Source organism: Anolis sagrei, chromosome 4 (genome assembly GCF_037176765.1).
Source record: "Anolis sagrei isolate rAnoSag1 chromosome 4, rAnoSag1.mat, whole genome shotgun sequence".
Lineage (NCBI taxonomy): Eukaryota > Metazoa > Chordata > Lepidosauria > Squamata > Dactyloidae > Anolis > Anolis sagrei.
In genome coordinates, this window is record NC_090024.1 from 54390817 (window position 1) to 54635860 (window position 245044).

Genomic DNA, 245044 nt, shown 5'->3' on the forward strand with positions numbered 1-245044 from the left:
CTAGCCCCGATTAATTAATTTCATGCACTAAACCACAGAGGGTAAATGGAATACAAAATCAGGAATGTCTGCTTCCTCAAACCCTTTATCTTATTTCAATAAAGGGAATATAGACTTTTGAGATTAGAAAACTATTGGCAGGAACACAAAATGAATGTAGCAAGTGCCCAGACATTATGTACATATTTTAGGGATGCATGGGTAATTTTTTAAAAAGGAAAAAGGAAGAACACAACAGAGACTTTTAATCTCACTTTAAAAAGTGCTGCAAACAAAGTTGGGGAAACTGGGGAAAAATTATACATTTTGTTCCTCATTGCCAGCTGGGAATATATAAGGAATATGTCTACACCAGGTCATTTCTGCTTGGTTTCTCACTGGAAAGGGGCCTCATACAATTTGCACATTATACCATCTCTTGTTTTAAACTATTGACAATCAGCACTCCACTTACTGGGCTTTTCGGTTCATACAGTAATTGTGTTGGTCAAAGTATGCAAGTGGTTTTACTCACTGCAACTACATTGTAAAGTGGGAATGACAGTGATACATTCCCATACACCAGTGGTTCTCAATGTATGGGTTCCCAGGTATTTAGGCCTACAACTCCCAGAAATCCCAGCCAGTTTACCAGCTGGTAGGATTTCTGGGAATTGAAGGCCAAAACATCTGGGGACCCATACATTGAGAACAACTGCCATACACCCATGCTTTAAAACCAAACAGATGTTCTAAGATACACCTACAAAGATATTGTAATGATGTATTGTTCATATACATACATACTTGTAAAGCATACTGCCCAGAGCAAACATGGCTGCCACACAAAATAACCCCACTTTGAACTGGGGGAAGTATTTTGTGAACACTTTTTCCTTCTGAAATTCGATACATAACTAGGCCCCAATCATCATGGAAGTCAACATACGACAAAACCACCAGCACAGCAGAACTAGGTAGCACCGATCTAGTTGCCCAGATGGATTCTTTATTGCTTACGCTTATTCAAGCTGGGCATGAAGTGATGCCATCTAGTTGCTAAATCTCTCATCGACATCTTCACTAGACGAGTTCTGATTAGCTGGGACCACATAAGTATTTTAAGGTGAAAAATAGGTGAAAAATAGCAGCAAATAGTAGGAACGGAATATCAACCTTAAAACATACAGAGGTTTAGAAGACAGCTTTCACAGAACTTGAGAAAGTCATTTGGGGGATGGAGATGCTGATAGCATGCAGAATCTCTCATCTGTTATTTAAAATAATCAGTTACACATAGACATCCTCATATTTGAACAATTCCCAAATAATGTCTCTTATTTTGACTTTTGTTTCATATCAGCTCAAAATTCCAGGGAGACAACTTGAGGTCTTTGTACTTATTGTTTTAATGTATGAACAGATACATGAGGTCTCTGTTCTGAAGAGGCCATAATTTTGAGAGGAGGAGAAATATACTGAAAAGATAAACAGTGGGACAATGTGAAAAAACATATGACAAAAAGTGCTGGTGCAACATTCCCATCTATAACCACTCCTCTGCTGAGTTATCAACTGTCACATTGCATTCTTTGCCCACCTATGCCTGGTTTCCCTTCCATGGTTTTATATCACATGAACTGAGCATGAGTGAATCCAGTGGAATGGTACGAAAATTTGGACAAAAATGTGGATAAAAGACAAGGAGAACACAAAGTTAACAGATGACTTATTTTCTTCTAGACAAGGAACAATTATTACAAGCCACTACTGCCACCATCAGGTATTTCTAAATAGTAAACCAAATTAATTGCAGGTGGAACATCAAAAAGCAGCAGCTTAAATATAGGGGTAAACTGGGACAAACATATCTACAACCATTTGTCCAATGCTCCCATTTATATATTCTGAGTAATTCAATTGTCACCACCCTATCCTCACATACGCACACACAAACACACACATATCATGACAGGAACGATTTCCTCATCATTACCCATATTTTCCTGCCATATTCTGAGAGCCAGACTATATTTGCGTGTTTAAAATTTGTTTGGCTGCAAACATGCAGAAAGAGTGTGTAGTGTATCTGATTTTTATTCAAAAGGGGGCGAACATGAGAAGGATGCCCTTTGGCTTCTGCTCATCTCTCTCCTATACTCAGATATAAGTCGAAGCACTAAGCCTGAGAAAATGGCAATGCTCACTGTGCATTTTGAAGAGTTGTAGTTAAGCATGGGAAAAAAAAACTACTCCTAAGCTACATGTAACCACTGAGGGACATGAGGTTGGTAGGAGGGACTGTGAGAACACAAGAATAAGGCTAAAGTGGTAACAAACTACCACTTTCACTGTTAAAATAAGACATCAACATGGTCTTTTTCCAACCCTAACAGAAGTACTACAGAACCTCTCTATAATATATCTTTAGCCACAACATAGGTGAAAAAGGATGTACTCTGGAGAAAACAAAGCCAGTCACATTCTGTTTAAGACCACAAGACTTAATCCTGGATGTGTTTATTGGGAAGTACCATATATACTCATGCATAAATGGACCCATGTCATTTCACAGAAAAGGGGAAACACTAATGCTGCCTGATGGAGCCAGCCACCCTTGACCATTGCCACCATATTCCCACTCAGGCTTTCCAAAAGGCCAGATGAAGTGCCACACAGAGAGAGGAGAGTGTACTGGGGCTTCTTTTAGTCTCTCCTGCCTTTCTCTCTCTATAGTCAGAGCATGGGATGGCTCCATTTTTGATGAGAGTCAATGTATAGTACTCATATTGACCTGAAGAGCCCCCGGTGGCACAATGGGTTAAACCCTTGTGCTGCCAGGATTGAAAATCCACAGGTCAGAGGTTCGAATCCAGGGAGAGCGCGACTCCCCATGCAGGGACATGAGAGAAGCCTCCCACAAAGATGGTAAAACATCAAAACATCTCGGTGTCCCCTGGGCAACATCCTTGCAGACAGCCAATTCTCTTACACCAGAAGCAACTTGCAGTTTCTCAAATCACTCCTGACATGAAAAAACAAAACAAAATATTGACCTGTGGATAAATCAACCTAGATTTTTGTATTTTTGTAACTAAACATATTAAACTTATACATGAGTATATTGGGTACATTTACTGTCAGTTTGATGGGGCTTACTCTCAAGTTAGAATGTGTAGAACTGAAGTCTTAAGTGCTTCACATTCACTGGATCATGTCCACACTTCTCTGATGAACTTTTGAAACTACTAAGACAATGCTTTCCTAGCCGTTTCCTCTTGGGATAAGTAGAAAACATTTTTCTAGTTCAATCCTGTTTCCTGTGATCATTTGATTAAAGAAAGAATATACACTGATATAAACCAGTGTATTCAGACATAAACTGAAATTGAGATTTCATCCACTATATTTAATCACCATACCAAAATTCTATGTAAAAATTCTATTTAATTTAATTAAGCATGTAAGCATATGCATGTTTATCAATGGCTCTGCATTGCCATTTTTAACATTAAAAGCATGGTTTTTCAAAAACAATATCTTCCAAACTCATCTAAAAGTGCTCAAAATATAGTGTTATGAATCTTCTAAAAAAGAGTGCTTTAGACGGAAAATATCCCATTGTATGATCATAACCATCTAGTCTTCTTACACAGAATCATAGACTCATGGAGTTGGAAGAGACCTCCTGGGCCATCCAGTCCAACCAAAGCCATCTGTTTGCTATGAAAACAAAACAAAAATCCTGTTAGCTTTTTGGCTAAAGGAATGTACTCTATGCCAATCCATTAAAATGTGTGGAGGGGACTGAGAGTGAGGATGGCAGATTTCACATTAAGTATGGTCTCACATGAACATAAATATAATTTACAAACAGGAGATACTCTCTAAATGCCTGGAAATCTTTGTGGATTTTTTTTAGTAACAAAAGATGATACAGTACATTGTGTGTATATTTTAATTTATGTTTATTGCCCTCATTACATTAATACTTTGGAATAAAAAAAATACAGGGCTGTTTATTCCAAATGATAAAATATCAGTATTGGGAGATTTTACTGCAGCACCTTGCTATTATAAATCTTTCATGAGTAGGGGAAAGGATTTGCCAATTTTTTGCATGGGTTGCCAGGCATTAGGTGAGTCAGGCTCTATTGTGTGGGTAGGAATGATGTATTTCTCAAATGTTTACTTCATTATGGTGGTTAAATTCACATGACAGCATGCAAGTAACTTCCACTACATTTTATGTACTCCTTAGCAAATCGGGCAGGGAGAGTCATTTCTTTTTAGATAATCAAGCATCTCCTTTTGTCAGGCTCCACATTTTTATCCCTTTTTAATATTTTACTTATTGGCGAAAAGAACGTAGCAAATGCTACAGCACTCCTCTAAAGGCCTGGTCGCTATTATGTCAACATAAACCAATACTAAAGTATCCCTTTAAAGTCTTCTCATTGCTCTAACCAGCTAATGCAATACTGGTAGCATGAACTCTCTTCACACACATACACACACACACATACACACAAAGGTAACAAGGAAAATTGATAATTTAAATATACCAACTTGTAAACGTATTTTAAAAGACTGTAAATCGCTTTTGTTTTTTGCTTTTTGGGATCTACACTACCAGAATTAGAAAAAAAAGGTTTAAGTTTCAGGCTATTTGAAATGATATCACTGCTCCAAACATGCTAGTCCATTTACATCTATATGTTGGTCTTCTCCCTTTGGGAAAAAAATATAAGTGAGGTTTGGGGAAGAACAATGAGCAATGCATTCTAATAGCTCTAGTTATTCCCCTGCCCCAACTTCTAAAATCATGCAAATTCCAATCACAGGTAATCTTTGTAACCTGCCTTAATTAATTCTTCATACAACTTGCCATAACGGGATCAAACATATCAATATCAGGTTGCCTAAAATGTCTTGTTCCTTCTTGCTGCTTATAAATCAATCATGGATGGCCAATATGGCTTAAGGAATGCAATAGCTATTATAATCTGCTATTGCTAAAATAATCCAATTTATTCCCATTGTCTTTCCCCCCTGATTAGGGCTTCCTCTGCCCTCTATCCAGCACAGAAATTTGGTCAGTAAGAAACTTGTAATTATTTTCCCAGAAGATATGTTATGTTTACAAATGGTAAAAATGATGTTTTGCACTGTGGGCACATAAACAGGCATGGAAATGCAGTTTGGCTGGCTTTTGCACAGTAAGAAAACTTGTTTTATCATTTTTTTTGTGGGCAAATGATTCAATGGGGTTGTTCCTACCAAGGAGAGCCATGCAAGCAGAAATATGTCAATTCTAAACCAAGCTTCCCCTATTGATATATTGTACCCGGATACAAAACAGCCCTACACATTCCAGTTGTCCCACTTTCCCTTTGCTGTCCATGGCTGAGCAGGGATACTGCACCTCTGGTTCAGATTCTACCTCACAACTAAACAGGCTACACACAATTTGGAAGGGCCTATGCAGTCATCATGGCAGAAGGCGCCACAGCCTTTGCACACAATCATGGCTTTCAGCCGACAAGAGCATTTCAGTTCCAGCTCATCCGCACTGCTGCTGTCAGCAAATTTCTGAACCGGAATCTGAGTGTTCTGAATAGATAGGCTTGAGGCAGTATTTGAACTACTTCCTAAGATTCCAATGGATTTTTCAATGGCAGATGCTGCCCTTTTGAAGCTTGTGCTACCAAAGTGTATCGTAGGGTAATTTCCACAGAGCTGTTGCTGCGGCGGCGGCTGCGGCGGTTGCTGAGTCTGTATTTTCTGAGCAGTTAATTGGGCAAAAGGCTTCTGGGGCTCAGAAAGTAAATAGGATGGGAAGTCGGCATTTTTCAGCGCAAAGGCTTTCAACTGTTCTTTCACTTCGTTCTGATCGTAAGAAGCTTGTTTCATGCCTAGCTCACAGCTGCTGCTTAAACCTTCCTCAAAAGAAACAGGTTCCGATTTTATATTGCTACAGACGCTTGCCGGCTGAGGCCAACTAAGTCTTTTAGTGGTTTCCATAGTAACTGCCGGTTGTTTGTGATCAGATGGAGCTTCTGCATTTTGGGAAGGAGGGGGTGGTGGGGGTGGTGGAGGAGGGGGTGGTGGTAAAGGGAGAGGTGGGTGTACTAAGGGCTTATTGTGCAGTGTCTGTGAGGCACTAGGAATGTCATCACCTTCTTTCATCTGAATATTAGGGGAAAAAACACTCGCCAGCCTAAGCTGGTGAGGAGCTGTGGACATGTTGATCTCTCCCAATGCCTTCTGCTCCAGGTGCCTACTGAAAGTAAAGCTGTTGCAGCCCAGTGGGGCCTTTAAGTTGGCTTGCATCAGAGCTGCTGTAGTAGGAACAGGGCCTCGGGTAGCCACTGGCATTTGGTAGAAGTGCTGTCTATGTGAGGTACTGGCTTCTACGTGGAAACTGCCATTTTTGTCCACACTGAATAAGTTCTGTTGGAAACTGCATGCAGGCAAGGGCCTCTTTTGCTGCTTGATTTCTGGGCTGTGTGCAATCCTGCTCTGAATGCTATGTTTGCTTGGCCACTCTTGCTTAAACATTTGGCCATGTCCAAGTTGGTTCATGCTGGAAGTGATGATGCATGGGCCCACCTTCATGTCTGTGTCCATGGACAACTTCCCAGGCTCACATTTCACATCCCCTGTTGTTCTGGCCACTCGCTTTTTGGGATGGCTCTCCCGCTTTCTGATTTGTAGTGGGGCTAAGTTGCCTGCAGTAAATCCTCTGCCATCTGGGTTTGGAGAGTTGGAAGGATTTTCAACCATATTTCTCTCAGATGTTGCTGATTTACATACTGAGGTAGTCTGCAAAGGCAAGGGAAGCCTGTTAATTTCTAGCTTGGCTCCTAACCTTGGCTGTGGCAACACTTTTTCCAATGGCAAATTGCCTTGCAGGAGCTGTGTCACTAAAGGATTGTTGGCTTCCACTGAAGACAAACGGCAGCTTGAGTTTCCAATATTTGTAACTCTTTTGAATGTTTCACTTGTTAACGACAAAGAGTTCTCCATGGCACCAGTAACAGATTTCTTGGAGCTTTGTGCTGCATGTGCACTTGTGGCTATTTCTGAAGACTGGAGGGGCATTTCAGGTCTTGGGAAATCTTCAGTGTCCATCCTAAAGCATTTGTCAGACTCATTAACTTCTGACTTAACAGGCATGGCAATGCTTGTCACAATGTTCCTGGAATGCATCTCATTCAAGTGTATGAAAGCTGAAGGTTCTGTTTTGACATTTTTTAAACAGTTTTGCTCAGTGTATTCCTTATGCTTACTTGGGTTAAGATGACCTAACAAAGACTGGTCAGTGTTCATTGCTTCATCCTTATTCCAGCGGATTCTGCCACCAGGAGTATAAGGGTTGGCACAGACACTCACTACTTCACTTTTGAAAGCCAAAGGTCCTCGCAATTGTTCTGAAAAACTTTGGCCAGAAGAAACATCCTCAAGTCGTTTGTTTTGAGGCAGAAGAGGCACTTCTCGAAGACTGGTGCATGCTGTTTGCAGATGTTTGCCATCTTGCTTTGTTTTACCAGTAGTGAAGCCAGAACCATGCTCTGGATTTTCATGAGTAAGCAGCTCTGGCCTACTTATTACAGACACTTGAGGACAGGCTACATTTTGTAAGGCGGTTTCTGTCCTGATCTGCCGGGTCTGCATATCTGTGCTGTTTTCAGAGTTTTCGGTTGAAATACCCAGTGACAAGTTTGAATTTATTGTTGTTGTTGTGTGGTCAACAATGACTTTACAAGGTATAGATCTATTCATAGGTGCTCGTGAATAATCTATGGAGGATTTCCCAGACATATCTAAATGAGTTCGTATTTGAGAATTTCTCTCCATAGCATCCGAACCCATTTTGGTGGGATTCTCATAAGAACCTATTGTCACCATATTACCCACAAATACTGAAATGGAAGTCCTGCCAACAGGATTGGCTGCACGATTTGCTTCACTGCAATGTAAAGCTGCCCTAACAGTGGTGGTATTTGATACAGAACTTGTGTCACTGGACCCAGTTATGGCTATCTTATCAGAAGAATATCTATTTGCAGATCCCACTGGAGGAATCAAAACAGAGTTACCAACCAAATGATTTGGCAAATTACTCGCAATAGTTGAAGTTGGCACGGTGGTATACTGGCTGGAGATGGCATTGTTTGCATTGCTGTTTGGCACTGGCAATCTTTTCTCATCTAAGGAATTTGTCAAGATTGTACTATCTACTGTGGCTGGAGCAGTGTCATTTTCAACACATTTTGGCAGGAGAGCTATGCATGGAGTGTCAGCTCCCTGAATGGATTTCAGCATGGTTATACTGCAAGCCTTTGTGTCTGTACTTTCAACAGACATTAAGACAGAGGACTTATCAACAGAACTGACAAAAGGAAGTTCCTTAATTGCTCCTGACATAGCAGTGCTACACACAGACACAGGGACTGAATTTTTATTATATAGCACTGACACACTGTTACTTTCTGTAGAGGTAGATGAAAGCATTTTCTCACACAACTGAGACACAGGTATATTTTCATCAGAATTGTGAACAGAGATGTCAGTACTAGTTTCTGGTAAAGTAGTGGCATGAAGTGGCTGCTGCAATAAAGCAGGGGCTTCCCGAAGGTGAGCAGACTTGTTGCTAGGAGACCTGCAGTTAGGATTGACTATAATTACGCCAGTTGAAACTTCAATTTTTGTTTCAGAAGAAGCAGAGATCTCTGGCGCTGATGGAACTTCCTTGGGGGCATGTTGAGTCTTGGTTTCTTTATTATTCTGGAGCAAGTGTGCTCGTGCTTGGTGCTTTGCAAACAACTTGGCCTTTGTCTGCTCCTTGATATGTGCCAATGTCCTGGTCTTTCCACCTTCACAGGGGCTCCCTAAGCCCCCAGAGACAATGCTTGCAGCCGCAGCAACTGCAGCTGCAGCGGCTGCCTCCCTCTGAGCTCGGGCTTGCTGGGCTCTTGCTTTGATATCTGCCAATGTTCTTGCCCCAGTGTTTCTCCCACTGCTAACTGAGGTACTCGGAGAAGATCTAGGTTCTGGTTTGGAAACAGGCTGGCTCTTGATGATAAAAGGTGGACCAATTTTTGAAAGTTGTATCTGAAAGGGAAACAAAGAAATCAAATTCAAGAATTCTAACATATAATAACTCACTTTATAGCTCATGCAACAATCCATATTGGGGCAATAGAAAATAATAAAAAGAATGTACGTATACTTTACTAATTAATTCCAGCCATGAATTCACTCTGTCACTAAAGGGGACAATTAGCTGTCTGTCACAAAGAGGCCCCTATATATGTCCCTCTGGGCAGAATCCAATGCTTTGCTTCCATAAATGGAGGCAAACACCTTTTAAAGTAGATTTTCTGTGTCACCAAGAGCTGGAAGGGTGACAATCCAACTCTACCATGAATGTAGCATTCCATTTAACCTTTTGTGTATATTATTTTTTAAAATTTCATGGAAGGTTATTTCTGCATTCAAACTGCATACTGCAAAAGTGTATTCACTGGGAGATAATTTGTTCTGTGCAGGTAACAAGTAGAACAGCAGGTGGCATAGAAAGTCAATTTCTAAATTGCAAACCAAGTCTCAGTTAAAATGACCCCCCCCCCCCCAAGTATTTTATTCTAGTTTACTATCAAGGCTTTTCTTCAGTTCTGTTAAACACTGTAAATAAGGTTATGCTTATAATATTTTTAAATCCTGCGTTCTAGACCAAATCAGGACGACTCAGACTGATTTAGCCAATGTGTGAACTGAAACAGGAGTCCCTGAATGTGACTTAATTTGAATTGGACATTTCTGAAGATCTAGCTACCAGATTGCATTCAAAAGGACATGTAGACATAGCCAGGAGAGCCTCTTCAAAAATAGTACCTTTCTTTCTAAATTCTCTATATATGAATAACATAGGGTGAAAAGATTGTAATCAATAAGAAGGCAGTACAGTTTTGTAATGGGAAAGTTTTGCTTCAAGTCACAGTGAATAGCTTTTGCAGAGTTGAAGGTGAGGGCCTGTCCCTCTGCTTGGCAGGACTCAAGCCTATCTTGCCTTTAGCATCTGCTATTTATTTTTAATCCTGTTTTAATGCTCGTATATTTGTATATACTGTATTTAATCATTATGCAGATGCTATTATGTTAAGCTGCTTCGGGGGAGATAAAGCAGGGTATAAATGTTGTTGTTGTTGTTGTTGTTGTTGTTGTTGTTGTTGTTGATGATGATGATTCATGGTTCGGTGCTGTTTGCTAGCTCTCTATCCCACAAGCAGGAGTACTAAAATAATATTTCTTGATCATGAGGAAACCTGAAGTACTACAGGGTGTTTCTCTCTCTTGAAACTGAGTATTCTACATCTATAATTGTCACATTGAATTGTGATTTAGATGAAAGCAAAGCAAAACAAAATAAATAATTAGTTTAAAATCAATGAAGTTTTAAAGTATTTTTGTTTTCATAGCGGCCCATTCTCTTTTCTGTTTTTTTGATATTTTACATGCTATTTCGTTAGACTGACCTTCTATGTGTCATTTTTATACAGATCTACCCAAAAGTTTATTAAGGGTAGACTCATATATGGAAATCACTCTCTCCCCCCAGAATCAAATAGAATAGAAAAATGCATTCTACCCCAAGCTCTACAGCTATTCTTCTCATTCATGGGGAGGTGACTGCTTTTTTTGCATAGACAACCTACTATTCTTTATGTTTGTTTCACAACAGTTGAACATAAACAAACTACAGGCATAAACATGATTTTTTGAGGTCCTCGAAGGATATTCTTGCACAAAGTTCCCTGTACCTATTATTCTGATTCACAGTAGCCTTGATGCTGCTTAAAAAAGGAACTATAGCTGCAAATTACATCTACTTCTGTCAGGATATACCAATTATTTGCCATTCCACAGGATGACAAAAAATAAATTAAAAACATAAACCTCCTATTGCTATTTGCTTGAAAAATAACAGACACAATCTGTCTGATAATAATTTCATCCAGTTTAGAATTCGGAGGAAAGGACCAATATGTCAGTCTTCAGTGACTGTCATTGGAAGACCAGAAGACATGAAGATTTAAAATCGGTATCAAGACTGAGATATGCACTAGAGTAGAATAAGGTGGTCTTCATATCAACGTTTGGCTGTTTTTCAGATCTTGAAATCAGGGACCTAATTGAATCTTGTGGCTGATGCACATCCCTATTTGTGGGACTGCAGTACTTTTTGGACTTTTGATCTGAGCATTTGCAATAGAACATTTTGTCATGATCCAAATAATTGCATTGTAAGTAAACAATAATGAATAGGTCAAAAGAAAAAACAGATATTGCATGTATTCTTGTATTTAGTTTGGAGTATTTATGTCTGACCCTTGGTGTATACTTCTGAACAATGGATTTGCTAGGAGCGCCATATTTAAGAGAAAATGCCTACATCTGAAGCTTTTTTAACTGTACCAATAACTTCTTCTATCATGGTCATTTATTGTCTTAGGTCAAGGCTTTTTTTAAAAAAAACAAAAAAAACCCTATTCTAAATCAATGTAACAGAAACTGATGGCATGAATCTTACACCACAGTTTAAGTTCTAGCATGGATGCAATGCAATCTACTTGGGTTTTTCTCTGAATGCATTAGTATATGTAATGGCAAAGCCAATACTCAGAAAGCTCTGTCAATAACACTATGTAACAAAATTTGAAAATGTTTCTGTTACTGGTTTCAAAGTGTTATTTCCTGTTTAATTGTGTGGTACTTACTTTGAAAGTAGTTGTCATACTCCAGAAATTTCGTTTTTGGGGTTGCCAACTACTATGTTGAATTGTTTGAGACTCTATGAGATATTCATAGCAAAATGTGCTGCAGGATATCCCATAAAAACAAGGAAGTGCAGTTTAATAAACTTTCCACATGTTTTTTTATAATAGAACCAATTAGAAAATTACATGTATCATGTTACAAACTGTAATCTTTAGAATCGTTTTCTAATTATATGTATACACACACACACACACACATATACACAGAGTATTTCATCATGGTAGTATGCAGGTTTAGGTACTAGTGTGTCAATTCTTCATATGACTTCATATGGAAATCTTTCTACTAGCAGCTGGCAATTAAACTAGCATCTCTGTATATATGAAAATGGATTGTTGTCAGATGCCAATTACTTACTGGCAGATACCAATTGTATTTGTAAGTGGAAACCCATGTAGGAAAAGATTAATTATCTTGATTTTTTTCTCTTAAATGAACCCAACATTCAATATCTTCCAGATAGTGGACATAGTAAGGTTTGTTTTACTGTTCTCCCTGCCCCTCGGCCATCTGTTTACCTTAAGAGGTGGAACCCTTGGCTCCTCTCTAGGTGGAGGCTCTCTTTCGGATGAACTTGTTGAGGTATTTCGATGAGACTGGTCATCTTCAATTCTTGCTCGCTTCTCTTTGCAGATGCCAAATCCATAGTGTTCAGCAGTCTTCCTCTTTGGAATCTCCAGGTCCCTGTTTTCACCTCTTGTTTCTGGTGATTTTGTAGCTTCAGATGATTTTGAAGAATGGGAACCTTCAAATCGACTCTGTGTACTTCCTTGAAGCTTGTGAGATTTGCTTCTGCCCACTTCTGAGAACTTTTCTGATGATGATGAGGTATATAGCTTATCATGAGATTTAGATGGAAGAGATTCAGCATTTTTGCATCCTCCAGCTTCAGTCAGAACAGATACTTCCAGCTGAGGGATTGCACCTTTCTTTTCAGTTCTGTGCTGGACACCATGGTTTCTAATTTTTATTACTTCTGGGGGAGATCGTTCTGCAATAGAAGAAATAATAGTTTTTTCCATTTCAGTGTGCAACTTACATGCTTGATTTGTGAAGTTTCTAGACTGGGATTCTTCTACTGCTGAACCTTCAGGTATGTCAGTTTTCATTGTTTCTGATGCACTGTGGGGCTGTTTCTGTTGTGACTCAAGATTTTCTTCTTGCGAAGCATTAGAAATTGAAAAGGTTTCTTCTTTTACTGATGACATGGATTCTTCAGATGAACATGGTGATTTTCTTTGCTGAATAAACCTTTCAGTCAATGGGGAATCAGAAAGCGGAGATGCTTCTGAAGGTAACAACAAACTATTAGAATGAGATGTTTCAGAAGCTAAAAGAACAGAAGAGACTGAAGAGGTTTCAGATGTCAGGGGCAAGTCAGACATTGGTGAGGTTTCTGATGGTAAAGGTAAATTAGAAACAGGTGATGCCTCTGAAGTTAGAGGCAAATTTGACATAAGAGATGCTTCTGAGGTTACAGGTGAGGCAGGGATTGGAGATACTTCAGACATTAAAGATGTGTTAATATGATCATCAATAGGTTTTTGTTGACTATCAACTTCAGGATTTTCAGTGCAAGATATGTCAGATGAACAAGCTGTTTCCAGAGATACTGGAGTGCAAGGTTCCTCTGAAGTAGACTGTGTGTCACCTCCAGGAGATGCGATACTGATAGATGGCTCCTCTGGGCTTTCAGAGGAAAAGGATGTTTCAGAAATGCAAGCATTTTCTGATGACTGTTCATCAGGGTCACTTTGCAGCTCCATGTGTACAGCAACACTCCCACCAGTGAATAAGGAGCCATTTAGGACAGGAGAATATTTTCCATGAAGACTTAGCTCTTTTGAGGCATCCACATCTTTTTCTTCCATGTTACTTATAGAGTTTGTAGATGAAGCAGACTGTGAAGGGGATAAGCTATTTTCCAGCTGATCAGTCATGACTGCCATTTCTTCCTGGGAATAGTCCACTCTCTCTTCTACTTTAATTTCAACATGAGACAATGTGCTCACTACATTGTTTATCACAAAACAGGATTCAGAGTTCCCTGTGAGTGGTATAATTTCTGTTTCTTCATTTGTATCATTGGGGCTAACTAGCTGTTCAGAGCTCACTTCTTCTGTTTTATGGATCTCCTCTTGACATTCACAGATACTTGTTTCTACCTCCTCAGCAATCTCTTCTTGAATAACAGATTCTTCCGGTATTAAAATGTCTTCAGCTATTAGATCCTTGGATGAAATATGTTCCATATGGCAAAGTGATTGACAGAAATCTCTTTCTGCCAAAAGTGGTAGCTGGTTGGTTTTCTCTTCATGATCATCAAAAGTTGATTCTCCTGAAGGTCCTGGCAATTCTGAGGACTCACGTGGTGAACTCTCTTCATCTGCATTATTGTTTTGGACAGATGTAAGCTTCATAGACTCATCTATTGACATTCCAAGCCTAGTCATAAATCAGAAAATAAAATTACCCAGTTATCACACTTCAAATATCCTCTATTTCAGAAAGAAAATCAACTTCATTATATCAAAAGTAAAATATTGGTCATGTGAATATATAGAATAAGAGAACTAAGATAAATCAGCCATTTTGGTAATTATAGAAAAAAACCCATCTGCATGTCACCATGGATTTTCAAATGCTATATTGGAAAATATTAAATGATTCATTTTAGACTGCATTCACAAAACACTGCTTTTAAAAAACAAATATAAAATTACTTACCTTTTCAACAACAACTGTAAGAGATGCCCATAGTTAAAAGTTTAATACTGAGCAACAATACAACAATTTAAAGACAATATGTTATTTCAGAATCCCAAACTGAAAATGGGTTTTCTGAAAAATTGGAATTCCTATCTTGAGAAAAAGCTGCCAAACACTGTTATAGAACTGGAATTATTAACTGCAGCAAGAGAAGCTGGTAACTCTTGGTTGATTCTGTATGAAAAACTGGTGCAAACTCCCTAATTTTATACAGCATCTGTTTTGATAACTAACAAGTAAGTTAACTCAGATTATGTTAATTCCAGCAAGTCCGTTTGTTCCAGTCTGTTGAACAAAAAATAATTTCAGCTATTTAAAAATGTTGAAAATAACCTAGCGTTGAGTAAATTAGGACTTTTGGAAAAGTCAAGCATGGCTGTCTTCAAAGTTAGCAGTACAAAATACATGTAACATCGCATTGGAAGATCCACAGGCTAAATCCCATGTTAATTCCAACTAGAGCAGACCCATTGAAATGAATGAGATTTATCAGTTAATCCCTGTAAATGCTGATCTGCCCCAATCACATTTAAAATATAAGAGCAGTAGAAGATAATTTAACACTACTCTAGGAATGTGGCAAATGTTTGTCAATATTTGCATCTTCAATCAAAATATAGTATCTCAAAGCCTGGTTTCTCCCACCAGCTACACAAATTGGGTTGTGATAGCAAAGGTGAATTTTGCTGGCAGGATAGCAATGGAAAAAAAGTTGGGTATGCAAAACTGTACAAACCCATACCATTTTCAGCTCTGCTTTTGGATGCCCCTCCTCTTGGTTCAGTTTTTGGGAAATTTGGGAGAGTTTTTTTCAGATCCATAATTCAGGATTCAGAGGTACATTTTTGTTCTGGGAAGATTTGGTCAATTGGTGCCTGCCAAGTTTCAAATCATTTTGCTGATCTGCTGATTTTTGGGAAATTCTAAAAGTATTTACCAATAACATTTTTATTTAAAAACAACCCACAATATAGGTTTCTGCAATTTGAAGTCCAAACTAGTGTGCTCCACAGGAAGGCAGGGGAATGGACAGAGCCAGGCCTGTGATTGGTTGAGAAATGTGATGCAGCTGGCTGCGTTAAGGATCATTCGGGGTGGTGTTGGTAATTTTTCTGGCTATCGGAATCAAACATGCCACACTTGTAGGACACATTTATAACAACAAGCCTGCCAAGTTTCAATTCATTTCACTAATCCACTGAAGTTTTTGAAATTTTTAAAGGTTTTACAAATAACATAAAACAAAAACAAAAGAGGTATCCACTGGAATTTCTTCACAGCAACAGAATAGGAGTAGGTAATAATTCTGGCCAAGTTTCAGAAAGATCCACTCATCCACTGAGTTTTAGGAATTTTTTTCCAATGTAAGCACCTTGGGCCAATCACATTCTCTCTGTCTGAGAGGCTTGAAAAATTATTTTTTATGGCTATCAAGATGCAACTTGCTACACTAGTGCGCCACATTTACAACTGCAAGTCTGCCAAGTTTCACAACATTTCACTAATCCACTGATTTTTGGGATTTTTAAAAAATGTTTTTACCAATAACATTTTATTTTAAAAAGACCACAGGAGGGGTTTCTGTTATTTGAAGTCCAAACCAGTGTGCACCACAAGAGGGGAGGAGAATGAATAGAACCAGGCCTCTGATTGGCTGAGAAATGTGATGCTGCTGGCTACATTCAGGAACATTTAGGGGAATCATTTCTCCATCATTTTTAGGACTATCAGGATGAAACTTGCCACACTTGTAGGACACATTTATGAATGTGAGCCTGCCAAGGTTCTAATCATTTCACAAGTCCACTAATTTTTAGGAAATGTTTAAAGTTTTTACAATAGCATTTAAAAAACACAAGAGGGGTTTCTGGGATTTGAAGACCAAGCCAGCATGCTTCACAAGAGGGAAGGAGAATGTACAGAACCAGGCCTCTGATTGGCTGACAAACAATGGCACAAATGTGGCTTGCTGCTCAGCCCCATGGAGAGATTGCTGATTGTGCTTGCAAAACAAACAAATGGCCAAAATAGTAATGTGAAAAGTAAGTCCAAAACAACAAATATTTCAGAATTTTTTAGCTGAAAGATTAGGTGGTCTATTTCTCATTCTGGGAAGGCTCTGAAGAGGTCCTTCCCAGTCCATTTCTGGTGGCTTGGCTACCAAATTTCCGATATTATCCAGATTCTGAATCGACCAATGGAATTTCACACACCCCTAGAAAAAAGTGGTTGATGAATTGTTCTGTTCTCCCAACCCATCTGTATTTTCAACTGCATCCCATTCCCAACTTTAAACACAACTTGAACAAAACTGCATTAAAGATAAGGGCTGAGATGGTGCTATAATTTTATCCAATATATGCAACAGGATTGCTACTGCTAACACTGTTAATCAATTAAAATTACACTACCCTCCCAGTTTATCCAGCAATACAGAAATTACCGTGTCTGCCCACAGAATTACAATTTAGGCATGAGAGACAGGACAAAGGCCTGAAAAATAAGTGGTGAAGAGAGAGAGAAAAGGCTACAGTGGCCCAGGAAGGCATTTCTAAATTAATGGACTAGAACTGCTGCCTTTATTAAATAGGGAGTTTATATTGACTACACCATCAATTATAACTTAGGAAACTAAACTTACATTATATTGGTATTAATAATTTTGATCTTTTTAAAATCTGGGATCTGTGTCTTTATATTGCTATATATTTTAACTATGCTTTATCTGGCCCTGAAAAGAATAAGAATATTTAAATCATAAAAAAATTCTATATGAGAGACAAATTTTATATGTTTAAGTACACATTATTTACCTTTCTGGGTTAAAGTACATAGAAGTACCCCTTTCCTTTAGCTTTCCTTTTGATACTTACTTTTCTCCATAAAATCTTTCAAAGAACCTCTCTTTCCAGGGTTCAGTTTTCTTTTCCTTTTCAATTTCCTGTCTGATGCGTAACTGCATTTCAGGAGTAAATTCTCCTAAAAGAGAGAATCAATGGGGTATTGAATATAGGCTCCCAAGGTTTGGGGTAAAGGTGCAGTTGCATGTTGAGTGAGATTCTTTGCAGAAACTCCACTTGAATATGGGTTGGTCAGACATGGCTTGGATGATTGTGATTTCACAGATTATTTCCAGATTGCAGTGCGTATATCCAAGCACACACACCATCTCTTTCAAAACACCATTATACAACTACAATCTCATGAAAGCTATGGGTTACTGTTCTCAATGGTCCCCCAACTTGTGAAGCTACTATTCAAGTGTCACGGGGGCACTGTACCATATATTATAAAATATAAGCCAACCTGAATATAAGCCAAGGCACGTAATTTTACCACTGACTCGAGTATAAGCCTAGGGTGGGAAATGCAGCAGCTACCGGTAAGTTTCAAAAATAAAAATAGATATCAATAAAATTACTTTAATTGAGGTATCAGTAGGGTGTTTTTGAATATTTACTATATTACAAAGAAAAACAGTAAACTAGCCCTGTAAGTGGAAAAGTAGGGTCCATGAAAACAATATGGTATGAACAACAACAACAATAAAAATAATACTTCATTTGTATCCCGCCCTATCTTTTCATGGGGACTCAGGCCTGCTTATAACATAGTAACAGGCAAACATTCTATGCCTATATAAACAATGCAAAGCTAAGTATAGATCTATAATTATATATACTAACTTCACATGTGCATTTTCCCTTGAAATATTTGCAAATCCTATCTCTCTATATGCATTTCACTCCTGCAATACTTGCAAGCCCTATATATCTATGTTTATATCCATCCAGACACCACTCTCTCTAGATGTGTGTGTGTGTGTGCATTTCCCTTGCAATATTTGTAAGCCCTATATATCTATATTCATACCTATCTCATGTCTATATATATTTGTGTGTGCATTTCCCCCTGTAATATTCACAAGCCCTGTTGTTGTTGTTCATTCGTTCAGCTGTCCTCGACTCTTCGTGACCTCATGGACCAGCCCACGCCAGAGCTCCCTGTCGGGCGTCACCACCCCCAGCTCCTTCAAGGTCAGTCCAGTCACTTCATTGATTCCATCCATCACTTCATTGATGCCATCCATCCATCTTGCCCTTGGTCGGCCCCTCTTCCTTTTACCTTCCACTTTCCCCAGCATAATTGTCTTCTCTAGGCTTTGCTGTCTCCTCATGATGTGGCCAAAGTACTTCAACTTGGTTTCTAGTATCCTTCCCTCCAATGAGCAGTCAGGCTTTATTTCCTGGAGGATGGACTGGTTGGATCTTCTCGCAGTCCAAGCCACTCTCAGAACTTTCCTCCAACACCACAGTTCAAAAGCATCTATCTTTCTTCTCTCAGCCTTCCCTAAGGTCCAGCTCTCACATCCGTAGGTTACTACAGGGAATACCATGGCTTTGACTATGCAGATCTTTGTTACCAGTGTGATGTCTCTACTCTTTACTATTTTATCGAGATTGGACAAGCCCTATATATCTATATTCATATCTATCTATCTAGACACCTATCTATATATAGATAATTATATCTATATAGAATTTGCAAAGACTTGAAAGCATGTGAGGGGGAAATTCATATAGAAAATATTATGCACACACACACATATACACACAGATATAAGTACCTCTATATATTTATCAATATCTGTATCTACATAGAATTTGCAGAGACTTGCAAACATGTGAGGGGAATATATATATATATATATATATATATAATGTATACATATAGATACAGATGTACAGGTACATAGAAATCTCTAGATATCCATGTGTATATAGGATTTGCAAAAACCTACAAACATATTAGGGTAAAATTCATATATAAAATTAATGTATATAGATAGACACACAGATAGATCCAGATAATATATAGGTGCATAGGGATTGCAAAGGTTTGAAAGGGGACATGCCTATATATCTGTAGGAGAGATTAACAAATATTTCAGGGGGAAATGCTTTTATAAGATTAATTTCAAGAGCTTCTCTTCCTCTTGAGCGAATGAGGGAGGATTTGGAAAAGAAAACAGACTGATAAGGAAGGGGGAGAAGAGAGAGAAATAAATCACTTATAGCAAGCAGTAGGCTCCAGGCTCCACTGCCTGCCTGGCTTGACCCCATTATAAGATGAGGGAGGGTTTTTCCACCCAAAACAAGGCTGAAAAGCTCAGCTTATCTTCTAGTATATATGGTAGTAGATTAGAACCCTCAAAAGTATTATTTGGATCATTAGCTCTAGTATCACTAAAATATATTAGTAGAATTTAGTCACATGCATTTCGGTTTCTAAAGTTGATACTGATCAAAATGCATGTCCAGATTTTAAATAAGGTCAACCAAATGGCTTTCCAGGGCCATGTATAAATAAGCAGGCATGCTCAAATAAATTTGAGAATGAACGATGGTAGTATATATGTAAACGTCTTGTCACATTACATTTTCACTTACAAAAACACACATTTACAGTGTGAATATTTGTATTCATCACAGAAGAAAACAGCTCTTCAGAAATGAAAATTCACTATTTGGTTAAATCTAATAACAAGTAGAAAATTACCTTCTGCCAATCGTTGTTTCCACCCTTGTGCTGCATATGCAAAGAATTCATTATTTAGAGCAGAACTACTGAGGCGCAAAACTCCATCACTTCCCATCTAGAAAATAAGCGAGTGGTAGCAAAAGATACCATCAGAGGTTGTGTCAAATAAGAGTACATAAGAATACAGCTCCAATTATATGAAAGAGGGAAGGATAAAAAGCAGGAATAACAAAAGGGAATAATCTCCTCGTTTTTAAATAGCATTTTCATTATAATCGTCATAATAAATGCAAGTGGCCTAATCCTGAAAAAGTGTGCCTACATTAATGAAAATCATACACAACTTATTTTCACAGATTATGCACATTTAGTCACAAAGATCCATTGGATTCAATAGGTTTACTCACATGTAAGTGTTTAAAATTGCAGATTAATTTAGCTTATAATGTAGCTCCAGCGCTATATTAAAAGCAAGTGAAACCAAAAAATGTGAAAAGAGTGGAAAGAACAAGTAAACTGAATTTATAATGTCCAATAATAGTTATTAATCATTAAACAAAAAGATGTAGGGATTTCCAGAAAGCTATTTTCATGTCCAACAATTTATTATTAGATTCTTAGTAATGGTAATTTTATATAGGATTAATATACTTACTTTTATTTATTTAATTATTTTAATTTGTGCCATTTTTGTAAGTCACTCTGCAACAAACAACAACAAAACCAAAAACAATAATATAAAGTTTAAAATATTAAATATGAACTTCAAAAGAAATAAATTGACCAACAAAATTGCTCTGGGTACAGATTCCAAGCCAGTAAAACACAATGGTCTCAGGGACATAAGATTTCCTCTACTCTCTTTTGATGAATTTCACAGTGTTGATCTTCGGCTGCGCAGGGAAATCAAAAGGGCAGTTGAAGGATGAGTGGCTTCATGATTAAAATAAGACAAACATCTGGATATAAGAAGCACACACAAAATACGAATTCAAATATGGGAAAATTTATTTAACCCATGTAATTTTTCTGCAAGGTGAATTAATGAAAGTGGGAGCAACGTGGAGCAGCTGAGGCAGTTGGTCGCCTCCAAATCTCCCTAGTTTCTCATGGGTGAAAACACTTGGGCACCCAGGAGGAACCCATTTATATTTGGGTTGCTCCCAGGTGTGTCACTTCAGGAAGGTTAACTCAAGGGTCATTACCTTCAGGCCACATGACCTCTATTGAGGGTAAAAACCCAGAGGTCACCTCCAAAAATAGTCTAGGTGCAGGACACACAAGGGCAGTTCTGGATTTCTGCCCTTCACCAAATAGGTGCCATACATGCTCACAGTGTTCCTTCTTCCCACCCATCCCTATTTCAGACACCATCCCAGCCAATTTAACAGTCCATTTTGAAAGTGTATTCTAGGCAAAAGGAGTGAAAGTCCTACACAGCTCCAAAGTGACCAAAAGCTTACATAGGCAGGTGGGTTGGTGGGCTGACAAAAGGGCAGTTGAGTGAGAACTGACAATGGTCCAGCAGGACTACCCAGTGAATTTTAAATCATGAATTTTAAATGTACATTTGATTAGTATATAATTATAATCTTTGTACTTTGTTTTTAAATTTCTTCTTCCTGGTCTCTGTGAATACACATATATGGGTTTACTGTGCCTGCACAGACTCTAACTGAAAGCTTCCCAAGCTCTGATTTTCAATTTTTGGAAGTAATCCCACCCACTCCTCCCTAGGGCATAAAAGGCGCCCTAGCCTCATGCTCCTTCGTCCCTTTTTTCTGCCACCACTCTCTCTGGAACTTTGCTTGCATGAATCACATGCCTTTCTAAGATGTTGATGACTTGCTTCAAGCACTGTATCCAATGTGCATTGAAAATCCCTGAGTCTGAAGGCCATTCCAAGTGCCTTCTCTGCTTTGGAGAGAACCATGTGGTCAGTTCATGCCAGCATTGCTAGGCCTTCACAGCTCAGACCTGCAAGAACACGGTGTCTAGGTCTAAAACATTCCTGTACCAACAGGTCCTGATTCCATTGACCTCTATGGCACCATTGACATCATCAAAGGCCCTTCTAAAAGCTTGACCACTTTGAAGGCCTTGCAGGCTTTGAGCCACTACATCTGAGGCCTAATATGTCCCACTACAGTCCTCTTCCTCCTCTACTTTGAGAGTAGACAATGTGACTTCAAAGTGATTTATCGTGCCATTCATCACCTTCCATGAAACTGTCTCAACGTCCATGTTTGCCCCCAGAATCTGTAGTGGAGTCCTTTTTGAATAGTGAGTTACAGGACTCTCCTTCCTGATCAATGTACACTGTTGTCTGGGCCCCAATCCAACCCCAACCACCCCTTGATGTCTCCGTCAATGGGAAGGAACTTTTCCCATTAACGGAGACATCCCTGAAAAGGGGCACCAGACTTCTTGCCCATCCAGAGTGGTCCAAGGCTCAGCATTGAAGCAAGGCTTGGTCACACCACCACAATCTAGAGCACCGGAAGCCCATGTGGTAGCTATAAAGAGTCCACCCCCTCAGATCCTCCTGCATGTGGCACACTAGTCCCACCACTCCAAAAAGAATGACCTCAAACCTGAGTCTGTTGAGTCTGTGTGCTCTGAGTCAATATTGTCCTTTGATCTCAACCTCTCAATGGACCCAGATACTTACTGCATGGCTCCACCCTCTCTCACTGGACAATGTGCAAGCCTTTTTGGATCAGATGCTCCAAATGGCCGAGGCATTTGGCATGGAAGTGAAATAAACCTCTAAAGCTGTCAACGACCAGGTCTTTAAGAGGGTCCAGGCTGAAGCCCCAACAGTCACATTACTCCCATTTCTGCCATATCTACTAGAAGTTACCCAAGCATCCTGGACAACTCCATCCTCCATACCACCACCTTTGAAAAAGATTGAGGCCTGGTACTGAACTGATGATGAGGGTCACAGCTGGCTAGCCAACCATCCTGATCCGAACTTGGTCATGGTGAATGCCTCTCAGTCTTCAGCCCATCAAAAACTTGGCTCTGGCATACAGGGAATGAAAGACATTTGACTCTTTTGGGTATACACTCTACTCAGGAGCTTCCCTGCTCACAAGAATTTTCAACTATGGGGCCTGCATGTCTGCATATCAGCAACTCCTTTGGGAGAAGGCACAGCCTTTCCATGCTCAGCTGTCAGAGGAGTTTCAAGCAGTGCTTCCTATGATGCGGCAAGAAGCTTCCTCCCTGGCCCATCACCAGATACAGATGGCAAAATACAACGCAGACACAGCTGGGGAGATGATTTTCCATGCCATTGTCATCCAATGACATGCCTGGATTGGCTCCTCTGGCCTGTCCACGGCCTCCCAACAAATCATCGAAGATCTTCCCTTTTTTGCCTTAGGCCTGTTCAATACAGGCACTGATGACAAGTTGAAATCTAACCAAGATGTCAAATTCCTTGCCGCACAGTACATATCTCAATGACTGACTGCTGGTGGCCTGGCCACCAACAACTCTGCAATCCCATATGGACTTCACCCTATCTCTCCTCAAATCATTGGGTCTCCTGCTCAATCCAGAGAAATCAAACCTTGCCCCAGCAACAACAATAAAATTCATCAGAACAATGTTTATCCTTAAGAGAGATTTAACATCCTCCAGAAACAGATTGCACACTGTTGGGAATGAGTGAGCCATGAGTAATCCAGGTCCTTCTTGGCCACATGGCATTAATGGTAGATGGGCCCCTATGCCCATCTTCACCTCCGGCCATTGCATAGTTTATCCATCACTTCATCTCTTGCCTACATCACAACTTCCAGTTCGTTACCATTCCAAGAGCGGTACTTCAAACTATTGGCTAGTGGACCTGTTTCGACAATGTTTGCCAAAGGGTCCCCTTCCACAAGTCACACCCAGAGGACACAATCACAATGGACTCTATCTACAGGAACCTCACGGTCCAAGACCATAGTTTGCCCATGACTCTTCTAAAGTGTCATTAGTGAAAATTCTGGTGCTACAACGAGAGGAACAAAATTTTGTCACTTTTTCATTATAGTTGTGCAAACGTGGAAATTTCAGGGCTCCTCTCTCATTTTTACAGCTATTGGGGTGAAACTTGCTATAATGGTAGAACACATTTACCACTGTTAGCCCATCAAAGTTCAGAAAGTTTCACTTAGCCATGGATTTTTTAGGGGGAAAGTTTTTATAAACCATTTTTTAAAAATACAAGAGCTATCATCTTGAAATTTTTATACAATGCCACAAGATAACAGGGGATAATTCCCCCCAACATTCAGAAAGATCCATACATCTACTGATTTTAGGAATTTTAAAAAAAGTTTTGATAAAAACATTTTGTGAAAAAAAAGGCACAACAGCTCTCTCATTGAATGCTTCTCTTATTAATTGGCATAGGGCTCCTTACCTCCCACACTACATTTTCCAGAATTCTGTGCTTTCTCAGTCTCTTTTCCAGTGAACTCTTTCTGCTTGCCTCTCCTAATGGCAAGAGGTCATTTAAAGAGGAATGGCAGCCTTTTTGGGTTTGCTTTGCTTACTTGCGCTGAAGATGAAACTGACTTTGGGGGCTTCCGAGGTTTACAAAATTCATATGAAAAAATTTTGGGTAAGTTTTTATTCTTACGTTTTTGGTGCTGGCCATACCCACATGTTAGATATTACATTGTAAGTACAAATTTGATCCAATTTACAAGGACTAATGATAATTTTGCACAGTCCTACTGACCACAGCATGTACTAGATGTACTTCCTCTTCAACCTATCAGGCAGAGGCCCCACCCTCTCTTTGTTCAAAGCCTATCTAGATGCAATTTCCTGGTAGAGAGGAAACCCTTCTCTCTTCACCATCTACCTGTTAAAGACCTTTCTCAGAGGATATAACAACCTTTACCCCCCCCCCCATCTGCCCCATGATGCCAGGATGGAGCATCAAACCCATCCTCTTTCAGATTTCTGGCCCTGCTTTTGAGCCACTTGCCATGACTGACATTCTACTATTTTCATGGGAAGTAGCTTTCCTTATAGCCATCATGTCAGCCTGTTGCCACTATAAACTGGTGGCTCTGAGGGCCGACGAGCCTGACCTCGTCTTCCACCAGGACCCAGTGGTTCTCCGCACAGACATCACCTCCACACTAGTCAGGAGATCATCTTCCCATCCTTTTCCAAATCCCCTATATCTCTGTCACGTTGCCAGGCCTCTGCCATTATTTAGGCAGAGATGAATTAAACAAACACCCAGTTTGTATGAAACAGTTTAATTAAAACAGCACTTACTTTCTGGCTGATTTAATAGTTCAAAACATAAAACATAAAGATAGCTCTCGGCCACAGAATATAAAACAAAAACTGACGGCAAACACTGTTGCAGGTTCAAGATAACAACTTAGTCAAAAAGTCAAGTCCAGTGGTCAAACGCCGAGAGTTCAATGAGAAGACCAGAGATCAAGAGTCTATACCACAGTCAAAAGCCAGTCCAGAGATTCAAGATTCCAGGGTTCCAAGCATACAGGAGACCGGTCGGGATACCGAAAATCCAGAGACCCGGGGAAAACCAGCAGCATCTACCACCAAAATAAGACAAATACTTTTCTCCCAAAGATCAGTCCAAAAGCTAGTTCCTTACATTCAGAAACACCCAGCTGCAACCTATTTCTTCAATACCCCCACCCTTAATTGCTTTCACCCATGAACTCTTACTTACAGATTAGTCAACCCTTTAGAACTAAAACTTACATTAACCCTTCCATCACCAACTGCTAGGCCTACCACCACCAAACACCGTCAACTGCAGAACATGATACATAACTCCCCTGGAGAGAAAAAAAACCCTGCACCTCCTAGATGTTGGAAGGGCATTGCTCTTCTACAGGGACAGAACCCCTCAACTATGTAAGGTTGAGGAAGACCCCTCAAATGTCAGACAAGCTAGGCCTGCATATCTTGTCTCAGAGGCTCTTCCACTGGATTGCTTCTGGCATAACATTTGTTACTAACTGGCCCATCGACCTCCTCTATCTGCTGTTTGGCCTCACTCAACAAGAGGCATGGCAGCCTCGGCAGCTTTCCTCTGAGGCATCCCTCTGAACTCCATCTTGCAGGGTTGCAATTTGGGCCAACCCTTTGACTTTTGTGTCTCATTACAGATTGGATTTGAGGTCACACATAGAAACTGCCTTTGGCAGATCACCCCTTTCCTCTAGCCTGGCCTAGCCACCAGACCTTCCCATGGCTCACACATGACTTAGTGCCACCTCTTGATTGTATCAATAATAGACAACAAGCTTTCCCCTCTGTATTTTAACAGATGCTTTACTGAGAATTTTCACAATGTGTTTACTAATAACACTGTAAAGTTTATTCTCTTGTCCTGTGCCATCCCATATGGTACCTGTGGTTGCACTAGGTCATCAGACCATTTGTTAGACTTGTTTGTACTGAAGGATATCCCTTCCCAACTACAAACATCTTCTGTTGTTGCAGAAAGAGTTGTTTCTCTCTCTCCATATAGCACTTCTGTACTTACCATTGCCTGGTGGGGAATGTGTTGTTTGCACTGCAGTATCACACACTTTCTATTGCTATGTGCCAATAAATGTTACATTTGGTTTACACACTACCTGGTGTCGGTTTGACATATGTGCTGCCTAATTGTACCTCAGATTGCTAGTTTCCATATGTGCATATTCACAGAGACCACGAAGGAGGACAGTTTGCTCACTTGTAACTGTGTTTCTTCGAGTGGCCTCTGTGAATTCACACAAACCCTCCCCTCTACTATGCAAATCTCCTCCTTTCTGGCTGTTCCTTGTGGCTCAGGAACTGAAGAGCATGGGGCCGGAGCACCTTTTATGCCTTGAGGAAGAGTGGCTGGGGTCAGCACAAAAATTGAAAATCAGAGCTTGGGAAGCTTTCCGTTAGAGTCTGTGCAGATGCAGTAAACCCATTTGTGTGAATTCATAGAGGACCACTCACAGAAACACAGTTACAGGTGAGCAACCTGTCCATATGCACTCTGTGATAATTTGTTTTAATATATGTATTTTATGATTATGTGCTTTTTCTGTATCTTGAGCTGTGACAAGAGGCAGGTAAAAAATAACATTTATTATTGTTATTAAATAGATTCAGTTCCATCCCATACTTCTTTGGGTCCTGGTATCAAGTATCAGGATGTAATCAGCTGTCCTGCCATTGGAGGCCAGCAGAGCAACCCTCCCCATAACAACATTGCTTTCATGTGACGAGGGGAGAAAATCAGTCTGATTGTGGACTATGGCAAATATTTTCCTCCTGTAAAGTGTAAAAATAATTGATGCTTATAATCTTCATAAATACAAACAAATGCTTGTGTTTCAAAATAGATACTTTTGTAATGCTTAATCAGAAAAGACCAGAATTCCAAACCTGACAGAATTGTCATAGTAATTGTAACAACAATACTTCCTTTTGTTGTTGTTGTTGTTGTTGTTGTTGTTGTTGTTGTTGTTGTTGTTATTGTACTAGCTGTGCTTTACCCAGCTCTGGTATCAGAGGATGCATTTTCACCCAAAATGAGAAAATTCAAGACAGACAAAGCTTTAAAGTAAATATTTACTTCAGTAATCCACAGCCATGGAGGTGCCATGAATTAACCACTAAAGCTAAATTAGAATTTAGAGAAACATACCAATAAAACATGTTTACAATACACTATTAATTTTATGGGCTTCAAGAGATGCAGCCCAAAAGAGCCAGTACAACAAAAAAATTGGAAGCATTGTTGTTGTTACAATTACAATGATTATTCTGTCAGGTTTGGAATTCTGGTATTTTCTGATTAAGCGTTACAAATGTATCTATTTTGAAACACAAGCACTTATTTGTATTTTATGAAGAAACCAGATTAGAAACATTAATTATTTTTACATTTTACAGGAGGAAAAATATTTGCCATAGTCCACACTCTATTTTTATAAACCATGAAAATGTCAAACATTAGTGAGCAAAATAAGACCCAGTCTGTTAATTTCCTATTGATGTTTAACTCTTTTGTTCCTAAAGCCTACATCAAATCAGGTCAATTGAATGTGGTAGCTTGATATACAATATCTCCTCAAATCTTTAGAAAGGATGCGACTTTATTTTACAGGTGTTCAGATTCTTTTACATGACTGATATATGGAGAAGCACTCAGCCATCTAAATCCATTATCACTCCACCACCCCTTGGCTCAATTCAATACTGCTATTGCTCTCATATAAAGCTACTGCTCAAGCTTTCTGCATAATTGATATGTAGAAGATATATTTCTCAAATAAAAGATTTTGTTAATATAGCCAGTGATTCCGGTATTAACACAGAGAGCAATAAATTCCACATGGTTTGATTATACTATTTTGCAACAGTAAGGGTTTAACTTAAGACACTGAAAGCTTACTTCAATAAATTAACAATACGTCATTTCAGTATGGATTTTCTGTTTTTAATAGAAAGTATTAAAAATTATGTTGCATGCTTACAGGACTATGAAGCAAAGAGTAGTCTACATAATTCCTTGAAAACATTTAAAAAGGGGAAAATGTCAGTAAAGAAAATAAACGTTGGAAAAACTGTGAAGTAGCCAGTGGTTTTCTAGCTCATTAGAAATGTAGCATCACAGAAAAATTAAAAGTATGCATATTACTGGGCTATCAAGGAACAGCCTGTAAAATCATGCAGAGCAGTAATCGTTCCTTGACTTCACAGTTTGGGCAATTGTCTCTTGGGAGGCAATTTGTCAGACCTGCAAGATACGAGCTCTCCATGTCATACCAAAGTCCTACCACTACAAAGTTTGACCTAGTATACCTTCATCTAGTTTACCTTCATCATGTATGAAATGCTTATGAGCCAAGAAAAGAACTGGTTTTATGCTATCACACTTTTGACTATTATATAAAACAAATTAAGCCATTTACACCACAGGCCTTCTTTATCTGCTTGTCATTTCACCCTGGGGAGCCTAAAGGCTAATAAATGCTAGCAAATGTAAAGAAAAAAATGCATGACTGATCAAGTCACTCTCTCCCTACAACACAGACACATAGCCAGTGATCCACAAAGAAGATTTTAAAAATGCTGCACAAATTATGATCAATAGCTGGATGAAACAGCTTCAAAAATGTTTTTGATTGGGAAAACATAAAGGCTGTTATATCAATAGAGGTGAGGTTTACAATGAAGAAACATGATGGGTTGAAATCAAAAGGAAGAAATCACATATTATGTTTACTGAGCTGGATGTAACATACTTGTTCCATTGATTTTTAATGGGACTAATCTGGAACAGTCCGGATGGAAATATATGAATGCTGTGCTAAACAGAACAAAAATGCTAAAAAACACACTTTCTATGTACATGATATTATAACTATTAAATAAATATATTGCAATGTGTGAAAATGCAGAATCAACCTGACATCATGAGATCTACAAAGGTGAGATGAAATAAATATTGATGTTTCAGGTGGTGCTCAGCCAGTACTTGTATCAATAAGATCATGTTTAAAATTGGCTATCAATGTACGAGAAGGTTAAACATGCTGAATTCATCAATACTGATGATCAATGTATATATTATGCATATTGATATGACATTCAAGTGAATATGTACCACATTTTTTAAGGATATGCTTGTATTACCAAACTACACTAATGTGGCAAAAGAGAGATGAATGCCCAATATGGCTAGGAGACATAATTTTGAAAAGGGTAACAAACGTTTGATGCAAACCTTGTTCAGTGATGCCATTCAGGACTGGGGAAAACTCAGTAAGCAAGGACCAATTTATGGAGTGTGAATATATGATACTGCTGGATAATGAATCAGACTCTCTAGCTCTGTATTGTCAATGTTGGCTAGAAAATCTTATGCAGGATTATCCCCTAGCTCTTGCTTCCTGGGTTCCTTTCAGTCAGGTTATCATGCAGTCCATCCTAAATTTTGACCACTAGAAAACCATTAAAATGATGGTGGCTTCTCTCTACACTACTGACTGCAACACACACCCAGCTCAACCTCCAAAGTAGATATCAGTCCCAAGAGTCCCATACCAGGAAACTATTTTCAGTCCAGTTGGGAAATTAGAAAGAAAATAACTAGAATGTGCCTAAGAAAATCTGCAAGTAATCATAACAATATTATCCCATGAAGAACAAAAGGAGATCAGCTCAAAGAGCTATTTTTAAAAAAATGTATTAGCCACAATCCAGAAAAGCAGGGGAAAAAAACCAAAACATTTGCTCAGTGGAAGAGCAGAACAGACAGAGGAGGGAGCTGATGTATCAAATAAAGTCCTGCTGTCACATTCTGGATGGCAGCCAACATTTTTAATACCGAATATTATATTACCGTAACTGAATGATTTATAAAAACATCATACATAAAAATGAACTTTCAATATTAGTTAAGCATAAAAGCTTAGCTTAAGATGTTGCTGCTCCATTTTTTTGTTTTGTTTTGTTTTGAATGGAAGGTACACTGCTTCTTGAAAAATATACCTTGGGTGTTTATACTGATTTATAATCATGTGGTAATCCAAATGCTCTTGGAAAGCAAGCCACCAAACTATTACTTTAAGTGAATTGATACTTTGATTTAAAGCAGAGAAGATTGAACATTGTATGAAATGTTCTACTCTCCTAGCATTTTCTCTAAAAAGAAGCCCACACTGTTTTGCTGTTTCACTTGAGATTCCTTGACAGGCAAAATTTCCTGACACTTCCAAAATGTCTTGTCCATTAAGTCTGAGGCTGAAGGTTATACTCCATTCCAATCATTAATTACCTATCATAGTCTGCTGTAGGTGGAATTAATGAAAAAGAGAACTGAAAGAAACTTCTTTTTTCATGAAAGACAGTGATAAGCAACTGAATCTTGTTCTTGGAAGTCCACATCGAGTCTAGACAGCTAAATCTGGAAATCTCTTATACAGTCTAATTATAATACCACAATTCCATGGCTGAATCCTATGATATCCTGGAATTTGCTGCTTAGGGAGAGTCCTACAAACCCTAGAGCACAGCCTTTCTGTGATACCAGTAGGTCACGTAAATATGAAATATGACTAGGAAGATAATGGGAAAGAAATTGATATTATTGAGCATGCTAAGAATAGTATGAGAGCCAAGACATTTAATCAGCAAGAATATTCCATCTACAGAGATTGCACCAAACTCATTTGGATGAGCCCTGCACTTACGATGAACATGCCATATGAAGACAAATTCAATCAGTTGCTAGGTTTTAACATGAGTAAAGCATCAGATCCCAGCTGATCTTGGAAACTAAACAGGATGAGCCCTGCTAATACAACTACAATGTTCTGTAGGCTATATTACAGATTAAGGATCTGGCAACACCACCTCTGAATATTCCTTGGTTAAGATAACTCTGTAATTCATGGGGTCACCATAAGTCAACAAGTTATTTGAAGTCACATACAGATGCACACATTCTACAAAAACCTATTTTTCCATGTATTCCTAAGTCATATCATATAATGATTATTTTCTAGTCATACAAGCAGAGCCCGTAAAACTTGCCTTTTTCCACCCCAACTCCCAGAGTACTCTATCCAGCATGCCAAATGGCTGGAAGATTCTGAGAGTTGTAGTCCAAAAAGATAAAGTTTCCTAGTTCTGAATATAATGTAATAAATATGGCAAAGGTTGACTTTTGTATATTTGTGCCTCTTTTTGAAAGAGTATACATGAATATTCTGACCCACTTCTATGTTTTCCCTACCTATCTTATTTTTTTCTAAATAGAAATGCATATTTTAATTATTCCTGTAGGGCACAGCATCCTCAGAGCATAGAAGGAAGATTGCTGTTGAAGTGGATCTGAACCCAAAGGATTTTTATACATCTCAAAAAACAAAGAAGGGAAAAGACCTAAAAGAAGACAACATGAACTTCAATTTGTAGGCACAATGGGGTGCCATTTTAATGATTTCTTGATGTTCCCAACTGAGCCCCTGGTGCAAGGAAATATATGGCCTGTCCTATTCCCTTTTGTACTCTGGATTTTTTTCAGGTTTCTGTGACCTGAAACCTATTTAACTATATATTTATAGGTTGGATAAACATTCCTACAGAACATTATACCAAATTTCTTGCTTAATGATACAGAGCTAAAACAAGTCAGAAGAGCAGCATTTGTGCAACTAATAATATAAATAGGTGTCCAGATCAAAGTATATCTGTAATTTTCTGGAAGGATAAATCTAAAATTACTCATCCCAAAAGAGGGAGGGAAAAGAGAGAACGAAAAAGAGTGAGAAAGAGTGGAGAAAGCAAGCAAGCAAGCAAGCAAGCAAGCTTCTAAATAATTAAGGTACTACGGTAGTGTGTGATATTTTGTGGAACTATTTTGCCAACCATATGTACATTAAGCAAGAAATTTACAAAACATGGGGAACAGCAAGTAGATACATTTGTTGTGTGATGATGAAGAGTCCTATAATACAACACAGAGCTCTGCTAAAGACCACTTGAAGAGCTGTTCTATGTTGTCAAAGTACTGCATTACTTGCAGAGAAGAGATCCACTACAGCATTTTTCTCCCTTGTGTAACCTCTATGGGAAAAACTTCACATGAATGTAACAAGAAACATCCGAGTCTATGTGAAATACGCAATAACGTGTGTGTATATATATATATATATATATATATATATATATATATATATACACACACACAGACACACACACACACACACACACACAAATAAAAGGTTTTCATGAGATATTTTGTATCCCATACATTTTGTTATTACAATTTTTGTATGTGTCTGTACCTTTTATAAGGGATTGGTTTAACTTCTGGTTTGCTAGTAATTATCATGTCGCGAAATAATGCATGCCTAAAAAATGTGTTACCAACATGAAATGTCTGGAAAGCTGGTCCTTAACAGTTACTCTTCCTCTATTGTTATTATAGGAATATGGGACAACAATGATAAAAGGACACAATAAGAAAAAAGCCATTGCCCTCATCTTCCACCATAACTACACAAAATTGGCAGACCTTAGCAAGTGGCTAAAGAAGACCCATCACAACATTTAGGATTAGCTTGTTTTGTGTGTGTGTGCTTAAAAACTCTTTGGGAGAAATTTGGGTATAATGAATCCTGCATTGTAACCTGAAATGCTACAATTTATACTTTGGGATTACAAAAAGTATTTGAGGCACAATTTATTACTCATGGAGAGTAGAGTTTGGAGTGGGGCTCCAATTCCAACCAGACCATCAGTCACACCAATGGACAGGGGTAGTGGGCCTTAAGGGAAAGAGGGGAAATTATTCCATAATTATGAAACAGATGTTATAGCAGTGATGGAAATTTCTAACAGCTGTTATTGTACCACTGCTTAACATCTATAAGGCAACAGAGTCAAATGAAGATTTCATTCTTTGTTATGGCTAGCCATCTTTGCTGCACCTTTCCTTCTGCAATGCATGTGTAATCCTTTTTTCAGAAGCTACTTTTGCTAGCACCCATCACAAGTTCCCCTGACAACAGATTCCATAAGTTAGTGATGCATGGTGTAAGATAGGTACTTACTTGTGTCACTTTCTAAACAGTATGCATCAGTGTAAGCTGTAGAAAAGCAGCAATTACAAAAGAATTACTGTGGAAGAAACGATAGTATATTTTTACTTACCTGTCTATCTACTTCTGGAAGCAAAAGCAGGAGGTATTGCTGGAAATGCTGAGGTAAGGAAAGAAATGTGTGTTTGTTTATTAAAGCCCTCAGATTAGTGTTCACGAGAATAGATCCTGGGGTTTCTATGTCAATATCCTCTGCTTTGGTCCATTTCAAATGCCCTGGATTAAAATAAAAAAGACAAATTTAATCTTACTACAAAAACAAGGTGAGAAAATGAGATTTTTAAAAGGAGATTCCAGGTGGTATAGCATTTTTCCTGTGGAGAGAATACAATTTTCCCCAAGATTTCAAAATATGTCTTTTAATACTCTCATCTTCTCTCATATTTGTAAAACATCTGTATTTCTACTGTAATTTGAAAGAAATATTATCTATTTTATTTCAAACAAAAAAAATAAGGCGAGTGAGTCAATTTCTAATTCATGAGTCAATTTCTAGTGTCATTGAACAAACCAGTGTTTAAAATGTCAGTCGCTGAACAAAACTTTTCAAAAGCAAAGGAAAAGGAAATATGTCTTAAAGAAGACATAGATTTGCTTGAGTGCCTTTCAAGCTAATGTCCCCATGACAAAAACATACTTTTCCTCTATATGCTTTTTGAAACCTGTATCAGATGATAAGCTTCTGAATTAATCTTTAAATGTTAAATTCTCTCTATTTTCATCCTATAGCAAAACAGGAAAAATGACCCTGAATCATATAAATATTTTAGTGCTGAAAGCTTTAAACATTAATGATGTGAGTAATAATATTAGTGTTTTATCCTACAATACACTTCAGTGCACTATGTTGCATTTTTAATGTCATAGTATTATAGCATTTTTTCTCATCTTTTCTAATTCTAAAATATCTTGGTGGTATAGCGACCACATTTGGGGTGCACACATTTGGGGTGCTCCTAATATGAACAAATCATAGATTTGTGTAAGGTAAGTAATGTGTAGAATACTTATTTTTTAATTCTTTTTCTAATTATCTCCAACACAAAATCCAGAATTTTCTTACTGCACTGAAGTTATGTCCACTGGTCAATTAAAACCAGCTCAGACCCCATCAATGCAGAGAGTTTTTGTTTCACACTTGCATAAATTGGGCAGCATTCACATTTTAATACCCAAGTTTGGACAGATCCTTTGGATGTGATTTGCAGTTCCACTAAATGATTTGGTATTTCAAAAAACATGGTCATGTCCCTATTCTTTTCTAAGTCCTTCCTACTGAAGCATTTCTGTGCTCCTAAGAAACCTTTCCAGAAAGTTGAGAAACCCTCTAGGAAAGCATTAGCTAAATGTGGAGATGCCAAAACCAAGCAGAAATAAATGGAGAGTTACTTCTCCAGGCTCTTGGTGCTTTGCTTTGAATATCTGTCTCTTTTGTGACATAATCCATGCCCTGCTCCTCCAGAGAGGTATTGTAGGACCAGAGAGGAGGAGAAGAACCAGTTGAATGTGCACTTTTATTTAACAACAGTATGTATTTTTACAAGAATTGATGTCTTCATACCCTTCTCCCACATGAGCCTGCCCAGAATAAAAGATCATTATCAGCGGCCATTGCATATTCTACAAACCCTTGACAGGGCCTTCTCTGCAGCAGAAGTCCTACTGTGGATCTCCTTCACATGAGAGGCCAAACCAGTTCCAACTCTTCAGAATTTTCAATAGGCTACGGTTTTTTTAAGAGGCATTTATCTCTTAAAATGAATGGTGTTTGCTCTGCTTCTCACTGTGTCTGATTTTAAAAGATGTGTTCAGGCTGCTTTGGGGTTTTCTTTTGTTTCCTTACTGCTTTAAAAGTGTTTTTTATGGACTGTGGATTGCCTCAGGGGCCCTGGTGGGTTGAGAGGTGACAAATAAAGACAATGAAAAATAATTGTACAAACTAAACGCAATAGTCCTGGGTTTTCACGACAGGTCAAATATTGCAGATGCTCAATTGAAAAACCCCCAATATTTTCTAAATTAAACTTGTAAAAGGTCCTAAGAGCCAAAGAGGAACTCAGGCTGGATCTACACTGCCATATAATTCAGATTATCAAAGCAAATAATCCAGATAACAGAAAAACAACAACTACACCTACTACTACTACTGCTTTATTCTTCTATCCTGCCGCCATCTCCCCAAAGGGACTCAAGATGGCTTACAGATGGCACAACGTGCCTAAAAAACAAATATGAGTGAGCACAATATAAAATACAATAAAATAAAACAAATACACATATAAAAAATCAACTCAAACTCAGTCAAACTGGAGTCCTCTAACCATGATGGAAAATTGCTGTAAACATGGCCAAGCTGTAAACATTAGGAATAAAATAAATGCCAGGTGCAGTAATGGAGAGAGGGTATGGGATAAAGTGCAGGATGTGCAACTACTGCATAGGACAACTAGGGACTAAACATTATCCAAGGCTTGATTGAAGAGCCATGTCTTCAAGTCACTATGAAAGGAAGACAATATGGGGGCCTGTCTAATCTCCCTGTGGAGGGAGTTCCAAAGCCATGGGGCCACCACTGTGAAAGCCCCCTCTCTCATTCCCACCAACCATGCTTGTGACAGTGGCATGACAGAGAGGAGGGCCTACCCTGCAGATTTTAAAATTGGTACTGGAAACTTATCAGTAGCCAATGGAGCTTGCTTTAGTAGAGGCATCGTGTGCTCCCTATAACTGGCTCCAGTTAGTAGCCTGGCTGCTGATCTCTGCACCAATTGCAGTTTCTGAGCTGTCTTCAAAGGCAGCCCTGCATAGAGTGTATATAATCAAGTTCATAGCTGATAATCTGGATTTTATATGGCAGTGCAGATGGGGCCTCACTGATTGTTACTGTTAAAGAAACTACAATGCCTATTGAAAAGACCTCTAAACATTTTAATACAGAAAAGCACTTTATAGCTAAGAGAGCTAAATAATTGACCCAAGGACACATACAGCATTATTTCTAATCAATAGAACAACTAGTCAATTATTTAAAAAATCTGAAAAAGAAAAACCTTATAGAACTTTTCAGATAGCATGTCTTTTTATTTTATTTTTCACACACAAAATAATAGAGTAATATAATATACTGTTGGGAGACAAAATAACAATGAACACTGAACACAGTTTTATATGACCTTCATTCTGGACTTTTAGTGGAGATTTAAGGTAGGCTAGAAAAAACCCTGAAAATATTTGAAACATCTCAACATTGCTACAGAAAAAGTTAACCCCTTCCCTCACCCTGCATTTCATTTACAGCCCCTTCTTGAGAATCCCAGGGCAAAGCAACTCCACTTGAGCTCAGTAGTGAATCAGTCACACTCCGAATATTGATTATGGGCTATAAAGAGCTTTGCTGCAAAAACTAATGACTGAATTTTATCCAGATGAACTGAGAGAACATTTGGTACTTTAATGAATTGTACTTGATGAATTGTTAAAACCAGGTTTAATTATAAAGCAAAACATATGTTCGTTATGAAACAGAGAGATATGTTGAGTGCATAATTCAGAACCAACCCAAAAAAGGGAAGATGATATAAACAGAAAATTGATTTTTAAAAGAATAAAGTAGGTTGTTATGAGTTCATTTTTCACTAGTCTGATATGATCACTCCATTAGATTGCTACAAACAAGCCAAAAGAATCAAGGTGGCCACTGCTTTAAAAAGGATAAGTAGTTAAATAGTTATCAGTTTTGCTAAAAAATAAAAAATACAAATACAAAACTAAAACTAGGAATAGAATAAAATATTTGTTCTAAAAATTGTTTCAAAACTCAGATACCATGTCTCAATATGTAATGAGAAAGCGAGACAACAACATTAAGTGTTTCACTGACAAAAAATATGTAACATGTTATTCCTTTGAGGAATATGTAGAAATATAATAGGAGGCAAGGATATGTTTCTCTTAGAAAAAGATGAAGCAAGAAACTGCTGGCTGCAAAATGAACAATTTAAGATAGCTCGGGTCTGTTAGACGGAAAAGGTCAAGAGCAGAAAAGCATGCTGGGGAAAGGTCCCAATAAGGGGGCACCCCTGCAGAGTTCAGAAGGACAAAGAAAACAGCCAAGAAAGGGATTTAAGCACTTGAAATATTTTTTAAAAAACATCAGAAAGACAATATAAAAACTTTCTATAGCATGTTTGAAGTATGTATATAAATATATTATATATAGATTCTATAATCTAAAGTAATGAAGTGACAAAAAGAGAGAGAGAGAGAGAGGACATTTGAGAAACCTACTCACCTAAGCCAGATTTTTTTAATCTCTTTAAGTGCTGGCTCATTTGTTTTCCAGTTGGAGACTTTTGCCCATGTTTCATTTCTTTATCAGAACTGTCTGCTTCACCATTTTTAGATTCAGACCCTTTAAAAAACAAACATTATACTGAAGTGCTTCCCCACTTGGGAAAAATAAAACAAAAAGAAAAACGAGATGTTTTATTTTGCTCGTTGTTAAATCGAGAGTGGTATCTTCACCAACTACTCTATTTAAAGCTAATGCCTTCTGCTTGACAATTTGATTCCCTGTCACTGAACGTGATGAAGCAAAGGCTCATAAATCCATTAAGTGGTGAAAACAAGTTTCTTGAATGTAGCAGTCAATAGATGTTTGCTAATCCAATACAAATAACACACTTCTCTGGTAGCTGAAGGACATCTTTAAAAAATGATCAAGTTCCCATTCTGTGGGGACAAAGAAAAAAAAAGAAAGGGAAGAAAGAAAGACGGGAATGTCCTCCCTTCGTAAAATTAATTTTCTCCCATGTGTGGAGAGAAAAATCTACAATAAAAAGTGACACAGATTTCAGTACAATATATCTACTGTGAAGAATTTAACAGCCACTAAAGGTCAGGGTTACACTGTGATGATTAGGATGGAGCCAGAACACAAAATCATATTTAAAAGGACAACTAGTATTGTAAGATACAATCCAGAGAGTCATTTATATTCCCAGAGGAGCTGTGATGGTGATTCATTTTGCCCCCTGATGACACTGCATGTCAGTCTCTAGTTGTCCCATTAGGAATCAGCATTTCAAGCAATATTTTGCATTTCTTTATAACAGCTCTAGGAATATTGACTTTAAAAAAAACCACCCAGCGTAAAAGACCAGATTTAAATTCTTTCCTCTTTACATTAATACAATTGGTCAAGCAATAAGAAAATTCTAGGACATTGGAAACAGCACCATTATTTTCACCCATCCTAATTTTGTTCGCTGCAGCTCTCACCCACAGGGAGGGCACTTTCCCTATAAACTCTACTTGCCGGCAGTCTTTAAGCTATTTACCTGAAGGTGAATCTGACTGCTCATCAGACACCTTTAATGGTGTCAAAACAACACGAGGAACAGTCTTGTTTACCATCATTGAGACTCCATTTCTTCTTTTCTGCTGCTGTCTCAAAGCCTACAAAGAACAACAAAATAGAAAAAATATAACACAAAATGCTTCTGATGAGTGAACAGCACAAAACATCCACCAATCTTTCAACTGATGCTTAAGATAAATACTGTTATTCACTTACAAATTTGCCAGCTTTCACATTACCTCCTTTTCATGCCATTTGACTTACACATTTTACATAGAGACACGCAGAAAACAACACATAGATACACACGTATAGGGATAAGGGAGATGGTTCTTTTTTTAAAAAAAAAAATCCTAGAACAAATTTGACAACAAAGAAGCACACATTGCTCTATGCTCTACCTTAGCAGCTGATACGTGGGAACTCACAGAAATGGATGCTAATACTTCCAAGGAAAATAAATATTTTCAAACCCAGACTAAAAATGTGTCTCTGTATATCTCTTGCAGGTGCATCGTCGCCCGAACGCTGCTCAGTCAATCAAGTTAACACAGTGTCATCAGTATGTACAGCATGTAAGGGCTACAGTATTGATGCACTCACTCAGCCGTGAGTAGTGCTGCACAAAATCACTGCACATGGCAGGAATCATTTATTTCTGCGAAAGAAATCGGTCCTAATCTTGGAAAACCTTGCAGCACTTGGCTTCTGCCTGCTTGACTTTGGGCATTAACCTTCAGAACACGAACATGATGGTATTCTGGAAAATCTGGGGGGAAATGATACAAGAATAAATATCTCTAAATGGGAGGGGGCTTGTATTGTGTGTCTGTTTTATAACTAGATCTGCTACAGGGATGATAATGCAACGCAAGCTGCGAACAGAAAACTGAATAGCTGCCAGGATATTTTAGACAGCAAACGAGCCCAGACTGGAAGGTCAGGAAACATATTAATGCGAGAATCTGCCTGTTAAAAGAATTTACAAGCAAAGATATGTGAGCTGAGCAAGTCACAACACATCGGCTCATTGCTGATTATCAGGTACTTGCTTGTAATCTTCATTTTATCCTCTCATCTTTGATTTCTTTGAAAGATGAGAGGATTATATACACACACACATACATAGACAACTAAATTTCAGCAAGGGCAATAATTCCTAGTAAGAATTATTATCCCCTGTCTTCTTATAATCACAAATGACTACTGATTTGTTAGGCTAATGCTATAATTGTAATACAGCTGTAGTCTATTTAGAAGACATTGCTTTGCACAACACTTTGAAAGCCAAAGGAAATGGAAACAATTAATTCTGATTCCTTTAAATAATACTACTTGATGCCACAAATTCAGCCACATTTAAAACACACACACACAAGAGAAAGCATGGACCAATTATTACATGGCTATTTCATCATCGAGGCATATTGCTACTGTCTATAGAAAGGAGGGTTTATAAAATGGCTGTCAACCAACTATTTTTTTAAATGGATAATTGCTTTTAATCAATTCAATTTACATACATTGGTGCTTTGTCAAAATATTAATGGAGATAAATATCTTTTTAAGTTGATTAAAATTTATCTTCTCAGTTTCTCTTAACTAGATAATGTAAAAATGAACAAAAATGAACAATTACTACCATTCATTAGCAGATGGAAAGGCAACCTTTAATATTTCTTTTTCATCACCTTGGGAAGCTGAACTATAGTGCATTCCTGTTACCCTGACAGAACACAGAGAAATACTTTCAAATATGAATGTTCAAATCCCATCAGAATTGTGGCAGATTTTGGTTTAAAAGACATATTGACATTGATTTCAGCTGAGTACTGTCAGCTTTAGTTGCCTGTGGTTCTTATTGCCAGAAGGGAAACTATTGTGGTTACACTCTGAAATACAAAATATCTGCTATCCTTACATACAAACTGAAATAAGGAAGACATACTTTAAATTTCCTTTTATTTAAATCTAACTAAAGGAAGAATGTTTTTAATACAAAACTGTCCTTTAGTGTCAGATTTTGTGCCCTTCCTATACTGCCTGCAAATTAATGATTGAAAAGAATACTTGAAAACATTTCAAAAATGGCTGAAATCCGATTTTCCAAGAGTTGAGACACTCTAATGAGAAAATCCTGTACTAACAAGAATCTCTGGACTTTTGAACTTATTCCTATACAAAATTTCCAAATGCCTGTTTTGTCCAGAAGATAGGATTTTCTGTGCAAAAATCCATAATTCTGGCACAGAAAATAGTAATCGGCACAGAAATGTAATATTCTCTACTGAAAATGCTACTGTCACATGGAAAAGGTTATTTTTCTATGCAAAAGAACCACATATAAAATTGCACAGAATAAGACCAGAATTGTGAATAATCTTCAAAAACCCTACAGTTTTGAAAAAATGTATGCAATGGTAAGAAAAAAGTTAAAGTACTCATTACATCCTTTGAGAAGAAAATTGGTAAATCATTAAATTTTTTACTACAAATCCTTATTACCATGTGATGATGCATCTCCAGGGCTCTTAACGGCCAGCAAGCAGAGGTTTGTGACTACCACCTTAGGTCCCTTATTGGGAGAATGGTGAGATAATAAATTAATAAATAACAATACATACTCTCATCAGAATCTGTCAACCAACATAGCTGCAGAATCCAAAAAGTAACTTTTTAAAGATATTTTACAAAGCATCATTGATAGAGAGCAGGCACACCAAGCCCAAGCACTGTTCGTAGCTTATTTTGACCATGAAGCCCCATGGCAACAACTTCCCACAGTTATTTAATGCAATAGTTGTACAAAACAATTATACACCAAGTTTAATTTAAAAAAAACACCCAAAGAAGTTTATAACCAAATATAAATGGATTAATTGAAGCCAATTTCTACATGTGACTGAAACATAGAATCATAGAGTTGGAAGAGACTTCATGGGCCATCCAGTCCAACCCCTGCCAAGAAGCAAGAAAATCGTATTCAGAGCACCCTCGACAGATGGCCATCCAGCCTCTGTTTAAAAGCCTCCAAAGAAGGAGCCTCTACCACAGTTTGGGGCAGAGACTTCCACTGCTGAACATCTCTCACAATTAGGTAGTTCTTCCTAATGTTCAGGTAGAATCTCCTTTCCTGTAGTTTGAAGTCATTGTTCTGGGTCCTAGTCTTCAGGACAGCAGAAAACATGTCTGCTCCTTCCTCCCTATGACTTCCCTTCACATATTTATACAATATATATGGCTATCATCTATTAATTAATTAATTAATTAATCAATCAATCATGTCTTTTCTCAGCCTTCTTTCTGCAGGCGAAACATGCCCAGCTCTTTAATCTGCTCCTTAAACAAGTAATAAAGCAATAAAGACAATTCAAAAAATGATTTAGTAAAGAGCCTAAGGTAGCATTCAAGATGTTATCAGTCAAGATGTTATCAGATGAACAAACAAGTCATAAGATTACAGCAGTAATACCTCACACTGCAAGTGTGCCTAATTTCAGTGGGGATAGTCCTCCTTTGCACCACAGTACAGAAAAACACCCCTGCAGTTTGCTTGCCAAGTATGAAGGTTTTGTAATTTGCAAACTACATCTAAGTATGGCAGGCATAACTTGTGTGCCACACCAGGTTGAACCTATATATTTTTCATTTGGAATAAAATAGTATTTGCAATTCCTGGCTAGAAGGAAAACCAGAAATATCACCATCATTCTCTTAAACTACCACAAGTGGCTGGTGAAGGGATTTTTAGTAGGGACTTCCTCACATTCAGTTGCCCGATGTGGGCAACAGTGGAGAGATTTGCCAGGCAACATGGTGACTCTGGCAGGTAGCAGGGAAATCTGTCACCCTGAGCCCCACCCGCAGCAATGCTGTCCCCATCCCACATGGGAAAGTGTCACTGCCCGGCTTCCCCTTTTGCTCATCCCACTGCAGGCAACAAGAAGACAAGAAGCCTTCCTTGTTATCGTTGCTCCCTCTTACAACAACTTCACCACAGTACAGGGATGGAGCCTCGCCAGAAGTAGATGTATGCCATTTGATGGGATACAGCAAGTTTCGTTCCTGAACTAGGTGTCATATGATGGGTACATTTACCCATGTGATGAAGTCCTAAGTCAGAAGAGATGCACTGATCACATAGTATGCTTAGAAGAGTGAAGCGAGAGGCAGGGAGATCAGTTTTCCCTGTTTCTTAAAAGTACACATATTTAATTTTTCAGTGGATAAATTTAATACTTTGACAAACGCGGAACTGCAATGAAATTATTCCTCTGTTTGCAATTGGAATGCTGTTTAAGACAAAGTTTTATTGCAATGACAGTGACCCCATAATAAGTGAAACAGTCTATAGAGCTAAATGTTTTTTTACCTGTGTATTTTAGCGACACTCAAATCCAAGGTGAATTTTAACACTTAGTGATGTATATTTCCAATCTTCATGAAAAGCTAGGTGATTTCATTGTTTGGAAAAAGGAGAGAGAGAGAGAAAAGAAGAAATCTAGCAGCACCTTTAAGAGTGTTTTTTTTTTTACTTTTAGCATGCACTTTCTTGGATATCAATTCACTTCTTCAGATTCAACATAGGAGGAATCACTTGTGAGAGTTCATTACTTGCAAGAATTCTGAGGAGTTCAACATTTTTCATGCAGAGTTAAACCTTCTATCGAAAATACTGCTATCCTTGCTGTTTGCATTAATATTAAAATCATTCCACTAGCTGCCAATTTGTTTCTAGGCAAGGTACAAAGTGCTGGTTACTAGAGAGGTTGTCTGGCCTCAAATAGTCTCAGCTCTACCCCCAATCTTAGCTCTACCCCTTGCCATGTGATTTATTTAATATCACTTAATGTTGTGGGCCACATTGGGAAGGCCCAGTGGATTAACTGAGTTGTTTGGGGCCAGTGAAGCCAACCAGCACCTACCACAGCTGGCCTCTTTCATGGGGGTGGGCGGATTCAACTGCCTCCCCCAGCATCACATGTGCTTACGTCAATATTAAAATCATTCCACTAGCTGCCAATTAGTTTCTAGGCAAGGTACAAAGTGGTAGTTGTTACCTTTAAAACTCTACATGGTTTGGGTTAAGGTTTCCTACTGGATTGCCTTCTCTATATTACATTTGGGTCCTCTTCGAGAACACGACCTCAATCAATCAAAGAGCTACATTGTAAGCTGTTACCCATTTTCTTTGGCTTCCCAAAATTGTAGAATGACTTGCCTGTGGAACTTTATCATCTGGATACACTGCCTGAGATGAAACATCAGAAAAAACTACTCTTTTCTAGAAGCCTTATCCAGATAGTTTTTTAATTATGTATTTTATAACCAGATTATCCACATTACTGGTATCTGTGGTTTCATGTATACATGCCTGACAAAACATGCCCTCTCTAGGTATTTTTAGGTTCTCCAACATGACTCTATTGTATTCCTGGGCCAGAGGTCATTCACTGTAATAAGGTTCTGTGGCTTACATATCCAGGTGAAGTCCAGGAATATATCCTGAGTAGATACAGGGTAATATTGTATGCATTATTTATATGCTCTTTTAACTTTGTTATATATTTAATCTGTTCTTGTTTGCTAGCTAAATCCATGCTGTCTGATTCTGTCCAAATAATGCATTATCTTCCACTTATTACAAATTATGTACTATCTAGTTTTATGTTTTTTTTTTCTATTTGGCAAAACCGAGATATATCTGGTAGGGCTGTGCAATTGATGAAACAATCTTTTAAAACTCACTACAAAATTAGGGGACACACCCATTTCATTTCTGAAGTGTTTCTAAACTATCGTTAGAGAAAATGTCATTACTAAATGAGAGTAACAAAATTTTGTTACTTTTTCTGCAAGTGAGGAAATTTCAGGGGCTCCTTACTCCCTCATTTTTACAGCTATTGGGGTGAAACTTGCTACAATGCTAGAACACATTTACCACTGTTAGCCCAAAAAGTTCAGAACATTTCTCTTATCCACAAATTTTTGGGGAATTTTTTTTATAAACAACATTTTTAAAAAGAACAAGAGACTTCTCCTTGAATTTTCTATACAATGACACAAGATAAGAGTGGATCATTCCCCCAACTCTCAAAAACATCCATACATCTATTGATTTTAGGTATTGTTTTAAAGTTTGACAAATTTTTTTTTAAAGAAGCCACAACAGCTATCTCATTTGATGTCTCTCATATTAACCAAGAGAACTTCCATCTAGGGATGTCTTCCCAGCCCAGCACAGAGATTTACTTACTAGAAGTATTAGTAAGTCCTCCTCTTTGCAGATTCAACAATTTATTGGAACTCTAGCTGGCTGTTTCTGCGGAAGGACAAATCTCTCACATATCCTGATTAGGGTTTTCTGATGCTGAGCAGAATTCCGGGAAATGTAGTTTAGGGCAAGGCCTTTTGAATTCTGTGCTTTCTCAGTCTCTTTCCCAGCGAACACTGCTTTCTCCCTGCTGCTTCCCTCTCCTAATGGTGAGAGGCCGTTAATTTAAAGAGGAAAGGCAACCTTTTTGGCTTTGCTTTGCTACTTTGTGCTGAAAATGAAACTGACTTTGGGAGGTTTCTGAGATTTACAAATGCAACCCAAAAAGTATTGGATACATTTTAATTTTAAGTTTTTGGTGCTAGCCATGCCCATGTGTCAAATATTGCATCATAAGTACAGATTTAATAAATTTGACACTACTTACAATGACTAATGAAAAATTGTACACCCTAATATCTGGTATGAGTATATGAGGTACAGAAATCTGCAGCAGTGTCTTTAATACAGTTTATATTCAGGAATTGCTTATATAGATTTCATATTTTAAATTCCCTAAATATACCAAACGATATAATTTTACAGGCAGTTGTCAAGTTATGAACAAGATAAGGAAGCCAGGAACCTGACAGATGCCTATGTAGAATATGCCAGTAGCCCCTTAATGGATGCAGACATTATGAAATATCCCATTGTAATCCTCAAAGATGTACGTCCACTTATGAAGATGTTAAGTTTCCAACAATCTTAAATCATCATGGGACAAAAAGACATTTTTTTTCCCAAAAGAATGAATGTAATCATCCATAACTGAGCAGTGCATGGATTCCATGGCATGAATCTAGTACTGCTCAGTAGATGGTTTCTGTATGCTCTGATGTTCTGAAAAGTAACTTTCCAAGATCTGAACTAACAGGAATCACTATGTTATCCATAACAAATCATATTCATAACCAATACTAGTCTTAAGATATCTTTTCACTCATTTACTCCAGGTCTTCATTAACAACTCAAACAAGAATGATATTTTCTTGGACATAGAAGGTATTTTCCATTCTAAGCTGAACATTATGAAATATCAAATGTTATATTTGCTAAGGAATACTGCTACCAACAACATCTATATTTGAAAAACAGAATAAGCTTCCTGCTTTACATGGTATGTACTGTATCAGCCAGTGACATATACATAAAGTGAAAATACAGACCATTTAGCTTACAGACACAGAAACATCCAGATCTAAATCTGTTTAGCATGTAATTATGGTATGTCATGCAATAACTGCTTACACTTATCATAAAACTATCAGGACCATATAGTATATAAATGTAATGCTGAAAGATCTAGCAGAAAATGTTACAGTTCAACCCTCACACCCCCTCCACCCACACCAAACCCCATGTACAATATGAATGAAAATTTGGCTCCACAAAAGTCTGAGGCTATGTCATTCTCATATAACTCACATTGAAGCTAGTGTTTGAGATTTATCATTATCATCAACAAGTCTACATCCAAGATCTTCACAAACAACATTAATTAAAGTCTGAAAATAATTTATTCCCATTCCTTTAAATTTTTTCTACAACATGTTTCATGCAGCAAAGAATCAAAGTGCTAACCATACAAGCTGGCAATGTCTGCAAGTCTAAAACCATTTTGTGTAACACAGAATAATAAGACATCCTATCCCTCAAATGACCGTATCCTTTAATATGCATTTCATAAAGCTCACTTTAATAAAGAAAACTCACATCCCAAATAAATATAATGAATTTGTTTATACTGTAATAAACTGAAAGAGATTCACAAGTTGATATTTTCCATCCAAAATGACAACACATTTGGGACAGATGATTCAAGCAGAGAAGGAAAACACTGGATGGCTCTTCAGAGCAAAAGGGTTCCATTTATAATTTCCACCTTTATTCAGCTGAACAGTCTTTGATCATTTGTTTATTAACAGTAAGTTATATTCTTACTCAGACAATACTTTCTTAGTTGATGCTACTTCTCTTAGTTCATATTAATTTTCTGATTCAGGAACTTAATGATACTGCAAGTTACCTTACAGCAAGTCAGTCCATTCATCCAAGTGGCCTTTACTTCATCTCACCAGAGAGAAAAAATGCACTTAAAATCTGGTTTCTGCTTCCTGAAGAATTCTAGGGTTTGTAGTTTTGTGAGGCTATGAAAGGTTCCTCCCTAAACTACAAACCCCAGAATTCTGCAGGAGGCAGATTTTAAGTGATTTTTTTTTCTATAGTGTGATGAGTAACAGCATTGTCCTCACTATAGCTGGGAATAAAACAGCAGTGATACTTAGTAGGCATGGATAGATCCATGTTGGATAACTCATTACTAATTATAAATTTGATAAAAATTACCCTTTTGAAGTGATTTTGGGGTATTTTTAAAAACCAGAAGTCCCTTTGCCCTTCAAATATTTTTTTGCCATTTTTGTTATCTCTCAGGAAGTGAGTCAGAAATGATTCAGCATTTTTTTCAGTCCTCTAGCCTGCTGGGAGGCAAGCAGCTTGCATGCTGGGAGGCTGCTTGCCTCCCAGCCAATCAGGGGAGATGTTTTGGGGAGTGGAAGGGTTTTGGAAGCCATTGCGCTATATAATAGGGAGCACATGGCTGAGAGGCTCATTTGGAGCCCGGGAAGGGAAAGGAGAGGGGAAAGGGAAAGGGAAGGGAGGTTGTGTTGAAGGGAGGTTGGAAGAAGAGCAGGGCAAGCAAGCAAGCAGAGAATAAGGGCTGGGAGAAGGGCTGTTGCCTGCCTGGCTGCCTTGCCACTTGTATGCTGTTGCTGGTGGGGTTTGGGACGGGTGGGCACCACATGAATATTGCGGTTTGTGGGTGCATGGTGTGGGTGGAAGGAGCAACATGGAGGAACCAAAGCACTCCAATGTTTTTAAAAGCCCCAGGGTTGTAGTAGGTCTCTCTGGCCTCAGTATTTCTTAGTTTGTTGCACATTGCCTCAAAAGAACTAGATCTCCCATCAATTCAAGCCACTCTTTGAACATAAACTCTCCTTCCTAAAGTTGTAAAATCAACTTCCAAGGCCAAAAGGTCTCTCTGTTTGTTCCTTGGTTTGCTGTGCATTGCCACAAAAGACACTACAAATCCCATACATTCAAGCCACTCCTTCACAAAGTTGTGAAATCAGCTTCCAAGGCCCAAAGGTCTCAGGGCTGTTTGTTCTTTTCTTAGTTTGCTGTGTGTTGCCACAAAAGACACTACAAATCCCATACATTCAAGCCTCTCCTTCTCTAACTTGTGAAATCAGCTTCCAAGGCCCTCAAAGGTCTCTCTCTATCATTAATGAAGCAATTTGGAAATTTTGGAAAGTTCTGAATTTTTTTGGAAAAATTCGGAATTCAATTCCGAATCAAACCACCAGTGCCGTCTACATCCGAAAGGAGTTTTGAACCATTTTTTGGATCACCCAAGCCTAATACTAGCTCACTAAAACTGCTACGACAACCTCCAATCCTGCCCTCCTGACATCCCCTGAACCACCTCATTTTATAAAGAAAGAAAGCAAAGAAGATGGATAACCAAATTCTGGAAGTTTCAAATGGACAGAATTCTCAATTCAGACAAACAACTACCCCCTCCCGTAACATGTCCGTTTTTCAACAGAAAACAGACATTCAGCTCAAATGGGTGGAAAATAACTGATCTCAGCAGCTTCCTGTGGTTTGCAAGTACTACTCTACTTGGAGATGCTATGGACTGATTTTTAGGTGCTATGATTTTTAGATTTGAATATGTTTTAATGTATTTTAACTGTGAGTTTTAATACTGTTATGTTTAATTATATTTTAATGTTTGCATACTTGCATATTTTACACCATGTAGTCATACTTTTAACTGTAAGCCACTTTGCATCTCCTTCATAAGAGATAAAGCAGGGTATACATAATACTAATACTACTACTACTACTAATAATAATAATAATCTATTACCTTCCTCAAACAAGTAAGAGACCTTCTTTTCCATATCTTGAGCATGTTTTTCTACTTCTCAAAGAAAATATCAAAAACCATATCTGTCATTTCTCCTCATGTCAGCATTCCCTTTGTCAAAACTGGAGACATCATTGCCATGAGGAGGACCCACAATGTTCAGATGTAGTTCATGGTTTATGACTGCACATTTATGATAGAAAATAAGAACAAACCAAATATTGTTACCATGCCATAGACTTAATATTTCTGGGATTCGAAGAGCTGAACTGTTCATTATATAACTGCACATTAAAACTGTGGAATGTTGTGACAGAATGTTTATTTCAATATTTTGAGCTGTGGTGGTCAGTCATTTAAATGTCCCAGAAATAACTGTTTAGTATAGATGGTTTCTATATCCATAGATTCTGTATCCACAGATTCAAGCACCTATAGCTTCAAAACATTCCAAAAAATAAAATCCCCAAAGCAAACCTTGATTTTGCCATTTTATATAAGGGGCAACCAATTTACTATACCATTCTGTATAATGGGACTTGAGCACCCATGTATTCCGGTGTGGGTGTGTGTTTCCTGGAACCAAACTACTGTGGTTTTCAAGGGCCCACTGGATATACTTCCCATAAATTCTGTATTTTACTGTATAATTTGTTGTTTGGACTATTATAATACTAGAGCTTAAAGAGTAGGTAAAGAATATGCATCCCATGGGAAATCCTGTGGCTACCTCCTACAGAATTCTGGGGTTTGTGGTTCAGTGGCTGAGCATTTTAAAGGCAGGAAGCAGCCACAGGATTACTAGTGGGATGCATACTCTTTGCCTATTCTTTAACCTCTAGTATGATAAAGTTGGTGGCACACCACTCTACCACCGGAAGGTTGAAATTGCAACTCAACAATTCTACCATTTCAGTCTTCTCTTTCATACTATGTACATAATTTCACTATGTTGTTTAATGCAGTGCACCTCATGGGGGATTAACAATGTTTTTTACCAGTGTGCCAGGGACTGGTACCATATTTGCATCATTTGCTACATCTAGATCTTTTCTTTCCTGGAAATCCTCCATGGAATGGCAACCAATGACTCATAGGCCAGCAGCCATCCATGACATTCCCTTTGAGTAACATTGATTTAATGCATGGATTCTCTTGCCATTTTATCACAGTGTCTGCAAAACAATATAGCTAGCAGTCAACAGGTGACTTCAAGGCACAGAGGAACACACACATACAGACATCTAAAGGTTTAAGCTGCATTTTCTTTTTGTTCTTATATCAGAAAGCATGTTCATATGTTCATAGCTATGTATTCCTCTCATCTCAATTAAAATCACATATTGGTTACTTTCTAACAGCAGGAAAAAGAACTGCATGTAGGAGCTTAGATGTGTAGTTTAAGTAGTCATGCCAACTTTCACATCAACAACAAGAAAGGCAGGGTATATTAACTTGCAGATTTTTTTTCTTTTTTCTTTTAAAAGGACAGACTTTCTCTCTTGAAAAATGGTTTTAGAATTAAGCTGTTAATGTGGTCAATTGAAAAATGTCCCGTGGGGAAATATTATCTCTCTTCCACCACAGCATAAAAGCAAACAAGCAAACTAGGAAGCAGATTGCACCCTGCTGCTTTTAATGGCACTGCTGTTTGTTATTTCAACACTAAAACAAATTTAGAATCAAAACAGCATTTCCCCAACAGAAACTAATGCTGTCAAGCAAGTGGTGCAGATCATGAGAGAAGGACCATTTAGTTTCCCCTTAGTTAACATGCAGACTCAGCCAACATTCAGCAAGCGGGTCAAAGAGCGCATTCTCTGGCAATGTGCAAAGAGTGAACAATATTTACTCTTGACAGCTTGCTAATAGGCGAGCCCACCTATGATAAAAAATAAAGTGGTCCTTTGCCATTCTCAGTTCAACCCATTGATTGAACTAAGGAGTTTAAGAACTGAAACTGCTGTTTTAAGTTCAAAGGTAAAAGCAAATAATTCTTCCAAAGGCTTGGAAGCAGAATCACATTGATGAGCCCCACTGGCTGCTGTGTGTCCTGGTTACCCACTACTTCAACCGACATGTGGGAACCACCAGGAGTATCCTGTGCCATACAGGTGTTTCATAGGGCAGTCTGAAAACTGAAATCTGTCCAATAATGCTAGACAAACAAGTGCCTAGATTACACACACTGGAACTTTATCCACTATAATATCCAAGTTGGGAGCAGATCTGAGTGACTTTGTCTGTAAAGTACTGTGCAAAGTCATCACAGCAGGCTGTCACATTGTCTGTATTTTCTATTAAGGACCAGTGTAATAGACCTCTTACCAGCTCTGCTGGATGGCTCCTTGCAGATTAAATAGTGGCAGCAAAAATCACTTCTTTGCTGCCTGCATTGCCATGGAGTAGGCCTTCAAATAGAATAGGCTTTGGACTGCATTCTCTCAGACTCACTTTGAGTCTTCCAACAATGTCACTCAAGTCTCAGTCTCACTCACTTCATCAGCCCCAACTCCCTAGAAAAACAGAGGGCTGCATTGGCTTTTCTTTGTAAGAGGGGAGACTCAAGGGTGATAGCATGCACTGGTCTGGCCATTCAGCCATTCAGAGGTCAGCCAGGGCTACAGATTCACCTGCGAAATTGACAGATCCAGTAGCCACCTCTGCAGAGATTTTGAGTCCCAGTCAGTTTAAACCATCTCAGAGTTTCTCCTTGAGAAGATAACCATCATCCAAATAAGCAAAGAAGTCAAGGTCCAGAGTGTGCTGAGCTGAATCATAGGACTTGGGACAAACTCATGTTTGTCATGGATTCCATGAAATCTTGAGCCACTCCTGAGAGGGCAGTTTCAGAATGGTTATTGAATTCCCTCAGTCCTACTATCTGTAGACACTGCAACACCAAGACAATCCCAGCCAGCTCAGGAGAGGCTGTTAAGCAGCAGGATGGACAGTACACCAACAAAATCCCAGTTCTGTCTCAGCAGTTCACCTTTAGGTATAACACTTAAATCCTATTGGAGAGGGCCCTTGCTTACGGGGATAGAATATCCATAGACCACTGCATCTCCACCTCCCCACAGCAAACCTTGTCTGTTGCTGGTAGGCAGAACTGATGGAGATTAAATCCCATCACTAGGCACATCCAGTCAGGACACTTTAATACAGACCAGGTCGGCATGCTCATCCAATTAGGTTCCAAATATCCCTTGTTTTTCTATTCACTAACTTGGAATTCAACCACAGCATTTTCAACCCTGGAGGGCGATCACCAAGGCTATCTAGACTATTTGAACTGAAAGATAGTTTGGAAGCAACAACATTACACTCCCCTCTCCCAATATATTGCGATTGTTTCCTTCTTCTGTATTTTCTTCTGCCATGTATAACTAGAGTGGTTGCTCCCTGAAGTTGTGCAACCTTGACTCCTCTGCAAAAAACACATCCTTTCTATGCTGCACAGACAAAGTGATAGCAATGAAAAATAACTTAGTGCTGCTACCTTCTCTGAAAACAGCATGGATATCTGGCATTTTTCACCCCACGTGTGGTAAAAGTCTTTGTTGCAAAATTTTGAATATCACTTTGCCTGCATGGGAGATGAATGCAATAGTTCAATGCCCCTATAATTCCTTTTTATCTTCTTTTGAGGGAACTGGAGTGTATATTGTTTCCAATCTATAGGATGTGGCTTTTATTTCTATATTTACTGGCAGATTGTGTTAAATCTGAGTGGATTCTGTCTATGTAGCTTGAAACAGATCTCTTTGTATGCCATCTGTTCTCCTAAGTACTTTTACACTTCCTTTTCTAAAACCGTATGTGTACCATCAAAAGTTTCTTCCTTGAATTAATATGTTATTGTTTCAACTCTTTTAGGTAGTTTCTTCCTATGTTGATTTGCTTTGGAGGCGCAACTGATGGGAACGAGAGATAGCGGCTTCTCAGTGGTGGCCACTTGGCTGTGGAACTCCCTCCCCAGTGATCTTAGATCAGTCTCTTCCCTCCTGACCTTCAGAGTGAAGGTGTGGCTCTGGGATCAAGCCTTCAGAGAAGAACCATAGTGGAATAGATTAATTGGAATTTTGTGCAATGACTATCGGAATGGATTATGATTGTGGATTGCATTGTTTTTTTAATGACAGTAATGCTTTAAAATATTTTAATTTATTTAATTTTGATTTTTAATTTAAATTTAAATGTATTTTAATTGTATACTGTGGTTAAGGCATTGAATTATTGCCTATCTCTAAGCTGCCTTGAGTCCCTTTCAGGGTAGAAAAGGCAGGTCATAAATATTGTAAATAAATAAATAAATACAGCAGTTTTTTGACTTTCCACCAACAGTGGCATTCCTAGCACACATTTTATCAGTCTGTCTCCAAGAATATCATGGGGTGCTTCACTAAATGTTTTAATGAAATCATATTATACAACATCCACAGCATTCCTCTGCAGGTCTCAGACTTCAGTTTCTGGATTATGTGATTTTAATGTTTCTATTAATATCTTTTAATTCCATGTTTAATTGTCTACATGTTATTGTTTCTCTATTTAATATGGTTTAATATTTTAATTTATAGTTACATGTTACACTTTCTTTTATACTAGGTTTTATATATGTTTGTCAGACATCAAATTTTTGCTGTGAATATGTTGGAACCGCTTTGAGCCTCCCTCCCTCTCGGGGAAGAAAAGCAGTATAGAAATGAAGCCAATAAATAAACAAATAAATAAATTTGCCAAGCCCATGATGGTTAGCAGTCCTGGCAAGAAGCCTAAGGATGAAATATTAGCTGCTATTGCTTTTTCCCATCTGGACTGGAAGTCATCTGACATACTAAGAGATGCAAGACCAAGGGGAGAGAGGGTTAGTCTAAACCAATAGTTCAGCATAACCACCCATACCTTAGCCTCGATTCTCAGGAAGCCAGTCTCCAGACATAGGGTGGCATTGGAAACACACCTTGGGATCTGGAGGACTATTCTTAGGAATCTGGATTTTACATTCTCCAATGGGGTAAAGTCAGAAAAGGGGCCTAACTGGACACTGTATAAAAGTTGTGCAACTGACTTGGCATCAAATAGTTTGAGTACTGCGGGCATGTAGTGTCTCCCTCTTGACCTGAGATATTTTACTATAGCAGTTTAACATATCCACTGATGGGAGTTGAACTGAAAGTAAGTGACTATAGGATCTAGGGGTCATGGGTGATATAACACAGTTTCTCTCTAGGTGTTCAGGATAGCTTATATTCAGGTACATATGCACAGGATAAATGGCATAATACAGCCTTTGTTACTCCAGGGAGGACTTAACTACAATTGTTCTCTTAATAATTTGCTGTGCTTGATCCTGAGGGGGCTCAACTAAATAAGTATCTAAGAGGCCCAGTTTTGCATAATCATTTCTGGGTAGGCTCAGCCTCCATATCCTAATCTAAAGGAGCTCAAGTCCCCCTGCCTCCCTGTTCTGGGGACCATGTGAGGAAGGATTTGCACCCTAGTCTAAGTCCAGTACTTTGTATTATTTCAACCTCAAAGGGAACCGACTTATATTTTACTTATTTATTACATTGCAACCTTTTTATTTAGTATGTGAATGGCTTATGGTCTAAACATTAATAAATTGCTGAAAAGGGAACTACAAGGAAAGGCTGCTAAAATATGAATAATCTTGCCTTCCATTACTGTCAGCTGCTCAAACACTACTTTATTTAAGTGTACTAAAATATGAGTGTTGTGAAAAACTGCAATCATTGTATTTGCTGGCAATGACTTCTGAATTCTTTGAAAGATACTATATTGCAAGGAATCAGGGTGCTAAAGACAAAATAAAAATATAGCCATGACCATGTTGCTTCTGGCACTGTACAATGTAAGCAGTTTATTCCCAGAACATGTTAAAGGTTCAGCTTCTGTTATTGTAGAACAAATCCTGTAAGTTAATATCAGGTGGTGAGTGTCACATACTATTGCTTAACATCTCTGTGTATTCAGAGGCACTGTAGGCTATTTGTAGTGGAATGGAAGCACATTATAAGTCTATAAAAGCAATATAAAGTCTGAAAACTGGATATACAGTAGAAGAACTAGCTCCCAACAGCAATTTTCTGGACAAAAATTGCTGCTTAAAGTTCATTCACCTATCAGATAGGATTTACAGTTTTGTATTAAATCAAATCCAGCTGCCTGCATCTGGTAGTAATGAATACCTGCAGCACAAGAGGAAAATATAAGGGGAATGGGGGAATCTCCTCAGGCCAAAACAGATCAATTTAACGTTCACTATGATGTGTATGAGAACACAGACCTTTTGCTGAGATTTGTAATAATCATTATTTCAGACATAATCATTTTAAAATTGAACTTTCATTGATTGCCTTACCATATGGACACATTGTACACACAAGTCTCCTCCTTCCTTGAATTTTTATGTTAACAATGTATCTGCAACTGCCATTTATGGGTTTTCTTTTTTTCATTTTGTCCTGCTGTTATCACGTCAAACACTTACACTATTCCAGTTTTGGACCTCTATAGCACATGGGGAAGAAAATGTATTTACTGGGCCCAACCCGGGGGGGGGGGGGGGTGGGATTAGCACAGTGATGCAGCTAAAGATTTTATATACTGCTTGCTCTCCATCCTTATTCTTGGGTTTTTTAATTCCCTTAGCAGGCACCAGTTCTGGCTTGTTATTGCAAGAGCGTTGCCTATGCCATGTCTGAAAAGTATACTCAATCACAGTTCTTGACGACCCTCTTCCAGTTCCCCAGATGTATGCCATCCTGTGTCTTCCTGTTAGAATTTGGAGCAATCTCTCTGTCAACAAGAGCTTGGTGGTGGGCCCTAAAATATGGATTAAGGTCAGTGTATTCAGACTGGGCTCAGGTCTGATTTACCATCTAGCCCAGGATAATTACACTAGCAACTGGTTCAAGCTAAACTCTTAAAAAGTCCTCTTCTATTGGTTATTCAAATTGGAGGTAAGGACTTTGGTTTACTGAAGGGGAAAGCTCTGATAATTCAGGCAGTGCATTATCTCCATTGGATACAGGATGGATTGCCTGGGGTAACCCTATTTTGGTCTGCCATCTTGTTCTGCCAGTCCTAGCAGAGTGATGGAGATTCATGATGCATTCATAGGTTCCAGAAATGGGTAAACAGGGAAGATAAGAAAACTTTAGCTGAAGAGTTGGGGGACTGTTTAACGCCCCCCCCCCCAATTTTTTTTTCAGTGGTTGAAGGTCTATAGAGCTGATGGCATTCATCTCTCAAATATGTATTCCTGGGGGATTTTCAACAGGACCTTTTTTACAGCCAGGTAGGAAGAAATGGGCAAAGCAGATCCTCGACCCTTGTCCATTGCAGTTAGTGGAGAGAGAAAAATAAGGTTTTTGTGAATACCTTTAACACTTATTTAGTGAAGGGATAGGCTCTGGAACTGTCTCTTTACATCACTAGACCTGGGGGATGGAAAAGGACACTACTTTTAGAGTTGACCCGGTGACTACATTCTCACTTTAAATCTTGGGACTTAGGATACAGATTCTTCAGATTTATCTTCCATCAGTAGACCAGTTTGGGGGGGGGGGGGAGGCAACCCAGATATTGGCAACTCAGATGTTTACCCAAGGGAAACTGAGGAAATCTGGAGGAGACCAATCTACCTTCATGAGTTTGCTCCCCCTTTTGTGCCTCATAAGGTTTAATACAGTTAATTACATTTAAGAAAAAAATAAATAGCAACACATAAAGCAAATTTTGTCTATAGTGTTCTAGTTCTTAAAGCAATTAAGATTTACATGCTAAGTGTTCTAATTCTTAAGGGCAAGCACTATAATAGGGTTATATTATAGAAACACACGTCAATGGCCTTTATTCAACACAATCCTTTTATCTGGTCCCTTTGTACCTATGGTGGATCAGCAAATGACTTCCATCTCTTCTTTGAGCATTATTTGCAACATTTTAAACCATTGCTTTCCTAACATTAAAATTGTACCAAGGGGAAGTCAGAACTGGACTATTCAAAAGTTTTGGTTATTAGAAGTGACAGCTAAAAGAGTTAGTGGCAGCTAGTCCCCCCTTCCATGTCTTTGGTTATTTGCTAGTCTGAGCTCATCATAGGTTCCCTTAAGGAGCCCCCGGTGGCGCAGTGGGTTAAACTCCTGTGCCGGCAGGACAGAAGACCGACAGGTCGCAGGTTCAATGAGCTCCCTCTATCAGCTCCAGCTCCTCATGCGGGGACATGAGAGAAGCCTCCCACAAGGATGATAAAAACATCAAATCATCTGGGCGTCCCCTGGGCAATGTCCTTGCAGATGGCCAATTCTCTCACACCAGAAGTGACTTGCAGTTTCTCAAGTCGCTCCTGACACGACAAAAAAAAAGGAGAATGATTTTTTGCCTAGAATGACCACCATCCCTGCATTTGTAGTTCTGAAAGAAATGCCAACATTTGTTGAATCTGATATTTTTCATGCTAAAAGTAAAACAAAAAATCCAACTTCTTGGCTAGAAGAATGATAGTACTGGAAGAGCAAGCTGGCAGTATGTTTAGACTTAGTTTTTCAAAATCTAACTACTCCTTTCTGCCTAAACATAGTAATTGTCATTTATATTCACCATTCAATATTGGCTTACCTGTTTAAGTGCCTTTTTGGTGTGCTGTTGGAAGGAAGACACTAGCTTGCTTTGCATTGGTGTGTTTGTAAGGCTTGAGTCCTGGATGGAAGAAGCTTCTTCGGGTGCTTGCTTAGGGCAAACTATGAATATAGATATGAAGAGAAAATATTGAGAATATAGGAAATTATACTGAAGAATGTAATACAATTTCACAACTGAGATCTTAAATTGTTATAAAACTGGCATAAGCAAGAGGGAGCCACCAGAAGCCACTCCAAGAACCACAAACATACTTTCTCAGTGAAACAACAATAATTGTCCTAAAACAGCCCGATCTTTTATTGCTTCTGGTAGAATGAAAGCATCTGTATAGTCAATGAGAATGAGACCAAAGAAAGCTTAATTTTGTAAGATGTAAATTTCCAACTGTATGTTGCCAACAATTAACCTCTGCGAAATGTCTTTCACTATCATTTCAAAATATACTATTTTTCACTGCAATGAAGTTCAGCAATATGTGCAATAAGGAGAAAAACGACCAGTCTAAGGTTGACCATTAGCTTTAAATATAGAAGAACTTAATAGAAATAGAATTTAACATCCTGAGGAGATTCTTTACCTAACAATTTAGTGGTAAAGTTCAGGCAACAAGAAAAAATAGATAGCAACACATAAAGCAAATTTTGTCTATAGCCAGGCCCGTAGCCAGGATTTTGATTCGGGGGGGGGGGGGCTAAATTTGATTTTTTTTTGGGGGGGGTGAGTCTGAGTGAAATAGTGTTTACCCTAGAAACCTTTTGTATTGTTACCCCAATACCCCCGTGCATATGGGATATATTGAGCATGGTGATCAGATCATGATATGAATAAACATAAAAGTTTAAATAATGTACGAGTAAGGCCTTCTCGTGGACCACCATGAGAATTTCAGGGGGGGGGGGAGCTGAACCCCCTCAAGCCCCCCCCCCCGGCTACATGCATGTCTATAGCGTTCTAGTTCTTAAATCAAAGAAGATTTACATGTTAGATGTTCTAATTCTTATGGGCAAGCACTAAAATAGTCTCAGAAACACATATCAATGTAACTAGAAATTGAATTATAAATCAACAAGAGCTACACAGCACACTGAATTATTACATGTACCTCATGTACTCTATTTTATGAAAGTTTGAACTCATTCAATGTAAGGTCAGCTCAGTGGTCTCTCTATTCTAATACATATAGAGTCTATCCAGGGTCATGGGATCACTTGTTACTTGGAGTGCTTTTTTATTGGAATTGACAGGGATTAGGTCTGCAGCTTTCTATGTGCAAAATGTGTGCCCTGCTGCTCATGATTAGTCACTCTTCTAAAATCACCTTAGGAATATTATTAAAACATTGAAAACACACAGACCTTCCCAACCCTTCCCCCAACAATTATCTTAGGGACATGACAAAACTTCAACTAGAGGTGCACTACATTTCCAGTTGTTAAAGTTGGTATACCTCATGTTGTGAATTTTCTCTAGGAGTAGAAACAGGGTGAATTTTACTGCTCTGGCAATCATTGCAGCCAAGCCATGGTTGCTGACTGCCCCATTTTCCCTAGCAGGAAGAGGGGAAGGAAAGAAGAATTGGCCTCCCTTTGCTTGGCTTAAGAATGATGCAAGATGAACATCATTATATTGGACAATTATTCCCCATGTTCTAAAACAATGTGCATTTTTGCAAAAACAAACAACAAACAACAAACTACAAAACAGAGACATTTAACAGTAAAACTCTTTCTTTCTCTCTCTCTTGTTCTCACAACTGTCTCCAAGGACACTAGGGAAACAACCTGTCATTTTAGAGGTTTTTATAGCTTGAGGAATTGGTCAGTGTGTGGGGTTTGTGAAGGTCTTACCGAGGGCAGAAGCTGCCTGACATCACTCAGAAGTTACCCGCCTCAGGGCACATTCAGGCAGCCCTTTAACCCAGGAACATTCGCATTGTAAACATGCAAATGTTCCTGGGTCCTCATCCACACATGCCCCAGAAAAGGTGTGCTTTCTGGGGTGGGTGTCCAGATGTGCTCCTGTAATTTTCTGGGAGAACACCCAGAAATTTTAGCCCACTACCCAAACTCCCTTTCAAAAATAAAAAAACTTACCTGGCCTCAATTAACATGGTACTGGAGCTCTCCTGGCATGTAGGAATGATGCACCAGGAGAAAGGGAAGGAGGAGGAAAATTGCTCCTGTTCCCTCTTTCTCTTGGCGTGTCATTCCTATGTGCCAGGAGAGGTCCAGAACCATGCTAATTGAGGCTGGATAAGTTCTTTTAATTTTTAAAAGGGGTTTGGGGAGGAGGTTGGTGTCCTCGCAGTTTTCTGGGCTAATTTACCTCAGAAAACTGTGGTACTGGTGTACCGCCCACCCCGCGACCCAGCAGTTTCCCTGCCTGAGCTAGCAGAGGTGGTCTCCAATTCGGCCCTGGCCTCCCAACGCTTGGTTGTGCTGGGAGACTTTAACATTCATGCCGAGACCTCCTTGACTGGTGCAGCTCAGGACTTCATGGCCGCCATGACGACCATGGGGCTGTCACAAATTATATCTGGACCCACCCATCATGCTGAACACACACTCGACCTAGTTTTTGTGGCGGACAGTGGAATGATCAGAGTGGAAGAACAAAACATCCTTCCTGTGTCATGGTCTGATCATTATCTGATCAGTTTTAGACTCTCTGCGACCCTTATCCTCCGCAGGGGTGGAGGACAAATTAAGATGGTCCGCCCTCGGAGACTGATGGATCCGGAGGGATTCCTGAGGAATCTGGGGGTTCTTCCTGCCATGGAACCTGGCGATTTTGTAGACATCTTGGTTGATCTCTATAACAGGGAGATGACTAGGGCGATAGATACGATCTCTCCCTGAGACCGTGGAAGAGGTCCTTGGGACTGTGAGGGCAAACACGTCGGCTTTAGACCCTTGCCCGTCATGGCTAATTAAATCGACCAGGGAGGGGTTGGTTGATTGGCTTGTGTTGATCATTAATGCATCGTTGGAGCAGGGGTTTTTTCTATCTCGACTGAAACAAGCTGTGGTTCATCCACTTCTTAAAAAGGTCTCCCTTGACTCCACTGTGCTGAACAACTTCAGACCAATCTCCAACCTCCCTTTCTTGGGTAAGGTGCTGGAGCGGGTGGTTGCCTCCCAGCTCCAGGGCTTTCTAGATGACATCAGCTACCTAGATCAGTCACAGTCTGGTTTCAGGCCTGGTCACGGCACTGAGACAGACTTGGTCGCCTTGGTAGATGACCTCCATAGAGAGCTGAACAGGGGGAGTGTGACCTTGTTGGTTCTCTTGGACATCTCAGCGGCTTTCGATACCATCGATCATGGTATCCTTCTGGGTCGGCTCTCTGGGATGGGTCTCGGGGGCACGGTTTTGTCGTGGCTCCGTTCCTTCCTGGAGGGTTGTTCCCAGATGGTGAAGCTGGGAGACACCTGCTCAGATCCCTGGCCTTTGACCTGTGGGGTCCCGCAAGGCTCTATTTTGTCTCCCATGCTCTTTAACATCTACATGAAACTGCTGGGAGAGGTCATCCGGAGTTTTGGAGTTAGGTGCCACCTCTATGCAGATGACACACAACTCTATTACTCATTTCCACCTAACTCCAAGGAGGCCTCTTGGGTGCAGGACGAGTGCCTGGCCGCTGTGTCTATCAGGATGAGGAGGAACAAGCTGAAGATCAATCCTGACAAGACAGAGGTCCTCCTGGTTGATCGCAAACCGGACCGGGGTATAGGGTGGCAACCTGTGTTGGACGGGGTTACACTCCCACTGAAGCCACAGTTCCACAGTTTGGGATTCCTCTTGGATTCATCGCTTACGCTTGAGGCTCAGACGTCGGCGGTGTCCAGGAGGGCTTTTGCACAACTGAGACTTGTGCGCCAACTGCGACCATACCTCGCAAAGGCTGATCTGGCCGGGGTGGTCCATGCCTTGGTCACCTCTAGATTGGACTACTGTAATGTGCTTTACGTGGGGCTGCCCTTAAAAATGGCTCGGAAATTTCAACTGGTCCAACGGGCGGCGGCCAGGATGTTAACTGGTGCCCCTTACAGAGAGAGTTCAAGCCTCCTGTTCAAGGAGCTCCATTGGCTGCTGTTTATTCTCCGAGCCCAATTTAAGGTGCAGGTGCTTACCTACAAAGCCTTAAATGGTTTGGGACCATCCTACCTGCGTGACCACATCTCTGTTTACAAACCCACGCGCTCACTTCGTTCCTCCAGAGAGGCCCTGCTCGTGATTCCACCTGCGTCGTAGGCGCGTCTGGTGGGGATGCGAGACAGGGCCTTTTCTGTGGTGGCCCCCCAACTCTGGAACACCCTCCCCAAAGAACTTAGACAGGCCCCTACATTGGAAGTCTTTAGGAAGAACTTGAAGACCTGGCTGTTCCGATGTGCCTTTCCAGAATAGGAAAACTCCAACACCAAGTCCCAGAAGCACTTTAGTAGAAATTAAGATTGCCGGCACACTGCACTTACTCTATAATCCTACATAACACCTGCCACTTCAGCATTTTTAATCTGTACCCACTACTCTGGCCCGGCCCAGTTTTATTGTGTCTTGGTGTATTGTTTATTGCTTCTTGGTTTTAATATTGCTTAACTGTTTTTGATTTGCTTTAGGTTGTGTTTTGTTATATTGTGTTTGAGTCCTTGGCTTTTGTAAGCCGCATCGAGTCCTTCGGGAGATTCTAGTGGGGTACAAATAAAGTTAATAATAATAATAATAATAATAATACTGCCCGGACAGCCCCCTCAAAAACCGAGAACTTTTGAGGGAGCAGTCCAGACAGCAGAAGTAGTGGGCTTTTTGGAAGAAGAAGGTGTGTAATCTGGAACTCCTGCATTAAAGGGGCTGTCTGGATGCACCCTCAGTTGCACTGCCCTGATAATTACTTTTAAACAAAACAGAACAAAACAAGAGCAAAATAATGAATAAATTAGGACAAAAATCGGCTACACATAGAGGTATGGGTATTAAAATTCCTTAAAAATTCCAGATTATGGAATAGTTCTAGATTAAAAACAACACAAAGTGGGCTGTTGTACACATGATTTAATATGTATATATATTTACTTCTTAGGTTTTATTAATTTCTTTGTTTGTATGTTTATAGTATCTCTCTAGAACTCTTAAATCCAGAAGAGTTTCCAACTCAATGAACAATCAATTTAAATAATAGAAAGATAACATATTTTGAGATATAGTCATTTATACACATTTGATAGAGTTAGGGACATAGGATCTCAATAAAAGTGAACAATTGCAAATAAAGACATTTGAGTGAATAACCCTCCAATAATTTCTAAGTCTTCCAGTACAGCTTCATGGTCAGCTTCCTCTGGAGGCTGAACACAGAATTGCATTGGAGGACCTAGGAATTCCTAGAGAAGTGCTTTCTTTAGAAGTCTCTAGGTCCTCCAGCATGATTGGAAGATTCCTTGAGAGAACATTTTAAATCAACTATGTGAATGGTCAAATCTAAAAAAGACAAAATTACAAATTTGGAGGGATTACAGTACTCTTTAAAACCTTATAAACACCATTTTTTAGAATATATTCTAATTACATTTCAACTTTTCTCTTGGACCACAAAGGCTAAAAATGTTAAGTTAGAGTTATAAGTTATTTGGGGGAGAGTCACATGCCATGGTGGTTTGAGTGTTCAAATTGGACTCTGAAAGACCAAGGTTCAAGTCACTGCGGAGCCATAGAAACTCACTGGATGGCCTTGGGCAAGCTACTCTCTCTCAGCCTTTGAGAATGGCAATGACAAAGCCTTCCTGAACCATCTTGACATGAAAACCCCAAAATAGGTTTGCCTTAGCATGGTTATAAGTCAAAAATGACTGGAAGGCACACAACAAATATTGCTTTTACATCAGTGGTTCTCAACCTGGGGTCCCCATATGTTTTTGGCCTTCAACTCCCAGAAGCCCCCGATGGCACAGTGGGTTAAACCCCTGTGCCAGCAGGACTGAAGACCGTCAGGTCACAGGTTCGAATCCGGGGAGAGGCAGATGAGCCCCCTCTATCAGCTCCAGCCTTTCATGCGGGGACATGAGAGAAGCCTCCCACAAGGATGATAAAACATCAAATCATCTGGGTGTCCCCTGGGCGACGTCCTTGCAGACGGCCAATTCTCTTACACCAGAAGCGACTTGCAATTTCTCAGGTCGCTCCTGACAGGACAAAAAAAAAAAACTCCCAGAAATCCTACCAGCTGGTAAATTGGCTGGGATTTCTGGGAGTTGTAGGCCAAAACATCTGGGGACCCACAGGTTGAGAACCACTGTTTTACATGGTCATACACATAACATTCATCACATGCAGACTTTCCATGATAAAGGATTCTTATTTGCCCAAATACATAACGGACCTAACTCATCCATATTTGTATCATCTGATTATTTTTATTTGCATAGTGTTGGTTATAAATTTGAAGCAACTGTCTTGTAAATACTGCATGTAACAAATGCATTTTCTTATTTAACTGTTGAGCTAATTTTCATCAGATGTGGTTGCTCTTTTTCAGAACATAAAGACTGAATATTATAATATTTACTTTTTAAAAAGCTCTATTTATGTTTTATTATGTTTAAGAAAACTGTTACATATCTGATACAAACACCATGCTCTCAATCACCTCCTGAATTTGGAGCTGGTGTCAAGACCAAACTCCCCTTCCAACCCTTCGACTATAAACGTGATTTCACATTTTATGCACCATTACATTACATGTAGTCTATGGATCCCTCATAAAGCATAGATTTAAAATGTGTTTGGGAGAGGCTGCATATCAGACAGAAACTAATCTGCATTGACAGGGGCATAACACAGAACCATAGTGAACACACTAAAAGGAAGGAAGAAAACATCACCAAACAAGAGCTGGAAAGAGACATGCAACCAAATTCTGGCTTTCAAATCAAAATCTGCTGGAAAACCACATTACACCTTTACTGGACTGCTAAAATTGCAGGGTATCTATATGTAATTGCAAGCAATTACCATTGAACATAATAGTTCAACAGAGATCAAAGAATGAATTCATGCATCAAGTTGATTCATGATATAAGCAGCTGTCATTTGAAAAATCTGAATATAAGAAACTGCTATCACAGTCATTTATCATACACAATTGTTACTTAGAAGACTAGGTATTTGCTGAATAGAAGAAATACCAGGGGGAAAAACTATAAATTCACAGGAGCACATTATCTTCCAAGCAGGCTCTTTTTTATATGCTCAGAAATGTCTGCCAATAACAGGATAAAACATAGAGGTACAGATTCAAATGAATATGCAAAAATTGTGTGATGTGTACCAGAAAGCTTGAATTATCCCATTCTTTCTTCCTTTAAAACAAACTTACTTGTTTTTAATTTCAAAGCAGACTCGCTTGGAATATGATCAAAAATGCATTTTCATTTTTCTAGCCATTTCAAAATTTGTCTACAAAACACGTATTAATATTTCCTTCCCTATGCTAACACATGTTGCCTATCTCTAACAGAAAGCATCTAACAATATTATTGAGACACTCAATTCTACAAAAGATACCCTGGGGAACAGAATGCAAATATAAACCATTGGTTAAACTATCTTATAAACAAACTCAATACTTTTTCTCTGGGTGACATGGATCTACACATATATTGACATGAATGGCCATGCATTGTCAACACACATATATCAAACATTCACCTAAATCTTTACAATGTCTAGAGCTTCACTAGCAAAATCAGAACAGTTTTACTCTATCTATTGAGTAGGGCTTTAAAAAAGAAACAAAAATCAAGTGAAGAAATAAATTGTATACAGGTATAAATGGATGCATACATCCGGGACCAACAAGGGGTTTAAAACAAATAATGTAGCTATTTGGTGCACATTACTACACATCTTAATTAACAACATTCTAGTGCCCCTGTAGAAAAATTAATGGGGATATTATCTTTAGGATGACAGGTTTATATTAAAGGAAACCAATGTTGCAGTACAATATTCTGCAGTAGGTGTATGGAGAGACATACAGAGTGGATTTTAAAATTAGCAAGTTATTCCCAGGGTGGTTCCAGACAAGAAAGAAGTCCACAGTCACCCAGGTTTAAAAAACCCGGGTCAGGGCAGCTTTCTGTCCTCACACTGGCCCGAAAGCCTGTGCTTTTGGTGCTGGGTGATCAGATGTGTTCAAAGAACCTTCCAGAAGAACACCCAGACAACCTTACCCCCTCCCCCTCCCCCTCCCCCAAACCCCTTAAAACCCCTTTAAAAATAAAATAACTCACGGGGCTGGCATTGCCTTGCTGCTGGCCCTTTCCTGGTGCTTAGGAATGACATGCAAGGAGAAGGGGGGGGGGCAGGAGAGGGCCATCAGTAGGGAAATGCCAGCCCCATAAGTCATTTTCTTTTTAAAGGGGTTTGGGGGAGTGCCCTTGCCATTTTCTGGGCTGATTTAGCCCAGAAAAACTTGAGATGGCTGTCTGGACTGCCCCCTCAGAAATCCAGGACTTCTGAGGGGGCGGTCCAGACAGCAGCCATAGTGGGTTCACCCCACGCCAAACCCACTATCAAATTAATTTGCTAAAAAGCAGTGTTTTCCTGCTTTGTGGCAAATGAATTCATTTTTATCTTGGATGCTCCACTTGAAAATACGGGAGCTCCCACTTTTAAAGGGCTGTCTGGATGTGCCCCCAGGTGACTATCAACTCATTTCAATGGTGAGTCTTTCTACCACACATTAACATGATATGTATCAATGGTGGCTTATGAAGGAATAATAGGCTACCATTCACACAAAAAAAAAAAAACAAACCAAAAAACCCCCCAAAAACAAACAAACCCCAAACTGTTTAGATGCCAGAGGATCTAAAAAGAGGCTCTAAACCAGGGGTCCTCAAACTTTTTATGGAGAGGGCCAGGTCACATTCCCTCAAACTGTTGGAGGGCCAGAATATAATTTGAAGAAAAAAATGATGAATTCCTATGCACACTTCACATATCTTATTTGTAGTGCAAAAAACACTTTAAAGCAATACAGTAATTAAAATGAAGAACAAATTTAACAAATATAAACTTATTAGTATTTCAATTGGAAGTGTGGGCCTGCTTTTGACTGAAGAGAAAGGGATTGTTCTTGTTGCTGTTGTGTGCTTTCAAGTCATTTCAGACTTAGGTTGACCCTGAGCAAGGGCCAGGTAAATGACCTTGGCGGGCCTTAGTTTGAGGACCCTTGCTCTAAACAGTAATCCATGGCTTGGGTATGATGGGAAGGGGATTTAAATCACTCTAATGATATCACCAAATTGCATTTGACAGTGCCCTCAGTTTCAAAAGAGCTCTGCTGCTCATATCTAAAGTTCTCTGGAAATATAAAATTAACTGTATTTCTTTGGATCTATGGTTACAAATACAAATGGAACACCTTTAATAGGGCTGAAATGTGGAATTTTGTATTCTGGATACAGTCTCTGAGTTACAAATGACTCATAGTTAATGATGGGGGTAAGACAACAGGAAGTTAGAGGCAATCTGCCCCTAGGAAGGGAAATTCACTCCTAAAAGTGTTATTTGGGGTGGGGGGAGGTGTCTTCACTGAAGCTTTATCACCAATCCTTGCTTCCATAACAAGCCAGTTTTTTTTTAAAAAAAATCCAATTATCACAGGGTCAGAAAGGGAGGTGAAATGGGGAGGTGAAATAGGGGCACAGACAGCAAAATGAACACCATGGGCGTGTTAACCATTCCCTATGCTATCCAAGACGATATGGCTGGAGTTTCACTTAAAAATTTCCTTGTACTGACTTATTTACAAATTCAGCTTAAGAACAAACCTACATAACCTATCTTGTCCATAACCCGGGGACTGCATTTTTCCAAAAACTGACACAGAAAAGTGAGAAGGGATTTTTTTTACAAAGCCAACAATTTATTTCCAACCTTGAATTGTAAATAATGTGAAAAGAATTACACTGAGACTGGAAGTTTGAAAATATACTTCCTTATATGGTATGATCTTTTTGGTCTCAATAGACCAAAAATAGGCTAACTTGTTAGTTCTTTAACACAAAGTTGACCACTTAAATAAGAATTACACATTATTTTTCAGAAGACACTTTGATGTTCACTCTTTTGTGTCTGTGGACTGCAAAAATAAAAGCACAATAGGAACTTCCTATGATCCTAAACCTCATGTTGGGCCTTAATATTCCATTCATTCTCATTTTTAAATTTTTTAAAAATCCATTTATCTAGCCATCTACAGTGGCTTGATTTGCATATTGGAAAATAAGTCAGTGTTATGGAGAAAATTTAATGCTTAACAGTAGAGTTCCCAGATCACAAGCTGTGACCCTGAATTTCAAGGGCTAGATTTTTCTCTGTATGCCCCAGGAGAGGGAGAAATCGCAGGGCAACAGGCCTGACTTGAAAGATATCTATTGTTAGAGGAGCTGTCTACACTCGCTGCCTACCATGAAGTGAACCAGAAGTTTTTCCTGGGTATCCAGATGACATCCAGGGAATTCTGGCCCCTAACATAGAAGCAAAACTGGCTAACCCAAGTTGACTCTGCATTAGATAAAGTCAGAAAATGCTGCAGAGCTTCCCTGTCTAAATTTTAAAGCATTTTTTATTTTTACTTCTTTTTAACCTGCCAGTGGCAAGAGACTAAGCTGACCTCATATTCATTAAAATTCCCACAAATCACTATTAACGAATAGAATTCACCACCACTCATAACTAATAACTCATAAATGTATACCATATTAATGGCATTTAAACATACTAATTCTAATTTTAAAAGGGACAGTTTATCCCTCTGATCAGACGTCCCATCCCACAAACATCATCGTTTGAATGTGCCGGCTTTAGGATAGGTGACCGGGACAGGATAGGGATTCTGTTAGTGTACCGACCACCCCGCTGCACTACAATCTCCCTACCTGAGCTAGCGGGAGTGGTCTCGGACATGGCTTTGAGCTCCCAACGGCTTTTGGTCTTGGGGGATTTCAATGTCCATGCCGAGGCCTCTCTCTCGGGTGCGGCTCAGGACCATCACTGGATCCCACTCAATTCGACAACTATCGGCCAGTTTCCAATCTCCCCTATTTGGGCAAAGTCATGGAACGTGTGGTGGCAACACAACTCCAGGGGTTTCTGGTAGACACTGATTATCTAGACCCGGCACAGTCAGGCTTTAGGCCGGGACATGGAACTGAGACAGCCTTGGTCGCCTTGGTAGATGATCTTCGCAGGGAGCTGGACAGGGGGAGTGTGTCCCTGTTAGTTCTGCTGGACCTCTCAGCGGCCTTCGATACCGTCGATCACGGTATCCTTCTGGGCCGCCTCATGGACATGGGGCTCGGAGGCACTGCTTTGCGGTGGCTCCGATCCTTCCTTGAGGGACGGACCCAGAAGGTGTTATTGGGTGACACCTGTTCGGCCCCACAACCGTTGTTGTGTGGAGTCCCACAGGGTTCAATCTTGTCCCCGATGTTATTTAACATCTACATGAAGCCGTTGGGAGAGATCATTCGGAGTTTCGGACTAAGATGCTATCTCTATGCAGATGACGTCCAAATCTGTCACTCCTTCTCACCTGTCACCAAGGAGGCTGTCCAGACCTTGAACCGGTGTTTAGCCGCTGTGTCGGACTGGATGAGAGCTAACAAATTGAAATTGAATCCAGACAAGACAGAGGTCCTACTGGTCAGTCGGAAGGCCGAACAGGGTATAGGGTTACAGCCTGTGTTAGACGGGGTTACACTCCCCTTGAAGACGCAGGTTCGCAGCTTGGGAGTGATCCTGGACTCATCGCTGAGCCTGGAACCCCAGGTCTCGGCGGTGGCCGGGAGAGCTTTTGCACAATTAAAACTTGTGCGCCAGCTGCGCCCGTACCTTGGGAAGTCGGACATGGCCACGGTGGTCCACGCTCTTGTTACATCCCGTCTGGATTACTGCAACGCACTCTACGTGGGGCTGCCTTTGAAGACTGCTCGGAAACTCCAACTGGTCCAACGGGAGGCAGCCAGATTGCTCACCGGAGCGACATACAGGGAGCACACCACCCCCCTGTTGTGTCAGCTCCACTGGCTGCCGATCCAATTCCGAGCACAATTCAAAGTGCTGGTTTTGACCTATAAAACCCTATACGGTTCCGGTCCAGTGTATCTGTCCGAACGGATCTCCCTCTATGTCCCACCTCGGAACCTAAGATCTTCTGGGGAGGCCCTGCTCTCGACCCCGCCTTTATCACAAGTGAGGTTGGCCGGGACGAGGAGCAGGGCCTTCTCGGTGGTGGCCCCCCACTTATGGAATTCCCTCCCCGGGGAAATTAGATCGGCAACGTCCCTTCTTTCATTTAGGAAAAAATTGAAAACCTGGATATGGGACCAGGCATTTGGACACCCGGGCAGCTAAAGAAAAACCTAATGACGAGCTGGAACTTGTTGAGATGGAATGGACTTATGAAACCTCGAACACTGAACTCAGGATTAACCTACTGCTGTGTTATTGTATTAATGTGTATTGATGTTTTAAATTCTTAATTTGTAATTGTTTAATTTGTTTATATATGTATGTATATGTGATAAAGGCATCGAATTGTGCCTTCCCCTGTAAGCCGCCCTGAGTCCCCCCTCGGGGGTGAGAAGGGCGGGGTAAAAGTGACAGAAATAAATAAATAAATATATGGACCATTAAACATGATATTGACAATCACATTAAATATAATCAAAGAAACAGTCAATACTGTAATCAGTAATTTTTTTTCACTCCATTGACTTTGGTATATTTAGCATTTGCATAATAAAATTCAGCAGCAAATCAAATGTCATTTTTTATGTATTTCTGGGGAGTACTGTGGATACAGAGTACCTCAAAATAGGGACTGGGGATCACATGTAAACTAAAGATGGTAACCATCATTGAACACTCCTGTACTGGAGAAACACAAATGGAATGACACTGGTTTGTTTAGCCATTCTACTGGTAGGAGGAGCCAAGCAAAAGCAGTTGAACAACATGTATCAAAATAAGCTAGAATCCTTTAGTCTGCCTCTGCCTGCATACATCAACTGCTATTAACAAATGGGATACGTCAACATTTTCCAACCTGGTGCAAGGTTTTATAGAGACATATGAATTTCTGATGTTTAGAGTTCTTAAATGATACAGCTTCACCTTATATTTTGGGGGACATGAGAGAAGCCTCCCCGCATGATTGCAAGACATCCGGGCATTTATATTTTATTTATATTTTAGCTAGATTTCGGCTGACGGGCGCTCTAGGTAAAAGGAAAAACATCTTCCAAAATTTGTCCTATTTTATGGGATTCTTTTCAATCTATTTCACCTGACATGGACAAGATCTTGGGAGAAATGAAGGTGACCTATCCAACTGCCTCTCCTCATATGAACCTGCCTGGACACTCCGATCAACAGGAGAGGCCCTCGTCTCAATCCCACACCTGTCCTGAACCCAGCTGGTGGGGGCGATAGAGAGGGCCTTCTCTGCAATTGCCCCCTGCCTCTGGAACTCTCTCCCGAAAGACATCAGAATGACCCCATTGCTGCCCTCTTTCAGGAAACAATTGAAAAACTTCCTATGTTCCCAAGCGTATGGTGAAATGAATGATTGAATACTTTGCCTTATGAAATATGGAATGGTTTATGAAAACGGCTTTTACATTTCCCCTTTACTACTGTTGCTTAAATGTTGTTTTATAGCATGGTTTTATTGCTTTTATAACTATTTGTTTTATACTATTTAAATTGTATTTTATTTAAATTGTATTTCTTATGTATTACTGTACAAGGCATTGAATATTTGCCTTTTTATGTCTGTGAGCCGCCCAGAGTTCCCATGGGGAGATGGGGTGGGATATAAATAAAGTTGTTGTTGTATCAACTGCCAGCTTTAAGAAACAAACCATGAATGTAAAAGCATCAATGAATGCAAACCAGAATGACGTGTGGCATTTTGAATGATTGGATTTTCTTTTGAAAGCAGGAAATGGCAGAAATCACAATATCCCATTTTCAGAAAGAATGTTTAGGAATGTCAGAAACAAAATAATAAAGGACTTGGCACCCAAAATCATTATATTATCTCTCATGATTTCTAAATCCATAAGTAACAATTTTGAGAACAGCAGTAGTTTTTTAAACAAATAACAACTCAGGTTTTAAAGAAGCAAAACATATGAGGTGCTGGAGGATCACATGAGTATAAAAACTGATGCACAGTTGACTAAGCATAAACACATTCCACTAAGACTAGAATTAAAGCAACGCAAAAGCCTACCTCCATTTTCTTCTCCATTGCTATTGCTTGGCTCAGTCATTTCAGTGCCATCCAATTCTGATTCACAACTTAAATCCAACGTTCCATCTGCTGGGCATGTAGAGTCTTCCTTCTATATATAAACAAATGTGATCAGATGGCTTGGCACTTTAAAAAATGATCTGGCTTCTACTATGCTTTTAAAAGAAAGCCTTGCATGAGTAAAATGTGATTTCTGACAATGTGCAAGATTGAAAGAACTATTCTGCCAAGTCCCAATGAGTATTCCACTTGAAAGTTATATATAAAAATTCTGTTTATTTTGTTTTCTGGGTAGAATCCAACTCTTGATCCTAGCTAAAGTAGATGTAAATCAGCCACTGAACAGTAAATGAAACATTATATACTGGTAAATCCCATTGTTTCAATGGGTCTACCCTATTCAGATGAGCAAATAGTTTTTCAACAAGCTTATTTCTACCCAAACAGATATGAAATAAAGCAGACTTAATGTAAGACTCTCTAGTTAAATATGCATTGTCACTCCACATGAACACTGCCAGAAAATTCCTACATCTCATTTTTATATTATCCTCCTTTCAGTACCTATTCCCTGAATTCCAAAACTATTTGGCATTTACATGGCAATGAATGTCTACATTCTAGATGATGCTAAACATATCAAAAGCTAACCAAATGAGAGAAAACTGGCTTTGAATTCTGTTAGCTGGCAACGAAAAGCCCATCATTTTAACTCTCTGAAAAAAATTCTGTATTCCATGTCCATTACTGCATCTTCATTTTTCATTTCAGTTTCAGAATTTATAAATTTCAACTAAACTTTGTAACCTGCTTCATAAAACATTAAAAAAATTCTAGATGGACAGTCTTTGTCTTTTTCATTCACCTTTTCCCACATTTTATTAGGGTTTTAGAAAGGAATTTTGTTAATTCAACATAAAGGAGTTATTTGGATCATCATTCCCAAGTTTGGGACTGTAACACATAGGGATCTCCCCAAATATAACATATAATATAATTTTGATACATAATATAATTTTGAGATATAATGTTATATATATATATATATATATATATATATATATATATATATATATATATATATATATACACACACACACACACACACACACACATACACACACACACACACACAACGTGTCATAATAATATCAGCATTGCTCTTGAGGTTATCAGTTGATAAACTGGTACTGCACATTGTTTTATAAAATTTCTGGACATACTTAGAAAGAAGCTTCAGCTCATCAACCTTAATCAAATTTATTCACATGTAACTTTCTGTAAGGTTTAGGTACAATATCTACAAGACCCTGTATTTTCACTGGCAAAAACATAACTTACTTTGAGTGCGTAGAGTCCTGCCTTGCCAGGGATTTTGAAGAATGTGCCATCACCAACCCGAGTGTTAGTATGAAGCATTGCATTCAGACAAGCTAGTGGAGAAGTGCCACTGAAATACAAAAATGGGGAAAATTAAGCTAGTTGAAATGAAGGGTTTTCTTAAACTGTTTCCTCTTTTTTTCAAACTCATGGTCCCCTTAAAAAAGAAAGACGGGAAAAAAACTGCAAACCTCTCAACCCTGAAAACATCTACATTACAATAACAGGCCAGTTGAAACTTAATCATATGCATCTGTCCCTTCAGCTTCAGGCAAAAAGTCTGTAAATTATAATTATGCTATTTTCACATAGTAAACAGCTCTACATTGAAAAAGAACGGCAGTCCAAATATTTATGTAAAATTACTTTGCAAATAGAACCACTAAGCCTCATTTTCAGAATGTTACAGACAAAGTGGCTGTTGCGCATGAATGATCAAAAACTGCACCAAGTCCAAGGGCAGCTGCATCCCATAGGATGGAAAGGCAACAAAAGAATAATAAAAAACCCCAGGAAGAACACATTTAAAATTGCAAGGTTAACATGAACTAGAAGGAGCAGCATTGCCTTAACATAGCCAATGCAAACACTCATTGTGCACATCCTGTAGACAAGAGCAGTAATTTCAAGCTTTTATGTGATATGCAACTTTGATAAATACACATTCTGGGAAGAAAGTCCCTTTGATTTGAACTGACTGCTGCTTAAGCGAGAGCCCAATTTAAGGAAATTATTACATAACCACACAGTCTGTGCCAGAAAAAGGAAATGTTTAAGTGGTTAAAAAGTCAACAGACTTCAAGCATTCAAAATTGGACAAGTAGGGAACACAGCTTCCAGATTGCACATTCAGAAAAAGGAGTTCTTATCCACTACAAAATACACACACACACAGGGTACACAGTTTAGGGCAAAAATGCCTCTTGAAGAAGAACCATTTATTCACTAGAGCTCCTCTTTGTCCACCACAATTCTAGTAATACATATGTAATTAAACATTGGTTAAAAGGAAACTGCAGGTTGCAGCTTGTTTTCATGCATGCTTTAATTAAATAGTGCTCAGACCAATATATCATGAATAGAATTAAATGAAGGTAATATTTCCATTCAGTAAACAGGAGTATCAATTACAACCCTTTAGTCACAATGAAGCGTGGTTGTAGGCAGATGAAATGTCGTGAATTAGCAGGAAATTAATCTAAATTAAATGTTAATGTTAAACAATCTTTTCAGAAATCTCATATTGCAGTACAGTTACATATCCACACAGACATTGTGTGGATGAAATTGAAGCAAGACCTATTGAAAACAAGGGTTTCTGGCCCTAGAATACTATTGCAGTATGCCGGATGACTGAGAAAATACCTAGAGAAAACCTATTTTATTGGATATGATTAAATGAAACCATTGGATATAGGTACTGCAGATATAGAGGTCGTACTGTACTACTAAGTTAAAATTGAATAACCATTGTTTCATTTCATAACATTAATGGGTTTAGCAATGTTTTAGCTCACAGTAACATAGTTAGCTACTTTTCATTTAAATGGACAAAAACTGAATTGAGAGTGAATAATTTGTGTCAGGTACTAACGGAAGCTATAATCTAGCAAAGTATGGAAGGCCTCCAATTTCCTCATCTTGATATAAACATTTTAGATAAATGAATGAATAGATACAATGCTGTTGATTCAAATTTACATGAACTACTTTGCTCTAATGCAAGACAGATATCTTTCTTACAGCAATGAGGTGGTGGTAGTTAATTTTATTTACACCCTGGCTTTTCCCAGATTGGGACTCCAGGCATCTTACAAATTAAAATTAATTAATCTAAAGACATAGAAAAACACGAAAATAGAATGAAACTATCAACACTATTCAAACAATTTAAAAACATGTTGACTGTAGTTCAGATCACAAACTTTTTATTGCTCAATTTAGAATAAGACTAAAGAGATCAGGGAAAACACACAGACAGTTAGATATGATCTTACTAACATTCCTAGCAAATATGCAGTGGAGGTGAAGAACAGATTTAAAGGACTAGATTTAGTAAATAGAGTCCCAGAAGAACCATGGACAGAAGACAATGACATTTTTAAGGAGGTGACAACAAAGTAAGTCCCAAAGAAAAAGAAAACCAAGAAGGCAAAATGGTTGTCTGCTGAGACACCGGAAGTAGCCCAAGAAAGGATGAAAGCAAAAGGAAACAGTGATAAGGAGAGATATGCCCAGTTAAATGCACAATTCCAGGGGTTAGCAAGAAGAGATAAGGAACTATTTTTAAAGAAGCAATGCATGGAAGTGGAAGAAGACAACAGAATAGAAAGGACAAAAGATCTCTTCCAGAAAATTAGACACATTGGAGGTAAATTACAGGCAAAAATTGGCATGATAAAAAACAAAGATGGCAGGGACCTAACACAAGCTGAAGAGATCAAGAGAAAATGGAGAGACTATACAGAAGATCTGCATAGGAAGGATAATAATATCGAGGATAGTTTTGATGGTGTGGTGAGTGAATTAGAACCAGACATCCTGAGGAGTGAGGTTGAATGGGCCTTAAGAAGCATTGCTAACAACAAGGCAGCAGGAGCCGACAGGATCCCAGCTGAATTGTTTAAAATCTTGAAAGATGATACTGTCAAGGTGATGCGTGCCATATGCCAGCAAATATGGAAAACCCAAGAATGGCCATCAGACTGGAAAAAAATCAACTTATATCCCCATACCAATAAAGGGAAATGCTAAAGAATGCTCAAACTTTCATACAGTGGCCCTTATTTCTCATGCTAGTAAGGTAATGCTCAAGATCCTGCAAGGAAGACTCCAGCAATACGTGGAGAGAGAGAGTTGCCAGATGTACAAGCTGGGTTTAGAAAAGGCAGAGGAATGAGAAACCAAATTGCCAATGTCTGCTAGATAATGGAGAAAGGCAGGGAGTTTCAGAAAAAACATCTATTTCTGTTTTATTAAGTATTCTAAAGCCTTTGACTGCGTGGAACATAATAAATTGTGGCAAGTTCTTGGTGGTATAGCATACCAAGCCACCTTGTATCTCTCCTGAGGAATCTGTATAAGGACCAAGTAGCAACAGTAAGAACTGACCATGGAACAGACTGGTTCAAGATTGGGAAAGGCGTACAGTAGGTTTGCATACTCTCACACAATCTATTCCGGTTGCTTCTGGAATAGATTGGGTGAGGGTATACAACTCTTTGTTTGTTTTGTTCTGCTACAAATGTAACACAATTGTCTGGTTGCCCTTGACATGATAAATAAATAAACCCAATCTATTCAACTTGTATGCAGAACACATCATGAAATGTGCGGGGCTTGACAAATGCAAGGCTAGGGTTAAAATTGCTAGAAGAAATAGTAATAACCTTAGATATGCAGATGATACCACTTTGTGGCCGAAAGCAAGGAGGAGTTGAGGTGCTTTACGCGCTTTACGCGCGAGTAGGCCGCACGGGGCTGCTCCTTCCTTGGCAGGCTCATGCTGTCCATCAGGCCCGATGGGCAGCATGAGCCAGCCAAGGGAGACTAACCCAGCGCGCCATGCAGTCATGCCGGCAGCATGACCTTGGAGTTGTCTACGGACAACGCCAGCTCTTCAACTTAGATATGCAGATGAGCACCACACCCCAGAATCAGACACAACTGGACTTCATGTCAGAGGAAAACCTGTAACTGGGAAAATTGTGGAAGATCCAGGGTGGGAGAAAGAACTCTTGTCTGTTGGAGGTAGGTATGAATGTTTCAATTGGCCACCTTGATTACCATTGCATAGCCTGACAGTTTTTAGAGAGAATCCTTTGTTGAGAGGTGATTAGCTGGCCCTGATTGTTTCTTGACTGGAGTTCCCCTGTGTTTGAGTGTTGTTCTTTATTTACAGTTACAATTTTAGAGGTTTTTTTTAATACTGGTAGCCAGATTTTGTTCAGACTAGAAATAGGAAGATTTCCCATTCTGTGCTCTTGGAATTATGGCCTAAAGAGGGCTAGAAAGAACCCCCTCTAAGGGCCCTTCCACACAGCAAAATAAGATATGTGCAATGTGCATAGGAATTTTTTTATTCATTTTTAAAAAAAACCTATAGTCCAGCCCTCCAATGGTCTGAGGGACAGTGAACTGGCCCCCAGTTTAAAAAGTTTGAGGACCCCTGGTCTAGAAACTTCTTAAATAAATATTTTAAAATAAATGTATTGGTCATCTCTCATGCACATATATAAAGAGCAAGAGACAAAGACAGGCAGACAGACAGATAATATTTTTTTAAAAAAATACTGTTCTTTTTTTATTAAATGTGCAAATTTAAAAATTAAAAATACAGAATGAATAAAACCTCAGCCCCATGAAGATACAGACTCCAATGCAGTCACATTCCTTCTCTTTGCCTAATGAAGAAGCCTATGGGCTTCCAAAGTAGCATGAACAATTTTGTGCTTTTTGATTCGGCTAGTAAAGATATACATATATACTTTGGATTTTGATTGATGATCAACAAGTATTTTTGAAGTATCAGTAGGTAGTTACCCCAAATATCCATGATTGTAGTTTAAAAATTAACCACAAAGCCTGGATTGACTTGTCATTTAGCCTTGTCACATGGCCACCAGAATGGGTGGGTTCCCCCCACACACTGGGTGAGTTCTCTAAATTCTTGTTTTTAAAATAGGAACCATTCCCTTCTCTGAGTACAGTGGCAAAAGGCAAGAGCCTAGTCTGTCCCAGGAGAACGAAAAAGAAGCATTGACCTATTCTCTCCACTTCTAACCTTTTTGAATACATGGGAAAATGGTGGTGGCTGAGACAGCATTGGTCCTTTCCTGTTCCTGCAGAATGGCCCTTCACTTATCCATGGGGCCATATCAAAATTCATAATTTGGCCTCAAAACCTGCCTTCGATTTACACATGTAGTCAACTTATACGTGAGTATATATGGTACTAAATTGTAATTAATTCCTTTTTGGAATGATGAAAGTGTGTCTACATTATATTACAATAGTAGCCACAAAAAACTGGGAAAACGTTCTTTTACTTTAAAATCTTAGTGTCCAAATTTATGTTTTTCTACTAGTAATATGTGCAACATATAAATTCTTTCAGTTGTCTACTGGGCTGATATTGAATTCATCAGATATTAGAGGCAAGGAGACTATTTATACAACTAAATTTCTATATATGACATTATGTTATCATCCTTCATCAATTTGTTAAGGCCGTTTTACACCAGTAATACCACATTGGAATTTCTGTTGGAACTGTGTTCTTAATTCTGAACAAATATCCTATTGGTTGTCACCATGCAGACCCCCCCAACCCCCCCCCCCCAATAATACAAAAAAGCATCCATGAAATTTGGACATTTTAATATACACTTCCTCTCTGTAATGAAGAATGGGTACCAGAACCCCACCAAATGCAAAAAGAAAAGAAACAAAATAAAACCCAGTTAAATAATATTTTCAGAATTTCCTCTTAGTGTTGAATATGGTGTTAACTGGGAATGCACACATTTTCTTAATCCTGTTTCAATCTGAATTTTTGTCATTTTAAGTTATATGTGTGCTTCATTTCTAGAAACAGCTACCTTACTAATTTCAAGCCAAAAGAATTGAAAAGAAAAGGTGCAAATATTTTCAACCTCTCAGCACCCCCTGCTGGGCTCTGAAGCTAGAGCCCATTACACACTTCCAAAACAAAACAGAGAGGAAGGCTGGCAGGAGCCATGCTTCTAGGATTCTATTATACTGCACCTTTTTTTAAAAGGGGAAAACCATTTGCACAACGAAAGCTTATTTACATGTTAAGTTACATAATGCAAAAAAATAAATAAAATAAAATGTAATGAAATGCATACAATTCAAAATTGCTAGACTATTTCAATTACAACATTCTTGTTTTGTCTATTGAGCATCTATTGAACATTTTTAAAAGTATTTTAATTAACTGGATAATAAACTTCCGCTACAAAGAACCTGCGGTTCTCCAGCACAAAATAAATGTTGCTGTTTGATTCTGTACAACTTTATGGCTAACATTCAGTGTGTGCTATGTACATGTCTTCAAGTTGCTTATCAACTCTTGGTGACCCCATGTATTTCATGGGTTTTCTTAGGCCAGGGATACTATAAGGTGGTTTTGACAGTTACTTCCTCTGAAATCTAACCTACAGCACCTGGTATTCATGGGTGTTCTCTCATCTAACTTCTAAGCGGAGCTTGCTCTACTTAGCTTCCAAGATCAAGCAGGATATGATGTTATTAGAGTATTTAGGACAGCCCCTTAATTAGAGGCCCTGTTTATTGAATGAGGCTTACAGACAAGTATATATGTTTAGAAAATACTAAAGAACTACATTCCACTGAACACTGTGGGGTCCTATTAAACATGCCTCGGATGCCACTGTTAGGATAACTGTGCATTAATTAACCTTAAAAAAGGCTTTCAACATTAAATAAAACATTTTATGCTAACCCAATTAAATATTTTAAAGTTTCTTGCCCACACAAACATATAGCTTGAGTTTTACTATGGGGAAATAATTCAAAGAGAAATTATTTTGTTTGGGGAAGACAGAACTGTAGACATGTATCAATGGATTTCTGTTATTGTTGCATGCTTTTATGTAATTCCCAATTCATGGTGACTCTAAAATCTATTATGGTGTTTTCTTGGCAAGTTTTTTCATGGTTTTCTTCTCAGGCTGAAGAAATGTGACTTTTCCAAGATCACCCAGTGAGTTGAATAAGGATTGAACCCTGATCTCCTGAATTCCTAGTTCAACACTCAGACAGGTATGCCACTCTGGCTGTTACCTCTTTAGCCAGGGAAATCAACAATAGTAATGTTCAGTTGTTGATTTCTCTGAATAAAGAGGTAAGATTCTGCCCTAAGTCTTAAGCTACGACAGTTATTTAGCTTATCCATGTTCTTTGTTGTTGTAGTTGTCACCATCATTTACAATATAGTTGCATTATTATACATAGTGCTTTGCAAGTAAAATAGACATAAACTAGTTATCTGCCTTAAGACTTACAGTCCAATTGAGGCACAACACAAAAGGAAAGTGGGACGGCAATCCAGCGGTTGCTGCCTCCTCTTCCTTCCCTCCACAGAAAAGGCAATGGCAGTTGGGATGGGGGTGTTCGTCTTTCATCTGCTTCTGAGCCTATTTATTTATTATTTATTATTTATTTACTATATTTTTATACTGCCATTCTCAGCCCGAGGGCAACTCATGGCGGTTTACAGGATGGCGCAATTTGATGCCCACAATAATATAAAACAGTTAAAACATTTAAACAGAGATAAAAATTCACAAAATAATAACTCCAATAAAAACATCAATAAAACATAGGTCTTCTGCATCTCATTACCAAAGTCATTATCCAGTCGCGTTGTCCAGTCAATCCAAGATCAGAGTTTGCCTGCTACACTGCATTTGGAAAACCCTGCTCAAATAGCCAGGTTTTGACTTTTTTACGAAACATTAAGAGGGTGGGGGCCGATCTAATGTCCCTGGGGAGGGCATTCCACAGCCGAGGGGTCACCGCTGACAAGGCCCTGTCTCTCGTCCCCACCAGCCGAACCTGTGGAGCAGGACCTCCCCAGAAGATCTTAAATGCCTAGATGGTTCATAAGGAGAGATCCATTTGGCTAGATAAACAGGGCCAGAACCGTTTAGGGCTTTATAGGCTAAAGCCAGCACTTTGAATTGTGCTCGGTAGTAGCTTGGCAGCCAGTGGAGCTGGTGCAACAGAGGAGTTGTATGCTCCCTGAGTACCGCTCCTGTTAGTAACCTAGCTGCTGCCCATTGGACCATTTGGAGCTTCCGAACAGTCTTCAAAGACAACCCCACATAGAGAGCATTGCAGTAGTCTATACAGGATGTAACCAGAGCGTGGACTACCGTGGCCAAGTCAGCCTAGTCATGATGGAGCTGTCCCAGTCCCTCTGAAACCACAGTAATATCAGTAATCTGACTATGTTGGTAAATCCCCCCCCCTCTCTCTCACACACACACCTTCCTCCAATTATGATAATCCCCTTCCAGAATAGCCAAATTCATGTACAGATGTCTGCCTGCAAACTTCAATCTAAAAAAAGTAACTTTTCATGCTCTGACCTAATTCCCCCTTTCTGTATGCCATATAAAGTTAAAAGTCTTGGAAAGACTCAAAGATGTGGAAGCAATTATTTTTATTTGTAGCAACACAGTCTAGCCAGAGGTGTTCCAAGTATTTTGGAAGTTTGTGCACATACATTGTTATGAGTGCAGCCCTACCCCTTGAAGATATCCCCAAAATATGCATAGACACTGAAGGAAGAGCCACTCAAAGTACACAAGGTCAGGGTGTAGTTACTTGGTGCCGCCCTGTTAGTATATTGCTGTAGCAACTGGTTAGAATGCTTATGTAAAACTATTGTGAACATTAAAAAGGGAGACTTAAAAGTAGTTTCAGTTGTACTGGAACAACTTCAACAACAAATGAGTTTATATCATTGCTTTTGAGATCCAGATTACTAGCATTTATCTATGATGGGTATGATCCAGCCACAGGCTAGTATAACCATTAATTTCAATAGGATAATTAAGCAGTAGCAGAAATCTCTCTCACACTATAATCAATGGGACTGAAAAGTATTCAATATTGGCTTAATTGTGCCCTGGATACACAAAAATAAATCATTTTTGAAAATATATGTGCTGCTGACTCAATTCCCAAATGCTCAAACCACTTCAAAATATATTTACAAAATATAAAGCTTCATACAAAACCATATACTGGCAGTTTCTCCCTTCCACAGATAGTTATAATATGCTTTGCTAACAGTGCTTTGTTTACTTCTTCAAGAGTCAATAAACTTCCAAATCATGATTTGGGGATCAGAAATTGAGTTGTTCAATATTTTTTCCTTTCTCTCTCAAAGTTTTGTTTTTAATTTTCTGTTTAGCATTAAATCACAGTTTGGAATTATCTTGAAATGAGTAAAGTGTGGATTGACTGTGCATGCCCAAATGAGTTAGAAACACTGCTATTACTGATTTAGAAACCAACAAAAAATTGCTTGTTTCTTCAGCCCTTAAAATACTAAACAGAAAAGGTGAAAGTGAAGTTGCAAAGTTCCTCAGTTTTCTGATTTGTTGTGATTTTTCCAAATCATTTATTTATTTAGAACATTTATACCCTGTCCTTCTCAACCTCCGAAGAGGAACTCAGAATGACTTCCACCAGGCAACCAATCAGTTCCGACACAGTATAAAACATATCATAAAATACAACCATATACATTAAAAACAGTTATAAATATAAAGTATTTGCCAGGTTAAAATCGTCATCCAAATGAGTCCATTGCGGTCAAATAAAGTCTTATGTTCACCAGTAAATTGGTCTATTCTGCAAACGCTTGATCCCATAGCCAGGATTTAAGTTTCTTCCGAAAGGTCAGGAGGGAGGGGCAGATCTAACCTCATTAGGGAGGGAGTTCCACAGCCGAGGGGTCACCACAGAGAAGGCCCTATCTCTCATCCCCACCAAACTTGACTGTGATGGCGATGGGACCGAGAGCAGGGCCTCCCCAGATGATCTTAAGGTTCCTGGTGATTCATGGAAGGAAATACGTTTGGACAGGTAAACTGGGCCAGAACTGTTTAGGGCATGTTTGAATCAGAAAGTTGGTAATTAATCATCAGAAACGAACACAGTTGGCCCTTTGTAACCACAGATTCTGCATCCATGGATTCAACCATGCAGGGATTGAAAATATATTTTTAAAACTCCTTGGTTTTTCCATTTTATATAAGGAACACCATTATACTCTATCATTGTGCATAATTGGACATGAGCGTCCAGAGATAGTGATATTCATAAGAGAACTAAACCCCAAGCAATACCAAGGACCCATCGTGGTAGCTTTTACAGGTTTTAGTGAGAATGCTAAAATGCACAGAAGAACATTAGGAATAAATTAAAGAAGCATTTGATATATGTCATAAAAGTGCTATAATTATAGAATGGAAACTGAAGAGAAATAAAAAAATACCTGGGAATGCAGAGGGTGTTTGCACGACGGTTGAAGATAAGTGAATTATTCCAGTTAAAAACACGATACACTGATATAATATTTTGTACTGAAATAACTCGTATACCTGAACCCTTGAATTCTATTCACCCTTCTCATAGATCCAAATAATTATTTCAGGAAAATGCTGCCTGCCCTTGGCATGTCTGCCAAAAACAGCAAAATAAAAGAAATGTCAGCCCTGCTTTGCCGGGAGGTAAAAACAGAACAAGGGGAAATAAACAAGAATTGTCAAGAGCACAGAAAATCTTTACACAATATAGACTCTTGTCAGTCAAAATGTTGCTGCTATTATGCACAGTCAGAAAATAAAATGAAGAATACAACACACATTTGCTGTCTGATAATTCAGTGTGTATTCACAGTGCTATATTGTTGCAGAGTCTTCAAAGTCTTTCAAGGCTATCTCCTTGCCTCCAGACTAGATACAACATCATTTTTTAAGTGCTAGAGAAAATTGTTTCCACTTAGACATTCTTGCCTTTTTAATACTGGCAAGAAATCATTGGTGACAGTTGGCTCTAGTACCATTAAGGCAGTGAATCTAGGAGCCATGGTAGCGCAATGGGTTAAACCCCTGTGCTGGCTAACCACTGACCTGAAGACCTGAAGGTTGGTGTTTTGAATCTGCGAGATGGGGTGAGCTTCTGTCTGTCAGCCCTAGCCTCCCATGAGGGGACATGAGAGAAGTCCCTCACACGATGGTAACACATATGGGCGTCTCCTAGGCAATGTCTTTGTGAACGGCCAATTGCCTCACACCAGAAGCAACTTGCAGTATGTTCTCAAGTCACTTCTGACGTGATAAAAAAGTGAATCTACTTCAGGTTTTAGTGAATGCACCAGAATAAGTTAAAAACCTTGGACTGCTGTTGCTGAGTGAAACAACAATCCACATGTTAGAAACCACAAGACTTGAGGCTACCCAGTGTTTTCCTGACAAAATTTGATCAGAGGAGGTTTGCTTTTTGAAATGATGTCATCAGAAAGCGGGAAGAGGCTGTGAAAGACTCCATTGTACAGTATTTCAGCTTGGTCCTCTTAATGAAGTTCCTGCTATGTCCTTCACATCTTCTCCATTAGTACTAGATCAGGCCTGCCCAACTCAGCAGTAGTAAGGAGGCAAAATTAAAATAGTTTGAATGTCTTTGGGCCTCAGGTAGATTTTTTATGCCTCTTCAACACTCTTGGGCAGACAAGGTTAGAGAATTTGTAAAAGGACAATTCCTAGGATTCCATAGAATTGAGCCATGGAAGTTCAAGTGGTGTTGAACTATATTAATTCTACAATGTAGATACACTCTCTCCCATGTTCCCCAACATACATGAAAACATTCTTGCCCCCATTTTCCTAGCGGCTCCCTCCTCATGTGCAGCTTTGCCTCATTCCTTTTCTGTCTCCCACAGCTCCCTTGACCCATATGTCTGCTGTGACTCTCTCTGCCCTCAGCCTGGTGCAAATTGCCTCTGCTCAGTCATCTGTCCTCTTTTGAGGTCACCCACTTTCCAGTCCATGGGGCAGATGAGTGGACCATCCATACATGGAATTTCGTACAAGGCAGGGTGTTGGGAGTGGGGAGTAGGTCCTCCTTCCTGCACACAGGACAGTCTGGGCAGAACACACTTTACAAGCAGAGTTTCCCCAGCCACACCAATAGCACCAATAGCACCAGGCCAGTGAGAGAGAGAGATATCCCTGGAGAGGATGGTGGCAGAAGCCTTTAGCAACATGGTGAAAAATGGCAGAAGGGTGGGATCTGTTGCCTCTCTGCGGCTTGCTGCGAGATCCTGAAGGGGAGGCAGGTTTGGAGCTGCATTCTTTGGGGCTGGAGAATGCCTGTTGGGAATGTTTGGGGATATAGAATTAAAATGACAAAAGAGGAGGTCCTGTGGAAAAAGTCCAGAGATTCTGGGTGCATCTGCACTTTGGAATTAATGGAGCTTGACATTACAACTCCCATGACTGGCAGCATGGGAACCAGTGAGAGTGGCAGCCTCTTAGAGTTACACGTTGTGCATGTCTGTTCTAGATGAACCTGTTTGTGGAATGGGGAAAGGCAATGCAAGGATTCAGCTACCTCTCAGCTGTAGGATGCCCCATATTAAATGATGAAGAAAAAGTATTTGAGAAATATATCTTGAAGACAGGTATATATAGAGGAAAAAGAGAGTGTGCTTGGCATACTGCATGTAATGTACAGCTGGCTCTCCATGTTTCCAGTTTAGATTTTTGTGAATTTAATTTGATTAAAAATGTTATCTATATTTATTTATTTATTTATTTATTTCTATCCCACTTTTCTCCTGGGTCAGGACTCAAAGTGGCAAACAACATATAAAAAAGCAAAAAATAACATGCAATAAAAATAAACAGCAACATCATAAACATAATCGTATCTAATAAACGTATTTTAAACCCACATTGATGCAATTAAAATCCAAGTAACACAATAAAACATTCAATAGATTTAAACAGATTTAAAAACCCATCTAGAATTAGTTCATTTAGGCCATATCTTTAGGTTCTCCATTGCAATTCTTTGATCACCTTCTGCCAGAAGTTGATCATAGAGTCATGCTGGAGGACCTAAAGATTCCTATACAGAATATTTCAAATGGAGTTTTGCTGAAGAACCAAGAAATTCCTAGCATTTTTTATTCATGATTTTTCACATTTGCCGGAGTATTGTGGGAAGATTGACTGTATATATTTAACTGTATAACATTAACATATCTGAGTTTCTTTAACAGTAAGAAAAAACTATTCCTGAATAAACTTTCTAAATCTTTTATAAGTCTATTTGCTAATACTGAAGCACAATATTGGTCTAGATGTTTACCTTATTGTTTTTGTTCCAAAACAAATATTTTTAAAGCGAAAACGAAGAAAATTAAATTAACCAGATCACAAACACTCTGCTTCTCTGTTACAATGGATGATCAGCTTAGCAACCCAAGAGAAAACAGCTGTGCGTATCAGTCTTAAGTTTACAAATTTCATTACCAGCATCTTGCTGTTTTGTTCTCATTTAAGCAAATACAAAAGATTTTTTCTGTTTGGTATATTAGTGTGCAAATGTAGAGAGACCATTATGATTTAGCATCTATACCAAGTGTTGGGTTTTTTGGGGGGGGGGGGTAAAGTAAGACCTTACCGCTTTTAAAATTATCACAAAACATAAAATCATTACAAAGTATGATTTATTCAAGGTTTATAGTCAAAGTCTCAAGCTCCTCAGTGTTTTAGTATTTTATCCATACATATTGCTAGGTGTGATACTATATTAGAGTATTATCCATGTCTCTGAATTCTCTTCTATAAGGTCATACTTAAGATAAGTCGGGATTAACAGGGCCACTTTCATCAAATGAAATAGAGAGGCAGAAACAATTTTTGTGATTAAAGCTGACAAGTGCTAATAGAAAGTTAAACAAAAAGCAAAACAAGAACAAAATGACTTGTAGATAAATACCTTGCAGATTTTCCATTTAAGCTTCCTTTTGACATATGGAGCAAGTTAAACTTATCTATCTGCACAGTTGTATTAAATCTTATGTAATATGTGAACAAGCCCTTCAGCCCAATTCTATACATATTTGGTTAGCAGTAAGCCCCAATGAGTTCAATGGGGTTTACTTCCAGGGAAACGGACATATGATGGCACCATAAAGACTAAGAAAATTGTTCTTGTGTAAGCTTTCATGGCCTATGGTTCACAATACTTCAAGATATAATAAATGTGAATGCCTTTAAGGTGCCACGTGTCTTCTTACTGGACACAATTAAACAGTAAGCCTTATTGTATATAGCACAATCCAATGCATGGCAACACAAAAGTAATCACTATTGTGGTCAATAGAAATTATTCCAGATCTGCTGCCCCTAAATACCATATTTTGATGAATTATAATTTTAAGGGATATTAAACAACTCCTCATAACTATATGAATGAATACTAAGTAATCAAATCTTCAATCAACCTGGAGAAACAGTAACGACACACAAAAAAAAATATCTTAGGATGAATTTCATTGATTGTCTTTGGCTCTTAGGATAACCTTTTATTTCCTAACACAGCTGAATAACAGTCCACATTTTCTACTTTGAATTCTAATATATGGCAGTATGGACTCAGATAACCCAGTTCAAAGCAGATATTGTGGAATTTTCTGCCTTGATATTCTGGGTTATATGGCTGTGTGGAGGGGTCCTAATCTGAAATCTGAATACAATTGTTTATAATTACAGTAGAGTCTTGTTTGTCCAACCTTCACTCATCCAACATTCTGTATTATCCAACACAGTCTGCCTCCCACCCGGATCCACAGCTGTTTCAATACATTGCAATGTTTTGGTGCTAAATTCATAAATACAGTAATTATTGCTGCTTTTTCTCTCGATTGGTTGTAAAACATGATGTTTTGGTGCTTAATTTGTAAAATCATGACGCAAGTTGACATTTAATAGATTTTTCCTTAATCCCTCATTATTATCCAACATTTTCACTTATCCAACATTCTGCCAGCCTGTTTATGTTGAATAAGCGAGATTCTACTATATATCAGACTGAACACAAAGCATTAACTTTAGCTTTATACATATGATCTACATTTTTATATAGTCCACATAATAAATAGTGTCAGAAGCAAACTCTGTTTCTGATAGTATCCTGTGTAGAATTACAGGGGAAATGTTCTCAGCAAGTTATTGCAATGCTTTCATCTTTCGGAATAAGCAGACAGACTAAAGCAATTTGATCTCACAGCAAGAAAAAAAAAGCCAGCTCTAGAAATCCGGGAAAGTAATATGAATATCCCCTCTAGCAAGCTTTAAATGTAACAAATAAGTTGCATTTAAAGTGTCTCATTTGCAGAGAAAGTTGCAAGTGCACACAAGCCGTATCAAGATATATTTTTCCCGAAAAAGTCTTCATGCATTTTTAAATGTTATGCTGAGAAAGAGCTGACAGAGATTAAAAATAAGCATAAATTTCAGGCAAAATTCATGTCTCTATAGATAGAAAACACCACATAGTATTCACATCATACACACTCAGGGGCCTTCCACACAGCTATATACCCAGAATATCAAGGCAGATATTCCACACTATCTGCTTTGAACTGGGTTATCTGAGTCCACACTCCCATATAATGCTGCCACATTTCTTGCTTTTTCCTTCTCCTTTCCTCTTTTAAACCATGTAATTACAGGCCTTCAGGTAGGTCCTAGGGAGCTTTCCCTATTTGCTACAATACATAATAGGGGCAGGATTTTACCGGCATCTTAAACTTTTTAATTACTTTTTAATAATTCCCAAACGTTTTAGTTATTGTTTTATTTATTATTTATTTATTTCATGAATTCCTATGCTGCCTTTCTCCAGTGACCCAAGGAGGCTCACAACATCATTGCAACATACAATATAATATTGAACCATTGATTAAAACAACCCCAAAGAGTTACATGGATGCTCCCTTATAGGAAATTAAAACTAAATTTAACGCAGTCTAAAATTCTCATGTGACAATAAAATACCATAAAATACTAGGCTTCTGTTACAGTTCATTTAGAAGCTATTTCAAACAGGAAAGTCTTCAGTTCTTTCCTAAAAGACATGAGGGTGGGGGCTGATCTAATTACTTCTGGCAGCGCATTCCAGAGCTTCAGCACTGCACCTCAGAAAAAGCCTTCTCCGGAAATTGTTAACTGAAGGCTGTCCCTGAACAGTGTGGAGATGAGTGTCTCCCTACTAGACCTTAAGGATCTGTCCAGTCTATATGGAAGGACACAGTAGCTCAAGTAGTCCGGACTGAAATTGTGTAGGGCTTGATAGGTAAAAATCAGCACCTTAAATTGGTCCCAGAAACTAATTGGAAGCTGGTGGAGCTGTCTCAACAGGAGGTTGGTGTGCTTCCTGGAATCAGCTCTGGTGAGCAACCTGGCTGCCATTTTCTGAACCAACTGAAGTTTCCAGACACTTTTTAAGTGCAGTCCAATGGAGAGCACATTGCTGTAGTCCAACTGGGATGTAACCAGTGTGTGCACCACCGTGGCCAAATCAGATTTCTCCAGAAATGGGCACAGTAGGCACACAAGTTTTAATTGTGCTAAAACAGTCCTGAATACCGCTGCCATCTGGGCTTCCAGATTTAAGGATCACCCTCAAATTGCTAATAAATGTCAAAATTGACACTGGCCTATAGCTGTCCAAATTAGTAGAATTAAGGGATTGTTTTTCAAAAGAGATTTCACCACAGCTTCTTTTAGCACCATGGGCACCTCACCTTGATTTAATGAGGCATTAATCAATTCCCTTATCCAGGCCACACTCCCCCTATCTTGTTTTACCAGGCAGGAGATGCAAGGGTCAAGAATACATGTGGTGGCTTTCACTTCTCCCCAGATTTTGCCTGCATCCTCAGGCAAAACCAATTGAAGCAAATTCATCAAAATCGGACAAGATGGTGCCCTGGCTACATCCACTGGAGCTGCCATAATGGTGGCATCCAAATAATCCCAAACCCAACTGATCTTATTGATGAAATGGTGGATGAAGTCCTCACATGTGGTCCTCTGCTTTAGGATTTAGAAGCCTTTTGATCACTCTGAAAAGTTCTGAGGACCTATTTTTGGCAGCAGCAATAGATGTCGAGTACATGGCTTTCTTTCTGCTGAAAGCCTTTTGATTGTGCTTAGCCTTCTGGAGGTGAGATATGTTCTGATTTTTTTTTTGCCACTCATGCTTTAGTCTCCTTCTGTTTCATTACTAATAGCTCCTTGGAGAACCAAGGGGCCACTTTGGCTTTGCATCTGGGAAGGGCATACTTTTGAGTGATTGCATTGACAGCCCTGGCTGACTCCGTATTCTAGAGATTGATCAGAGCATCAATAGGATCACCCACCCTGGTAGCTGGAAAATCCCCAAGAAACATCAGGAATCTGTCTGGATCATAAGCCTCCTGGGGTGAACCATCTTAATGAGTCTGCCAACTCCATGAAGGATAGGGGGCCCAGTGAGTCTAAATCTAACCAAGGAATGATCTGATCATGACAAAGGGACTATTGAGAGTTCCTCCACCATCAGATTTTGTCTCCCATCACTCTCCAAGTCAAGCACCAGATCCAAAGTGTGTTCAGCCTTATGAGTGGGGTCATCTACCACTTGGCACAGCCCCATGGCTGTCATGGAGGCCATGAAGTAATGAGCTGCATCTATAAGGGTTGATTTGGCATGGATGTTGAAGTCTCCCAACAGCAGCAGTTTGGGAGAGTCCAGGTCCAAGATCAATCCCGTCAGCTCAGATAGGAATGTTGTTGAATATCTGGTGGGAATCCCTAATGTTTGTTCTCGGGCAGATTTGGAGAATCTCATATTCTATTCTGTTTTCTCAATCCATATCTTCTCCTACCACTAATTGAGGGAAGGGAGGATTGGAAAGATTGTTGGCCTGGTCAGTCCATAGCACTAAGTTGGGAGTGTGTTTTCTCTGATTACTCTCTTAGCAACCGTTCAAAAGACTCCTTGAAACTATTTGAAAATAGTTCTGGGGACAAAGTTTCTGGGAATGGCGGGATATCCATCTCAGCTTTTTCCCTATGGGCATGATCAAGACACATTGTACTGTCAAAGGTTGCCCCACTTGTCTGAATCTTCTTAATAAGTATCACCCTCTGGGCCGTATTCTTGGTGACATCCCTTCTAGATTATCTTGGGCCTGAGAAAGGGTACTTGTTACTTCTGTACTCCGGGTCACCATCTATGCCAACTATACAGTCCATTGTAAATTGAACAGTAATAATCAACCGATATAGGAACTTGTGGAGATGACAATAGACTGACCAGGAAGCCAAGTATTGTACTTTTTCTAGTATCTTTTTTATTTCACAAGCTCCAGAGGAAAGGATAGAATAAATTATTTTAATTTTCATAATACAGAAACATAACAGCATTGCAAATTACTTTAAATGCTCCATGGAAAGTTTCTAGCAAAGACTTTAGTATGGCTACTGACATTTCCCAAGGTTTCATATCATCCTCTAAAAGAAAAAATAGCCCTTCATCCATTCACTGATTACAGAATCCTATCTGCCAGAGCAGAACATAACCTGCTCTAACAACCTGTAACCCTTGGTCTACAACCTGTGCTCTGAAAATTCATGCTTACATAAGAATTTTACAAAGGTGCTACAAGATATTTTTTAAATGTAATTAAGGTGTAATAAATCTGGATGAAGTTACATTTTATGAATATCTGTCCATTAATGTTAGAACTTGATAGGACTTCACCATGCCTTCCTTTAATAGGATTTATTAGCAGGGCTCTTATTAGATCTTGGTTTAGAACCCCAAAACTGAAAGACTTTCTCATTATAGTTTGTCCTTTAACCTGATACCAACATCTGAACTTTTTCATTTCACATTTGCAATATTTTGGAATTAGTTTATTTGGTTACTATCTAAAATCAAAAAGACATAACTGGGTGGTTTCTAAAACCACAGCTTTATTCAGCTAATTATCTATATGATTCTTTATGTTATAACTGTAGTGCTTTTATTATTTCTGATTTTATGTGATGAGTATTTTAATAGTTGAAAAGCATATTGAAATGATAGTGATAATGATGAAGACAATATTTCTTTTGGTACTGTTCCATTATCTGGGCAGAGGCCACCAGGGGGCACTAGAGAGAGAAGGATAGTCCATTTTGGGGGGAGGGCAGCTGAAGGAGGAAAACCATTTTCGCTGTTTTTGCTGGTTATTCCTCCTCTCCACTTCCCATATTATAAACGAGGGCTGTTTCCACAACAGGTTCATGGGTAGGGGGAATAACAGGAAAACAAGGGGAAATGGTTTTACTCCTTCAACTCACCTTCCACCCCCATAAAATGGACTAGCCTTCTCTCTCTAGCACCCCCTGGTGGCCTCGACCCAACTAATAAAGCAGTACCTTTCCTTTAAATATAGTTCCTAGTATGTAACAAAAATAAATTACTTTGGAATTGTTGGTGTGTTGGCTTACCCCTAAATTCACAAAAAAATTAGCTATTAGTCTACAAGTGTATTCATTCACCTTCCAGTTCACATGGTTTACATATTTATGCACGTGTAAATTTTTAAATAATAAAATCAAACCAATGTAAAGTTGAAGGCTTTCATAGCTGGAATCATTGGGTTGTTGTAGGTTTTTTGGGCTGTATGGCCATATTCTAGAAACATTCTCTCCTGATGTTTCATCTGTATATGGCAGGTTGTGAGGTTGTGAGGTCTGTTGGAAACTAGGAAAATTGGGTTTTATATATCTGTGGAAAGCCCAGGGTGAACTTTGGATTTTATATATCTGAAAATTGGGTTTTATATATAGTCGAGGGTGCACTTTCCACAGATATATAAACCCCATTTTCCTAGTTTCCAACAGACCTCACAACCTCTGAGGATGCCTGCTATAGATGTAGGTGAAACATCAGGGGAGAATGCTTCTAGAACATGGCCACAGAGCCCGAAAAACCTACAACAATCCAAATCAAACCAACTTATTCTTATATATTTCACAGGTGAAAAAAAACTTTCCTGGTGTTGAGGATTTTTAAAAATGAAAGTTGTGGGAATTTTAGGTAATTTTAACTTGAGGTAATTTATAACAAATAATTCTACTACGTTCACTCCTCTCATGGAGTCCTCCCCCCTTTTCTCCCTAAACTAGCTCTTATTGCATTCTGCCTGAGCCTTTGTTCACAACAGGGCTTTTTCAGTTAAAAGAAACTCTCCAGTGAAGGAAAGTAGGTTTATCACAAAAGGCTTGCCATTGGATATCACAAAAGACCTGCCATTGTGGTTCAAGGGAAACTGAAGCCCTTTTACAGGTGTCCCTGGCACACAATTTTTAAAAAAGAGAGCCTAGAGCCAAATTAATTTCTCCATTGTTGAAAGCAGAATCTAACTCTTCATAGAAGGTTCTTTCCTTTTGTAAAAACAGCATTCCAATATTATACTAAGTTGGTGGTTTAAAAAACACACCTTATCACAGTATCAGTAACTAATGAGAAGAATGTTGGTTAATGTAATACTATTTCGTTTTAAACTTCTATACTATTTTAGATTGTTTGTGCTGCTAAATAGTTTTACTTGCAGTTTCTTATACTGTGTCTTCTGTTTAAAGACCTATAATAATTACAGTAAATTATTCATTCAAATATTTTAAAAGATGGATATTCCAATTTTCCAGCTCTACTCTAACCACTGTGATATTGCCAGTAGTTGTTTTCATTCCATTGTTAAAGAATTAGATTATTATTATTATTATTATTTATACCCCGCTTTATCTCCCTAAAGAGGATTCATGCATCTAGGAATATACTAGCTGATAATACAGAGCATGAAAAATATATTCTTTAAGTGATGGAGTGGCATCATTGTCGCCTAATAAGACTTCTGAGATCCAATGAAATTTTCCTTCAGTTTCCAAAATTCTAGCATTTCAGTAATTCAAAACTTCAGTTTAAAATTTAGAAATACAGTTTAGGCATTCACAGGAAAGGGTGCAATCCAAGGAACATTGCAAATATTAAGAATTCTAAGTGCAAACAATTTGTAGTGCCTAGCTCATTGCAATGCTACGAAATTGAGAACTGAAGGAAATTTTACTGAGGAAAGAATTCTTATTTGGGAGTAATTCCCTCATTCACACACACCCAGCTACATCATGAATGAATCTGACTACAGGAATGCAAGAGGTAGTTATTTATGGGAATCCTGAACTCTGCAAAGTGGAACCTGGCCAAAATAATATACATTTAGAATTAGAGAATTCTAAGCATGTAAGTATTTTAATTTTTTGAACGCTACATTTCTCCTGGAATAGAATGAGATCCTGGGCTAGAAAATAAATGAATGTATATTCTTGTCCAAAAATGGATTTGCCAGTACTCAAGCAAAAGAAACAGAAACCAAAACCAGGGGTGAATAATGTCATGGCAATGCTTTAGTGCAATTTTCACCTGGTATTCAGACATCTGAAAGTTTCTGCATAGAAATGCAAAGACATAATGGTTTTCTGTGCATCTTTTCTGCCAAAAGTGTTGTTTCCAAATATGTATGTGGGTTTCTTGATGCAAGATTACTGTTTTGTGACAATGAAAACCACATAGTTGCACAATTACCATTTTATATAAAAATTTATTTGTGCAAAATTGTATTGTGCACAATCACAACAGTGTGGTACATGACCCCTAAAAAAATTAAGCGCAATGCACACAAATTTGGGGGGAAATTGTTGCAAATTTCACCACTTTTTCCATATTTGGTGGGCTTGTGAGGAAGCTCTAAAATATTGGAAATTTATACATGAGGAGTCCCAAAAATATTGGGAAGGTCATTCCCAAGAAAACCAGAGTACTATTTATTAGCTATTACGTACTCAGACCTAATCTTGGACCAAAATAAGGATATTCTATTCAGTAGAATACCACAAATATGATATCATAGCCATCACTGAAACCTGGTGGGATGACTCCTATCGCTGGAATGTAGATATCGAGGGGTATAACCTCTTTCACAGAAACCGAACAAAGGGGAGAGGAGGCGGAGTAGCCTTATATGTCAAAAACTCTTATGCTGCAGAAGAAATTCAAGACAGCAATCTGGGAAACCAGCTTGAAATCATCTGGATAAGAATCAAGGGAACTGGGACTCAAAAAGATGTCGTTGTAGGCGTCTACTACAGACCCCCAAGCCAGGAGGAAGATCTTGATGAAGTCTTCTGCCAACAGTTGACCAAACAGGCACAGAAAAGAGATGTAGTAGTCATGGGCGATTTCAACTATCCCGATATTTGCTGGAAAACAAACTCGGCCAAGAGTACAAGGTCCAACAAATTCCTCGCTTGCCTTGCAGACAATTTCATGGTCCAGAAGGTAGAAGAGGCAACAAGGGGATTGGCTACTCTTGATCTCATCCTAACAAATGCGGAGGACCTGATCGATGCGGTCGAAGTGGTAGGATCCTTAGGGGCAAGTGACCATGTGCTCCTGCAATTTGAGGTACAAAGGAAGGCCGAAACTAAGACAAGTCAAACCCACATTTTGGACTTTAGGAGAGCTGATTTCCAAAAAATGAAGGAAACGCTGAGCAGCATTCCGTGGACACAGATACTAAAAGACAAGGGAGCTACGGATGGATGGGAATTTCTCAAGAGTGAAATACTCAAGGCGCAATTGCAAACCGTGCCAACAAAGAGAAAAAATAGGACAAGTGCAAAGAAGCCAGAATGGATGTCCAAAGAACTTCTAACTGTGCTAAGACACAAAAGGGACATGCACAAGAAGTGGAAAAAGGGAGAAATCACCAAAGAAGAATTCAAACAAATAGCCAACACCTGTAGGGAAAAGGTCCGCAAGGCTAAAGCAAAAAACGAGCTCAGACTTGCCAGGGACATTAAAAACAATAAAAAGGGCTTCTATTCTTATGTCAGTAGAAAAAGGAAAAACAAGGAGGCGATAGGACCTCTTCGAGGAGAAGATGGGGCAATGCTGACAGGGGATAGGGAAAAGGCAGAACTGCTTAATGCCTTCTTTGCCTCGGTCTTCTCACAAAAAGAGAGTCTTCAACCTCAGCAAGATGGAGTGGATGAGGGATTGGAGGACATCCAACCCCAAATTGGGAAAGAAGTCGTCCAGGAATACCTGGCCGCTCTTAATGAGTTCAAGTCCCCAGGGCCAGATCAACTACACCCAAGAGTATTGAAGGAACTAGCGGAAGTCATTTCGGAACCATTGGCAACCATCTTTGAGAGTTCTTGGAGAACGGGAGAAGTTCCAGCAGATTGGAGGAGGGCCAATGTGGTCCCAATCTTCAAGAAGGGAAAGAAGGACGACCCAAACAACTACCGTCCGGTCAGCCTCACGTCGATACCAGGCAAGATTCTGGAAAAGATTGTTAAGGAAGCGGTCTGCAAACACTTAGAAACAAATGCAGTCATCGCTAATAGTCAACATGGATTTATCAAAAACAAGTCATGCCAGACTAATCTGATCTCTTTCTTCGATAGAGCTACAAGCTGGGTAGATGTGGGGAATGCCGTGGATGTAGCGTACCTGGATTTCAGTAAAGCCTTCGACAAGGTCCCCCATGACCTTCTGGCAAGGAAACTAGTCCAATGTGGGCTAGGCAAAACTACGGTGAGGTGGATCTGTAATTGTTTAAGTGGACAAACACAGAGAGTGCTCACTAATGCTTCCTCTTCATCTTGGAAAGAAGTGACAAGTGGAGTGCCGCAGGGTTCCGTCCTGGGCCCGGTCCTGTTCAACATCTTTATTAATGACTTAGATGAAGGGCTAGAAGGCATGATCATCAAGTTTGCAGACGACACCAAATTGGGAGGGATAGCCAATAGTCCAGAGGACAGGAGCAGAATTCAAAACGATCTTGACAGATTAGAGAGATGGGCCAAAACTAACAAAATGAAGTTCAACAGGGACAAATGCAAGATACTCCACTTTGGCAGAAAAAATGAAATGCAAAGATACAGAATGGGGGACGCCTGGCTCGAGAGCAGTACGTGTGAAAAAGATCTTGGAGTCCTCGTGGACAACAAGTTAAACATGAGCCAACAATGTGATGTGGCGGCAAAAAAAGCCAATGGGATTTTGGCCTGCATTAATAGGAGCATAGTGTCTAGATCTAAGGAAGTAATGCTACCCCTCTATTCTGCTTTGGTTAGACCACATCTGGAATATTGTGTCCAATTCTGGGCACCACAATTCAAGAGAGATATTGACAAGCTGGAATGTGTCCAGAGGAGGGCGACTAAAATGATCAAGGGTCTGGAGAACAAGCCCTATGAGGAGCGGCTTAGGGAACTGGGCATGTTTAGCCTGAAGAAGAAAAGGCTGAGAGGAGATATGATAGCCATGTATAAATATGTGAGAGGAAGCCACAGGGAGGAGGGAGCAAGCTTGTTTTCTGCTTCCTTGGAGACTAGGACGCGGAACAATGGCTTCAAACTACAAGAGAGGAGATTCCATCTGAACATTAGGAAGAACTTCCTGACTGTGAGAGCCGTTCAGCAGTGGAACTCTCTGCCCCGGAGTGTGGTGGAGGCTCCTTCTATGGAAGCTTTTAAGCAGAGGCTGGATGGCCATTTGTCAGGGGTGATTTGAATGCAATATTCCTGCTTCTTGGCAGGGGGTTGGACTGGATGGCCCTTGAGGTCTCTTCCAACTCTTTGATTCTATGATTCTATGATTCTTCATTTCAACGGCAGCAAGAATATCATATGCAAAACTCTGAAAAACAGACAAAATTCCAGAAATGGACGACTGGTTAAGTCAATTATGGAAAATTAGGGATATGGACCAACTTTTTTTTTTAAAGAACAGCTCAGGAAGCCCAATAAAAAGGACGGATTGGTCTTCCTTTGAAGAATATGAGAAGGTGAAGAAACAGAAGGACAGTGCCTTATAATGTTTATTATTATTATTATTATTATTATTATTATTATTATTATTATTATTATTTCTGAGCTTATAGAGTAAGAAGACAACTTATACAATTTCAATTATAACAACAATTAATAATAGAATATTGGCTAAGACAGAGATTGGAAGTCAAAGGAGTCCTTCCCCCTCCCCCCCCCCCCCCCATTTTTCTAAGTACCTTTTTGCATTTTTGCATTTTTGTATTCTTTTTTGGTTTTGGTTTAGTTTTTAATTTCTTTTTAATTATTATTATTTTCTTCCTTTTTCCCTCTCTCTCTTTTTTCTAATTGCTGGAGCACCCTTTAAGTCTATCTTTGTTTCTTTAATTCTTGTTAGTTACTTTCCTACTTTCCTATAAACCTAGAGTTCTCCCACTTTTTATGTAATATGGATAAATCTGTTTTTTTCTTGTGTGTGTGTGTGTAATAAAAATTACTTTTAACAAAACAGCAATCCTGACAATGAAAACCACATAGTTGCACAATTACCATTTTATGTAAAATTTATTTGTGCAAAATTGTATTGTGCACAATCACAACAGTGTGCTTTGTGTTCAGTCCTCCCTCCTGTAACTCATATTCTCAAAATTCTCAAAATATGTCACAATGTACAAATACTAGATGAACTAAAAAAATGTATTCTCCACAGAAGGAGGAAAACTGGAAATTATTCATCCTCACTTGTGAGGATAAAAATAGTTGAATATTTAAATTCCTGCCCATTAGATCAGGTATGAGAACTAAACAGACATCATAATTATCATACACACATATAGCATTTCTGATCACCCCAATCTTTCTGTTTCAATTGTATGACTGAAAGTAGAAAAATAATCAAAACTGGAAGTCAAAAATACTAATGTACTACTTTTCAAACTTATGTCACTATGTGCTCCCCTTTGTATTTAGATTTAAGAAATGAGAAGTTCATATTTAAATAAATTGAATAGATATCTCATTGAGTCCAGCTTGCAGTCCATTCATCCATAAACAACTTCCTATAGTACACTGTTTTAGGTAAAAACATTATACACACCAAGCTCTAATGGTTGAATTATTTTCACATTTACTTCTGGAAGTTTCAGTTGTGCACAACTGCCCACAATGACTAAGGAAACGGTATTTTCCCTCCTACTACAGCCTTTGGTGAAACCTAAAGATCTTCAGAAGTTTTCCTACCATTCTGCAGAAGATTCTGAGGGTACGTTTGGTGATGTAATTGTCCCCTCCTGTGTTCAGTGATGGACCTGCTTTTACTAGCAGAATAACTTAGTTGGATCCTGACCAGTGCTTTAAATTGCACACCATTATTCATTGACATGGCAAATTTGGACCTTCATTACCACAGTTCTTTTCATCCGAATAATGGACCTTAAACCATGATTCATATGTTCGCTACTAGTGCATCAACATTTAAACATGAAACACTGTAGGAGCCAAATACCATAAGGAAAATGCTTATGTGAAATAGCTTTCAGCAGCAAACACCATAATGGTTCTTTTATTGCCTAGTATCAATGCATATTGTTCCAAGAAGAAATCACTTAATTAACCTCTGCAGCTTTCAGAATTAGCATATACAGTCTTTGGGCATCATTTATCTGCTATGCCCACTCATCTTCCTTTTTCAGACCTCCACAGCAAATAATTACATATCTGATTCAATTTTAATATTAATGTTTAATATGAATTTCAAATCTTTGATTGTCAATGCAATGTTATCTGGAAATATTTTGCAATATCTATTTACTTAAACAAAAACTGTTATGTATTTTTAAATTGTTGTTGTTGTTACTACTACTACTACTACTACTACTACTGTATTTTCATGACAACTACCTCCAGGAAACCTTTGAAAGCACAGAGTGGCCATTTTGTTTAATTAAATCAGGACTGGATCTCATTTTATGCCTTTCAGTTCTACATAAGCCGCTGGGGATTTCACATAAGAAGATTCAAGGGACATACATTCTATTTGTGCTTTATCTAACAGGTCAGGTTCCCCAATCTGGCATCCCCCATGTGTTGTTCATTATAATTATAATGAACCCTAGTCAGACAGACCAAAGTTCAATGATGATCACAATGATTATAAATAACACCTGGAGGATACCCAGGTAGGTGTTGTTGCAACAGGTCTTTTAGCTGCACACGAACTACGGATACTGTATTCTTTCCCGCTCCTTCCAAAGTCTAATCAAATGTTCATGCCAATGAAAAGAGATTTATGAAATAGCCATTTTTACAGAAGTATCTCTAACATGAATGGCTGCAATTTGCACAGCTGAAAATTACAGGACTCATGAAATAAAAGTATTCAAATATAGCTCTCTAAGTACGTGATAGGCTCTAGCGCTGCTACAAATATTCTTAACAAAATTGCAGAAAGTGAATAGCTGCTGGTTTTTATCACAGGTTTAAAGTAACATAATAAGCTACAAAGCTGTGATAGAAAATAGAAGGATTCTGCAAATTGTTCTCATTTATTACAAGATACAATTATTTTCCCCAAAAAAATTTCATATGAAGACAGAAAAGCAGATAGATCTCAATCCAATACTTGCTAAATGCACAACTATATTCAGTCTATATTTTTATTTGCAAAAGTACACTCACATAGCTTGCAGTATTTGCTCCATTTAGTTCAGTTGCGCTGCTGAGAGGGTGCCTCCCTCTGACTTTGTTGTAGTGCCATAATGCCATAAAAGCAGTTGTAGCACCTGCAGGATCAGGAGGCCACAGTGACTTAGTTGTGCAATTGCCAATGGCTTCTGGGCCCCATTAAAACCACAGAAGTAAGAAAAGCCCTGGTTAGGACTAGTCCAAAACAAAAAGCACAACAGCTGAACACAAACAGAGACATTATCTTTACTACTGCAACTTTCATGAGCCAGTATATAACATTATGTTTCCACTGTCAGAAGCTGCCTTTGCTGATACACTTGGAGGACAATCTCTTTCCACTCCTCTTTCCCTTAAAACTCTGCTCTGTGGAAATGTATTATTTCAGAGAGAAAAATAAGAAAGAAATGACACTACCACAGCAGTAGTGTTGGATGTCGCACCACCAAATTCCAAAACAGATAATCACTTCAATGACTGGAAATCTTGCCAGTCTTGCCATATGACAAACTGCTGTGGTGATTCCTTATTATTTCTAACACATAACCTTTAAATATATATATATATATATATATATATATATATATATATATATATATATATATATATAAACTTCTGAAACAATGCAAACAGATTGCCCAAGGACTCCAGTGCTGCAAAAAGCATTGCATGAATCAGTCTTTGCAATCTACTCTCGACAAAATGAATGCCTAATATAATCCACTGCAGGAGTAAGGCCCACTATATTGAATGGGGTTTGCTACAGGGTGAGGCAGCATAACTTCCTTTTTTCAAAACTTAATAAAACCCTTTGTATGAATCAGAAATTTTTATTTTTTATTTTTATAATGTAGGCGCATACCTAAAGTTTTGTTTTATGTAGTTTTGAAGATCAAATTAGGTAGGTGACATCCCCCATTCTCCATACACTGAGTAAACCGATTTCTGGTGTTTGTCATGACTCTTGCCAGCATAGTAGGCGTTATGTTGGCAATTTCTTCCTGGATGTTGGTCTTCAAATCTTGTAGGGTCCTTGGACAGTTCACATAAACACGGGATTTCAAAAAACCCCATAGAAAAAAATCACAAGGGGCCAAATCTGGAGAGCAGGCCGGCCACTCCAAATCCACCCGAAAAATAGGCCTTAACGGCAAAAGCACGCTCCTCACTGTTCCAACACATGATGGTGACTGAACTGTGTCAGGACAAAACTTTATACTCCCGCCTCTCAAACGAGACCACTAGCACTCCGCTACGTCTTCAACCGACTGAATGGCGCACATTTTAATAAAAGGAAGTTATGCTGCCTCACCATGTAGTTCCTTATGTGGCTTACTGTTTAGGAAGAATTGGAAGCCAAGACCACCAAGAGTGGAACAAGTGTTCATAACTTGGCTTTCAGACATCTTAAACATTCTTGACAACTGTCATGTCTAACAGTTCTTTCTACACACATGAAAAAAACCCTCACACACAGTCACAAACAGCATTCTGTTTATAATCGGGAGTACAAAAATGTGCTAGCCATGGAGAGCATGGCAACTATCCAACCCACTTCATTCCTCAGATTTCTTTCAAGATTTTGGAAGTGCTGCTAAAGTTCAACAGTGTCATGCATCAACTTTGGCTTGATCCTTAACCTTGAACTCTGTCAAGAAGTGGGCAAGGGGAGTTCTCATCTCTAAATTTAGTGTTATTCTTTAAGAATGTTTTCTGTTTTCTGAGGGACATACAGAAAGTAACAGTTAGTATGTCTGAACTTTTTCTTCATTGAATAGCTGGCAACCGTGAGGGTAGACTTATCAAGATCTCTGTACAAAGGCAAATGAGATTTTTTTTCCCCCTTGGAAGTACAGTGGCAATTGGCATTGACTTCATTTTGCCACCAAGGAAGAAGCATCCCTCCATGCCTATAAAAGTGGGAAAAACATGAATAAAAACACCCTTTTTAAACCTCTGAGAACATCTATTTAGGAAGCTCTACGTCTTCCAGCTTCCACCAGAAGTTGACCGTAGTACTGCACTGAAAGTAATAGATATTCCTAAAGAGGTGCACTCTAAGGACCTCTTCACATGGTGCAAAAATTGGTGGCAGTGATGGGTTTTTGATGGGGTTTTTAACGGGTTTTTGACCCTTTGCCACAGAGCCTGATGGCTCCTATTACACTCCAGAAAAGAACTTCCAGGCCAAACTGAAGAGAAAAAAACCCCTGCTACCACTGAAAAATTGCCAGTGGCGGACTATGGCTTAAACAGACTTTTTCCCATGTGATGAGGTAGGGGGGAAGTCAGGATGGTGCAGGGCATGGGGTGAAAAGTCCCTATGCCTCCTGGGAGGGCACCGCTTAGATCGTCGCAATCCATGGCAATACTGGTTGATTCCAGCAGCGCGTGTGACAAGGTCCTAAGAATCTCTAGTTCCTCTAGTGTGACTCTATGGTTAACATCTGGCTCATGTTGACTCTAAAGCTGCACTGGAGGACTGAAAAATTCCTAGTGATAGCATTTTAATCAAATCCACAAATAATCAAATCTGCAAAAATTACATTTGTAAATGTGGAGTGTTGACTGTACAACTCTTTGAGGCTTTTTCTTTCAGTTCCAATCCTCTGATTTAATTGGTGAAATAATTTGGTATCTTTTTAGCCTGTGAAAATTATTCAGATTTTTGACTGTTTAAATTAATCTTATTTTTGCACTATACAATTTTATGAGAAAGCTTACAGCATTTTAATAATAGAAAATCAAAATCCCTAATCTACCCTGCCATGAATGCTCCTCCACTATTGGAACCAATGATGCCACCTTACCTATGTAGCAGAGAGCAAAAATGGCTTGGAGAAAGAAAGGATATACCTCCCTTTCCCATGTGTTGTAATCATGATGGGAATACAGGTGCACAGTAGAGGCAGGAAGTGTATTAAACATAATAAGAAGGCTTTTTTCCACTATAACTTCAAAGCAGAGTGTCAAGTCAGCAATGAGACCAACTTCTTAAATTTCTAGGCTCTGAATAAGGTGGATCTTTAATTTTGCCTCCAAAGTACAAGGCATCCAGAGGGTGCAGCAAAGGCAGAGGTGCACTGTAGGCAACTAGAAACATTTTTTCTGTCTGTGTCATCCACCTGAAGGTTGGTAATGAAACTTCAAAGAAAAACTAAGTATTTATTTATCACACTATAGTAATGTGAATACTGTTCTGATTACTCAATGTCTGCAAAAGGAAATTTTTTGAGTGTGGCAAGTCACAATGGAAGTAAACCAAAGCCAGTGGTGGGGTCCCACTTTTCTGTAACCATATGGCACTAAGTACTCACAGATAAATTTTGCAAGACTGGATAACTTTTGATCTACCTGTGATCTTCAAACTACCATTATTTTGTTATCCAGAGCCATTCTGCAGTTGTCTAGGTTTTAGATACCTGTGATACTGAGAATGTGTATCTAAACTTCGCACTCTCTTTCCACATCCCAAGCACATTTTTGTAAGATTAAAAAGAATATTAATTTCCAGGGCACCAAAACTGTTTACCTTAAAAGTTGTTTTTCCTTCCAGGTACAGAGAAGAGGGTTGCCCAGATGAGGATCTTTTTACAACTGATTGTCCCAGCAGGAAATATATTTAAAAACAAAACAAAAAACAAAGCCTGAAATGTGTGTCTCAGACAATATAGATTTATTATGTGTCGGTACTTTCCAACAGAGATTATGTTGATATGTTAACATATGGATCTGTATTTGAATTGGTCTTATTTTTGGTTTCTAATCTTCTCCCTGCTACACTTCATATCTAGGGTATAAGGGAAAATATCAGTCATATGAGTGACTGACTGCTTCAACAATATGTGAGAGAGATAAATTTGTGGCACATAAAATCTGACAGGCCCTTGTTGTAATTGATTCTGAACAACTATAACATAATTTCAAATGTCTAAGCACAATTACATCTAAATTGATAATGCAGTGAGACGAACTCCTTGCCTGTTAAAAATGAGTACAGTACAGTGAACAAATATGAGGTCAGATAACACATTGTTGGCTAGAGGTTTAAAATTGCCCTATGTGTCCTATGAAATCGCCCTATGTACACAGAAAGAGGTAACATAAAAGGTTGCTAAATAATAAGACAAGAAAATCTTTAAACCAATGTGAGCCGACAGCAGTTCCAAAATCTGTAGCAAGTTGGTGGTCACTTTTAGAGTTTTCAGGCTAGAACTTGGAAACACAGTCTGCTTATATGTGTCAATTCATATTTCTGCATTTCTCACAGAGACTGATAAATGATCACACCAATATTGAAGTCCTAAGGCTAATTGGAATAATTCAGAAAACAGATGACTGAGGTAAAATATTTCATCTCTGGGAGTTAACAATCCATAGTCATCATTGTTTTATTTAATACAGACTACTACATTAGCTCCCCAGATGACCTTGGCCAGATATGTCTCCTCCTTCACTTCTCCCACTTCTGCTTTAGACCAAGTAGCTTTTTGATGTTATATATCCAAACAGTGTCATTATTCCTAAGCTTGTTTTCCACTAAACCAAGCCCTGATATTCTTGCCATCCAACCTGAGATAGTGATACCTTGGATTTCTGATAGTTCAATGTGCACTCTTTGTTTCATGCACAAAATGATTTTTAAAATGTATACATTACTTTTAGGCTATATGCATAATGTATATATGAAACATAAATGAATTTCATATTTAAACTTCAGTCCCATCTCCAAGATAAATATGCAGACAGGTATTCCTGGGGTATAAATAAAGCTAACATCACCAAATATAATAGTAGTTTTGATTGGACATTTACAGAATACTGTCGGAGATAGCGAGATGATTGCAGCAGTTGCACTAGGGAAGGGATAAGGAAAACTTTAGCTTCATCATCATCATCATCAATGATCCCTCAAGTTCAAGTACAATTGCCTTCTAAGTGTAGGGTCTTGGTGGTTGGTTAGCAGGTGACTATAAAGAACTATTCTTGATCTGCATGTTCTTACGCAGTGAAGACATTGGTTTCCATATGGAAGGCAGTCCTGCTCAGAGTTAGCTTGACACGCTTCCTCTTATCACGTTTCTCTCTTTCGCCCTCCATTCGTGCCTCTTCTAATTCCACAGCACTGTTGGTAACAGCTGACCTCCAGTTAGAATACTAGGCCTTCCCAGTTCTCGGTGTCTATACCACAGTTTTTAAGATTAGCTTTAAGTCAATCGTTAAATCTCTTTTCCTGTCCACCAACAGCCCATTTTCCATTCATGAGTTGAGTGTTTTGGAAGACAGTGCTTTGGAAGATGGTGATCGGGCATTCAGATCATGTGGCCAGTCCAGCAAAGTTGATGGTGAAGGATCATCACTTCAATGCTGGTGGTCTTTGCTAACATTTGTCTGCTTGTCTTCCAAAGAGATTTGCAGGATTTTCAGAAGCAACACTGATGGAATCATTCCAGAAGTTGAGTGTGATGTCTGTAAGTGGTCCACATTTCACAGGCATATAACAGGGTCGGGAGGACAATACCTTTATAAATAAGCATCTTGGTATCCCTATGAATGTCCTGGTCCTCAAATACTCTCTGCTTCATTTGGAAGAAATGCTGTACTTGCAGAGCTCAGAAAGTGTTGTATTTCAGTGTTGATGTTAACTTTTATGGAGATGTAGCTGCCAAGGTAGTGGAAAATGTCAAAATTTCTAATGTTAACAGCATTAAGTTGTATTCCTGATATTGCAAAGGAATTTATTTATTTATTTTATTTGGGGTTCTTGTACCCCGCCCTTCTCACCCCGAAGGGGACCCAGGGCGGCTTACAGCTGCAAGGCGCACTTAGACGCCTGCTACACAAACAATCATCACAAAAAATATAACAGTACAAATTCCCTGCTGAAAGATCACTATGGTTTTCTCAGTGTTCAGTGAGAGGCCAAGCTTTTCATATGCTTCTGCAATGGTGCTTAAAGTGGCTTGTAGGTCCCCTTTTTGAAAAGGGCAATGATGATGGCATCCTTGAAGTCTGCTGAGATTTTCTTAGTGGCCCACATTTTTCAATGAGCTTGTGGAGTCTTGACATTTCTTGATGTTTCTTAGTTTGGTATCCAATAGTTTCTTCACAGGCTGTGATGATGAAGGTCTTCAGTTTATTCCAGTGTTTCTCAACCTTTTCAGGGTGATCTATGGGTAGATGATACTTGAGTGTTGTTTGGAGAAGGGCTCATTTGGAAGGCTCTAGAAGGGCTTGGGTGTACGTTTTACACCTTATATTTCTTCCCTGGAGTCTACATTTGGGGTTGATCTTCATGATCCTTGTGGATTGAATTAACCTGTGGTTTGTCCAACAATCATCAGTTCCTGTCATGGCTATTGTGAGAAGCACATCACATGGGTCACAGACACATATAATTACATAGTCTAAGACATGCCAATGCTTTTATTGAGGGTGCTTCCATGATGTCTTAAGCTTGTTTTTCTGGTGGAAGAGTGATGACAAGATTGTTTTCCATACATTTAGTGAGAAGCAGGATGCAATTTGGATTGCTGTTTCCAACCCCACCTTTTTGTATGGGCCCTGGTCACAAGTTGAAGTCGCATAAAAATCACCCAGGAGGATGGTGTCCAGCTAACAGTATTTTTTTTCCTTGATGTCTAGTGTTCATGTGTAGGCACTTATGATAGTTGCCTGTTGGTTTTTGGCAAGGTTTATTTGGAGGGCTAAGAGTTGTTAATTAATGCTAATGGGTGGTTTTTACAGATGCTTCACCAGGTTGTTTCTGATAGCAAAGCTGACTCCATGTATTTTTCATTCTTCTCCAGGAAGTCCCTTCCAGAAGAAGGTCTAGTTTCCTTTTTTCCCTTCCGCTGTCCCTCTCCTGATCTCCAGGTCTCTTGAAGTGCTATTATGTCGATGTTAAGGAGCCCAAGCTCTCTTGCAATAATAGTAGTTCTGTGTTCAGTACATTCACTGTCTGTGTTGTCCAACAATGTCCATATGTTTCACGTTCCAAAATTCAACTTTTTTTTGGCTGCAAGGAGGTAACACCTCTGGATGCAGCAGTCCAGTCAGGGATAAGAGAGGCAAACTATGTTTAGGGCACCTTTTCTAGCCCCCTCCCCATAGGGGGTGAGCTGAGTGGATCCTAAGAAAAGCTGCTCAGTCATGGATATAACTGCTGAACTACTCAACTGCTTCAGACCTTGAGGTAAAGTGACTGAATCCATATCCATTGTTAACATGCCAGTCTGTGACTAGGTGCTTCCAGATTTCAAAGTCTGCCCCCGTCGCCACTCGCTGATTGGCATAGGACTTTTGTTGGCTTGGTTTCATTTTTCTTGGAAGACACCTGTGAGCAAATTTGATTTATGTGTGGAGAGCATTGCACAGCTGATCAAACACAGCCTTCACAGAATGAGGGTCCCATTCAGTGATATGATTTAAATGACAACAGTGGCTTCTCACCTGTTGCAGCCTTCGTCTGCTTTCACAGCCATTGTAACATGTAACCATGTTATTGTCCACCTGCTCTGCTGTTGAGGTCTTCAGATTGTGCTTGGTCTGGTTCCCTACAGCTCTGCTGCCCAGGGAGACCCCCTGGGAGGACATGACTCCAATGGTTTTGCCCACAGGTTCACTAGAACATGTAAGCCCCCTCAACATGACAAGGTGACAATCAACCGAGAAGGACATTTCAGCTTAAACTCCCATCCACTACAATGCCTCTATTCCCCACTATTGGAAAAGCAATTAATTGTTTTGTTTCTATTGATGCTGATACAGCTATCAACTTTACAACAACTATGCTACTGCATTTCCATACCACTGTATTTCTCTTTTAACATTCTGTATCAGGTATCACTTCTACACCCAATTAATCAGAAAATCCTTTCATGAGAGTATAGGCTCAATAGTTTTCTCAGCATTGATTCCTCGAAGAAGGGGATGCTTCTTTCTTTCTTTCTTTCTTTCTTTCTTTCTTTCTTTCTTTCTTTCTTTCTACACAAATGTGAGAGGTCAATTCTGCAGGAAGTAGTACTAGGTCACATCCAAATGACCCTGAACAACTAGCGGATTACCTTTTCCTTCCATAATAACATACTTAAAATTGTGTCCCAGCATATCTCGAGATCTACCTAAGTACATTATCTGAAACTGAGAATTGCTTTACAGTTAGCTTTATGGAAAGTGCAAAGCATCTTATTTCTGGAGTATTTTTATTTTAAGAGACTTCTTTCTGGGCATAACTCTAGAACTCTCTGTGTGGAAGTGCTGCTCTCATCAATCATTGGAAAGAGTAGTTCAGGCCTGCACAACTTCGAAGTACTACTGGGCCAAAATGAGATAAGCTAAGCCTTTTAGGGCCACAAATAAGTTTTTAGAACCCCGCTTCCCAAGCAAGGTAATTAGGATTGTTGTTTCTGCATGCCTTCAAGTCATTTCAGACTTAGGGTGATCCTATCACATAATATTCCTATTAATACAAATTCAAAGGGGATTTGTCTTTGTCTTCCTCTGAGGATGGTAAAAACCACTACAGCATGCTTTCTGAATTTTTTCGTTCATTCTCCTCCCTCCCTCTTTCCCTGTCTTTTCCCTACCTTTATTTCTCCTCCCTTTCTTTCCTTCCTGTCTTCCTCCCTCCCTCCATCCTTCTCTCCCTTTCTTTTCTCCCTTCCTTCATTTTCCTACCTCCCCTTCTTTTCATTTCTTTCTTTCCCCCTCCCTCCCTCCCTCCTTGTGTGCCTCCCTCCTGCCCTCTTTTTCCTACCTCTCTGACCAAGAAAGTAGTAGAAGACCTATTCCATGAGGGGCAGCCCAATCTCCTTGCACATTCACCAGGCCTATGTTTCTATGGCAGCATGTTGCACATATGCAGGCTAGGAGGTGTCTACAGACAGTGCCGGCTCTTCAGCTTAGAAACTGAGATAAGCACCACCTCCCAGAGTCAGACTCAACTAGACTTAATGTCAAAGGGAAACCTTTACCTATCTTCATGTTTTTTTAAAAATTGTGTTCTAAATGTATCCTTGGTCATGAAAAAATGACATGGCTGGACAGTATAACGACCTCCACTGTACTATGATTCCAACAGATAGTAGAAAAGCAATATCACAGCAATAATAACAAAAACTAATGTGAACACTAGTGCTTTGTTTCTCCGTTGAAATAATAAATCTCTCAGTTCAACCTTGCCTTCAGAAATATATAGTAACTCAATTTATTTTCAGTTTTTGTTAAAGGAGGTGCTGAACTTTATAGATACATTTGTATACAGGTTTACAACACAATACATATTGCACCATTGTACAATTCATGCAGCAGTAAACAGTTTTTCCTTTCTAAGTTGTCAGAGGCAGTTTATGCTTTTCCACCGCATTGATTTTTATCTTTTATTTTTTACAGAGCTGAATGGGCCATTTATGTTTGCTGCACTAGGTTTTTCCCTCTTGAGCTGTGGTTTTCCCCCCTCGAAAAAAATCCAACTATGTTTGAAAAACATTGTTAAAGACAGTTTATTTTTTCTTCTTGTTGTATTCCAATCACTTAGGTTTTGGCCATTTACTCCTCTACTCATTCTTTTCCTAGAACAATTTATAGTGCAATAATCTGTAAGGGTAAATATGATCAAGGAAATCTGACAATGAAGAGGTACTATTTAATAACCTGAAGAATAAGAATATTTAGAGAAGCCAGAATTCAGTAGTTACATATGACAAAGGAAGGGAAAAAAATGAAAAACAACATATTCCTTATTGTAGAAAATAGTAGAAAACAATTGAAATGATTGCTGCATAACATTTCATTTTCTTTTCTGCTTATGTGTGTATCTTAGTACCTACATTCCATATCCACTTGCTGGACTCCCTCCTCCTCTGTTCAGGTTTCTTGCAATTGGTGGCAGTGATGTACCAATACTCACTATATATTAAAACCTCTGGAGCTTTTGATCTACATTTCCACATAACATTATTGCAATTCCTTGCTATGACCATCTCTCTCCAGGCACTCATTTCTTATACTTTATTACACACCTGTCCAGTGTACAAGTAAATTGCATGATTACATACTGTGAATGACTGTCACTCCATTATTTTCTTCTTAGAAAATGTTACTAGAAAACATTTAAGTGCAATATATACACTCAGCCTGTTAGTTTCCTCTGGATAAAAGGGGGGACTTTAACAGTGGAAAAGATCTGCCACTCCGAGCTTATCATTTTACAAAGACCCTCAAATGGGTTTCAAATAGCCTGCTTCTTGGTGGGCAGAGAATTGGTCTTTAGATTCTAGAGGTAAACACTGGACCATTGCAACCTTTTATTCCTCCTGTTCAAAGTAGCTATATAAGACCACTCTACTACCCACTGAGCCAGAGCATATGAAGATTACCAAGGAGATGTCTCAAGTATCGAAGTAACATGTCCTTTGGGTCTTCTTTTAATCCTACTCAGATTTTGCAGCCACTGGCTTCACTATGTTGACTTTTTGATCTAGAGCAAAGCACAGCCTGTGAGCTGCATGTGGATCCTCCAGGACCATGTTTGTGGCCTCTTGAGGTCAAAACCCTTTTTGCTCCCAAATGCCCCCAAATTACCTTTAGGTGTTTGGATGGCATATCTACCATGCTTGAACCCACGTGAACTCTCCAAGGGTCAATTTTCAAAAATTATCCCAAATGCTATCTAGGAAGTTCCCAAAACATGGCAAAAAGTTTCCACATTCAATGGAGGGAGTTGAAATATTGATTTTCTTGCAGGAGTGAGAAAGGAATTGGGTGTAACCTTCCAAAGTCTCAAGTGGAGGGGGGGGGGGTAGTCTTCTACAGATTCCATAATCTGATCTGGCTGTTACTCCTATTGAAAATAACAAAATTCCCACTTGAGAAGAAAAAGATTCTTCCTGCCTTGGGTTCAGTTCTCAGACAGGAGCTTATAGAGAGGAGGAAATGGTCCATTCCCCTTGTTCACTGATGTAGCTTAATGGCAGAGACATATGCTCTATATGGAAAACATGCCAGATTAAATACTCCACATCTCTGTGGAGGGCTGGGCAAAATTCCTGTGTAAAACTTTTGAGAGCTATCACAATCCATTGTAATCAATATACTGAATGGTGGATGATTCACTATACAGCAGTTTCTTATCTTCTGTTTTTGATCAATGCATTGGTAATAGATACATACCAACTAACACATTGTCTTATGCCACATGCTATGCCAATTATCAACCAATACATTGCCCCCCCCCCCAATTCACCCATGGGATTGAACCATCCAAAATGAATGAAGTTCATATTCTCCTGGACCATATAATGCTTTCAAGCCTCTTTCACTCAACCACTGTTTCGGGTTACAACACATGGACCAAAGCGTCTCCTACCAATTCCATTTGGTTACAAAGCTATGATCTGTTCTTGAAGTCTAAATCTTGCAACCGTTCTTTATAATTTTATATCTACAACCACATAATAATGCTTTAAAAGGTATTAAATAAGGCTCATTTCAAAGATATCCACAACTTCATTTTTCCTAGGTCCTCCTTTGTCTGCACTACAGAAAAAATGTACCAGAAACTAATTTTATAAATTGTTTTTCACTCTAAGAAGAAATAAGCTGTAGTGCCCTACAGCAACATTCGATGCATATTTATTCAAAAGTAAATCTCATTTACTTCAGTTAGTTTATTTCCAAGTAAATGTACATAGTTTTATAGCTATGTTGTTCTTTTGATCTCACTTTCTTTTCTCTAACTTTTCTCTAAGAGATTTCTGTCTGTGACAAGAGTAAAACATCCAGCACATTTTTGATCAGGAGCGAAACTTATACACACACACACACATAACACAATTTTATTGTCTTTCGTTAAAAATTATTTTACACACAAACTTTTCCCAAAGATCTGAAATGGTCAGCAATCACTGAAAAGTGTACAAAAACATGGATTAAACAAAGATTTACATCTCTAACATGCAGTTCTTCTATATGCAATATCAGTGAGATATTTAGGGTCATAACCAATATTCTACTTACTGTATTATGAACAGTATATCTATACCAACAAAAAAAATTGCCACATGCAAGCTAGTTTAAAATCCCATTAAAATACTGACCTTGTTTCTTTCAGCCCTTCTTTCTGAATTACTTCCAGTATTTGCTTTGCAGTCATTGGTGAATTGGGATGTTTTTCCAGTGCCTAAAAATAAATATACGTGTAAGAAGGCAAAAAGTAATTACTGCAGATGTTTCAAAAACTCTATCATCATATATTTTGTACAATATTTTGTTAAAAAATCAAAAGCTGTCCTTGAAAGCTGGGGTTGTCTATTTGCAAAACAAGAACAATAGCTTACAACAAGCCAAGCAGATAATCATGGGCATCAACTAGTGAAATGTATGAGAGAATCTTTACATGGCAAAGAAGTAGAAATATGGATCCCATTTAAGATTATAAATGAAAGAAGCAATTATTTAGAGATGGTAGAATAAGAGGAATAACATATGGTGCTGCTTGAAAAAATATGTCCGTAATATCTTTCTTAAAAATCTATTTGCTATTGACTGGCCTTGGAAAACAGCATAATATTTTTCAAAATTTAGCAATATGAGTAAGCATGGGGGAAAACTAGAAGAACACTGTAACTTGTTGCTGAAATATACATTCCAGTTCAGCTCAGTTTTCCATTCCTTTGCCTTTTATGAAGGGGTCCCTGTTGATATACACAACAGTTCTGCTTAGTGAGAATGAAGGCTTCTACTTCCTTCACTGTCCTTTCCAGATACTTGTTCATGCCTTTCTCCCCAGTTAACACACGACTTTATTCAGGTATGTAACTGATCCAACAAAGGCCATGGTGACAGTAATCATGACCTCTATGGATATTATTATGCTATTGGAGCATGCACATCTACTTGAGAAATAGGCCATTCATTCAGAACATATATTCAAACAGTCCAAAATTGCTTTTGTGATAACCTAATTGAATGCCACAATGGCCATTAGTACAACCGTCTATTTTGAAACAAATTGTGGTGGACCAAAAATTAGTGAACACAAATAACTATAGCAGGGAATGCTTCCAACTTGCTCAAAGAAGTACCACTGTTAGACAACACCTTTTCCAGACATCATAACTGTTGCCCTCATGTGCATCATGTCTAGTCTTTGCAAGCCTGTTGTGCTATAACACACTAAACTAGCAATGGCTCAAAGATAATTCCACACAGCATCCACACTAAACTATAAGATCATCAAAATATAAACGTGAGAAGAACTCTAGAAATAAAAGTCTTAATGAAATCATAGGTAACACAATTTAATACTGGATGATTATATATTTTTTAAATAAAACAAAAACACTGGCAGCAACAATATTGTATCTTACATACTATTTCATTTAGCTAGGCAAGCTTAGACTTTCATTCTCAAGTTGAAGCCTACATTTCCTGTCCTCCCCTTTCTAATCCAAGACATGGTAGATCAGCCCATCTTAATCTTTTGTGTAGTATTTCTACTTAGCATTTCAGCATGCCTTATTAGTGTCCCAATTCCTGCTAACTTCAGATAAAATATAACACCAAATATTTGTTGTGTACAAAGCAATACCCAATTAAAGGTGATGTGGGACCTCAAAAAGTTTTTGAAAGAATAAAACTTTATTTAAAACAAAAAGGAGGAGGATGACAACGTGAGGTATAAGGCAAGAAGGCAAGAAACTCAACTGAACTGGAAATATTCCAGAGTTTAAACTGAATGGACTTCAAAAGGGGAAACTATACTGAACTGGAGAAGGCTATGATGGATATTGGGAACACTTCAAGGTGGGGTTACTCACTGTGGAGGACTCCCTGTTTCTCTTCCTGTGTACAGGCCCTCAGCACACCTGGGCAGCTCCTCCCTGAAATTGAGAGAATTTGGGTAGCCCTGTCCCCTTCTCTACAACATCACAGCCTATTCTATATAGGAAGTGCTCACATCAGGTGCTACAGCACAGGTTGGATGGAAATTTCATGTCCACCTTGACCTTAGAAGAGAGAGGAGGAGGGAATGAGCTGCTCTGAACTGAGAGAAAACAATGGGCAGATGAAAAGATGGACACAAAAGGTCATCGCTACAAAAGACACAGCACAAACAAAGCTGACAGCAGTATATGCAACACAAAGATTTTAGTCAAACTACAAGGCAGAATCACAATGACCACAATAAGGAACAGACAGGGCAGGATGCAATGATGTTCCAGGATGCTGAATATATTAGAAAGACTGAGAATAAAAAAGCAAAAAGGAAAAAAAAAAGAAAAAGAAAAAAGTAGCCCATTGTGTCTATCTCTTTGCTTTCCACATATTCCAGTGTAGGCTGGGCTTTCAACCATCATGCTGAATTCATTAGTTTTGTTCACCAAACTTATTGGCAAAGCAGCTAAGGGAATAACACAGTTTCCACATAGCAAGAGACAAATATTTTGTGATTCTGAATATTTTTAAATTCAGGAGACAACTGTATTATTTGGAAAGAACAGCCATGCCTTACATCCTGCATTACAGTTTTCATGCACAATTAAAATATCTGCAGCTTAACATCTTACTTATGAAAGAGAAGTTAAGCAGAAGATAAATATTACAGCAAGGCTGAAAGGGAGGCTGAAATTGTTGTTATAGTCCAAGTTCACATTTTTATCCTTAATGTGATTTACCAGCTGGTATAATACTCTGTCTCCTTAGCTCCCACTAGTGATTAGTACCATCTATCCTAGATTTTAACATATCTAAAACGAGATATGTTTTTAAAAAGCCACTCAGAAAGGGGAAAAATGTGAAGTTCTCTTAAATGACACAGGGAGGTTGATTACTGATAACAGACAGAAACTGCTCAACACATTTTGTCCAGATCACAATCAATAATCATAATCCAAATTACCTTCAAGCAATTTAAAACCAAAGAATCTATATCCAAGAATATATTTCCATAGAGAGTAACCAGTTTACCCTATAGCACTGTGGATAATTCTCACTTAGGCACCAACAACACTGCCATATAATCCAGTTTGAATCTGCATTATATGATCTATGTAGACTCATATAATGCATTTAACTGCATTGACCTGCATTATCTTATGATATATATGTGAAGGGTTGTCCAGGCCTAGTACAGTTTCAACATGGATAACATAAAGGAATTAGGAAAAGAAGGAATGGAGAATTTGAAGTTGTCTTAAACAACTTATACCTGGAAAATAGACTGAGAAAACAGACATGTCACAGTCACAGTATTCATTTTATGAAATTATAATTATTTAGTAATATAGTATTTATTTCTAAAGTTGCATGTGTATTAAAATGTGCAAGCTGTGATAAAATTATGATTTTTACCTTCCTTTTTGGTAATGCAAAAATGGAGACTCTATCTTCCATGATTGTTAGTTCTCCCCATCATTATCCATCCAACCACTTCAACTTCTTTTGATGCTCACCTCATGTGAAGCAGTCATCCCACCAGATAGTTAATATATAACAAGCATCGATCTGTACTTCTTGCAATCAACTCTTTTCTACCAAGGGCAAGATGGATGGATGGCATCCTTGAAGTGACTGGACTGACCTTGAAGGAGCTGGGGGTGGTAACGGCTGACAGGGGGCTCTGGCGTGGGCTGGTCCATGAGGTCACGAAGAGTTGGAGACGACTGAACGAATGAACAACAACAGCAATACTACTGCAAAGAAAAGTTTAACTGCTACAAGTTAAGCTCATGTTACTATGGTCAAGAGATTTCAGGATTGTACAAGAATCTGCCAGACAAGGGCTGTGTCTACAATCTACTAGATAAATTTGGTTTAAAAGGCTCCAGGGTTATCCATATGGCCTGCCAGGCTGATGGCACATCAGGATAATTGCCCACAAGCATCTTCAATGAGATGTAGCAAGCCTCTGCCAGGGAACTACTTGCTGGCAATGATACTGATGGATTTGCTGATAGTATGGTAAATCCACATTTCCAAAACTGTAGGATTACTCTGGAGCTTCCTAGAACAAGTCTCATGTTCTGTTGATCCAGATTAATGGATAGATTCAATAGTTCTGCATTGTGTGGATTCCCTTCAGCAGCTGATTGATGAGTCTACTTTATTTTGACTGTGTAGAAATAGCTCACACTACTTTATAACTCACACCAGCTATTTACTTGTATTTTCAACTACTACTATAGTAGTGTCATACACAGCAGGAAAATATAGTTCCAATTTAGAATATAAAATAAATGCAGATTCTAAGGACCCTTCTACACAGATCCTAAAATGCAGAAGAAACTGGGATAAAAGGGGTGGCGGCTAAATAACATTTAAGGAAAATATATGCTGATTTGCATTAACAACTGAAAAACACTTGTTAAAAAGATGAACTTAAAACCTGATTTTGGCCAAAAATTTGATATATTTGTATGACTCTATATCTCTTCATTCAAGGAAAACACGTGACAGCATTCCTATATGCTGGTGTTGACTGCTCCAGTGTATGTGTGAATGTTAAAATCCCAAAATAGCTGATGAGGACTCTAAACAAATGTAGCCACAGACACACATGTGGTATGTGTGTCTGTGGAAGCATACCATACCCCTATTAAAGCAGCTCTACTGGCTGCCGATGAGTTTCTGGGCCCAATTCAAAGAGCAGGTGCGCAAGCCATGCAACCTCCCTCCTTCCTCCATCACATGGGGGCATCGGGGCAAGGCGTGTTGATGCCCTGTTGCTTCCCTCATCTGCCCATCAGACAGGGGAAAGAATGGCAAGGCGTGTTGGCATGTTGCCATTTCCCTCATTAGAAGGGGGAAACCATGAAAAACCTGGGTTGCTTCATTAGAGCTACCCAAAAGACTAATTCTCACCATAGTGGTGAGGAAGCTACCATGCAACACTTCCTCGCCACTTCACCCACAGAAGGGATGGGGTGCATCTAGATCTGTCTCCGAAGAGGGGCCCCAGTATGGTAAGGGACAAAACAACCCCAGTGTGATGAGGTGGCAACTTCTTCTGTTGAAATTAATGGTAAATTCCCTTACATGATATTGAACATACCTTTTTACTTCATTCAGAATGTTTAAATGCTCCATTTTCTCTGTTATTAAAATTTTATTGTTGATTTTAGTATTTCTAACTTGTATGTAGAAATATAGTAAATTGATACATATAAAAATAAAAAATATATAGAAAGATATGGATTGAAGCAGAGCAAAACTATCAGTATATCGATCTGTCTTTTGTGCTATATACTGTAGATTCAAATGTTTGATCACACAGTAATCAAATCTGATCTATTTCACATGGAACATGGGGTGAAACATCACTTTTTCAGGACTGTAGGCATTATTAATTGAAACTTTGTTTCATTCAAGTCATAAACAACAGAATTTACATCATTCCAGGCAATGCTGCATAAATATTCTCAAAACACAGTTTCTGGAAATGCTTGATCAGAAGAACTTATCTTTTCCAAACCTTCATGCATGTGGTTTGATCAGTAAAACAAAGTCTGTATTGTATGATTTATTTGTTACGCTTTTAGACCACACAATAACCTGAATTCCTTAGGCAGTATACATTGCAATATGGCCTAAATCCAATTATAATAGACCCAATGAATCAATGGGAACTTGGCAAATGAACATTAATGTAAATTTCACTGACTCATTCTATTAAAGTTCAGACTAATGATTGCATTTAGGATTTACTGAAATCCTGTGTGTTTAACAACCACAACAATCATAGATAGATGATAGATAGATAGATGATAGATAGATAGATAGATAGATAGATAGATAGATAGATAGATAGATAGATAGATAGACAACATCAGTACGAGTAAAAAAAACACTGCAGCAAATAAAGTTACAGTAAAACTAACAGTAGAAGATCTAAAAGCACTATTACAATTCTTACAACTGTAATGCAAATGTCAGATAAATCTTTCTTTAGAAGGCATTCTACAAAAAGGGAGCAATCACTGAAAAGGTCCCTTTGCCTGGAGTGATCTGCTTCATTTAATTTAGTCCCTAATTGTTATGTTAAGAGATTAGATGCTCTTTCAAAAAACTAGGCCTCCTGTTCTTTATAACACCAGTACTTTCCAACTAGGCCCAGAAATGGACTGACAGGTGACAAAGTACTGCCATAATATAATTATATCAACAAGGTTAATTTAGCAATCCAGTGTACTTTACTTCGAAGTTCCCGAAGATTGTTTCCTAAGGTAATCATGCAAGACGAGATTGCCAGCATGTGCTTAACAGTTGCAAGGCTATTTCTGTGCAAATGTTCAGATAGAAAGGTAGTCAATAAAGGACACTCTATCTGAACCACCAATGCCATTGAGACCTGCAGTAATAACAAAATATCTAAGGACACATCAAACCTACAGACCCGAACCTTTAGGAAATGGTAGGAATCATGCAGCCTTCTAACAATAGAACTCAATGGTCAGCATTCTTCACTACTGACTATGCCACCAAAGGTTTTGGAACTTCCTGTTCAACAGTATCTGGAGCACCCTATGTTCCTCACTCTGATTTAAAGTGAAGACAAGCACCTCCAGAACCAAGTGGGTATCTTTCTCACAGCAAGTACCTACGCCTTGTTTAGACTGAACCCATTTTATTGGCCCTTATCCAGTTTCAACACAAACACTAGTAGAAGCACTATGATTTAAGAAAAAGAATTCTTCTCACTAATTCCTTGCTAGCACATGATGAAGAATATACCAAATGGGAGTAAAGAAGTGAGTTATATTTGATATGTAGGATGTTCAATGAATTTGAAAATTAAATACAGTAGCCCAGGTTTTTAAAAACCCCAAACCAACTATTTTCATGTGGTGTGGAAAGATAGGACCTGGGCATTCCTTGAATCTTGGGAGAAAGATGGAATATAATTTCAAGCAAGGAACAAAACAAACAAACAAACAAATAGAATTGCTGCTTGAATCCTAACTATTTACTCAACAAATCCCTGTCTTCAATGTAATTTACTTCCAGTCATGCATTTTTAACACAATAAATATCTGTGGAGCAGAAAATATGAAAATTGAAAAAGAAGATTTTATGCCATTTTTATAAAGCTGTACCACATAAAATATTATTAATAATTATTTCTCAGAATTGTTTTTTCAGTACAAATTCATTTAATTCACAAAACATGACATGTTATGTATTGCAGTCAATACTACTATGTACCGCTAGTGAACTATGAAGAATGGAATTGGAACGTCTTTGAAAAGCTCATAGTAAAGTCATTGTTTGCTATCCATGTCAAGGTATAACTGAAGTACAATACAAGAAAAAGGTAAACTGAAATAAAGATCACCAAGATTATTCCTTGCTTCCTGGTACCAATGTAGAAGTGTTTCCTTTTTCATTCCGCTTGTATTGGTTAATATCTTTGAGGATCATAATGGGGTGGGGGGGGGAGCAGCTGCCTAAGTTGTAGAAACGACATTGCTCCATTTGCAAATTCTATTTGACTGGAGGTCACTTCAGATTTCTATTTTCAGAATATATGGTATGATGGTTGTTGTTAGGTTCCTGGTATAGGCCTAGCAGCTGTTTGGGTTTGTATGTGAAGACCATGAAACTTCAGTTAGGACACAAGGATCTGAGATACTTAACATTGCTCCTTCCCCATTTAACTGATCCAAGCAGTCTTCTATGCAGATAAAGGGTGTGTCTACACTGTGTAATTAATGGAGTTCAACACTGGTTTAACTGCCATGGCTCAATGCTAGGGAATCATGGAGACTGCAGCTTTACAAGGTCTTCAGCCTTCTCTGCCAGAGTGCTATCACTGTTGAAACTAAGAATCCCATGACTCCATAGTATTGAGCCAGAAAAGTTAAATTGGTGTCAAACTGCATTACTTCTACAGTGCAGATGCACCCAAAGACAGATGCTGGTGTCGCCTTGGACAGCCCTTCTTTGTTTATGTCACAATATATATTCTAGAACCCTGGTTCCCAACATGGGGCCCACGCCTCACAGGGGGGCAATTTGATTTTTAAGGTGGTCAATTGGAGAATGAGTTATTAACAGTGATTTCCTTTTGCATTTCTTATTATTCTAGGGGCCTCATATACAGTATATAAATATATATTGTGGCATATACATTTTAAAAATTAAAATCAGAATTTACATAGTGGTCAGCTGGTGATAATGGAGAGGGGGAAAGACCATTCATAGAAAGGAAGGAGTGGTGAGAGCATAAACTAGAATGTACATGAGCACAGAAAAGTTAGGCCACTGTCATTCCAAACACCCCACTCTTCTAAGGCTGCATCCAGACAGCGCCCTCCCACATTTTGCCCTGGGGCGTCCAGACAATGGTTCAGGGAAAAACAAAGGCTTTTGGCACAAAGCAGGAAAACCCTGCTATGTGCCAAGGTAATATGTCTGCTGGAAAGACCCAGGTCTTCCAGAAAACCCAGGTCTTTCCAGGTGCAGGGGCTGTGTTGATGGGATGGGATTATGCTGCGCAATTTCCAGTTCCCATCTACACATCTGTCTCAGGTTTCTTGGATTCCTGGAGCCTAAGAAGCCCAAGAAAGCCACCCCCTCCCGAAATCCTGTTAGAAAGTCTTTAAAAAAGGAAAAGAACTCACCTGGATAGCATTTTCCTTTCTCTAGAGTCATCCTGGCTCATACCAATGACATGTCAAGAGAAGGGGGGCTGGAGGAAAATCGCTCCTGCCCCCCTTCTCTTGGTGGAAATGGTGACTAGGTGAGTTATTTTCATTTTTAAAAGACATGTTAAAGGGTTTTCTTTTTTTATATATATATAAATAATTTTTATTGAAGTTTTGCATAAATACAGCAATTGGGGTAGGGTAGTATATGGTAGGGTAGGTAGGGGTAGGGTAGGGGTAAGGTATGTAAGAGGGTAGGTAAGTGAAACACTGTGATGGGGCGTGGGGGTTGGGGGTGATGCGAGGTTGTGGAGGAGGGGGGAGGGGGGGCTGCAGTAGCTTCCCGTTAGTCTTCTGGAAATCTTCATCTCCCGTTGTTTCTATGTTTCAAAGCCGACGAAGATTTTGTGGTCTTTTTCTTCAGATGCTAGACAGATATATCTGTAAAGGGAGCTCTTTAGTTTTTATGTATTCTCTAAATCCCGACCAATTTGTACATTTATTTGTTCCTTTTAGTCTCTGCGAGAGGGCGTCCATTTGGATTATGTCTAATACTTTCAGGCACCATTCTTCCAGACTTGGAATTACGTTTAGTTTCCAGACTTTGGCAAGGAGCATTCTTGCTGCTGTACTTAGCAGAAAGAGTATTTTTTCTTGGTTCTTATCTAATTTTATGTTTATGATTCCTAATAGGTATATTTCTGGTGCTTGGGGGAAGCTAGATTTTATAATTTTTTGCGTGGCATTATGTATCTCTTTCCAATATTTTTTAACTAACTTGCAGGACCACCATTGATGGAAGAACGTTCCTTTTTCCTTTCCGCATTTCCAGCATCGGTTTGAGCCACGTTTATTAAATTTTGAAATTTTTTCTGGTGTAAAATACCAGCGGAAGAATATTTTATACCAGTTCTCCCTTAGATCGCTGGCTTCTGTATATTTTATCTTTGTCCTCCAAATCTCTTCCCATTGTTTCATTAATATACTGTGCCCTAAGTCTTTTGCCCAAATCACCTGACAATTTTTAATCTGTTCTTCTTCGGTGGCCCAAGCAAGTAGTTGCTGGTAAATAATTTTAATTAATTTCCTTTTATTTTCCATTACTAAATCCCATATTCCATGTTCTTGGTTGAATCCCCGTGTCATATCCTCCTTATATTCTTGATGAATTTGATGATAATTTAGCCATGTGATTTTCTTATTTATTTGTTTTATCTCATCTATTGATTTTAAGATTAAATTCCCATTTACTTCGTCCTTTTTTAGTAGCTGCTTGTACGTTAACCAATTCTTTTCTTCTAATTTTCTTTTATGTTTGGCTTCTATTGGGGAGACCCATAACAGTGTTCTTGTAAATAATCTGGGTTTGTATTTTTCCCACGTTTTTATTAGGGCCGCTCTTATATAGTGATCACTGACGGCTTTTTCCACCTTTCTCTTTTGATACCATAGGTATCCCGGTGCCTTGCTGGAAAGCCTGGCAGGGCATACGGATCCCCCCCCCCCGAGAAACATGTGATTTCTGAGCAGGGGAGGAGGTGAACTAGAACCCGGGTACAATCACATTTTTAAAACTTGACTGCTCCCGGGTTAAAGGGCTGTGTGGAATCGTCCTAAGTGTCCTTTTCACATTACAAGTTATACAAAATATAGAAAAATGACTTTTTGTTCTGCATATGAATGTAGCATGAAATCTGTGAAAAAATCCAAAGCACAATGATTCTGAAAGACCTTATTTTTGTATATAAAAAATAAGAACACACGATCAACTGCAAGAAAACTGATATCAAATGACAGGATATTATTCTTTAATATTCTCAGCAAAGACACGCAATGAAGTTGTACACTCAAGTTACCCTGAATGTGATATAGATGACTTAAATCAATTTGTTCTTTTATTTTTCTCTTTCGTGAGTGCCATGTTCTTTGGAAGCTTGTTTTGAATTAATGGCCTTTTAGGCTTCCTCCATATGAATAAGAATTCACTTTTTGAATAATCAAAATTATATGTCACCGGGGAGTGGGGGCGAGGGGGGGAAGGAAATCAGGATTTTAGAAATATTTAAGTGGGACTGGGTCAAAATATGGTTGGGAAACACTGCCCTAGAAGTTCTGTGTGTTCATTTGCTCCTCCCTTCTAAAGGATGTAAAGGAAACTGTAAAACGAAATGTACTATCTAAGATTGCAAAGGAACCTTTTTTAAAAAAAACAAACACATAGTACTCAATGCAATTCACAAAAATTAGAAAACAAAAATACAGTAATACTGTATTATAACATACATTAAAAATACAGTAGTATAACATAATGTGTTATACTACTTCACCATAGCACCTATGGGTTCAGTATATAATTAACTATTCAGCCAAAGTGTTTCAAAAATATGAAACACACCAACAACTCAATTAAATATATTCAGAAGCAATACCATCATAACATTATAACCATATTAATATACCCAGCAATTAATGTAAGAGACCTAGGCCAAATAAAGTAGCAGCAAAACCAGAAGAGCCAAAGTAACAGCTTCCTCCAATGAAACTAGACCATGTACATTATTTCTCTATATACAAACATAATCCATATGTCTAATTATAGGCTCTGGCAAAAAGATATGTTCCTGAAATTGTTTCCTCAGCAAAGAATTCCTCTACTATACCATGATTTCCACTAAATGATGAACATCTTGATTCATTCACAAGCAGAAAATAAAAAAGTATGAAAACAAAATAAAAACTCTCAAAATTTTTTATAATCAAACAGCAGAGGATTTATTTTTGTCAGTCTTGGAGAGATTCTGCAAACTTGGAAAATCTGTTAATGCTGGCCTTGTTGCATGAACTACAATATTTCTCCAATTCTAAGAGGCCATTGATCTAATTTCAATGCCACCTATAGAAAAAAAAAGCTTTATTTAATTATAAGAAAAACACATGCGATTCTAAGGTGCACTCCATTTTAGAGATGTTTGTTTGAGGAAAGAAGTGTGCCTTAGAACTGAAGAAATATGGTATTACAATTACTAGAATGGATGGCTTGCTTATATCTTTGTAATCAATCAGCCTGTGGTATGGTTACTATCCATTAAGCATGCTCTTCAAAAAGAGAACAGAGAAATATAGAATCCTCTCCCAAAAACAACTTTTCTGTGAGCTCTGTGGACCCTTCTACACTAAGCTAAAACCCAAGAGGAAACAACCTGCGTCCTCTCGGGTTTTGGTCCCCACCCTCAATTCAAACCCCGTGTTTTTCTGGAAGGGGTGGCTAGATGGCATCCTGGGTCAATCCAAAAGAGTGGGAGGACGCCCACCCCCTCCTCTTCAGGCATCAATTTCCCCAAAAAACTTACTGGAGGGTCCTGTGCAGCGCAGGCCCCTCTGTACCGTACTTTTGACATGAGAAAATGATTTCAGGAGGTTGGGGGGGGGGAGGAGGAAGAAGGAAATCCTTATCTCCCCCCCCCCCCACACACACACACACACATACACCTTCTGACACACCATTTTCTGACATCAGGAGTCCTGTATAGAGGAGCCTGTACTTCTGCAAGTGAGAAATGGGGGGTGGAGGGAGTGGATGTTCCCCCACTTCTTTGTGCTCCAGGAACCTGAAGAAATGGGATGGCTGTGGGGATTGACTGAATCTTTCCAGGTGTTTAATTAATGTAGAATAAATTGGGAAATCAGAAGATGTTTACTTCTTGGGAGAAGAGCAATGACCAATCTTGATAAAATAGTGAAGAGTAGAGAAGATCCACATAGTTAAAGCAATGGTATTCCCTGTAGTAACCTAGGGATGCAAGAGCTGGACCATAAGGAAGGCTGAGTGAAGGAAGATATGACACTTTTGAACTACGTTGGAAGAAAATTCTGAGTGTGCCTTGGACCGCAAGAAGGTCAAACCAATCCATACCCGAGGAAATAATGCCCAACTAACTAAATAAATAAGACTGCTCACTGGAGGGAAGGATATTAGAGGCAAAGATTAAGTATGTTGGCAACATAATAAGAAGACAGGAAAGCTTGGAAAAGAGAATGATGCAGGGAAAATGGAAGAAAAAAAGGAAGAGGGGCTGACCAAGGACAAGATGGGTGGATGCTATCCTTGATGTGACTGGTTTGACCTTAAAGGAGCTGGGGTGGCGATGGCCGACAGGGAGCTCTGGCGTGGGCTTGTCCATGAAATCACGACTGAATGAATAAGCAGCAACAAATTGGGAAAACCCAGTTTACTCTGCATTAAGTCACTTTTACCTGAGACATCATTTGGATGCCTCAGGTAAAAAGTGAGACAGGTCCCATGTTTTCGACTTGTCTGAAAGGGCCCTGCGTCATACGAAGCAAGAACTCTTGTCTGGAGGTATTCCTGACAGGGCATTTAAACATATTTTTGTTGGGGTTTGTGGTTGCTATTATTGTTGCATTCATCCAAAATTTGTTGTTGTTCATTCGTTCAATCGTTTCCGACTCTTCGTGACTTCATGGACCAGTCCACGCCAGAGCTCCCTGTCGGCCATCACCACCCCCAGCTCCTTCAAGGTCAAGCCAGTCACTTCAAGGATACCATCTATCCATCCTGCCCTTGGTCGGCCCCTCTTCCTTTTTCCATCCATTTTCCCCAGCATAATTGTCTTTTCTAAGCTTTCCTTTCTTTTCATGATGTGGCCAAAGTACTTCATCTTGGCCTCTACTATTCTACCCTCCAATGAGCAGTCCAGCTTTATTTCTCGAAGTATGAACTGGTTGGATCTTTTCACTGTCCAAGGCACACTCAGCCCTTTCCTCCAACACCACAGTTCAAAAGCATCTATCTTCCTTTGCTCAGCCTTCCCTATGGTCCAGCTCTCACATCCGTAGGTGACTAAGGGGAATACCATTACTTTAACTATGTGGATCTTTGTTGCCAGTGTGATGTCTCTACTCTTCACTATTTTATCAATATTTGTCATTGCTCTCCTCTCAAGAAGTAAGCATCTCCTGATTTCCTGGCTGCAGTCTGTATCTGCATTAATCTTTGCATCTAGAAATACTAAGTCTGTCAGTGCCTCCATGTTTTCTCCCTCTATTTCCCAGTTGTCAGTCATTCTTGTTGCTATAATCTTGGTTTTTTTATGTTTAACTGCAACCCAGCTTTTGTGCTTTCTTCTTTCATCTTGATTAGAAGGCTCCTCAGCTCCTCCTTGCTTTCAGCCATCAAAGTGGTGTCATCTGCATACCTATGGTTGTTAATGTTTCTTCCAGCAATTTTCACCCCAGCCTTGCATTCCTCAAGCCCCGCATATCGCATGATGTGTTCTGCATACAAGTTGAATAGGTTGGGGAGAGTATACAAACCTGCTGTACGCCTTTCCCAATCTTTATCCAAAATAGGGCATGTTAAATCTTTGTCTCTGATGTAGCCATAAGGAGAACCTATAATGCAGCACTGAGCTGGCTCAGGAGCTGGATGGAAGCTATATGCCACTAAACCCCCAGCGGCTAAATAGTGGCTGCACAGCTGAGCAGGACAGAGACCAGTTTGGCACTGCTTATCTACAATCTTTACTTTGTATTCCTCGATCTGTAATGTGTAGTGCCCCCTTGCTTGGAAACGCCACTGTTCATTGATTGGAGTGATGGTATACAGAGTGCCAAGGTAATGTGAAAGAGGGGGGGAGGAGGAGGGGAAATTGCTCTCTCTTTTGCCCCGCTCTCAGTGCTCTGTATGTCATCGCTCCAGACACTGAGCAGTGTCTAGTTCAGGGGTCCACAAACTTTTTAAACAGAGGGCCAGGTCACAGCTCCTCAAACTGTTAGAGGGCCGGATTATAATTTGAAAAAACGTGAATGAATTCCTATGCACACTGCACATATCTTATTTGTAATGCAAAAAAGCCCCCACTTTAAAACAATACAATAATTAAAATGAAGAACAATTTAACAAATATAAACTTATTAGTATTTCAGTGGGAAGTGTGGGCCTGCTTTTGGCTGATGAGATAGAATTGTTGTTGTGTGCTTTCAAGTCATTTTAGACTTAGGTTGACCCTGAGCGAGGGCCAGGTAAATTACCTTGGAGGGCCGTATCCAGCCCCTCGGCCTTACTTTGAGGACCCCTGGTCTAGTTCCTCTAGCCCCATCCTCATGCCTTGGAGGCACCACAAATGGTGGATCATATGGAAAAGGTAGGTGCCACCCCCTGTTATGGTCACTTCCCAAATAGGAAACAGCATGGTTGATTACATAAAACCAAAGTTGCAGGTTACTCAGATTATCCATGATGTCTGTTGATTGTAGTTCAAGGCCATGTTGCGCAGTATCATCTATGTGTCATGCAACCACCACATAGCTTAGTTGACTCCCATTTACCATAAAGTGCCAGTGAAAATGCATCCTAGGAAATGAAGCAATGGATTCAAACTGCAGGAAAAGATATTCCACCTACACATTAGGAAGAACTTCCTGAAATTAAGAGCTGTTCCACAGCAGAAGGTCCATCTTTGAAGAACTTTAAACAGAGGTTGGGTAGCCATCTGTCAGGATGGTTTTGATTGGGTGTTCCTGCATTGCAGGGAGTTTCACTGCATGGCCTGTGTCGTCTCTTCCAGCTCTATGATTCCAGTCACTTTGAATATTATCACCTCAATTCATTGCATCTATAAATGGGTGCAAACATTTCACGGTCCCCTTAGTGGGAGAGTTATGCAAGTTAAGCATTTTTGTGTGACTACCTGAAGTCTTGGTGGACTTCGCTATTACGACAGACATCTAGGTTGCACTGAAACCAGATGTATTGAGCTTAGACTGCTGTGTGGTTTCTACTCACTACTAAAGCCTTACCCTCTAATGTCTCAGCAGTAGAAAACTACTGTTTTCTCCACTCCACTGTGTCCTGGCGGGTCTTATCATTTTATTTTATTTTTGCCCTTAAGGCATAACAGTGTTGAATTGTTGGTCATTAAGTTACAGAACTGTAACTGTATTGCCAGGCAATTATTTTTGTTTGCTGACACAGACCAAATCTTTTCCTTTAAGTGTTCAGAAACTAAATATGACATATCAGGATTCTGAATTAGAGGCACGAGCAGCAGGAATTCTACAGACGCACACACACATGCTTTTGCTAGCTGTCAGTGGTATTTTTGCTACATTTCTTAAATGTATAATGGTTAGTGTCAGAACAAAGATCAGCCATCATGTTATGACATTTATCTCCATAAATGAGGATAGGAAGGGCATCTGCAAGTTATTCCATCGCTAGCTATGAGACGATTAATGTCACAGGAGATAAATCAGCATCTATAGTACATGAAATGAGATACAGAAGCCAAAGAATGAGGATACTCTTTAAGTAGCTATGTGTTGCAAATCAGGGCATTAAAAACAAATGCACAGCTCTGAGCTATGCAGACAAGTTCTCAAACAGGAATTGCTTTTAAAAGGGAAGGTGTTGCCTCATAAATTAATTTACTTCCTTGTGGCTTGATATTTATTGCAGAACAATCTCATAACATGTTAGAATCTGAGAAAATTTGTAACAAAGCTTTTGTCAACAAAGTCTATTTCCTCTGAAGAAGTAGAATAATCGTTGGGTTGCTATAGGTTTTTCGGGTTGTATGACCATGAAGCATTCTTTCCTGATGTTTCACCTGCACCTGTTGTAAACATCCTCAGAGGTTATGAGAACCTCACAATCTCTGAGGATTCTTGCCATAAATGCAGGCAAAACATCAGAAGAGAATGCTTCTAGAACATGGCCATACAACCCGAAAAACCTATATCAACCCAGTGATTCCAGCCATGATAGCCTTCGACAATAGACTAATGGTTGTCTATAAAAGCTTACACTACAATCACATTTCTCTCAGTTAAGTCTCTAAGATGCTACAAGATTCTTCTGTATACTGATATTCCAGACTAACAGTCTTTGAATTGTATCACCATTTATGGTAAAATGTAAACATTATCAGTTACAGAAAGGAAAAACATCAAAGGGAGCCTGTGCAGTGTAATGGTTTAAGTGTTGGATAAGGAGACCACAGTGTGACTTCCACTCAGACAAGGAAACCCACTGGGTGGCCTTGGGGAAGTCACATTCTCTTAGCTTAAGAGAAAGGCAAGGGCAAATCCCATCTGAATAATATTGTCAAGAAAACCCTACCATAGGGTAGCCATAAGTTGGATTCAGCTATATGTGTGTGTATGTGTGTGTTTATTTATTTAATGTCCCATCATTCCCCCAGAACATTCTCAAAATGACTTGAAAGAATACAACAATAACAAAGGCCATCAAGATAAATAATTTTAAACATCCTATACAGGAGCCTTAAATGTTTCCAAAGAACCTTAATCACCTCCAAAGTTTTCTCTGCAACAAGACAAACTCCTGACATAGAATGTGGTGCAAGCATTACACACTTTGGAAGAAGGTACATTTCTAGCCAGATTTCAAGTCTTGCTATGGATGAACACAAATGCTTAGGAAGCTAGAAGTTGCCTCATCTGTAGCCAGCAGGCAATGCCTAAGGCACAGGATTTGAACACCCCACCCCCACCATGGAGGAGACCAGAATTGTGTGACTCCCCATCCCCATCCTAAGGACAATATGAGTGGAAAGTAGTAACATGAGGCCCAGGTAGGATTTTCCCCTCCCCCAAATGATCCTTGGGTTTTTTATTCACCTACCCCACACTGTTTCAGTTGGGTGTGTTAATTGGCTTAAGATAAGTCATTAAATAGGTTGACATGGCATGGTAGCGGTTAATAGTCCCAGTACGCACCGTGCCACCTCTTTCTGGTATGAAGGATGGACTTCTGTAACAGTTTCTGGGAACTCGGGAATTGTAAAAGGGGGCTTCCCTTGGGACTGGAGTGAGGGTTCTTACTCTTGAGATTTGGGAGGGAGCACCCTCAGGATGGCGGCCTTCCAGTTAAGATCGGCTGAGGGTGGCCCTCAGGATCTAAGGTGCGCAACCAAGGATGTCCTTTGAAGTGGTCAGAGGAAATGACACCTGGCCCCCTACATGGCTTATAACTCAAGAATTATTTCCTTATAGGCTAATTCCGCTTAGCAGTGTTTTCATTCACAGGTTCTGCAGAAGTTCTAGAAAATAAATAAATAAATAAATAAATAGGTCAGGAAATGGACTTTAAGTGACAAGAATAAACCTAGCAAGCTAATGAGACAACACTATTTTGCTCTTATTCTTCTTTTATCTGGGTGCTTCCTGGTAAGCTTAAAATCACCTGGGTGCTTTCCTTGCTCCAGTTTAAAATGAATCACTAGGACAGTGCTCTTAAACATGTTGCATTTATTGCTGTACTTCAAAAATTCATAAAGAAGGAATAGGAAAGATAGATGATTTTCTGGAACCCATATACCTCCTGGCTGAGTTAGAATTTGGATGAGCATGCAATTTGCAATAGTTAATGTACATGTTTCTTACATGTCACTGTTAAAATTAACTACCTCGAAAAGAACCATATGCTGTCAAAAAATCAATAATTATGAAATAAGGAGGGTGGTTTCTCTTCAGCCTCATACTGTGAAGAAATATCACTTTCACCACCATAATATTCAAGTACAAAGATAGCCTTATAAACAAATTTAAAGTTACCTCAAGGCAAGAAAATGAAATCTTACAGTACAATACCGTTGCCTTTATTGTAGATCAAAGAGATAAGCTATCAAAAGCCTAACATACCAACATTTCTACATGTCTAAAACTGAATTAACTTAGAACAAATATGGAAATAATAGAAGGTCTGTGTTAAGCCAGCAACAAAGAAGTCCTTAATGTAGTTAAACAAAGTCAAATCAAATCCTGATTTTATAACCGCATGAAACATCTTTCACAATAGTTTAAATTCTATTTATAGTGAGTGGCAAGAGTCAACACTTGAGATAAAAGTCAAAGGGATTAAAGTCAAAGCTCTATACACAAGCTACGATTCTGATTTTTGGTGTCTATTTGTGGCCTTCACATAAGAAGACGTAGCATGAAATATTCCCTAACTGCTATATGATTTAGTTCAACTGTACTATCTCAGCAATACAGAGAGGAGATGTAATTGCTTTGGAGCTTGAGCAGCATGATATATTAACCAACAAATTGTAGATTAGTAACACACATAAAATGTTTTACAATTAACATCATTTTAAACTGTCTATGAAGCAGAAAGGGTAGATGAAAATGACAGCATTCACAGCTAGGCAATAATATTAGCTCTGACGAAAAAGGTACAACATTTTGGAAGATGCAAGATGTTACAAAGAGAAAGCTGGGCAAAAGGAGAGAAAGGGGAAAATGTCTGCCTTGGTGCTGAAGTCTGCACAGTCAGAATTTTAAGATGGAACAAAGGCAGAAGGACAGGCTGAAATGGATTAGGTTCTCCCAAGTACCATTAGCTTACTATGTACTATAACGTAAGGAATTTGACTTATGGCCTAAGGAAGTATTATTATTGGTGTGTACATGTTGCCCTTGGTTTGCCTATTGCAAACTGAGAGTAACATGTTCTCTGGGAAAAATAAGGACATAACAATATTATTTTTTCAATAAATACAGATAATTTTGATTTCTTTAGGCATAATGAGCAACACTTATTTATTGTTTCTAAACCACAGGATTTGAGAGCCATTTGGAGGTGGTTTGGGGGCAATTTAATATACTTGAATGCATTTTTAAAAAACTAAAAGTAATGTGTTAGCTTAGCAAACAAATACTTCACTTACCAAATAATGGATATTAAATAATATTAACAAGTAACTTACCACAAACAACACATAAACAGTGAATACATTTTCAAAAATATTGGTTCAATCTTTGTAAGAACTTTAATTCTATTAATTGACTGACTGGTTTACTTTCCTCTAAACCTGATAGGAGAGGAGAAAGGACAATGGGAAATGAACGGGGAAAACAGCATAAAAGGAAAAATACTTCTCCTGTCTCACCTCAGAGCATTTAAACTTAAAAGTTTACAGTCATGTCAAGAAACTGCAAACCTCAGATCATGAATTCTTAATTCATCTCAAGTGGATCCATAAATGGACTTCAGGGAGGTCCATGAACCAAGCACAAACATCCCCTCCTGTTTCTTTTCTATTACTGGAAAAGTGTACTTTTTTCTGGAGAGGATATCTATGGCTTACATCAAATCTTCTATTGAAGGTATGGCCTCTAAAATGAAAAGAACTACTCTTCCAGATATCTGGATGCTGTAGCTTCCATGAGTCTTTACTACTAGATATACTGGTTTGGCCTAGTGACATGTTATATTGACATCCCTTCCATTCAAGGTTTATCTCACCTAATACAGTGGGCAATACGATGGCTTTCAACAACTTTATTGTCCAAATTTTTAACTTTTCGCTGCCATATGCTCCTTGTGGAGGAAACTGTGTGTATACTACTCAAAAACTATGATGCATAGATGAAGTAGTCATAACCTAGATAACTTCTCACAAGTAATTGTTTTAATGGAGTTGCAATGTTGACTGGAGACTTCTGTGTTAGTGAGTTGGTGTAGTCTAGATTTCAGTAGAAACTTCAAAGGAGCTATTCAAGGTGTTGATGCCAATCTCCCAAACAGATACAGAATCTTAGACAGCTCCTTTAAAATTCAGAGTGAAATTAGGACTCACCACCCCACTGAAATGGGAGCCAGTTACACATTATATCTCTATAGTGAAAGATTTATGAGATTTGGAATAATCATCATACATATCTGGGCAAAGAACTGCTGCATACAGTAAGCAGTTTTTAACAACCTGGCATTGCTTTTGAAGGCACTGCATATGGCATTGTGGAAACTATTTGAAATATAAGAAGTGCTTGGCTAATTTATGTTTACAGAGACCTATGCTAAATGCCCAAACTTTTTCTTTCATAAAGATACAATTGTGGTTTTTAATTCAGATTCTTCAGAGCATCCTGGATAATGTTTTAGAGGTGTTGGTAATCTGAAGACAAGAATAAGAGAACTGGTCAGATCCTAGAATCCCCACAAATCAATTATTTGCTCATCTGACATGTATTTCTATCTTCCTGGCATTAGACAAATGTGTTTTTATTTTCTCGGGCATTGTATCTTCCTGTGAAATTGTGTTTTATACTTCCATTGTATTTTTCTTTAAAAAATAAATTAAAATATTTTATTGTTTTAACCTGTTTTGATTTATCAATATTCATGTTTTATTTAATTTATTTTCATACTGATTGCCAGCCACTCAGGGAACTCATTTGGAAATGTAGGGTACAAATCCATAAAACAAATGAATAATAAAGGCGTTGAAACAGCTACTTCTCTGATCAGACATCAAAGCAATTCTGAATATAATAACTTCATTTATAAATGCCTTGATAATAGCTGTTGCCGCCACCATTTTTTTCCACAATTCAGTAACCACCACAGGCAGTTTCAAATATACTTGACTTATCCTTAGCTTAGAAATGAATTATGGTATGATAGTTGCATGTAGATTTTCCTGTATTTTCAGTAATAAAATTCACTCTAGATTTTGACCTACAAAGCCATAGTAGTCTAAAGGATCCTGGGGGATCTGAAAGACCAAGTGCCTGCTCTAATATGGATCTGCTCATTGACTTATTTCACCCTTCAATGAAGAACCACAACTATTATATTGGTATTGCAGGGCAAAGATGAAAGTTTGTCAATGTAATGATGCAAGATGTTTCAAACCACAACTCCAAAGCTTCAACTATTGATGATACTGCCTGGGGCTGATGTGAATTGAAGTCTTAAATATCTGCAGAATAACAGATTAAGGAAGACATTTAGTTCTTTCTCCCTCGGTTTCCTCCCATCTTTCTTACTAGTAGTGTGTAACTTCAACCTCATTACATAATTGTATCCCAATCCTCCTTGCACCTTGGTTCCATTCTTCTTCAGCTTCTTGTTTTTATCATTCTTTGCTTTCTTTGAATAATGTTCACCAGGACATTACCTAAGTTGTTCCACTTGTTTTACACATTTGCACCTGGATCAGCTGTTACAACACTTCTCTTACCCTCACACATAACACAGAACCCCCTCTCACTTTAACTATTGTGACATATTTATACATCACCTTAATTCCAAGACTGGTGTGTGAGTGAGTATGTACACAAACATACAGGGATTTGATTTCCTCTTTCCCTGTTGGCTCTTTCATAGGCATTTCCAATCAATAATATTTGTGATGTTGGGAGACTGTGATCTACATTGATCCACTATCCCAGGACCAATTTGGCAAAACAATGCCAGATCATCCCAGAGAAAGGTCACACAGGAGGGAACCCCACCATCCAATTGTACTGAACCTGGTTCGATGCTGCTAAAAGGTCACCCTTACCGTCCCATTCTCTGTTTTGTGGTGGTTTCCAACTATGACATCAATTCTACCAGTTAACTATCACCATCATTGGCTGGGGTGATGGTCCATCAAAAGGAGAAGGGGGAGAAGAAGAATCACTCCTTCCTCAATCACCTCTTGGAACTGACCCATTTTTTTACACAGAGCCGAAGTCATGGGATACTACAAAGTCTCAATCAGAAATAAGGTAAATCCCCCAACTTTGCTTAGCATGGGGCAAAGCCATGTCATAGTATCCTTGCTTCACATTGCCCCAGATCAGCTCCCTGCGGTGTCTGGCTGATCTACAGCACTTCCTCATTATGTGGTCTGTGTAGATGTACTCACAGAATAACATATAAAACCAGGAGTAAGAAAACGCTGGCAGGATACCAAACTACAACTTATTTAGTTGGTCTCACAAATAAGCATTCTGGGTTTTACAGAAGCTTACCCAAGGACAAAAATTTCACGTTTTGTAGGAAAATATGAAGTGAAGGAGAGTATGGGAGAAAGAAAACTAAAGGAAGGATACAGTGGGGTGACCAAGATGGTTAAAGAGGCTAGAAACCAAGTCCTAGAGGAACCGTTAAATCAATGAAGTATATCTAGCTTGAAAAAGAGATTTGAGAGGTGATATAATAGCCATTTTCAAATATCCAATCAAATGATGAACTGAGAAAAAAATCTGACCACATATAAACAACACAGAGAACATTTAGATTAAGAGTGCCATGTTGTATATGGTACATTGATACCTTGACTTAAGAGTTTAATTAATTCTGTGACTGAGATCTTAACACAAAATGCTCTTATCACAAAGCAATTTTTTCCATTGAAATGCTATTAATCTTTTCTGCCCCCCAACTCCCTGTTTTTGTTATAATGTATAAATGTACATTCACATGGAACAATAAAAAGGAAGATCAACTTTAAATGGTAGAAGCACAAAGTTGTGGTATAATGGTAGAAGTACAAAGTTGTGGCAATGAAGCATAAAGTGAAGAGGCAGAAACATCATTTTTTTCAGACTGTACTTATTCCAGCTCCCCCCCCCCTTGCTGTTTCACCCTCTCTCTCTTCATGAAGACAAACAGGAATAAAAACAACAAAAATCAACTAACCCAAAGTTCTTCATAGTGGACAAGAGAAAAGTGGACAGAAATCCCCCAAAGCGGACAAGAGCAAAATGGACAGCAATCTTCCAAAGTGTACAAGAACAAAGTACACAGCAATATCCCAAAGCGGACAAGAGCACCAGGAACAGAGGCTGCTTCCTTGAAACCCTAAAGCCCTGTATTCTCATACTAGCACTCCTTCTGGCACTAGCTCTTAACTCAAAATATTGCTTGTATATCAAAGCAAAACCAGGCCATGACAGCTCTTAACTCAAAACACTCTTAAATTAGAATGCTCTTAGCTTTAGGTCCCACTGTACTGCTGAAACAGCAATTAATTCCCAGAATTAAAAGCACTTGGCAGGACATGGCTATAAAATCCCACTGGGGCATGAATTCCAACTTCTTAAACATTGCCAAAACTTTCAAGATATGAATTTAAGAGTGTCTGTTTTACCAAGATTCAGTGAGACAAAGCACTTGTAAATCAACAAGCTCACGAGGATAATATTACAGAGAACATCATGAATGGCACAAACCATTCTTACCAATAAATAAATAAGAAGGCTGTTTATTACGTGTGTTGTTGTTGTTGTTGTTGTTGTTATTATTATATTATTTCTACACCACTTTATCTTCCCAAAGGGGACTACATAGATAGATAGATAGATAGATAGATAGATAGAGAGATAGACAGATAGATAGATAGATAGATAGATGCCCTATAAGATATTCCACAAGGAATCAGAATCTTTTCGTAAACATTGGTTAGCATCAATATTTTGAATTCTTCCTACCTTTCCTTTAAGTTTCCATTGATGTGCTGAGCTCTGATTTCAACATGATCTAAAACAATGCCTTAGCAATTAAAGCTGAAGCTTTATGAGTCTAAACCAGGGGTCTTCAAACTAAGGCCCGAGGGCCCAATACAGCCCTCCAATGTCACTTACCCGGCCCTCGCTCAGGGTCAACTCAAGTCTGAAACGACTTGAAAGCACACAATAGCAACAACAATCCTATCTCATCAGCCAAAAAAAGCAGGCCTAACGTCCCATTGAAATGCTAATAAGTTTATATTTGTTTAAATTGTTCTTCATTTTAATTTTTGTATTGTTTTAAAGTGTTTTTGCACTACAAATATGATATGTGCAGTGTTCAAAAGAATTCATTCATGTTTTTTTCAAATTATAATCCGGCCCTCCAACAGTTTGAGGGACTGTCACCTGGCCCTCTGTTAAAAAAGTTTGAGGACCCCTGGTCTAAACATTACAACTATGTATTGAGCATTAAGTAAACTCACCCCAGCGATATATGCAACAATACAGAGAAGAGTAGGGAGCAGAAATTGCCATATATAAAGTCAGACCATTGATACATTGAGCTCAGAACTGTTTACACTGAATGGCACTGGTTATCCACAATTTCAGGGAACTGGGAAGTGTATTTTCTAGTCCTACCTGAAGATGCTGAACACCGAGCCTTGGATCTTCTGCATGCAAAGCATAAGCCCAAACATTGATCTACAGCTGTTTCCCAAGCAAAGATAAGATAGTTATCTTTATAGGTATTTGTATGAGTGCTGTAATTCCTGCCTCAGCTTTGATATTTTTGTTGTTGTTGTGTACCTTCTAGTTGTTTCCACCTTACAGTGATCCTAAAGTGATCCTATCACAGACTTTGCTTGGCAATATATGATCAGAAGAGATTTGCCATTTCCCTTCCTCTGTGGCTGAGAGAGTGTGATTTACTTGAGGTTACCCAGTTGGTTTCATGATCAACTAAGAATTTGAACCCTGGTCTCCAGATTCATAATTCAATGCAGAAACCACTAAACTGCCCTGCTCTCCTGGTATGGTATAAGCAAACTCAAAAGAAAGCCATAAGACTAAGTCTATTTTTATCTTCATTGTAGTAGAACTCTATCAGAGAGGAATATGAGAAAGAGAATAGAAGGGAAAGATCTATTAGTCACAGGGAACTATAGAGCAAACAAGACATCAGACTACGCACAAAAGGATCAGATTAATGTTCAAGCGCTGTCTCATTTTATCACAGATCCTGCAGAAAAAATATTGTATCACGTTTAAAGATGCATTAAAATGCACATGCATCGTAATGTCAAAAGACATAGTTATACCTGCACTGACAACTATAACTACTATTTTTACTACTTCATTCCTTTAACATTCTAGTGAGTGTGGGCAGCTTTCAACAGAAAGAAAACCCTCTTGACTAAGAGAGGGAGGGAAGGAGACAAGAGCGTTTTAATTTGGCTAATAATCAGCCCTATTGATGACTAAGCATACAGTAATTCAGTACTCATATAATCTGGTAGCGCAAGCACTGACTACAGGAATCATTGCTTGAGAACATAACAGTCTCCAAATGGTTTTCTTGTCACTGGAGTAAAAATTGATTCAAGAGGTCCTGAAATAAATTATTGATGAATCTCTAGAGAGCAGAATAACAAACCACCTACTAGAGAACACTTTATAGAATGATTATAATTTAGATCATTGCAGATTAATCCCTAATACAATACAGTGGAAGCAGTGCTATATAGCTGAGGATGTCAGGCTATCTGATGTGGGGAGCCAGCAGTTATTTTCCCCCATTCTGCCAGGGGCCAGCATCATATTTGTGTCCACTGGCTACAACTATTTTTTTCTTTCTGGGAAACTCAACAGAGACCAGCAAACACTGGCACCAGTCCAGGAACCAATACTGAGTAGCACTACCATAATATTATTCTTCTCTTTCTGACATATTGTCACAATAACTGCATATAAAGCATCCTGCCTCGTGCTGCAAGGAGGGGAAAGAAAGTATCAAGTTAAACTTCATGTACAACCTTGCCATCTAGGAGTCCACACTGCATTCAGTCTTACATTGTATATAAAACAATAAATGAGCTAGAGGTCTGTATGACAGGGCTTGTAGGATGCAGACAAATTATGTACTGAAAGCAATCTTTCAGATCTGGTGGGTAATAGAGTTCATATTTCTGCATAAGTACATTCCAACTCTTCTTTCTACTTATGAGCCCATCACTACAAACTACAGGGACTGTAAATGAATTCAACAAATATTGAATATATGCTCTGCCACTACATTATAGCACTCCTCTGGCATTACTCCTATCAGCAATACACATCTGCAAGAAACTTACAAGCTATAGTATCATTTACAGACTGGATGAGGTCTTGCACTGGCAAGGTTAAAAAACCAGGGCACTAAAGGAGGATCACACCACCACCAAGAAGTTGGTGCACATACATTATTTTGCATATATATATATATATATATATATATATATATATATAGTCAGTCCTCCACATTTGCTTCTTAGACTTTTGCAGATCAGATCATTCATAATTTGATTCATTATATGTTTTGCACTTTTGTAAGCATTCTGAACCCCTAAACTCATCAAATGTGAAGGGTGCACTGGATGTTTTCAGGAAGAGGTCAGAAAATGTATGTGTTTCCTCTGAGTCTCTGACAAGACTTTATGGGGTTTAAAAATCTGACTGCTACAGCATAGAAATTGAATTACCATGAGGAATTTATTTTACAGGATAGAAATTGAATTAACATGAGGAATTTATTTATTTATTATGTTTATACCCTGCCCTTCTCACCCTGAAGGGGACTCAGAGCTGCTTACAAGTAGGCAACAATTCAGTGATGCACAAAATCATAGTCTGAGGCCATTCCAGTTGTCATTGCACTATTTCATATTCACTTATTGCACTGAAAAATTAATGTCCAAATATTTGGCCTCACATCCACATTTTTAATTTCTTTCTGAAGGTCAGGAGGGAGGGAGCTGATATTATTTCACTGGGGAGGGAGTTCCGCAGACAAGGGGCCACCAGTGAGATGACCCTGTCTCTCATCCCCACCAACCACACATGTGAAGGAGGTGGGACTGAGAGCAGGGGGTCCCAAGAAGATCTTAACCTCAGAGGTGTTTCATAGTGGGAGATATGTTTAGACAGGTAAATGGAGTTGTACAGCAGGAAGTGTGAGAGCTTGGCAGGTCCAGAATGTAAAGCCTCGGAGTGGATCTACACCTGATGAGGTTTCTTGATTGGGTGAAGGTGTTAGGAAGAACACGTGGTTTAAAAAGCTGGATTCAGAGCATGCTATTATCTTTAGACCCCACTGAAATCCACAGGTATTATAGCTAACTTTGCACATTAGTTTAAATGGGGAACTACATAACATGAACTTCCCCAGGATCCGAACCATATAGCATGCATTTAGTACAACCACAATATGAGGTAAACATCTTTACTGTCATCCCTAATGATATTGATTGTGCCTATAAAGAAATTAAGTCAAACACAAGAGAGGTGAACTACACCTAATTCTTGACCATTTTATGAGGACAATGTCTTTGAAGCCCATCTACACTGGCAATTGAATGCAGCTTGGAGTCAGCTTCAAAGTGCAGTGGCTATACAACACATGCCACATAAGCATCCAACCCTTTTTAATCCCTTTAAACAGTGCCCTTCCACACAGCTATATAACCCAGAATTATCAAGGCAGAAAATCCCACAATATCTGCTTTGAATTGGGTTATCTGAGTCCACACTGCCATATATCCCAGTTCAAATAATATAATGTGGGATTTTATTCAGCTGTGTGGAAGGGGCCTGAGATAAGCAAAGTCAGGAGAAAATCTGAAAGAAAGCCCTGAATGCACATCAGCACACTCCAATGTAAACCAAATTGCAGGATGAAATCCACTTGCAGAATGCAAATCACAAATCACAGTGCAGACACCCAAAGTAGTCTGCGGATATGCACATACACATTCCTCGGGGGGGGGGGGGGGGAGTTAAAATGCCATCTCAATGGCTGTCATTCCATGGATATTATGGATTATGATTCATGTCCACTTTATGTGGTTGTGTATTCACTACCTGAGCCTTGAACTGGTTCCATAGAGATCAATCTAATCATCCACACCATGAAACCAGTTTATGCTATTCCAATTTGCAACTGACCTAAGTAGATGTGCCCTAAGAAAAGTCAAACCTAGATGTCCATTACACAATTAATCACCAATCTTTACCATTTTTGCCTCATGATCAAACATAGTTGTGGGAGATGCATGAAACGGTGTGTAAGGCACAACATATCTCTGGCGGTCCTTCCACACAGCCCTATATCCCAAAATAACAAGACAGAAAATCCCATATTATCTGAATGTGGACTCAGATAACCCAGTTCAAAGCAGATATTGTGGAATTTTCTGACTTGATATTCTGGGATATAGGGCTGTGTGGAAGGGCCCCAGATTTTGGGGTTTCTAACTCCCACCACTCCAAAGCAATGATAAATCAATTGTAAGTTCATTTCGAATTCTTTCCATACAAAGAGATTCCACCTAAACATGAGCAATAACTTTTTTACCGTAAGAACTATATGACAGTGGAATAGTCTGCTTGGGGGGACGGGGGGGATGGGACACTCTAGCCCCTTCTACACAGCTGAATAAAATCACACAATATTTGCTTTGATCTGGGTTGATAGTGTGGACTCAGATAATCCAATTCAAAGTAGATATTGTGGGATTTTCTGCCTTGATATTCTGAGATATAGGACTGTGTGGAAGGGCCATCTGTCCTTGGGTTTTTTTGAACAAAGATTGTGTGGCTGTGTTACAAGAGTGTTTCAGATGTGTATTCCTGCATGGCAGGGAGTTGGACTAGATGGCCCTTGAGGTCACTTCCAGCTCTAAGATTCTATTATCGTAACTTAGTGGCTTCAGAACCACAAATACAACCAATGCCGCCATATTAGTCCATGGATATATTATATTAGTATCTAATAAATCCATGCAAATCCATGAAATCATCCTATGCACTTTTACCAGAAACAAGTTCCATAGCTCAATGAGACATTATCCCAGGGAAGTGTAAAAAATTTGCATTTTCAGTGTTTGGAACTGAACCCAAATGGTTGTACAGTTTTTCTTCTTGTGTGGTATATAATGAAGCTGCACTTTGTTGTTACAACTATGGTATACTGTAGTTATCCTACATGTCTATAGTTAATTTGAAAGGTCAGGGGTATTATGTACCTTGATGCACAGGCTTCCCAAGCATTGATACTATAGTATAACATTCTCACATGCATTATACATAGGAGATCAATGCCTTACATGCCTACAGAATGCACCACAAAAAGCAATATGCTTGGTAGCAGCCATGACACAGCAACAACAAGTGAACATAATTACAGATAAATTTGACAAGTCTGAAAAAGAATTAGTAAAACATGAATTTCTGAGAAGTCAAGACTACATAGTGAGGAGCTTGTAGTTCAAATTTCCGCAGAACGGAGAGTAAAACTTCACAAAACACACACATCAGCCTTGTACATAAAGATACTGCACTACATACAGCAATACAACAGGGTATACTACATTGTTTATTCAGAAGTCAACTCAATAAGACTGGCTTTCAAAATAGTGCATAAAGGATCCAAAGAATGATTATAATCCAAATGATTATGCTGCAAGAGACTAACATGGCTGGCTACTTCTTTGAAAATGACTCTGAATGCACCAAAATAATACAACAACACACAAAGAAATGGGGTGGGGGGGAGAAGAGACATATTTATTTTGCTGATGGGTGACCAATGTCCTTAGAAACACAAGGAGCTTTTGAGGAAAAGGAAGGCTGGCTCATTCTGAAAAAGGTGGAAAGAAAAACCTTGGCTTCCTCTAAGGTGAGCAAAAGCGACATCACTCTAAATGTCACATAAACATGCCCAAAAGGTGGATACAATTTTCCACTAGTTGATTTCACTGTAACACTTTAGATTAGACTGAAAATCCCTCCATCATCGTGCCCATGAATGGACTATCTCTTCCTCTGCATAATGGAAAAGTGTGCCGATGATGCTGAATAATACTATTCACACTCATCTTATATACAGAGGTGGTTCTAATTTAAAAAGAGAGAGAAGCAAATGCTCCATAATATATATATAGTAGACTCTCAGTTACATAGTAGCCTCTCAGTTGACTTAAGCAACTGGCAAAAGAATCAAAGAAATAACACTGTAACCACAAGCTGTTTTTATACTAAAACTGTTACATCAAGTTAAGTTTTTATTTGTTTTCAATTCTTGCCTTTCAATATTAATATTGAGACAATACAGAGTTTATGGTATGTTTTAATGTGCATTTAATTTTAATTTTTAACTTAAATGTATTCTAACTGGGTTGTTTTGAGTGTTCCGGGTGGTATAGCCATGATCCAGAAGCATTCTCTCCTGACGTTTCAGGATGCCTGCCATAGATGCATCCTCAGAGGTTGTGAGGTCTGTTGGAAACATTCCACAGATATATAAACATCATTTTCCTAGTTTAGATGCAGGTGAAATGTCAGAAGAAAATGCTTCTGGATCATGGTCATACAGCCCGGAAAACTCACAAGAACCCAGTGATTCCGGCCATGAAAGCCTTCACCAATACATTGTATTCTAACTGTTTGTTGTTCAAAGACATTGAAGAGTTGCCATATGTAAAGCCGTCTTGAGTCCCCAGCAGGGCAGAGAAAGGCGGTATAAATAAATGGTATGATACACTATAGGATATAGTATTAGTTCTATTTTAATAGTAACTGTCAAGCAACCAGAAGCAACATTTATGTAAGCAGTAAGGGTAAAGGTTTCCCCCTTGACATTAAGTTTAGTTGTGTCTGACTCTGGGGGGCGGTGCTCATCCCCATTTCTAAGCTGAAGGGCAGGTGTTGTCTGTAGATACCTCATGTGGCAGCATGACTGCATGGAGCCCTGTTACCTTCCCGCAGAAGTAGTACCTATTGATCTACTCACATTTGTATGCTTTCGAACTGCTAGGTTGGTAGAAACTGAGTCTAACAGACTCCTGCTCCCCGGATTCGAACTGCCAACCTTTTGGTCAGTGAGTTCAGCAGCTCAATGGTTTAACTCACTGCACCATGGTGTTGCTGTGGCATCTACCAATTCCAACATTTATGTGACATCTACCAATTCCCACGGGGTGCCAGTGAACTGAGAGTCTACTGTACATATATGTATTCATAGATGCACAATGGGAGCCAATGCTGCTCACTACATGTATTGAGAGAAAGGTGTACAAAGGGAGTTAACCTGAACTTCATCTCCACACCTACCATTCTCCCCAGAAAGTACTCTCTCTTCCACACGTGTCCTGGGAAAAAGGGAGGCACCCAGGGCTGTGCCAATAGAGAGAGATGCAATGACCCCAGAGGTGCCTCGGAGATACCCCATGGTGAGAGAGAGAGAGAGAGAGAGAGAGAGAGAGCTCCCGGTTGTCAATGGCTTGGCTGACTTGACACACAAACACACCCCCTCCCGTCTCAGTGGAGATGAATGAGAGCCCGGCGGAAGAGTTGTAACGGGATGGGAGGCTGCCTTTCTCCCGGTGCCCCACAGCAGAGGAGGAAGTCCTCCCTGGGGTCCGTCTCGTGGCCACGGCAGGAGAAGGGAAAGGAAGCTCGGGGGTCTTGAGGAAGAGGAGGAGGCGCCGGCTCACCCACCCTTCCCTTTCCCTTTCCCTTTCCCCTTCCCAGATGGGGGTCCAACCCCTTCAGGAACAAAGTCTCGGCCCGCCCGAGCTGTGTTCCGACGCGATCCGGTTTGATCCCCTCCAGCAACTGCCTCCACCCCGAAGGGAGGGGGCCCGGGATGGAGGGGTGGGCTGGGGCCAAGCGGAGAGGGCCGCCCCCCTCCTTCATGCCCTCCCTCCCTCCCTCCCTCCCTCCCTCCCGCACAAAAGCTCTTCGGGCACCTACCAGGCGGGCAGCCTCGGCCCAGGTGCGGTCCTTCTTCTTCCTCTTGTCTTTCATGTTTGCATCTCATTGAGATGGTTCGGTGGGGGGGACCGGGGGGCGGAGGGGGGCGGGATGGGGCGCGAGGGGAGGGGCCGAGGGAAGGAAGGAGGGAGGGAGGGGGGAGCCCGGAGGGTCCCGCACGCAGACAATGCCCCGATGACGTGGAATTGCTAAAACCCCGGAGGGAGGGGTGAGGAAGGGGCTGACAGCTGGAAGAGGAGGAGGAGGAGAGGGAGGAAGGAGGAGGAAGGAGGAGGAGGGATGCTCCTCCGCTCCCCTCCGCGAGTCACAACAATGCACTGTGACGTCACGGCCGGGAATGGCGCCGGCAACGCAACATTCCAGCTCAGACAGAGAGAGAGAGAGAGAGAGAGAGAGAGAGAGAATGGGACCCGCGCAAGGAAAGGGGCGGACTGGGCAGGGATGGGGGGAGTGGCGGTTCATGTGGGGGGGAAGGAGAAAGAGAGAGAGAGAGAAGGAGCTCCCCCAGATCTCGCGAGAGCTGCCGGAGGCGACCCTCTCTTCAACCCACCCCTGTCTCTCACCCCCACCCCTATATCCATCCATCCCCTCCCTCCCACGCCTCCCCCTTCCCCCCCCCCCTCGATGGGGAGGACAGCATCAAGCGGAGACTACACGTCCCGAAGTGCAACGCGGCGTGGTCCTCCCTGCCTCTCTCTTTGCATCCCGGGAGATGTAGTCTGAGGGAAGGAGCAGCGAGTGAGGAGGTCTTCTCAACTCCCAGACCTGGGTGACATGTAACCCCCGAGGGTCCTTCCTCACAAGCCCTCTCTAAACAGACCCGGGACTGGGAAACTCCAGCATGGGAAAGGCGCCGGCGGGCTTGCCGGGAGGGGGCTGAGGGGGGGGGGGCTTCTTCTCCTTTTCCTCGCCCACTTTGGGAAGGGGCTTCCCGGCCCGCCCGGGAGACCTCTCACCCACTCACCTGGTGGGCTCGCTGGGAAGGGGCCCCTCCGCTCGGGACCCTCCGCTCGCCCCTTTGGAGCCGTCTTTCCTGCTTCGCAGCGTTTAGCCCCTCCCGATGAAGGCTGGGGGGAGTCCCAGAAAAGTAACTTTCCCAAGCCGTGTTGCGGTAGGCATTGGGAAGTAACACCCGCACGTCCAAATGGACACCCAGCGGAAACAAAGGGATACACGCAACTGAATTAGCGCATCGCATTGGGTGCCCCCGCTCTTTCTCCATGCCTTCTGCAAGACCAAAAAGGAGAAGAGATTGTCCAAGGCTTTCAGGGCTGGAATCCCTGCGATTATTTATTTATTTATTCATTATTTATTTCGAATATTTGTACCCCGCCCTTCTCAACCCCCTGGTTGGGGGGGGGGGGCTCAGGGCGGCTTCCAATTGGCAGCAATTTGATGCCTCAATATATACATAATAAAACAAACAGTCAATAATTATAAATAGTTAAACACATTAAAACAATACAATTAAAATCTACTAAGAACTACCATTCTGGTGACCATTATGAGCTGAAGACTGTGGTTGGATGCTCCATCAAACTCATCCATAAGCCCAGATTACCTGTCCGAACGTATCTCCTGCTATGAACCATCACGAAGCTTAAGATCATCAGGAGAGGCCCTGCTCTCGATCCCACCACTCTCGCAAACGCAGTTGGTGGGGACGAGAGACAGGGCCTTCTCGACAGTGGCCCCCCGCCTGTGGAACTCTCTCCCTAAGGACATCAGGTTGGCCACCTCCCTCCTGTCCTTCAGAAGACAACTGAAGACCTGGCTCTGGGGCCAGGCATTCGATTAGAGGCCAGAGCAATAGGAAAAGGAAATTTGGATTTTGTGACATGGCTTCTCCCAGCTCAGCTTGGTTTTTACTGGCACGTTAATCTATTAATTTATTGTTAATTTTTACTGATGATGTACAATGTTTTAAAATGATTTTATTGTGAATTGTATTTTTATGGTATTTATGCTGTTAGCATCCTCTGATGCTCATGTGAGGCCGCGCTGAGTCACCCTTGTGGGGAGAAGGGTGGGATAGAAATATTTAAAATAAATAAATAAATAAAATTCCAAGTCATTGTCAACATCATTATTGTCATTATCCACTTAATTACCCGAAGGCCTGGTCCCACATCTATGTTTTTAATTTTTTTTCTAAAGGTGAGGAGGAATGAAGATGACCTAATTTCCCCAGGGAGTGAGTTCAACAGGCAGGGCGCTACCACTGAGAAAGCCCTGTCCCTTGTCCCTACCAAGCATGCTTGAGACAGAGGCGGGGCTGAGAGCAGGGCCTCCCCAGAAGATCTCCGGGGTGGGACATAGAAGGAGATATGTTCGGACAGGTATGCTGGACCGGAGCCATATAGAGTTTTATAGCTCAAAACCAGCACTTTGAATTGTGCTTGGAATTCTGCTTGGAATTGGATCCTTACAACATTTGAGGATGCTTTCCATAGATGCAGGCAAAACATCAGGAGAGAATGCCTCTAGAACATGGCCATATAGCCCAAAAAACAACCCAATGAGAATAGACTTGGAGCAATTCTAGCTCAGTCCTGGTTTTGAACCTTTCTCCCCCTAAGGTGTCATTAATGTTCAAGGGATTTGTCTTATTTTTCATCCGGGTACAGGTTGAGCATACCTTTTCTGGATTTCCAAAATCTGAAACACTCGAAATTGTCCACCAGGGAGATTTGCTAGTGACCTTTTTGCTTTCTGATGGTTCAGGGTACACAAACGTTGTTCCATGCACTCAGTTATTACAAATATGATGTATAAAATACCTTTAGGCCAGTGTTTTTCAACCTTCCTAATGCTGCAACTCCTTAATACAGTTCCTCATGTTCTGGTGACCCCCAATAATAAAATTATTTGGGTTGCTACTTCAAAACTGTAGTTTTGCTACTTTTATGAATTGCAATGTATTTTCATTCACTGGACCAATTTTGGCACAAACACGCGATATGCCCAAATTTGAATATGGTAGGGTTGGGGGGTTGTTTTTGTCATTTGGGAGTTGTATTTGCTGGGATTTATGGTTCACCTACAATCCAAGAGCATTCTGAACCCCACCAAGGATGGAATTGAACCAAAATTGGCACACAGAACTCCCATGGCCAACAGAAAATACCAGAAGGGTTAGGTGGGCATTTCCCTTGAGTTTTGGAGTTGTTCACCTACATTCTGTTCTAGAGATTTGTCTTCTTTTAATCCGGGTACAGGTTGAGCATCCCTTTTCCAGATTTCCAAAATCTGAAATACTGCAAAATTGTCCACCAGGGAGATTGACCCTTTTGCTTTTGATGGTTCAGAGTATACAGAGGTTGTTTCATCCACTCAATTATTAGAAATATGATGTATAAAATACCTTTAAGTGATGTGTATAAGGTGTATATGAAATACAAGTGGATTTCATGTTTAGGCTTGGGCCCCATCTCCAAAATATCTCATTAAATATGTATATGCAAACACTGGTACTCAAAAATAATAGTAATCGTAGAACCATAGAGCTGGAAGAGACCTCATGGGCCATCCAGTCCAACCTCCTGCCAAAAAGCAGGAAATCAAATTCAAAGCACCTGACAGATGGCCATTCAGCTTCTGTTTAAAAGCCTCCAAAGAAGGAGCCTCCATCACACTCTGGAGCAGAGAGTTCCCAACAGCTCTCACAGTCAGGAAGTTCTTCCTCACGTTCAGGTGGAATCTCCTTTCCTGTAGTTTGAAGCCATTGTTCTAGTCTATAGAGCAGCAGAAAACAAGCTTGCTCCCTCCTCTTTATGACTTCCTCTCACATATTTATACATGGCCATCATGTCTCCTCTCAGCCTTCTCTTCTGCAGGCTAAACATGCCCAGCTTTTTAAGCCGATCCTCATAGGGATTGTTCTCCAGAGCCTTGATCATTTTAGTCACCCTTCTTTCGACATAACCCAGTTTTTCAACATCTCCCTTCAATTGCGGTGCCCAGAATTGGACACAGTGTGATTCAAGGAGTTGTCTGACCAAGACAGAATAGAGGGGTAGCATGACTTCCCTGGATCTAGACACTATACTCTTTATTTTTGCAGAGCAAAATCCCATTGGCTTTTTTAAGATGCCACATGACATTGTTGGCTCATATTTAACTTGTTGTCCACAAGGACTCTAATATCTTTTTTACATGTACTGCTATCGAGCCAGTCACCCGCCATTCTGTATCTTTGCATTTCATTTTTTTATTCTTAAGTGGAGTATCTTGCATTTGTCCTCATTAAACTACAATTTCTTAGTTTTGGCCCATCTGTTAAGACCCTTTTAAATTCTGCTCCTGTTTTCTGGAGTATTAGCTATTCCTTCCAATTTGGTGTCATCTGCAAACTTGATGATCATGCCTTCTAATCCTTCATCTAAGTCATTAATAAAGATGTTGAACAGGACCGGGCCCAGGACAGAACCCTATGGCACGCCACTCCTCACTTGCTTCCAGGATGAAGCGGAAACATTGGGGAGAATCACCCTTTGGGTTCGTTTGCTTAACCAATTACAGATCCACCTAGCTGTAGTTTTTCCTAGCGCACATGAAGAAACAAAATCCAAAACACTTTTGTCCCAAGCAGTTCAAATAAGTTATACTCAAGTGTATGCTCTTGGGTGGGCAAGACAATTATATCTTTCTAGGATATTGGTAAATGTATTTGCAGCTCTGTTTTGGCTTTCTTGCTGCAGAACTCTATTGTGATTTCCTCTTTTAAAATCAACCCCCCTTTTCACAGAAGTTAAATGTCAGGATTGTTAGTAGTAGAGAAGGTTCAACTCACAAATCTTTCAGAAGAATAAACTCTTTAAAAAAAAGCTCTGGTATTGTGGGCTATGCCACCTAGAGAAGCAATTCTGATTGTGGTTCCTGGTCAAGTGGTCCCTGATCAAAGTGGTCTCTACTCAAGTGGTCCCTGGTCTAGTGATCTCTGGTCAAACTGGTCCCTTGTCAGGTGGTTCCTGGTCAAATCAGTCTTTGGTCAAAAAAAGGTTGGGAACCACTGGGCTAAAGTAACTTCATTGCCAACTGTAGTGTAATTAAAGCATCACAGCTTGGGCAGGGTGGTCAAACAATCCCACTGCTGCCACCAGTATAGTAAAATTAGCTGCTGACCATAAGTTGAATAGATCAATGACCGATATTATTGGTAGTATTAGCCGCCACCACCTCAGCTTTAATGGTCTGAGGAACCAAAGGTGTGAATGTGTTTTAGGTAAGGTGTGTTTGCCTGGGTTCTTCTATTGCTTCTTAACTAGCTGACTGGACTTTAAAAGTGCTTGACAGACTGAAGCTGACACCAGTTAAAAGTGAACTAGAAAGAAGTTTATTGAGCTTTAAACAAACATCTACTCATAGAATGAGCGGTACAGAAGCGTAATTCAGTTGTAGAGACTTAGTTGAATTAAACAGATAGTTCTACTGACCAAAAAGCTTTTAAAACTGTGAGTTTCTTTAAACACACTGTTCTATCCTTAGAAACAGTATCTCTTAGAGAACAGACTCCTGTCTGTCTCATACACAGGGCAATAAGATATCTTAAACTTCTCCTAAGTTTAATAAGACAAAACTCTCTTTTACTGGTCCTCTCAACACAGTAAAACCCTAGCCTTGTCTCAACCTTATTCCCTAACCTAAAGGCTCACCTTTAAAACTCTTCTTCCCTGTCAGAACTCTATCTAGCTTCCTCTCCTAAAATCCTATCCTTCTGTGTCTGATGTCAAGACACTTCTCCCTCTCTGTCAAAAGCTGACAGCCTTTTTCCCTCTCTCAACCGACTCCTCCCCTAATTGCTTTACCCAATCAGGAGTCGGCTTGACTCCTCCTCCTGCTTCTGCCTGTCCTTCAAGATGACAGCTACTGATATTCAGGCTTTGGCCTAGTCGCCTAAAAGGTAGATTTCACTACACCAACCCTTTCCCATTTCAAACATTCTCAGACACATTGGGAGCCCATTCAAGGCTATAGCAAGATACTATATTAGGTTGCTGATCTCCTCTTCCACTTTTGAATCACCACGAATCTCTCTAGAATTCATCTGTGGGGATTGTAAAATGCAAACAAATCTCCTTAGAATGATCCACGGAGTGTAACCTTTCACTCTTACCCACTTACTTTGTCCACTGGGCCCATGTTTCCCCTTTGTGTTCACTCCTGTGGCTTTTGCTAGACACATTGTTCTCCTCTGATTAGGACAGTTCCAGAGCTTGTTCTAGAATGGAGAGGAAGCTTCCATTCCATTCTAGAAGTGCCACCCCTACCAGGAATGAAATAACCACTTTCAGACTTGTTGAAGGTAGGAAACAACAATCAGGTGGGGAATGACTGCTATCTTCTGTGGTTTGATCAGCTCCAGTTAAGCTTAGGCTATTGCTTGTTGTTCCATGTTTAATGCCATTGTGTTGCTGCTCCAGATTTTTTTCCTCCTTGGTCAATTGTACATAGAAAAAGATGAGAGAAAAATGCTATAAAACAAGGGAAGGTTGTAGATGAAGGAGATCATTTTCTGAAGGCCACACAAAGTTCACTGAATGAGGCCTGTTGAAAGCTTCATGCCACTCCTAACCATAAGATTCAGTTGCCCATCCAATTCAGCAATGCATCTAGATTGGAAGATGGATCAGGAAAAAACACCCTTTCATTTTAATTTGTGCATCAAATAACAACATACTTTGGGTCTCCTCTGTATTACTGACAGATTTGGAACATTTGAAATTCTCAGTGTCTCTCTCTTTAGATACCAGGTGTTCTTTAAAGGTGCTAAGACAACATCCCATTACATCCCAAACAAAATGCAGGGAAATTATAGCAATTCCAAATCTATATTGTTATACAGGACAGCAAATTTGGATAATGTTATATGGCTTTTTTACAGACAATTTGTAACTAAGCATTTTCACTTTTGCAGTTTTTGTTTTTGTCTATTTTCCAAAAGGCTCCCCAGGCGATAATTAAATGTGTTGTACAAATTTGTGACATTAGATGGATTTTATGACCATTCACATTAGAAAAGAGGTCAAGGGCAATGCACATTAATTATAAGTGAGGGCTTTTATGAATATAGACAAATGCTGTGAGGAAGCAATAATTTCAATACAGCAAATTTTAAAGATTAAACTGTTAGCTTTTCAACAAGTCCATTGTTCCAGGACTGAAAGCAATGATCAGTTAAGTGATGATCAGTAAAAGTAAAGCTATAATTTGAATTTAAAATTTAATTTTAATAACAAATGGCCATTGAGGCATCCTTATATATTTTGCTAGGATAGGATCAGCCCCTTCAGTTATATGTCTTTAAAAAACTTATTTGCATTGAAAGCAAAGAGAATTGAGGCATCCACTGACATCAAGCAATGCATTGTCTTATGGAGACAATTCTGAAGATGTAAAAAGGAACCCTGAGCTCTGTGAATTTGTGGAAAGCAAGAATAAAATGAGAATCTGCTGCAATGTTAAGTTACTGTATATACTTGAGTGTAAGACAAGTTTTTTAGCCCCTTTTTAGGTTGAAAAAGCCCCCCCCCCCGCTTATACTTGAGTCAAGATTATTTATTATTTTACTCTGTTGTTGTTGTTGTTGTTGTTGTTACTATTATTATTTTACTCTGCTTATCATTATTATTACATTTACATTATTTTACTCTATTATTATGTTATTAAATGTATTATTTTATACTATTTATTATTATTACATTTATTATTTTACTCTATTTTTATTCTTATATTTATTATTTTATTATCTTCATTATTATTGGAAGGATAGGTAAGCACATTTACATTTAAGAAGGTTAGAATAATGGCATAATCAGGGTTCGACAGTCTTATCTTAAATTACAGTTTTATGTAAATATTCAAAAACATTTAATCTACTGATGCCTCAGTTAATGTAATGTTATTGATATCTATTTTTATTTTGAAATTTACCAGTAGCTGCTGCATTTCCCACCTTCAGATTATACTTGAGTTAATACGGTTTCCCAGTTTTTTGTGGTAAAATTATATTTGGCTTATATTTGGGTCGGCTTATACTCAAGTATATCCGGCAATCCTCTAAAGATCAGTTAAAGTAACTTGGTTAATGAACTGAAAGCTCCTATTAAGTCAGTTACAGAAACATATTGTTTTACCTTTTAAATTATTGGGCTACCTGAGTTTTATGCATTACTGAATTACTTCATGCATGAAAAGACAGACAGTGTTAAAAAAACCAAGCTGCATCTGTATCACTGTAAAGAGAAAATGAGATTACCACCTTCTGTATTTTGCAAGATATGCTTACTGCATCTACAGTTTCTTTGAAACTTACTCCCATTTTTTCCAGTCATGGTATTCTATCTGCTTTGTTTTCGTTTCTTTAAAGGCTAAAATTGTGATCATTGTTCAAAATACTTCAAGTTTCTTTTGTTTTTATTTTGAAAATAAATGTATTATTGTGTAGGAAAATTCCCACAAAGTTCTGTGCGGACAATGATTGCATGCTTCAGAAAGCATGAACCACTCCCCCTTCTTCTACTCCTCTTTTGATCCCATCACCCCACAGTGTTGCACTCAAGACAACTTATGAACAACTTATTAAATACAGTTAAGATCCTTTACAAACATACAAGTAAAACTAAATCAAAATTATTGTTAAAAGCCTTTATAGAATTAAAACCACAAAAAAGAAATCCACTGAGAGATAAAAACAAAAACAAAAAATCAGCAAAATGGCATACTGTTCTGTTCCTAAAAGTTTCTTGGAAAATATTTCCTTTCCCAACAACATGACAGCAAGGGGACAACTTCCTTCCTAGGTAAGAAGTTCCTAAGGCTATGGGGTAACACTAAGAAAGGCTTCGATTTTCACCTATTTCTGCTGAGACAAGAAATTATTATTCATGAGCTAAAGATAAAGTGCTGAAGTGCTTTAGCAACATTACATTAGTTAAGCATTGGAGTCATTTTGTTTAAGTTCTAACATTCCTCCTTCCCTCACATGATCTCTGTATTCTGGAAACCACAAGTATGTTTACTGGAGGCTGCCATCTTTGCTGCTTCTGAGGGCCCGTCCAGACATTACCTTTATCCCAGGAGCTTCCACAGCAAACTGGAGGGTGGCCTAATGACATTCTCTGTAAATGCAGAAGCAATTGCTACCAACGGCAAAAAACACAAGATTTTCAGGTGTGGGAATATCCTGGATCTGAGCTGAAAATCCACACCTTCAAATGTCCTTGCACTCTGAAAACATAGAAATGTTTATCTGGTTTGTTCCTGGGTTTTAGATGTTTGTTCCTGATTGATCAGTTCCTTTAAAAAGGTGACAGTTGAGTAGGATGTGAAAACTTTGTTTGTGTGCCAGAAACTTCACATGTGGAGGGCACATTTTCTCTGGCCAGGACAAAGTTGTGGTCCCCTAGTCAACGCTGTACATCTTTCCACAACAGCAATTGGGAACTGACATGTATAACCCAGGAACAACATCCTGTCTGTACAGATGGCTCTGCAATTTATATAATGCAGGAATTGAACTTATACAATGATTCACATGTTCACATCTTTAGGTTTTTGTTTTTAAAAAATAAACAAAATGCCAAATTTTTGGCAGAAGTCCCATAGCAGCCATCTTGAGGGCTACAAAAATCCTGCGACAAAGCAGGCATTCCTCGACCAACTGGTCTGTACCTGGAAATCTTCTCAGGTCCTGTCCCCCCCCCCCCCCCCGACTAAAGCATGCAATTTGATGCTCTGTGGAACTGCCCGGAGATAATACAAACATCCTGTAATTAAATACATGTTACTGGGTTAATTTAAAGTGGCCTTGATAATGCTGTGAGCTTCCAGGAAATACTTTGTAACAAGGAAAATGTCATGTGGATCTCTACAATAACATCAGTTGTAAAGGAACAAACCCTGGGATTTCTAGACGTTGTTTTCTTCATCTGTGATGCTCTATGTCATTTTTCAGTATTGGATTCCTGCTAAAGTATTCTCATTACCAGCCCCAACCTAAGGCTACAGCTGAAATAATAAATGCTTGGTGTATTACTGGCACACAGAAAAACTAAATAAAAACATGACTGTACATCTGTATTGTGGATTGTCGTGCTGTTAAAATTTATTTTAATATGTACACTAGTTTTGTATCAATTATATATTTATGTGTTTTGGCTATTTTATTTCTGTACAAAGGCAAAATAACTTATTATTAATAGATAATATAAGAGTGCTGTTAATAATACATATGAAAGGGAGGAATTCAGCCAGGATGCCTCAATTTGCAACATTTTACATTCCTCCAAAAGTAGACAAACAAATGAAAATCTCACCCACAATGCTTAGCTATTGCAGTGAGGCAGAAGAACAAAGAAAGAAAGATGAGAGAACAAGGCAGGCAAGGTGAAAGCGCAAGACTGTTTGGAGTTTCGGCATAGGGCTCTAAGCAACTAGAAAAGTTGAATGGACCAGATTTTTAAAAATCTGCCTAAGTTAGGGAAATGTGGAGGGGAGAAAGCAACTATTACAGTCTTGACATCACTGAAAGGAAGGAGCTTCCTTTGCCTGATTAGATGTGGGAGTGTAAGATGGAATGAGAGACTTGAATCTTGGTCGTTGGAAGAAGGGTGGTTTCTTTGCTTGCTTTGAAGGGGGCATAAGGGGGAGGAAAAACAGAATTGTGAAGTTTTAGTGTGGTTGGAAGAGGTTTCTTCACTTGCTTTGGCTGGGGTCAGCTTTCTTCATCTGAAATCTACTGGAGAATGTACAGTAGATATGCGATGCTACTCTTCCTGTGGGGAACCCCTGTACCTATTAGAGAACATGCATCAAGGGATTTTCTACTCTCACCCTCATCCCTATCTGCTTTCTCCACTTGAGAGGAAAACCTGTGGGAGAATGCAGAATGGAAGAACAGTTCTTACCAGTTGCTCTCTGGGGGTGGCTCTACCCTTACACATACTTCAGGCTTAATCTGGTGTGCTGAATGTTAAATTGATCTCAGAAGTGTTCCTGCAGGAACTCCCAGAGATAGGAAGGAGTCCCGCTGGCCAGCAGTACCGAATCACTGCTGCTGGGTGACCACCCAAACTGTCCCCACAAGATTTCTAATTTCCTGGGTCAGACCAAGATGTGCTCTGCACTCTGGGCAAATGTTTCCACCATTTGCATAAAACATCTCTACACAGAGCTAGTTGTGTAGGCAATAGCACTGGCAACCAATCTCTCCCCACCAGGAACCTGCAAGACAAGACAAATACAATGGTTTGGGATAATCAAAGGCCACAATTTGTTTGGCAGCCATGCATGGGCCCTGGATCAAGAATCAGATAGCCCAATGCTGACTAATGCTGTTTCAAACAGTAGTGACAGTGAGCTGACCAGTTTCAGCCTGGGACATTGGTACTGCCACACTCCTATGCCACCAGGACACTCCCACCTCAACGATAAAGGGGGATGTACACAAACTGGATCCAGAGCCCATGCCCCCCCCAACCAATGGCCTGCTGCCACTGTAACCTGCCTCTAGCCTGAACCAGGTGAACTTGGTCATGGCTGACTGATATGCCCTCTTGGTAGCCTGGGCATTGGCCTCTCCTCCAAGCCTCAACAGGTCTGCCGGAAAGTCAGTAGAGAGGAGATTAGCACCTGGGGTGAGGGACCAGAACCTGTCCTATTAGAAATGGGACAATGCATCCTCTACTTTGTTGTTTAGACCCAGAATATACCATACTTAGAAGGTAATGTTAGTGACCAAGCATATCAAGATGAACAGGCTCACTAACCTCCTTATCCTCTTGGATTTTTCAAAATTGTAGAAAATCCCTTGATAACCCTGGCCACTGCCTGGTTATGGAACCAGAAATGCATCTCCTAGTCCCCGAACAGATCTGTCTGCACGAGGACTGCCACCAGAATAGGGGAAAACTCCAGAAAGGCGAGGACATAGAACAGATTGCCATCTCACTGCTTGCTGGTGGCCCTGGATGTGCCCCCATAACCAATTTTCTCTGCTGTTTCTGAATGGACTTGCAACTCACCTGGACTCCCAATAGTCTAGCTGCACAGAAATCTTGGTCCTCCCACATGCCCTGGATTACCCTGCTTCAGTGATGTGGAGCGCACTCCCTGGCTGAAGCCTGCACCAAACGTGTTCAGAAGGGCCTACCTGGGATACTACTACATGCAAAAATGAGGTAGTCCTGAAGTGACCTTTATGCTTGCCTGACACTTCCTTGATCTGCATCCTGAGAGAAGTCAGCAGGAAGGCATGAGACCTTACGCACTGAGTCAAGCAATATTCCCAAGTAAATTATAGAGAAGGATGGGTCTTCAGTTTTTGTAATTTCTGTTTTGTTTTTTGCACTAGTGATATGCCAAATGCCTTGGTCATGGTCATAAATGTGTTCAGCAGGCGAGAGCAATCCTTGCTACCATGCTTACCCACATACAGGAGCTCATCTAACTACTGGGTGATGAACCTGGATCCGGACAGGGGCTTGGCTACCCATTGGAAGAAGGTGCTGGAGGACTCAAAAGCTGCACAACTAATGGTAGAACCCACTGAAATGGAGTTATCAAAATACCTCTTGTCCTCAAACTATTTGGGTATGAAAGGTTATGATTAAGGTGTTACTCTTCAGGGTCTATTTGAGGACTACTCCTCACATGGATACCCTGCATTTTTCTGGGGGGGGGGGGTGTAAACGGCCCAACAAATTTCCTGCCACCAACTTCTGATTTTTCTTATTTCTAACACCTTGGGTATCTGAGTTGGATCGTAAGTTACCAACAAGTCCCTTCAGCCGGGATGCAAAAGCCTGATGCAAAACTTTTGAGAGAAAGGTGGCACTGCCTTGTCAGGGTAAGCCTGGTGGCAAGGCAACATAGCTGATAGCCTGATTGGGAAAGGGGCTAGGGAATGAGAATCAGGTGAGGTGTAGGCTCCCTCACCAGCTCGTCCTGGATTACTGTTGGTGTGTCCAGCATCTTACCTGAGGCCACAGGATCACACTTACTGGTCTACACTGGCCAAAGTAGTCAATGCAGATGTGTTCTGGCTGTGTGCGCCTCTAAAAGGAACTGTAATATAGCAGCAAGCCATCCCTCTTTGGGATCATCCATTTCTGCCTCTTCTGGTCACTGTGGGGAGCATCTGCAGGTCTTTCTAATCTGGAAAACACAAGCCCTAATGTTTATGCTTTATATCTCTTTAAAACTGGTAGTGGGTTGGATGAAATGTCTAACTGCGTGGCTACTTCACCTACACCAGAAGCCATCCTCTGTATTTCCAGTAATTATCTGTAGAACCAGTTCACCTCATTTAAATCAGTATCGATTTTTATACTGAATTCAAAAATGCAATTCTGACATAAATTAAAATCCATCTTTAATCTAAAATTCAGTGGATGTATCTTATGACACCCCCCTTTCCTGCCTGAGATGAAGTAAGGAGAGTCTATGTCGGATATTCTGAGAGAGTATATCACAGGTAATAAAGATTTGTGAGCTGTAGGCTTTATAGGTCAATCATTCAAACAACTGGCCATTAGGTTATACTCACCAATTAGAATAAAAACCTGTTAGGTTGTTTTGGAAATGAATACATTTTAATGCATATTAACATGACAATATCATTTTTATGGCTTCCTGCCTGTGCCTATTCATTTGGCATTTCAGAATTGTAAACATTATTTTGTTATTTTCAGCAATTATGCATCATTTATGGAAAGAAACATCTATCAGGGTTTCTTTTTAAAGACAAACCTGCTTCATGGTTCATGTCCACTCTAAAGTCATTAAAAACCAAGGAAGGGAGCATGCAAAAGAGAGTGCTTTATGGAGGAAATTGCTTTTTCAGATGTTTATTATCTTAGCAGAGAACATTATAAATTATCATCTGGGCTATACTGCAAGCATAATGAACTCAAGTACCTTTTATGCACTAGCATTCCTGAAAACCTTATTTCTCAAAAGATGGAAGTAAGACATGGCCTGAAGGACCAAGTCATACATAACATTGACACATGGCGACATAAATCATATGATGACTTTACTGAACAGTCAATTCAGCCCTCATTTACTAGGCCCATGTACAATTATTGAAGTCAACATAGCACTTGCATTGAATTTAGGGGTGTTACCCTTTTAAAAAAATTGTGTACAGAATAAGAAGCTTCAATTTGTTTTTTCTCCTTGTCTAGGATTTCTCTTTCTTTTCTTCTTTCTGCATATTTTTCTTGAGAGCATTTGCAGTTAAGAGAATACTGTATATCCTCGAGTATAAGCTGATCCAAATATAAGCCAAGGCACCTAATTTTACCACAAAAAACTGGGAAAACTTATTGACTCGACTATAAGCCGATGGTGGGAAATGCAGCAGCTACTGGTAAATTTCAAAATAAAAATAGATACCAATAACATTACATTAATTGAGGCATCAGTAGGTTAAATGTTTATGAATACATAAAACTGTAATTTAAGATAAAACTGTCGAACTCTGATTAAACCATTATTCTAACCTTCTTCAATGTAAATATGCTTACGTATCCTTGCAATAATAATACAGTAAAATAATAAATGTAATAAAAATAATAATAGTGTGAAATAATAAATGTAATAACAATAACAGAGTAAAATATTAAATGCCATAATAATAACATTAAAGTTACATTACAGAAGAACAGCCTGCCTCAGGGGAGCGTGCTCGCTACATCAATGTTCAACATTTACACAAATGACCAGCCACTGCCAGAAGGGACAGAGAGTTTCATCTATGCTGATGATCGTGCCATTACCGCTCAAGCAGGGAGCTTTGAGATGGTGGAACAGAAGCTCTCTGAAGCTCTAGGTGCTCTTACTGCCTATTACAGGGAAAACCAACCAATCCCTAATCCATCTAAAACACAGACATGTGCCTTTCACCTTAAGAACAGACAAGCATCCCGCGCTCTGAGGATTATCTGGGAAGGAATCCCACTGGAGCATTGCAGCACACCCAAATACCTGGGAGTCACTCTGGACCGTACTCTGACCTACAAGAAGCACTGCCTGAACATCAAGCAAAAAGTGGGCGCTAGAAACAATATCATACAAAAGCTGACTGGCACAACCTGGGGATCACAACCAGACACAGTGAAGACATCTGCCTTTGCGCTATGCTACTCTGCTGCTGAGTATGCATGCCCAGTGTGGAATACATCTCACCACACTAAAACAGTGGATGTGGCTCTTAATGAGACATGCAGCATTATCACAGGGTGTCTGCGCCCTACACCACTGGAGAAATTACACTGCTTAGCCGGTATTGCACCACCTGACATCCGCCAGGAAGTGGCAGCCAATAGTGAAAGGACCAAGTCAGTGACATCTCCAGCTCATCCCTTGTTTGGGTATCAGCCAGCACGTCAACAACTTAAATCAAGAAATAGTTTACTTAGATCTACAGAGATACTCGCTGGAACACCTCAGCCAGCGAGAGTCCAAAAGTGGCAGGCTCAAACCCAGCACCTCAATCCATGGGTGATACCAGATGAGAGACTCCCTCCTGGGCACACAGAAGACTGGGCGACTTGGAAGGCGCTGAACAGACTGCACTCTGGCACCATGAGATGCAGAGCCAATCTTAAGAAATGGGGCTACAAAGTGGAATCCACGACATGCGAGTGTGGAGAAGAGCAAACCACAGACCACATGCTGCAATGCAACCTGAGCCCTGCCACATGCACAATGGAGGACCTTCTTGCGGCAACACCAGAGGCACTCCAAGTGGCCAGATACTGGTCAAAGGACATTTAATCAACTACCAAGTTTGCAAAATTTGTGGGTTTTTTAAATCAGTTTGTTTGTTTTGTTCTGTTAGAAATGTAATACAATGGTATGGTTGCTGATGACATGATAAATAAATTACAAATGTAATAATAAATAGAGTAAAATAATAAATGTAATAATAATAATAAATTAAATTATAAATGTAATAATAAATGGAGTAAAATAATAAATGTAACAACAACTACAACAACAACAACAACAAGTAAAATTATAAATAATCTTGACTTGAGTATAAGCCATGGGGGGCTTTTTCAACCTTAAAAAAGGGCTGAAAAACTAGGCTTATACTTGAGTATATACACTTTAGTGCACATTCTGTGAGCAATGAATGCACCAACTACATTTGCTGCCTTCTTTTAAGTTCTTGCTTGGACTTAAAAACTCCAAAGATTGGATGGCTCGCTTCAATCTCTGATCAAAAAACCTGAGGTTCTAGGTTTGCTATGTATGGGGTGATATGTGTGTGTATTGTTCTTGTGCCCAACCAGAAACTGTTTTTGTGCAAGACAGACAAATTGTGAAAATATTTAACCAGAGGACAGGATGCATCTTGCTCTGATCCAAGAAGCAATAAATTCTGTGAAGATATTGTGATGGGTTGTCTCACTACATCAAGAAACACCCTGATTTATCAAGAACTAGTAATTTTGCAACATTTTGATTTAACTGCAAGTTCAGTGTGTGTGGATACAGTGTAATAATTGGCCACACTTTCATTTCCTTCCTTATTCTGTATTTTTTTTAAAAAAAGAAAAGAAAAAAACCGCAATAATCCAGACAACAAAGTACTGGCATGTAGATAGATAATAAGGTACTGGAATCCTTCTTGTTTAAAATTCAGACTAGGTTACCTTTGATATTACAAGGAATATTCACTTTGTTACCTTTTAGATTCCTTATTTGTCAATTAGTAATTCATGTGGAAAATAAACTTTGACCTTTCTTCTTTCTTTCTTCTTCTTCTTCGTCTTCATAACCAAAGGCTACATTTTAATAGTTTTCTGGAATCTTATCCCTCACAGTAGATTTCCTCCACATTTAATTGCTTCAGCATGTTTCAGATGATGTTGACTGAAGCTGCGAAAAGCTCTGTTCCAGAGAAGGGTGTATTTCATGCATATACAGTATTTACATTTCAAAGCCAAACAATTTCATGATCTGGGGGTGCAACTGACAAGCTATTCTTCTGAAGAAATTGCTTCTATAGTGTAGTAGGTTCATGCACCTGAGAAATAAAAAGTGACACTGTCACAGAATAATTTATGTATTAATTATAACGCAAGTATCTTTTCTTTCACATTTCAACTTTTGATCTTTTATTTTCTTAACAGGATCATAAGTTCCGTGATCTGATTTTGTGTTTCTAAAGAAAATGACATAATGTACAAAATTAAAAACAGAGATCTGACAAATATCTTTACTCTCAAAAGGAAAAAAGCACCAAACTTCATATCACTCCCCATCATATTCTGTTTATTATAATATGTTATTTTATGTGGTTTTGCCTTTGGGGCCTTTGTAACCACTTGCTTTCTGAGATTTGACCCAGTTAATTGCTTTTAAAATCCCCCTTCATTTGTACTATGTCAAACTTGAGAAGCTCCATTCATAAGCATTACATGATTTCTGCACATTTGATCACCGGCATGCATGTGGAGAGACGTTTTAAACCAGCCTTTACATATAGCACTCCAGATTAGGTTGGGTTGCAACTCCCATCAATCATGTCCAGTGTCCCCAATTGTGGGGATGATGGAGCTGAAGTTCAATAAACCATTTATGAATTACACAGTTAGAAATGTAGCAATTCCATTATTTTTTCATGATGCTCATGAGAATGGCTGCTGGGTATTGTGCTGATCTAGTTGAAGTGAACAGTATTGTACATGCACAGAAATGAATCCAGTTGTATGAGTATATCCTCCTGCAAGAGCTGGTATCTAGATATGAGGTGTTGAAGTGTTATACCATTTTTCACTTTAACAACTGGACCTCTTTCTTTTCCTTCTATAATTCATTTGTGCCTCTACAGTCTAATATATAGCTGGAATGACATGTTTGCAACTAACTCTGGACCCTTCCAGACAGGTTCTATATCCCAGGATCTGTTCCCAGATTATCTGTTTTAAACTGGATTATATGAGTCTGCACAGTCAAATAATCTGGAATAAACAGAAAACTTTGGATCAGATCCCGGCATATAGGGCCTGTGTAGAAGAACCCTCAGTCTTCATCTATACTGCCATATAATCCAGTTTCAGAATGTGGATTAACTGCTTTAAACTGGATTATATACACTGCCATATAATCCAATTCAATATTGGATTATATGACCATGTAGATGGGGCCTCGTGGTAATTTAAAATACCATCATAGATCAAGGAATGACATTTTCTACATTAAAATAGATTACCTTCAAAGAGCTTGGATCTAGGAGGTTCTGCTAGTTGCCACCAACTATTAAATGCAAAGAGCTATTGTCGGAAATACAAGTGGAAGCCAATTTTATAGTTCGATGACAGTCCCCTTCCCAAAATGTCAAAACCAACTTTGTCCCCTTTATGTTTTCCAATTTGGATTATATATGGTTTCTATAACTATAGCCAGTTAGACTTAAAGACATGGAAATAATCTCACTTTCTGAATGTTATATTCAGGCTGTTCTGTGTAAATTTGTGAGGGACAAAAGAGTATAGTTATTTTAGGGTTGGACTAGGTCACAGGAGGAATAGGGTTTAAATCTCTGTTTGGCCATGGCAACTCATTGGGTGACCTTGGCCAAGTTCCACTCTCTCAGCCTCATAGCAAGGCAATGGTAAAGACCATCTGACCAACTCTTGCCAAGGAAACGCTGACAACAACAACAGCAGCAGCAGCAGCATAAGGGGATGTCCAATACAAACTTAATTAATGCCAGAGTTGTTGTATGACTTACCAAGAAGCAAAAGATATGTTAGCTGTTTCTTCCTAACAAACATTAAGACAGATATCAACTTCTGTGTGGACTATCAGACCTCCTTATCCCCTCCTCCCTCCCCTAGGCCACTGGAGAAATCAATTTGGTGGGTATTTTTCTGATGACCGCATTTCCAGTGTTGGGAATAGGGAAAATGGTATTATGCCAGGATCCACAACCATCCCAGTTCGAACATTTGATATAGATTATTATCTTCCAACTGAAACAAATAGATATTTTTGTTTCATCTTAAATGACTAGCAGAAAGAAAGAAAGAACGAAAGAAAGGGAAAGTTCTTTCTACCCACATACTGTGTCAGCATGACAGTTGCAGTGCTTTGCATGAGGCAATTTTGTCGTCCTCTGTTCTTTTTGCTGGTACTAGTAGTGTGATGGCACACCAGGAACATCTATTAAGAAACCTAAATGTGTCTGGCTATTTTCCCAGTGACCATCGATATGCCCTAATTACTATAATTCCCCCAAAATAAAACTCTATAAACAAGATTAATTTTAACAATAGTTTACTAAATAATCAAGGTAAATTACAACAATGTACAAAGGTGTAGATTGATTATGATGGTATAACTCTGAGGTAACAAATTACTATTTCTATGAGGTATTGTATAAACTATACACTATGGGGGATGATGTAACTATCTATCTATGACAAATATTATCTATCCTTTATTACATATATTATCTATGAACTATCTATCTAACTATCTATAACTATTCTATGGCAAATACAAACTATCTATAAACTCTCTATCTATAGGGCAAATACGTGTTATAAACTTTAAGGCAAATACGTGATTAGGATGGCCTGTTCAAATTGCTAGGCCAGACCAGACACTATCTGGCAATAGACCTGGGTAACAACGGAAAAAATTGTTTCTAAAATCGATTCGTTTTTTGGGGTTTTTTGCGTTTCGATATTTAAAAGAATTCCGAAATTTTCCTTAAAAAAAGTTCGATATTTACGAAATTTCGTAAATGGTAAAAAAATTACAAAACAATAACGAAACAATAACGAATCGATTCGTTAATGGCGGCCGCGATCGCGCAATACGCTAAAAAAACTTCTGAAGCTTCCCTCTCCCTCTGTTGTTGACTGTTGGTGTGATATTATAATTTTTTTTCACTAATTAAACAAAAAACAACTATAAAACTTGCCTCAGACATGCGGAAATAATAACGAAACGACCTCAAACCAATAACGAAACGAATACATAACGAAATACGAAGCATTTACGAAACGAATTGAAAAATTCGTTTCGTTTTTAAGTTGCTCCAGAATGGTTCGTTATCGCTTCGTTAACAAAAAAATAACGAATTTTTAACGAATTACGAATTAACGAAACGAAACCGCCCAGCCCTATCTGGCAACTATCTATAAGCTAAGACTAACAAAGAATGGGAAACAAAGTTCTATAACCAGCCCATTCTGGCTCTGAGTCAGAATGGGCTGCACCAACCGAACTCGGCCTCTAGGGGGAACCTAAGCTCTCCCCTAAACTTGGTAAAATGGAACAGTCCAACTGAGAAATAAACAGGCCGAGACATCACAAGTAGAGTTGCTTCAACCTGGTCAATACTTATGACCAGTTAGTGATTCTCAAGTAAGTGGGGTGCTGAATGCATTCTAGTCTCAATTCTTGCTGGCCATGCAGGTGCCTTTTTTGACATCAGCAGAACCAGAGGCTTGGCTAGAAGTGATGGCGGTGACAACAAGGAGGGAGTGAAATGTGGGCTGCCCCATCTCTTGTGCCAATTCAAATGTGCTGAATTTGGGGCTGCTCCAGGGGCAGATTTACTCCATGCTAAACATACCTCAAAGTAAGGCTAACTGAACTCATGGGGCTACTTATACATAGTTAAGAACACACTGCCATATACTACAGTGAAGTGTAAGATTCAAGTCATGACCAATTCAGGTCAATGCTGATATAAAAGATCATTAAATTATAAGATCTGAGGGCACTGGAGGTAAAGCATTTTTTCCTAACTCGCTGTTATAAAATAAAGTTATAACACATCCCTAAAGATGTTTTAATACCAAAACTGTCAACAGTTGGTATGCAATTATTATCATGGCAATCTATTAATTTAAAACAACGATACCTTCAAATTGGATGTGCTAGGAATCTGGAAAGTGTTCTTTTTTCTTTTCAGCAAGGCAATTAAGGCAAGTTCTCATTTTAGCTTTTAAAGGTTAAAACACTATCAAAACACTGCATTCTTAAAGAGCAGTGCAAAAGAAAAGACATTTCTAATTATCTCAGTCATTTCAATTACTAGAAAGCTTTCCCAATTAGTTTTCTCAATTTCTGTATTTTTCTAGAGATAGAGAAAAGCTTATAATCTCCTCCCACTTTTTGTCTGAATCAATTTGAATACTGATTTTTTAAACTTGGAGGACACAATTCTGAAAAGAGAACAGTTTTCCACTACGCAAGAATAAGGACACAATCTCTGGCTAAGATTAAAATTGAATCTGAAAGTCCTCACGGATAATTCTGAAACTCATGCTTTATACCATGGTTGTATACCAGGCATTGGCAAACTTGGGCCCTCTGGGTGTTTTGAACTTCAACTCCCACTATTCTTAACATTCTTCCAGCTGCCAGGAATTGTGGGAGTTGAAGTCCAAAACACCTGGAGGGTCCAAGGTGTACACTGTCATGTGTACACTGTCATGTGACTATTGTTTAAGTGTTTATTTAGCCATGTGTGTAAGCAATTTGAAATAACAGGATACAATGGGTTTGCTTTGTACATCATTGCTCTATAACAGATTTATAATGTTCACAGGTAATGGTGCCATATTGGTGGCTTTTCCTATATGTGGTCTTCCAGATCTTGTCAGATATCATGTCCTGAGATTACTCACTATTACCTATGCTAGCCTGGGATGCTATAACTTACAATTTGAAGAGTTACAAGACTCCAAACATTGCCGTATACAGATTTCAGAAAGGTATATGAAGTGCAGAACTTAATTTAAAAATGAGTAAGTAAACACCAGGCATTAACTCTACTTGGCCATTCTGCTTTGCACATACAGTGGGCCCTGAGTATCCATCAGAATTCCAAGAGAGCTTTGATGGTGCCCTTCTGCCTGGAAGAAGGGAGTCGGACTAGATGGTCCTTGGGGCTCCCCTCCAGCTCTAGAAGTCTATGAAAATGTAGAATTGATTAATATTGGTTTCTATTGGTTAATGTATGAGACACTTTAAATGAGATAGCTGTTGTGGCTTTTAAAACAACATTTTTGTCAAAACGTTAAAAAAATCCCTAAAAACGGTAAATGTATGAATATTTCTGAATATTGGGGGGAATGATTCCCTGTTATCATTTGTTATTGTAAGGAACATTCAAGAAAATAACTCTTGTTATTTTTTTACAGAAATTTTATTTATAAAACCTTTAAAATTTCCCCAAAAATCCATGGATAAGTGAAACTTTTTGAAATACGATGAGCTAACAGTGGTAACCCCAATAGCAGTAAAAAAAAAATGAGGGAGAATGTAAGCCCTGAAGGTTCCCCAATTATAGTAATTATGCACAATTACTATGACAAAAAAGTAGTGAAATTTCGTTAATCTCATTATAGTAATGGAATTTTTGCTAACTATACTTTAGAACACTTTAGAAATGAAACGCCAGCGTCCCCTAATTTTGTAATGACTTTTGAAACATTTTTTTATCAATTGCACATGTGTGTATATATACTTTAATGTCCCAAAGTTGTCCCAAAGTTTGAAACAATTCAACATCCAAAATACTCCTGGTCACAAGCATTTCAAATAAGGGATACTCAAAATTATTAGTCTGCGACAGACACATATAAGGTGAAACTAATGGGGTTTTTTGTACGTCAGGAGCAATTTGAGAAACTGCAAGTCACTTCTGCTGTGAAAAAATTGGCCGTCTACAAGGACATTGCCCAGGGGATGCCCAAATGTTTGATGTTTTACCATCTTTGTGGGAGGCTTCTCTCATGTCCCTGCATGGGGAGCTAGAGCTGACAGAGGGAGCTCAACCCACTCTCCCTGGATTCAAACTGCTGACCTGTCAGTCAGCAATCCTTCTGGCACAAGGGTCCTTCTGTGTGCCAATCCTCCACCATAGATGCCTTCTCATTCCAATGTCTATTTCCTAAGGGCAATTTTGCCCATAATTCAATACTGCTATTAGTTATGATTGTTTGCATTTGTTATGGATTTTTGCTGACAGTCACCATGATGACCCTACCTTGGAGTTTTCTTGGGAAGATTTGCCATTGTCTTCCTCTTAGGATGAGAGAGTGTGAACTGTCCATGGCCACCCACAGGACTTGACTCTGGTCTCTTGAAGTCTTCTTTCTGCACTCAAACAGCTATGCAATACTGCCATTTACTGCTGTCTTTATCAGCTCAATATTTGTAAGAAATAATTCATACTGATTTGCAGTGGTCAATTGGATGCAATTGCCATAATACATCCACACACTATTATGTGGCTCCATCACACACTGAGTTAAATATTTGAGGGCTCTTCATATGCTAAGTACACAAGTTACTGCTGTCTGGATGTCAGCAGGCTCTTCTATGATGTCATAAACAGAATGATGATAAAAAGAACCAGTGTCCAAAAGGTAAGATACTGTGATTTTCCTGAGCTAAATTTCCAACTGTATTGAAAACTGTGGTGTTTCCTTATGAGAAAGCCGCTGTAGTTTTGTACTGTACATTACTTTGTTTGTCTAGTGTTTATGTTTCCTAGAGTATGTTGCAGAAATGCTCTTAGTAGGTCTAAATTCCTTTTCTTACTTATACTCATTTCTAAATGGCATTATCAGCCAAATGAATTATTCATGTCGACTTGTATAACTAAACTTTTATGCATTAAAAAAAAAGAAAAGCTGCTTTGGGATGGGAATTTTAGAGCAGAGAAGTAGTGCAGTATGAATATATGATTAACCTTTCTTGAACAGACTGCTTACTCATTCCAAATCCCTTTAAAACACACAAACCCGCAGGCTATAGCATTTTTGTTTGTTAATCTCTGAAGTATTTGTATGGAATTAGAGCTACCCATATAGTACAGAAAAACTATGATTCAATGTATGTTCCTGTAGGACAGTCTTAATATAGATATTGATTGCATATTTTCTCTCTGGGAAATTGGAAGACTGGCTTGTATTAGTAAGTATTGGCAAGAATAGAACGTTACTATTTCTTCCTGCACACAACATGTTTGTAAAGGTCTTTTTTCTTTCCCGACACACTATTATTCTCATACAACAAACTAACCTAGTGTCTCAAGATATTTTGGAATGCAACCTTTTCATGGTGTTTTCTTGGCAAGATTTGTTCAAAGGGGTTTTTGTTTTTGCTTTCCTCTGAAGCTGAGAGATTTTCCTAAGATCACCCAACAGGTTTCTATGGCTGAATGAGAATTTGAACCCTGGTCTCCAAAGACATAGTCCAGTGCTCAAACCACTACGCCATGTTGGTCTTCTTTATCAATTTCAGCTGGAAATGGTGTGGGATCATGGACATTAAAGTCAAAAGCCTTTGGAGAGCACCAGTTTAGGCATGGTCCTGATTGTGTTATATCAATGATAATTAATAGATATAAGATATTAACATCACGAGAAGACAGGATAGCTTGGAGAAGACAATGATGCTGGGGAAAATGGAAGGAAAAGGAAGAGGAGCTGACCAAGAGCAAGATACATGGATGGTATCCTTGAAGTGACTGACTCAACCTTGAAGGAGCTGAGGGTGGCAACAACTGACAGGGAGCTCTGTTGTGGGCTGGTCCTTGAGGTCATGAAGAGTTGGAAATGACTGAACGAATAAACAACAAATAGGATATTAACCATAAACAAAGAGAACTGTGACAGAATAGCTTGGTAAATAGTTCAGAAATAATAACGAATTATATGGATTTCATGTGTAGGACTGTCTTATTTGGAATCTGTATTTTACAAACTAGGACAACATTTCTCCTTTGAATAGAAAAAAGAATGTCTAGAAGCTAATGATCAACTTCTGAAGAACAGTTATATGTTGAAAATGCCTGTGTATTACTGCTTTTGAATGTGGCAGGGAGTTGTATCAGTCCTAGTTTATTCATAACAGGAATATAATAGAAAAACCTGACATTTGGGTTTATTATTTATCTTATCAGAAGGTGCAGCTGTAATATGCTTTAAAAGTTCAAAAACTTGGCATTATATTAAATGTCCTTTGACCAGTAGCTGGCCACTTGGAGTGCCTCTGGTGTTGCAGTAAGAAGGTCCTTCACTGTGCATGTGGCAGGGCTCAGACTGCATTGTAAATAGGTGGTCTGTGGTTTGCTCTTCTCCACACTCTTATGTCATGGACTCCACTTTGTGCCCCCCTTTCCTAAGGTTGGTTCTGCATTTCATGGTGTGCTCTCACATTTGGGTGATACAAAAGATTGCTTTACATGTACATGTTAGAAGCAAAGGATGCAGGTTGTCCCAGCTATTTTAGATCCATTTTTCAGTTGGCTGAATAGTGAGTCAACAGTTATATAAATCCCATTGATTTCTATCCATCTACTCTTGTTGGGATAATGTATAAGATGGTCCTAGTAATAAACAGCAACAGCTACTTTATTACTAGAATTATTCCTGTCATTGTAATTACTGTATGGGAACGCATCCATTCTTTTGAGAAATCATAAGGTTTGCAGAAGGTATTTAATGTTATTTCACTTACTTATTTATGGCATTTCTTTAAAGACTTTGCAAGTTTGGTATCACTAAAAGTGAAATTATCCTACTGACTGTCAAATTTTATTACTTATGCCTTAGGGCAGAAACTCCCACCATCTGCCATCTGTTATGAAAAAACAAAACAAAACACCATAACTGTTACACAAATAGGATTCCGTGTAGGAAGCATCATACCATTTAAAATGTATTTCAGTAGTCACTTACATGAGTACAATCTTATTGGATTCAGTGGATGGCAACACTCCTAGTGAAGTTGGATGTTAGGTCACAAAGTTTTGCCTGCATACTACTTTTTGCAGTTTTCTAGTTACATTGGAAATAACTTAGCAACAGCTCAAAGCACTCCACTAACAGCACTGAGCAAAATGATTGTGTAAAGGACATTATACATAAGATTTCATTTATAGCAAAATGGAGATTCTGGACTAAGAGACCATTATAATTTCATGATCACCTTTGGAGCCCCAATTAAGTCAATGGTTTCCTAAACTTCACTGGTAGGAGCTGTACAAGCAGGTAAAGGAACATGCACTCTTTGAATAAGAAAGTCACAACATATCATAGCACATTGTTATTGGAAATTAATACTCTGAGTTCAAGTTCTTCTAATTTGTGATTCTTGGAATAGCATTTTGGTGTAGGAAATTAATACTCATGAGTTCGACTTCTTATATTATTTTTAATAGTTTTTAAAATAGAAAATCAGAAAGATTTTTAAAAATATTCTTTTTATTATTCCATATGTGTTTTTCCTCATTTAAATTTAAGATTTTAGGGACTATTTCAATGTCATATTACAGGAAAAGAAATTCCACCAAGACATCCTGATGGTAAGCACTGTTTGGCAGTGGAATATCTTGCTGCCTCAAAATATGGTGGAGTGTCCTTCTCAGTCGTTTCTTAAGCAGAGGCTGGATAGCTAAATTGTTACATGTGCACTGTAGAATTAATGTAGTTTGACACTACTTTAACTGTCATGGTTCAATGCTATGGAATCATGGGAGTTGTCATTTTACAAGATCTTTAGCCTTCTCTGTCAAACAGTGCTACTTTTTCACCAAACTACAAATCCCAAGATTCTACAGCATTGAGCCATTGCAGTTCAAAGTGGCGTCAAACTGCATCAAATTAACAGTATGGATTCAGTTCTAGTCTACAGAAGTTTATACCACATATAAACATGGATATTTTTAAAGTAGCAAACATGTATTTCCTATTCTCCATGTCATTAAGATAATATAGGTCTTTATGAAAATACCCCATTGATGTCAGTGGTATTTATAGTGTCTTGCAGAAATATTTTTAAAAAAGTTAAAGCAAACCCCACACATTCCTACATTTTTGTGTAGGAATGTGTAGATCTGGCCATGGTGGTACATGCCTTAGTTACATCCCATTTGGATTGGTGTAATACGCTCTACATGGTTCTGCTTTGAAGAGTGCTCAGAAACTTCAATTGGTCCAAAGAGCTGCAGCCAGATTGCTACAGGGAGCGGACAACCTACCTGTGGAAGCATATTCACTGGCTGCCAGTCTGTTTCTGGACACAATTCTAAGTGCTGGTTATTGCCTTTAAAGTCTGAAATCAGTGGCTCCCAATCTTTTTTTTTGTTTTAACCAGGGACCACTTTGACCAGGGACCAATTTGACCAAGGATCACTTGACCAGAGACCACTTTGACCAGGATCACTCTCCAACATTAGTACTAAAAGGGCTACAAATCAATTTTCGGTCAACTTTAGATTTGGTTTGGGGTGCTGATTCAGAAAACTGCATTGAATAGACCTTATCAGCTCTAGTTTATGCTACAAAACAGATGCCATGGTCAGCAATAGGGAAGGAGTGGCAAGGGGTGCAAAAGGAGCGGAAATCAATAAAATAAAATAAAATAAATAAATAAAAAGGAAGGAGGCTGGTAGACCAGATTTTCATCCTTGCGGCCCACTGGTGGTCTGCAGCCCAAGGGATAAGAACCACTGTCCTAGATGGTTCCGGTTTAGGCTATTTGGCTGACCGCATCCCCTTGTAAGAACCTGCCTGGGCCCTGAGATCTTCAGGAGAGAACCTTCTCTTGGTCCCACCTTCATCTCAAACTTGGTTGGTGGGAACGAGAGAACAGGCCTTCTTGGGCCCTTGACTCTGGAACTCCCTGCCCAGGGAAGCCAGAATGACTCCCTCTTTGCTTTCCTTCCAATGGCAGGCTAAAACCTTTTTCTTCAGACAGGCTTTTAAAGATGAAGATGTTTAAGATCTAGTCAGGGTGTGCTGTGGTTTTTAACTTTGAATATGTTTTTGATGGATTTGGTGAAATTTTTAGTGCTGTTTGTGTTTAATTCTGTTTTAATGTTTTTATATTTGTATATTTTAAATTGTATACTTACGCTTTTATGTCAAGCCACTTTGAGTCTCCTTTGGGGAGATAAAGTGGAATAATAATAATAATAATAATAATAATAATAATAGCGTTTTGGAAACTATATAAACTATATTCTATCTAGATAATAATTTGGGACAATTCAGAGAATATAAAGTGCTGTGAAAAACCTTTTCATCTTCAAGTATATTTTCTTGGGAGAGTGCATCCAGTCTCAATATTCTAAGCATAATGTGCCTCAACAGTAATGATTTTGTGTATGTGTATTTCATAGTCCTAAATATGAAATGCGCATGTGCAAACTCATAGTATTATTGAGTCTTTAAGATGGTGTTTCTATCAATGTACATTTTTGCTCAGTTGCAGGCAACCCTGCTTGCTCTTAAAAACAGAAAACCGCATCTACTTTTTGGACCAGCATCAGTAGTTAATATAACATGTTGAGAGCTAAACAGTACCTACAGCCTCTAAATTCTAAAGGGGGAAATGCAGTATGCTTTAATAACACATTTATACTGCCTGGCAGAGGTGACATGTTATCTACTATACTTTTTCTCTTGGGAGTTCTAACTTTTTTTTTTAAAGGAAACAATATTTATCTTGTGTGTTTGGTCAGAGAAATGGAAGACACAAATCTCCTTGAGGCTGCTTCGGCATGAGTAGGTCATCAGTCCTCCTTAGACTTGAACAAAATCCTCATCCTAGAGATATGTTCCATATTATAAGACCCACTAGGTCTTTGTGTCCAGATCAGAAATGGTTGACAATATAGTTTTCACAACAAAATATTGGTTTCTTTAAAGCAATAGTGCTTTGACCAAGAAAGATTTAAACATGGTAAGATTCTGTTTTGTTGCATCCACATGCCATCACGTTCCAGAATACAATATGAATTCTATTCATTCTAACCTATTATTTAGTTAGTTTAGAATAAATATAAAAATCAAAACTAGTGAAATGATAATTTAATACAATATTTTAGTGATTATGTGCATTAAACAAAGTTTGTGTCTATTGAACACCATAAAGAAAAGATATCACTATATAGGTATCCCCGACTCATGTGGGCAGTTTCAATTTTTGGAATATTTCAGATTTTGGAGTTCTGGATAATAGATGCTTAACGTGTACTGGTTTTGGGGAGTTGCTGCTAATGGTGGTGTTATACTGACAAACTTTCCAATATTATCATTTCCTTCAGGGAAGACATCCAAATGTCCACTTATTACTGCTGTGTTTTCTGTCCTTATAGTCACAAACAAGAACAAAATATATGCCTTCCTACAACATCAGTTCTTAAATCTCTGGATCACTATTCTAGTTCAAACTTCAGAAGTCTTTATGGGTCTTCTGAAGTGGTAAGATCTTTGAAGAATGGCTTTCTTTAAAATCTCACTATCATCATAGGAATTTTTGGTGAGTATACAAGAAGTCAACCCCCCCCCCCCCTGATTTTTTCAGGTTAAAAAAAGCCTGGTTTACTCATGAATTTTAACTGGTTAACCAAATCCCCATGCTAAGTCTATGAGATGCAAAAAATTAAGAGTCCCTCCAGAACTGCAAGCACTATCTCAAGCAAATATTGACACTTTAGTCACACTGTCATTACTTGCAGCAATAGCCGATGTAGTGAAGCAACCAAGTTGGGGGGGGGTGTTGAATGCTCTCATTGAGGAGGCCAGACTTGGTGGAGGTGGTTGACAGGGGCGGAGCTGCAGGCTATTGAAGGCTGCTCTGCCCCCTGCTGTGCTCTTTGCTTCAGCGTGAGCTAGGAGGCAGGTTTCAACCCCCCCCCCCCCGCGAAAAATTTCTGGCTATGGCCCTGCAAGAAGGAGCTTTGTTTGGTGTTTCTATGCTGCAAAATTTACAATCCCAGAAGGCCTTGTTGGGCCCCTCTCTCATTTCTTTTTCACCATCAGGGAAAGACCAGTTTATTTTATTTTATTTTGCTATTTTTATTTAAGATAAAAAACAACAAAACAAACTTCAAAACATCCCTCCACACAATATTCCACCCCACAATCCATGCTTATCACCACAAATCAGCAGCCAGCCACTCTCCCCCTATTTATAATATAATAAACTTGTTACTAAACTAAAACAATAAAATAATAAAATAAATACAGAAAATATAATAATTAAAGATCAGTTTATTATGGCAAGCCTTTAGCTGTGAACTACTTGGGGAAGGAAGTTCTTTTGATTGTGTTGTTGTTGTTTGCCTTCAAATCATTTATGGTTACTCTAAGGCAACCCTATCAGATTTTCTGGGGTTGACACCCAAGGACGCCCAGTGGATTTCCTTGGTCAAACAGAAATCAAATCTTGGTCTCCAAAGTTACAGTCCAGTGCTCAAACCACTACACCAAGGTGGTTCTTTTACCATTTTCACTGTTTTAAATGTGCTTTTAAAGTGTTTTTGAATAGGATTGCTTCTTCAATAGTTTTTAAACTTTTTATTATTAAATTTTTAGTTGCACTTTATTTCAAACTATATTGTAAACTTGCAGGAATATGACAGGTCACACATTAAATGAATTAAGGAATAAATATTTTTGTCTTCCTCCCTCACTAAAATACTGGCATGTAACTGTTTTGTTTACATCCTCTGCTTTGTTACCTGGGAACTATTTTGTACCTTTTCCTCACAAAAGTGTTTTCATGCTTTTGTCTTTTTTCCTTCCAGTCCTTCATTTCCCACACAGTTTCCTCCTCTATCCATTTTGTTTGTTATGCAGTTTTTGTTTGTTCTGTTGCTTTGTTTTCTTAACTTGCATCTTCTTGCCACAATTTCTTAAGTTTTTATTAAATCTCTTTATCATGCAAGCATCAGTTCTTTGTTACCTGTTTGAGCAATCTTATTAACCATTTAAATTATTCATGAATCTTCTCTTTAGTAGTGTGCTGTTGGATATCAGAAATAAATGTGATCATGTTGTTGTGGTTGCATGGCTTCAACTTATTTCCAACTTACAGCAACCTTATTGCAGGGTTTTCTGAGCAAGATTTGTTCAGAAGGGATTTGCTTTTACCTTCCTCTGAGGACGAGTGTGACTTGCCCAAAGTTACCCAGTGGGCTTCCATGCTCTGACAGTGAAAACAGAACATTTGCTATCACCTGCAGTTTTGTGGATCTGCAGGAAGTGCTGGGTCATATCTGCTGTGGATACATTCTGATCATACTGTACCAGAAGACTAATGAGGAAACAGGTTGAACTATCCACACTGTCATACCCAGATTGTGGCTGCAGTCATGAAAAAATTTATCCCACTTGTAGTATACAGAGCAACAGGCCCTCTCAGAAGAAAATAGAAATGGAAACCAGCTGCTGTGAAGTTTTTACTTCTTGTCTTAATCTTGAAATATCAGTGCTTATATTCTTCTGTTCTGAGAGCTAAACTGCTCTCTCCTCTTCTAAATTAATGTTAATATTAATATTTCTTTGGCTTCTGTCCTTATAATTGGCAACCACTTTTTCTCCCTCTCAGAGGCAGAAATTTCTGTTGTCACCTGGAATGCTGGCCTATGAGCAATGGCATAACCATTGTAATGGCATAACCATTTGTGAGAACCTATACACTAGCATACAATTTATATGGAATTGCTGAAATGTTATTAAATTTCTTGATTTTTTTCCCATACTACTCTACATGTTTTAATATATCCCCTCAGTGACAGAATATAATTTTCCCCTGAGCTGACATTGCTTTCATAACATCTCTTTGAAATATTTCATTCCTTATCTTTAAAATGGCTATTTCTCTAGCACTTCTTTTTAGGGTGTTTTTGTGAGGTTTTCTTTATTTGTTGAGGTTTCCCTAGTTGCTTGAAAATCTGTATTGAAGTTCTCCATTGAGGTTTTTACAAAGGGAGCTTCCAAGGAATCTTAAGATTTAGAGACATTTTTAATGTCTTGATATTAAAGAGCTCAATGATAGAACAAATGCTCCTCATTGTGCCCATCTCTCTTTGTGAAGTCCTAAACCTTCTTGTGTTTTGCACCTATAAAGAAGATGCAGGCTCACTCTGTCTGGTTGAAGCATTCCTCTTTAAGAGTTGATGCACCATTGGTTCTCTCTCTAAATTGAGAGGTGATCTGTCTCTGAATACGCTTTCTACAGTTACACTAGATATAATATGTATAGACAGTAAACTTCTTTAGGAATGCTTTTGTTTATTTTTCTGAAGCTTCTGGCCCTGAACTACAAAATGTTGCCGGTAAAGGATTTCTTGGTGATGTTGATTTCCTTTGCCAGGTATAAAATACTATAGAGACTTTTAAAATGTGTATTTTGATCTTCTAACAACTGCTTTCAGCAATTCAACTTACATTTCAAAAGTATTTTTCATCTCAAACTCAAGTGGGAAACATAGACATTCATTTTGCTCTTTCAGGCCTTTCTTCTTATTCTGTATTTTGTGGGGCGGAAGAGCAGAAAAGACTAGGTCCTGTTTGTATTACAGATTATGCATCTCATGTTTGACAGTGACTTGAAGAGCTTTTGAATACTTTCTGGAGTTCTGTTTTTATTTCTTGTTTCTTTATCCTTTTTCCTTATATCTCAAAGAAATTGTCTACAGGATTTTTCTATTTTATAGGAACCTTGCCTTATTTCAGAAAATTAGTCTGTTCCACTGAGTCTTTGTAACCACCATTTTAGCTTACCCTAAAGATTCCATCTGATCTTAGAAACTAATTAGGATTAACCCTGGTTTAATGGGAGTTTGAAAGGAGTATCAAGTGTTGTTGGCTAAATTTCAGAGCAAGGCAATGGCAAACCCCTCTGAGTGTCCCTAAGATAACTGTGAAATTCTTGAGGTTGCTGTAAGTCACCAAACAACTTGAAGATACATAAACACAATAATAAAGACACCCCAGACTCCTCTAAAATCACCCAAGGTTCACTTTTGCTATTTTGCTTTGTTTTTCAACAACCCCCGGTGGCGCAGTGGGTTAAACCACTGAGCTGCTGAATGTGCTTACCAAAAGGTCGCAGGTTTGAATCCAGGGAGTGTCATGAGCTCCCACTGTTAGCCCCAGCTTCTGCCAACCTAGCAGTTCAGAAACATGCAAATGTGTGGAGGGGAAAAGCAGAGAAGGAAAAGAAATTCAGAAACCATCCGATGAGCCCCGCCCTCCAACAAGTATGGAATAGGTATAAAGACAGGCTATACACTAGGACCCCCCTCTGGTTCTCACCCAATGAAGCATACCACCTTAGGGAAATCCCTAGGGAAAAATGGTTAACATACACCCAACTACTTAAGATAAATGTACAAGAGATAAAACTTAAATCCCAGGAAGAGCTAAAACAAATGGACCAAACCATCTCCTGGTTCCAATACCAACAGATATCAGAAAACATTAAAATAGACACCAAAGTGGGATTTCAGGTAAAGGAAACTTTCTGGGACAAAATAATAAAAATAGAAACTAAATTAATAAAAAGAATATACCAACAACTGCTAATATGGGCAACAGAACTGGAGCAGGTAAAAGAAAACATGATTGAGTGGTCTAAAGATGTAGGTAGATCAATAAACATGACTGAGTGGGAAGAAGTTTGGTGTAATAAAATAAAATATACTTATGCATCTGAACTGAAGGAGAATTGGTATAAAACATTTTACAGATGGTACCTTACTCCTGAAAAGATATCCAAGTTCAGTAAAGGTAAAATTAGTGATATTTATTGGAAATGTGAAAAGCGTAAAGGAAACTATTTTCACATGTGGTGGAAATGTAAAAAGATAAAGAACTTCTGGCACGAAATTTATAAAACGATTGAAACAATACTAAAGGAAAAAATAGAATTTAAGCCAGAGGCAATGTTACTAGGAATCATAGATCCCATCAAAGACAAAAATTCAGAAAAACTATTCTTCTATTTTACCACAGCGGCAAGAATAGTAATAGCCAGAATCTGGAAAGCTAAGGAAACCCCAACAGTGGAGCAATGGCTCCTAAAAGTATGGGATATCATGAACATGGACATCCTAACCCAAAAAAATATCACAGAGCATAATGAAACCACCCAAGACAGATTGGGGAAATTTTCTAGAATACATTAAAGGGCTAAATAAGGAAATTTATATCAGTAATTTACAATAAAGAAACTCAAAGGACAATCGACAAGAAGCCGACGAGTAAACTACAAAAGGAAAAGATAACAAAGAGATTAATCCACTGGTTATCTCACAATTTTCTGCCCAGAAACTCCTGGAAGTATTTTAACAGATACTCTTGATTATGTTTATTGTTGCTGTTGTTGCTGTTGTGGTTGTTGTTGTGGGTTTTTTCCCCCTCTTTCTTGTTTTGCTTTATTTTTGTTTTGTCTCTACATGCCCACCTGTTTGGTTCTGTTCCGAGTGCTAGTTTGTATATTTCGTCTCCCTCCCCTTCCTCCTCCACCTTTGCTTGTAGTTATCTTCCTACAAATGTTCTTCCAACTTTATGGAAAATATTGTTCCCACTCTTTCCATGTAAACACTATATTTTGATTTTTTTGATTTATTATTTTCCTCTTTCTATCCGCTCTATCTAAAGAGCAACATATTCCAAATAAAAATATTCAAAAAAACAACAACATGCAAATGTGAGTAAATCAATAGGTACTAATCTGACAGGAAGATAATGGTGCTCTATGCAGTCATGCTGGCTATATGACCTTGGAGGTGTGTACGGACAATGTCAGCTCTTTGGCTTATAAATGAAGATGAGCACCTACCCCCAGAGTTGGACTTGACTTGAGTTAATGTCAGGGGAAAACCTACCCTTTTCATTTTATAGGTGTGTTCTTCATATGAAAACATCTTCCCTTCCTACTCCCCCTATTTATATTTTAGCAAGACAAATGCCCATTTACCCTCAATTAACCACTTTCACTTCTGGTGTCCTTTGAAAGAGGAAAGCCTACAACTTCTCATCAGTTTCACATTTCCCCTGTAGCTTCTTTCTGTAAAACTTGTAGAAATAACCATATTTTTGTCCATTCTGTCAGAAGAGATGTGGACCAACCCATTTTTAAACAGTTCACTGGTGTTAATTTTGATCTTTGTACTTTTATATTTGAAAAACCCTTACATGTTCAAGATCATTGACATGGTCAAAGTTTAATGTCTTGTTGGCTTTCCTGTACCTCTAATGGCTGTTTAGAAAAAGGAATTTCAGCAAGCATTGCTGGTTACAGAATCATTTCAACCTACAACCATGGCCCCTAGAATTATTGTAATTTTGTGACACATATTGACAATGACTTTATAGTTTCCCATTACTGTTTATGTCTGTATTCCAGTCCTTTTTAAAGGGTATGGCTAAAACTGATCTCCATTTTTGTCCACTATTCTTCTACACTAGAATCTCACCTTGACATACTATGCCCATCTTATTGCTATTACCCTAAAATGGGATGGTGGTCCTCTATTATTATTGTTATTTTCATGTTAAAATGTTTATTTATGAATCTGGACAGATGGTATCTCCCAAAAAGGCCTCCCAAGGTCTGCAGTGCCTCACAAGGACATACATATGTATATGTTTCTTTGAGGCAGCCATTGTTGCCCTGGAAACGGAAATAACAACCCCCAACAAAGAACACAAGGCAGTTGGTGATGGTGGAAAGGAAGAGAAGACTGAGCCCAGGGAAATATAGATGGATTAAAACTGGTGAGTTTCAACACCTCATGGGGGAAAAATAATTGAGAAATAATTGAGAAAGAAGGCAGAGGGGTGGCATAATGGAAGAGGAATGGAGTTATGAAGCAGGCATGAAGCAGGCATGGGAAGAAAGGCAGCTTATGTCATGAAGATAAATGGTTGGAGAGATGCTGCTTCACCTGTTCAGGGACCCCCAATTGCTGCATTAGGAAAACTATGAATGAGATTACATAGAATTAGATTTAGGGGATTTTGATATGCAAGTACTGAACCTTAATTCTTATCAAACAGAAACCATCTCCTACATTAAGGGCAAGAGCTTAGTCAATCCTGGGAGAACTTAAAAGATGGCCAACCCACTCTACACTCTTCACCATGGTCTTCTTGAATGTCTGGGTGGGGAAAATAGCCCTGGCAACATCTCCTGTTTGTTAAATATCTCTTAAGTTATCCATGGGTCATATCAAAATCCATAATTTTGGCCCCAAAATCTGTGTTTGTCTTATACATGAGGTTTCATATACATTGGTATATATGATAATCTGGAGCCTCGATTTTGCAGTTTACTTAGAACTCCCTAGGCATGTTCTTTCTTTCTTTGTATTGGACTCAATTTCAAGACTTTTGAGTATTTTAAATCTGATATGGAACAACTCTTGATTTTTTTTGTTCATATTTCTCCAGAAGCTGAGATACCTAAACTCAACCTATTGTGGTGATCTGATAGGAACTCTGATATGATTTTGTATTCTGGGTGGATTTGGAATTGCATGTCAATTTATAGGATCTGGTAGCTGGCTGGAAGCAATCCACTTAGCTTTGGCAACCCCTCATGGATCATTTTGGAGAGAACTGAGATGTAGGGGGGATATGCATCTGCCATTCATTTCCTGAAATAATTCTGGAGCAAATTATAATATTGAAGTTTTTTACAATAGTTGATCTAAATCATCCAACTGTCAATATAATAATTTGCAAATGAAGCTGGCAGAAGTATCACTGGTAGCATAGGCTAGGCAAACCTGGTGATGCCAATCCTATATGTTTGTCTTGTAACATTAGTGCAGGGATTTGTTTGGTGGGGGGGGGGGGATTAAACCTTATTCAGATTCACTGTGCAGATAGTGCATTGTCATTCTTGATTCTTGCTTGCAGATGCTCTCTCAGCACTGGTCCATTTCCTCTCTTTAGCTTTACTCCAAGGTTAGAAAAAACTTCTTGGGAGTGGGGAAGAATGCTCTATGAGGAAACTACAGGGAAAAACAAATGACCGTAGGGATGCCCATTTTCTTTTGAGCTGCTAGCTCTTCCCCACAAATGCTTACTCCTACAAATTCTTTTTCCTTGCCTTCATATTTGCATTACTGGAACAAATGTGGGTTTAAATAGAATTTGGAACATATTTTCCCAAGTGTAACAGTTCTACAGGACTTGGAAAGAATACCCAAATTGGAATTCTAACTCAAAGGCAAGCACCACTGTTATTTCCACATATAATATGCTTAGTGCCACTTTCAAAGAACTCACCTATACTTTTTACCAAAGCATTTTCAATATCTTCATTTCCAGCAGGACTGTCCTTGTTACATTATGCAACATTGTAAGCCCATCTGAGGCCCTCCAGGGAGGCCGGTATGATTGGGTTTTCGTATCTAAATAAATGTCTTTTGGCTAATATGGTTATATTGTTAATTTCCTCAGTCTTTGTTGTCTCATTTTGTATGTGTGTGTTCCTTGGTAAGGCAGGGTAGTGTTTTATATGTGCTTCCGTTTCAGAATAGGGAATTGTGAGGGTTTGTACCATCTCTAAAGAACAAGTATGTAGAATTGTGTATTCCTCTGTAGATATGGGTATTTCTTTTGTTTTAGGGTCCACTTCATATATACGTATCTCTATACTGCCAATAATATTTTACTGAACTTGGAGGGAGTGCCTCATTATTCTTGGTAGGTTTTGGTAAATCTAGATAATGTGATAGCACTATTTTATCAAGCACAAAAGAACATAGTAGAGAATACTTCAATTGAAACTCTGGGTTGGAAGTGATCCCTGGGAAGCAATAAAATTCATAATGATGGAAGCTGGTTTTTGAATCAGTGCAGTATATTACTGAACATATGTAGTCTTTTATTTAATGTTATATATTAGATGGATTCCCCTGCACAAAGATAGGTGCTTCATATTACTACATTAATAGTATGTGATGGAAATAATGTGAATATTCAATCATAAAGCATAAAAGGAGCTTTGTTGGACTGAATCAAAAGCATTACCTAGTCAAGGATTCTATTGCTGCAGTCACCAACCACATGTCATACAAAATTCCAAATATATAAAGAAGAGCAGTAAGGAAGATTATTTGTAAATCAACTCTGTTCTACACAATTTTGTATTGTAAATCAATCAGTGAAGTTGAATCTGGTTTTTTTTTTTTGTCATTAGAATTAAATGCCAAGGTGCAGTTCCCAGATATATTCAATTTTCCACTTACAGTGAAATGCTTTTGTATAATAATAAAAGTTCAAAACTGAAATTTGACAGGTTAAAACAATTCACATCCATAAATTATTATTTGTAGGACCAATTTAGGTTTCCTTCACATTTGAATGGCAGCACATTGGTCTGGATGCCTCTCTTGTGTCTCGTCCAATGTTGATTCCATGAATATTTAAGACTTCAAGATTTTGGCCAGTTTCAACAACAGAAAAATACAGGGCTAATAATGACGACCGAGAATCTTCTGCTTTAAGACAGATTCTGAAAGAAGAAAACATCGGGCTGATTTCCTCAGTGAAAGCATTGCAGTGCTCATGTCTGAACAACGCACTACTATAAATATTTGAATATTCTTCCCACAAATATATGTTCGTCAACATCCCTTCTATCAAAGAAGTGATGAATCTTTATTGCATGAAGAAACTGCTTTAAAATATACATCATGTGTATCCACTTAGATCAGCAGAAATGTATATAATCTATCAACAGAAATATAGGCAGTTGTCTTATCAGTACTCAAGACAAAGTGCTGTTTCTATTATCTAAAAGCAGAGCACTGAAAGTCTTTTGAAGGTTTAAACATTTTAGACTACTTTTTAAACATTTTTGATCTTGAAGATAAATTGGACCTGGTGGCTTTAGAGTATTGATATTTTATGTCAAACCTGAGTGATTTTCCTCAGCATCTCAATTACACCCATTAAATTAAACTCACAGTCACCTTTGGATAAATTATTTCAATTATGTCTTTTTAATGTCCATTTGAATAATTTGAAATCTAATACTAATTCTGAAGTATTTCCTTCAGATAGGTCAAGTCTTTGTTTTCCGAATATAACTTCTGTGAGATATATCACTATTAACACCTTTTAAGAAAAGAAAAGAAAAGACATATTGATACAAAGAAAATGACTTGCCTTTGACTCATTTTTTCTGGATGTATTGGTTGCCTTAGTAACTGCAAACCAAAACTTAGTTTAAGTATAATTGCTCCATATGTTTGTACAAATCACGTCTTACTATGATCCTTTAAAGCAGTGAACAATTTGGCAGATTTTTTTTTACGCTATCAGATGCTAAAATGTGCAGCAATATACACTAATACTTCCAACAACAATATATATATATCTAAACTATATATATATATATATAGAGAGAGAGAGAGAGAGAGAGAGAGAGAGAGAGTCTTAATTGAATTGATTATTATATATCTCTATATCTATATAGATATAGATATATAATAATCAATTCAATTAAGCTGATATATATATATATATATATATATATATATATATAGTTTAGATATGCAAACATAGTTGGACCCACTGTAATTTATTCAAAGCCAAAGCCAAAGCATTTGGTGAAGCTGATGAGATTATAAATCTAGGTGGGAAAACAGAAGCAAACATAATATATCTTTCTGTGTAAAGCTATCTATAGCAAGAGATAGAGATATATTTCTGACAACAGCTTAAATGTGTTTGTGATTTTTTATGTTGACGAAACAGATTTCTGCAAGGTAGGTTACTTATATGGCCAGAATAGCTGCTAATATGCATACAACTAGTGAACAAGGCAAAGAAAAGATACAAAGATCTGTTTTTAGGAGAGAGACTACACATTGCTGTCTATCAAGATGTAGTGGTTTCATTTTCATTTTTTTACCCAAGATGTAAACTGTGAAGCAAAAAACATGCTACATTTTCTGTAAAGTTTATGTCAATGGTATTTCATAAATTATCAATTCCTTGAATTATTTTGATGCAATTTCCATTTTTACACTGATTTTTAAAAAAGTTTTTAATTAGTAATTTTGTGTCAATACATCTAAGTAATAAATAAAAATAATACTGAATTCTCACTTTTTAAAATGAAATATATATTATATGGACCTCATTCCAACTAAGATTGGAAACAGTCATTCTGTGTGCAAACCATATGTAAACCATAGCTTATGACTGCTGACTGCATACAGGATGGATACAAGAGGCCATCACACCATTCGTTTTAGAAATAGTGTGCTTTGAGCCATCACATGGCAGGCTGGTTTGCTCCTCCCAATCCATCCTTTCCCCCTGATGTCATTCCTCCTCACTCTTCCCTCTTTTTAATTGTTTTTTAAAAAAAATCTTACACAGCTATAGAGTTTTAAAGTCTTGACAGGGCATTCTCATTTTGAGATTTTGAAGGATCACACTTCTACAGTACCAAGCATCCGTGATCAGAGTTATATAATTGGGAAACTAAATAGGAAAGAGCAAATAACAACCCAATGGATAGTTTTATTTTCAAAAATGTGTGTGTCCTGGGAGATCCAGACTGAGATGTTCAAAGGTCCTCAGTTCATTTGTACTAGAAACTGGTAGAACAAAACAAAACAAGATTATCAGTGGCTTTTATTGTTATTTTCATGATTTTGCTTTACACGAGGACATGGCTGTGAAGAGCAGGGGTATAAAGTGAGGAAAATAACACAAAGTTTGGGTTTTTTTTCCAGAAGATGTAATGTTTGCAAAAAGCAAAACACTCTCCCAAATGCTCCCACATGGACATGTCAGAGGCACAGCTGTTGGGATGTAGATAGGGAAAAACACGAAAGAACCAACACATTTCAAATGGAATGATATTCATATGCAATTAGAAAAAATATGGATGCAACAACCTTCTGTCATCACAAAAAAACCCCTTACTTTGCAGATTGTTCCTATACGGCATCAGATGAGTTGAACACAAAAGTGTAATGGGATAAGAAATGACAGCAATTGTAGGAAACAGTGGCAAATGCCATGATAAACGAGCATGTGATAAGGACCTATGTTTGTTTTGTTGTCTTTACTTTAGAAAGATTTGAAGTACTGTGTAATTTAAAATGTTGTATGTAGGGGATCCTGGCTGTTTAGTTTTATTTAACAAAGTGTGAAATAAAATGTGAAAATCATTTACTGAAAATATACTTGATGGGATTAAAAACATGTAGTAGTTTTGTCATTTTCCCCCTTTTCTTTTTATTGTGAGAAATTAACTGCATGTACACAATACATTTTGTGGTTTCAGCTGCATTGTTGACTATTCGCTCCTAAACATATTTACTTCAAAAATTAATTGTGTTATGAAATTATTTCCATTGAATTAAGAGGGCAGGAAACTGCCAAGAATTATGGACTTTTTTCATTATCACCCCTTAGCATTTGGAGGGGGGCATGTATAAAGAATGTATAACATTTATACTATAATAAATCACGCCGCTTGTCACCAGTATAAAGGATCAAACGATATGCTATAATATATCCCACAGCTGAACACCACTGTAAAGGATTATATGTAATATCACTCCACTAGACAACAGTATGGTCGCAAGTTGATGTTAGATGTGTGTAATGGTAGAATGAACACTGCTAATCATTTGACAAAAACAACCTATTTGGACCCTATTTTTCTGTCATTTGGATCAATTGCTTTTGTTAACACATGAGAGAACATAGCATTCAAGCTTTACTTTCATTTTACCTCACAGCTGATACCACTTTTGGAGGGCACTGATGATCACACAACAAGGAAAAGTGAAAGTAAAGTTCTCACAGTCTGTTCTTTTGCCTCTCGTGTATTAGTCTTGTGCATTTTGGCTGTACCTTGATCCATTTCTGCTAGCTGAATTTTGGGAGACCCAGGATCTTTTTTGTGCACCTCCCAAAAAGAAGTGGGCAGCCAAATGGCCATTTTTGGTTCACAGTTGAAAAATGTGGCTAGATCCGGCCCATCGGTGGGAGGACTTTCTGGGCTCCCCTTCCTGTCATTTTTGGTCTAGTTGAATGACCATGACCACACTTTGAGGACACATCAACCACTGTTAGCCAACCAAGTTTCATAACCTTTGGGTCATCTCCTGATTTTTAGGAATTTCTTTTTCTTTTTAGTATTAAATTCTCCTTTAAAAATTCCCCAAAAGATACCCCCTATTTTTTGGAATTCTTTGGAATGGTATTATTATTATTATTATTATTATTATTATTATTAACAACAACAACAATCTTTTATGACCTGATGGAGTTGAGAGAAAGATTGGGTTCTGTTTGCTTGACAAATGGCAAAGTTTCTCCACAGATTGAAGCCCAAAACTAAGTTTTGTAGTTCTTCTTACTACTGGCAACTGCCAAAGGATTATTACTAATAGAGGTGTTTGTGTGTGTGTGTGTGTGTGTTTTTTTTTTGCAAGGGAATGAAATTATAGGTAGGTAACTACAGTATGTAGTACACTTCTGAGAATTAGGTTTTTCTGTTTGTTTGCTGGGAATTGTGATTATTATTATCTTTTAAAAGTATTTTCTGAAGGAGAGGAGGGAAGGAGAAAAAGAAGCTAAAGGGTGGGTCAAGGCTCTCAGAGCTACTCAAATGTTTAAAGAAAAGCACATCAAGACCAAAGAGATACTCTTTCTTTCTTTCTTTCTTTCTTTCTTTCTTTCTTTCTTTCTTTCTTTCTCCCCAGTCCCTAAATGTGCATGCACATGTCATCCACCCGTCCCACACTTCCCCAACTCCCAGTCTCACTGAATAAAAAGAATTAAGAAAATATAGGAAAATAAAGGAAAATTGAAAACATTCAATGATAGAGAGAGGCCAAGCCAAGTCAAACCAAAAAATAAAGCTGAGAGTGAGTGGCATGGCAATCAGACCAAACCACCTCTCTAGTGCAAGGCGCAGCTAAGAGCAATGGAGGTGCTCACCCCATTAAATAGAGACAGTCACATTACAGTGTTCTTCTATTCTGATTGGCCCAACAGACAGGGCTCACAAGGAAACCCCACATGAGCATGTGGCAGCCTCTTTGTATGCCGTATGATGCTGACTAGGAGAGGAGGAGCTGTGACCGACTGCCATGTGGCCCATTTCAGCCAAAAAAAAACATGGTGGCTGAACCCTCAGCTGAACAAGCCGGAGTGGCTGAAGGGAACTGACCAAACTGAATCCATACAGAAGCCTATTGTGCATGTTGCCTATCCTTCGAGCCTGTACTTGCTACTAATAATTTGCCCTTGTTAACACCATAGCTTTAAAAACAGTTGATATTAATAGCCCTGTGTATTGTGTATTGTGTATAGTACTGTGTATTATCATATTGTCAGCACACTGGGCTGAATCCAGTATTATGCTGGTTGTTCCTTAGTCAGTCTGAACTCTGTGGAAAATGATTATCTTAAGCTGAATGTATTTTGATCTCTTGACTAACTTAGTTGGGATTCCATCTTTTTTCTTTTCCAACAAACTAGGCTGAAAAGAACCGTACACAAGAATGACAGACTTGCACCTGTTCTCCTCTGCTTCCAAAAATAACAGTCAACAACCTGAAGGTATTTTAGTCTTGTTGGAACTTTGACCAACTTATATTGTGTAAAAAAATCCCCAATTATCACAGTATTTCCCTTTTTGATGCTGTCCTGTATATAATCTGTCATTGACTATCATTATTTCTAAGTTTGAATGCCTTCTGTTGGAGTTTATATTTTATGATTGCTGGGTTGTACTCAATATTGTCTGTCTACCATCAAAACATATGCTGCTGGTGAATTACCATGATTCAGCTTCTTGCAATCCTCCCTGCAGAACAGGTCTAATGAGACCATGGTTGCACTATGATTATTGTGTTCATTATTATTTGCAGGGCTTCTCTCAGCAAGTGCTATCTCTAACTCCCCTATCAGGGAGTATGCCACCCTGAGAACCTAAGATATAGGATGGGATATAATTATTTAATCAATCAATCAATGATATCAGAAGGATGAATTTGACAAATAACTGCATTTATTAATTGGTATTGACTGCACACTATGTCTAACTGAAATTCTCTTAGATTGCAAAAAATAAAAATAAATAAATATGAAAACTTTATTATTAAATTATATCCAGCTCAAATGTTTGTTGTTGTGTGCCTTCAGGTAGTTTTTGATTTATGTTGTCCAGACTTAGAGCTTTATTTCTTTTCTTTATTCAAAACAATTCTGCTTTGGAACAAAGAAAAGACATAAACCAATAATACTTATAATATATTAGGTTCAACATGGTTAAAACAGACAAATACATATCATTAAAATACACAAAACAAAAATGGGCTCCAATACCCATAAAATGCAGTAATAATAAATCTAAGCCTGAACAAACATGACCAGTCTTGGAGTTGTAGATTGCTGGCTTTCTCTTCAATTGGTTGAGTGGTCAACAACAGTAACTTCTGCCAGCTGCCAAACATTTTCAGTCTTGGGTTGTTGTAGGTTTTTTCGGGCTATATGGCCATGTTCTTAGAGGCATTCTCTCCTGACTTTTTGCCTCCATTTATGGCAAGCAACCTCTGAGGATGCTTGCCATAGATGTAGGTGAAATGTCAGGAGAAAATGCTTCTAGAACATGGCCATATAGTCAAAAAAAACCTACAACAACCCAGTGATTTCGGCCATGAAAGCCTTCAACAATTTTCAGTCTTATTCTTGGCCACCATTTCCATTCTAGTTCAATTGTTCCTTCACACACTCCAGAAGAAGTAAGTCACTTTTACTGTGGTCTACTTAACAATTTCTCTCTATGTTGACTAAATGTATTAAGATTGCACTATAAGTGCCCCTGGGCAGCAGCTGGCTGATCAGGATTACAGCATGAATAAGGGAAATCGTTCTTTGCTACCAAGCAAATACTTTGACAAACTATTACTTGCCAAATTTGTTAATACAATTATCTACATGTCTAATTACAGTGCCATCAAAATGAAGTATATTGCTCCATAGTAGAAGTTATATTTGAAAGCGGATTAATTTGAAACCACAATGGCTGGACATTAAGAGCTCACAAATTCATCAAAATGTTTTAAATGTTAAAAATACTTACTTCTTGTTTTTAAAAAAACCCAAAAATCACTATCCTGAATTATTTTAGGCATAAATGAACAGATTTCATTGGCCTTACCATCCAGGCAACGTAGTTGTGCTGCTGTCAATACTCCATCTGTGTGTGTTAACAAAGCTGTTCATCATATTCAAGATCTAGAAGCGAAAGTGGAAGAAACCTTACAATGGGTACTGTATTTAAATATATTTCTTGTTTTAATTCAAAGTTACTTTCTCAAGGCAACTTTACAATAAAAAACAAGTTGCTTGTTGACTTATAGTGATCCCATGAATTTCATAGGATTTTCTTAGATGAAGAATGTTTAGAGGTGGCTTTATCTGTTCCCTCATCTGAAATATCGCCTACAGCACATGGGATTCATTGGTGATTTCCCATCGAAATATTAACCAGGGCTGTTCCTGTTTAGCTTTCAAATCACATTTGGTGCCTGTGGCATATTTAGGTATTTGTGTGTATAGAACTGAAGTTTTATTAGACTTAATGCCCATCTGGGCTAAAAATCAACTATGGCAAGATGAAAATAAAAGGCACCTGCTCTCTCATCAAGGACAATGGAACAGTCCTGTTTCCCTTCTCCCACTATTCTGTATCCAGATGTGCATCCAAAGGTGAAATGTCTGCTCCATTATCATTATGATAGCATAGAAAGAATATGTGTGTGTGAGAGAGAAATATTATTAGGGTAATGAAATAAGTTGTTCTGAATGCTTTGCAATCCTTCATGGTTTTCTTCATAAAGAAGTAAATCTCACTGAATCCCGTAAGATTTTTTTTCTTTATAAACATTCACTTTCATTGTGTTAGCAATTTATTTGACTGGTTAAACAGTTTAAAAAAGATTCCAGTTTATTTTAATATTTTTATATGTGGTTTGTTTATATGTACAGTCACTTACTCTATTTTAGGGCAAATCCTAAAATATGTAGCATGTCACTGAATAATTTCATTTCATTTATATTTGCAGTATGATCATTTGTATCTGTCAGAGACAGTTCCACGGTAAGGATCTTATAAGTATCAATTCAGTAGTAACCTTAAGCAACGTACTAACTGTGATAAAACCTTAAATATACTACAAAAGCAACTCAATATATTTTTTCCAAGAACCAAGTTCCCCAAGGAAGACATTTATTATTATTATTATTTTTGCGTGTGGAGGTGCTGAAATTCTGGTATGTATGCAGACTACAACTTATTTTTGTCCACTGCCTAGTATACACTTTCGGTTACATAATGAGAACTGCTTGGATTGATAAGTTATGAATGATTCATATACAGAAGGTGGATTTTGAGTTCTTTACAGACATTAGAATGAACTTGGAGACAAATATTCACTTACATTTTCAGGGATATAGAGATTAGGAGTGTTGAAGAAGGTGAAAAAAGCTGGTTATCAGTCTCTTCTGAACTGAAGGTTGAACAGTCATCATATGTGAAAGGTAATGATTTACTCTGTCAGGATGTTATTGGTTGAACTATTTAGTTGGAATTATTCCAGCTGATAGGTTTATTCTAGCAACATGACCATGACATGTCAGAAGTGTTTAGAATCTACAAGATGGCTTATTTTTTGTTGTTTTTATATGCTGTCAAGCAGGCTTCAATTTATATAGTAACCCTATGAATGAGAGATTTCCAGGAGAACTGACTATTCATAAATCTATTTTCCTGCATGTTTTCAAGCATTTTCAATAAAAGAGGAGGCAATAACTGTATTTTTACTCCAAAAGATTAAAAGAGAAACACAATCTGTTATACTTCATCAAAAGAGGTAAACTAGATAGTAGGGCCTGGTCTTTCATCTCCATTTATAAACACTTGTATTTCCTATTGGAAATGATGCAACCATTGGTCAAGGTACTATCAGATTACGCTAAACGAACAATGTTGTTTTGCCTATGTAAAAGCATGAAATCATTATTTAATCCATCTCCTTTAAAACCTTTATTTATTTCCAACATTTCTACCCCATCTTTCTCAACTCCTGAAGGGAGACTCAGGGCAGCTTACAACGGCAGCAATCCAGTGCCAACAACATACAACACATTACATACAATATTATACAAAAGATAAAACATTAGATTAAAATACATTTAAAACATTATTATCATGTAGCTGAATCAGTCTGATTTAGCCACCCACGACCCAGTCCAAAGCCTATCATAGTCAAAATTCCAACGTTATGATTACTACCAAACTTACTGTCCAAAGGCCTGTCCCAAAACCATGTTTTGAGCTTCTTTCTAAAAGAGAGGAGGGATGGAGCTGACCTACTTTTGCTAGGGACAGCATTCCACAGGCAGGAGGCCACCACCAAGAGGCCCTGTCCCTCGTCCCCAACATACACACTTTCGAAAAGGCAGGACCAAAAGCAGGGCCTCCCCAGATGATCTTAAATTCCGAGGCAGGACATAGAGGGAGATACGTTTGGACAGGTAAGCTGGGCTGGAACCATACAGGGCTTTATAGACCAAGACCAGCACTTTGAATTGTACTCAGAAATGGACCAGCAGTTCATCTGGAGTTCAACTGGATAAAATGCGTAAAAAATATAGTAGTGATCTTCACACATTAATGTAAATTATTTGTTTGAAATAAGATAGTAGCATATATCTGGAATCATATCATCATCATCATCACCATCATAATCAAAATTGCTATACTCTCTTCTAAAAGAAAGAGACCATTTGGGGCTGCAGCATATCTGGAAATCTTGGGTGCCACCTGCAGTTTCCTGTGATGAACTGCAGCCATGGATATTTCCTCAACGGGACTTGTCCAAGGCATGGGCATATTTTCCCTGCACTGTTGAAATGAAAATAACTGAACTAGGTTGTGTGTGTGTATGTGGGGGGGGGGGGGGGAGAGAGAGAACAAGGAAGCCATAGCATTATATAAACTGCAGGTAGAGAGGGTCCTTAAGAAAGGAAAAGCTTTGGTCAGGGATTAACAGCAAATATAGGAGAAATGAGCAGATGAAATATAAGACAAAAGAGATTTGTGTTTGTTACGGAGGAATTCAAAATTGAAATTATACTATTCTCTAATTTTCCTAAACCGGTAAAAAATATTTAGAGTATTGACAATTCCTAATGAGAAGAATTCTGGACAGATGAGAATCTTCACAATGTGGGACCTATAATGTGCAAAATTACATATGGTAGAAAGCAACATTTTCTGTATGGGAATTAATATTTCCACATTAAAATATTGTTTTCAATGCAAAATGTTTCAGCACAGAGTGAATTTTATACAGAATAAGTTCTGCATTGCAGATAGTCTTCAAAAACTTTTATACCAAAGCTTATAAACATCAACAAATTGAATTATATATATTTAAAAACCTTGGTAACTTTTAAATTTATGTTATTTTATGGTAGAAGTGGGCAATGATACTATAAATAAAAATGTGTATGAACTTTTGAAAAATAATCTCAGTCCTGTAATTGGAGATGGCATGGACTTTTGCAAGCTATCTCATTTAATGTATTTCCAGCAGATCTGGGCTTTTGCAGCAGAATACTAACTAAACTGCTATGGGGATCTGTTTATTACAATCTTTGTACAAAGTTTAGTGACTTGGTTTGTGAAATTCTAACAGTTTGTACTTGCAATATGATATATTATTACAGTGCATATTTCTTATTCTCCCCCTTTAAATTTTTGAAGACATACAGCCTTTAAAGCAGAAAACAACAGCTGTTTTGGCAGAGGTCACAGAACTGGTAACAAGATTGGAAAATGACCGTAAAGACGCTCAAGAAGCTTTGGAGTTTGAGAGACGTCGCAGGAAAAAACTCTACCTATATGCTGATAGCCTGTCACTTTGGAGGCTACAAGAGCTTCCCATAGCTGTTCAAAAAGGTGGGAACTGTTACCATATAAAGAGAAAAAGAATTAATCATATTTTTCATGAGCCATGTTAGATCTTGCAAAACAACCTGTATTAACTTATCTTACAGAAATGCCATTCCTTTAGAAAGCTATTGTTGCATTCAAGAGATAGCAAGAATGTTTATTGATTATTAACCATAATATGATTTGTGTCCCTAGCAGATTAATTCCAGTTTGTCCAGAACATAGTCTGGGCAGAACCCTTTTAATTGCAGAAGTTTCCACATTAAAGGGGCTGTCTAGATCTGCCCCTAGTTCAAAGCAGATATTAGGGGATTTTCATCCTTGATATTCTGGGTTATATGGCTGTGTGGAAGGGTCCCAAGGCCCCATTTACACTGCCATATAATCGAGTTCCAGAATGCAGATAAACTGCATTGAACTGGATTATATGGTAATGTAGACTCATATAATTCAGTTCAATGTGGTTCAGTCCTCATTGTATGAGTCTACACTGATCATTATAATGCAGTTCAAACTGTATTATAAGACATTGTACACGGGGCCTAACATTTAAGCATTGTATCCATATTTTTAAATCGTCTATGAATTTAAAAATGATGCTTATGTGCATTTAATTATGTACCTCCATATCTGTGTACATGCAATTATTCCTTTATAAATGGGGGGGGGGGGACACACAATGAGTTAAATAACTATTGTCTCAACAACCAGCCTTTAACGCAGTTGCAATGACTCACAGATAATGTGTACATACCTTGTCTGTAAGATAGGAATTGAGTACATTTTCAAATAAATTTACTGGCCTTGGAAAGTGTCTATCAGACCTATTACATTTGTGGGATTTACAGTCGGATCTCGCTTATCTGATATAAATGAGCCAGCAGAACGTTGGATAAGCAAACATTGGATTAATGAAAAAAACATTAAATGTCAAATTATGTTATGATTTTACAAATTAAGCACCACAACATCATGTTTTACAACAAATTGACAGAAAAAGTTCAATACATGATAACATTATGTAGTAGTTACTGTATTCACAAATTTAGCAACAAAATATAATAATGTATTGAAACAGTTGTGTATCCAAGCAGGAGGCCAACTGCCTTGGATAATATAGAATGTTGGATGAGTGGAGGTTGGATAAGCAAGGCTCTACTGTAATTAATTTCCCATTTGACAATCAGGTGGAACTATTCAGGTTGATGCTAACTAGTAGGATTCAGGTTTGGCTGTATTTACTGTGAAATGCTTTTTGCTACCTTTATTCCTCACTTTTGCTTTCAATTGACTGTCATGGTTAATGTGTCCTTGAATTTTTTGGTTGTTTGGAATTCTCAACTAGAGAGGTCCTTGTCTTCCCTAAACTATGCTAACGTGATATTGTTGGGAGAAATTAAAGCTGAGCTGTCTGGCCTTTGTACAAGCTGAAAAACTTTTCCCTATGTAGTGTCCCCAGCAGAGGTAGCAAGAGTGATATTATGCATCCCCCGTGATAACTATTAGTTTATATCAGTGAAAAGAATTTTGTTGTATTATATGAAAACAAGCTACGTCGTTCATTCAACCATAACATTTCATTTAAAAAATCACACAGGATAATGATTTTACAACATCATTGAAGGGACAAGCATTTGCATATTTCAGAGCTCCAAATAATCAGACTGAGCATTACAAATATTAGGGTGAAGAAGTGTGTGAAACAGAAAAGTTCAAAAATCATGCCGGCTAAATATCAAGCCATGAGAACCCCATTTCCACCCAAATTGGAGAAAACAGTCCTGAGATGTAGGTCTGTTGCCTTAACTGAATATTCACAGGAAATTTAATTTCACAATTTGGGGGAGATTGCTGTTAAATAGAATATGACATGTTTCTGTGCAATGAGGATGTTGGGCTGTTGTAGGTTTTTTTGGGCTATGAGGATGTTCCTTTTCTTCATTGACTGAAAGCCACAGGGGAATGTTTTACAAGTACATTTTTTAGGAAACTATATACTTTTGACAATGTTTTAGCTTACATTGTATGATCAAACTTTAAATACAATATTTTAGCTTTATTATATATCATAGCATATATGCATATATTTTGGTATAGAATGGGAAAAGTATTCTGAAGATATTGCACAACTACAGTGGCATTTTGAAGAAAAAAAACAACAACTACATGATGCAGTAAACCAGCTGACAAAAATAGATAGCACTAATGCAAAGATTCTGGAGAATATAGACTTCATGAAGAAATACAGCCCTCTGCTGGAAGAAAAGCTGACTTATGAATCTGATTCTGTAACAGAAATAAAAAAGAAATACGAACAGGTAACAGCTTTAAATATTTTTTGGCATTTTCCCTATAGTTTTGGTACTTGTCCATAATAAATATTCGCATTGAACAACTGTTCCACACTTGTGAATATAAAGGAAATGTGAAAGTATGACACATTAGGCCATACTTTCTCTCTCCTTTAGAATAAATATAATAGTAATAATAATAATTTATCTTTGAAATAGAAACTAAAAACATAATTAGCTATGAATTTCAAAAACAAATGTACTATAAAAATAGTATACAGGTAATCCACAAGTTATGAACATGATAGGTTCTGTAGGTTTGTTCTTAAGTTGAATGTGTTTGTAAGTTAGAACAGGTACATTTTTAAGTATAACTCCAGAGAATAATATGAATTTTTAAGCTTCAGAATAGCATAGGGAAGGGTTAACACCTTTGTGATGTTTGTTTTGCTGTCTGTGCCCCTGTTCAGAAGATTCCACCTCGCTTTTTTGTTCCTGTGAAAACTGGATTTTGAAAAGTTTTTGTGTTAAATTTACCCTTCTAGAAATGTGGCAGAAAAATACAAAATAGTTAATATGTAAAAAGTATACCACTGTGCATTTATAAGACACACATGAGAACAGTCATTCTGATTTTGTGACACTACGTTTCTGAAGCAGTGTTTTTTCTTTTTAAAGACAAAAGGTGTATATGACATCGTTCATGACAAACTTGTGAATGCAATAGCTATAAATGAGGAGCTAACAGAAGAGTGTGAAAAGAAAAGAAAATCTATGTCTGAACAATTACAGTCAGCTGAGGAATTGTTGAACAGTCTTAGGTGAGTACCTTTTAATGTTATTGTTCTTCAAATGCAATTCATCAAAACTTTAAGAAAGAGCTCTTTGATCTCTTGGAAAACAATGTAATTTTATTGTACTAATGTTCCCTAATATACAGAATTGATAAATAACAGGGCTGTACTTCATGGGGCTTAGGATCATGTGATTTTAACTGATGTTTTAATGCTATATTTTTAATGGGTTTGGTTTTAACTGTTTATTTACTGATGCATTAATATATGGCACTGAATTGTTGCCTTTCTCAGGCTGTCCAGAGTCCCCTTCAGGGTTGAGAAAGGTGGGATATAAGTGTGGTAAATAAATAAATAGGTCCTTATCAAAATTCTGATAAGAAAGCAAGAAGGTAGAAGGATAAGCCTTACAGAGCATTAAAGCTAATCGGGAGTCACTGAAAGGCCAAGAAGTTTAATCAGTTTGGTAGAGGAAGAGAAATAACAAAGACATTATACTGGATAATTTGCTAAAACTTGCATTTTCCCCTTGAGGTAATCATTTTCATATTTCATTAAGGCATTCATACATTTTCCTTACTCTTGCTTGTTTTACAAATGCTTGGAGTTGATTTTTGTATTATGGAATGGAGCACTGAACAGATTGGTGGCAAAAATTGATGAATTGAATAATTTTTGAAATAAAACTTTTGAGACTTGTCTTTATTTTCAGCAAGGCTGAAGGAGAACAAAGCAGAACAGAATTTGCAAGAGAAAGTAGCTTGAAAAAGAGTTACCATGTTTCCTCAAAAAAAGACACAGAGAAAGTAATTTGAAAAAAGAGTTACCATGTTTCCTCAAAAAAGGATACAGAGAAAGTAATTTGAAAAAGAGTTATCATGTTTCCTCAAAAAAAGACACTGTCTTATATTTATTTTTCCTCAAGAAGACACACTGTGGCTTATTTTCAGGGGATGTCTTATTTTTATTAAGTATGGCACAACAATCTGCATGTATGGGATGATCTTTCTAGGCTCAGTAGCAGATTGCTTGCTGAAGCTTTTTTCCCTATCCCCTGGTGTTTGTGTGAGGTGAGGGAGACCCACAGACTGTTGCTGGTCAGTGCTGAGGAGCAGCAGATTTACTGGTGTTTGTGGGGGGCGAGAAAGACCCACAAACTGTTGCTGGTTGATGCTGGGGGAGAGAGACCCACAGTGCTCAGTAAAACAATAGCCACGGCTTTGCTTCTTCCCCCTGAGGACACACAATACCTAAAGCAGAGCATCCTGCTCCTCACTTCACCGAGAAGACTTTTACTTTCACTTTCTGTCTCCCTCTATGCCTTAGCTCAGTGGTTCTCAACCTGTGGGTCCCCAGATGTTTTGGCCTTCAACTCCCAGAAATCCTAACAGCTGGTCAACTGGCTGGGATTTCTGGGAGTTGTAGGCCAAAACACCTGGGGACCCACAGGTTGAGAACCACTGTCTTAGCTTGCAGCACACATAGTACGATTGGGACCTGACGGAAAGCCGATCTTGTATACTGGATAGCCACGCCTATCACTATGTCTTATTTTTGGAGTATGGCTTAGAAATCCTGTTATGGCTTATTTTATGGGTATGTCTTATTTCAAGGAGGGTATATCTTATTGAGAAAGTTTTAACTGTTTCACATTTAAACAGCTTTCAATGAAGTGGGAGTAACTGAGGCAAAATTCTGTATCCTAACACATAGATTGTGGTGATTCTCTGTTGTTTAGGAACTGTTTCAATTGTCTTGTCATATCAGTTTATTTAAATACTACATTAATAATTTTATAGCTTGTAATTTAGGTTAGCAGTCTTTATTGGTAATAAAAGCCTGGTTATAATCTGTAACATGAGATTGAACTAATTGAAATGTTAACATTTATTTGTGAAGGCTACACATATTCAGAAGACAGTGAGTTTTAGCTCTGTTTTTCAGCCAACAACTGTGATATCATAGGTCTAGAGCTGGAGAGTGAGATGACAAACTATTACTTTCTTACATCAAGAGGCATTAAAGGAGGGATTAGGACCAGACTTTGGGGAGGTTGAGTGGGATTGGGGGGAATATGAATTTAAAATGTCATTTTAGTGTATTTACTGTTTTTTTAATTCTGTGTTTACCACACGGTTATTTAGTTGTTTTAAACTTTTGTATTGCACCTTTTAAATTTGTCTACTGTGGATGTGTTAGCTGCCTTGAATACCCACAGGGGAAATGGTGGGATATAAATAAAGATAATAATAAAGATGATAATGGTGGTGATGGTGATGATGATGATGATGATGATGATGATGATAATAATAATAATAATAATAATAATAATAACAACAACAATAACAACAACAAACAAGACTTTTCAGAATACAGAGCAAGCCAACAATCTAGTTGAAAAAACTATAGTACAATGAAACCTCAACATAAGAACATCTCGACTTAAGAACATTTTGAGTTAAGAGTCAACGCTCAGTCTGGGTTTTGCTTTGACATATAAGCAACATTTTGAGTTAAGTGCTAGTGCCAGAGGGAGCAGCCTCTGTGCCTTGTGCCTCCGTGCCTTGTGCTCTTGTCCACTTCGGGGAAATTTGGTTAATAGATTTTGTGTGATTTTCATTCCTGATATGTTTCGCTTCATGAAGAGAGGGAGGGAGAGAAAACAAGAGAGGGAGGGAGCTGGAATGAGTAAAGTATGAAGAAAACAATGCTTCTGCCTCTTCACTTTGTGCTTCCTTGCCCAACTTTGTGCTTCTCACATTTTAAAATTGATCTTTCCTTTTATTGTTCCATGTGAATGTGCATTTATACATTATTTGTTATTTATACAGTACATTTTCTTATTTAAGAACATGTAAAAAAATAGCATTTCAATGAGAAAATTGCTTTGAGATAAGAGAATTTTGAGTTAAAAGCTCAATCACAGAATGAATTAAACTAATAATAATAATAATAATAATAATAATAATAACAATAATTTATTTCTAGATCGCCCTCTTTCCCTGAAGGGACTCAAAGTATCACTGTACTTCTGAGTGTAAGAAAGCAATTACTAGATGATGTGAGAAGCTAAACAGTAGGCTTGGGTAACCACGGAAAAATTTGGTTCTAAACTCGTTTTGTTTTTAGGGGGCCCTTGCGTTTCATTTTTTTAAATAATTCCGAAATTTTCCTTTTAAAAATTTCGAAATATACGAAATTTCGTATAATTATGAATTGATTCGTTAATGGCGGACGCGATTGTGCAATATGCTAAAAAAAACCTCCAAATGGGACAGGGGGAACTTCTGAAGCTTCCCTCTCCCTCTGTTGTTGACTGTTGGTGTGATAAAACAAACAACAACTATAAAACTTGCACCAGACATGCGAAAATAATTACGAAATAATTACAAAATAATTACGAAATAAATTGAAAAACTTGTTTCGAATCTAATTTACTCCTCACACTATTCCTGCATGGCTCAATATTGGATCGTAAGCTAATTTAAATACGAATTAATAACAAATTACGAAATTAACGAACGAAACCGCCCAAGCCTACTAAACAGTTCTCACATCATCTCACACCATTTTTTGAATAGTTAAGGTTTATCCAGAAGCTGCATACATTGCCTAGTCAACCTTCATTACTCTCCAAATTACAGTGAATAGTTCTGATTAGGTTTGTACATTGGATTTGGCCAAGTCTAGTATTGAATGAGGCTGATTTGGAAATACTGAAAGACGTCTAGATTAATAGTATGTCCAAATCTTTCCAAAGTCTCACCGGCTTCTTTCCAAAGAGGAACATTAGAGAACATTGAGTCTATCCATCTATAACTGAGGTCATCCTCTTTTACTACTACTTTCTACTACCAAGCATAATTGTCTTTTCTATTAAGTATTTCATACAGTAGTTTCAGTTTAGTTATCATGGCTTCTAGGAAGGATTTAGCCTTGATTTGCACATGAACTCATCTGTTATTATAGCATTGTCAACAAAAGGCTGTTATTGTTGATAGCGGACTACTGTACTTTACTTTTATCCTCTTCTTCTGATATCATCCTATCACCTTCCTCCATATTCTGATAGATTTGCTAAGAACATATTAATTACTGTTAAAAATCATGAAGTTCACTGTTTAACATCCAACTATTAACCAGGAAGAAACTAATAGGGGGCTATAATAATTGTGACTTAAAGATGTGTAGACTGTATATGATAAAGGTAAAACATAAACCTCTTCTGTTCCTGACAAAGTTATCTTTTTGTAGAACTGCCTGCTGACAAAGTTATTTGTAGAGCTGCGCTGTTGTCTAAGGATCTATCTACACAGGCCAAATGAATCAATCCAGGGTGAATGGAGACTTTGGTGGTTTTGTCCTGTGCTTTAAAAATCATAGTATATTCTGGAGCTTCTATAAAGCTCTGAAGATTCTTCATGTTTTGGGCCAATATAAAGAGTTGTGGCTTGTTTACACTGCCATTCAATAATAGGGAATGACACCTATGTTGCTCTGCATAATTCTGGGCTTTGTGGTGCTCATCAGGCGTGGAAATTGTGGTGTGTGTTGCTTGGTGCCTGGAGTGATGTTAGCCAAAGCAAAGATGCAATTGGAGAATGGAAGATTGAAAACAAGGACCATTTCCTATTTCCTCTCCTCTCTCATGTTGCTTCATCACTTTATCTATCATCCATACAGGTACTGAGTAGTTTCCAATGCTATTTTCGTGTCTGGTGAGCACCACAAAGCCCAGAATGAAGGGGATAAGGTAAGGCTGGCAGTCCTGTGGTGTCAAATAGGTTCTAGTACCAGTGGGTCATGCAGACTCTAATCAGCTGCTGGACCAACTCAGGGATATGTAGCATTGACATCCTCCAGATACAGATCTGGTTCAGTGGCTGTCCATACAGATTATGACAATACTGCTCTAGAATATCCCACTGTGGATCCACAACATCATTTGTGCCATATGTAGTCAGCCCTTTAGATCTGTTGGGAGAGGATTTGAAAGAAGAGTGAAGGTAGAGTGATAGGGAGAAGATTGGATCTAGATTTCCTCCAGGAAAGAGATGCAACCAAAATGCCACCACAAATTTAGGCCAGGACAGTATCAAGCATTTCCAACATTGCTATGTTGAAAGGAGCTTCACTTTTTTTCACAGCTTCTGTTGGCTTATGTTGGCTCAGCTAGTCACCAGCCATTTTCATCCATTAAAATTGTGCTTTACAACTAAAAATCTAAATTATCCTTGAGAGGATTTATATTTAAGTAAACATGCTTAGTATTTGACTGCATATTAAAAGTTGCAATATGTTACCCACTTTCAGTGCCACTAACATGTTGCATATCTGATTCAAAGAACTAGATTATTCCGCTGGGCTTGATAGTATTGTGTTAATAAATTCATGGTTAATTTGAAATAGTTTTGACCAGGTGAATAATAGAACTCTTGCTTCTTCTTAGGAAGGCGATAAAAGACACTGACATGCTTTATGCTGATTTGTGTGCCAAGATAAATGAAAAGAAGGATGCAATATTGAAACAGAAAAAGCACCTTGAAGAACTAATCAAGCAAGAGGCACGTACAAAGGCTGACGTGCAATCTTGGCAAGAGAAAGTGAGTTTTGAAGTCCTTTAAAACTAAATATTACATGAAATTGTTAACATTTTGTATGTGACGAGTCAGGTATTCTTTAGTTATGTCATAAATGGTGTGTGCTGAGGTGAATGTAAATTTATGGAATTGTTTGTCCCCTTCATAGAATCATAGAATCAAAGAGTTGGAAGAGACCTCATGGGCCATCCAGTCCAACTCCCTGCCAAGAAGCAAAAATATTGCATTCAAATCCCCCCTGACAGATGGCCATCCAGCCTCTGTTTAAAAGCTTCCAAAGAAGGAGCCTCCACCACACTCCGGGGCAGAGAGTTCCACTGCTGAACGGCTCTCACAGTCAGGAAGTTCTTCCTAATGTTCAGATGGAATCTCCTCTCTTGTAGTTTGAAGCATTGTTCCGCATCCTAGTCTCCAAGGAAGCAGAAAACAAGCTTGCTCCTTCCTCCCTGTGGCTTCCTCTCACATATTTATACATGGCTATCATATCTCCTCTCAGCCTTCTCTTCTTCAGGCTAAACATGCCCAGCTCCTTAAGCTGCGCCTCATAGGGCTTGTTCTCCAGACCCTTGATCATTTTAGTCGCCCTCCTCTGGACACATTCCAGCTTGTCAATATCCCTCTTGAATTGTGGTGCCCAGAATTGGACACAATATTCCAGGTGTGGTCTAACCAAAGCAGAATAGAGGGGTAGCATTACTTCCCTGGACCTAGACACTATGCTCCTATTGATGCAGGCCAAAATCCCATTGGCTTTTTTCGCCGCCACATCACATTGTTGGCTCATGTTTAACTTGTTGTCACGAGGACTCCAAGATTTTTTTCACACGTACTGCTCTTAAACCCTTCAATTTGCATGACCCATTGTAGGCAAACATCATTTGGAGGCATCTCTTCTGGCTATCATGTTCTAGTAGGTCCAATTGGGGTTGACCCATTGCTGCTTACTCTTCCCCTGTATTACTCCAGTTTGAAGGTTTTCCCTGTGTTGCCACTTTAACACTAACACTAAGTAGCTCCTGCCGGATAGCATTACCAGTGATGTGCTTCCTTTTAGATCTCATTGATAGCCATTTTATTCTCTCACATGAAAAGAACCAGCATAGCTTTGCTATAGCTGGCATGCAGTGGCATTATATTACAAAAAGAAAAACATTCAAGTAGTAGCTGCAGGTGTCAATGGAAGTTGAGATACCACTTAGATTACTAGAAAGTGCCCAGACACCATCATTTAAAGCCAGGGAGAGAAGTAGGTTCAATGCATGATGAATGTTGCATACCCACTCTGGACTAATGCTGGCATTTTAACTTGTTCATATTCTTATTATTCAAAAGAATAGCAACTATCACATTGGCAAAGGGATGCCTTCACACTTCAACTTCTTTAGGATAGCCTTGCAAGGAAGTGGTCAATATTTATGGGTGTATGGCTAAAGCTGTCTGTAAGACAGATGTTGAAAAGGAATTGCTTTATCAACCACTCTTCCTTTTTGTTTACTAAAAAATAAGTCCCAATGAATTCAATTGAACTTGCTCCTCAAAAACCTCAGTGACCCTAATTATATCTAAGCTACGATTTACATGAGGTTACTTTTTCAATGTAATATAGTTACAGTTATCATTTGGAAAATCCCATTCACTATTATCTGTTAGATACTTTATTTTACTTCAACTGAAATTTGTTTTTTAAAAAATCAACATCTTTTGAGATTGCATATTTTATCTATTTCTGCTATGCTGGAAAGAATAAAACTTTTTGTGATGTAAATTTACCAATCCGATGTTTGTTGTGATATTAAAGCTTTTTAAATGAATAATTATATTGTTTTTAAAATATTCAGGCAAGGCGTTTGAGTTTGAAAATTGCTGAGCAGGAATCTGAGAACAAAGGTTTAATGGATGAATATATGGAAGAGGTGAAAGTTATGGAAAATACAGTAAGTTTCAAAATAATTGAAAATGATAAAAAGAAAAAAATTAAACATATCCAGCTGTGTTTGTATGTCATATGTAACAGTATTCTCACAATATTATCTATATGCCATAGAAAACCAGCAAAGACTCTGATATAGAAGACTTGAAAAGAAAGCTCAGGCGTTATCTTCAGCAAATAAAATCTTTGGAAGATGAAAGCAAACGTATTTATAATGATAATGGAGAATTTCTTCAAAAATTCAGAGACAGGTAAGTACACCTATACTTGTAATTTATCAGCTTTTTTATTCCGTTCAAATCAATTAAAATGGGCTGTTTTGTGTTTATAGTGTATCTTTTATTTTAACTCAAACCATGAGGATGGGCAGCCCAAGACACTGAGTCTTTGGAAATGTCCTACTGACTAGGGCTGGGTAACCACGGAAAATTTTGTTTCTAAACTCGATTCGTTTCCAGGGGGCGCTAGCGTTTCCAAATTCTAAATACTTCCGAAATTTTGAGATTTCAAAATTTCATTATTTACGAAATTTCGTTAATTTCGAATTGATTCGTTAATGGCTGACGCGATTGCGCAATATGCTAAAAAAAACCCTCCAAATGGGACAGGGGGAACTTCTGAAGCTTCCCTCTCCCTCTGTTGTTGACTTTTGGTGTGATAATTTATTTTTTATCACTGATAAAACAAACAACAACTATAAAACTTGCACCAGACATACAGAAATAATTTCGAAACAATTTCGAAACAATATCAAAACAATATTGAAACAATATTGAAACAATTATGAAATAAATTGAAAAAAATAGTTTCGATTTTTAATTACTCCTGCATGGCTCAATATCGGATCGTAAGCTAATTTAAATACGAATTAATAACGAATTATGAAATTAACGAACGAAACCGCCCAGCCCTACTACTGACTCAGGAGGGTTTAATTCCAAGTTTGAATGAGGTTTATCCCAAATATTAAAGGTAAATAGATTGAAGAATCAGAGTCTAGCAAAGTGTATTGAGGAAGGACTCTCTTAGTTTTGCAGAAGAGGAAAAAAATGTCATATTCTGCTTCCTCCCTTTCCCCAGAAAAAGACCAATGCTAAATGTATGTCATTTTAATAGTTTTACTGAAGTGAGTAACTGCAATAGTATATCATTTTGAAACCTAGCCCTCATCATTAAAAATGAGCATCAGAGAGAACATCAGTTTGTAATGCAAAGTTATTAAAAGTCTTCACAGTTATTTCTTCTAAAAATTTGATACAACATTATACAACAGAACTGGTAAAATTCTTGAGATCTTTGGACTGCATACACCATGCTGGACCTCAGGGAGCCATATTTTCTCCAACAACTGCACACATTGTTTTGCTTTCTGCAGTAATTCCACCTTCAAAATCCAAAAATTAATGTGATCATGTGATCAAACTCATAAGGCTAACAAGCCAGTATTTAATTTTAAATGCACTTAATTTTAATCTAATTTAATGTTATTTATGTAACTACTGTATTTATTATGTTGTATGTGGAGCATTGAATTGTTGCCGGCTGTAAGCCGCTCTGAGTCCCCCTGAAGGGGTTGAAAAGGGTGGGGTACAAATGTTTGAAATAAGTAAATAAATAAATAAATATGAACTTTGACATCACAGCTGATGAGAAAATGTAGATGCTTATGTATACTATGGGATGTAATGATAAATTATGACTGCTGTGACCCCTATCATTTATTTTTTTCTGAAAAAATGTAAAATAAATCACATGAAGCTAAAATTCATGTAATATTTGCTTTGTTTGTTTACCCATATACACAGAAATTTCTAAAGCTAACAGGCAGTTAATTTTGTTATGCTTTATCTTTACTGCTGTATCAAAATAAGATGCCTCTGAATCAAATGGTGGTTGCTCTGACAAAAAAGTGGAATTATAGAGTTTTTAATCTGTTTTTGGTTTGCTTTAACAGTTCAAGACGGAAAATAGCCTATCAAGCAGAAATACAAGTCCTACAGAAAAATATTCGTCGACTGGAAGAACACTTAAAAAAAGTGACTAAAGAATTTTATGCAACTGAGGTGGCTTTTGATGATGCTAAAGCAAAACTGGATGACTTATCTCAAAATATCGCTAAAGAAAGAACGCATTTTAAGGTAGACTGAAATCATTCAATTATTATGATATATAATTATTTTTAGGTTCCAGAAGGACTGCTTAGAATGAAACGCAGGTTGAGCACCCTTTCCCAGAAATCCCAAATTCTGAAATACTCCATAATTGGTTATATAGGTGGCTGAGATATTAACACACCTTTGTTCTCTGATGTTTCTGTGTATATAAACTTTGTTTTGTGTACAAAATTATTATTTTTAAATGTATAAAATTCCCTTCAAGTTATATGTACAAGGTGTATACGAAACAAATTATTTTTGCACTTAGATGTGGGCACCATCTCTGGAATATCTCATTATGTGTTTATGTGTAAATTCAGTTTTTTTAAAAAAAAATCTGAAATTGAAAAAATATGTTCTCATGCATAATAATGGGTACTCAATTTGTATTTCTGTGAATATGTCTACTATAATCCTACCACATTATCTTAAATACTAAAAGCCTGATAAAGTTTGTATTTCCCTCTGCCTGAAACTGGGTACACATTCACACATAGCACACATACATTCAGGCTGGATCTACATTGCCATATAGTCCAGTTTCAGAATGAAGATTAAGTGCATTGAACTGGATTATATGAGTCTACACTGCCATATAATCTAGTTCAGTCCACTTAATCCACAACTGGAATATATGGCAGTGTAGATTCAGTCACAGAAAGCAAAAATGAATGAGAGCTGCTAACTTCTGTGCTGGCTAATGTAGCTGTTATGTGAAATCTGTGGTAGAAAATGTTTATTTCCATTCTGTAAAGAATTTCAATATTTTATTCCTACAGATCCTGTTAAAGGCACAGGAAGACAAGCCCTTTTTGTGACCAATTTTAAACTTTAGTATGGACTGTTGCCTTGCAAAAAACTGTAAACATGTGAAACCTCTAGTTCCTTTCTCCCTGGAGTGCCAATGTAAACACATATTTTTTAAAGTCTTCATCTCTAATTTGGTGAAGAGGTTTGATATGGACTTTCAGAGAAAATAGATATGCAGTAGCTTATTTTCTGAAATTACAGTTAGGTCAGGAGTACTAGGGTTCCCAAGGAGGTCTAACTTGCTCCAGCCAAATGTACTTTCTTATAGAAAAGAAAAATATATTACTTCCTTTCACTGACAAAAAAATACAAATAGAAGTGTTATGTGAAAAATTACAGGCAAGCAGGGGCATAAATAAGCAAGTATTATTTCATATAGGTATTGCTAGAACTTCCAATCATCGACTGAAGCTCAGTGCTGGGAAATTGTGAACAGATAAAATGCAATGCTTCTTCAGACTGTTAATCAACTGTGAATTAAGCCATTAAGGTATCATTAAATAGTTCTTGAAATAATGTATTTTTTCCCAATAAAGTCATCATAAAATCATATGTTGGAAGAAATCCCAAGGACCATCCAGTCCAACTCCCTGCCATGGTGGAATACAAAACTGCAGTGTTTCCAAAAGATGGCCATCCAATCTCCGATTTGAAACCTCCAAAGGAGGAGACTCCATCACATTCAGAGTCATTGTATTCTACTATCAAACCACTCATATTTTTAGTATAGTAGCTTTGTGCTGTTTGGTTTACTGAGTATATTTTGAAAAGGGCATCCTACTATATACATATTCTACTGCCCCCTGATTTTCTTTTCTTGTATAGTTTCCCCCTTTTCCCTTTCTTTTTAATTTGTAGGACTTGCAAGAGAATGTAAACAGACAAATTAAAGATGAAGTAAGCGCTTGGAAGCTGACACAGGTAATGTAAAACAATACATTTAATTTAGCTTTAAAAGATATTTTGCAGGTTCAAAATTTGTCATTACATGGTTTGGGAATTACGTTCACAAAATTTCACATGACCTTTTAGTGTTCCATCTTGAACAGTCTGTAATGTATAGAAAGCATTAAAATGACAAGACACATAGTTGTAACAGACAGGGTGCACAGAAGAAGTGTTAGGTGATGGTATGAGAGTTATACATAGGCCTCCTTCTGCTTTCAGCAATATGTTTCTGCTTATGTGCATGCACCAAACTGGGGGAAGGGAAGGAAAAGGGCATTATTAAACCCTATAGGGAGCCCTCTATGTATTGGCACAGTGCCCTCATGCCCTAATAGCTCCTAAGTTATAGGGAATTTCTGACATTCATTTTGCAGGTCATTAACCCAGCTCGGGGTTTTACAGGTCATTAACCCAGCTTCCAGCTAAGTTCATGAATGTTACTAGCCTCCAAAAAAAAAAAATTAGTAGTTTGCCTTCTGCTGCATGCAGGAGCTTAAAAATTGCCTTTTAAAACTTCCTTCATTTAGAAATCTTCTAAGAAACGTGTTAAATAACGTTTATTTTGAAGATTTTTTTACATTAATATAGTTGAAGAAACACAAAAGGGGTGAGAAAAGCGGTATATAAATACTGTAAATAAATAAATAATACAAAAAATATAGTCAGAGTTACCGAATGTTGGTTTCTCTTCACAACTTCTACTTGAATATAGACACCATTGTCTTTGTGTGTGTCCAAACTGGCAAACTTGGGTATGTGTGCCAAGTTTGGCCCAGATTCATCATATGTGGGAGTCAGAGGGTTCTCTGAATGTGGGGTGAATTATAACTTCTAGCGTCCAGGGTCCATTTTTCTTAAACTCCTCCAGTATTTTCTGTTGGTCATGGAAGAGGTGGGGCAAGTTTGGTCGAGATTCATTGTCAGCAAGAGTTACAGGGCTCTCTGGATGTGGGAGCCATCTTGGAAATCATCCACCCACAAACATAGATGCATATATACATACAAACTTTAAATACTGGTGAGGTTTGGAGGGAATTGCCTTTGAATTTTGGGAGTTACAGTTAATCCACATTCTGAGAGCACTCTGAACCCAACTGATTATGCATCTGGACCAAACTTGGTACACATACAAACATGACCAACTTTAAGTATTGCTTTTGTATGTTGGGTGTTATAGTTCACCACATCCAGAGAGCACTGTGAATCCCATCAATGATGCACTTGGACCAAACTCGGCACATGTGCCCAGTAGGCCTGGGTAACAACGCAAAAATTTGTTTCTAAAATTGATTTGTATTTGGGGGTTTTTTTTGTTTCGATATTTAAAATAATTACAAAATTTTCCTTTAAAAAAGTTCGATAGTTACGAAATTTTGTAAATGGTAAAAAATTAACGAATCGATTTCCGAAACAATAACGAATCGATTCGTTAATGGCGGACGCGACCGCGAAATACGCTAAAAAACCTCCAAAAACTTCTGAAGCTTCCCTCTCCCTCTGTTGTTGACTGTTGGTGTGATATTATAATTTTTTTTCACTAATTAAACCATAAAACTGGCCCAGACATGCGGAAATAATAACGAAACGACCTCAGAACAATAACAAAACGAATACAATAACGAAATACAAAGCATTTACAAAACGTGTTTAAAAATTCGTTTTTTTAATGATTGCTCCAGAATGGTTCGTTATCGTTTTGTAATTGGAAAAATTAACGAATTATTAACGAATTACGAATTAACGAAACGAAACCGCCCAGGCCTAGTGCCCAGCATTACCAACTTTGAATATCGGCACAGTTAACCCATGATTTTGGGAATTGTAATTCACTCACATCCTTATGTATTATCTAATGGGACCATTCATGCAAAAAAAAAAAAAAGACTATTTCTTATAAACAGCATTACAAAAGAGCTAATCCAGGCATCACCAGGTATCTAAACTAGTTTACAATGAAACTGAATCAGGATTTGTAGGTGAATATCTATGCCATTTTATTATCTAGCTTCATGTAATTTGAGGGTTCTAATTTGCTATAGCATAGGCTCACACTTACTTCACTCCTTGGGCTCAGTCAATGACCATGTAGAAATATGTATGTGTATATGTGACTTCAAGTTGCCTGTTGACTTATGACAACCCCATGAATTTTATAAGGTTTGTTATACAACTAATGCTTTGAGGTGGTTTTACCAGTTTCTTCCTCTGAAACACAGGTTATGGCACATAGCATGGTCTCTGTTAACGATTTGCCATTTCCTTACCTGACTAACCATTAACACTGTTCCTATTTATACACAGCTGTCAGGCTGTTTTTTCTTAAGAATATTGCAAATTTTGTAATTGCAAGATGGTAAACAAGAAATAAAAGTTCACCTCATCCTTTCCCTTAAACTCGTTCTCAAGGCAAGGAGAAGGAGAGATAGAGTGGGTTATAAATAATAATAATAATAATAATAATAATAATTCTTCAAAGGAGAAAAGAGCTTTTTTTTCAAATACAGCCACATTGTCAAGAATTCTCTGAGAGTAATGATAATTTACTGGGTCTTGCTCTGAACAGAAAGAATATGAGCAGTAAATGTTCTTGCAGAATCAATGCAGAAGATTTCTGGCTTCAAATTCTTGACTTAATAATAATTATTAACACTGAGCATTCCACTCAGTTTTACTATCAAACTTGGATGGGGTATTTCCAATGGTTGCTAAGCAAGAAATTAATTATAAGTCTATATAAACATTCTTTCAAATTACTCATGAAATCAATATATCTGCCATTTGTTTTCTTTTGCAAACTAAAGGAAAATGTTTTCATGAAGACTTCCATTCACATGTCTATTTACATTCATATTAAAGTATAACTGCATGGATGCAGTTGTAGTATTTCAATTATTCTTTGTTTTAATTTGCATTATTTGCTTCTACTGAGTCCTACAGTTGTTTGCCAACTTCTCTTCCAGAGTATAAAACAAAATACTTTATTTAACAGTTGCCCATTCCCATTTCTGAAAGGATGTTGCAGTGTTTGGGTCATAAAGAATCTAATAGCTACTTGTTGACCTTTCCTTCTATGAGAAAATCAAAATATATAGTATTCCCATTTGTTTTTTAATTGTAGTCAATAATATATAGCAAGGAGTGAGCAGCTTTTTATAATGTAATAAATTACTTTATATACCTTATTAGATCCTGTTAACATTCCTTTAGTTGCATATTTTTTTCTATAAGGTAGCATCCATTTTAAATAAATCTTCTGTCCTACCACCACTGTGAAATCTGTGTACTAAAAAAATAAATTCATGACAAATTAAATGTGTTGAAATTTTGAGGGTTTTTTTTTGTCATGCTAGGAGCGACTTGAGAAACTGCAAGTTGCTTCTGGTGTGAGAGAATTGGCCGTCTGCAAGGATGGAGGTTTGCAGAGCCTACACAAATTTCCTCTCAGTAGCTTCTGGTTAGCAATCATCATTTTTAATCCATAAGGTATCCAAAAGCAACAAGAAGTTGGCATCAAGTAGACCATCCCAGGGGATTCAAAATGGAAAAAAGGTGTGGCTACCAACCAGATTTTAATCAGAGTTGCTAACGTTGGAACTTTCCCTCTGAAAAACTGACCACTAAGTCATTCCATTATCTATTAACAAGGCTCTGAAATTGAAGTGGAGGAGATCATAGCTCAATCATTAGAAGCTCAAAATTTGGATAGTGCCTATGCGTGAGATAATCTAAAAATTGCCTAGATGGCATTTCTAACCTATCCTGAAGTTTCTAAAGGATGAATGGAGTGTGAGGATTTCAGGACCTATCAATTGGCACTCAATTTCCATTCATGGGCAACATGTAGCGCTTGCTGAGAAAATAAAGGTTCCTGAATAAATTTAGACAGACATCATTCCATTAGTTCAGTGGTTTTCAACTGGTGGGTCCCCAGATATTTTGGCCTTCAACTTCCAGAAATCCTAACAGCTGGTAAACTGGCTGACATTTCTGGGAGTTGTAGGCCAAAACACCTGAGGACCCACAGGTTGAGAACCAATGTTTTAGATTTTTGTTGGATGGAGTCTGTCTATACTAGGAAGATGGGAGGAACATGGTGCATCTGACATTGTTGGCTCTCTTCATGACTTTTAAGCTAAGGGTGATTGTAAGTATAAATAACCAAGCAATCTTATGTTCACTCTGAAAATCAACTGAACCTCTGGAGAGTTTCTTTCAGATGCTCAATACTCCTTAAGAGAGGATTCATTTTCCTCTCTTGCCTGCTGCATCATTTCAGTTTTCAAGCAGAGTATGATAGAAAGGGGGAAATCCAGTACTGGATGCAGTTTCTTTAAAGACTAGAGAAAGATTGACTCTCTCTTCCTTTCTTTAGCCTTTTGCAGCATCAAATATTCTTTATGCCAGAGATCAGTTTGAGTGAAATGGCAACATTCATGATCTCTGTAATAATAAAAAAAACAACTTGGTATTTTCCTCTATAGATAATGGGGACACTCTTTGCACTACTTTGTCCTTCTCTACATTTCTTTACAGAATACTTTCATATATAGTTGGAGTAGCTTGTATTATATGCTTCAATAGCCATGATTCCTAAACATAGGATTAGTAAAACCAAAACATAGTGGAAATGTGCTAATATGTACAGAGCCCTAGAATTGCAGTGATAGCCAACAAAGGCAGTTATCTCAGAGATGCACTTCCTGATAGAAGTAGGACAGATTGTGCAATATGGAGTTGTTGATTTCTTTTCTGTGTTGGAGGTCCTTCAGTGTATTTTATTTTTTATTATGAACAGAAACGGGTGAAAGCACTGCAGGCAGATCTAATGAAGAGGCAAAAGGATCATGACAAATTACAAGAAAAAATCAAGAGGAAATTAGCAGAACTCAACAAGCTTGTGGCTGAACAAACTGAATTGCTAGCAAAAAATAAAGAAAAGCGCACATATCTTATGCAGGTAAGTTAAACTTTGGCAAAACCATGCTGCCTCTTCAAGCTTCATTGTACTGTGGTCAAACTTTGCTGTGTATCATCAGTAAATAACGAGGTTAAATTGTCATTTGGAAGAAAATATATGAATACCAGTAATTTAAAATCAAATTCTTATTGAGATTTTGACTTAATAATTATTGTCATAATGTAAAATTAAATGCAAAATAACGATACTTTTCAGTGATAATGGTTTATGTGGAACACAAACCTTACACGACTAATAGTTTTTTCAAAATAGCACGATAATGGCAGTGATTAATGTAGTAAGCCCTTCCCCAAGGAAAAACAGTTTAAAAATGTGATAAAGACCACATCATTAGTCTTTTGGAAGCTGGGTGTGGCAGGGATTATGTATCTTTGTCCTTAAATGTACATTTATTTTGGCTGAAAATCTTTAAAAAGAAAGTTCATAGAAACACCCTCTTTCCAGTACTCAGGGAAACTGTTCATATTTCAATCAGAGTTGTTACTCTAATGCCTTTAGAGTAGAACTGTTATTCTTTCATATAGTGGCCACACAGTGAAAGTTCACAATGTGACAGAAACTCTGTTCTCTAAATATGAACTGTTTCATGATATAGCAACACTTTTATTGGAAAAAAGAGCTTTTAATATGCTACCAAAAGGACAACAATGAAGGAGTCATTGTAGCTTCCCTAGGGAAGAAGTGTCAAATGCAGCAGCAGATATAGAACAGGGCTCCTCTTATACAGCCACCAACTGTACCTGTGAAGGCCATGGGATAAAGAAAAAAAAGTACCTCACCTGTAGATCTTAAAACTTAACTGTGCAAATGCATTGGTGCACTAGCTCTTACTGTGCAAATGCATTCCTGATCACCACAGAAAACTGAGCCTCCAAGGTCAGAACTGTGATCACACCTATGTCTTCAGGTCAAGAGTAACCCCATCCAGCACAGGATGAATCCCTGTTCCCTGATCTGATATTCAGTTGGCCAGAATAATCTGTGTCTTGTCTCAATTGGGTTTCAATTTGTTCACCCTTATCCAGTCACTGTTGACAATTACTGATTTTGAAGAGAAACAGTATCTTTAAGATTGAAGTGGAAAGGAGAGATAGTGCTGGGTGTTATAAGCATAATTGTGACATTTGACCCTAAAACTCCAGATGACTTCTCTCAGTGGCTTTGTGTATATATTAAATATAAGAGAGGATAACACAAATCCCTGTGGGACTTCACAGGCCAATGGTCAAAGAATCTAACAGGAGTCCCCAAGCACCATCATCTGAATTCACTCTTTCAGGAAGGAAGGAAGCCACTGCAAAACATTGACTCTAGGTCCATTCCAACAAGATACACCAGAAGGATATCATGGTTGGTGATACTGAATGTTACTCAGAGATCTGCCAGAACCAATAGGGACATACTCCCCTGTTTAATTCCTGGTGAAGGTCATTCACCAAACCAACCCAAGCTGTCTCCAACCAAGACTGAAGCCAGATTGAAACAGATACAAAATATTGTTCTAATCCAGAAACCTCTGAAGATGGGAGGCCACAACATACTTCAAGACCCCATCCAAAAATGGGACCAGATGATAATTATCCCATATAATGGTATCCAGGGATAGTGATTTTATGTATCTATCTATAGCTATATATGTGCAAAATAGTCATTATAGTGGGAGTCTTGGCAACCCATGTCATGAAAATGAAATGCAAGCTTATATAAAGAAACTAAAATTCTGGCATTAACTTGTTGTGAAAATTAGACATAAATGAAGTGTCTGGATCTGAAGAACTTCTCAAATATTTCTCTGTATCTAAGTCATCTTTGGTTTCTCAAGCAATAATCCCCAATGGCATGTGACAGTTTGCTTTCAACACAAACAAAAATTTCCATCTCAGCTTTGTACCACATCGTAGAAGTTTTCATTTCACAAGGTTAAAAATCCCACTAGGTATAGCCATGTCTTTTAGATATATTTGTATCCTGGCAATTGATGACATTGGTGTTAGCAGTATAGTGCATACTCCAGAAGAACTGAATTCACATCCCTGTGGATCTACTAGGTGGTCCTTGATAGTTTTTTTTATCTTGGTTTCTGATGTCTAAAAGATAAACAATAACTCACAAGGATGTTAATGACATAAACTAGTGAAATGATCAGGAGGAAATCTATATATGAACATGATTCATGTTCACCTATTAATTTTTCCACATCAACACTAGTGGCAAAGCTGGGCACCTAAGGCTGCCAGTGCTCATTCTTGCAGCTTCCTCCTTCCTGCTGTCACCAACTATTTACCTACCTGTTCTGAATATGTGAGCAGTGGCAATAGTGAAGAGAATAAGCAGTCTTCTCCATAACCTTTCCCTTTCAACATTTATGCAGGGATGATAGAGGGAGGGGGGCATGTGATTGAGGAATGATGACAAAGAAGAGGAAAAGACATACCAAAAAAAAAAAAAGGGGGACCAGCCACAGAGAGAATATTCTGAAGGATTTCCAAGATGTTTCTGCTGATAGTGATTAAAGTTGGCATGAAGGTAATTTTGGAAAGCTTGCATTTTCTGAATAAGGATCACTAAAAGTTGCCTTTAAAAAGGTCTTGCCCAGCATTATATAGGTATATCCCCACTCCCATGCTCTCTCTCTCCAACAATTCTTAACCTGTGGGTCCCCAGATGTTTTGGCCTTCAACTCCCAGAAATCCTAACAGCTGGTAATCTGGCCAGGATTTCTGGGAATTGTAGGCCAAAACACCTGGGGGCCTACATGTTGTGAACCACTGCTCTAAAAGAATATGTTCCAAATGGATTTAAATCGAATGCCTTGGGTAAAAATGTATTATTACTTCATGCAACATGAATGTAAACAGCATTTAATAGTAAATATATTTTTCATGAGTTGTTTTGGATTTCATCACCATCCTTTTATCTTTATCTGTTTCAGGAAATTGAAAATTTGAAACAGAAAATTCAAGAACTTGATGAAAAGGAGAAAATAATTAAAGAAGATTTAGATGCCCAGAAGAATTGTTTTCAAAAACTATTAAATGATATACAGGTGAATATGTTAAGGCTTGGTCTAGCAGGTTTCATTTGCATTCGTTTTGAAATATTAGCTTGTTATTTTTACTCAGTTATTTTAAATGTATAAGGAGTATTCTATACATAGTCTTTTTTTGGTTTCTTGCTTCAAATAATCTGGCAGGTGCACCGGTAAAATACAAATAACATCTGGATTCTCAATAAGTCACACTGCGTCATTATGCTTTGGATTTTGGGGGGAAAGGGTTATGAAAATCAATACAAAATAGAAAAAGGGCTAGATCATAATAGAAATAGCCTGCTGATTGCACCTTTGCACAGCAGATGGCATCTTTTTGTAAATTATGGCATGTGTTTACCAAAGTAGTTACCAACCTGAATATGTTAGTAAAGGAATTGTTCTGTCTTTTGTTATTGAACATTACATTTGTATAAATGGGCTTGTAATTATAAGCCTTTGTCTTAAAGTATCTTATTTGCATTATTATTACTTGCCATTTGGTATTTATAGAGAAAACGATTGCGACGTTATTAAGATTAGATAGTGAAACAGGTAAGTAGATATTTTTCTTTTAACCAAAGGAGATTTATAATCTTCTGGCACCTAAACAAGCTTCAGTTAATTGTCCTACAGTATACCAATTTAAAGGCATGTTAAACCTTGGGAAGTTATATGCTTTTCTAGGTTTCTTCCAGATAATATAAATAAAATACAATGTCTCATTCCAACCGGCCGTATGTACAGGCAAATATTCAACAAGTCTGTAGACAACATACTGCAAAATAACTGTCAGTGGAATAAGATGGAAAAATTGCTTTAAATTCCTATGTGTTTTTATTAACTTGTTTGGAAAAATTCAAAGACAGTACAATCTTGATTGCATGCTGACTTGCAAAGACATCTCCTTGAGTTTTGTGCAACTTATTCTTCACTAAGCATGTGCAACATTAGACTCTATGAGACTTTGGAGAACTCTGTTCTTAGAAAAGAAGATAATTTTTTAAAAAGCTACCATATTTTACTGCACAGTCACCACACTTTTTGCCCTTGACCCCTCTTAAAAAAAAGTGGGGGTTGACTATTAAGTAATGAAAATCTGGAGTCTTACAGGACTTCCCCCGGAAGAAACTAAGGGAGACCTCTCAGACCTCTTTCACCAGTGCATGAGGGTGAGCGTGGCCTACAGGACCTCTTTCAGCAGCCAAAGAAAATTGTGCTCATTCACCCATGTGCACTAGTGAGGGTGCAACTATTATGCAAGGGATACAAATATACCACTATTGGAACCCCAAAAATGGGGCTGCAACTATTATGCAATGGAGACGGTTATGCGATAAAATAGGGTAGATGCAGTTTGGGAATTACTGTACAAATCTGCACATTGCTGATTCCTGTGCTGTTTTCTGTACATAAAGTGCTGCCTTAACCATGTGCAAATTTTATACAGAATAAACTCCCAATTATTGCATTTTATGAGCAGAAAACAGACTTTTCTGAACAGGAATTCTGTGTATTGAAACATTACTTTCCATATAGAAAATGAAGTTTTCTTCTCAAAACGACATGTATGAATTTGCACAGAATAAGGACCTCATCACATGGAGGTCCATAAGCCTGGGAGAGAGCAGAGGAATCTGTAGGGCAGTGGAGGAAACAATCAGGCAGCACCACACATTGTCCCCTTACCATCCTACACCATTTCCAGTCTTTCCTCATCTTGGTCCTGAACTGTCCCCAGCTTAGTCTATAAGAACACAGATAGTCACCCATGTCCTCAGGGCTGCCTCTTAGCATATTGCTGAGATGCAGCATGCACAGAGCCAGGATAGAGCCCTATCAGAAGTTGCTTGCATCATGTGATGGACTTTGGTGGGCTCCATCCTAGCTGCATCTTGGCAGTGTCCTAGGACGGGCAAAAAGCCCCATGTGATGAGGTCCCAAGTCCTGAACTGTGAAGATTCTTGTCAGATGAGAATTTTTAAAAAGTCTTCCCCAGACAGACAAAGCATTTCAGTTCACCTCTCTGCTTAGAGAAGGGGGGGAGTGTCTTTTTTTCTTTTTGATGCAAATTAAGGGAAAGTACTTACATTAATTTGGGAATAAATCAACCCAGATTTTTTGAGGGGTCAAGTTTTTTACTATTTTTAAAAGATGTAGACAGAAGTATACGAAGTATGGGAGGGTTTGGCCTTAGACTGTTCTTTCCTAGCAAAATCTAATGAAGTCAAAGATGCTCTCTTCAGGCAGAATTTTGCATATATTCTAAAACCCAAGCTTCTCATCAGGCATATAGCATCATGCACCTATTTGAGTTTGTCTGCCTGTGTTGATTTTGGCTTTGAATTCTGTGCATCTGATTGTTGCCCTTGTTTCTTCCTTCTACCGCCCTGTAATAAACTCTCTCATATATGTGTGTGTGGACATTTTGCTGCATTGTTTTAAAACTGAAATTCTCATTAAAACCTTCCCCACATGCAAGACTGCACAGTTGCTAAGCTACTCCTTGAGTTCTTAGGATATTTCATAAGGTTTTGTTAACTTCTGTGTCTTGGGGGCTTTGGGCAAGCAGATCCAAAAACAATTATTTCTTTTTTGCTGGGTTGAAGGGAGAGATCCTTCATAGAAAGGCTGTACAATTCCCCATGCAGTTGAAGAAAGCAAGAAGAAAGCAGAACTTAATCTGACTGATGACAATATATCATAATTTGTTTTCAAGGAGGGACCCATGTAGAGAAGGAGATCCTCCAGTTTGGAAACCTATTGCCACCCCCATGTGCAAGAAATACATGTTTTAAAACATAGCACTGAATGCTGATTCATTTTTGGACCCAATTTGAGATATTGTTTTAAGTACTTAGACCCAAAGTGCTGCAACCATATTTATCCTCTTGTAGTGTGTCTACTAGTCATTTCCAATTGATGGCTTATCATGCAGTCTTCTTGGAAACATTTGTTCAGAAAGCATCTGCCTTTGGGCCTTTCCACACAGCCCTATATCCCAGAATATCAAGGCAGAAAATCCCACATTATCTGACTGTGGACTCAGATAACCCATTTCAAAGCATAGAGCTGTGTGGAAGGACCCCCAAGCCTTCTTCCAAAGCCAAGGTATGTGTTTCCAATGTGTTTCCATGGGAGGGCAGGGAGTTCTATACTGTTCTCAAATCCTTATTCAACATCCAAGCCACTACATCACACTGACTATATAATTGTACTCTTTCTTTTCCTTTGACCGTGCCTGATCAAGGGATGGATGCTGTGCTCATCCAGTTTGCATTCCATTATAATTCTAAAAATTTTTGAGTCACAACTGCTATGTCCATTCAGTTAACTTCCTCCAAGTGTGAGAATTAGCCTGATTAACATCATTATAATTATAATATTATATTATTATAATGATTAGATTAACAGGAAGACATTGGTTATTATATGTTTTAAATGGTTTTGGTATGGGTTTTATAATGTTGTTTAAAATGTTTTAATTGTATATTGTGGATTGTTATGCCATCAAATTGCTGCCAATTTGTATGCCGCCTTGAGTCGCCTTCAGGCTTAAGAAAGGTGGGACAGAAATACTGTAAATAAATAAATAAATAAATAAATGACCCCATGGAGGCTTTGACTGAAAAACATGACTATGTTTATTTCATCATTACACTCTTTGTTACTGTCTTTTAGCACTAATACTATGCGCTCATTCTTTGTCTTCCTGTTGGTATCCATTGTTTTTACTACTCTGATGCCATGACTTTCACATTCATGCTGCTTACTACCATATAGTTCCAAAATGCTGACCAAGGCAACACCTTTGGTATCAATAAATATTACACCATTTTAATACTATGCCATTCTGAACATCAACACTAGGTTCCAGCACTAGCAAATTTAGTAGTCTCTGTTGTTTTACATTTTCTCTTTAAATGTATTTGACTTTGCCCCTATGTCATTATCCACCTTTCAAGTATTAGTAAATGTTTCATATGGTCTTCCTCTATCAATTAGTCTTTGTCTCTCAAAGGTTAATCCTTAAATCATTTTCCATATGCCAAAAAACTTCTCTTTTGGTCAACTTATTCACAATATGTGTGTATGTATGTGTGAGTGTTCTACATACATAGTACAACAGTATATCAATTATTCCACTCTCTGCCTATGCATCCTGTTATTGGAATGCAATTCTGACAGTGGTTTCAGTGTGTTAACATAATCCATCTAAATATGGGAGGAGACCAGTCATTACAACTTTCTTCAAAGGATTTATTACACAACCATTATGAGTCATTATGAGTGTTTATCAGCAAAACTTTCAGATAGTTTTTTTTACTATCAACACTACTTTCACCACTGTAGTGCTAACATTGTTTTTGTCTATGCTTACAGTAGACATAGCATCCTTGTGCAACTCACTATCACTTTTACTAATGTCACAGCACTGTTTTGAGAAACTCTACAGAATTCAAGAGGAAATTTGTGGTATTCTCCTAAAATATGCAGTTGATGGTGATAGTAGCTCAGTCCTCTGCAAAGGCCAATGGAATGTAAGGAGGTTAAGCAGCCTGATGAAGCAAAGTCGAAGATATATGCCACCCTTAATTCTCAGTTGCAAATCTCCAGTGTCTGTACTGTTGTCAGTCTTTCTTTTAGGAAAATGCTTTTGTGCTTGTGTCAGGTACCTTCCTCAAGATAAGAATGTCCAAGGTTTTACTTGAGGGAGATAGGCAACTTGGTTTGGCAGCAGATCAAAACGACATGACATGAAGCTGACTATGGTTCTACTGGTTGGCTCTACTGCTTTTGTCAGGCTCAGTTCCATTCCACAGCACTAAATCAGAAATCTACGGCTGAGGTTGAGGACATGCTTTTGAAAGGAAACAGTCTCTTAAGTGAAAAGACCAATGAAAATAAAACTGTAACCACAAACTCTCAAAGAGAATTTTCTGGTTTTGCAAATCCTGTCACTGCTTTTGACAGCTGTCAGGCTTTTCTTTTATCACCATGCAATGAAGTATTTGGACCCCTCAAGACTCATCAACATGATTGGACAAGAAGAGTTTTGCTTCTAGTTCCTAGCTGAAGTGTTTATCAAGAAAAAGGTCTTCTAATAACTTGTTAGTTTTTTGGCTCATTCATTGCTGCCACTAAGAATGGAATATCTATCATTGGAAATTGGCAGGATGCTATTGAAACTCTTGCATGACAATTGCCACTGTCCACTTGATCTTTATTATAATTCAATGAGATAGTAGTGTTTGATACCCCCCCCCCAATTGTTATTCCCTTCCTTCAAACACTCTCTTATAAGAGATAGCCATAGCCAAACTATTACAAATGCTTGCTAGAATATCTTTCTTTTTAAAATGGTAGGACTCCATAACAGTTTTATGTGGTCCCCAAAAGAGATGGAGGGCCTCATCCTCATTTGGAGCAATCCCAATTTCCAACCCCCCTCTTTTACTAAAAAGAAATTGAGTAGCCACCTTCTGAAATATGCCTATTTCCACATTGACATACAAGATCATTGCGGTGATTTCTCTAATTTGCTCAGGAAAATCAGTTATTTCAATTCTCTTTTACTGTTGGGGTTGATTAGACTGACCATGTTGCAATTGTGCCATCAGCATTCCATTAAGAAGAGTCTGTGTTGATTATATCAGTGAGTGAACCTTGGTAGTGTCTACACAACATTATTTAGATCTCCCCTTTGCCAACTCAGATATCGCAGATTCTAGTCAACTTGGGCTGTGTGTTCATCTTGATGCAAATTGTCTCTCAGCTGAACGGTCTCTCTATTCACCTCTGAGGTCATTGAGGTGACTCTGATCTTGGGACACTAGACATCTTCGAACTGTAATGAATCCTGAACTACATCCTTGTGGCGAGCAAGACAAAACTAGTTTCCAATTGTTCCTATTTTCTCACCAAAACTATTCGTCATTCTTTTTTCTGGACACTGTTCATTTGAGACAGACCTGCAGCCTTTTATCCAAAGGTCTTACCATGGACGATTCAGCTTGTGAGATACATCATTGAAAGTTTTTCTCTTATAACATCAGCAGAGAAAACATTTGTATATTTTCCCCGGATCAGTGTTGTGGCTTAGACCTATATATGGTTCTTACCTTTCTGCCTTTTTTCCTCACACTTATGGATGATGATGTTAAATTGTACTCTGTTATTAATACCATCTCATGCAATGATATTTTGGATCTCATCATCCCCTAAATGTCTTGGTAACTAACATTCAAAGGTAAGCAGGGATGGAATCATCCTGGTTCAAACTCTTTGTTGTTTATTTGCATATCTTAAAATGTGTTATTTTCATATTCTTTCCACCAATTTTCATGTCTCTTTCTTTAGGGTCTTATCCAATTTGCTATACATATTTCTAAATTAGTATTGCTGTTTTTGAGCTGAAATATTTTCAAACAGTTCAAAGAAATACAAAACCTGAGTAATTTACACATCTCTGGCTAGTCTTGCTTATGTAAGCCTTTACCTTCACTGATTTTTGTGAACTATTATTGTTTGGTTTTAGAACTTCTGTTAAAATTTCTTATCATATCATTTCAAAGTGTCAGTAAATCATCTGTGACAATAAAAATGAACCTGTAATGGTCTTCATATGTGATGCTACCATGGCTTAGATATGCAACGTGGTTACATTTCCATTTTTCCCTGCATTGCAGATCAGGGTACTGAAGAATAGTAAGGATTTATATAGCACATCGATACTTTGGTAACTCTGCAAAGGTCTATGTCTACAGAAATGATATTATTCCCATTGCATTAAATGTTTTGAATGCACTTCTGAAAACAGTTTTACTTTATACATTGATTCACCTAACTGTGCAATTGAAATACAGTATAAGGAAGTCTTGTCTTGCAAACTTCACAAATATATATTCACTTACATTTATATATTTTATTTTATTAGGAGAAATACTTAGATATTTCAAACCAGCTTACTAAAGTCAATGAAAATATTGCAAAATATAAAAAGGAAATTGAAAAAGTCACTGTTTTAAACAAAGGAACAGAAAACCAGGTGAATATTGTACAGAAGTCTCTAGAATGTTTGAGGTAAGCATCTCAATTTCTGTAAACAGCTGGTGATATCTGTGTGGTGCCTCTCTGCTATCAGAAGGTTTCCAGCACCAGAGCAAGAAGAGAGATACATAATTTCTGGTCATTTTCAATAGCTTCCCTTGACTTTAAGTCTAGTTATTTTCTATCACTTCCTTTGACATTAAGTCTAGTCACGCCCGACTCTGGGGTGTGGTGCTCATCTCCATTTCTAAGCTGAAGAGCTGGTGTTGTCCATAGACTCCTCCAAGGTCATGTGGAGCACCGTTACCTTCCTGCTGAAGCGGTACCTATTGATCTACTCACATTTGCATATTTTTGAATTGCTAGGTTGGCAGAAGCTGGGGCTAACAAAGGGAGCTCAGCCTGCTCCCCAGTTTCAAACCACTGACCTTTTGGTGAGCAAGTTCAGCAGCTCAGCGGTTTAACCTGCTGCACCACCAGGGGACTCAAGAATACTCACCTGTAAAAGGAGTATTGCATCATCTGTAAATTATCCAGTATCTAGACATGGAGGTTAAGCACCCACAGGACTTCAGTATTTCTAAAATTCACTTTTAATTGACTAGGTCTTATCCAACAACACTGTTTGCTTATGACACCCAATCCTAAACTGATGACACTACAAGTAGCATTATATTTATGTTAAAAAAGTTATCAGAACAGGATCATGACCCTCACAGCACAGTTGCCAGGAGCAGAGATACATTCTCCCAGCCCCACTCTGGAACTGACCTTGCAGGCAAGAGCAAAGCCACTGTAAGATAATGGCTTCTATTCTGACTTCATGGAGCTAGTTCAGGAGTATACCATGGGTAATGATATTCAGATAAGTGGAGGCCGACTTATTATGCAAGGTCATTGAATTGTACTGATTGTATATATTGTCGATACAATTTTTGTTGGCCACTTGGTCACTCTGCCAGCAAAATACCAGATTCAAAAGGTTTTGCTTTGATCCACTGTGGTTCTTTTTATGTTTTGGAAATTATTTTTCTAATACAGATTTTTTAAAGTCTTTTAAAGGAAGCATTGCTGATCATCCCTGTAAAAAAAAACAACACCTTACTTTTATGGAGACAAGGGATTAAATCTAACGTTATGTTACAACATAAACTTAACTTCTCTGAAGCCATCTAGCCTGCCCACAATCTAGTTCCAGAGTTTTTTCCAGTTCTCCATAGTCATTTTTAGAGTTCATATGCTGGAAGTGGGAGGAGGAGGCTATAACAATACATAGTTTTATTTCATACAACTAGTCATAGTGCTTAGGTTCATGCATATGAAGAAGTATGATGTTATATACAGAAGGTATGACAAAATATTTGATTTAAATGTGCCGGATTAAACCAATTTCTCTGTAATATTTAATGGGTCACCTCAAAGACAGTTTTTTAAAAATGTACCACTTAAACCTAAGTGTACCACCTAAATAGTTTCGCAATCCAAAATATACACAATTTGTACAATATATACACAGTCTCTCCTTGAATTATAATGCTTTTAATGTTAGCTGCTTTGAGTCTCCTTATGGAGAGAAAAAGCAGGATATAAACATAGTAAACATCATCGTCATTATAGAACACCTAATTAGTCTAGCAACAATATATATTAAGTTTGCTTTCTTTTTTACATTCCTCTCCAATGACTCCCAAAGTAGTATATATACTTGGAATAATGAACATCATGGTTTCACTGCTGTTGGAAAGCAGGATTATGAAAGATCCTGAGATTTAGAAAGTAACTGCCCATTAGGGCAGACAATGTTGACTTGTGTAGGCCAAATGTCTAGCTCAGTTTAAAGCAGCTTCGTGTTTTTATTTGTGTTGTTTCTGTGAGCTATCTAATCTTTCTATAGCCCCTTCCACACAGCTGAGTAAAATCCCACATTATCTGCTTTGAACTGGAATATATGGCAATGTGGACTCAGATAACTCAGTTCAAAGCAGATATTGTAGGATTTTCTGCCTTGATAATATGGGATATAGGGCTGTGTGAAAGGGCCCTATGTAAGATTTATTGAGCCGTTTGCTCTTCAACAGCCCCCCCCCCCCCCCGCCAAACTCCAAATTGCTTTTTAAACTCCTTTGAATTTAAAAATCAGTTTGTGGTTCAGCAGGGGGAGCTGCTGAAGAAGAAATGGCCCAATAAACCTTATATGTGCACATTGTGCCTGGCACACATATGAAAACATCTCTAGATCACAGCTACTATGTGATTAGTCTGCCCAGCAATTCCTTATAATATTTTATACTGGTAATGATATATTATTTTTCTGTTTCAGGAGAAAATACGATAAAATAAAGTCAAAGGAGCAGAATGCTCAGACATTAGTTGATTTTCTCCATGAAAGACTGAACTATGTTGAAAATAAAATAAAGACAGACAACAGAATTTTTGAAGGGAGGCTGTGGAAAAGACAGGAAGATCTGAAAACTAAGAAGGTTTGTGCCATTTTAACAATTCTCTGGTTTTTCTAAACATTTGTCTTGATAATTCAACGCATATTTAGTTATGCATTACTGTTCTATTGAATATTTCTGACAAAACCAGAATTTTCAGATGATGCCTAACTCCATTGTTTATGTCATATCCTCAACCTAGAGAGATGGCCTGCAACAAAAGTGAAGGCATATAAAATTGACATGTCATATTGGTGGTAACTGGAAATCTATGTCCTCACTGCAAAAGACCATGTGGATCCAGAGTCCTTTCACACAGCCACATAACCCAGAATATCAAGGCAGAAAATCCTACAATATCTGCTTTGAACTGGGTTATCTGAGTCATAGAATCATAGAATCAAAGAGTTGGAAGAGACCTCATGGGCCATCCAGTCCAACCCCCTGCCAAGAAGCCCTGGGGACTTGAACTCATTTAGAGTGGCCAGGTATCCTGGATGACTTGTTTCCCAGTAGGCATGAAGCTAGATGTTGGATTCACTAAAGAACAGAGTGGCAGAGACCAGATATTTATTCACAAGAGCCTAAGTAAAAGCATTCCGATTCCCATGAAAAATATCTTTCAAATTCTTTCTTTCCCTTATCCTGGCAGACTGCCTGACTCCCCTGTCCAGGTGGCGATCCTGATATATCTGCTCTCTACCATCAAAGATAGCCTCCTCCTCTGGGTTGCCCGTTAGCACATTCCTTTCACTTTCCCTGTCTACAGTCTCAAGCTGGTTCACATCAGGCTGTCTCAAAACAACTCTGCCTTGGGAACTAGACATCCCAGAATCCTTTCTTTCATTGTGTTTAACTGTATTTTCTAGGCCATCTTCTGTATCCTCAAACCCCTGAGAATGTACAGAGTCCTGTTCATTAAAATCAAACATGGAAATCTCTGCAGGGTCATTCTCTGAACGTAATCATGTTCTTGAGGTGCAGAAACAATCCCAGTCTGGACTCCTACAGTTTCCTGGGCTTGAAAAGCCTGAGTACATCACCATCCCTTCTCACTCTCCATGTCACAGTGGTCTCTACTCCATTGCCCTAGCTGAGAGGAGAGGGGATGGTGCTGAACCATGTTTAGGACATCTTCCCACCTCCACAGCAGCTGGGGGACTGTCTTTGTGACCCATACTAAGACCAATTTGGTATATATTCCACCAGATTGGCCCTGATTTATAGGTCAGATTAGATCTACCCTAAGAGCTCAAATTGAAATTTTTGCTCCTTCTTGTTGTCCCAGGATGCTGTTTTTGGAACTATAATGCTGTTCTAATAATATTTCATGCCCATATGTCTGTTTTGGAAGGCATAAGTGTGAGGTTTGATTCTCTTATGTCTCAACAATTTTAAGCTGCAACGTATATTCAGCAAATAGCTAACTCCACTCATAGCAGTAAATAATGCCTATTCTTGGCAGTATTTTTCCAGTGGCAGACTTCAAAATCAATTAGCAAGTGTACTTAGCAAGTTTGAAAATTTGTAATCGGTGGATGAACATGTGCAATCATAAACGTCTAAGCCTGAATCCTGAAAAAATTGTGCTGTTTCATTGGGCCAGGTGCACAAAACCATTCAAAAGCACCAGCCTAGGTTTTGGCCCTAGATTGTTGATATTGCCTTCATAGAATAGAGTTCTGGTGTTGATGTGGTCATATTCTTTATTCATGGTGGGCTAGCCTGAGATGTTGACTGATCATTTGTTCTGAGTAATACATAAGATGCTATGATGCAGAAAATGAGCACTTCATCAGATCTGCACAGATCCAGTGGAATGTTAGGGCTCTGCCTCTTGGCTTCTCATATCTTATTTTAGATTTACTGGCTCTTATTTTTTTAGTTTTTTATTTTCTATTTTCTATTTTTTATTATTTATTTATGTAAGCATATGCCTATTACACTCCTTGATTATTTGCTCTGCCTTGAAAAATCCAACTTTTAAAGGAATCAAATTCTTTTAAGTTTATAATATTTACAGTTATTATTCATAGCAAATCATAACTGGAAAAAGTTCTTCAAAAAAAAGTTTCATTGATTTGAAGTGTGGCATGAGTTTGATCTCCTAATTTAAATGTGAATTCTACATTTTAAAAATATTTTAAAATATTAAAAAGTGAATTAATTTTATTAATTTTATAATTTATTTATTATCCCTGAGAGTGGGAACATATTTTTCTATTCTTAAATAGTATTTCCAGTTTAACTTGATTATTTTTCAGAAAGAAATTCTCATTTTCATAATGTTATTTTCTTGGTCATATTTTTCTTTTTGGTTGATATTTTGATTTAATGCATTATGACATTTAACTATGTTATGTTTTTGTTTATGCAAGTTACCTTTAGTTTTTTATGTTTATTATTACAAGTAAATGTAATAATAAGCAAATAAATTGCTGATACCTCTCATTTTACCTAATGTGAACTGATGCATTGCACAGTAATAGTGGAATGTCTTAATATGAAACATTTTATAGTAGATCCCTCCTAGGTGTTTATATTTGATTCTGAAATTATAATATAACTTGCACTTAACTTGTATTATGTAGTTATGAATACAAAATAACTATAGCTGTAGTCTATCCACATTTACAACCTCATCAGATCTGCCACCGGAGGTAGGGGGAAACCGTCACCACATGCTCCGCATCACCCAGGTTCCCCCCTACCTCATCTCATGTTGATCCAGTGCAACACGGGAAGCCATCCGTGTTGTCATAGCAGCAACATACATTGGTTCCTCAGCAGTTCTACATTGTGGGATGGGAGCCAGTGGGCTCCATCACAAAACTGCTGAGGAACTGGTGTTGCCGCTGAAAACAATCCCATCTGATGAGATTGTTAGTCTTAACAGGAAAGCTATAAAGGATTGTGCCACTGGATTAAAACCTACATTTGCAAGACCCAAGAAGAATACCTGATAATTAGGATTTTTGTGGTCTATTCTTCATGGACTTTTATCCATAGGGTTGCCACAAATTGAAGTTAACTTGACACCAAATAACAATAATACACTCCAGGTTATATATTCCTATGTAACTGTTAAGTGCACACTTGAAATAATGGGAAATCCATACAATCCAAATTAGCACTTTGATTGTTCAGTCCATATAATTAGAAGAAAGCAGAGACACACTTTCTTCTACCTTTCACATCAATGCTTCGAAGGTAAACATTTATAGAAATGAGCCTTTGCAAATTCACACTGCAAATAATTACTATTTTATCAAACATAAAGTACTGTTCATTATACACACACACACACTGCAATCATGTTTACCTGTAAGATCAACATCTGTCAATTATATATGCCCCCCCCCCCCCAAAGTACCATACAGGTGCATAATATGCTTCAGATGTATATTAGGATCAGATAAGTTTTTGCTTCCATTAAATGAGAAAAAATAGTTTTTTCTCTTATGCCACAAATATTGTATTTTAATCAGTTCTTTATAGAACAGTTCATAAACTTTCTGATCCAATTTTTAACTAGTTAACACAGACATAAAGGGAAAAATATACTTCAAAAGAATTAATTTTACTGATAAAATGATTCTGCCAAAATTTATGAGCTCATGGTAAACTCTGGATTCTTTGGAGTGCTTCTTTATAAGAACAGAAGCTGCTAACACAGACATGATTCCTTCACCTCTTTATCTTGCACAAGATTTCTCAGAATATATTATTTTTGGTCCACCTGGGCCCTAAGGTTGCTAAGAGCAGTCTTATCCATTAGTCAGTTCAAAATCTGTATCCTCTTTAAGCATGTTCTAAGCATTGGATTATGAGAAAATTATTGCAGGATGGTGTGTTGTAGCTTTATAACTAATATTTGTTTTTCTTGAAAAAGCTTAACACAGGTAGCCACACTGCCTTTAAGGGACAACTAACAGATACAGTCAAGGCACATATAGATGTCGCAGTACACCCCTTTTTACAATTGACAACATGATTTTCCACCTTTCAAGAACAATGGCATCATACTATAATCCACCTTCTAGAGTTTGCATTTGATTCACTTCCTATACCAGGACACCATGTGGGCCTAATCGAGTATCTGGGATGCTGGATTGGGACAATTTACAACTTCACAAGATGCACTTAGCTATTGAGAAATTAAAGCAATCCATTCACTCACTTCTAAATCAATATCTATTAGAATCCCTACTCTATTCCAAGCAACCAACGCATTTCCAGGAGGTAAAACTACTGTGAAGACATAACAGTAAGTTCCATAAATATGGTTTGCAGTTCTGGAGAACAATTTGTGCTTCCAGTAGTTAGATTAATTATAATTTCTTTTTCATTCATGGCATGCTGCTATCAGAGTGTTATTCACCTACTCAATCAGTATTTACTGTCAAAATTACAGTAGTTTTATCACATGTCTTTCACAGCAGATAAAGACAAACATGCAGCGTTTATAATTCCCAGAATCCCTGTCATTATTTACTTTTTATTCTCATCCTGTTATTATCATCATGACACTCATATAAGCTAGAAGGGCAGACATATCGCATTCTTGAAAAAAACAACAACAATAAAATCAGAGAGTTGGGTGGCTATTTGGATATTCCTGCTAGCACTCCCTACAGACTATAGTGTAAGTCACATTTGCTAGAACACTACATCTACCCAGGAGCAAAGAGCACAATTCAGTCTGTCATCTGGCATGGGACTCCCCACATTCCAGTCTAGCACACTGTTGGAAGTTACTAGTTAAAGAAAATTTTATAACTAAACCATTTGTTACTTTTATTCTGCACATACGATATTAAGCTAGAGAGACCAGTGCAGTATTAAAGGATGTTCCTATCTTTTTGCTACACAAAAGAAAGCAACAAAATCTCAATGTGTTTGCTAGACAGTAACATATAATTATTGTCATTCTTGTGTGCCTTCAAATCATTTTCATTTTATGGCAACCCTAAGACAAACCACTCTTTGGGTTTTCTGGAGCTGAAAGTTTGTGACTCGCTCAAAGTCACTCTATAGTTTCTATATAAGTTTCTATAGCTGAATGGGGAATCGAAACCTGTTCTCCATAGTTATAGTCCATTATACAAATCACTACACCATGATTCAGCCAGGTGTCTCCCATAATGATTTTAATGTTTATGCATGTGTATATTCTATTTATGTCCTGACATTGAATGTTTGCCGTTTATATGTTGTGCTCGGCCCTGAGTCCCATTCTTCAATTATAATATTCAGGCCTGAAAGTTATCCCATCTCTTTTATGCCTATAAAATCATGTTTATCTTCCTGCACCAGAACTTCAGATACTTACTTCTCCAAGATGAGACTACTCCTTAGGTCTACTTAGACCCCAATAACATTTGCATGCATGATTTCCCTCCCAAGGAGCTTTCTCGGTTCTTTCTTTACTTCTTTCAAAAATAGTTTCCCTGTTTCTTACATTTTAATTTTGGTCACAGTTGTCACCCATTTTTCCCTTGGGTGCCTATAGCCTCAAAGCATTTCTTTAAGAGGTACATATTAAGTGGAAGAAAAATGCCACTCAGAGTGGAAAGAATCAATGTGTCTTTAATCTGGGAGAACAGCACAAATCCCACTGCTTCCTACAAAGCCCTGCATTTGTTTATCTATATGCTTGAGGCAGAAAGGAAAACTTCAGTAGTATCTGTTGTGTAATTTTTTGAAATCAGTGAATTTATTTTCACTCAATGATATCTATAATTCAAATTATTCCAGTTTGACTTTTACAATGGTGAAAGACAAGCAGGAAATCGAAGACTGGAGGTATTAAGTTAGCTCACCTTACTAATGTGGTAAGCTTCCTGGTCTCATCTAGCACTAAAAAACATCCTTCCTGGAGATGTCTGATAGTTTTAATTAACGTATGTTTAACTGATTTCTGAATTATTTGAATTACTTTTTATTTTATTTAGAAAATCACGAGAGTTGTAGAAATGATAGCAATTGGTGTTACATTATATCACCACCCAACAAAAACATTTTTTTCTTGTCTGGTTTATCGGTCTGTTCCTGGGGCTATTTGAGATGCTGATTCAGAAAATTGCATTGGATAGATCAGGCATCCTTGAACTGCAGCCCTCCAGCTGTTTGGGCCGTCAACTCCCAGAATTCTTGACAATTGAACAAGATTGTTAGGGCTTCTGGGATTTGGAGGCTCAAAAAGCTGGAGGGTCACAGTTTGAGGATGCCTGGGATAGATGGCATCAGCTTTAGTTTCTTAGATATGATTAAATTTATAAAATCTATAACAGTTTGTGCTTTTTGCATGAAATAAGTAGATTTTCATATAGTACACTTTTCTTTTAATTTTAACATGTTTCCTTGTTGCTTACAAGATATTAAAGTATCCTGATTTTTATGGGCAAGCAGAAAAAATAGTGGTATTTGGCATATGTTCTATATTCTTTAAAAACTAGAGCTGATCAGAGAAAACTGGTGCTATGTTCGGAAACAGTAAATATACCCAGAAACAAGTCTAACACTTAAGGCACCAAAATGTGTGTAGGTCAGTTATTTTTAACTAGCATGATTTCCTTGTGCAATTTCAAAGAGAGCCATTGTGAAAGACCCCAGGCGAGGGAAGTTTCATTTTTATAACAATGACATTTGGTTATTGTTTTATTATTATTATTATTATTATTATTATTATTATTATTATTATTAAACTTTATTTGTACCCCGCTAGCATCTCCCGAAGGATTCGATGCGGCTTACACAGGCCGAGGCCTCAACACACAACACAACAATACAATCTAAGCAAATCAAACAATTAAAAACAGAATAAAGCAAAATAAACAACAGGCACAATACAGTAAACACAATAAAACTGGACCGGGCCAGAGCAATGGGTACAAGATTAAAAGTGCTGATGTGACAGGAGGTGTATATAGTAGGCCTGTTTGATCAAGAAAAAATTTGTTTCTAAATTCGATTCTTAATTGGGGTGTTTTTTTGTTTCGATATTTAAAATATTTACAAAACTTTCCAAAAAAATGTTTTGTTATTTAAGAAATTTCGTAAATATTTACAAAACATTTTAGAAACAAATTTTTTCTTGATCAAACAGGGAGCCAAGAGGCATGTCGAGAATGCCAAGCAACCGCATACCTTCCTCGCCTCAGCAAGGCTTTCCAACGCGCGCGCGCTCGGATAAAGAGGAACTTTTCCCAACTTTGTACGCGACACACACGAGATCAAACACGAGTGTCAGAGCTGATAAGCGTTGGGGGCAATGCTCACTCCACACCCGATCCATTTCCCGTTCACAGGCTCCTTCCACGGTGCCAGGAAAGCCGTGCCAAAAACAAGTTCCCAAACTCCGTGCGTAAAAGCGCACGGCGAGGGCGCAACAGCAAAGGCGCACGGTACCCAACATCCAAGCCCGAAAAGCACCGCTCTTTGCCGGTGGATTGGCTCACCCATCGCCTGAAGTGTAGATCCAACCCAGGACGACCCTCTCCACGGCTCCCATCCGACTCCAAGCCCTTCCCTGCCCCGACTGAGCAAGAAACGGAGCGGCTCCCCGCAGCGCCTGGGTTGGGCTGAGTCCTCCTGATTCTCAAGCCTCCAAAGCCCGGCGCGCTCTTCCCATTCGTGGAGAAGCACATCGCTCAAAAGGAAGAGGCATGCATTGGTCTCTTAGAGGAACTACACCTCCCAGCATGCCTCAGTCTTCCAGGGCGGGGCAAATCCTCTTCCTTTTGAGCGACGTGCTTCTCCACGAATGGGAAGAGCGCGCCGGGCTTTGGAGGCTTGAGAATCAGGAGGGCTCAGCCCAACCCAGGCGCTGCGGGGAGCCGCTCCGTTTCTTGCTCAGTCGGGGCAGGGAAGGGCTTGGAGTCGGATGGGAGCCATGGAGAGGGTCGTCCTGGGTTGGATCTACACTTCAGGCGATGGGTGAGCCAATCCACCGGCAAAGAGCGGAGTGGTGTCGCGTACAAAGTTGGGAAAAGTTCCTCTTTATCCGAGCGCGCGCGCGTTGGAAAGCCTTGCTGAGGCGAGGAAGGTATGCGGTTGCTTGGCATTCTCGACATGCCTCTTGGCTCCCTTCTTTAGGTATCTACAGCGCGCACCATCCAATCGGCTCCGGCGCCCTCCTCCTCCTCCTCCTCCTCCCAGCTGTGTTGCAGGAGGAGGAGGAGGAGGAGGGAGCAGAAGCCGGAGCTGATCGGATGGCGCGCGCGCGCGCGCGCGCCATCCAATCGGCTCCGGCGCCCTCCTCCTCCTCCTCCCAGCTGTGTTGCTCGCGCCGCCCCTTCGCCCCGCCCGCCCCATTTACTGCTAGGGTGCTTGGGAGCGCCGGATTGGCTCCCAGGCACCAGCACTGCAGCACAGCAGCCTCCATCCCATTAACGAGCAGAGCTTCAGCTCGTAAAAAAAATGGGGCTGCTGCTTCGATATTTTCAAACCCTTCTGGGTTTGAAAATATGTTTTGATATCGCTTCGGATATGCAAAAAATAACGATTTTAATACGAAATAACGAATTAACGAAACGAAACCGACAGGCCTAGTATATAGGGCTTCCAGGGCAAGTGCGATGTGTGATGTGCAGCAATCATTGGTTCTGATAAAGTGCTTATGGGACTTGGTGGTGGAGATTTCCTAATCTGGGAAGGCGCATCGGAAAAGCCAGGTCTTCAAGTTCTTTCTGAAGGCAGTCAATGTAGGGGCCTGTCTAAGGTCTTTGGGGAGGGTGTTCCAGAGTCGGGGGGCCACCACGGAAAAGGCCCTGTCCCGCGTCCCCACCAAGCGCGCTTGCGACGCCGGTGGGATCACGAGCAGAGCCTCTCCAGATGACCGAAGAGAACGTGTGGGTTCGTAGATGGAGATGCGGTCACGCAGGTAGGCTGGTCCCAAACTGTTCAGGGCTTTGTAGGTAAGCACCTGCACCTTGAATTGGGCTCGGAAAATAAATGGCAGCCAGTGGAGCTCCTTAAACAGGAGGGTTGACCTCTCTCTGTAAGGGGCCCCAGTTAGCATCCTGGCTGCTGATCGTTGGACCAGTTGGAGCTTCCGAGCCATCTTCAAGGGCAGCCCCACGTAGAGCGCATTGCAGTAATCCAATCTGGAGGTGACCAAGGCATGGACCACTCCGGCCAGATCCGCCTTCGCGAGGTACGGTCGCAGTTGGCGCACGAGTCTCAGTTGTGCGAAAGCCCTCCCAGACACCGCCGACGCCTGAGCCTCAAGCGTAAGCGTTGAATCCAAGAGGACTCCCAAACTGCGGACCTGTGACTTCAGGGGGAGTGTAACCTCGTCCAGGACAGGTTGCCACCCTATACCCCGGTCAGGTTTACAATCGACCAGAAGGACCTCTGTCTTGTCGGGATTGATCTTCAGCTTGTTCCTCCTCATCCAGATAGACACAGTGGCCAGGCACTCGTCCAGCACCTGAGAGGCCTCCTTGGAATTAGGTGGAAAGGAGTAGTAGAGCTGTGCGTCATCTGCATAGAGGTGGCACCTAGCTCCAAAACTCCGGATGACCTCTCCCAGCAGTTTCATGTAGATGTTAAAGAACATGGGAGACAGAATAGAGCCTTGCGGGACCCCACAGGTCAAAGGCCAGGGGACCAAGCAGGCGTCTCCCAGCTTCACCATCTGGGATCGACCCTCCAGGAAGGACTGGAGCCACGACAAAACCGTGCCCCCGAGACCCATCCCAGAGAGTCGTCCCAGAAGGATACCATGATCAATGGTATCGAAAGCCGCTGAGATGTCCAAGAGAACCAACAGAGTCACACTCCCCCTGTCCAGCTCTCTACGGAGGTCATCCACCAAGGCGACCAAGGCTGTCTCGGTGCCGTGACCAGGCCTGAAATCAGACTGTGACTGATCTAGGTAGTTGATGTCATCTAAAAAGCCCTGGAGCTGGGAGGCAACCACCCGCTCCAACACTTTACCCAAGAAAGGGAGGTTGGAGATCAGTCTGAAATTGTTCAGCACCGTGGAGTCAAGGGAAGCCTTTTTAAGGAGTGGACGAACCACAGCTTGTTTCAGGAGAGATGGAAAAGACCCCTGCTCCAATGATGCATTAATGATCAACCCAAACCAATCAACCAAACTCTCCCTGGCCGATTTAATTAGCCAGGACGGGCAAGGGTCCGGAGCCGAAGTGGTTGCCCTCACAGCCCCAAGGACCTCTTCCACAGTCTCAGGAGGAACAAGCCTAAAAGAATCCCACAAAGTTGGACAAGCAGATGCCTCAATCACCTCCTCTGGCACTGCGGTGAAATTGGAGTCGAGCTCAAGGCGTATCTGAGCGACTTTGCCTGCAAAATGGTGTGCGAAATTGCTACACCGAGTTTCCGGGTCGTCAAAAACCTCCTCCACCACAGGTGGCTGAAGGAGCTCCCCAACGACCCGGAACAACTCCGAAGATCTATTTGCTGCAGACGCTATACGGGTAGTCGTATAGGACTCCTTGGCTACCCGTATAGCCACAGTATACGCCCTAAGAGAGGCTGTAGCCCGTGCTCGATCAGACACATCCTGAGATCTCCTCCAAGTGCGCTCTAGCCCCCTCCTCACATGCTTCATCACAGCCAGCTCCCCGGTGAACCAGGGAGACGGCTTGTCATGATGCAACGTGATGGGGCGTTCGGGAGCGATCGTATCTAGCGCCCTGGTCATTTCCCTATTGTAGAGATCGACCAAGACGTCGACAGGATCGCCAGGCTCCATGGCAGAAAGAACCCCAAGATTCCTCAGGAAACCATCCGGATCCATCAGTCTCCTGGGGCGGACCATCTTAATTTGTCCTCCACCCCTGCGGAGGTTAAGGGTCGCAGAAAGTCTAAAACTGATCAGATAGTGATCAGACCATGACACAGGAAGGATGTTTTGTTCTTCCACTCTGATCATTCCACTGTCCGCCACAAAAACTAGATCGAGTGTGTGTCCAGCCTGATGGGTAGGGCCAGATATAATTTGTGATAGCCCCATGGTCGTCATGGCGGCCATGAAGTCTTGAGCTGCACCAGTCAAGGAGGTCTCAGCATGAATATTAAAGTCTCCCAGCACAACCAGGCGCTGGGAGACCAAGGCCGAATTGGAGACCACCTCTGCTAACTCAGACAGGGAATCTACTGGGTCGCGGGGTGGGCGGTACACCAGCAGAAACCCCACGCTATCACGGTTCCCCACCCTCAGGTGGACACACTCAAACCCAGATGCTTGCGGAACAGAGCATCTGACCACGGCGATGGATTGCCGATAGACAACTGCGACTCCTCCTCCCCGCCCCCCCAGCCTGGCCTGCTGATGCACTCCGAAGCCCGGTGGGCACAGCTGAGTGAGATTTACTCCCCCCAGCTCGTCCAACCAGGTCTCGGTAATGCAAGCCAGATCCGCCCCCCCCCCCCATCCAGGATCAAGTCCTGAATGGCAGCAGTCTTACCATTGACGGATCTGGCATTAATCAGCAGGATCTTAAGACCAAGGGGACTGTCATGGGGCCTACCATTTCCTACCTTCTCCAGGGTCGCAAGAACTCTGTTGCGCTTCTCCCTGGGATGCTGGTGACCTGCAAATCTCCTCCCCCACATGACCTGAATGGCGCCCCCCTCCTCCGGTCCCCCCTCCCACCCTACATGGTTGGAATCTGTGGCTAGTCAGCTTTCAGAAGAAGAAAGGCTGGAGTATAGTCTCCCTTGAATTTCAGGTAGGGGTGCTTCTGATGTTAAACTAGAAAGGGAGACATCAAGGGAGCTGAGTGGGCTGAACAGGGGAAGTGTTATTGGGTGGGAAAGTGTGGCTGATTGTGTAGGGACAACTGGAGCAGATGGGGTTTCGAATTGAAACAGACCAGGAGGGGAGGCCCTAACCGGGGAGCTATTTGTGGAATTCTCACAGGGACCTGATGGAACAAGGCGAGAAGGTACCACTGTGTCAACAAGGGGGCGGATATGAGGGTCCACAACTACCCTTCTGATGGAGATGCCCCATTTCTTTAGGCAGGATCGCATTGCCAGCAGCTCGCCGAGCCATAAATTGTCTTCTGGTGTAATTAAAAGACAAGAGGAGCGGTCAAGTGACTGATAGTCCCTCCGCAACCAGGTTATGGCTTTCAGTCTTATATCCCATGGTCTTTTTGATAGGATTTTGGCCAGAGAGTCACAAACAGCCCTCCTAGAGGTCCATCTGCCTCTATTGATCATTAAATCAGCAACCTCAACCGCAAACTTGTCTGTCATTTGGAGATGTTGTTCCTGGCCACAAGCTGCGGTTGGCTGAGCAATAGAGTCTGTTGTTAAATTAACAGTTGTCCTCTGAATATCCATGAATGTCCTCCGCCAGTCCAAATTGCTCTCACTTCCATGCATACTAGACAACCCTCCCCTTCCCTCAGACCTCCCATAGTCCCTTCCTCCCTCCCTCCCTCCCTCCAACCCAAGGTCCAATGAGCCTTCCTCTCCATTTACACACAAGTCCTCAGCCAAATCTGCACATGAAAGATTGTCTGCCCTTGGGAGATCGAATTGCACTGGAGTTCTGATAATCAGGGCAAGTCCTCTAAAAAGGAGGTCCATTTTATCGTTCAGTCTTAAATTGAAGCGACAGAAGATTGAAAGATTCTCCCAAGAGATCGCACAAGTGCGATAGATTGTTCTTCACATGAGGCTGTGTTTTAGCCATTCCTATGTTAAATTCCTATCACTGATACCCCTCAACACTACAACTCCACTCTACACTTGCCAACCCTAACTCACAACCAACTCGCGTCACAACAACCACTCCTCCAGTCACTCCTCCACTTCACATACTCTCCACATTCTTCCACAGGTTCTCTCATCAACACACACGGACCTTCGCACTCACTCATCAACATACACAACCCTAAACCATCCACAAACCTTCCTATGTCTTCCTATGCCTTCAAACAGTCAGTCTCATGTACTCTTGGGCTCACTTCACACTGAACGCCTATCTGACCCTGTCCTATGCTATCAATCTCCTATGTGTATTCCTATTTATTCTCTCCTCCTCCTGTCACAATCAACAACCAGCACTTACAACGAACACACAACATACAGCCAACTATAACTACTACAACAGCTAATCAGAAAAGAGGGGGGGAAAAAGTCAAAACAAAAATAGAGGAAAAAGAAAAAGAGGCAAGATGGCAACAGAGCTTCCTGGCAGGCGAGGCCAAAAGGCTCCTCAGCCCTTCCCAAAAGGCAATCCGATGATAATGGAACCCTGCTGTTTCTTCCGCCCTCCTCACCCTGCAGGGGGTAAGGACGGGCAGCTGCAGGCCGGAGCTCTTCGACCCCTTCCCAACAAGGAGGGGCCCGCTGGAAAGGCGATCGGTTTCCCAAGGTGGTGGGGGATCCAGTTGCTCACCCCTCCCGGACTGGCGAGGGGGAGTTGATGGCTGGCGTTCCTTCTGCCCCCTCCCGAATGATGTGGGGGGGGGAACAGCGGCAGCACAACCAGGCGACTCTTCGGCCCTCTCCCAATGGCAAAAGGGGGGCCAGGCAGGCTCTCTTCGGCCCCCTCTTAGATGACAGGGGGGGGGCAATGGAACAATTCAGCCTGCAAGTTCCCAGCAAGGGGGAGTGATGGGGCCTGGCGGCGCTCCTCACGCTTCCTTCTCAGCTGGGGAGGGGAGGGGGGGGACAACAGCTGCGCAGACCAGGCAGCCCTCAGGCTCTGCAGACCCTCCCAGGTTAATGGTAGGGCCTGATGGATGGTCTCAGCCCGATGGGGCCCGCCCGATGGAAAAACTCATCCCTCCCGGACTGGCGAGGGGGAACAACGGCGGCCCGGTGGCTCGGCCCAGCAGCTCTTCGGCCCCTTCCTGATCAGCGAAGGGGCCCAGCAGAGGCAGCAGATGGATTCTTTGTCCCCAAACCCCCTCCCAAGGCAGGCACGGTGGCAGGAGACAGCCACGGCTTGAGGGACCCAGCTCGGGCGATGGAAAGACCCGGAGGGAAGCAAGGCCTACCAGTTGTCAAGGCCTTCCAGGAGCAGCTCGATTGTAGGCCGCAGTAGCAATGGTGAGGTTTTGCAGCGCGGTTTCCGATCTTTTTTAGTTCCTCAGATGCCTTGAAGGAAATGCGAAGGTTTCCTATTTTAATTGCAGCAAAATGTGGGCTGCAAGCCAAGGATTGCAGCAGATTCTAATTTCTGCCCCACTGGTGTTAACGGGGTCGCTGCTTCCATGTCGCCATCTTGGGGGGAAAAAATATCACTCTTTACTGTCTTCCATATGCCAGTGTGGATCTTATTGTCAAAGGCTTTCATGGCCAGAATCACTCGGTTGTCGTGTGTTTTCTAGGCTGTATGGTCAGACCTCACAACCTCTGAGGATGCCTGCCATAGATGCAAGTGAAATGTCAGGAGAAAAGGCTTCTGGAACATGGCCATACAGCCTGGAAAACACACAACAACCCAGTGTGAATCTTGTTTTACTTAGCCTTCACCTCTGCAAAAGGAAGGAATGGTGAATGGATTGGGCCTGGGAAATAGCAGAGGGCGCATTAGATGGGACAGACAACTGCAAACAATGCAGAAATTGGAGGTTTATTTTCATAGTGTGACCATATTTAGATGGAGCATGCCCCCAAATAGTCCCCCCTCCGAGGTGGAAGGAAACATAAAGATGGCATTGCCAGATAATCACCTATCTTTCTGGCTAGTCAAGTCCCTGTTATCAGGAAAGAGAATGAAGAGAATTAGCTGTTGTATAAGAAATATACTACATTTTGTGATTCTTGCACAAAATATATTATTTTTACATAGAAAATGCATGAAGAAAAATTACATGTAGTTTCCCTATTCACACAAATTGCATATTTTTAACACATTTGTGTGACTTCACATAGTTTGTATAAATATACTGATTCCTGTACAGAAGGATCATGTGTAGTTTTTCCCCTCAGAAAAAAAGGGGCACAGGAATCTATGTTTTTTGTGGAGATATATCTTTTCTACTGAACAAACATTTTTGTTCAAGAAAATGGCATGTCCTACCTTCCCTAATATAGGGAATACAGCTTGGAAACTATGCAAAAACTTTGTATTACAAATTGGTGATTTTTTTTTACATACACCATGTAAGAAAAGATTTCATAGAAGCATAGAATCATAGAGTTGGAAGAGACCTCATGGGCCATCCAGTCCAACCCCCTGCGAAGAAGCAGGAAAATCGCATTCAAAGAACCCCCAACTGATGGCCACCCAACCTCTGTTTAAAAGCCTCCAAAGAAGGAGCCTCCACCACACTCCAGGGAAGAGAGTTCCACTGCTGAACAGCTCTCACAGTCAAGAAGTTCTCCCTAATGTTCAGGTGGCATCTCCTTTCCTGTAGTTTGAAGCCATTGTTCTGTGTCCTAGTCTCCAGGGCACCAGAAAATAAGCTTGCTCCCTCCTCCCTATGACTTCCCCTCACATATTTATACATGTCCATCATGTCTCCTCTCAGCCTTCTCTTTTGAAGGCTAAACATGCCCAGCTCTTTAAGCCGCTCCTCAAAGGGCTTGTTCTCCAGACCCTTGATCATTTTAGTCAACGCTTTCCAGCTTGTCAACATCTCCCTTCAATTTTAGTGCCCAGAATTGGACACAATATTCTAGAAGTGGTCTGACCAAGGCAGAATAGACGGGTAGCATGACTTTCATAGATTGAGACACTATACTCTTATTTATGCAGGCCAAAATCCCATTGGCTTTTTTTTTTTGCCACTTCATGACATTGTTGGCTCATGTTTAAATTGTTGTCCATGAGGACTCCAATATCTTTTTCACACATACTGCTGTTGAGTCAGGCGTCCCCCATTCTGTATCTTTGCATTTCATTTTTTCCACCTAAGTGGAGTATCTTGCATTTGTCCCTGTTGAACTTCATTTTGTTAGCTTAGGTCCATCTCTCCAATCTGTCAAGATTGTTTTGAATCCTGCTCTTGTCCTCTGGAGTATTGGCTGTCCCTCCCAATTTGGTGTCATCTGCAAACTTGATGATCATGCCTTCTAACCCTTCACCTAAGTAATAAAGATGTTGAACAAGACTGAGGCCAGAACAGAATCCTGTGTCATTCCAATCATCACTTCTTTCCAGAAAGAAGAGGAAGTATTGGTGAGAACCCTTTGGGTTCATTCACTTAACTAATTACAGACCCACCTAACCGTAGTTTTGCCTAGCCCACATTTGACTAGTTTGTTTGCCAGAAAGTCATGAGGGACCTTGTCAAAGGCCTTACTGAAATCTAGATATGCTACATTCACGGCGTTCCCTGCATCTACCCAGCTTGTAACTATATCGAAAAAAGATATCAGATTAGTTTTGTATGACGTGTTTTTGATAAATCTGTGTTGACTATTAGCGATTACCACATTTGTTTCTAAGTATTTGCAGACCACTTCCTTAACAATCTTTTCCAGAATCTTGCCTGGTATCGACATGATTCTGACCAAACAGTAATTGTTTGGGTCATCTTTTTTTCCCTTCTTGAAGATAGGGACCACATTTTCCCTCCTCCAATCTGCTTGGGCTTCTCAAAGATGATTGTCAGTGGTTCTGAAATGAATTCTGCTAGTTCCTTCAATACTCTTGGGTGCAACTGATCCACTCCTGGGGATTTGAATTCATTTAGAGTGGCCAGGTATTCCTAGATGACCTGTTTCCCAATTTGGGGTTGGATTTCCCCCAATCCCTCATCCACGCCATCTTGCTGAGAATGAGGATGAGTTTCTTTTTGTGAGAAGACTGAGGCAAAGAAGGCATTGAGTAGTTCTGCCTTTTCTCTCTCCCTATCAGCATTACCCCATCTTCTCCTCGCAGAGGCCCCATCGCCTCCTTGTTCTTCCTTTTTCTACTGACATAAGCAAAGAAGACCTTTTTATTGTTTTTAATGTCCTTGGAAAGCTTGAACTTATTGTGTGCTTTAGCCTTGTGAACCTTTTTCCTACAGGAGTTGGTTGTTCATTTGAATTCTTCTTTGGTGATTTCTCCCCCTTTCCACTTCCTGTGCATGTCTCTTTTGAGTCTTAGCCCACTTAGAAGTTCTTTGGACATCCATTCTGGCTTTTTTGCACTTGACTGATTTTTTCTCTTTGTTGGCATTGTTTGCAATTGCGCCTTGAGTATTTCACTCTTGAAAAACTCCTATTCATTCACATCTCTCTTGTTTTTTTAGTATCGGCATCCACGGAATGCTGCTCAATATTTCTTTCATTTTTTGGAAGTCAGTTCTCCTAAAGTCCAGAACGTGAGTTTGACTTGTTTTAGTTTCAGCCTTCCTTTGTATCACAAACTGCAGGAACACATGGTCACTTGCCCCTAAGGATCCGAACACTTTGACTGCATTTATTTACAGTATTTATATTCTGCCCTTCTCTGCAGGGGACTCAGGGCGGATTACAATGTACACATATATGGCAAACATTAAATGCCAAGACACACAACATAGACGAGACAGTCAGAGGCTATTTAACTTTTTCTGGCCGCCAGGGGAGCTGTCGCTTTCATCGTCCATCTGCGACACTGATGAAGTACTTCCGCATTCCTCACATGCTTTTTGCTAGAGTTTATTGCTGGAGTCTTTTTATGGCCTCGTAAATTTTATTAAATTAGCCTCCCCACACATAGGTGGTGTCTACATTTCCTACTTGACAGATCCAACTGTCTTTCAGATTGCAAAGGTCGACAACAAGCTACAAAATTGGTCGGATGCTCATTCTGACCCGGGCTGGTTTCGAACTCATGACCTTTTGGTCAGAAGTTATCTTAATGCAGCTGACACTCAGCCAGCTGCGCCACAATCCCATCTTGATCATGTTTTCAGCCTTTAAGATAAGATTGAGGGTAGCCGATCCCCTTGTTGACTCTTCTACCTTCTGGACCATAAAACTGTCTGCAAGGCAAGTGAGGAATTTGTTGGACTTTGTACTCTTGACTGAGTTTGTTTTTCAACAAATATCAAGATAGTTGAAATCTCCCATGGCTGCTATAGCTCTTCTTTATGCCTTTTTGGTTAACTGTTGACAGAAATCTTCGTAGAGTTTTTCATCCTGTCTTGGTCTGTAGTAGACACCCACAATGAGATCTTTTCGAGTCCCAGTCCCCTAGATTCTTATCCAGATGCTTTCAAGCTGGTTTCCCAGATTGCATTGTTGCATCTCTTCTGCGATGTAACTGTTTTTCACACATAAGGCTACTCCCATTCCTCTCCCCTTTGTTCTGTTTCTGTGAAAGAGGTTCTAGCCTTCGATGTCTACATTCCAGCAATAGGAGTCATCCCATCAGGTTTCAGTGATGCCTATGATATCATAAGTGTGGTGTTGTGCTAAAAGTTGGAATTTGTCTTGTTTATTTATATCCTTAGTATCAACTAAAGGGAATCAATGGAAGTTACATACATTGGCTTACTTGTTTCCTATTGATTGGAGGGATTTGCTGTAGTTGGGACTAACAGTTGGACTTAGTCTTGTGTATGACTCATGAGGAACAGTCCCCTCTCTTCACAAGCCCATCATCTTATGTATCTATGCATTTTATGTATTAAAATATTTCAACCTGTGAATTCCCAACCACTAGCAGCCACCAATTACATGTAGAAGAAGTAAGGAAATGCAAAACCTGAGAATATCACAATGCAGATTAAGTAATATTATATATTATGGGTGTTGGAATTCAATATGAGACTATTAATTTTGCTGAAAGCTCTATATCATATATATAGCACGTGTTCCTATCTGTAGCTTTATAGCAGTATTTTTCTTATCTTGCATGCATTCAGGCAAGGCATCAGCAACTGTGTATTGTTCATTAACACTTACTGAACTTAGAAATTACTAATATTAGATAGTAACAGTAACTCACATAAATGTTGGAATTGTTTCAGTATTTCTTTTTAGTTGCATGGGGAAAAAAGATATATCTTACAGTGTAGTGTGTTGAGAATTACTTAATAGTGACTTTCAAGTTGTTAATCTTTTACCCATGCATAATTAACCCAAATGTTCTTCTCTAATCTGTTTGTAATACCCTTGATATCTATTCTGTTCTCTCAACACATGCATGACACTAAACTCTAGCAAGATCAGAATAAGCTGAACAAATTTGTCATGTGGGGTGCTAAGTATTAAACCCACTGAATAGTCTGTTCTGTCTCATTTTCCTCTGGAGAGATTCCTGTGCTTCTTCTGAATCTACTTTTATTTGTGTTATTTATTTTGCAGAGGTTGATAATGCATCCACAATGCTTAAAAGACAAGAAAGTCTCATATTTTGTTTCTGTTTTTTCCCAAATATATTTTGGAGACCA

General features: G+C 38.8%; 2 protein-coding genes across 9 annotated transcripts in view; one reads left to right on the forward strand and one right to left on the reverse strand.

Annotated features, from left to right (window-relative positions):
• Positions 1–228: 228 nt before the first annotated feature.
• On the reverse strand, positions 229–146130 carry ASXL3 (ASXL transcriptional regulator 3). 8 transcript variants are annotated; one of them, XM_060775238.2, is made up of 13 exons: positions 144893–144955; positions 114788–114850; positions 113066–113148; positions 73738–73846; positions 72376–72487; positions 58047–58168; positions 39128–39245; positions 38080–38199; positions 33841–34004; positions 20152–20248; positions 17466–17571; positions 12342–14268; positions 229–9096 (listed from the first exon to the last, which is right to left on the reverse strand). In XM_060775238.2, exons 3-13 carry the CDS (start codon positions 113119–113121, stop codon positions 5419–5421), a joined length of 6609 nt encoding a protein of 2202 aa, XP_060631221.2. In that variant the 5' UTR covers positions 113122–113148; positions 114788–114850; positions 144893–144955; the 3' UTR covers positions 229–5418. The 8 variants fall into 8 exon arrangements, with proteins under 8 accessions (XP_060631221.2, XP_060631218.2, XP_060631219.2 ...); XM_060775235.2 differs by lacking the exons at positions 114788–114850; positions 144893–144955 and adding an exon at positions 145878–146130; XM_060775236.2 differs by lacking the exon at positions 114788–114850 and having other exon boundaries at positions 144893–144987.
• A 42122-nt stretch (positions 146131–188252) lies between these two features.
• CCDC178 (coiled-coil domain containing 178) overlaps positions 188253–245044 on the forward strand; it is a 157988-nt gene continuing 101196 nt past the window's right edge. Inside the window, exons 1-16 of the mRNA XM_067467036.1 lie at positions 188253–188310; positions 189884–190023; positions 190821–190855; positions 191204–191295; positions 193526–193720; positions 195812–196032; positions 196684–196826; positions 202249–202402; positions 204238–204333; positions 204444–204580; positions 206284–206467; positions 208154–208216; positions 213039–213200; positions 216154–216267; positions 223187–223332; positions 225620–225779. Of these exons, the coding sequence (XP_067323137.1) occupies positions 188253–188310; positions 189884–190023; positions 190821–190855; positions 191204–191295; positions 193526–193720; positions 195812–196032; positions 196684–196826; positions 202249–202402; positions 204238–204333; positions 204444–204580; positions 206284–206467; positions 208154–208216; positions 213039–213200; positions 216154–216267; positions 223187–223332; positions 225620–225779 (2100 nt within the window). The remainder of the gene's footprint in view (positions 188311–189883; positions 190024–190820; positions 190856–191203; positions 191296–193525; positions 193721–195811; positions 196033–196683; positions 196827–202248; positions 202403–204237; positions 204334–204443; positions 204581–206283; positions 206468–208153; positions 208217–213038; positions 213201–216153; positions 216268–223186; positions 223333–225619; positions 225780–245044) is intronic.

Coding starts and splice junctions, on each gene's coding strand:
- ASXL3 (XM_060775235.2), bottom strand. CDS start 146,111: ATGCGATGCGCTAATTCAGTTGCGTGTATCCCTTTGTTTCCGCTGGGT. Junction 113,149..145,877: donor CTTCCCAGCGAGCCCACCAG/GTGAGTGGGTGA, acceptor ATTTATTTTTAG/GCACTGGAAAAACATCCCAA. Junction 73,847..113,065: donor GAAGGGCTGAAAGAAACAAG/GTCAGTATTTTA, acceptor TTTGTATTTCAG/TGGCACTTCTCCACTAGCTT.